Source organism: Acipenser ruthenus, chromosome 1, assembly GCF_902713425.1.
Source record: "Acipenser ruthenus chromosome 1, fAciRut3.2 maternal haplotype, whole genome shotgun sequence".
NCBI lineage: Eukaryota > Metazoa > Chordata > Actinopteri > Acipenseriformes > Acipenseridae > Acipenser > Acipenser ruthenus.
In genome coordinates, this window is record NC_081189.1 from 114638178 (window position 1) to 114926535 (window position 288358).

The following is a 288358-nucleotide window of genomic DNA, read 5'->3' on the forward strand; positions in this document are numbered from 1 at the left end:
ACATTAAAGTGCCCCTTTTGAATGTTGTATATCAGATCGTTTTGTTATGTGAAAGGCGCTATATTTATTCTGTCGTCTATCATATTGTATTGTCTGGTAGTACAAACAATCAAAAGCACACAGCTGACGTTTCTTTGGCCTGTCTGCAAGTGTCAATCCTGCAATGTCTCTTCTACCAGCTCACATTAAACTTTGCATTGCTTTTTATTACAACAATAGATACTGCTAAGAGTGTACTATATGCATTTTCATATCTGGGGTCTGGGGCAGCTTTACAGTTTCTTGGCACATTATCTAGTATGGAAGTACAATGTAAACCTAGCTGGAACAATGCCTTGGACTGGAATAGATAGGAAGCATGACAGTGCAGTCGAAGAAGTGGGGACTGCTGCCCTGTTGTGACACATGTGCTATTTATAAGCACTTTGTAAAATTCAGTGACAAACATCTCATCTAGAATCCCTTCTCAATGAAAGTCTTATTTTCAAAACATTTGTCATTGCTTATTTTTTAAATTATTTTTTAGGTATGGATGACAATTGTATTATTCATTTATCTGACCCTTTCTTCTACTTTTATTTATTTATTTTCAATTTCCCCACAACTTCTCGCTGAATATATATAAATATATATCCAAATGGCTATGTGTGTGTCGCCACTTAGAGCCAGACTACACCACCTGGTGGAGGAGCTACGGGCACCAGGTCCCGAAAAAATATGTGAGGGAAGAATACTTCCCAAACACCTCGGTACTGTACACACTGTTCTATAGTTCCCAACAATTACCATTAACCTTTTGTTTCTTTCTATTTCAGGTTCATTGACCTAGGTCCACACCATAGCTTTGAGCAACAGACGACACAGGTAAGAACTTTGAAATGTATATTTTTATTTTTAAAATAATAAAAACAGGAAATTCGAATTTAAAACAAATAATAAAATATTGCATGCAAGAGGGGAGGAGGCAGGAACAAAAAGAATCAAAAGGCAAAAAGATTAAAGAAATCAGTTCTGCAAAAAGAAAAAAATAAACAAAAACGTCATAATAGCTGCCTATATGCATGCAGCCAGTCCTTCCAAGAGGTTTACAAGAAAAAAAGGAAAAACACAGAAGGAAAAAAATACTAATCTTCTGCCCTACAGTGTTACAAGGCAAGGCTGCAACTGTGTTGTATTATAGTCTGGTGTTGTCAAACTCCTGTATAGCCAGCAGCGTGTTCAAAAGAAAAAAAAAAAAAAAAAAAAAACATCCACAGCAAACTCCCATATGTTTGTAACAATAAATACACAACAAAAATACGTCCAAGAACTGGTCAGTGCACCACGATAAAAATGTTAAAACACTGCAAACGTGCAAAAATGCCAAAAGTCACACAAAAAAAAAGAAAAAAAATAATCCAGCAGCAACAGGTCAGTCTTTACAATAGCAGCGCTCCCTCTTCCTGATTCAAGTTCCTTTCAAGTAATTTACCTTAAAACAGTACATCCACTTTTATGTTCCCCATTCTCTTCTTACCCCGTTCTTCTTTCCTTCTGTCTTCATTTGTTTATTTGAGTCACGTTCTGTGTTGCTTCATTCTCGTCCTCTGTATTCCATCTCTGCCTGTATCCTACAGCAGGTCGATTCGGTATCTTCTTTCGTTGTGTGTTTTGCGTTTGTTCTCTCTGGTCCTTCTTTCTGTCTCTTCGTTTCGTCTTTCCGTGGTTCCGCTTGCCTAATGTTCTTCGTCTTTCCGTCTCTCTAATGTTCTTCGTCTTTCCGTCTCTCTAATGTTCTTCGTCTTTCCGTCTCACTAATGTTCTTCGTCTTTCCGTCTCTCTAATGTTCTTCGTCTTTCCGTCTCTAATGTTCTTCGTCTTTCCGTCTCTAATTTTCTTCGTCTTTCCGTCTCTAATGTTCTTAGTCTTTCCATCTCTAATGTTCTTCGTCTTTCCGTCTCTTCTAATGTTCTTCTTCTTTCAGTCTCTCTAATATTCCTCTTTCCGTCTCTCTAATGTTCTTCGTCTTTCCGTCTCTCTAATGTTCTTTGTCTTTCCGTCTATAATTTTCTTCGTCTTTCCATCTCTCTAATGTTCTTTGTCTTTCTGTCTCTTCCAATGTTCTTTGTATTTCCATCTCTTCTAATGATCTTCGTCTTTCCGTCTCTGCCTAATGATCTTCGTCTTTTCGTCTCTCGAATGTTCTTCGTCTTTCCGGCTCTCTAATGTTCTTCGTCTTTCTGTCTCTCTAATGTTCTTCGTCTTTCCATCTCTAATGTTCTTCGTCTTTCCGTCTCTAATGTTCTTTGTCTTTCCGTCTCTCTAATGTTCTTCGTCTTTCCGTCTCTTCTAATGTTCTTCGTTTTTCAGTGTCTCTAATGTTCTTCGTCTTTCCGTCTCTCTAATGTTCTTCTTCTTTCTGTCTCTCTAATGTTCTTTGTCTTTCCGTCTCTTCTAATGTTCTTCGTCTTTCCGTCTCTTCTAATGTTCTTCGTGTTTCCGTCTCTTCTAATGTTCTTCGTCTTTCCGTCTCTTCTAATGTTCTTCGTCTTTCCGTCTCTCTAATGTTCTTCTTCTTTCCGTCTCTTCTAATGTTCTTTGTCTTTCCACCTCTTCTAATGTTCTTCATTTTTCCGTCTCTAATGTTCTTTGTCTTTCCGTCTCTTCTAATGTTCTTCATCTTTCAGTCTCTCGAATGTTCTTCGTCTTTCAGTCTCTCTAAAGTTCTTCGTTTTTCTGTCTCTAATGTTCATCTTTCCGTCTCTCTAATGTTCTTTGTATTTCCATCTCTTCTAATGTTCTTCGTCTTTCGTCTCTTCTAATGTTCTTTATCTTTCCGTCTCTTCTAATGTTCTTCTTCTTTCTGTCTCTTCTAATGTTCTTTGTCTTTCCGTCTCTAATGTTCTTCTTCTTTCCGTCTCTCTAATGTTCTTCGTCTTTCCGTCTCTCTAATGTTCTTTGTCTTTCCGTCTATAATTTTCTTCGTCTTTCCATCTCTCTAATGTTCTTTGTCTTTCTGTCTCTTCCAATGTTCTTTGTATTTCCATCTCTTCTAATGATCTTCGTCTTTCCGTCTCTGCCTAATGATCTTCGTCTTTTCGTCTCTCGAATGTTCTTCGTCTTTCCGGCTCTCTAATGTTCTTCGTCTTTCTGTCTCTCTAATGTTCTTCGTCTTTCCATCTCTAATGTTCTTCGTCTTTCCGTCTCTAATGTTCTTTGTCTTTCCGTCTCTCTAATGTTCTTCGTCTTTCCGTCTCTTCTAATGTTCTTCGTTTTTCAGTGTCTCTAATGTTCTTCGTCTTTCCGTCTCTCTAATGTTCTTCTTCTTTCTGTCTCTCTAATGTTCTTTGTCTTTCCGTCTCTTCTAATGTTCTTCGTCTTTCCGTCTCTTCTAATGTTCTTCGTGTTTCCGTCTCTTCTAATGTTCTTCGTCTTTCCGTCTCTTCTAATGTTCTTCGTCTTTCCGTCTCTCTAATGTTCTTCTTCTTTCCGTCTCTTCTAATGTTCTTTGTCTTTCCACCTCTTCTAATGTTCTTCATTTTTCCGTCTCTAATGTTCTTTGTCTTTCCGTCTCTTCTAATGTTCTTCATCTTTCAGTCTCTCGAATGTTCTTCGTCTTTCAGTCTCTCTAAAGTTCTTCGTTTTTCTGTCTCTAATGTTCATCTTTCCGTCTCTCTAATGTTCTTTGTATTTCCATCTCTTCTAATGTTCTTCGTCTTTCGTCTCTTCTAATGTTCTTTATCTTTCCGTCTCTTCTAATGTTCTTCTTCTTTCTGTCTCTTCTAATGTTCTTTGTCTTTCCGTCTCTAATGTTCTTCTTCTTTCCGTCTCTCTAATGTTCTTCGTCTTTCCGTCTCTAATGTTCTTCGTCTTTCCGTCTCTCTAATGTTCTTCTTCTTTCCATCTCTTCTAATGTTCTTCGTCTTTCCATCTCTTCTAATGTTCTTCATCTTTCTGTCTCTTTTAATGTTCTTCTTTCCGTCTCTTCTAATGTTTTTCATTTTTCCGTCTCTCTAATGTTCTTCGTCTTTCCGCCTCTTCTAACATTCTTCATTTTTCCGTCTCTAATGTTCTTTGTCTTTCCGTCTCTTCTAATGTTCTTCTTCTTTCCGTCTCTCTAATATTCCTCTTTCCGTCTCTCTAATGTTCTTCGTCTTTCCATCTCTCTAATGTTCTTCATCTTTCCATCTATAATTTTCTTCGTCTTTCCATCTCTCTAATGTTCTTTGTCTTTCTGTCTCTTCCAATGTTCTTTGTATTTCCGTCTCTTCTAATGATCTTCGTCTTTCCGTCTCGGCCTAATGATCTTCGTCTTTTCGTCTCTCGAATGTTCTTCGTTTTTCCGTCTCTCTAATGTTCTTCGTCTTTCCATCTCTCTAATGTTCTTTGTCTTTCCATCTCTTCTAATGTTCTTCGTCTGTCCGTCTCTTCTAATGTTCTTCGTCTTTCCGTCTCTTCTAATGTTCTTCTTCTTTCAGTCTCTCTAATGTTCTTCTTCTTTCCGTCTCTCTAATGTTCTTCGTCTTTCCGTCTCTCTAATGTTCTTCTTCTTTCCATCTCTTCTAATGTTCTTCGTCTTTCCGTCTCTTCTAATGTTCTTCGTCTTTCCATCTCTTCTAATGTTCTTCTTCTTTCCGTCTCTCTAATGTTCCTCTTTCTGTCTCTTCTAATGTTCTTCGTCTCTCCGTCTCTTCTAATGTTCTTTGTCTTTCCGTCTCTTCTAATGTTCTTCTTCTTTCAGTCTCTTCTAATGTTCTTCTTCTTTCCGTCTCTCCAATGTTCTTCGTCTTTCCGTCTCTTCTAATGTTCTTCTTTCCGTCTCTATAATGTTCCTCTTTCCGTCTCTTCTAATGTTCTTCGTCTTTCCGTCTCTTCTAATGTTCTTTGTCTTTCCGTCTCTTCTAATGTTCTTCTTCTTTCCGTCTCTATAATGTTCTTCGTCTTTCCGTCTCTCTAATGTTCTTCTTCTTTCCGTCTCTTCTGATGTTCTTCGTCTTTCCGTCTCTAATGTTCTTCGTCTTTCCGTCTCTCTAATGTTCTTCTTCTTTCCATCTCTTCTAATGTTCTTCATCTTTCCGTCTCTCTAATGTTCTTCGTCTTTCCATCTCTCTAATATTCTTCGTCTTTCCGTCTCTCTAATGTTCATCGTATTTCCGTCTCTTCTAATGTTCTTCATTTTTCCGTCTCTAATGTTCTTTGTCTTTCCGCCTCTTCTAACGTTCTTCATTTTTCCGTCTCTAATGTTCTTCGTCTTTCCATCTCTTCTTATGTTCTTCTTCTTTCCGTCTCTCTAATGTTCCTCTTTCTGTCTCTTCTAATGTTCTTCGTCTCTCCGTCTCTTCTAATGTTCTTTGTCTTTCCGTCTCTTCTAATGTTCTTCTTCTTTCAGTCTCTTCTAATGTTCTTCTTTCCGTCTCTCCAATGTTCTTCGTCTTTCCGTCTCTTCTAATGTTCTTCTTTCCGTCTCTCTAATGTTCCTCTTTCCGTCTCTTCTAATGTTCTTCGTCTTTCCGTCTCTTCTAATGTTCTTTGTCTTTCTGTCTCTTCTAATGTTCTTCTTCTTTCCGTCTCTCTAATGTTCTTCGTCTTTCCGTCTCTCTAATGTTCTTCTTCTTTCCGTCTCTTCTGATGTTCTTCGTCTTTCCGTCTCTAATGTTCTTCGTCTTTCCGTCTCTCTAATGTTCTTCTTCTTTCCATCTCTTCTAATGTTCTTCGTCTTTCCGTCTCTCTAATGTTCTTCGTCTTTCCATCTCTCTAATATTCTTCGTCTTTCCGTCTCTCTAATGTTCATCGTATTTCCGTCTCTTCTAATGTTCTTCATTTTTCCGTCTCTAATGTTCTTCGTCTTTCCGTCTCTTCTAATGTTCTTCTTCTTTCTGTCTCTTCTAATGTTCTTCGTCTTTCCGTCTCTAATGTTCTTCGTCTTTCCATCTCTTCTAATGTTCTTCGTCTTTCCGTCTCTTCTAATGTTCTTCTTCTTTCTGTCTCTTCTAATGTTCTTCTTCTTTCCGTCTCTTCTAATGTTTTTCATTTTTCCGTCTCTCTAATGTTCTTTGTCTTTCCATCTCTTCTAATGTTCTTCTTCTTTCAGTCTCTCTAATGTTCTTCTTCTTTCCGTCTCTCTAATGTTCTTCTTCTTTCCGTCTCTCTAATGTTCTTTGTCTTTCCGCCTCTTCTAACGTTCTTCATTTTTCCGTCTCTAATGTTCTTCATCTTTCCGTCTCTTCTAATGTTCTTCGTCTTTCCGTCTCTTCTAATGTTCTTCTTCTTTCTGTCTCTTCTAATGTTCTTCTTCTTTCCGTCTCTTCTAATGTTTTTCATTTTTCCGTCTCTCTAATGTTCTTCGTCTTTCCGCCTCTTCTAACGTTCTTCATTTTTCCGTCTCTAATGTTCGTCTTTCCGTCTCTTCTAATGTTCTTCTTCTTTCTGTCTCTCTAATTTTCCTCTTTCCGTCTCTCTAAGGTTCTTCGTCTTTCCATCTCTCTAATGTTCTTCGTCTTTCCGTCTATAATTGTCTTCGTCTTTCCGTCTCTCTAATGTTCCTCTTTCCGTCTCTTCTAATGTTCTTCGTCTTTCCGTCTCTTCTAATGTTCTTTGTCTTTCCGTCTCTTCTAATGTTCTTCTTCTTTCAGTCTCTCTAATGTTCTTCTTCTTTCTGTCTCTCTAATGTTCTTCTTCTTTCCGTCTCTCTAATGTTCTTTGTCTTTCCGCCTCTTCTAACGTTCTTCATTTTTCCATCTCTAATGTTCTTCGTCTTTCCGTCTCTTCTAATGTTCTTCTTTCCGTCTCTCTAATGTTCCTCTTTCCGTCTCTTCTAATGTTCTTCGTCTTTCCGTCTCTTCTAATGTTCTTTGTCTTTCCGTCTCTTCTAATGTTCTTCTTCTTTCCGTCTCTCTAATGTTCTTCGTCTTTCCGTCTCTCTAATTTTCTTCTTCTTTCCATCTCTTCTAATGTTCTTCTTCTTTCCGTCTCTTCTAATGTTTTTCATTTTTCCGTCTCTCTAATGTTCTTCGTCTTTCCGCCTCTTCTAACGTTCTTCATTTTTCCGTCTCTAATGTTCGTCTTTCCGTCTCTTCTAATGTTCTTCCTCTTTCTGTCTCTCTAATTTTCCTCTTTCCGTCTCTCTAAGGTTCTTCGTCTTTCCATCTCTCTAATGTTCTTCGTCTTTCCGTCTATAATTGTCTTCGTCTTTCCGTCTCTCTAATGTTCCTCTTTCCGTCTCTTCTAATGTTCTTCGTCTTTCCGTCTCTTCTAATGTTCTTTGTCTTTCCGTCTCTTCTAATGTTCTTCTTCTTTCAGTCTCTCTAATGTTCTTCTTTCTGTCTCTCTAATGTTCTTCTTCTTTCCGTCTCTCTAATGTTCTTTGTCTTTCCGCCTCTTCTAACGTTCTTCATTTTTCCATCTCTAATGTTCTTCGTCTTTCCGTCTCTTCTAATGTTCTTCTTTCCGTCTCTCTAATGTTCCTCTTTCCGTCTCTTCTAATGTTCTTCGTCTTTCCGTCTCTTCTAATGTTCTTTGTCTTTCCGTCTCTTCTAATGTTCTTCTTCTTTCCGTCTCTCTAATGTTCTTCGTCTTTCCGTCTCTCTAATTTTCTTCTTCTTTCCATCTCTTCTAATGTTCTTCTTCTTTCCGTCTCTTCTAATGTTCTTCTTCTTTCCGTCTCTTCTAATGTTCTTCTTCTTTCCGTCTCTTCTAATGTTTTTCATTTTTCCGTCTCTCTAATGTTCTTCTTCTTTCCGTCTCTTCTAACGTTCTTCATTTTTCCGTCTCTAATGTTCGTCTTTCCGTCTCTTCTAATGTTCTTGTTCTTTCCGTCTCTCTAATTTTCCTCTTTCCGTCTCTCTAATGTTCTTCGTCTTTCCGTCTCTCTAATGTTCTTCGTCTTTCCGTCTATAATTGTCTTCGTCTTTCCATCTCTCTAATGTTCTTTGTCTTTCTGTCTCTTCCAATGTTCTTTGTATTTCCGTCTCTTCTAATGATCTTCATCTTTCCGTCTCTGCCTAATGATCTTCGTCTTTTCGTCTCTCGAATGTTCTTCGTCTTTCTGTCTCTCTAATGTTCTTCGTCTTTGTCTTTCTAATGTTCTTCGTCTTTCCGTCTCTAATGTTCTTCGTCTTTCCGTCTCTAATGTTCTTCGTCTTTCCGTCTCTCTAATGTTCTTCTTCTTTCTGTCTCTCTAATGTTCTTTGTCTTTCCGTCTCTTCTAATGTTCTTCTTCTTTCTGTCTCTTCTAATGTTCTTCTTCTTTCCGTCTCTTCTAATGTTTTTCATTTTTCCATCTCTCTAATGTTCTTCGTCTTTCCGCCTCTTCTAACGTTCTTCATTTTTCCGTCTCTAATGTTCGTCTTTCCGTCTCTTCTAATGTTCTTCTTCTTTCCGTCTCTCTAATTTTCCTCTTTCCGTCTCTCTAATGTTCTTCGTCTTTCCATCTCTCTAATGTTCTTCGTCTTTCCGTCTATAATTGTCTTCGTCTTTCCGTCTCTCTAATGTTCCTCTTTCCGTCTCTTCTAATGTTCTTCGTCTTTCCGTCTCTTCTAATGTTCTTCTTCTTTCAGTCTCTCTAATGTTCTTCTTCTTTCTGTCTCTCTAACGTTCTTCATTTTTCCATCTCTAATGTTCTTCGTCTTTCCGTCTCTTCTAATGTTCTTCTTTCCGTCTCTTCTAATGTTCTTCTTCTTTCCGTCTCTCTAATGTTCTTCGTCTTTCCGTCTCTCTAATGTTCTTCTTCTTTCCGTCTCTTCTAATGTTCTTCTTCTTTCTGTCTCTCTAATGTTCTTCGTCTTTCCGTCTTTCTAATGTTCTTCGTCTTTCTGTCTCTTCTAATGTTCTTCTTTCCGTCTCTCTAATGTTCCTCTTTCCGTCTCTTCTAATGTTCTTCGTCTTTCCGTCTCTTCTAATGTTCTTTGTCTTTCCGTCTCTTCTAATGTTCTTCTTCTTTCCGTCTCTCTAATGTTCTTCGTCTTTCCGTCTCTCTAATTTTCTTCTTCTTTCCATCTCTTCTAATGTTCTTCGTCTTTCCGTCTCTTCTAATGTTCTTCTTCTTTCCGTCTCTTCTAATGTTCTTCTTCTTTCCGTCTCTTCTAATGTTTTTCATTTTTCCGTCTCTCTAATGTTCTTCTTCTTTCCGTCTCTTCTAACGTTCTTCATTTTTCCGTCTCTAATGTTCGTCTTTCCGTCTCTTCTAATGTTCTTGTTCTTTCCGTCTCTCTAATTTTCCTCTTTCCGTCTCTCTAATGTTCTTCGTCTTTCCGTCTCTCTAATGTTCTTCGTCTTTCCGTCTATAATTGTCTTCGTCTTTCCATCTCTCTAATGTTCTTTGTCTTTCTGTCTCTTCCAATGTTCTTTGTATTTCCGTCTCTTCTAATGATCTTCATCTTTCCGTCTCTGCCTAATGATCTTCGTCTTTTCGTCTCTCGAATGTTCTTCGTCTTTCTGTCTCTCTAATGTTCTTCGTCTTTCTGTCTTTCTAATGTTCTTCGTCTTTCCGTCTCTAATGTTCTTCGTCTTTCCGTCTCTAATGTTCTTCGTCTTTCCGTCTCTCTAATGTTCTTCTTCTTTCTGTCTCTCTAATGTTCTTTGTCTTTCCGTCTCTTCTAATGTTCTTCTTCTTTCTGTCTCTTCTAATGTTCTTCTTCTTTCCGTCTCTTCTAATGTTTTTCATTTTTCCATCTCTCTAATGTTCTTCGTCTTTCCGCCTCTTCTAACGTTCTTCATTTTTCCGTCTCTAATGTTCGTCTTTCCGTCTCTTCTAATGTTCTTCTTCTTTCCGTCTCTCTAATTTTCCTCTTTCCGTCTCTCTAATGTTCTTCGTCTTTCCATCTCTCTAATGTTCTTCGTCTTTCCGTCTATAATTGTCTTCGTCTTTCCGTCTCTCTAATGTTCCTCTTTCCGTCTCTTCTAATGTTCTTCGTCTTTCCGTCTCTTCTAATGTTCTTCTTCTTTCAGTCTCTCTAATGTTCTTCTTCTTTCTGTCTCTCTAATGTTCTTCTTCTTTCCGTCTCTCTAATGTTCTTTGTCTTACCGCCTCTTCTAACGTTCTTCATTTTTCCATCTCTAATGTTCTTCGTCTTTCCGTCTCTTCTAATGTTCTTCTTTCCGTCTCTTCTAATGTTCTTCTTCTTTCCGTCTCTCTAATGTTCTTCGTCTTTCCGTCTCTCTAATGTTCTTCTTCTTTCCGTCTCTTCTAATGTTCTTCTTCTTTCTGTCTCTCTAATGTTCTTCGTCTTTCCGTCTTTCTAATGTTCTTCGTCTTTCTGTCTCTTCTAATGTTTTTCGTCTTTCCGTCTCTCTAATGTTCTTCTTCTTTCCATCTCTTCTAATGTTCTTCGTCTTTCCGTCTCTTCTAATGTTCTTCTTCTTTCCGTCTCTTCTAATGTTCTTCTTCTTTCCGTCTCTTCTAATGTTTTTCATTTTTCCGTCTCTAATGTTCTTCTTCTTTCCGTCTCTTCTAACGTTCTTCATTTTTCCGTCTCTAATGTTCGTCTTTCCGTCTCTTCTAATGTTCTTCTTCTTTCCGTCTCTCTAATTTTCCTCTTTCCGTCTCTCTAATGTTCTTCGTCTTTCCGTCTCTCTAATGTTCTTCGTCTTTCCGTCTATAATTGTCTTCGTCTTTCCATCTCTCTAATGTTCTTTGTCTTTCTGTCTCTTCCAATGTTCTTTGTATTTCCGTCTCTTCTAATGATCTTCATCTTTCCGTCTCTGCCTAATGATCTTCGTCTTTTCGTCTCTCGAATGTTCTTCGTCTTTCTGTCTCTCTAATGTTCTTCGTCTTTCTGTCTTTCTAATGTTCTTCGTCTTTCCGTCTCTAATGTTCTTCGTCTTTCCGTCTCTAATGTTCTTCTTCTTTCCGTCTCTTCTAATGTTCTTCGTCTTTCAGTGTCTCTAATGTTCTTCGTCTTTCCGTCTCCCTAATGTTCTTCTTCTTTCTGTCTCTCTAATGTTCTTTGTCTTTCCGTCTCTTCTAATGTTCTTCGTCTTTTCGTCTCTTCTAATGTTCTTCGTCTTTCCGTCTCTTCTAATGATCTTCGTCTTTCCGTCTCTCTAATGTTCTTCTTCTTTCCGTCTCTTCTAATGTTCTTTGTCTTTCCACCTCTTCTAATGTTCTTCATTTTTCCGTCTCTAATGTTCTTTGTCTTTCCGTCTCTCTAATGTTCTTCGTCTTTCCGTCTCTCTAATGTTCTTCTTCCTTCCGTCTCTTCTAATGTTCTTTGTCTTTCTGTCTCTCTACTGTTCTTTGTCTTTCCGTCTCTCTAATGTTCTTCGTCTTTCCGTCTCTCTAATGTTCTTCTTCCTTCCGTCTCTTCTAATGTTCTTCATCTTTTTGTCTCTCTTTTGTTTGTTTCAGCTGCCTTTTAAATAACCAGATCCATTAATTTGCGCCATGCAGCCCCGGTGGGTAATTAACACTTAGTTAACAATGCGTGCATTTCACATGGGGATTCCTGTCAGAGCGTGACAAAATAATTAATACCCAATACAAACAAATCAATCACCGTGCAATGCATAATCAAAAAAGAAACTTTGGAAATAAAGGGAGTGTATAAAAAAATATATTCTTTTGATTAAAAGAAAAAAAGGGAAATCAAAACAGTGATTCATCACCTGGTGACATGTGCGCCCTAATATTACCTAAAGAATAAATTACAAACGGACCCCATAAACTCAAACCCCTCAAAGGTCAGTGCCTGTCTACCCTGAATTACTGGTCGTTGATGTGAGTGTCTATCTTACACATGGAGTATGTGTTTGAAATGTGTATCTCAGTCTGCAATGTATTCATATTTTTAAAGAGGAAGAATCCATGTTAATGTTACAAAACCAAGAATAGAGGCCTTCAGTTGTATTCTTTTGTAAAATAAAAAGAGTTGTATCAAGTTAAGGTGCCTGTATAGAGAATAAATATCGTCATGTTCAGGAACTAAGGTTTGCTGACAGTGAAGCAGGATAACGTCATATGAATGGCACGATAATTATACATGGAAGAGAAACAGACACCGGGATGTCAAAATACTTAGCAGGGCATTTAGTGTCAAACACAGTTACTTAAGCACATTGCTCAATAAGTCTTGACAGCTGCTGTGTGTGTATAGATTCCATCAATAGAATTAATTCATTTCAAGTCACTACACCAGCATGAAATGATCCAGCAATCTTTTCACTAAAAAAAACTGCATGGAAGAAAATGTGTTTCGGGGACTACATTGTGTCTGTAGAGCTTTGACCATTGTGTGTGTTGTGTGCCGAACAGTTTCAATTTTGTTTGATATTGATGTCATGTCATTGTTTCTTAATCCCTTTTCCTTTTTAACTGCTGGCTTTACATTTCCTTTACTCTTTTACGGTGTTTGCAACCTCCCAAGTTTTTTCTTGGTTCTGTTTCTTCAACAATAAACATGCCCTTTACCTGGCTATAGAGAATCCTATATATAGGATTTCCGGGGTATTCATCTAAAGCAATAGCAGCCTTTGCAATAAACCATATTTATAATATAATATTAAAATTGGTATGATCTGTCCTGAGATTCTACAGTTCAGTAAAACACAACGATTGGGCGTAACCAAATTAGGGAAAAGAAGGTACAACGAAATGAGTTATTTAAACCCGGTTCATTGGTTACAAATCATGCACAAGAGCGCCCTCTCTGGCCACAACATCACATTTCATTTTGAATTTACCGACTTTTGTTGATAAAAACTACTCCACGTCTGGGAGGTTACTAGACGTCCTCTGCTTTTGATCAATCCTGAGGACACCTGGTTTTTAGTCCTGTGCGAATCATGCTTTAGATATCAGTAGTAATTACGATCTCTGCTTGAATATCCCCCCCCCCCCCCCCCCCCAGAGTGCACAGCTCTGAACAGCAACACAGGATACGGGAACATTTACAAACATGGCAACACAGACAACAGAATGCTGGGGACCGCCACTCTTATACACTTAGCTGCGCCCCCGTACATACAACAGGGGCAGAGCTACACACCCATCCCATTAGTCCAGCAAAAACAAACAAATATACTGCTCAGAGTTATCGTTGTGATCGTATAGCCCCATACCTTTGAAGCCTATTGCACTTAAAATACATACCTCTTCTGATAATAATTTTTATACCTTATACTTACAAAAGTTATACTGACACCTTTTATAGAGTTTGACCAGATTTCCAAAGCTCAAAACCAGGACACATTGTAAAAGAATTTGTAAGATTAATTAAACCATTTAAATATATCCCCTCACTCTTAGTATTATCTTCTTTTTTTTTAGCTAGCTAATTTCAGTACACTCCTGATTGTATAATTTGTGGCTAATTAGTTTAAGTAGCCATATTGTGTTATACGTATTGCGTAGCCTACTTTTATATTGAGTTCAATAATAATAATAATAATAATAATAATAATAATAATAATAATAATAATACATTAAATCATTAAAAATACATTCACGCTTTGGCATTTTTCTTTTTTTACTCACTGCATCAGGCTGTTTATTGACGGTCTGTCTGAAATTAAAAAGATTTTGTCCCGAAGGTGATTGGCTGCTCTTGTAATTACGCTGCATGACTGTAAAGTATCTTAGGGTTTTTTCTACAAATACACTATGTAACACAATTTTTGTTCCTGGGTAGTAAGTGTTATTTCCTAATTGCTTATGCCTCAAAAGTATAGAAAATGGCTATTATTCCCCACAAACTTTGCTTCTGTGACCAGGACAGTGATATTTTGAAATTTACCTATTTCCAATGAGAAAACGGGCGAATTTGTGTCTTTTCGTTCACATAAAGTCAGAAAAAAACAACATATGAATCCAAATTAACATGTATTTATACTAAAGTAATACAAAAATGACTACAAAAGATTTAGAAGTGAGTAGTTTTTCGAGATTTACGATTATACTGTAAATCACTTTCACGAATCAGCCCCCAAATGTAGTCTCCCATCATGTTCTCGTTATACTGTCCTTGGTAGTGGCGTTCAAAGTCCAGTATATCCTGGTGGAAGCGTTCGCCTTGCTCCTCCGAGTACGCTCCCATGTTCTCCTTGAATTTATCAAGATGAGCATCAAGGATATGGACTTTGAGGGACATCCTACAGCCCATTGTGCCGTAGTTCTTCACCAGAGTCTCAACCAGCTCCACATAGTTTTCGGCCTTGTGATTGCCCAGGAAGCCCCGAACCACTGCGACAAAGCTGTTCCAAGCCGCTTTCTCCTTACTAGTGAGCTTCTTGGGGAATTCATTGCACTCCAGGATCTTCTTTATCTGTGGTCCGACGAACACATCGGCTTTGACCTTTGCCTCAGACAGCTTAGGGAAGAAGTCTTGAAGGTACTTGAAGGCTGCCGACTCCTTATCTAGAGCTCTGACAAATTGTTTCATAAGGCCCAATTTGATGTGCAGTGGTGGCATCAGCACCTTCCGGGGGTCCATCAGTGGCTCCCACTTGACTTTGTTCCTCCCCGCAGAGAACTCGGTCCGCTGTGGCCAGTCCCGTCTGTGGTAGTGCGCCTTGGTGTCCCTGCTGATCCAAAGGCAAAGATAGCAGGGAAACTTGGTAAAACCGTCTTGGAGACCCATCAGGAATGCCACCATTTTGAAGTCTCCTATGACCTTGATGCCAACTCAGAAAAATGCAGATATGTATCCACTTAGACAGCTGGAACTAAACTGAACTGGTGGGCTTAAGGCCCCTGTATTTATACTACTATTTATATTACTGGAAAGTTCTAGAAGTTACTCCAAGTTTACTCAGCACTGAATCTATCTGGAATGTTCTGGAAAATAGGTACATTTCAAAATATCACTGTCCTGGTCACAAAAGCAAAGTTTGTGGGGAATAATAGCCATTTTCGATACTTTTGAGGCATAAACAATTAGGAAATAACACTTACTACCCAGGAACAAAAAAAAAAAAAAAAATTGTTAGACGGTGTAATCGGTCACATTGGACAGCTATACATTCTTGTAAGAGTTACATAAATAATGCAGATATTAATACTCCCTGACGTAATACATACTTTAGGGATGAAATTGCAGAAAAAATACTTTTGTAGTTGAATGTTTTAAATATATATATATGTAAAATATATAGGGCAGCTAAACATTACCGTTGGCATATTGGTTAGCAAAAAAAGAGACAACAAAGTTTAGGATTAAAACTCATGTCTCATGAAATAGTGTGGTTTATTTTATGTGGCTATATACTGACACCTAGTGTTTCAATCTTATAAAAGCCTTAACACATTTGAAAACTGCAGCTGTAGCAATTATATTACTTAGAGATTTTGCTAATTAAACAAAATGCTTAGTAAGCATTGTACTCTGGCTGAACTGTTAATTATCTAGTTGTAAATTAGTGCAATAGACATTCCCTTTGCTGGGTAAGCAATTCAAAACATTTTGCAAGCATTTTTATTTTCATTTTTAATTTGTACATTAAATTGCGCATGAAAGGAGCTGGACGAAGAGCACTGGAAATGAAGTCCTCTATTTCTCGTTAAGTAGACAGGGCCACGCTGTGAATTATGCCATTTAGTTGGGAACAGATCGCTGTGCCTGTCATAAGAACTAATACAATAATAAAAACTAAACAGAGCGGGCAGAGGCTAGCTTCTCCACATGGCTCCCCATGCAAGTGCCTCCAGCATTGCCCTGGGAGTGACAGTGTAATCCAGTCTTCAGACACAGCCACGCCTCTCTAAACTGAAGACAACTGCAAATGAATCACTCCTTATTTTTCTGTATTAAAGGAACATTTATTATTTACACTATCACAAATTACAGTACAATTGAACTAGTTGGACTGTACCAGGTTCAGATTTGTGATTTATTTCAGAGTACTGATTGCAGTCTGTACAAGACTGGTCTAATCTTTTGTTTTATGTTGTTCATTTTTATACTTCATAAAAATAAGCAATAGCCAATTCTAGTTGTTCCTTACCTTCCTCAAGGTTAGCAACTCACCTTAACATGGAGAGTTCTGAAACTCACAAGTGCATTAGTAACATGACCAGATGGCAGGTATTTGGGTAATCACAAGACCCTGCTGCTTTACTAATGGGAGTTGTGGCGGAAAATGCATTTAATAGGGGTCCGCTTGTTAATAGTACTGGCTTGTCATCATTTAAATAGAATTCTGAATTAAGGGTTGTTCTCAAACCCAGGACTGATGTGCAGGAGTGGTGTACTAGTTTCTAAATATGTTCACTATAAATCTTTGTAGTTGCTGTCAATACATTTTGATATAACATGACGTTTCATAGGACATTTAAAAGAATTCCCACAAAGTCCTTTAACAGGGATTTTATTTCTTTTAAAATAATTCATACAAATGGATACAGTCACAAACATGATTTTTTTATTTTTTTTTTAAACCAAAAAAAAAAAAAAAAAATATTGCTAGCCTACCACTTTTACCAGGAGGGAACTGATGTAGGCAATGAAATGCTACCTTCCAGTAGCCTAGTGCTGTCTTTTACACATTACCACCAAAGATGTACAGGGAAACAGATGACAGAAGCATGGCGCCAGGTTTGTCTTTTCCCCTAAAATCTCTTTTGTAACACCTTAGTCCTTAAGATTGAAATTGAGAGAATCAATGCCTATATAGCTAATATATATATATATATATATATATATATATATATATATATATATATATATATATATATATATATATATTCATTTTTGTGTCTAAATGATTCTAAAAAAAATAAGACAAGCAGGTACAAAAACAATGCACTGTGTGGCATATAAAGAAAAATAAGTGGGGAAAAATTTAATTTCCTGAGAATTTGCAAAAATGCCTCTTTTTGGGCGTGTTTTTAATCATATAAAACAAATTTTTTTGTTGTTGTTGTTGCTGTCCTCAAAACCGTTTGATTGAATGCCTCCCTTTTTTTCTCTGTTTGACCATTAAGCAAACAAACCCTTTATAATGCTCTAAAAACTGTACACAGACATATTACATTCATGATATAATTAACTACTATAACTTCTCTTGCTTAACAAGGAACCCATAGGACACAGAAACAGTTAAATCAGTCCACTGGACAGGGACAAACTACAATTTATTACGCAGGAAAATATTTTTCTTCTTTTTTTTTTTTTCTTCTTCTCCCAAAAAACCCTCGTCTTCATGTTATTGGACCAGTTTCTAAAATCATAAATTGACTCCCATAAGTTCATTGTTTCACCACTGCTGTTTGAAATCCAGGTTGTCCCCCACCGTCTCTCCAATGGGGGAGTGTTCTGCACGTGACGGCTGGCTTCGCGGGCTACAATTGGTCGCTGGGGTGCTGCTCTCTGTCGGCTTCTGGCTTTCCGGTCTGGCCCGGGGAGGGAGCATGTGGGGGGTGGGCTACAGTGGGAAGGCCGTGTGATAAAGGCATGGCGCTGGGAACGATTCCTTCTACAGCTGAGGGGAGTCCGGCGGGGGCCAGACTCACAACACCGGGAGGGTACCTGAGCGAGAGGAAGCAAAGAGAGAGAACGTGAAATCAAGAACCTGCGGCTGCATGGTCATCTATCAGTCATCACTTACAGGCAGGCACAAAAGAATACTGTATCATACAAGGGTGGGGTTCATTATGAACTGATGATAATTGGATTACAAACTGCAGCTTGGAAATACCAGATCCATTCTAATCAAAACCCCAATTATGGTTGGAGCCCTCCCTTCTCCCAACCCTCATTCTTGATTAATACCCTCATCCCCTCTTGATCAAAATCCAATCAATGGCCCTTGTGGGGGACGGACAAGAACTGTTCTAGACATGAAGGTAGTTTTTTGTTTTTGTAAGTTAAATGTATTGGATAAAGGCTTTCTCTATTCAATTCTATTACTATGTTTGGGACTAGAGTTCTCTTACTAGCAAATGCTTCCTGTATTCCCCATTAAATGCCATTATCCTGGAGTAGAAGTTCCTAAATAAGATATATTGAAGATATTTCTAAATACTGTACATGTCAGTCTAAGAATTACACATTGCTTATAGTAAAAACTGACTATGTGTGTGTGTCTCTCATTTTTCATTCTAATTCCCAAGTTCACAAGTATTGCCTGGTCATTGACTTGTGTTGTTGATTTGACTAAATTGCGCTCTCTCCCTCTCTTAAAAGAAAGAAGACAGGAGCTCATTCTATGAAGAAGTGAGTGCCATCTCAGAGAGGTTTAGCTTTACAAATCGCTTATAATAAACCACTACTCTCTCCCTCGCCTCCCTTTCCCATTCCAGCATTACGTTCTCCCTGACAACTGGTAAAAAATGTTTGAAATCTAAGGAATTATGTTCAGAAAAAGAGATTCAGGTCAGGTGGAATTAAAACAAACAAACAAAAAAAAACGAAACCAGTCTTTTTATTTATTTATTTATTTTTATTTTTATTTTTTTTACCTTTCAGTATTCGGATTCAAACACACAAAATTCTGATGAGCTTTGATTAAATCCCAGCATGGTCGCTCATCCTTAAGTTTTGTACCACAGCTTGAATGTGACTACGGAATCAAATGGAAATAACAATATTTAAAAACTAACCTTACCAACCTTGTCAATACTTATAACTTGGAGCCAAAAGACTTGAAATTTATTTATTTATTTTTTATAAAGACTACATCTGCGTTACTGGGGTGGGATAGGGTGAAAAATCAGGGATGAGAGTTCGGAGTTAGACGAACAAACAAGGTCTAAACATTTGTAAATGTGGCGCACACATACAGTATAACCAGCATTTAGCTGCTGGTTTGGAGTTCAACCAGCGATGAGGAAATAGATGAGCAGTGATGGGTCAGATGTCCTACACTCTGGTAAATGTCCTAACACTCATGTTCTAAAACAAGTCTACTTCTTGTCTTGTAGCACAATTTTAGCATAACTTACTGTGAAGAAAAACATTTCTGGATGTACCAAATTTACACAGGAAAAAAAAAAAGAAATTAGGCCTAGCACTCTCATCCCTGCAATGCAACAAGCCTGCCTCTACATTTATACAGGGTGTTTCCAGGACCATATCTGAAGAGACTGCAAATCCATCAAAGTAGTGTTCTACAATCTAATGCTGGGGAATTGTGAGACAGGAGCCTGTTTTGTACAAAAAAAAAAAAAAAATACACAACTTTCTTTTGAGGATTAAGCATGTGTGACACATCTATAGCAATTTCTCATTTTTCATCTGCGAATTAATCTTGTTAAGAAATCTTCAAGGCGAGTATTTATCTTGGTTTCATGGTACAGAACAGGCAAGCCTGGTAAGTGTGAAAGGGTTAGAGCTATTGATGTTAACAGGCCTCTCTTAGCGTATCACACAGACCACGTTTTCTTGCAATATCAATTGTTTTATATCAAAATGTTCTTCAGGAGAGGGGGCTTGGTGTTGCGGTGCTTTTACCTTCATTTTTTTTGTAACTTATGTTTTCAGAAATATCTTCAATAAAATGGCTTACCAGACACATTATATTTACCAATTTGATACAAGACCATACATTTTATTGGGATTTCATTAGTATACAGTAGGGAGCTAAATACTTTCACATTTTATATACACTTAAATAATATTACAGGTACGATGTAAACTATTAGTAAATCCCAAACCACTGAGCAGCATTAGGATTGCCTGTATTTTGTCGGGGTGGGGGGTGCAGGGGGGCTATGACAATAATGAGACAAGTTACTAAACTGCAAACAAATCTCAAATTACTTCCAATCAAAAGTGGTAGGAGTGCCCCCCCCCCCCCCCCAAACAAAAGGAGAGGTATGGAAAAAGTAGATCTTGCATTTTAGCTTTAGAAGGATCTCCGTTCTGTCACAGACGCACAGTCCTGCTTTCAACTATACCTCCACTCTCTCTAAGGAGTGGAAAGCGCAGTGCTAAGCAGATGGTCCAGACCAGTGTATTTACCTGTATGCTCCATTGAGCTCTGGGTGTACAACTGCAGGATCCATGCTTGCCCAGTGCGTGGCTTGAGTCAGGAAATCTTTATTGACACAGTTTTTCAGGCTGTCTGGAATGCGACCTGATATCAAAAGAAAGAAAGGAAGAACAAAAAAGCAAATGTCATTACTATCTCACTTGAATCAACATACCTGTACAATCTGACATGTCGCTTTGTCAGAAAGGAGGACAAAAAAACAGGGGCAAGAACAGAAGTGTGCTTTGTTTCATGTGCCGCAGCGTCATCCAACAGGAAGATGCTCCCCTGAGAAATAACAGCTGCTGTCAGATGCACACAGGAAGAAACAGCCGTCGTCTCCAGCTGTTTATTGCATGGATCATTACGGACGGGTACCTGGGGACAGCAAAAAGTCACCAGAAATGCCACTTTCCATCTGCCTTGAGACTGCCTTGTAAGTGATGCAAAATCAGACGTTCATTTCCGTCAGCAGCAGATCCAGATCAAATCGATTTCAGCTGTGACTCTGTCAGCCCCAGTAAGGATGGCGGGCTGGCAGAATTCGTTGTCATATACTGGCACCAATGGTGGAATGACCTAATGAGCGTCCAATGCAAAGGATGCAAGAGGAGGGTTTCTTCTGGTTGCAGACTGGACTGGGCTGCTGCCAGTTTGATATTGGAACAAGATGAGATTGAGTTTAACAGCCTGGTTTCATGATGCACAAGGAAAATGTGGCAACCTGTCACATAGGGTGAAGGGCCTAGTGAGAAACAGCAGGGAAACAAACCTCACAGACTGTCTGCCAATCACATACCAAGTGCATTTTCAAAGTGTGTTGTAAATAAGCAAAACATTTAGAGACTAACAGGATCATGAAAAGCACTTCTTCCAATTCCCTCCAGTAATCAGTAATTGTGATCTGTGTATGGACACCCACCAGTCAACTACTGTATAAATCCATTGGAGCTCCGACTGACAACTGTGCCCGGTCATTGACGTCAATATCCGCTCATTTTGGGTGATGTTATTTTCTTAACATAAATGTAGAGTACTTCGGACATTAACCGGCCATTGTCAACAATTTCCAGTGAATCTTGTAAAGTTTGTAATCCATTGTAGTTCAGTCAGTATAGCTTATGGAAAGATTAAAAAAGCTATAAACAGCAACCACTAAACTACTATCTTCATTCCTAAGCCATGATCAGCAAGAACATTATCTCTGAAGAGTCATCCTTCTCGATTTGGATTACCGGTGAGACCAAGCATTGTTTTGTTTTTTTTTTCCCCCCAGTTATTTTCGGGATTAAAAATATACTTTTTGGAGGACTGGATATTTCGGGATGTTTAAACAACTGCTTTATACAGCATTTAGATTTCCTGGACTATTATTATTATTATTATTATTATTATTATTATTATTATTTCTCAATTGACTTATCTGCTAGTAATCTGCTATTACCGTTTTACTGGTTTTGTGTTTCAAAGCATATTCATGTTTTTGTTACTTTTCTCGTTCTTTTCATTCCGAGCATTTGCAAATATTGTGTAAATAAAACTTTTGTGTTTGACTCATTTTCCCATTTCATATTTGCTATTAAGCAGTTCTATTTTCAGTGAGATTGTATCTCTGTTCTTCTCTTATTTTCTCCTCGAGCTCTCTGCTGCCTGTCAATCACTCTATTCTCCTATCCTCTCTCGCTGACCTGGGAATCTCTGGCATGACTTTTACTGCACTTCAAAGGTAAGTATACACTTCAAAGCAAACAACAAATAGTAGGCATTTCTCACATTGTCTCGCTCTGTCACTCTCTCTCTCCAGTTCAAAACTAATCGATCGCCACTTGACAGTTCAGGCATAACTAATCAGGCAGGCACGACTGTTTTGGTCTAGCAAACATACGTTTACAATATGTCTGACTGTGTTTCATTGCCCGGTGGAGCATTCTCAAGAACAGCATTTCATTCCAAGGTAGATTTGTTTGGACACCCGACTGTGAATGTTGTTTTTTTTTTTTTTTTTTAGAAACACAAAACTTGGTACTTGCTGCTGTCCTCATCAAAAGTCGTGTTTCTGCAGCCATTCACATTGAGAATGGCGCTAGCATTAATCACAGTACAAGCCATTTTACTGCTTTGGAAGTGCGAGTGCAGCTGGGATACCTTGATAGCAGTGCTCCTGTATCATAAACTAGACGCATGTTCATAGATGGAGTTCGCTGAACGTAGGAGGATTCACTCCATGTCGGCACTTTGCACTCACCAGGCCCCTCCAATGTTTTTGGCATTTCTACACTAACAACACAAATGGACATGGGAGAAGGCATTTTGACGGAATTCCATCTACAGACAGAACACTTTCACCCATGCATATCAGTGAGTCTCAATGGGGCTAACGGACCACCTTGTAGTGTATAAACTATCCTTAAGAGTGCAGAAAATAAAAACCGTGTTCACAGTGCTGTATTGGGGCATAACCGTAGAACTGTATAAAAACAATATAGGCTTTATAATAACCACAGACACATGGACACACTGATGACGCTTCTCACATTTGTATTTGGCACAAATGCAGCTCCACAAATCGGGAGAATATATATTTTTTTTCCTCCATAATGAATTATAAAATTGAAATGCCAATCACATAAAAGTGCCTAATTTTGGTTTGAAACTAGAAAAATCAATGGCTACCATGCACAGACATGATGGATAATACTGTAAAGTGACTGCATCTGTACTTGTCACTTTTTTTTATAACTCCTTTGTGCAAACTCCATGGCCGAACATGTATTTAAGACAAATAAAACCGTGCTCAGTTCTGCTCAGTGTTGTAAAGGAGCAGGCTGGAAATGGCTCGCTCCGTGCTCTGCTCCAGCAACTACCCCGCTCCGCTCCCCTGCTCTATATACAAATGGATCGCTCCACTCACACTCACTGTATCCATCAGAATTAAAAAGCAATTTTGTAACAGATAAGACAAACTAATACAATGCAATCAAACAAACACTATTTGCCATAAAGCACTGCACAGCCTCTCTTACCAACACCTGTGCTATTAATGCAAGCTGCTCTGACGACCCTGCTGCTGCTGTAACTAACCTGTAACAGCCCTGCGGATCTCCCTTGCTGCCTCTTCCCTCATTTCGATGGAGGCTTGTTCACTGTACCACGCTGCGTGTGGAGTGCAGATCAGGTTTGGAGCGTCCTTCAGAGGACCTTGGCTAAAACTGAAGAGAGGAATAGAGAGGAATATGTAAGGTATACACCACAACGGGCTGTGCGGTTCCCATGATATATACCACGCCTGGGGTGGTGATAAGGCCAGAGGCGTAAGCCAAGGTCCTTTAACCACACCCGAAAGTGGTATATATCATCGGATCCGCACGTCCTGAAGTGGTTTATACTGCTTATAACATGGCTACCTGTCATTTGGAGGAAGAAAAACAATTACAATAATTTAAACACATTTTAAATTAAGACAAAACCATAAACGTTTATTGTGTATACATCTGCAGTGTAATATAGTCCCAAATTTAATTTAATTATATGTATTGTTCACTTATTAAAAAGAAAGTTTTTTGTAGTGTTTTTTTTTCTACTATTTCATTTACCGGTAGCTGTTATTCATCTACTGCTATGTGTCTACTATTGACAGTTGCTGGTGCACTTATTTATTTTTTTATTATTTTTTTTCACGATGACTGCTGTCTTCACTCGGAAAGTTGGTGTTCCCTATTAAAGGAAATAGGTGAAATGCCACTCATTTTTGGCAGTGGTTTTGTAACTAATAACAAATAAAATGGCAGTTTGTCATGGAATTTTGAATGTAGTGGTGCTTAGTGATTTATTCAGTGTGAAGCGGCTCATTAGTATACAAGCCGTGCTATACGCTATATATATATATATATATATATATATATATATATATATATATATATATATATATATATATAAAAACATTCACAACTAGAGAATTCATCTAAAAGATCACAAAGATTGGCAACAAAGTTATAATTAAAGTGAACTGTCTGTCCTTGCATTTAATGAAATAGCTTGTTGATTTGATATGCTTGTTGATTTGATATGATTTTTCTGGAGTTACATTTTTGGGGTTATTGTTAAACATTGCGTTGCATCGCAATTGGCATTGATATTTAACATTAGGTGTAGGGATCAATAATACTATAAGATGTGTCATCTTAAGAATGCAGGAAATGCAAAGTGAATATGAGAGTGCAAACAAACTGTTGTGCAAAGACATTCATCAGATTAAAACAGTCCGTCTGTTTTGTGAGAATGTGTTTCAAAACACTGCAGCCTTTTCTTTGCATGACCTGTGCCCAAACTATAGTCTGGCTGCCTGTACATACACAGAAGTTTGATTATCTAAAGGCACTTGGACACTGTATGTCTTCCTCAGACTGCTCAAAATCCCCTCCTATCTGCTCTCGCTCCCTCTTCTCTCTAATTTTATTACCACTGTGGCAATTTCAGCTGCGGTAGCAGTGTGCAAAACTGATTAGTGCAGTACCAATCACCACTGATGATTTGTCACAGGTCCAGTACATCTTATCTTGTGTATAAATGTCATCCTGTGCAAGGAACACACATGTAACTCAGGAATAGCGCAGTGGCAGGAAATACTGGGTCTGTGGTATTTACATACAGTATATCAACTGTCTTGTGATTCAGTTACAGTAACCAGTAGCATGTGAAATACAGAAATAGAACAGTGACAACTGTCTTCCAGGTACTGAAAACAACAAATGCGTTATAAACAAATAGCTTTAATAAAACCAAGAATTTCTCCGGCTCAAACAAGCGTTTACTTGCTGAGATATCAGAGGACAGGAAAAGACCCTACTCACTCCAGGTCACGTCAGTGTGAGAATGGGGCTGCTGGTCACATGCAAGTTAAAGGCAGAGCTGAACTGATCACCTGAAGGGCTCCGTTTCATGAACATCCAGCGCTGCCCCTCGTATCCTCCCCTCCTTCAGAGCCTGAGCCAGAGCCTTCTCATCAACCAGTCCTCCCCGAGCTGTGTTCACCAGGAATGCACCCTGCCGCATCTAGAGAGAGAGAGAGAGAGATTACAGAACCGAGCACAGCTACACTGCTTCCATACCAGCGATTTAATTTGCTATGAGGAGAGAGTCTGGATTTATACATTACATTCTATGGGACCACATGGACTTAATGAAACATCTCAATCCATATCTCTAAAATGTTAAAAGTTTTTAAAAATTGGATAATTCATCTTTGTATGCCAACTTGAATCTTCAGCAGTCTGGGGTTGAGAATTGCAGTCTAATGTCCTCTAATCTTTACTATTGAATAACTGTGTAAGTTAACTATGTAATGTGATCTGTTACGTATAGCAGAATATATGCCTATTTTAAAGTGTTTTAATATATCAATGTTTGAGTTTAATCACTGTATAATTACGCTATGTATATACCATACTAACAATTGATTCTAAAACGATTTCAGTTAATGAATGCTATGATTGGTGAAATGGTCCTCGTTAAGTTTAAATGTCTATGGCTATTTTTTAATTAATAATTATTATTGGGTTGAATGGTGTCCTTTTATAAAGCTGTTTACAATTGACAAATCACTGCAACACCTGATGACGTCAACACTATGTGTCGAAATGTGTTGTGTTTGTTTATGTGTTTTAATAATTAATATGATGCATGTAAATATTAGCGATCATCAAACAAAACACACATTATTATTTATTTCTTAGCAGACGCCCTTATCCAGGGCGACTCACAATTGTTAGAAGATATCACATTATTTTTACATACAATTAGCCATTTATACAGTTGGGTTTTTACTGGAGCAATCTAGTGGTGCTCAAGAGTACAGCAGCAGTGTCCCCCACCTGGGATTGAATCCACGACCCTCCGGTCAAGAGTCCAGAGCCCTAACCACTACTCTACACTGCTGCCCACATGGCTTACATGTCATTGCTGAAAACCATTTTTTTTAATGCTTTTTGAATGCCTTCAAGTATAATATATATATATATATATACAGTTCAGAACTATTTTTGTATGCAAATTACTATTACCTTTGTTTAACACAAGGGGGCAGTACTTCATACAAATAAGGCACACCTGACAAAAACAAACTCTGCATTGTACACCACTGTCAATAAGAACATAAGAAAGTTTACAAACGAGAGGAGGCCATTCGGCCCACCTTGCTCGTTTGGTTGTTAGTAGCTTATGGTTCCTAGAATCTCATCAAGCAGCTTCTTGAAGGATCCCAGGGTGTCAGCTTCAACAACATTACAGGGGAGTTGGTTCCAGACCATCACAATTCTCTGTGTAAAAAAGTGCCTCCTATTTTCTGTTCTGGATGCCCCTTGTGACCCCTGGTCCTTGTTTCTTTTTTCAGGTCGAAAAAGTCCCTTGGGTCGACATTGTCGATGCCTTTTAGAATTCTGAAAGCTTGAATCAGATTGCCGTGTAGTCTTCTTTGTTCAAGACTGAAATGATTCAATTATTTTAGCCTGCATATGACATGCCTTTTAAACCCGGAATAATTCTGGTCGCTCTTCTTGCACTCTTTCTAGAGGAGCAAGATCCTTTTTGTAGCAAGGTGACCAGAATTGAACAATATTCTAGGTGAGGTCTTACTAATGCATTGTAAAGTTTTAACATTACTTCCCTTGATTTAAATTCAACATTTTTCACTATGTATCCGACCATTTTGTTGGCCTTTTTTATAGCTTCCCCACATTGCCTAGATGAAGACATTTCTGAGTCAACATAAACTCCTAGATCGTTTTAATAGATTCCTTCTTCAATTTTTGTATCACCCATATGATATTTATAATGCCTGCATGCAGTACTTTACACTTTTCTTTATTTAATGTCATTTGCCATGTGTCTGCCCAGTTCTGAATGCTGTCTAGATCATTTTGAATGATCTTTGCTGCTGCAACAGTGTTTGCCACTCCTCCTATTTTTGTGTCATCTGCAAATGTAACAAGTTTGCTTACTATACCAGAATCTAAGTCATTAATGTACATTACGAAGAGCAGAGAACCCAATACTGATCCCTGTGGTATACCACTGATTACCTCGCTCCATTTTGAGGTTTCTCCTCTAATCAGTACTTTCTGTTTTCTACCTGTTAACCACTCCCTAATCCATGTGCATGCATTTCCTTGAATCCCTACTGCGTTCAGTTTGAGAATTAATTGTTTACGCAAGACTTTGTCAAAAGCTTTCTGGAAATCTAAATTGCTTTGCAATTATCCATTGTTAATGCTGCATCCTCAAAAAAATCAAGCAGGTTAGTTACACACTATCTCCCTTTCCTAAAACCATGCTGACTGTCTCCCAGGATACTGTTACCATATAGGTAATTTTCCATTTTGGATCTTATTATAGTTTCCATAAGTTTCCATATAATAGAAGTCAGGCTTTTGGTCTGTAGTTACCTGGTTTGGTTTTGTCTCCCTTTTTGTGGATAGGTATTATGTTTGCAATTCTCCAGTCTGTCGGTACAAACCCTGTCTCAAGAGACTGTTGCATGATCTTGGTTAGCGGTTTGCAAATAACTTCTTTCATTTCTTTGAGTACTATTAGAATGATCTCATCTGGCCCAGGGGATTTGTTTATTTTGAGAACTTTTACAACAAGCACCCTAATCTCAAATGCAGAGTTTTCCAAATCACACAGCATACAAAAAAGTGGCTTTCACCATCTGATCAGCCAGTAATTTCACCAGGCTGTGGATCGATTGTGGAGGCACTGCTCCTCCCACCTGTTTGATGGTGAAGTCGTTGATGAGGTGGTGGTTGTGTTCATTCAGACTGCAGTGCAGTGTCACGCAGTCACTATGAAACAGCAGGTCCTGCAAGGTGTTGACTCGCTGGAGGCCCAGCGCCCGCTCCATGCCATCGGAGAGGTACGGGTCATAGAAGATCACGTTGAAGCCAAACGCTTTGGCTCTCAGTGCGACCGCCTGCCCGACACGGCCTAGGACAAGAGGGGAACAATTAACATGCATGGATAACAGAAAACACACAGCGAGACTGTGCTTAGAGGGCACTCATAGATTCACTAATCATTAAAAACATAGAGATTGAAGAGATATGTGGAGAGGTGAGTCACTGTACAATGTGAAATGTCTAAATGCAGCCCAAGAGCCACTCATGGTCTGCCCCTACAGTACACTTAATCAGATTAATTTTTAACTCATTTTAATAGAATTGTCAAGGCCAGGGTTTAAATACAGTATCCTATAATTCTGGGCTTCTAGTTTTCTAAAATAGCAAACACTGTCTAATTAATTTTAGGGCCAAGTTGTTGGAGTTGTTATACACACACAACACACACACACACACACACACACACACACGCATTATAATCAATCACATTTATTTTGTATACCACCTTTCATGCCAAGGCATCCCAAAGCGCTTCATGACAAATAAATATACTATACAATAATATAGTATAATATACAATAAAATATCAAAAAAACATCCAAAAACAAATGGGACGTCATTAATATACATAATAAATATATATAAATATATTAAATATATATATATATAGCGCCAAGGGTTTCTGATAAAAAAAGACACTCCTTATAATTGTTTTTATATACCAACTTATACAGTGAAATACATGATACATGCTTACTTTAAAATTGCTTATCTGCTGCACAATGGAAAAGTTTCAGGAAGTTTTAGGTTATCTGAGGAACAACAAGAACCCTTTCCATGGTACTGTATTCCCTGTGCCAGTGAACAGGAACCTGCCTCTGCCTCCACGTTTAAATAAACATCCACACGTGGTGGAATGAACAAACAATAAGCTGTGGAACAGAGTTCAAGAGCACGACATGCCATCCGTACAGCTTCCAAAATACAGCTGGGAGGGGAGGGGAGGGCAGGGGAGGGGAGGGGAGGGGAGGGGAGGGGGGGATTGCAGAGCTTTGCATCTCCGCTGAATGAAAAACTGTGAGATTTGCATCGCAACTGAAAATAAGCAAGCCACAGGTGCTTAAATGCAGTGGTAGTCCTGACAGTAAAATGCTGTACTGTAATGTCATTTTAATTCAAAGGCAATTATACATAACACCACACGGCAGTTAAACTAGGCACCCTCACGAGACGATCGCTTCTCAAGTATACTATAGTAAAATAGGATTCTGCAGCCTTCAGTAAACATAATCATGATCATATAACAAGTTGCTTACCCACGAGGACTTGTTTTGATGTATTGTCCTCAGTGATTGAGCACCATTGACACTGTTGTATGCTGTATTTAAACTGTATTTTGCTAATTGTAATGTGACGTGGCCGAGGGCAGTGTAAATGATCAGGCTGGAGTCCTGATTTACAGTTTAAAACCGGTGTTGGTTTTATTTTTCTTACAGTGCGGTGGGGAAACAGCCGCTAATAAAACAAACAAACAAAATAAACATAGCTCTCAGTTGGCGCACTAACTAAACAATACTTTGTGAACTCATGACATCTAGTGGTCAACCCATTACACTGCAGGGAACAAAGCTTTCATTCTCAAACTAACATACTGATTCTGCACCACAGTAATCATATTGGTCCGCTTTTAAGAATCAACTGCTTATAAGAATCAAATCATTCGCTTAAGAATCGACAGCTTATAAAATCCGCAATCTCTGAGGATGATGCAAGCAGCGTTGAAACATTAGCACTTCTGTATGGACTATAATAACTGTCTCACATACATGGATTAATTAAAGTTACACTGCGAAGCTACCATGTGTGCTCTCACCTTCCATGCTTTTAATGGAGAGTCCATTTAGTGAAGTCATCGGTCTTAAGCAGCCTATTCTAATTCACTGTCCTGCTGTGACTGAGCACCTGCTACTGTTTGAAATGTACCTGCTGAACATATATTTACCTGCTGAATATATATATATATATATATATATATATATATATATATATATAGTGTAAACAATTTCAGTCAAAATACGATATCTGCCATGTAATCCAAATGCTAAAAACAGCTTTCATTTCAAAACGCGATCATCTGACATTTCCAGTTTTCATCAAACCGCAATATATCCCATCGGCCAATCAGCATCACGCTTGCATCACAATTGGCAGCGCACATTATTAGAGAGTGAAAACTAAAAAACCACCACCCTGAAAAACAAATACCTGATACACTGGGAGAGCCGAGTAAAATCACAGCATAAATTAGAGTGCTACCAGAGTTTAAACAGACCATACGCCCTGGCAGAATATCTGATCAGAGTTAAAGACCAAAAACAAAAACAACTACTGACCAAATACAGATTGAGCGACCACACATTAGCAATCAAAAAGGGTCGACACAGAGCCACGTGGAGACCCAGAGAGAGGAGACTGTGTGAGCACTGTGAGTTAGACCACATAGAGACAGAGCTCCACTTCCTACTGCACTGCCCCAAATACAAGCTGCTCAGGGACACATTCTTACCCAAATTCACGAGGCACATCAGTGACTTCACCCACCTCTCAGAAACTGAAAAACTACAAATATTTTTAGGAGAGGTGTTGATAACATGTGCACTAGCTGCTGAATATGTGACTGCCTGCCACAGTTTAAGAAAAACAAATTAACCTGCACTGAAAATGGTCTTTTCATTGTGTCTGTTTATACACTGTACCTGTCTGTTTGTAGGTTTATTTTGCTTTGGCAAAACTTGTTTATTCCTGTCATGCCAATAAAGCTTATTGAATTGAATTGAATTGAATTGAATTGAATTGAAAACTGGATCATGACCGGTCTGAATAAATCAGTCAAAATGAACAAATCTGATAAAATATCAGAGCCAGTGGTAACATGGCCTGTCGGTAGAAAAGGTAAGGCATCCAAGGATGCTCACAAGCGAGGGCAGAAGCGAGAGCGCCATTCTGAAATCCTGCGAGTGATCTGCAGCCTTCTGCTGATAAGAACTCTGACCTCTGTCATGCTGATAAGCATACACCGGCAGATCTAGTGCTGAATCAGGATACACTTTATGAGAAGGCAGACAGAGTTTCTCAGGATGAATCTCGTCCTCGTCTGCTCGCGATATGTAACAAGAAAAGGAAGCGTGTTGATCATGACATGAATTTACTCTGTGTTGCTGTAGTTACTTATTAGGCAAGCTGGTACATTGATTTGTATTCCTTGTTGTTGTTGATGCATTGTTTTTTGTATATCTGCACGTTCTTAAGTTGCACAGATGTGAACAGGCTCTGAAGATGATGTTTGGATAATAATTGACATGCTGTATATTCTGTATTAATTAATTCATATTAACGAATGCTTGATATGATGGAAACAAAGACATGATAGATGTAGGTGACTTTTGTGAAGCTGTTGGTAGAGATATGGATATGTAGAATTCTGTGCAAAAAGGACAGAATCTGGGATATGGAGCATTTTGCTTAAAAAATAAATGTCTTCATTTATTTTTTTAAAAACGTTTTGAGGTAGATTTATAATGTTTACACGTTTGTTTTATTGTTCTTACTCGCATAACATTAATAGTGAAAAAAGCAACCATTCTTGTCGCCAAGTATCTGAAATTAAAAAAATCAATTTGCTAAAAACAATGAAAATGGATACATAGCATTTTGGCATGAAGCTCTTCATATATACCTAAAGCCTAAACTGTTTAATTTCACCTACACTATTCATCATTTAATCCAGTTCCAGTCCAGTTGGCATCATTACCAGCAACAACAGTTTTAATATGCAAATCCCAAACGCAAAAAAAACAAAATTTTGCTTTTAAACGTTGCTTTCATTTCCTCTTCTGCATCACTTCTTCACTGATTTCTCTAATTCTCTTCCCCTTTTCTTTTCAGTGTGGTGAGCCAGGCTCCCCTTCTCTCTCACCAGCGTTACGGGTCTGCCTCAAAATCTGATTTCATATGATAGAAATATGCTACCTACGACTTCCTTCTTTTTCTGACAATTTGATAGTGTAGAAAAAAAAAAAAAAAAAAAACTCTGGTACCAAATGGCCAGAAAAGTTATTTTTCATGGTGTTAATTATTTTTTATGTCCCTGTTTGATAGCATGCAGCCCGCTCCCTTTATTTACTGTCTGCAGTAAACAGAATTTACTTCAAGGAAATTACTTTGTCAACCAAAACAATTTTATGTACCTAGATGTGAAATTACTTTGTTCATCCATTTGAAACAAGTAGCAAAATAAAAGCTTAACAGCTGTTAAGATTCAGCAAGGAGTGCACTTCTTATGATCTTTTTGCTAGAGAAAGGGAGGGGGCGAGAGAGAGAGAGAGAGAGAGAGAGAGAGAGAGGAGAGAGAGGAGAGAGAGAGAGAGGAGAGAGCGCTCTCTCAAACATCTTAATGGAAGGAGCAGTGAGGCTTCCAAAAGCGAGCAGCAGATCTATTGTAAAACACATCCATTTCATTTAATAGTCTGCAGGGCATTCCTGAAAAGAATGTCTCTGTAATCAAATAGAGGAGCATATGCCATGGAACTGATAATGGATTTGAAAGCTTGAGTAAGTAAACAGTGTCTTATCCTGCAGAAAGCCCCACTCATCCTCCTTGCAGCTCCACATATCTAGCAGTATTTCCACCAGATTATACAATTTCAGTGCCTTGCGTTTACCCCCACGGATCAAAAGTATCTGACTTGTGAAATTAGGACGAAACTATTTGAGGAGTAGATGTTTAAGTGAATTGTTGTTTTTTTTTTGTTACGAATGCTGTGTTTAGTACTGAAATCCTCCTGTTCTAGTTTTGGCAATGCAAAACTTCGGTATTTATGGTTGCTACATTACTGTACTGTGGAAGATAGTTCTCATTCAAATGTTCCATTTAGATTGAGCTTTTCAGCTGTATGCCGGTGTGGCCCATCGTTTGGGCATCATAATGTGACTTCAGATCAGAAGAATTTGGTTTGAGTTGTCTGTATACTACTCAGTCTGGAGAGGTCTAGGGTGAGAAAAGCAGAAAAGGCTGGCTAAATTACAGAGTTTATATAAATGGGTCTGGGGGGGGCCTGGCAACACGGTACTGCAATTACACGCTGTCTTATTCAGCATTACAATTACTGAGTAAAGACCCAAAGGTCCATTCGACTCATTAAAGCAAAGCATCAATACCTCTTACAGTAATTTAGTAATTTAAAAACGCTGATCACAAGGGCTCACAGTTCAGGTAAACAGTGACAGTAATTTGTGGTGTACAGTATGCATTCAATAACTGGACCATGCAAATCCCATAATACCAACAACACGTGTACGCATTCCATCAAAAATAAACAATTCAAATTAAAACTGACAAACAAGCGGGCATCAAAGCCCACTGAGGCTTTCGGCAGCCTGATTCTGGGTGCTTTAGCTCTGTTATAAAAAAAAAAGCCAAGTGTGGTTAGCACTTTACAGTCTGTGTGTCATTGAAAGACAATTCCATATGGCATGATATTCATTGTTTCCAGTTGAATTCCAATAACAATGTTATCAATTATAAATAATATTTTTGCAGCCATTTTTCCAATGCTTAGTCCTATGAATTGCAGCTGAAAGTACAAGGGATACCAAGGCTTGCTTCCAGCTGATGTCAAAAGTTATAATAAAAACAGGCCCACAGTAAATTGCAAGCAAAGACAGTTGTTGGTTATTAGCACTGAAATACATCTCCTCCCTTTCTTTTGCTATTAAGCCACAAGGGCATGCTACTGCAGAGTTTCACTGTTTATCTCACCTATCGTCATCGGCACACCATTTCCAAACAGCTAAAAGCCAAAAACATACTGCAAGTATGTTTAATAAAATATTAGAAACAATCTGAATGAGGGGTTAACCACTTACTCATCGCCTCACATGTTGTGTCAAACAGATTAAAACTAGGGAGCCATTTAGAGCTTATCTATTGAAGGGCTGCACACCCCACCCTCCTCTTACATACCTAAATGATGCATTTCTTTCTAACAATGCAGTTCATAATCTCTTACCTCTTAACTTGACCAATTCCCTCGGCTCAGTCATACAGCTCCACATACAAGTGGGAGAAACACGTTTTGTTAAGAATATCGTTCACTAAGCAAAGCTGTAGTCAGGTTGGATTCTGCTGCACTCGAGTAACGCCTCTCCTGTTTTCTAGTTTTTTTTTTTCACTTTTCTCTCACGTAGAATCATACGAAGCCCGGGAGGAACACGAGAGAAAAAAAAAAAAAAAGATAGATCTTGTGTGCTCGTCTTAGTATCTCTTGGCCACGAGATAAAATAGCTACATATGTGTTTCTCTCATGTCCCTCCCAGGCTCCGAAGCATCAATTCAGTGTGACAGTGAACATTTATTAAAAAAAACAAACAAACTATGTATAAACAATCCATACTGGTATGATCTACATCCCCCTTTCTACAAACCATATCCAAATAAATAAATCAATAAAAAAGATCAAGCATTTATTAAACAAAAGCTTAAGGTGCCTATGGTAAAATGCACTCTGTAGTGCACAGAGGATATCGAGCCTCAGGGTATTGTAATCCGTATCCCTGCAGCTGCTGTGACTGACCCAGGCCGATGATCCCGAGCGTCTCTCCTCGGATGCGCGCGGCCCCCGACGCCACCTCCCGGATCTGCTCCACGCTCTGCACCCGTGTGCCCTCCCGCAGCGCCTGGTGCAGCCAGGTGGTCCGTCTGTACAGGTTCAGGATGTGACATATCGTCGAGTCAGCCGTCTCCTCCACGGAGGCAGCAGGCATGTTGCATACCGCAATCCCTGCGATACACACAGGATTGTTCATTTAACAGTATAAAGAATCAAATTATTTTTTTTCAATTCAATTTCATTTCATATAGACCTCAGCTATAACAATTGGCTGATAAAACTGAACAGTGCAGAATGCCTAAATCTCGTTTTAAAAAAAAACTTGAAATACTGGGCAGGGTCTTGTGCCTCTAGCATTAAGGCTGAAGTTCAGGGCCCCTAATTATTGCTAGAATTAAACTTCTACACACCACTTAGAATAATGAAGGGCACTGCTACTCTGAAGTTGGCGAAAATAGACCCCATTTGTTTTTAAAGACTCAGACAGTGTGCTTTTTAAAATCTACAGGAGAACTGTTACTATCCAAAAGCGACAGCCCCTATTCATGAAGCTTTAACTGAAATTATTTAAATGGATTTAAATAAAGTCTGAACATAATTTCTTTAACAGTCAAGAAATGTTTCATCATCTTTCAAATCCATCATGTTGCATGTTAAAGCTGTGTGAAGAGGGCCCCAAATGGCAAAGTCCTATGGCACATTGTACTTATGTACAAGCAGTTTAGTGCAGAGAATTCAACTTACAATGAAAAAAATCATTGTGCTAATCACAAAGGAATGTGCAGCAGCCTGTAAACTACAAGGTGTTTAGGCAGCAGCAGGTAACAATGTATTCAAATGCACTGGTTCCTGATAATTTAAAAAACAAGTACTACATTGACTGGGTGCAGGACTAGTGTGAGTTTACAACTCAGAATGGTAAGTAAGGTGCCCTACTATATATAGCTGTAATTGAGCCTCAACACTAGATGCTTCATGAGGAATGTAGGAATAGCAGAACGATTCCGATTCCAGAATCTGTTCAAAACAGTCTAAATAAAATATAAAAGCTGAATAAACATTTTCACAGATTTTATATAAAGACAAAAATACATGCATTGTTAGATATGTTGTTTAAATAATATTGGTACACAAAGGGCCCTATTTGGAAGTGATTTTTTTTAAAATTCCTAAAAACCCCACCCTACTGGAAGGATTCTGGATGGTTATGGACATTCCAAAGGCGATTTTGTATGCGCCTACGCATGTGATTATGTCTTGGTAATGTAGTTCAATTGCACCTGGAATGAGGCTTAATCTGCAAAATAGGTGTCCAGTTAAATATTAGAAGAAAAAAACAACACAAAATATCACCAGTGCAGTAAATAAAGTCTGTTTTTAAGCATTTGGTTCAGTTCCTTTACCTGTGCCAGCAGCAGTGTCCCAATAAAAATAAAAAAAACAGAACCTGACACACTGGAAATGCCTGAAGAAGGGAACTCATGATACACTACACGTACATCCATACTGGGAATGCTCTAAGCTGACATCAGGTCGGGAGGATTTTAATATCATGAGTGAGATGATCTTGAGTACAACTAATGCCAAAAGTTTTGCATCACCCTATACAATTAACTGATTTTGCTTCATAAAGTCAAATGAAACATGCAGAATAATTTTACGTTAACATATTGAATTACATACTGCTTTGTAGTTTTCCCCACATACTGACTAAAATTGAAAAATGTGACATTTCAAAATCTAACATGAACTATTGTACTACTATTATGCCTTCCGATAAACTTTTGCGATATTATTTTGTAGTTTCTTTGACTACATGATGTTAAATAAAAGATACAAATTATGTTCATAGTTTTTTTTTGTTTTGTTTTTTTTAATTCTGTCCCAATTCTAAAGTTCTAGGTGATGCAAAAATGTTGGCCATAGCTGTAGTTGTGTGTGTATATATATATATATATATATATATATATATATATATATATATATATATATATATAAAAATCAGGCAAAATAATTTTCAAACATTTCATACATGGTGTTTAAATGTCTAACAGGAACTTTGAAACAAACAAAATCTGCTTTCTTCTTGATTGTATTAAAATATATTTCTTGTTTTCAGTACATTAGTATTATTATTGTTTTGTTCAGCTTGCTGGTCACTCAGATTAGACATATGAAAGTGACCTTCAGAGGAGGTGCTGACCTATTCTGGCCAGCGGAGCAGTGCTGGGCTCACACCACACAACACAGGGTTAAGTTGTGGTGGTAAGCCAGTGTCAAGAAGCCAGTGGAGCAAACTGTGTTGAAATAACAATAATAATAATAATAATAATAATAATAATAATAATAATAATAATAATAATAATAATAATAAGAATAAGAATAATAATAATGCACTTTTTTTTTTGTCAAAGGGTGTTGTGCTTACCTAAGTCTCCAGCAGACTTGATGTCGATGTTATCAAACCCACTGCCGATTCGGACTATTATTCTAAGTGCTTTGAATTTTTCCAAGTCTTCCCGTGTTAATGTGATGGTGTGATACATTAAAGCCCCCACTGCTTCATTCAGTACCTGACAAAAAAATAATTACATATATACTGTTATTCACAAAACCTGTTGAAATAAGACATTATTCTTATTACAAATACCTGTTGTGGGCTGAATTGAAAATTAATTTCTTCAGATCTCAGAGGAAGTGCATACGATATTCAGGTGTTATTCTTGGGGTATTCAGTTAGAATTCATTTTGAATCTGCCACCAATATTTTAAACCTGGTGTAGACTAGACTCCATGTCCAGAGCTATCCATGGCTTCTTTACAGTAAGAACAGAAACTAAGCTGTTCCCTACTGTCAGAACCAATTCACACAAACATGTCTCACTGCATATAAAAAGCGCATTACGACCTATGTCTGTATTTCAATCTTGAAAGTCTGATTCAACATTTAAATCCCCTGAGCTTCATCTCTCGAGATTAATTCAAAACACCTTTACTGAGTCCAATACCAGGTACAGCAGTCTTCCATTATTCTCATAGCAAAACACATTGTCCAGAGAGTAAAAAAAAAACAAACAAACAAACAAAAAAAGGTAAAGCTAAAGCCCAGGACAAAATTATTATCATAATGGAAGAACTCTACACAAAAGCTTGTTAAATATGCAGTGTGTGTATAGGGGTGTTGCATGAGCCAAAACTTGTTAATTAGCAAGTGTCGGGTACAAGCAATATCTATCTATCTATCTATCTATCTATCTATATATATATATATATATATATATATATATATATATATATATATATATATATATATATATATATATATATATATTCAAACACAACTTGGTTTTAAAATATTCTCTTTTGCACAGTAAGTTTTTTTTGTTTTTAGATGCCTGATGCATGAATTGTATCTTTTTTGAAGAGGTGCGATCTGTTATATAAACAGACACCGACCACTTCTCACCTAACTGTAGCAGACACTCAGAAATTGACAGCATGTTTAATTTTAAAAAAGCGGTCTTCTGAACGGCTTGCATTTCATTTTGACTGCATTTAATTTAGCACCCACTCAGTCGTAGGTGTTTGCCCGTACCATCTGCTGCCAAGGTACAGAAAGGTAATGTCATTTCAGTTTTGTGTTACTCTACATCTGGAGGAGATGGTGCTGGTGTATATAGTCACATACTGTAGTTTAATATTTGTCACCTGTTCTTAACAAGTTAACATTACAATATGGTTCCACTGTAAAAACTGTTATTTTAGAAGTGTGTATTTCAATGGAAGACAATGTATTTCCCATAATAATGCAGTATTTGTAAAATAACAATAAACCACACTTATAATAAACAAAACTGTTCTGCACATGCCAGCAACTGCTTCAGTGGACCCTCACCTATGCCTGGCAAACTAACTGCATCTCCCAAGGCATTTTTATAACGGCTGCTAAATACTCCATTGTAAAAACAAGAACTGTAATGTAAAAATCCATGCTCAGCACTGTATTAATGTGGCAATACTGTTCTTTATTATATATATATATATATACAGACGTGCTCAAATTTGTTGGTACCCTTACAGCTCATTGAAATAATGCTTTATTTCTCCTGAAAAGTGATGAAATTAAAAGCTATTTTATCATGTATACTTGCATGCCTTTGGTGTGTCATAGAATAAAGCAAAGAAGCTGTGAAAAGAGATGAATTATTGCTTATTCTACAAAGATATTCTAAAATGGCCTGGTCACATTTGTTGGTACCCCTTAGAAAAGATAATAAATAATTGGATTATAGTGATATGTCAAACTAATTAGTTTCTTTAATTAGTATCACACATGTCTCCAATCTTGTAATCAGTCATTCAGCCTATTTAAATGGAGAAAAGTAGTCACTGTGCTGTTTGGTATCATTGTGTGCACCACATTGAACATGGACCAGAGAAAGCAAAGGAGAGAGTTGTCTGAGGAGATCAGAAAGAAAATAGTAGACAAGCATGGTAAAGGTAAAGGCTACAAGACCATCTCCAAGCAGCTTGATGTTCCTGTGACAACAGTTGCAAATATTATTAAGAAGTTTAAGGTCCATGGAACTGTAGCCAACCACCCTGGGCGCGGCCGCAAGAGGAAAATCGACCCCAGATTGAACAGAAGGATAGTGCGAATGGTAGAAAAAGAACCAAGGATAACTGCCAAAAAGATACAAGCTGAACTCCAAGGTGAAGGTACGTCAGTTTCTGATCGCACCATCCGTCGCTTTTTGAGCGAAAGTGGGCTCCATGGAAGAAGACCCAGGAGGACTCCACTTTTGAAAGAAAAACATAAAAAGACAGACTGGAATTTGCTAAAATGCATACTGACAAGCCACAATCCTTCTGGGAGAATGTCTTTTGGACAGATGAGTCAAAACTGGAGCTTTTTGGCAAGTCACATCAGCTCTATGTTCACAGACGAAAAAATGAAGCTTTCAAAGAAAAGAACACTATACCTACAGTGAGACATGGAGGAGGCTCGGTTATGTTTTGGGGCTGCTTTGCTGCGCCTGGCACAGGGTGCCTTGAATCTGTGCAGGGCACAATGAAATCTCAAGACTATCAAGGCATTCTGGAGCGAAACGTACTGCCCAGTGTCAGAAAGCTCTGTCTCAGTCGCAGGTCATGGGTCCTCCAACAGGATAATGACCCAAAACACACAGCTAAAAGCACCCAATAATGGATAAGAACAAAACATTGGACTATTCTGAAGTGGCCTTCTATGAGTCCTGATCTGAATCCTATCGAACATCTATGGAAAGAGCTGAAACTTGCAGTCTGGAGAAGGCACCCATCAAACCTGAGACAGCTGGAGCAGTTTGCTCAGGAAGAGTGGGCCAAACTACCTGTTAACAGGTGCAGAAGTCTCATTGAGAGCTACAGAAAACGTTTGATTGCAGTGATTGCTTCTAAAGATTGTGCAACAAAATATTAGGTTAGCGGTCCCATCATTTTTGTCCATGCCATTTTCATTTGTTTTATTATTTACAATATTATGTTGAATAAAAAATCAAAAGCAAAGTCTGATTTCTATTAAATATGGAATAAACAATGGTGGATGCCAATTAGTTTTGTCAGTTTCAAGTTATTTCAGAGAAAATTATGCATTCTTCATTTTTTGTGGAGGGGTACCAACAAATTTGAGCACGTCTGTATATATATATATATATATATATATATATATATATATATATATATATATATATATATATATATATGTGCAGATACTGTAGAGACACCAGGTTTCCAATTACAGCAGAGAAACACATTTGCAGGTAATTTGACTAGATTAGAATTTGGAATTTGAACCTTTTATAATTGTGATTGTCAACCAAAGGGCATTACAAATCTAAAGTATCGCTTTCTGCTAGAACTCTCCTGCAGGCGCTGGGATTAGAACACCCACTTGACAGCAATATGTGCATTAGGATAGGACCTCAACTCTGTTTTCATATTTCTATAAAGCGTACTGGAGAAACAGATCTCTGTACAACAGTGAAAATTGAGTTCACAAGCTACTCAGGGGTGCACTAGACTTGCTGCCCTAATAGAGCACCAATAGGCACTTAACACATGATGTAGCTGGTTCACATTCCACTTCTTTCAAGTGGACTGCAGTGCAATTTTAAATGGATAAACAAATATCTTCAGCAGGGTGCGAGGTACAACAATGTGCAGTGCATAGGAATCGAATGGTGAAAGTGTTTCAAGAGGCACCAGCTACAGAGAATATAAATAATAACACTCAGAGCATACTGAAAGAGGGCCATTACATTATAAAGGTTTAAAAAACATACCTCGGAAACACTGCATCAGTAATTCTGGGCTGAAGAGTCCAAACTGACATTACGTAATGTTGATAAAAAATAATACACTGTACCAACGGATTACAGTTGTATGAATGCTGGTGCGCAGGAGAAAGTATTCAGTCATTTGCAAAGGCTGCTCCTAAATTATCTTTTTTTTGTTGCTTTTTACTGCACTAAAATGCACACATCATTGGCTACTTAAAGGAGTGCTTACTACGGTTTTAAAATATTTGAAAACTAGTGTGTTTGTTATACAGTACTTTTACCAATGTATTATTGATTGTCATGAGTTATGGATGAATAGGGGGGTACTGAAAGATCTGAAAGATTACATCTACATAATGTAGCTTTGTACACACACACACACAGACACATACATACATACACACACACACACATATATATATATATATATATATATATATATATATATACACACACACATATATATATATATACATACATACATACATACATACATACATCCATCTATCTATCTATCTATCTATCTATCTATCTAGACTTGTTTTGCCTGGCGGATTGAGAGTGGTGTGGAGTGGTGGTGTGTGCATGAGCGCTGCTGGCAGGTTTGTCGGTCTTTTCCTCTTGTTTGTTTTTATATTGTTTTGCATTTCTTGTTTAAAGTGTACTGGTGAACAGTTCTATGTGCTGAGCTGACGCTCTGTCAGCGACAGCGGGCAGGATGGCCGGCACAGGAGGGAGGCCGCCGCCAAACTTTTTGTTTGAAAGGTTAACCCGCCGGCATGGAGTTAAAGTTTCCGCCGAGGGGTTTATCCCTTTGGAGGAATGTGTGCTCGCTATTGGGGAGGTAGTCGGTTGTGAAAACGTAAAATCGGCTTCTCGCATGAGCGGATCGATCGTGGTTTTTTTAGGTACAGTGGAGCTAGTGTCTATGGTTGTAGAAAAGGGGATATGGACACAGAGACGGTTGCTAGTGTGTGGGGTGATGTTCAGATACAGGTAGAAGGGGTAAAGTTTGCCGAGGATAGTGAGGTTTTTAGATTGCCGGGAAAAAAAAGCGTGAGTAAAACAGAGGGCAGTGCTGTCACAAAAAAACGCAGCGTTTCTTCTGACGGCAGCAGTGTTGGTGTGGAGCCTGGGAGCTCTGCAGAGACGTGCAGCGCACAGGCTGTCAGCACAGTGACAGACAATCCCGCTGTAGACAGTGAGGATGAAGGCAGTCTCACTGACTCCTCTCAAGCATCGCAATCGCTGGGTGCGTATAAACCCCGGGGAGGGTACAGTGTTCAAAGTATCAAAGATTTCCTGGAGCAGACGAAAGGGCGAAGGGGAATTGATGTTGAGGATTTTTTTCCCGATATTGATTTGTTTCTGAGCTCAGTACGAGGTTTAAAACAAATCGTTTCTGCTCATGAATCATTTAGTACTCAGGAGCTAGTGCGCCTCAAATACATATCGAGCAAACTCCGTGGCAATGTTAAACACAGTCAGTCCTGATGGCCAGTACACTCCTAATACTCTTTCTCTTTACTGTCTGCTTGTTTTTCTTTTCTGAATATCAATGTGTTTCCTTTTTAAACTCTGCAATGGCTAGCTTTAATATCGGGTGCCTTAATATTAATGGCTGTAGAAATGCTTGTAAAAGAGCCACATTGTTTGAATTTATCTTGCAGAAAAATCTGCATGTTACATTTTTGCAGGAGACTCACATATATGGGGGAAATCAGGTTGATTGGGAAAAGGATTGGAAAGGGGAGGTTTTTCAGTAATGGAACTAATGTGAGTGCTGGGGTTAGCATTTTGTTTTCTGAGGGGTTTAAACCGAGCTCTGTAGTTGCCTGTGAAGTCATACAAGGACGGTTACTCAGAGTCCAAGCGGTTGTTGAAGGCACAGTCTTTGTTTTTGTTAATGTGTATGCACCTACTGATGGTAGGGAGAGGGTAAGCTTCCTCCAGAGGCTTGAAGGTATGTTGGTTGGAGGTAAAACCGATGAGGTGTTAGTTTTAGGTGGGGATTTTAATTGCACAGCTGATAATAGATTAGATCGGAATCACATTGAGCCACATCCTCAGTCTGCTAGGGAGCTGGTTAGAATTGAAAACTGTATGGAACTAGTTGATGTGTGGAGAAACATTAATGCAAAGGATAGGCAATATACATAGGTCAAAACACATGGCACTGATGTTTCCATGGCTAGATTGGACCGGTTTTATACTGTTAAACATAATTTAAACATTTTTAAATCTTGTTTTATCAGCCCCACAAGCCTGTCAGATCACAGTTTAGTTTCTGCCAGCGTGTTGCTCCCCTCTCTGAGAATACAAAGTGAATACTGGCATTTTAATACTGCTTTGATTAATGACGAGCATTTTAGGAAAGTTTTTAATTTTTTTTGGGAGAAATGGAGATGTAAAAAAAGAAACTTCTCCTCATTGCGGCAATGGTGGGATCTAGGGAAGGTGCAGACTCGATCTTTTTGTCAGCAGTATACTAGAAACGTCACAAAGAGCTTAAATAAAACCATGAGAGAGCTGGAGGAGAACATCCTACAGCTCCAGAGAGCTCTGGAGTCCAGCCCAAACGAAAGGCTGATTGAGGGCCTAAAATGTAAAAAAAGGGGGTTAGCGGATCTGCTGGACGTAAAGGTGCAGGGGGCTCTGGTGAGATCGCGTTTCCAGAGCTTAGTGGAGATGGATGCACCCACTCACTATTTCTTTGGGCTGGAGAAAAAGAGTGCACAGAGAAAAGTGATTCATTGCCTGAGGACAGCGGCTGGGCAGGAGCTCAGGGAGCACGCAGAGATCCGGAAGCTGGCTGTGGGTTTTTATAAGGACCTGTTTACAGCAGAGGCGGTGGAGGAAACTGGGGAATCACAGCGTTTCTTACAGGACCTCCCTCAGCTGCCTGAGGAGGAAGCCAAGGGGCTGGAAAGTCCTCTGACACTGACTGAACTCTCTGATGCCCTGCAGGGGCTGAACAATGGAAAGACACCTGGACTTGATGGCCTCCCAGTGGAGTTTTATAAAAAGTTCTGGTCTCTGCTGGGAGAGGACTTGTTGGATGTTTTCAGGGAGAGTGTGCAGGATAAAGTTCTGCCTCAGAGTTGCAGAAGAGCGGTCATCACTCTTCTCCCTAAAAAGGGAGATTTGTGTAATATTAAAAACTGGAGACCTGTGTCGTTGCTCTGTGCCGATTATAAAATTCTTTCCAGAGCCCTCGCAAACCGTCTCAGGACTGTGATAGGGCGGGTGGTGCAAAGAGACCAAACATACTGCGTTCCAGACAGATCCATTTTCGATAATATCTTTTTAGTCCGAGATATACTGGCAGCCTCCAAGCTTTTTGGTTTCAATGCAGGTGTAGTGTCGTTGGATCAGGAAAAGGCTTTTGACCGGGTAGATCACCTCTACCTGTGGAGGGCATTTAAAGCTTTTGGGTTTGGGACCGGTTTCTTAGAGAAGGTTCAGCTGCTCTATGGTGACGTTTCTGGTCTATTGAAAATCAATGGTGGCTTAAGCTCCCCTTTCAGAGAGGTATTAGACAGGGGTGTTCCATGTCTGGTATGCTCTACGCTTTAGCAATAGAACCTTTTATAAATGAGCTGAGGAGGGTATTGACTGGACTGTCCATTCCTCAGTGTCCCAGTAAACCAGTGAAGGTAACAGCTTATGCAGATGACATTGCTATATTTGTTAACAACCAAACTGATGTTGACAGTGTAGGCACCTGTCAAAGACTGTTTGAGAAGCTGTCCTCTTAAAGTAAACTGGGATAAGAGTAGTGCAGTGCTTCTGGGTGACTGGAAGGGTTGTCGTCCTCCATGTTTACCTGCTGGATTGCAGTGGAGCAGGGGTGGGCTCCTTTATCTATATATTATTTTATGTATTGTTTTGTTCACCTTGGGTGGATCTGAATTGATTTCGTGATAATATGTTTTATAAATATTGATTTTGTGCATTTTATTTAATTGTTAAATAAAGTTTTTTCAAAAAGTAAAAAAGTATCTATCTATCTATCTATCTATATAGATACAGGTGTCATTGTCAATCAAATCAACAGTACGAAGGTCACTGTTGAAATCAGGACATAAAGGATGTGTTGCAGTAAGAATACCTCTGTTAAGAAAGGGGAACACGACTAAAAGACTAAAATATGCAGAACACCACAGAAATTGGACTATGGAACAATGGTCAAAGGTGTTTTGGACTGTTGATGGAAGGACAACGACACCTGTGCCTGCTGCCAGTTCTTTTGTCAATTCAACGCCTGTCTTCTTTCTATTCATTAAGGATATTTATCTTCAAGCATTGCTCATCCTTGTTATACAGCTTTTTGGGTCTTCCAGTCCTGGGTTTGTCAAGTCAAAAATGATATATAGATTTGTACACTAAACGTATTTGTAAAACATATTGTAAATGATGCCAGTCCACAGTATGTTTTTTTTTTTTTTCTATTAATTTAGGATTCATGAACTTGAGAATGTAAACAAAGAGGTCATTGAAATGCAGCACACAGTAATGGTATCAGATGCAGTACGGTGAATTCAGTAATTGTATTTGCATTGCAACATATGTTTCTGTTTTGAGGCAATGTTACATGCTTCATTAAACAAAAAAGTAATTTTCTATCTATGATGCAGAATACTTTACTAATACTGCATTTGAAGAATAACTTTGCCCTCATTCCTGAAGAGACCATGGGTCACATTTATCAAGGGCTTTAGGCCAAGTGTGCAATTTGCACCAGTTTTTGAGGCAGGATTCAATCTAATTGTTAATGTTTCAAAACTTTTAAACACACAAATCAACACCATTATGATTAGAGGTCCCCATTAGGTGCCAAGGTACTCATTCAGCTTTGCAACACTAACAGTTTAAATTCCCTCTTCCCAAAACTAAAGGCCTTGAGAAACCTGGTCATGTATCCCTATACAGAGATGTGAAAACTTTAAAATCAAGCTACGCCTAACAAACATTTTTCAAAGAAACACACCTTAGTAGTTTGGTTCTAGCTTTGTAAAATGTGTAGTAGGAGTTCATTAGACTGGAGTAAACGTTTTAAAAGTATGCCTCTGTGTTTAGACCTTGTGTTGGAGGCCCCTGCCTTCATTACAATGATTTCAGTCCCCACAGAGATTAGACTGTATGGGGTTTAGGCTGGCATCAGTTATTCCCATACTGCATTATACTGAGATATGCTGCATAAGAGGCAGCAAAACAAACAAAACTAAAACAAAGTGAATATCTCTCTAAAATTTCCAAATGGGGACAATGCATTTCTCATTGCAAGCAGGATGACTTCACTGCCTTCAGTCACCGTGCTGTAACAGACTCCCACCCCCACCCAGACAGCAGATAGCCTGGTTTTGAGACCGAGCTAAACACCCCTCTCCCCGAATTAAGATTGGTAATGCATTCTGCAGGTGTTACAGCTGGCTCCAAAACAATGTACACAGGTCCAAGAATGAACACACTGGTACCTTGCATGAAGAAAGCAGAGAGAGAGAGAGAGAGAGAGAGAGAGAGAGAGAGAGAGAGAGAGAGCACAACAACAGCAAAAAAATAGAAAATATTCTACAAAACTTCACACATTAGTCACGTAGCATTTGACTAGTTCCCAAAAAGAAAAATACATTCCAGCCATTCATTTTGTCTTTTTTGGTGGACCTTTTTTAGTCATCATACCACGATCTGGAGAAAAAGATATCATGTTTGAAGACACAATATACTCATCTAAGCTAAGGATCCTGCTATTAAAATTGGTATGCTTCACTTTCTTTATGATTTACCCTTTCCCTTAGTTGTTTTTGTCTTTTTTACATGAACAAACACTGACTAGTGTTAAACTGCGTGGTAAGACTCCTTCTGCAAACAGGACATCAGTGATCATTTTTTTAAACATAGACATGAAACTGAGACCTATGAAAGTCATTTGTGTGTTTGCAAGTATTTGAAAACATAAAACCTAATTTAATGCATTATTAAAATTCAAGTTCCACAAGTAGGGCACCTAATATTTCTGTAACATTGCTATGCATGTTTTTAGATAAATGGTTAATACCTTTTCATGGATTTCCTGCGTGGACTGTGCATCACAGAATGCCACGGTGGCCACGTCTTTGAGAACGGGCATCTCCACCGTGCAGTCCCGGCCATCCAGCAGTGCCACCAGGGGGCGGGGGTGCATGGGCCCGTTCATGATGGGAGGTCGAATGCCTGTGTGGGACAGAAAGGGGGGCACTGTTATAGTGTGTATCCACCAGGACAACTGCGTCACCTTTCTCACGCGTCATTTCGGACATACTTAGTACATTTGGTAATACAACCTTCATTCAGATTAGTTTACTGCCCCTTTAGCGTTGACACGAGTGAGATAAACTGCAGCGCTGATAAGGGGAACAAAAGGTTAAATTAAAAGGGATCTATAGCGAGTTGCAAAGGCTAACCTGTACCATTTTATTCCAGGTCCAGACTAAAAGCTGCAAGTCATTCAAGCATCAGTATACTGTACAGTTAAAAAGCTGTGTGTACAGTGCAGTTTACATGTCTTTTTGCAAGAAGTTTCTGATTTTTTATTTTCTTTGCTGTAGCATGCCCTGTACGGTTCTCCTACGGCAAAGGTGATGGGGCCCAGAAAGCAATGCATGGGGCATATTACAATACAATAAAAAAAAATAATGAATAAAAAAAAGAAAAGAAAGTGTTGCTGAAAACAGATTTTGTCAAAATAGGGTTACAAATATTTTTAGTCTAGCTTTTTCTGGTCTTGATTTTTAACCCGGCGTACCGTGTAATGGTTTATGTTAATATGGATGACAAAAAGGGTTTAATGAAAGCGTGATTATCTGAGGGTACTGGAGGAACCCATCTGATTTTAACTGTGTGTATGAGGGGTGAACCTACTGATCCTCCTGTTTAACGGCACTTTCTTTTGCTACTGTATAAAGAGAGAAAAGGCCAGAAGAATTTCCCATAATAACTCATGCCATTTAAACAATGTGCTACATCATTGTACATTAATATAAAGAACTGGCAACACAAATCTGCCTTACAATATTAGAAAAATGCTGAAGCAATATCCCCTGGCTACCTACAATGAAACGTCTTTTTTTTTTCTTTTTTTTTACAGCAGTTACTAGCCATGCTAAACAATATGGCCCTTTTTATTTGAAGGTACTATACTGTAAATTATCTCTATTTAATAATGTTAATTATTATAATTTTCTGAATATACTGTGCACATATTGTGAGAATTTCTGTGTGTTATAAATGGGGTTGCGCTTATACATGCTGAGTATACCGTACTTGTACTTGCCAAAATGCAGCTACTACAGTGACCCATGAAGAACTGGTACTGGCAGTCATCACTGTGCTGAATGACACCAACCACTATCAAACTGTAATTAGGGGGGAATTCAAGAGGTGTAAAATCAAAGCATTCCCTGTAGTAAATCTAGACCTCACTGGATCAAACAAAGTCTAAAGTGAGACACTTGAAGCCACACAGAAGATAATGAATCTGTTATTTACACTGAAGAGCATCAGTGAAGAGTATCATTTCTGACAAGTGCATTGTATCACAAAATGAGCTTCCGCATTCAACAGCAAGATACTGTTATTTGTTCATCTAGCTGGGAGTGAAGAGACAACCTTCAGCACCGCAAGCAAGCCTCGTAACCACAAAGAAAAAAAGCCGGGCTCCTCTAAATTCTTGGTTATAGAGCTTTTAACCTCTCATCTCACTGACAGGGGCGGAATCTGTAATGGCAGTGCATCACACGCTTCGTGGCTAGGGCAGAGAACTCAAAAAGGCCTAAAACTCACCTCACAACTCTAGTACCCCATTGTTCCTAGAATTTAAATCAGGTGGTTTGCAGGAATTCAGACTTGAAAGTCTACCTTTAATCAACGCCTTAGGGTGAAAGTTTCACTTTAAAAGTAAGTGCATTACTGTACTTTCACAGCTGGCTGAACCACCACATTAAACCGATCAAGATTATTTATGTCCTTGAAAGGCCCTTCCATCAGCTTCTTGCCTCGCAGGCAATTAACCCCAAGATCTGTGCTATTAATTTAACTAACTCACTAAGTAATTCATCAATCAATGACCTCACTAGAAAGTAGTCTTCTCCTCTCAATTACAGTGGTTTGTGCAGGGTCATTGCTTGCATTCATGTTATTACTATTTATCAAGTTGCCTGTGTATTTAGGGGAGTAACGATTCAAGATACTTTCTTTGCATGACATATTGTATCATAACAGAAGCATGTAATATTTGTGTCATGAGACAACGTAGCACAACATAGCTCATTGTTGTTCACCAGGTGGTTCTTCAATGAAGAACACGTGTGTTTTATAGGTGGTATGAATACAGTACATACTCTCCCTATCATGCATCATACAAGTAACCTACCAGGACCATCACATGTATCGTGATACACATCGTACAGCGATCTATATATTGTGATATGTATAGCAGAGTGACAGTAGTGTACTGTTACACTCCTACTGTGTCTTGTCCATGTTTGAGGCTTGTACGCTGCTTCCCTTTTGTGTTGACATTAGTACGGTTGCTACCAATGTTCATTTCTTTCTTTTCTGTCCCTTAAACTTGACTGTGAAATAAAACATACTTAGTGGGTGCTGATGCAATTAAAATGTGATGAGCTAGTGTACCCATCAGAAAAAAATGAAGTATGCAAACGGTATTACAAGTAGGTTTACTACAAAGCTCCTCCAAACCTGAATGTCTTGGGTGTTGAGAGATTCTGAATTAAAGGACGAGTTCCAGAATTCATTTGATCTAGTTTCCATGTATACTTTAGCGCTGGATGAAACTGGTCAATAAAATGTATGAAATCCATTAAATCTTCATTAGTGTTATCGGAGATGCCAAATATGTCGTCAATGTATCTAAGATATAACATTGGTGTATGTCCCTTGTACTGCTGAAAAACTTTATTTTCGATCCATCCCATAAAAAGACAGGCATAAGAGGGCCCCATTTTTGTTCCCATGCTGACACCTCTAATTTGTTTATAAAAGTCTCCATTAAAGGAGAAACAATTCAAAGAAAGGACGAGTTGGGCTAGTTGCAAAAGAATATCGGTTGCAGGTTCTTTTACTGTCCGTTTATTATTATTATTATTATTATTATTATTATTATTATTATTATTATTATTATTATTATTATTATTTATTTCTTAGCAGACGCCCTTATCCAGGGCGACTTACAATCGTAAGCAAATACATTAAGTGTTACAATACAAGTAATACAATAAGAGCAAGAAATACAATAACTTTTGTTCAAGCAAAGTACAAGTGTGACAAACCACAATTCAATAATACAGCAGATAATAGTGATAGTTACATCAGGATATGATTAAATACAAAATACTACAGGTTAAACACTTGGCAGATTACAGTATTCTGAAGTACAGGATTAAATGCAGTAAAATAGGGGGCAGATAAGAGCAAAATAAAGCACATTTACATGAAGGGTGATAGTGTCCCAGGATACAAACAGAGGAGTTCTACAGGTGCTGTTTGAAGAGGTGAGTCTTAAGGAGGCACCGGAATGTGGTCAGGGACTGGGCAGTCCTGACATCTGTAGGAAGGTCATTCCACCACTGCGGAGCAAGGGTGGAGAAGGAGCAGGCTCTGGAGGCAGGGGAGTGTAGCGGAGGTAGAGCCAGTTTTCTAGTGCAGGCGGAGCGGGGAGGTTGAGTGGGGGTGTAGGGAGAGATGAGGGTTTGACATCCATTGAGAAGAAAGTTATATTTTCATTGTTACCATTTAAAGAAAAATGATCTATTTGCAAAAAATGGTTAGAGTCTTACATATGTATATTTACAACAGGGAAATATTTGTAATATTTGAAGTAAAAAAAATATATATATGTTTTATTTATTGAGTAATGGCGTTGGTAAGCTTGTAACTTGCTTAGAATTTGAAAGTGTAACCATTTTTATTTTATTTATTTAGCAGACGCAATTATCCAAAGCGACTTACACACGTTACACTGTAATACAAGGTTACAGTTCAAGAATAAAGTTATAAACTAAAATACAACATAAAGAGACACAAGTGTAACAAGAACAACAATAAACACTTACCCAATAGTACTGTTTGTGTGTCTTATAATGTTGCAGGGAAAACTCATTTTTAGCACATATTTTACTCGCGGAGTATATCGCAGATGTTTTTTTTTTTGTTTTTTTTTAAATCAGAATTTCATTTTTTTTTTTTATTGCGGAAAACTAGGATCCCTGCTTATCAGCACACCCGGAGGTACTGTACACACAAAACTATTGAAAAGAAATTCACGCACCTTTCGGAGCACTAGACGGATCAAGATATATCTCCCAAGATACTTTCTGTGCATCTTATTTGATTTGCCGGCCAAAGTCGAAGCCACTAAATAAATTCCCCATTAGCAGTGCTTAACAGTGTCTAGGTTTCAAGGTCACTGCATAAAACAAATAGTGGCAGAGACTGCTCCATTAGTCAGAAGGATTGTCACGACCCTGGAAACCATCCTTGTTGTTGTTTTCCTTGTTCTGCTTCCGCACCTGTGCAGCCTGCTGTTCTTTTAGGATTTTGTATCCCAGTATAGTAGCACTGAAGCTTTGGTTGAGACTTGTAGTATCAACATGAATCTGACGAATCAGATTTTTTTTTTTTTTTAAATCAGCCAGCTGCTGTTACCTAGATGCACAATATGCACTGTGTTAACACATAATTATATAAAATGTAAACTGCAAGCAATAGGCAGAGTAGTGCTAAGATGGGTTCTGCTCTCTTATTACTCTCCTGTGATGCATTTAAGAATTGTGTTTATTCTTTTCTTTTATCAGTTCTCTGACCTTCCGGATTGGGTTTCAGTGTCTGCTTTGTGTACACAGTAGAAGTGCTGTTGATGTACATTACATAGTTATTATAATATTATCATTATTTCTATTAATAATATTAACCCTTTACGGTACAAGGGACATATGTGTCCAACAAATAGAAAGTATGCTAACTTTCTTATTTTTGCAATGAGGTGCATGACACAGGGTTTAAAATGTACTGACAGGTTGGATCTGGTCATTAAAATGGTCAGCTTCCTTCTTGTGATACTTGAGTCACTCCTCAAATATATTTTAAGAAGAAACCGTTTGAACAACCACTCAATTCCTTCTGTATCTTAAGGGGTTAATAATATTATCATTTTAATATCATCATTATCACCATAATTATTATCACCATAATTATTATTATTATTATTATTATTATTATTATTATTATTATTATTATTATTATTATAACAACACTATATTAGCCAGGTAAAAACTCACTCAAAATGTAAATTACAGTGTTTATTATAGTATGGGTTTACTGGGCCTCCGTCCAAAGCCCTGAAAAAAAACTGAATGTGTAATTTTGCCTGAAACTACTAACTGAACTTGGATAAATTGAGAATAAATGGATTATTACTAGAATGTATACTGCATGTCCTGGAATAATTTCCAGTCTGTAGTCATAGTAACTGATAATGGGGCGCAGGACCACATTTAAATATTTTCTTTGGTGTAAAATCAGTCACAAACAGATAGTATTCAAACAGCAAGTTGCTGATTTCTCACACGTACCATTTCCTTTTTTTTTTGTCAAAAGAATGGAACATTAAATTTGTCTGCCAAACATAAAATGTGGTTCTACACGAGTATAGTACAGCTGTGGAGGCAAGGAAGGACAAGAAATGATACACTTCCATGAACTCACTGCCCCACAGAAATGATCCTAATAGATCAACTGTACAAGCGAGCTGCGAGTGAATGTGTGTGGAGCCATTCTCAAAGCAATCCTAAACAGACATCTGCCTCTGGAGCTGAAAATATGTTAATTCTAGAGGAGAAGGCAATTTAGTTTGCTGCTGTGAAGGCAGGTCAAAGGGAGAATGAAGTAATTTTGGCAGCATTATCTCTTAGGGAAAAAAAAAAAAAAAATAAAAACAGCTGAGTTTTAAATTCTCTGTATCCCAGTGTCTGATTAGTACTTTCACACATTAATAATGCAGTTTTATATCAAATACAATAGCAAAATATGTAGTAGTGACAGTATATGTAGGTTTTAAATGAAATAGAGAGACAGAAGAGATATTCTGCAAACCGTTCTTTGCTATACAGTATGTACATTGACTGCACACCCTATACCTGCATGCCAAGGGACCGAACTGAAAAACAAAACCTTTTAATACTGTAGCTTTTAAGCTGGGTGTCACACAACAAATCATACAGAGTAATTCAGAGGGCCAAGTAACCATGCTGCTGCAGTAAAGCTGACATACACACCAAGAGACATACACACCAAGTCCAAGAAAAAGGACACTTTTTTCCTCCACTTTCCCTTAATACATTTTGCCCCTTCATTTTAGTTTCCCATCTCTGGGGCATGCAATCCGAAAATAAATAGTCAAGGGAAAATATTAAAACACTTTTATTTTTACAGAAATGCTGAGTATACTACAGTATCATTTTCTGACTAGAAGATGAAAAAAAATCGCATGGTATCATTACAGTAGGATATATGGTGCATCCTTCCTTACGGAGTAGTTTGAGTGTTAAAAATAAAAAAGATTTTGGAAATGTGTAACCATGCAAACCCAGTTACTGTACAATAAATCCTCACTGTCCACTGCCATTACTATTACTGTTATAAATAAAAGAGGGAGACTGTTGAAAACTGTGACTCAATGTGTGATATTAAAAATATTCCCATGTCTTCAGTCGTGGAACGCAGTATTATTGGAAGTGTTGTAAGCCTTAGGTCAAGTCCCCAAAGTAAAATTATTATATATTTAATTGAATACAATTTTAAAAAGCAAAACTGTCGATGACTTCACCTCTGCCCGTCTCCTGAGTATCTATACGATTTATTTATACAGTAGCCATCTGTATTAAAGTAAAGTCTTCATCTTTATCTCTCTCAAAAATATAGAAGCACTTGAAAACAGCATCGAGTAATAATTGCATCAGATTCAATTATCAACTCAATGGCGGCTCCTTTGCTGCAACTATACAATACATATTTTAATGCCATTACTTAATCATCAAGCTGTCACAACAAGTCATATAATGTTATTAATTAAAAATCAAATACCCAGGAAAGTTAAGAGACAAATATAAGACAATAATTAATGTGAGCTGCAGAATATTGTTGATGTTCACCAACTAAATCCCCATAAAATGTTAGTTGTAGCATCAAACGTAACTGTCGGCTCTGTAATTCTGCATGACAGAAACTCAGAATTATTAAAACACTATTTTGACAACTGGATCAGAATGAGCGAGTGCTGCATCAGTTTATGCAGGTACTCATTTTTCCATGTGTACAAAGCCTGTTGTCTTATGTTGGAATTATCAGCTCAAAGGGATTGTGTTCACGATGCATTTGTTTCAGTGCTCTACAGTACATGTTTGCGGTTGAGTATTTTCATACAGGTGGAGTCAGGAGGTCACAAGTGCAAGAGAAATACTGGACTGTTTTGCATACTTAAGTTTTTAACTGCTTAGCTTACAGTATGCATTGTTGCTTTTGCTACTCAAACATGTACATATTTGTTTATCCGCTCTAAGGCAGGTGTTAAACAGTCCCATTTGTTTACAATTTGGAGATCTGCCATCATTTTACAATCCGCTAGCTAAAACATTACACCTGCTGCTGACTGATGCTTCAATAAAGAAAGCAGGGTTCAGCTATCAATGCCATGCATGCATTTGAGGCAGTTTGTTTTTGGTTAGACTTGAGGACTTCAAATTCTAGTTCAGGCGTTGACTTTAAATGACAGCGACAAATAAATAATTAAAGCTGGATGGTCGCTAGATAAATGCTAATGCTGTAACAGTGTAAATGGGAAATGGAAATATTCTAACAACCCTAACTGGCGTGGTATTTCACAACATTTCGCAGGAAAATGTACTGTCATGAGAAAACTGCATTGGTTTCCCAATTTCTTCAGAAAGTTTAATCATTTAAAAAGTGGAGTATCTTGATGCACTGCAAACCATAGTAAACCCCAGTTATTGAAAATGATAAACAAACAGTAATGTGAAATACAAAAAAATGCAAAAGTAAAATAAAGATAACTAAACACTAAGTCAAGTCTACTTTTTTTAAAACGAAAATGTTTATGATCGCTTAATGGTAAATCTGACGTTTATACACAAGGACTACTGCCGCCACCATCCAAAACAATTCTAAGGAAGCACAAAAAAGGACTAGGAGCTGGACTAACGCCAGTCAAAGCTGACTTCCAAAGAAAATTGATTCTTCAAACCACTGCTCCAGATATTGTATTAGGCCAAATAAAAAAAAAGTGTGGTTCGGGTTACGGTGGAAAAAAAAAATAGGGTAGGAAGGTAGGTAAAACTTTTTATTTTATTTTTTTATTTCCTGAATAAGCAGTGTGAGCATGGTTAAGTGGCAAGTGCTATTTTACAGTACGTTCTTAATAACCCTGTTGTACTTTCATTACTTGCTGGCTCAGCATCATTAATGCAACACTTAATGTCTGTCAGTGCATTCTTTTCTACACTGTGAAAAAATATTGCCATAAAAAGTCTGCTGCAAATAAAGTAATTTTTGTAGTAGAGGGAAAAAAAAGAAAGATGAGTCTCCTATTAAAAATAACAAATTAAAAATCTGGAATAATTGTAATCTTGGTGACCATAGGGATTTCGTTGTGGAAGACAGCAAAGGAAAGAAGGTACAACTTAAGTGTGCAAGTACTGTTGAGTTACTACTATACATATTTTTACACACACAAAAAAAAAACACGCTCAAGCATTTTGGAAAGTAACTGAAAACACTAACTTCATACAGTATTTTAAAAACGAAAGCCCCGAAAAAAAACGATTTACATAAAACTCAAAAATAGCTAAAAATAAGCACCGAAAAATACAATTAATAAAACCCGAAAATCAGAACCCTTAATTATAATCCTTGATTCAGTACATGAAGACGCTGAAAAACTAAACCAAAAAAATACTCTTCCAGCGAGCATAGCTGACTGCGAAAGTGGGTTTGCATGCCTGTCAACGTTTAGTTTTCAAAAGAAGGGCGCTTTTGTAAACTGGTAGAATGGGAGGATGAACTCGTTCGCCCACTCTAATGATAGACTGGTGATACGCTTTCGGAATATAGTATTTACAAGGCAATCCATAATGATTTGTGGCAAATCGTGATGTGGTTGCATTTTTCAAACATAGTACAAAACAACTACTGGTAATTGGTGATACTCAGACGGTGACAATTTATATGAAACAGAAGATGTTGTTTGCACAAGGTTTCTGGAAAATCGCATGAGCGAAAACGAGGCCACGCACAGTGATCAATTTTTCAGATTGATATCGAAAAATGACGCCCGTTATCAGCAAAACATATTTAGGGCCGGGTGGAAAAAAATAGGGACATTCGGGTAACCCAAACCACACATTTTTTTTATTTGGACTTAGTGTTAAAGCCGCAACACTGTGAAGTGCTTCAGGAGTAATAATCCTGGCATCACAAACAGACCCCCAAAGCAAGCAGGCAAGATAGCAGCTGTAGGTTTTTGGTTTTCTTTGTTTGAAATAGAAATTAAAAGGTAATATATGTTCCTGCAAAAAACAGAAAAAAATTACTTTTCAAAGTACTTTTCCAGTCCAGTAGAGGGGTTTGTCTCATGTCTCACAGAAGGCTGCTGAAAGGTTGGCATTAAGAGATGTCCTATAATAATTCATCCATTACTTTACAAACACTCAATGAATTGATTCATGCATTCATGGTTTGCGTTTGTCTACCACAGATTAGGAAGAAATAATGCAATGTTGAAGAAGCAGTCCAAATGCACACAATCGACAGGGGCCATTATAAAAAACTGAAAATTAAGAGTGAAATTCAGTGACCTTTTAAACACAGCGGCATACAAAACTATTTTCCTGTCCCCATGACAACAGAGCATAGAGTTGTGTATATTTAAGTAATAAATTAACAGTAAATAATCCGTACATGGTGCACTTTCATTAAATTGCACTATAAAAATCAAGCCATGCTAGACACTTCAATCACAGCACTGCAGGGAGATTCGACTTCTTGGTGAGAGATAGCGAGTAGAGAGAGTGTGTGTGTGTGTGTGTGTGTGTCTGGTAATCTGTACCTAGCTTGGGACCACAGCAGTCCCCTGAGTGGTAGTACCACAAAAGGAAACTGCTGTTTGACTTCTATCACCATGAATTCAGTCGCTGACATTCAGAGGGAGATGTGCCCAATTGGAATGAAGCTGTAGTACCTGTTTGTTTGTTTTGTTTTTTAGAAACGCAATGATTTTCTAAAGTGTACATCGATCTTGCATGATGTATTGCAAAGCCACGGGTTGGGCATCACAGGAGTTTTTTCCTCTCTTTATTTCATGAAGGGATTTTTAAGTATTAAGGAAAAGGCATACAGTAGCTACTGTTCTATGTTACAGTACCACAGAACGGAAAGTGAATCCTCTGCACAAGGGACCCATTTATACAAAATGAAAGAGAAAAAAGCACTCATGAATCTTTCCCTTTGTTACTAAAAATAGTTCATAGACCTCCCTTTCATATAGGGGGGAGGGGAGTACGTATGTGTGTGTACGTGTGTGTGTGTGTGTGTGTGTGTGTAGGGAAGTGCATTAGCCCTAAATGAGTCAATTAATTAAGTTAATTAATTGGGTTAATTAAGAGTGTAGAATAAACAAAGCAACACAAAACAACAACAAAAAAAACATTATTATTATTATTATTAGTGCCTATAACAATAAATACAGTAACCCAAAAAGCACAAAGAACAGCTAATGTAACCGTGTAAAATGCATTCATTTAATTTTAAAATCTGGAATTTGACACCCAATCCTGCTCCGTGCAGAGCCCACGCCCACTCCAGCTTATCTTTCTTTCGGCAATGACTATACTGGCGATCGCTGTCCATCCAGATTTGAACCTCAAGCAACTGGGGCTGTGCAGTAGGCATCACCTTTTTACATACAACGGTACTACTAATTCACCAACTACATCGCCTGCTGCTGCTACTACAGCTGAGATACTACATACTTCATGAATTCTGAAGACAAGTTTAGCCTCTAGTGACATTGTATAGTACTTTCCATATGCACCTCTATAACCCCCCCCCCCCCCCCCAAGTACAGCACATACTGTAGTTATTAATCATTTACTGCAGCACTACTTTGAATACAATCTGTTACTTTCATTTTGAAGCCGGATGATAAAACCATGTTCAATTTAACTGCTGTCTGTTAAATATAGATTAATAATCTCAAAGTATTCGTTTATGTAGCACATTTCATACCACAGTATCTCTAAGTGCTGCTAAAACAGAAAGAAATATGTTAAAAAAAATAAAGTAGTTAAAAATACAAGATAACAATAAATAATTATAATAACAATAATATCAATAAATAAGAATAAGTTTAAAAAAAAAATAAGATAACAGGAAATTAATGAGAATGATAAATAAAACACAAAATTACAAAAATATACTAATAAAATAGATAAAAACAATTATATGTGTAAGTCAGGTTAAAACGACAAAACTATAAAAGTAGCTAAGACTTTAATCTTGGCTTTAAAATACTGAGCAGCCAGCATCTCTAATAGAAAAGGGCATCAAGTTCCACAATCTGGGGGCTTTATAACTAAATGCACTTACTCCTCTCCTTTTCAATTTTACCTTTGAGAGGCACAAAAGGCCAGTGTTTGACCTCAAAATGTGTGGAGGTTTATATGGGTACACAATCTCTCTTAGGTATAACGGTGCCAGGCATTTAGTGCTTTATCTGTAAATAGTAAGATTTTAAAATAAGTTCTAACATGCACTAGATGCCAGTTCCAGTATATGAGACAGTTTCTTTGTTCTCGTGAGAGCCCTGGCAGCTGCAATCTGAACAAGCTGCAAACGCAGTAAGGCATGATGCGATAGGCCAGCAAATAAAGCATTGCAATAGTCAAGTCGAGATTAAACAAAAACAGGAATTAACTTCTCAGCATCAGACAAGGAAACAAAAGACCTCATTTTAGGTAATGTTTCGTAGATTATAAAAATACACTTCAGTAATTTTTCAAATACAAGCCTCAAAACTCAAAATCAGAATCCAATGTAAACCCCAAATTTCTCACTTCAGATTTTATATTACAGATCAGGTTGCCCAACTATTTTTAAGGAATTTGCAAGCTCTAGTTGCTGAGAACCTAACAGCAAAACTTCTGTCTTATCCAAATTCAATTGCAAGAAATTTTGAGGCATCCAGCTTTTGGTATTAGTAAGACACTAGTGAGGCTGAAATAGCTGTGGTGTCATCAGGTTTTACATAAATATAAAGGTTGTGTCCTCAGTATAACATTGAACATGTACATATAAAGATATATAGAGATTATATATATATATAGGGACGTTTCGGACTACAAGTCCTTCATCCATATTCAGCCGATTATATATATATAATTTATTGAACAGATTTCTTTCTGCATCATCACTGTAAATGTCTTGCTTTTTTTTTTCTTTCAAAAGTTTAATTTCTCCATTTTGGAAACATTATAGCTACAGTATTGTAAAATGGAGATGTTATCAGTGTATTTCTGGCTCCAGGATATTCTATTGTTATTTTAGTGAGCACTGGGAAATGCCAAATCCTGTAATTTTTGGGTGCAATACTTAAGTTCAGATTTTAAAAAACAAAATAATTCTCGTAACCTTCCTCCTGATGACGGTTTTCTCGTTGTCTGTGTAAATAAATAAATAAATAAAAATATGGTGGACAGAAACAGGACAAGGTTTTCTGTTGCGCAAAATCACATCAGTACAAAACAGCACGTTGCATTACTCTGTTGGACCTGTGATGATGAAGGTTTCCAATAAAAGGCATTCAGTGCACACTTTGACTGGATACTGTGACGCTTGGGGCTGTTGTCCAGGTATTACCAGTCCAAACACAAAAGCAGGATGCTGCAGATCCTTTCTCTTGAAAGATACAGGGCTAGGACAGCTGTTTATCTCAACAGTTCTAGCTGTGCACAGCACCGCAAAAGACAACAGATTAGCCTTTACTGTGGAAGCGGTGTGTGGAGGGGAAATTAAAACACTACAGAATGCATCATTGTGTAAAAGTACCTTACATGCTGTAACAAGAATTGACAACCTACAAACCTCCCCACAGTTACAAATTTCAACATCTCTGTAACACAGCCCACAGAAGACAGCCTCTCACGTCACAGAACCAACGGTTGCTACTACTGTATGCTAAAGAGCCAGGTTCTGCAACAGACATGGTTATACTATACAGGAGAAACTCCCTCACAGTTAACAGAGTAAATCAAAGCAAGCATTCTTCATGTTGGTAAAATAAACAGTTTAACTGGGTACAAGTGGTGTATCAGATGTACCCAGTAGCCTTTGACTTTAGTACTTTTGGAGTCAAATGTGGAAATAATAATTTTATTTACCCCTCTTATATATTTAAGAACCTTGCATTTCTGACAAGCTGCGTTTACTGTACAGCTATTGCCAAATGTTTTGCATCACCTAGAATTTTAAGATTGAGAGACAATTAAAAAAAAAAGAAAAGAAAAAAACTATAGAACATAATTTAGATCTTTTATTTAACTTTCTTTAAATCAAAGAAACTGCAAAATGATATTGCAAGAGTCTACCGGAAGCCATAATAGTAGTATAGTATTTCATGGTTAGATTTCTAAGCGTCACATTTTTCAATTTTTGGCAGTTTTTCGTGAAATATTGGAAAACTACAAAGCAGTATTTAACTCAATATGTTAACACAACATTATTCAGCAGGTTTCATTCGACTTTATGAAGCAAAATTAGTTAATTATATAGGATGATGCAAAACCTTTGGCCATAGCTATACTGTACAATCTGGCTAGTGATAAATAAGCAGCTGAAGGCATAACTGGGTTAAGGATGACTACACATGCCACATGCTTTCTTAGGCTTGACTCACAGTCTTTCCCTACTGTAGATATAAAACTGAACACAGGGACTATGTGGGGGAGGGGAGTTTGCTTGGCAAAACTTGTACAGGCCGTCAACTGTAATATAAGTAACAACCACTAAGTAAAAGAAAGATGTTTCTTAATGCATAGAGAATACAGCAACAAACCAATGCACTGACAGGAGTAACTAATATAAAACCAACAAGTGCAGACCAGAGTAAGTAAACCCTGTTATACCACAATTTACAGCGCAAGCAGAGCCAGAGTATCGCACAACAATCAGGCTCAAAACCAGCACCATCGTCTCTTTGCTGTTCTCGTATTTTATAACATTGCACAGATTTAAACCAGGTTAAGAAAAGCAGCTCAATAGCTAAGGCAGCCAGGATATCATTTTGATTTACTCACTAAAATAAAAAAATTAAAAAATAAATAAATAAATAAATAAATGAATGAATGAATAAAGAATAAAAATCATAAAAATAAAAGAAAATCATTATAAAAAATAAATAAATGCAGACCTTCATTTGTACAGTTGATATATGAGAGAGAGAGAGAGAGAGAGAGAGAGAGAGAGAGAGAGAGAGAGAGAGAGAGAGGAGAGTGCTTTTGGGGGGAGGGGAAGCACGAACATTATGTACAAAAAAATCTGTGCATACAGTACGCTAGATCCCACAGCCCCATGCAGAATTAAAAGTGAAAATGTTTACCTAAAGGCATGCCTTTGTTCAGCAAATTAGAGCTCCCCATTTAGTTGTTTGGCTTGTCCCCCTTTAAAAATGCCACACTTCAGCAAGGAATGCAAAAAAAAAAAAAAAAAAAAAAAAGATCCTTGGCATATGGCGGCCACTTCAATTTTTTTTACAAACCCCTAAGTAACACATACGTGCTCACTCCGAGCTACACACTCTGTATCACACACACACGCGCGCACACACACCCCCACACAGAAACCAAGTGCGGCTGCCTGTGAAAGGGAGAGAGGGAGAGAGGGAGAGAGGGAGGGGGGGAGGAGGAGAAGCTTTATAGAGGTGGAGCTTAGCCAACTCAAAATTGATTCTGGCAGAAGGCTCTGTGAAAAGGGAAAAGAAATTGCACAAAATAGCCTGATTGAAAAAAATAAATAAATGCAAACAGATGGCAGTGAGCCATAATTAAAAATATATAAATAAATAAAATAAATAAACACGGTATTTGCATAAACTGGTAACAGAATTCTTTGTCAATGTAAAAGCAAGTTACCACTTGAGATGTAAAAATCTCATTAAGCCAGTTGTCTGGAGACAGAGACAGGGAACTTTACGATAATCATTTATCAAAGCACACAAACACTGCAGTGTCTCATTTACAGTACTCCACACAGCCAAGGTTGTGGTTCAGTCTTGTCAGATTCACTTTGAGATCGCCACCACACCCCACCGACTCCTAAAGTAGCAGTAGAGGCCTGCTGACCATTTGGGAAAGTCTGAACTACAGTAACCAAGCAGGGATTCAAGGGAATAGAAAACCGAGGGTCGGAGCACAAGGTCAGGGTCAGACAGACTGTACATATTGGAAACCCCTGCCGAGGGACGACTCACAGGATTATCCTTTGGATATCCGAAATTGAGCATGCAACAAAACAGGTAGCATTTTCTATTTGACATTGTATTTACACAGTATCTACAGACTACATCTTAACTTGGTTTGACACCTTTTTCAGTTGTGAGCAACCAAAAGGGTTTAAGAATTAGTCATAAACATGGTTGTTTTTATCTTTTAAAATAATCGCACTTAATAAAAAAATAAACCACACACTAGTTACAGTAAATATAATGCTGGGGACAGAACAGGAACTGCTTCAAAAAACGTGGTGCCATACTGTATCTCAATCATGCAACTGTCACTAACATGTCTACATAAACAAATGACACCTATAGAATTGTATATTGCACTCCAGAGGAAGACTTCTAAACAATCACAGGGCTTAAAGGGAATGAGCTATGAAGATAGGCTAATAACTGAATGTATTTAATCTAGAACAAAGAAGTATTAGGGGGGACTTCGTTGAACCTTAAAAGGAGCTGTAAAAGTGAACCCTAACCAATATTTTAAGCGCAGCACCAGAAAATTTTGTGTCGCCAAAATAGAACCTGTTTCTATTTTTTTTTTTTGTTGCGCGACTGGAATGAAACTGACCAATCAGAAGCAAGGTTAACACCCTTGACACATGTCAAACACACACCTGAAAACAAGTCATGCCTCAAAACAAGTTAATCATGGGATGACGAAAAGTGAATTTATGAGGTGCAGCAGCATCCATTATTACATGATTGCAAATGGAACGACTACAAAGACATCCAGAAGAAAGACAATGTGGCTTGCAGGTGGTGATTATTCTATATGTTGTAAAACAAACCCAGCAACATCCCAACATTACCAAGCTCACACATAGTTTTGAAGATTATGGCCATATTTATAAAGCATTTTCTGTCAAGTTCACAGGACTGTTTTAAAAGGAAAAGCTAAATTACAGTAAATAATAATACGAGGTAAGTGGTGACCTGCCATAACACAGATTATAACAACAACAAAACAATAATAATAATAATAATAATAATAATAATAATAATAATAATAATAATAATAATAATAATAATAATAATGTTGCACTTTAAAATACTTGTTAATAAACATGGATCAAAGAAGGAATTTGTAAAGAAACACAACTGAGACTGCTGTAAGTTGTATTTATAAAATGTAGATGTAATGGGCTTCAAATCAGACTAATACAACTACTACTGGTACCACAAAAATACTACGACTACATCTGTACAATTACTACTACTAATAATAATAACAACAATACTGCTGTTGGATATATAGGGATGTTCAGTAACTCTGATCTATAGATTTTAGTCCAACCTTTATTTTACTACGGAGTTGCCGAAGGTCAGGGTGGTAACCTTTTATCAAAACAAGCCCTATTTTGTAATGGGACAGCCCATCTCTAGTATGACCAATACGAATGCACGGGCAGGGTCATGTATTTATTTCCAGTCTTTTCGATCGTTTCCAAGTCGTGTTTGGTGTGGATTGAGTCGGCGACTTCGCTCGCCTCACTAGCGTCACTCTGTCCAGTGTGGATGCAGCCTTAGTGCAACTATCATAGTTTCCCTTTATTCTACTTACACTTTAACAACATTAGGTACCAATAGCAATTTAATCTGTTTGTACTTTTTAACACGTTATCCCAAAGCAAATTAATCTTAAATTATTACTGAAGCTAGCACCATTCCATTTAAAACTGCCCGTTCAAAGAGCTTTGTACTGTTCACCTACAAGCTAATCTTCAACATGAACAGATCCTCAATTCATGCATGAATAGAAGGTCCATGGCAATCTCAATTTGAGCAAGAGATTCACTTCTTGGGCTCTTAATTAAAAACATTTGGCTTTGACTTACACTGTATTCTGATTATTGTAGAGCAAACATTTAAAAATAGTCGCCAGAGCAAGCCACGCTCTCTCAGCACTACCCTCAAAGGAGCAGTCTATTTGGTTTCCTGAACACAGGTGTGAAGAAGACTTCTGAAATCACACTCGCTGTGTGTTTGATTAACACACAGGCTGCCAGGCTGGCTAAGTACTGCCTACAGCAAAAATAAAGAGCAGCCCGTTTCTACTTTAACAAACAAATAAATAAACAAGACAATCTGCAGGAGAGTTATTCTAGATTTAAAAACACATCGCTTCTATGTTTGACCCCACAGCTTAGGACAGACAGGATAAGCCTCTGTCACACCACTGTACAGTAGTTTCTATTTATTTGTTTGATCAAGTACAGTATTTATATATATATATATATATATATATATATATATATATATATATATATATATATATATATATATATATACCAACACAACAGTAAACCACAGGCAGGGTTCTCCACGGGAGTATGTACAGTCGTATTGGCAGAACATTATAGCCGGGAGCACTTTTAACGGAAAAATAAACTTGCCTTTTACCTTTAAAATATAATACGACAACGAATTTCAATAATGTGTTGTTTTTCGTTGAATATATCTGGTTGCGCTTTTTTGTGTCCTACATTTTCTTTTTCATGACTGTTTTTTTTATTCTGGTAAATTACGGTTCATATTTAGGCACTCTACGATTTGACTGGGGAAAGAGAACGGTGGTTTATTGGAGTTACCAAAAAAAAACAAAAAAAAAAAAAAAAAAACGGTAACCTTTAAATTTCGTTTTTAGCTTAATTATTGAGCTTATTTAAATTGTTTTCTTTATGTTAAGTTTTCAAGTCATTTTGTTAATGCCTATTTTTGTTTTTCGATAGTCTACATTTTTTGAATGCAACTGTTCATTTTAATCATTTTTTTTAAACACAACAGTACTCACACACATTTATTAATCATCATAACTGTTACATGAAACCGCAGTGTAATAATCCCACACCTCTGCCCTTAAGCATTTGTATGTCAGCTGACAACAGCTGATATCCCATCACGACTTTTTTCTTAAAGGCATACAGCCTCTATAAATGAACCCCTAATATCTCTCAAGCACCTGGGTACATATTGTTACGATATCACAACAAAAGGCATACGCTTTTTTTTGTTTTGTTTTTTGGTGCATATGTATAGCTGTTATGTACTACATATCACCTTACAGTACAATAATACGACAAAAAATGGACTGAATGATAATACCCGAAAATAATCGTAATATTTTTTTAATAAAGTAGCCGGCGCAAATATGGTATTAGGTGGTGGATTGCGCCGATCACCGGCTTATTTTGACCTCCTGCATTCATTGTCACTATTTTTGCTTGAAAATAATTGTTTATTTTTTAAAAGTCATTTTTAACGTTTTAGCCCCTCAAAGTGCTTAACACAGAAAACCCGCCCCTTCAACTCTCTGATTGGTTAAATGTTGTGTCAAGACGTAACACAGCCGTCATGTGGTTCTAAGATTTTTTTTCAAACAGCAACGCGCAACTGATCTAACTAGTCTGCTAGACGCGCAATCCATCCTTATTGTTAAAGTCCCCGTAGCATCTGCAAGACGGGCGGATCGGGTTTTTTTCAGCCAGGCGGACCGCCCGGCTGAAAAGGACTGAGGAGAACCCTGACTGGAGAGCATTGGTTGTGTAAAAGGCCACTGCCATCAAGGGCACTGTTTTTGCACCACCTTTTCTTTAAGGTGGTAAGAACAAAGGACAGGAAATGGATATCCTGGTGTATACAGCAGGTGCGGGCTTTTTACTATGGAGGTACATTATCTGCTGATTCCAGGCCTCTGTGAATGTTTCTCAGCCCTCATCAGCATGACACCACAATCCACTTACTGTGTTGGGCAGTACTGGACCTACATTAATGCTGGCTCACAAGGCAGTTTGCAAGTGCACTCAGTTCCTTTCGTCAGACCCTCTAGGGACCCATTATGAACACAGACTTAATCTGCCCTTTAAAAAACATAATCAATAACATCATTAACTTATAAAAGGCTGCCTGGTGTATTAGCAGAATACAAAATGGTTCTTTGATTGATTGATTGATTGATTGATTGATTGATTAGAGCCCCTGCTGTGAACAAGGGGTGAAGTAATCATTAGCTCAGGCACTTCATTACCCTGAGGCAAAGCTGAGGGCGGTAAACGCTGCAGAACCTAATCAAGTTAACGCATATTCTGAACTGCGTTTCTTAAGTCTGGAGAGTTTGATGTCAGGATGTTGAGTAGTGGTGTAGTCCTAAATCTATAACTTGTATACTGAACTTCTAGTACCACATACATTTCTACAAGTATTTCCATAAAGTGCATTACACCACTGCTACCTATAGAAAACAGTAGCGGAAGAATGTTCCAGCACGTTCCAGCTCGACTACACCGCTGGTTTAGAGTCAGATGCTTGGGAAGAAACCAGGTCCTCTATGTAGCAAAGTACAATACAAAAAATGTCCATGAACACTATCAGATATTGTATGTACAACATTGTCTATAATATATAAAAGTCTACTTATACTAATAATAAACACATCAATAAAAAGGTAACATTTGATTTTTTTATATAACAGAAACACATGTAGAATTTGTTTTTCCTTTTTTTTATCCATATCTGCCTGCACTTTTCATTCTTGAGGAAAAAAAATAAACAAAGTTGTGCCACAGTCCCCCTTTCACTAACTTAAAATAAATCAAGGGTGTGTACAGCATTTGAAACAGAGTTTAAAAAGGGGCTTGTTATATAACATTTCCTGTTGATTTATTGCAACAAGAACCATTTGCTCTAAACCACAAAGTTCCTTTTCAACCGCTGCTACAAAACAAGGCTCCACCTTAGTGGTAATGCTGCTTTGTAATCACATACACTAAAACACCACGAGGGGGCCAGCAGGAGCTGGTTGCTTTATAAAGCTGACAAAAAAAATTAAATAGTGTGTATGTCATTATAGCTTCTGCAAAGCAATGCAGAAAGCTATTATTGATCGATAAAGACAGTGCACACAGGACAATTGTAGAATAAATGTGCAATCCCCACACTTCACTGAGACTTACAGTAACACCCAATAACAATAAGCTATATGGCTTTGATGTGCTACTTATCTCCAGGTAAAAAAAAGCAAAAGTGTACTTAACCCAGTGTTTAGAAGACTGGTACAGTATACTGTGGAGAAGTAAGGAATACTGTACGGTATCGAATTCGATCTGAACTCTCACATGCGCTCATTTTTCAGCTTCAACGCCACTGATATAATACACAGTTAACCACGGTGAACTCCACACCCCACGGGGATGCCATTTAGCGTCGTCTTATCCAAGGTGTTGAGTTAACCACGGTGAACTCCACACCCCACGGGGATGCCATTTAGAGTCGTCTTATCCAAGGTGTTGAGTTAACCACGGTGAACTCCACACCCCACGGGGATGCCATTTAGCGTCGTCTTATCCAAGGTGTTGAGTTAACCACGGTGAACTCCACACCCCACGGGGATGCCATTTAGAGTCGTCTTATCCAAGGTGTTGAGTTAACCACGGTGAACTCCACACCCCACGGGGATGCCATTTAGCGTCGTCTTATCCAAGGTGTTGAGTTAACCACAGTGAACTCCACACCCCACGGGGATGCCATGCCACATTTATAGTATTACAGTATTTACAAGTTTATTTTTAGTTAAATGTTCTTATGAAAACGGTTTAAAGAACTGGAGTGAATGAATCAGTTACAGGACAGTACTGTACAAACTCAGTGTAATGTCCTTACACTTTAGTAAACATGTAATGAAGATTCAGATGCACAGGTGGGTCTCAATTCACATGAACTTCCATGTTTATTAGTTAACATTAATGATGTTTATTACTATTCTCCTGCAGTAATCTACCACTCTGCTGCTGCTATTCTGGCGGTGTCTATCCACACACTGTCTAATCCTCCCGGTTCTTGACCTTACTTCCTTTGTGCTAATATTGGTTATGCTGCATTACTTAAAGGGGCAGCAGTACATTTCTGGACACTACACTCGGTACAACTCGTATAGTTCAATTGAAATAGGAATTCATAAAATAACTACAGCATTATTTTTACGAAAACAATCCAACCACAAACTGTGCACAAACTGACTATACTTTTAGATATTGGTTTGTACTGTCTAATTAGACAACTTAAATAGCAAAAGTTAACAAATGTACATTACACAGAATTAACTCGGTGAACAAAAACAATAACAACTTAGTTTCACATAGAGAATCAAGCATTGTCGATTGTTTCGCATGCAGAAACACGTGCTTTGAAAGTTCTGCTGACAAGCTTGTTATCCCGAATAACCTGAGCTTTAAAGTCAATTGAACAAGAACTCATTTTTTGCTTCTGACTCATTGCGCAGTGCACTGATACTGTAACCAGCTGCACTTGGTAGTTGTGAAGGAGTGAATGTATCCGTTTCCATTCAGAGTTGAGTCATGTGAAACGACAGTGTCGAGGTATCCACTAGTCTTTATTATAGGTTTTATCCCATTGGTATTGTTAATACGTGTCGAGTTACGAGTAAAGCATGGTGTCGAATTAAAAAATGAAGAGGCAGGATGCATATATTTTAGATTGAGAATTCAGGACCAAGACTGTCTGTCGAATTAAGCGAAGGTGTCGAGTTATCCACCAGTCGAGTTAACCAAGGGTGACTGTATATATATTACAGTAAGTCTGAATCTGGTCAATCTTAACTTTTACTGGAAACTGTCAACATTTACCAAGGTGGTAAATGTATTGAACTATGAAGAAATAAACTGCTTTTCAGACATTTACCGGTTAATCTTATGATTTACAGAAGCTTATCGGTAAATGTCTGGAATTAAGAAGAAATATATTACTTTTCGGACATTTACACTGCTTTACATGGTAAATGTTGACCTTTACCAATAAATCTTAAGATTTGCCAGTATTCTGACTTTTACCGTCACCAGATAGACATAGATAGATAGATAGATAGATAGATAGATAGATAGATAGATAGATAGATAGATAGATAGATATTTAAGCGATAGACCCCATCGATGCGGGCTCTATCGTGTGGTAGATGACCACGACTGGAGTTATGCATCCCGAGTCGTAGGCGAGGGCCCTAACGAAAGTCAAGGTCATCTACCACACGGTAGAGCCCGCGTCGAGAGGGCTCTATCGCTATTAGAAAACGATTTATTTCTTTATTTCTCTTTTAAAAAAAACCTGTATTTACCTTGAACTTCTGATATTTTGCTGGGTAACCTTGCGCTGAGGAAAATAGTCCCTAACATAATTAGAATAGAAAAACGACACACACATAGAGAAAACATTTTCTATTATTATTGTGACATTGCCAGATAAATGAACTGTAGGATTGTTTAATAGTCTGTGTAGTATAGAGTCAGACTCTAAACTTCAACTTCAAGCTGGCAGGGAGTGGATTGGCTGGTGCGTAAAGAACTGAAATAGGGTTGGCAGTTTGACTGGCTGGCTTTGAGGAAGGGTGTTGTTTGGATCCAGCTGATGACAGAATTGTGGACCAATCGTGTCTTTCCTGTTGATTTGCTGTCCAGTAGCTGTGAATTGAGTCTTCATTACGGTGTCCTGTTACAGACATGATTTTCCTTGTCTCTAGACCAGCGTCAGAAAGTATCAATGTTTATGTAGCCTTTTATGTTATAAGATTAGTTGTAGATTAGAATGTTAAGGGAAAAATCCTGTACTTATGCACTGATTGATTTAAAATGTAATTCACAGTTAAGCACTTCAACGTTCCAGTGGGCATCTATGCAAAATAGAAGCTGATTGGCTGTTTGCGCTCAATTGTTTTCTATATATATATATATACACAAAAAAAAATCTAAATGACATAAGCCATGTTCTAAAGGAGGAGGCTGTGTGGTCCAGTGGTTAAAGAAAAGGGCTTGTAACGAGGAGGTCCCTGGTTCAAATCCCACCTCAGCCACTGACTCATTGTGTGACCCTGAGCAAGTCACTTAACCTCCTTGTGCTCCGTCTTTCGGGTGAGACGTAATTGTAAGTGACTCTGCAGCTGATGCATAGTTCACACACCCTAGTCTCCGTAAGTCGCCTTGGATAAAGGCGTCTGCTAAATAAACAAATAATAATAATAATAGTAAATGATGACCCACTGCTAAGCAGATTCAGTCTGACCCAAGAAAAGTAATTATCTGAATTTAGCTGTTTAATTTAGGTCTATAAACCTTATATGATTGCCTGTGTTTTTTCTTGTAGTACCTCTAGTTATTTAAACTGATTACCAGGGATGCCATACTGTACACAGTACAGCAGGTCCTATTCAAAAAGGCTAAACAAGCACCCAGACTGTTAGTTATATTGGCAGAACCATAAAAGGTCACATTCAAATTTAAATACATTTTGAATCCCAGCAAGGGAGGCGAATAAAACATGGGCTGCAAACTCAGGCTTGGTACAGTAATTAAATCTTATATTATAAAGCTGTGTGGATGAAAATGACACTTTCCACAATACAGCTAAATTACAAGCTGTAGCTAGTTGTATACAAATTAAAAGGGCTTTACATGGTTGCTTATTAAAAGGAAAAGAGAAATAATTTGCATTTTATAATCTAGTGGTATTACTCATTTTTTCCACCCACTAACTATTTGAATTATTACTTGAACTTAACTGAAACCCTGCAATTATTATTTTACTACAGCACATTATATGACACAGGCACAGTTTGTTGTCCCATTCAACCCGTTTCATTTTGACTTGTAGGTTACATATTTATAATGGGCTATACTGCAGTGCAACTAGCAAAGTCAAAAGCAGCAGCTTGTAGTCCACATTGCATTCTGACAGCATCACCTCCTGTTTCTTTTATATTTTTGTTGGTTTGTTATTTTACTTATTATAAAGAAGATGTCACTGTCCCTGTCGGGAATCTGTGTGGTGCCTGTGGCAGACGCATATTACGTAGCTGTACAGAAAACGAAATTAAACCAAATGAATATACCAAGCTGTGCTATAATTATAATAAACACTCCCTCCAGCACCACTGAGTGCCATTATAATTACACTGACATGCTGAAGTGGTAAAAATGCAATGGGGGCTCCAATAACGTATTTGAGATTTGTATTAATTACGCTACAGTATGTAAAGCAAGCCGATTCATTCTGTGCTCTGTCTACAATGCATTGCCCATGCGCCTGTTGATTGTTCTCTACATTACACATTTTACATTTTCTAATTACTACATTTATCTTCAGTCTATTTACTCTTTTTCTTAGAGGATGAGAATACTCCACTGCCGTCTTCTTGGAACTCACAGCCAATGAGATGTGACGGTTTGTTGTTCTTTCTCGTTTAACAAACAAATATGCAGATGGAGGATTTATTTTTCTTTTAAGTCACACGTCTTTAAAAAAAAAAAAGTTTTTTAAAGAATGGTTTGTTTTGCATTTTCTTGGGTTCTGGTCTTTAATAAAAATATATTGTGGGGGTATAACTCAGAGAGAGAGAGAGAGAGAGAGAGAGAGAGAGAGAGAGAGAGAGAGAGAGGAGGGAGAGAGAGAGAGAGAGAGAGAGAGAGAGAGAGATTACATACCCCAATGGAAATGTATAATTTCTACAAATTTTTCAAAAACAAATTATTATAGGAAAAATCTTTTGTAGCAAAAGTTTTGCTTTTGTGGATGAGGAAAAAGTTACAAGAAATAGATGTCCAAAAATGCTAATTCAAAAGTATTCATACCCTGACAAGGAAAATGAAATTAATAGCTAGCTGAGGCACCTTTAGCAATAATAACCTCTTTTAAATGATTAGGATATTTGTCAATGAGCTTTTGGCATGATTCTTTAGTGATTTTTGACCATTCTTCAATACAAAATTGTTCCAGTTCATTCAAATTCTGAGGACTTCTCTTGTGCACAGCCTTCAACTCATACCAAAGATTCTCAATCGGATTTAGATCGGGACTTTGACTAGGTCATTCCAGAACCTTGATTTTATTGTTCTTATGCTGCTGAGTGTCTCTCTTAGCAGCAGCCTGCCTCCTCTATGACAAGACACTCAACAGCCAGCACTGGAACAAATAAAAGGCAGCTATTTTCATTCCTTGTGCTCTTTCGCTAAAAGCTTAAAAGGCCTGTTATATTTGTTGTTCACTAAACATAAAACACATTGGAGAGAAGCATATACCTAATCACTGCCACTTCACACAGAAGGACATTTCATTATGAAGTCCTGTGTTGCACATAGTCCTACTTCAGGTTTAATTTACTTTTCAGCAGCATCTGTAAAAAAATTTGTACCCTGCCTATTGACAATACCCAAGCACTTTTAATATCCTGTAATCTAAACAAACCCTGCACAATGATTACCTAGAACTATTACACATTGCACTTCACCTGAATACAGAAACAATATTAAACTGACACTATGCACAGTTAAATTGCAAATGTAAATGGCATCCATTTTAACCCCATGCTGCTGAAGTAAATTATTATTTCTTGTTAAACTGTCACATCTGAAACAGAATATTTATTTTTCGATAAGGTAGCAAGCAATAAAACAAAGATTCATTCATTTAGTATTTGGCAACCACCACACTGTACATGGGAAATACATGGGAAACATACAAGAGCTTCTTCAAAAGCACACAGCCATCAGGTTAGCCATTCTGAAATATCTGCTTATCTCGACAAACACATGCGTCACAGACTGAAGAAAAATACATTACAAATACAAATGATTTACCATGGGGAGGAAAAAAACAAGATGTCAGATTTGACCTATATTTTATACAGTTAGTGTACTACAGTACTAGTACTGTAGGTAAGATCAGATAACTTGTCTAGCACATTGCTTTAAATCTTAGATAACACAGCATTTCCAGTTACTGTATTCATCAGAAATAAATTCTAAAATGTTTAGAAGAGGCAGGATACTAAAAAAGTATAAATAGTGCAATCCCTTCCTGACCAACAACATTTTGGACTGTGGAACAGGATGCAGTTTAGGAATATGTTGGATGAGTCCAGCCAAAAGGAGAGTAGGAAATACATCAGCTTTTATTTCGTTCTATGAGTCTTCAGGGTTCTAACAAAATCAGAGGCCCAGTATAGTGAACTTGGAGGCAGTTAAAACTTAAATAGTTGCCCCTTTAAAACACAGACCCAGGACACAGGAATTGGATTTTAAGCGCGGTTGCGCTATTTTTAATCCACAAAACAAAAACCAAAATAAACACCTAGCTCTACTGAGCACTAACTAAACACGCAGGAACCTCAACTATACTGCAGGACGGCAAAGCCGTTTACCTGCTACACAAAACTCCAACAACACACAAAAAGGGTTTTACACACAACCTTTTCATTTGTACGCTTGAGCACACAGACAAGCAGGCTCTCCACACAGCAGCCTTGAGCCAACTGACTGCACTCTTTAAATACCCTGCACCTGGTTCTAATTTAACAATAACTACCAGGTGCAGGGGATAATTAATAATAAAACAATTAACAAATCTAATTAAACAATAAAACAAAACAATAAACTAGTAACAAAAATGTGCCTGCGCATGTTTTATGCAGGGAGGATTTTAACCCCCTCCCTGCTGTGTTTATATATATCTATATATATCTATATCTATATATATATATACAGACGTGGTCAAATTTGTTGGTACCCCTCCACAAAAAACGAAGAATGCACAATTTTCTCTGAAATAACTTGAAACTGACAAAAGTAATTGGCATCCACCATTGTTTATTCCATATTTAATAGAAATCAGACTTTGCTTTTGATTTTTTATTCAACATAATATTGTAAATAATAAAACAAATGAAAATGGCATGGACAAAAATGATGGGACCCCTAACCTAATATTCTGTTGCACAACCTTTAGAGGCAATCACTGCAATCAAATGTTTTCTGTAGCTCTCAATGAGACTTCTGCACCTGTTAACAGGTAGTTTGGCTCACTCTTCCTGAGCAAACTGCTCCAGCTGTCTCAGGTTTGATGGGTGCCTTCTCCAGACTGCAAGTTTCAGCTCTTTCCATAGATGTTCGATAGGATTCAGATCAGGACTCATAGAAGGCCACTTCAGAATAGTCCAATGTTTTGTTCTTATCCATTCTTGGGTGCTTTTAGCTGTGTGTTTTGGGTCATTATCCTGTTGGAGGAGCCATGACCTGCGACTGAGACAGAGCTTTCTGACACTGGGCAGTACGTTTCGCTCCAGAATGCCTTGATAGTCTTGAGATTTCATTGTGCCCTGCACAGATTCAAGGCACCCTGTGCCAGGCGCAGCAAAGCAGCCCCAAAACATAACCAAGCCTCCTCCATGTTTCACTGTAGGTATGGTGTTCTTTTCTTTGAAAGCTTCATTTTTTCATCTGTGAACATAGAGCTGATGTAACTTGCCAAAAAGCTCCAGTTTTGACTCATCTGTCCAAAGGACATTCTCCCAGAAGGATTGTGGCTTGTCAATATGCATTTTAGCAAATTCCAGTCTGGCTTTTTTATGTTTTTCTTTCAAAAGTGGAGTCCTCCTGGGTCTTCTTCCATGGAGCCCACTTTCGCTCAAAAAGCGACGGATGGTGCGATCAGAAACTGACGTACCTTCACCTTGGAGTTCAGCTTGTATCTCTTTAGCAGTTATCCTTGGTTCTTTTTCTACCATTTGCACTACCCTTCTGTTCACTCTGGGGTCGATTTTCCTCTTGCGGCCGCGCCCAGGGAGGTTGGCTACAGTTCCATGGACCTTAAACTTCTTAATAATATTTGCAACTGTTGTCACAGGAACATCAAGCTGCTTGGAGATGGTCTTGTAGCCTTTACCTTTACCATGCTTGTCTAGTATTTTCTTTCTGATCTCCTCAGACAACTCTCTCCTTTGCTTTCTCTGGTCCATGTTCAGTGTGGTGCACACAATGATACCAAACAGCACAGTGACTACATTTCTCCATTTAAATAGGCTGAATGACTGATTACAAGATTGGAGACATGTGTGATACTAATTAAAGAAACTAATTAGTTTGAAATATCACTATAATCCAATTATTTATTATCTTTTCTAAGGGGTACCAACAAATGTGTCCAGGCCATTTTAGAATATCTTTGTAGAATAAGCAATAATTCATTTCTTTTCACAGCTTCTTTGCTTTATTCTATGACATACCAAAGGCATGCAAGTATACATGATAAAATAGCTTTTGATTTCATTACTTTTCAGGAGGAATGAAGCATTATTTCAATGAGCTGTAAGGGTACCAACAAATTTGAGCACGTCTGTATATATATATATATATATATATATATATATATATACACACACATACACAGAGAGAGAGAGAGAGAGAGAGAGAGAATTTTCTACAAACCTTCTGTTTTTATGTTAACACTCAGTGGCCCCTTATAACATTTTACCCAAGTATTTTTGCAGTTTTATCATGCTTTTCCTATGGTTATATTTTATTATACATTTACCGCAGTTCACCCTAGTTTGCCATGTCTTTTTAAAATGTCCTTTACCATGCCTCGCTGGTCTTTACAATGCTTACCTACAGTCTGCTTTACCATTCTTTCACTCTGTTTTATTACACTTTGCTATGCGTTCGCTATGGGACACTCCTATAAGGGACACTACGCTCTGCATGGTTATCTAACCTATTGCAGGATGTGGGAGCCCAGGCTCGCTGTGAAGGCTCCAGCTCTGGTCTCCTGCAGAGATGGTAACTTGTTCCCCTTCCCTCCCTATCAACTGATGTCTCTATCAGCAGGCAGCAGCCAATAATGGGAAACTCTGACAGCCCACACCATTCAACTGTGCCTGAACCATTTAAATTCACTGTGCTGTCATGTTTACTGTATGTTATTCAGGAATAACATTTCATGTTTTTTTTTGGTTTTTTTAAACATACAAGCATCTTTATTGTACTGATTAAAAAAATAACCAAGAAAAAAATATATATACATAGATTTTTATTTTTATTTTTTACTGTGAGAACAATAATAGATTATGAGCTGAATATTCACAGTACTATAATCCTCTGGTACAATGCTTTTATTTATTTACATTTTACATTCTACAAATTCAATCAGATAAGGGGTGCTACAGTTGCTAAATTTACAACATAGATCCAATCTCTGTTGACCACGGCAAACATTTCATAATCTTTTGAGAACTGAGCGCCGGTATTTACCTTACACAGTGCTTTTAACTGAACTTGTGAAGTAATTTATGATATTGTAGGATGTATCCCATAGGCAGTCACAATACTCTCATAATACACAACTAACTAACTAACTACAATAATAGTCACATATGACCCCTCTGCTTATAGTCCACTGTGGATAATTAAAATAGGAGCCCACACCCTAATGGGGATTAGGTTTAGGGATAGGGTTTGGGTTAGGGCTAAGGATAGGGCTAGGTTAAGGTTAGGTCATTTAAATTCTCTACGATGAAACCCAAGGCGATTCAGTCATATTTATGCCTTACACTTTTTTAATTTCAAACAAAAACACACAATCATCCATGGTACAAACTAAAAAGTAAACAAAAATTGAATACAAAATAAATAAATATAATAAAATAAAAAGAAATACAGATAAAATCTTGGTCATAGCTATGGACCTGAATGCTATTTATGGTGGTATTGTAATGAATGTTTTATGTAATGGGTAATTATTATTATTATTATTATTATTATTATTATTATTACTATTATTATTATTATTATTATTAAATAATAATAATAATAATAATAATAATAATAATAATAATATATTATTATTATTATTATTATTACCGTGTTTACTCGAATTCAAGTCGCACCCCTAAATACGGACACAAAAAAAGACCCTGAATGCAATCACATTTAAATGTGACCTGCATTTGTGTCTGAGACACAAATGGCAAAATCATAGACGAAGAAAAAAAAAATAGCAAATATATTAAATGATTACTTTTAACAGGTTTTTACAAAGGAGGATACGGACAACATGCCCCACGTTGACCTGTTCCTATCCAATTTTAAATAACTTTAGCATAACAGAGGCAGAAGTGTTAAAGGGACTAGGAGCTCTTAAAATAAACAAATCCCCTGGGCCAGATAACCAGGTAACTACAGACCAATAAGCCTGACTTATATTATATGTAAACTTGTGGAACCATAATAAGATCCAAAATGGAAAATTACCTATATGGTAACAGTATCCTGGTAGACAGTCAGTATGATTTTAGGAAAGGGAGATTGTGTCTAACTAACCTGCTTGATTTTTTATATATAGTAAGCAAACTTGTTAAATTTGCAGACGACACAAAAATAGGAGTAGTGGTAAACACTCTTGCAGCAGCAAAGGTCATTCAAAATGATCTAGACAGCATTCAGAAATGGGCAGACACATGGCAAATTACATTTAATAGAGAAAAGTGTAAGGTACTGCACGCAGGCAATAAAAATGTGCATTATAAATATCATATGGGAGATACTGAAATTGAAGAAGGGATCTATGAAAAAGACCTAGGAGTTTATGTTGACTCAGAAATGTCTTCATCTAGACACTTTGTGAAAAGTGTTGAATTTAAAATCAAGGGAAGGAAACTTTACAATGCATTAGTAAGACCTCATTTAGAATATTGTGTTCAGTTGTGGTCACCTCGTTACAAAAAGGATATTGCTGCTCTAGAAAGAGTGCAAAGAAGAGCAACCAGAATTATCCCGGGTTTAAAAGGCATGTCATATGCAGACAGGCTAAAATAATTGAATCTATTCAGTCTTGAACAAAGAAGACTACGCAGTGATCTGATTCAAGCATTCAAAATTCTAAACGGTAGAGACAATGTCGACCCAGGGGACTTTTTCAACCTGAAAAAAGAAACAAGGACCAGGGGTCACAAATGGAGATTAGATAGCATTCAGAACAGAAAATAGGAGGCACTTTTTTACACAGCGAATTGTGAGGGTCTGGAACCAACTCCCCAGTAATGTTGTTGAAGCTGACACCCTGGGATCCTTCAAGAAGCTGCTTGATGAGATTCTGGGATCAATAAGCTACTAACAACTAAACGAGCAAGATGGGCTCGTTTGTAAACTTTCTTATGTTCTTATGTTCTTAACTTGTAATGAAAAAAAACAATAATTAACGGTTAAATTACTTTTTAAATTCCTAGGTGCCAGCAGGGAACTCTGTATTACTGTACATTAAAGCATCAGAGTACGTCACCTACTATATTACAAATGCAAATGGCAAAAGAAAATATGTACAGAGTACAGTACAGTACTTTCAGTGTTGAATGACAGTCATTGCAGTTCATGGTAGCTGCGAAAGGGTAAATTACCTTCAACTTTATTTCAGTCTGCTTTATTGTCCTCGTTTGTTTAATTTGGCCAATGTGACACTGCAAAATTAGTGCAAGACAGAAATGTGTAGTTCATTTTAAGTTTGAGTTAGCACTTTGGAGTTTACACTAGAGAGGTTCCCGTAGTTAACCAGGCACAGACCATAATAACAGTGAGTAAGTTAGAGAATCAGAGGGCGATGGAGAATCCGCCATTAAGCAGTACATACCTTAGTGATTCTGTTTCTTGTGCTCCTCCAGATAGAGAAAGAAAGATAGAGAAAGAAATGATTGTTCATTCTGAAGCCGGACCCACACTGATCATTTCAACAAGTACTACACTGGTAATATTAAAGTATTACATAGCCTTTTGATTGCTTCTCCATCTTCTGACACATATTAGATGTCGCAGTTTCTCTTTTCTTCAGCAAACAAAATTACTTTTCTTTTAAAAGTTGCATTAAAAAATGTTCATGAAGTTTGCTGTGCAGCCATTTTAATATATCGGTACTGTACCGAGAGTAATACCTGTAGTGGGCAGTACTGTGTAAAGTTGGTCTTGTTCAAGCGCACCAGAATAATTGACATGTGCAAATATAAAATTGGCACCCTAACTAAAAACCTTGAATACAAGTCGCTCCCCCTACAATTGAAATTTTATTTTGGCCACAAAAGTACAACTTAAATTTGAGTAAATAGAATATTTTAATTTAGTAGTCGGCAATTGATTTTTACCCAATTTTTCTTCCAATTTGAAATAGCCAATTGTATTATTTTAGGCTCAGCTCACCGCTACCACCCCTGTGCTGACTCGGGAGCAACGAAGACGGACACACGCTGTCCTCCGTAACGTGTGCCGTCGGCCGACCGCTTCTTTTCACTCTGCAGGCCCGCCATGCAGCCACCTCAGAACTACAGTGTCGGAGGACAACGCAGCTCTGGACAGCTTACAGGCAAGCCCGGAGGCGCGCGACCAGCCTACAGGGGTCGCTGGTGCGTGGTGAGCAGAGTACACCCTGGCCACCCTATGCCCTCCCCACCCGGGCGACGCTCGGCCAATTGTGTGCCGCAACTTGGTCATCCATGGTCGGCTGTGGAATAGCCTGGACTCAAACCGGCGACCTCCAGGCTATAGGGCGCGTCCTGCACTCCACGAGGAGCGCCTTTACCGGTTGTGTCACTCAGGAGCCCCATAATTAGTAATTCAATTAGTTATTATCAGGGATCCTAGGAATCCGTTTGCTGTGGAATAACACAGAAAAACACAGATTTTCTACGTTTTTGGAGATATTTTTTAGTTTTACACTTGGGGAAGGGCAAAAAAAATGCAAGGCTTTTTTTGTTTGTTTGATAATAACTAAATCATTACACGTATAATATATAAACATTAACACAGCAACGTTGCTTTAAATTTACATAAACACACCTGTCTAATAAAACTGCTTCCGGTAGTAATGTTCAGTTTACTTCAGTATTTAGAGCTGTTCAAAGATGCCAAAAACATTAAACATCACCCCTAAAGATCGGGTCAACGAGTTTGGCAAGCACGTATTTCACGTAGATGGTAATGTACTGTTACACTCGTAGATAGACCATTGTAGAACACATGGCAAGCGCTGAACATAAATTGAATGCAAGGAAACGTAAACAAGATGAGGCCGAAACTGCAGGGCCATCGAAAACACTGAAACAGACCACTGTGTTTGGACCATTTCAGCGTCTTACAACAGCCAAAGAACAGCGTGAAACGGTTTCAGATTTTGTCAAAATGTGTGTAAAAGCAGACATTCCTCTGTACATAGTGGATCAACCGGCAGTTTAAGATTTTTTCAGCAAGCACATTAGGGAGGTGGTGCCATTCCAAAGTCAGACCAACTGTAGCTGGAATGAGGCAGCTCTGTTTTAACAACAGCCGTCCGGATGACGAAGACCGACTCGGAGTTGAACTAACATGAATATGAATAAATATATATATATATATATATATATATATATATATATATATACACACATACATTTATTTTTTTACAACAGGGAACTACTTGTAATATTTAAAATAATAAAACAAGTATGTTTGTTTTATTTATTGAGTAATGGCGTTGGTAAGCTTGTAACTTGCTTAGAATTTGAAAGTGTAACCATTTTTATTTATTTATTTAGCAGACGCATTTATCCAAAGCGACTTACACACGTTACACTGTAATACAAGGTTACAGTTCAAGAATAAAGTTATAAACTAAAATACAACATAAAGAGACACAAGTGTAACAAGAACAACAATAAACACTTCCTGTGTTAACTGTTACCCAATAGTACTGTCTGTGTGTCTTATAATGGGGGCAGGGAAAAGTTTTCTTTTTTTTTTTTATTTAGTAGTCGCCAATTGTTTTTATTATTTTCTCCCCAATTTGGAATGGCCAATTATTTTTAGACTCAGCTCACCGCTACCACCCTTGTGCTGACTCAGAAGGGTGAAGACGAACACACGCTGTCCTCCGAAGCGTGTGCCATCAGCCGACCGCTTCTTTTACACACTGCAGACTCACCGTGCAGCCACCTCAGAGCTACAACGTTGGAGGACAACGCAGCTCTGGGCACCTTACAGGCAAGCCTGCAGGCGCCTGGCCAGACCACAGGGGTCGCTGGTGCACGGTGAGCCGAGGACACCCTGGCCGACCTATAAAAACAATACAATTATTTTTAATTATACAGTAACAGGAATTTGTAGTAAAAATATAACAAAATGAGTATTGCCAGATTACATTAACAGATAAAAAAAATAAAACATGAAATATAAATAATAGAGTACTTTAACTACATTGTAAGATTATTATATAAAAAGCCGTAAGAGATGGCAATTCGGAAGGTAATTTGCCTGGACAAAGTCTCACATAACTTGCCCACACATTTGCCATGACCATCACTCCCAGCTGCAGTGCATGCTTTCCATTGGGGCCTTTCATTCTGAATCCGCCCATGGTGCAGTACAGTGTAACTTGTATCATATAGGGCATTAATAATATTAAAATTGTGACTTGCCTGCTGCCATGTACAGAGCACCCCTTTGAAAGGCATTATTTTCCATCTCAGTGCGATTTTCTGTTTGAAATATCTATAATAAATAATGGACATCATATTCAGTGACAAAGCACAACAAACATATTGACTTGGTACAGTACATACTTGGAGCAGGTTTATTCCTAAAACATGCTGGGGGGGAGGCAGTCAGTATTATAACCCTGTAAAAAGCACTACAAAAGCAACATTATATATATCCCCCCCCCCCCCCCCCCCCCCCCCCCCCCCCCCCCCAACCCCCAAGGCAGAAGACTGGGGCTTGAACATTTCAGTGAATATTTTTGACTGCCGTAATGAATTTAATACTTTTTGTTTTCCTTGTTTGCTTTAAGCTGGTGGGTAAACTCGATAACACACACAAACATTTCAGTTTTCAAAACACTGCATTTGGTAGTAACCGTTGGCGATAACGAAACAACTTGCAGTAGAACAGTGCTCCCTCGATACAGTCACGGTAATCTGATTCCAGTACCACTGGCATTCATGGCAGGGCGGAGGACAGAAATAGCTCTGTTTCTAACTACTGCACAGCTATTTCAAACCATCAACAAAAGCCTGCAATTGTGCTCTAGTCAAGTCTGTTCATAATAGTTTCAATATGAATAAATAGTGTGTGCTGCCAGCTGCTGTGTTTATTTAAAATATATCTTATGTATTCACAGCAGGTCCTTTTAGACAAGTTTGGGCTTAAACTGCCTTAAACTCCCAGGTTGTTTAGAGGATGGACGTTCGAGCCAATAATGCAATATCTGCAGATCACAAGGATGCCTCAGGATTTTTTTGTATGCTGAATACCATTTACTGTCAACCTTCTGGTAGATTTATTTGGGGGCAATACAATAGAAACAAAATGCACTACAATTTCAAATATCTTTTTTTTCTATTATTCTGTAGATTGCAAATTGATATAATTGCAAATTGGTCTACAGGAAATATTTCAAGTCTCTTTAAAACCCACCAGCAATGCATTCTTTACAGAGAGTGCTAAAAAAAAAAAACTGAATTTTACATTAAAAAAAAAACTTGCAGACTCATGTAGCTAAACAAATCAAAGTAGCCGGTCTGCATTGTTCACGGCAATATCTTAAACAACGTTCAATTCCGTGGATTTCATTTACTGTAGTACATTCCGCTAGTTTACTGTCTGTGCACTTCATCAGAATGCAAGCATAACCAACTCCCTGCCTGCCTTAAAACCAACTTGTCAATATGGCTGGCTTTAAGCAAATCAACACAATCTTCTACATAAAAAGAACAAATGTTGAGCATGTAAATCCTACCAGATTAAAATGTTTTATCGAAATGATCACTGTTAAATTAACTTTTCTAAAATTGAAGCTCCAAAATGCACTTTAATGAGCCCGAACGGTTTGGGGAGGGGGGGTAGGAATGTAGAAATGAGCTGTTAAGAATTATAAAACAAATAATAATAAAAAAAACCCCACACAAAACAGATTGTGATTTAAATTGCTGAGAAATGGGTTTCTGGCATTGTATTGGCAAGAGAATGTTCATAATGAGCACTGAGGCATAAATTAACATCAACAGAGGAGAATGTTTATTTATTAGATCTAATGCAGAGAATGATCAAAAATAACAGTTATGTTTTTTGTGGCTGTGGGCTAAAGAAATAACGACAACTCTAACAGTAAAATACTGTAGACCATACAGCAGAAACCACAGCAAAATGCCTGTTTTTTTTGCTTGTTTTTTCTGTAAATCGCCGCCCATCTCCACTGATACAGTGTCACTCCCTTTTGTTACCATCAGTTTAAGATCGCTGCTTGCCTGTGTCGCCTGGCAGACTATTATTACAAAGAACATACTCTTCTCAGAGTAAATAGGCCTGTACGGAGCCCGCCAATCTTGGCACTATCTCTTCATGTGGAAACAACTTTGTGTAGCATGATCGGCTGACATAATGAGGGTCCAGGCTGCACTGCCCTGCCTGTATGAAGCACAAGGGCAACTCTTCTTCTGTGGGTTTAAAAATCAATTCTAAAAGTGTGTGTGGAGTGTGGGGCAAGATCCACAAGAGAGGGGGCTGGGGGGTAGCTAGGGTTTTCAGGATTAAATAAATTATACTTTAGCTAATATAAAATGCACTTTTACTTTGACCAAACATCTAAACTGTAAAATAAATAATCAGATGATTACAAAACTAAACCATGGCATAATATTAGACCCACAGAGGCGGAAGTGTTTAAATCAACAGCAAGCCTGCCATTTGTGTCATTTGTGTTTCTGCTTCAAGATGGTTGTTCTGTGTGAATTAAGATTTAATTTTGCCGTCAGTAATGGAACGAAGCATCGAAAACTTGCACATACTATCGGTACCTAAGTGTACTCCTCTAATTTGTAAATAATGCCTGCTTCTTTAAGTTCCACTTTCAAAGTCTCTTCTTCAGGGGTACGTAGACATTTAAGAAACACGTGTTACTGTCTGAAAAATTTACTGTGTAATCTTTCGCAGCTAACAGGCTGGTCGCCACTGATTGTAGCAATAATTATAACCTTGTCCAAGGATTGTGGCAAATTGAGAAACCGTGTGAAACATAAAAAAAACTGAACACAGTTTGAACAGTTTTTTTGACCAGTGCTAGCACTTCGTACACAACTATATGCACAAACAAGCAAGCATCTGGACGCTTAGTAAACTGGACCTATGGCTTCATATTACATCCTTTACTGTTAAGGATTAAGTGTATATGCGCTGTAATGTAATGCTAAGGATCTTAAGTAGGGCTTCTTGTTTTTTGTTTTTTTTCGGTGCTTATTTTTTATCTATTTCAGTTTTATGTAAATTGTTGCTTTTTTATTTTTTTCGGGGCTTTCACTTTGTATATACTGTATGAAATTACTGAAATTGAAATTACTGAAATTACTGTTTTCAGTTACTTTCCAAAATGCTTGGGCGTTTTTTTCTGTCACAATAGTAGTAACTCGATAGACAGCACTTAAAATGTAGTTGTACCTTCTTTCCTTTGCTGTCTTCCACAACAGAATCATTATGGTCACGGCCACATTCTTCGGGGGTTTTTGTGGGTCTAGGCGTTTTTTTACATTTTGCCACAATTTGCAATTCTGTTTTAAATTCTCACTACCTAAAACCAAGCTCTCAGTTACTTAATTTGAACCAGTTATTAGTTTAATTAGTCAAGATTAACAGGTGTTCCAGATCTTTAGCCAGTGACGATGTAAAGACACCTATAAAACCTGCTGGATTGGGGCTCTCCAGGACCAGGGTTGGAGACCCCTAGTTTAAAGTATTCAGAACGAATCAGTGATAGATAGCAGTCAGGAAGGCGAGACATTGCCCAGGTGCTTTTGTTTAGTTTTTTTGTACTGTAGTATTTTTTTTTTTTTTTTTTTTTTATGGGAAAGTGGTGAAGTCCACGTGAATTGAGTAACCATTTCCAGTGTTTGCATTTTTGTATCGGGTGTTTTATCAGTTAAAATCGAAAATCAGAAGCCCTTTATCTTAAGGTTATGTCAGTATTTTTGTGATCACGCGACCCCCCCCCCCTACAATAGCCTTGCGACCCACTTTTGGGTCGGGACCCCCAGTTTGAGAAATGCTGGCCTAGAATGTTAAGATTGAGACAATTAAAAAAAGAAAAAAAAAACTAAACAAAAACAAAAAAAAACACAGTACATGAACATAATTTATTTAACATCATGTAAATTAAATAAACTATAAAGTGATATCGCAAAAGACTACCAGAAGCCATAATAGTAGTACAGTATTTCATGTTAGATTTTGAATTGACAGATTTTTCATTTTTTGTTGCTATGGAAAACTGCAAAGCGGTATATACTTCAATATCTTATTATTCAGCAGGTTTCATTTGACTTTGTGTAGCAAAATTCTATAGGGTGATGCAAAATCTCTGGCCATCCTCCAAGTACTGTACATGTAAAAATGTAAAGACAGGCAGAGATATGACAGGTATCCCCTTAATAAATTGTACTAAACAATAACCAGGTTTCATCACAACTGGATAGTTTTGATACAGCACACTTGTATGTGAAACACTGTACATATGTACGGGAGCCTTCACTACATGTATTCATAATTGACAGGCATGCATGTAGAATGTTTTTATTTTTCTATTTCAGTCCCTATATAACATTCAGTACAGCACAAAAATACTTTCCGACTTAGGGAATATATTTAGATTTTGGGACATTTGCATATTTTGCAGTACAGTTTGATTGGGGTCATCTCAAACTCACTTAAATCAAAGATATAATAAATTGCCTTAAGAGGTTTACAATAGCAACCTTCCAAAAGGTCACACACCTCATAGCAAGTTTTATCCATTATCACCTGAGGGGGCTGATAAGACATGCAGTTACTGTGAAGCAAAGTTCATTCTCATTCAGGGTTTTTAAATACACTCCGAGTGGACCCCAGGCATACGCCCTTGTCTGTGTGTGGTGAAATTCAAGCACGCACTACTCAACACATTCAAATACTGGATTTAACGGTAACCGGCGGGACTGAGCTTTTGGTGGCCGCTTACTCACTTGCATAAATCCTTATTCTGTCCTACTTTGACTGAATAACCAAACATAATCCAAAGTAATAATTTTCTCCCTTTTTCCCCCCAAAACGAGCTACTCCTCTATATCCCATTTGCTGAATGCAAGAAATGCATTCTATTCTTGGCATGCTAATATTGTGTAGTTCACCACTTCCTGAACGGTCTACACCAGGGTTTTCCATTAGCTCTAATGGATGTGGCACTTACAAGGTAGCAGAGGGCACCGATCTCATCGTGACGCGTAGGGCCAATGTCGGACTCTGTGGGAGGGGGCTGTCACCTCCCATTTTTGAAAGGATTAGAATGGTGCATTCTGACGCAACGTTGGATGGTTTAAGCATGTGCTAAACTAGTAGTGATCTGCTTGTAGTGTGACAAAGTACTCCATTAGTGCCATGAAGGAGTTGTATTTCAGCACTGCTCACAGCAAGGCAAGTTCAACAAGAAGAAAAGCTGACTTTAGGATCATCGAGGCCCCTGCAATACAAGACTGGCTGAAAATGTGTGCGGAATTAGTGGCCGCACCTTCAGTTGTGTACAGGTGTAATATGGAAACAGCATGCTGCAGCTCCCATGCTCAGCATTAGTCAAGTCCTGATCTGACAGCATGTACTGTAACAGTCAAGTAAGCTGCAGTACATTTCATTTTTAAGTCCCTAAATATTTTGTTTATCAGCAGTACACTCCCTAATTACAGTCCCAAGTACAATCCCAATGTTTTGCACACTACTCTGTATAACTTGTGTGTTTTAAAGCAGTGGAGGTATATTTAAGTTGAGTGAAAGTGAATATTTTGCAGACTATTTCAGTGATTTTCTTAGCAAATACCACTTCTTTTTTCAGCCAGTCTTGTATTGCAGGGGCCTCGATGATCCTAAAGTCCATTTTTCTTCTTGTTGGTCTTACCTTGCTGAAATATAACTCCTTCATTGCACTCATACTTTGTCAGACACTACAAACAGACCACTACTAGTCTAGCACATGCTTAAACCATGCAACAATGTGCCAGAATGCACCCCCCCTCCCACACTCTCCCCCCTCGCCGCTACACACCTCGATGAGATGGCTACCCTGTAAGTGCCACATACTTCAAAAATGAATTGAAAACCCTGATGGTAACATATTAAATTACTGTGCTTGCTTCTTTGGCTGAAGAGATATTATCAGCTCATCATCTAACTGGGGAATCATTCCTAAACTCCTGACAGTAAACAATGTTGCGGCTGCTTTAGTAGATGATTCCAACAGACTCAAAAAATCTGTTCGTTAGACACTCTGCGACTTGACAGGTGCAAGATCACGTAGGTTTATTGGTACAGTAACCTTTTCAATTCCTTTTTTCTGTTTCATTATTGAGCTTTTTGCTGCTCACAGCCCTTCATTAAAATAGTTTTCTTTATGTTAAGTTTTCAGGGTGTTTTGTTAATGCATGTGCGCAACACACAAACCTTAAGTGTATTTTTTTTATTTTTCGCTGTTCTTGTTCCAAATTTCTTAAATGCAACTGTTCATTTTAAGCATTTGTTTTTTACACAACAGTACTCACACCCGTTTGGTCACCATCACAACTGTTGCATGAAACTGGGGTTACCGTATTCTGCTGGTATTAATAATATTCAGCACCTCTGCACTTAAGCATTTGTATATCAGCATTTGTATATCAATGGACATCCCATTATACCTTTCTTCTTAAAGCCTCTATGTATGAACCCCCAATATCTCAAGCACCGGGGTACACATTTTTAAGATATCACAACAAAAGGAATACACTTTTTTTTTTTGGTGCATATGTAGAGTTATTATGTACTATATATCGCCTTACAGTACGATACTACGATAAAAAAATGGACTGAATGATAATACCCAAAAATAAGCCCAATATTTTTTAATGGAGTAGCTGGCGCAAACATAATATTAGGCGGTGGATCAGGCCTGTCGCCGTCTTATTTTGAAAACCCTGCTACGCTGCAATGTGATGAGAATGCACGACTGTCTGCTACTGTGCCAGTATACAAACTGGTCAACCCTACAGCGTCATGGTTGCTGGTTAACCCACTTTACTTAATGTAATCTCCAATCTTACAGTACACTGGCAAGAAGTACAGTATGTACTCCCTTGGCTTACAATGTGCAGATGGTATTTCATGATGAAAATACAATAGCATTCTTTGTTTCACTCTAGAGTGGCAATTGTTTTCAATCATTTTTATAAATTTTAATGTGCAAATTATGTCTGCTGTTTTTTAAAAATTTTATATACAATTAATACATTGTGTAGGATGTCTCTTCTTGTATGAGAGATGTGATCTCAGGCAGTTCGGGTATGACACCCATAAGTTTTACTTAATTAAATAAAATGTTAAAAGTTGTTCCGCACGCTGCTCCAGGCTCATGTTTATTTGTTTTGGTAATGCCTCAAGAAAGTGACACTCTGCTAAAAGACATTCCTAATATTATACTCTTAATGCAACCGTTTGACAGACAACTCCAAAAACCTCAAGGATTAAAGGCTATTTTATAAGGTTAAAGTCATCAATCTCGAAGGGCTTTATGTGTATTATCATATTCTGGTGTTGAGAAAGAGGTGGCCAAGAACAAAAGTGAGAAATAAAACTGCTTAATCCATCCAACTGCAGCGGCTGACAACAATAGCTGTTACTTTAGAACGGTTTGTATAATAATGGCCATTACTTTTTTTACCTGTCTATAAAAGATACATTTTCTTTGAAGATGATTTCCCCATTTCATATAGAAAATAAATTAATACAGTACATTAACACACACACACACACACACACACACACAAAGACTCTGAAGAACCATTCACTAGAAAATGAAAAAGCAAAGATAACAACCAGGACAGACGGTGTCATGCATAATCTCAGAGATAAAACTGGTAAGGAATTTAAGTATCTGGGTAAAATATCTGTTCTGATACAGAGTGCTCCTTATGCTCCAAAAAAGATTTGCAATATCTGATATGCAATCCATTCACTGCAAGCTCTGAAAGTTACTCCACCAGACAGGCTCGGGCTTATTATGAATTCATCACTTTGTAATCAGTGTTGGAAAATGGAAATGGAAAAAAGGGCAGTTGGTGAAAAAGAAAAAAAAGAAAGAGTTATTTACTAGGACAGGTAAAAGCGAGCCTTATTATAACCCTCTCTACTAACAGCATCAGCATTGATATCATCCTTCCTACAGTGTGGGTAATTGCTTTTCCAAAAAGGTCGGGATAAAGAGATTTTGTAAATAAATTAAAAAGACACCCAGCAAAAATACATTGTACTGCACGGCTACACAGATCATGCATGCGTACAGTATTTGGGAAGTTTGAAGCTATTTTTTTTTTCTAGAGGGAGAGACAGGATTGTGGTAAACAACATTCTTTTTCAAATGTCCCGTAAACAGAGTACAATTCTCAGCTGTACATCCAAAACACCAACTGATTCAGCTACTGCAACCACTGTTTAAAATCGTGGCTGCTTATCACAGAGCCTACGGCAAGCAATTGAAGGTACAGCAGTGTAGTCCATGCCACTGCAGTACAGTTTCTACAGAAGTGATAAGTGAGGGTAGTCTAATACAGGAAGAAAATAAAGGGGCTACAACTCTCGTGTCTACCCTTCTCACCGGGACCGACGAGTGACCACGAGTTTTTTGTGTAAGCTGATCAGTGCATTGCATGCAAAGGTCACAGTAAAAATAAAAAAAAAGAAAAATGCAATTGTACTGTACTTTACATTAAAAATGTCTTTCCGGTTTTAAATTGTGGCTAGGAAATACTGTAAATCGGTGATGTGCTCTCTCATCTTTAATTAACATCTGGGGATCGGAAAGACAAATGAGTACTTGATGATAACTCCAGTCACATTCTTAGAAGCTCAGTGACAGTATGTATGAAAACCACAATGCTGCAGTGATTTAGGCATAAGAACGAAAGGTTAGAAATGTAAAAGGCAGCTAACACCAGACTAGATGCAGCAAGTGAATGTGTCGCCTCTGTGTATGATTAGTGTCCAGTGTGTAGCAGCCTTACAAAAGCAGGGAGGGTGGGGCTGGGGGGGGGAGAAGGGGCATGACACGACACATGCACACAATAGTAGCCAAAAATGAAAACACCCAATGGCTTTAGATACCTGAACAATAATTTAGCTGCCTCAATGTATTGTTACTAGTTCATTAAATAATATTCAGTCTATTTAAATTTTAATAACCAAAAGCATGCACTGTGTCTTTTTGGGGGAAATCTTTTGCCATCAAGCGATCAGTTTCAATACAGCTGAAGGTCTATCAATTAGAAACATACACAGATGTTACAGCTCACTGGGAGGACAGCAACTTCAGCGCTGCCAAACTGAAAGCTCTTGCAGAGAAGCAGCCAGGCAGTGGAGTTTGCCGCAGCTGTTTAATTTGCACATGGATTTCATTCTTTTCCTGACTGTTTCTTCCAACAGCATTTAGGGCCAATTAGAGCTGCATGACAGTTACTTGCCCCGACAGGACCACAAAAATATTCACCATCAGAAAACAAATACGGTCTATTCTGAAGAGCAGCTCCCTGATCCCAGTATTGGTGGGAGGGAATTCAGCTGCATTATGTCAGTCCTTGGCCTTCTCCAATGGTGTCAAGAAGACACATGTGCACCTGAGCTGAAGGAGCTGCACTGAAACACTTTCACTGTGCTGTGCAAGGTTAGTTGATCAAGGATATTTCCCCACTGCATGGCCCTTTTGCCCTCAATTCAAGTACAGTGCTCCTTTTACTAATTCACAATCTGACTGAGACTTACAGAAAAAGTGGTCCCTTTGAGTTGTAATGTATTACATGCATGCTACAGAAGAATGTGCTGTCAACACAGCCTAACTGTAAAAGTAGAGCCAAAAAGATATTTACTGAATTTATTTAGAATTATGCACTGCAAGACAGAACATACCCCCACAATTTTTGACAGACATTTAATAAGCCCTGTCCTAACCACTCGTTCACACCACTTGTGTGCTAGTAACCCGGCCCTGCCTTACAAAGTGGTTACCAAGCACCGCCACACCTGAACAGCCAAAACCTCCTCTTTCCTGCTCTGACAAACAGGACAAAGAAACTGAGAGGACCAGCTCTCATGTTCCTCAGGAGTGAACATGCTCAGGCACAAAAAAAGTGAAATCTACTGCAGCAATAACACAAGGATTGCATGCTCAGATGCTCACTTCTTGTATGACCGCTGTTTAACGCCAACAAACAATGTTTCAAGCGATTCTTTCAGCAGTTCAAAGTTAGGAGATGATCTCTTCCCTAAAGGAATGATGTTCGATGTCTTCAAAGGCTGAGGAGAGGGGGCTCTTTGCCAGAGACACTCTTAACACCTCGTGATGACAAGATATATCCTGTTTGAGTTGTTAATGTTTTGACTTTTAAGATCTACTCATATATATATATATATATATAGGTGGGGGCTATCTATTTGAACGCATTATGATAATCTTACTGGGAATTTCTTTTGAAAGCTGACAGGCTCGCTTTATTTCTGTCAACTTCAGTGTTACACCACCCCTCACAGCAACCAAACAAACTTAAAAAAAAAAAAAAAAATAAAACTGTAAAACATAAAACAGGGCCTAAAAAATCACTTTTCAAAACGCTTTCAAAATTGTTCAAAATATTTTCACTACATAAAACAAAATGAAACCAAGCAAAGCCTTTGATAACGCAGGTGGATCAATACATTAGAAATAATCACCACTTTGTTCTATTACGGTATAGTAACAGCACGCACAGGCTACTATACCAGCTGTTAAAGTTACAAAACAGTAAGGATCCAGTCACAGTATCTTAACAGCAGCATGACTATCAACCCTTCTTTCCCACTTTCTGTACGCTGGCATCAAAATTATTCATAAGGTTATACATCAAATGTTTTGCGAACAACAAAGTTCCTAACATGTTTAAATGCTTATGTTTAATTCTTACTAAAAGGAAAATACCAAACTCTAAAACTAAATTTTAGATTTATTGGCAACTATTATTTTTAACCAGAAATAAGCTTTATCCCTGAAAGTAATGTTAACGGCCTACAGATAAACAGGGATAATATTACAGAGTAATAGTGTGTCTCACAGAGGAGGACGGAGCCAGCCCAACCAGTTGAGCACTACGAACTGGGTAAGGGCATCTGCTAAGAAATAAATAATAATAATAGTAATAATAATAATAATAATAATAATAATAATAATAACACCCTCACCTCACGACACATTTTCGTGCACAGGAATTGTGGAGTGGATTGTTGTTATCATTACTGTTTTTTGTTTTTTTTTTTTTGGGCCTGCAAGCCAGCCGTGTGCCCCAAAACCATTTGTTTTCTGCTGACATTTTGACAGTTTAATGTAAGCTACGTTGTTATGATACTTTAAAAAGCAGCTTTAATGTCAGTGTCTGCATTTTTCAGACGGCAAGTTAAAAAGCCCTGTTATGACACTTGGGTACAGCTATTAGTCATTTCTTCTAGATGTGGAAAATAAAAACAAGGTAAATTCAGTTAGTGACAAACAACAGCAGCTACAGTACAAACGGCTTTTGGTGTTTCTGATATCTACAGAGAAGGTAGTAAGGTGGCTCTGTTGACCACAGGATATAGAGATAAGCAAAAGCAAACACGATATGGAATTTGGAAAAACAGACAGTTATGCTTGTATTCTTCAGAATAATACACATTTGTGCTAACCAGCCCTTAACTTTACACTACACTTCAAAACTGTTTACTTTAATCGATCTTATACAAAGGAGCTGGCTGGCAGGTGCTGGTCTACAGCCCCAGGGTATACACACCTGAACTCACTCTGAAGGGAAGTCATACAGTACAGTACACCACCCCTGAACCCCTACGCGATGTGATGTATGGTAACAATCAGATTTCTCTGTGACAGCTTAATTAGCAGCTGTCAAACATTAAATATTTTCCACCTACTCTACGGCACAAGCGCGGCAAACTGCGTCAAACTGTCCTGAAGTTTAATGGGTTCAACTCCACTCTACTGCATTGCTGTAATTCACTTTCTTTGACACTTAACGTTTAACGATTGCACAATTACATTAATTTCCTAGCAAATTAGAAAACTCCCTTTTTGCAAAGGATTACCAACTTTTGGATGGCTTCTTTTTCCTCTTTAGACAGCTGTTTTTTTTTTCCTAAAGCTAGCAGGTGTCACTTTTTGTTGCAATAAGACAGACACTCTCAAAACTATGCTATCCTCACCAACTATGCTACCCATCTCCTGGTCCAGGCCCTGGTACTCTCCCGCCTAGACTACTGCAACTCCCTCCTGGCTGGCCTCCCTGCTGACCTCCCTGCGTCTGCCACCCATCCGCTCCAGCTCATCCAGAACTCCGCTGCTCGCCTGGTGTTCTCTCTGCCTCGCTTCGCCCACGCTACTCCACTACTCCGCTCGCTCCACTGGCTCCCGATCACCGCTCGCATCCAGTTCAAGACTCTTGTACTAGCCTACAGATGCCTTGACCAGACTACACCCAGTTACCTCCAGACCCTCATCTCTCCCTACACCCCCACTCGACCTCTCCGCTCCGCCTGCACTAGAAGACTAGCTCTACCTCCGCTACGCTCCCCTGCCTCCAGAGCCCGCTCCTTCTCCACCCTTGCTCCGCAGTGGTGGAATGACCTTCCTACAGATGTCAGGACTGCCCAGTCCCTGACCACATTCCGGCGCCTCCTTAAGACTCACCTCTTCAAACAGCATCTGTAGAACTCCTCTGTTTGTATCCTGGGACACTATCACCCTTCATGTAAATGTGCTTTATTTTGCTCTTATCTGCCCACTATTTTACTGCATTTAATCCTGTACTTCAGAATACCGTAATCTGCCAAGTGTTTAACCTGTAGTACTTTGTATTTAATCATATCCTGATGTAACTATCACTATTTAATCATATCTTGATGTCACTATCACTATTATCTGCTGTATTATTGAATTGTGGTTTGTCACACTTGTACTTTGCTTGAACAAAAGTTATTGTATTTCTTGCTCTTATTGTATTACTTCTATTGTAACACTTGAAATGTATTTGCTTACGATTGTAAGTCGCCCTGGATAAGGGCGTCTGCTAAGAAATAAATAATAATAATAAAAAGAAAGGTACTCTGCTTGAGATGCAGTGCTGGTTCCGTATTGTATGCGTAACCCTGGGAAAGCCATGTTCTCTACCGTACAGATAGAGGGGATGAGAAAATGAGAAACAAATTGTTTCCTTCTATCTTTTGCTTCTATTTTAAGCTTGCCCATAAAACTGTCTTGTTTTATTAAATGTAAATTTTGTTTAAGTAATATTACAATATCTATATATTGTAATTCATCTACTACTAGTGCCAACATACTGTAGGTTATGCATCTTAATAAAAATCTTTCATCACTTGCCTTCAATGAGTCACCCGTGTAAAATAAAGGGGTTAGAGTACTCGAGTACTCGAAAACAATGTAAATAATATCTCAATATATTGTAGCAACCCGATCAGTTCAGGTCCTGTGCATTCACGTTATCTGTATTGTTCTGGGGTGGGACGATACCACTAGTTTCGGTAGTGTGGGTCTGTGTGTGTGTGTGTGTGTGTGTGTGTGTGTGTGTGTGTGTGTGTGAGCCGTTGTTGGGTGTAGACCATGTCATCGAGACGCCCTTACTCAGCTTTATTGGTGTATTTACAGCACAATTCAATATGTTCAAGTAAAATGAACAGTGCCCATCAGGTTCAGCAAGAAGAATGATTTTTTGTCGTGCTGAGTATTAGCTGAGTTGCAATAACTCCATTTTGGAATTGATAAGAGCAATGACATGCAGTTCAAAGCTTCAGTGGTGAGACAGACAGTTGCCGCCCAGCTCGTGTAAATTTGTTGTGGTTGCTGTAATCAACCCTTCAGGGTTCTGGAAATGATTCAGTTAAACCACTTACAAAACACAAGCTTTCAAGTTTCCCAGAAATACAAAAAGAAGTACAGCTTTAAATCAACAAATGTACTTTGTGAGCATCTTGCTCTTAATTGTACTGTAATTCTTGATATGTATTTTTTGTATACAACTGTAAGTCGCCCTGGGTATGGGCGTCTGCTAATAAATAAATAAATACATAAATAAATACAGCAGAGATTCAATTTAAAATCAACATTTTAGCCCTTGAGTTCTGCCAGCTGTGTTTCAAAGTCTCTCAGACTACACAACATCCTAAGTCATTTTAAACATCGGTATAACATAGGGCTGTAAATCTGTGTTTAATTGACTACACGTTTAAACCCATTGTCAATCCGGTTTTTAACCGTTTAAACGGCCATACATTTAATTTTTCACTCATTTCATATTTTTATATTTTACTTCCAGTATTTGAAGTCATATTTTAACCTCGGTTTGTTATTCAAAGCGCGTACCATATAGATCCACTTAAAGACAAACAATGGTAAACATAAAAGCATAAAGGAGGACTGAAATTTAGGACTAAAATGTCATCTGTTTTAATAGCATAAAAAAAACATTCATAGTCGATTGTACAACGTACCATTTCTCCATAAGCTCCATAAAAAGTGGGTGTATTCAACATCGAAAAAACATTAAAAAAAACAACTCAATATTTAAATTAAACTTCAACACAGTGCACAAGATTACATTTTTAGTTTCATTCACTTGTATATTGTTGGCAGGAAACAAAATATGTCGAGAACCAAAAACCTTTTTTTTTTCATAAAAAAGCATCCCTCTTTCACGGCTGTTCAGCTCACTTGAATAATTATAAACTGTTCTGTATTGCAGATGTCCTGTTGAACACACACAATAAAATATGGACAAATAAAACTGTGTAAGCACTTTCTAACAGACATCTTATTTGCTGTTCTTTTTATGAATAAATAAATAGTAGCTACATGTTTTTCTTTTCCAATGTATTAGTGTTTTACTGTGGCGTGAATGGAGTCGTGAGGTGCCTTAAATCACACAGGCTATTCGCTTTACTGAAATAATGTACAGTACTAAGACTAGGGCCCTATGGAATCTGTGTTATTTTGTTCTGATTTCCATTTTATTTTTTCCTGATTTCCATTTTTACCGTTTTAAGAAAATGTACTTAGCTTTATTTAAATTAACTTATGCACACCGCAGGCAAGGCGAACAACACAAAACTGTTAATCTATAGGCTTCTACTTTTTTCATTTGGTTTGACTTTGTGTTCATTTTGTTTTGTTTTATCTAATAGTAGTGAAAAATAGTATTGTTAACTTTAAAAACGGGATGTATGTCAGTAGTACTTTTTGTGTTATAATACAGATGTTAAAAATAGTCTACAACGTTGTCTAATTGTTTAAGTCCTTAAAAAGGTTTCTATTTATTTTCCATGATTGCATTTATTTAACGCACTCGAACGGTGAATTATTTTCACTGATTCAGCCCTTCTCATTGTTTATCCCTTACAGAATACCCCGCCTCATTTATAACCCAGCTACAGAAACTGTACCCCCCCCACCCACTCCCCCACTTTTGAAACTTTTTGAAGTTACGCCACTGCCTGTACTGACCATTAAAGTTTCACATTTTCCCTTCAAATATTTAAATCTCAAGCTTAATGCTCTACTGCCAAATGCATTTTTTTCATACAGCTCTTAATTCCGCGTTAATATTCTTTTGATTTCGTGATTCTGTCCGTGTTCTCGTTAACACGGATTCCATTGGGCCCTATAAGACCTGAGAAAAAGGCAATGCGACCGAACCAGAAGCCAGAGTGGGAAGTTTTGTATGCTGGAAACTATTGTATTCGACACCGCTATGGTGACTGTTTGTTTGGCCTGAGTGAAGAGATACCAAAGAGAATATAATATCTTTGGAGATACACAACAACGCAGGAAGTCGGTCTGTCCTTAATTTATGCAAGATGTCTTTAGAGTGATCACGTGGAAGAACAGACCAGGTTTCCTTAAAGGGGAAAACCAGAGAAAGGGAAACATATCTTTGCGGAAAATATGCAAAAATAATTTGAGAATATATTTTACTGTTAAGTTGCGTTTAAATGCATAATACAAATTTTAAATGAAAATATTTTTTACCCACGTTTACCATTTAAATGTTTAAACCCTTACAACCCTAGTATAACATACAATAATAGACTGTGTGTCTTTAGGACAAAACCTCTGCTCACTGATGCATGTCAGGTTGCAGGACTTGAATACACACTGATATTAACAGACAAGCAATTTGTGTACCAACAAAAGACACATCCACTAAAGGATACACACACCACATATGCAAGTACAGTAATGTCTTTGTGTTCATGGGTGAACTTTAATGTTTTTATTTCAATACAAGTACAAAGAGCAAACAAGATAACCCTTTAAAAAGTGCAAGAGCTGTATTTACAGAATATCCAGGACCTGCAATATATCCTCGCCCATCATGACTTTTAATTTACATTTTTTGAAATTTTAAAAACAGTTTGTGTGAAAGCTCGAGAGTTTGAGCAGTTATCCTGCCATAACTTGGAAGAAAAAACAAAACACGTATACTGTACAGTGTACATCATAAAATAGATACATAAATAGGAAACTTAACATGGTACAATTGTGCACACAGCAAGTCATATATATTTAAGTGCGTTCGTCATCAAACCAAAACGATGACATGCAGTCCAAAGCTTGGTACGTGATATTGTATTGATTACGTTTCTTACTAAAATATCTATTATCAAGCCTTTTATAGCACTTGGGTTGAGAAGGTGAGCTCCAGTGAGCAACAAACCCCACTGTACCACTCTCTGGCACTTCCTCAAGCCTTGGGTCACCAGTTTTCCATTATACTGCAAGCCTAAACTCCAGTCATAATTTGTATACTACAACACAAGTACAGTATAATGCTCACCTTGTCTACAACATGCAACCAATACATGACATGCAGAAATTCTCCTCCAAGTGTGCAAGTTATATTCTGAAAATTACGGTAGTAATGTTAGGGGAATTTCAACTGTACTCCCATGCATTTTGAAAGAGGTACTGATTTACTGAAGTAATTACAGGATGTTCAATTATTTTACTGCATGTATGCTGCTGTCACTTTCTGCTGTGCCCCCGGGGCACCATTGAAAATGAAAATGTTTCAACTGAATGAATTTCTGCTGGAAAATCTCCTACGCTCCGTTCACTAGAAACAGTGTTTGCTGACATTTCAAACCACCTTTAGATTGCAGATATTTTGCTATTTGTGTGGGTAGAGAACATTTTGGTTTCCAAGAAGAACTTGGACATAAAAACAGCTCCCTGCTTTATCTATTTATGTATGAATTGTCTTGCATGACCATTAAAAGATATAGGTTGACAGTCTAAGCACATTATGCAAACTGATCTAAAAATGGTGGAAGATCCAAGTATTGCTGGTTTAAAATCATCAAAATGTGACATGTCCCTGCATAAGACAACAAATAGACTAGAGACTATAAGGAACATGCACGGTGCTGTTGGTTTGTCATAATTTGTACACAAACTGACCTATTTTAATGATGTAAAGCTAATGCATTTATATTAGGGCTGTCAATTAATCGCATTTAACTTCTGCAATTAACATGCACTCCTGTCTTGTCCCTCTTAGCATACCGTAATTCCTTTCCTGCTTCACCATTTTAATACACTTGAGAGATATTACAGAGGATATAACCATTGCTCTGTGAATGTTTTGTTTTATTTAGGCAATTTCAAGTCATTAATAAAAGATAATTTCAAATTACTATTATTATTATTTAAAACAGCAATGAAAAACATCAGTTTATGAGTAAAGGCAACTGACTCCATTGTGATTGAGCAGTTGGTTCAAACAATTTAACAACAATGCTGGATTGTAAATAAATATAAAACTATATTTATACTATCTTTTTATGCTGGGCTGTTTTTTGGACGATAATAATAATAATAATAATAATAATAATAATAATAATAATAATAATAATAATAATAATAATAATAAAACAAACTTAAATGAGGATATGGATGCAGTAATTGTATCAATTAAATATGCGATTAAAACCATGATTAACTGAGATTAAATGTTTTTCAATCTCCAGATTAAATCGTGATTAATATTTTTAATCGCTTGACAACGATAATTTAGAGCTTGACAACGATAATTTAGATCCAACTCTTTAATGCAGATCAATTGAATAGATCCCTCCCATTTGTTAACAAAGGGTCCCATTATCCACAAGAGCATGTCAAGTATTCTGCTTATACTTTCAGCAAATCAAAACACATCAAATGGAAATTAAATAAACAAGAATAACCTGTTAAAAAAAACAAAAAAAACACTGAACTGAGTAAAGGTCATTTCATGAGCAAAACTATGTATTTAAATTGCAGAGATGACAAAGTATTTAATATTACTACACAGATACTGGCTCCCTGGTGACAGGGCATTAAAACTCTCATTGAATATTCATAGAATTTCTGACAAGGCCGAGTGACATATGATCCAGACAGCAGTAAGCAAGGATGTAAGTTTTGTTTTGTTCTATAGCTCTGAAGACGAATAACACTGTCCTGTTCAATTCCATGCAGCCTTGGCCTAAAATGATATTAAATGCTTTAGCATTGAGTTTCATCATTCTTATTAAGAATAAGATTCTGATAAAGCCCTTGCCAGACAAAAGTGAATAGGCTTCTTTGTATGAAAAGCTGGGTCTGTCATCATAATTGAAGAATGTCTAACCTCCAAATGGTTATAATTTATTTATAATATACTAACGGTGAGGAGGAAAAATCTCTGTGGGCTCCTTGAAGTGACTTTCGCTTATTGAGTTACGACCTGAAAGTCGATAAATAGGAGCGAGCATTTTAAATGGGAAATGTCAAATGTGTTCATGCGGAATGCATTATGGTGTCGTTAAGAGAGAGGTGGAGACATAATAAAATAATGAGACCACTTGTCAATAACACAACAAGGCTATTTAAAGGAATCAAGAAAAGGGAAAAAAACTAGCTGCTCCATAAGCTAATCCTCAGGTATATACTTCCCTCTATTGGCAATGTACAGGCTAACTGCCCCTTAAATAGTAGCGTAAACATATTACATGGACAATTTGCCCACAGTGGAAAATCAGACCCCTTGTGTCATATTTACTTTACTGGACACAACTAAAAGATAAATAATGTCAACCAATAATAAGGAATAGACATAGTAAGAAATAGATCTGAGAAACTGTACTGAAGATGCTTTTTAAAATAAAGCATAATCATTTATTTAATGCATTACAGAACAACTCCCTATATTCTAAATGGACCATCTCTTTACTATCTAGCTGCATTGAGTACTGTGTGCACAGAATAAACCACAAAGTATGTAGCTTCTCACAACAATCTGTGACAAATATGATTACCAAGCTCCTTTACAATGACAAAGATGAACTTGCTTTTCTGTAAACATTTCTTCGACACTTTAAGAGAAGCAAATAAAAAAAAAATCCAGATTCAGTACAGAAACAGATAAAAAAAAAAGTGTTAGAAGTTCTTATTGCATGACTGAATTTGCATTTTGTATGGCACAGCAGGTCATGGTCTTGACAGTATGTATAACTCAAAATGACATCAAGGCTACGTATTAATTTATCAGTACTATCAAGCCTCAAGTTGTGCTCTGTGTTTGCCAGCTGGTAAAAGGTAGCCCTGTCTCCAACATTGTGAGAAGACTAAGATGTTTACTGTAAATATTGAAAGTGTGGCAATATGTTAACACGTCATAACAGGTACTGTAATGGCAAGGAAAATGAACTGACAGCTTCTACTGAGACTTCTGCAATCATTAGAAATGTTTCTTACTTAATTATCTTCATAAACAAAAAGTTTGAGAGTGAAAAAGTGGCACCTTCATGGATGATCACCAGCAGCACCTGTTTTAAGACTGACAAACAAAAAAAGCTAACTTAAAAAAAACTTTGTGTAGTCCTTGGGATTACAGTACCATGTTTCTGCTGGGGTCAAAATATATCATTAAAAAGTGACTTTCCATCTGACCGCTGTCACAGTGCCTAGATGTGAAGCAGATGACGGTGATCTGGGCTGCAGTGTACATCACAGAATTAACATAACAAATAAGACAAAACACAAGAATGACTTTCTTGCCTCTTCAAAGAGGAACAATGTGGTGAACCTTATAGTGTACAGAAGCCCTATTTGTCATACTGTACATCCGCTCATGCTATGGACAAATACAGCAAATGACTTTACTCTGGAAATATGCCATCTTTCAATAAAAAGTTCCAGTTCTAAATTCTGGTTCATAGCAATAAAAGTGTCAAAATTCCAAAGTACAGGTGCATATTACCAACAGCTTTGGAATTACAGAAAAGTAGTTTTTTGAAATAGAAATGATGTTGCCAGAAAGAAATGTTAATTCAAGAGTGAGTTCTTCTACTATCATATACTGTTCAAATACAGTAACCTCCCCATCCCCCTCCCCCCCAAAAAGGAACAATATTAAAAAACGTAGGGAACAAACAACGCAACAACGTCTCAATAAAGTAAGTTAAGTTTCCTGAGAATAAAAATGATCCAGCTTGCAAGCCACATGCTACTGTAATTTGCCTTGTTCTCATTCACAATAGTTTTCTCTGCCAAAGCATAAATCCAGCTGAAAGGAATGCATTGCAAATGCTTGCACTGCAATGCAAATTATGCTCACAAGTTAAATAATGCACTTTACAGTATAAAAACATTTCAGGAACTTGTTTAAAGCAAACAATTCACATTTTCCCTGCCCTGTTAAATTGAGGTAAAACATGACTAAGAAAGTCCAAATTAACCATCCTGATCTGTAAATCAACAAAATGCTTTCAAGTGTCAGATTATGAAATACAGTACATTCATATCATGATAGTCACCTGTCCTTCTCTTCCTTTAACAGGATAATCAGTCTTTCTTGTTCACTATTTATTCCATCAAATACTGCTCTGTACAGTAAATAGAGTCAATCAGTACACCCGGAAGTTTCAATAGCTCTGTCTGTCTCACCGGGATGGTCCAGCTTTTCCAGTTTTTAGAAATCTGATCTCCTAAACTATGCCAACTATTCCTCTTTCAAGGGAACCTTACTTTATATTTTCTTACTTACAGACTTAAATCAGCTACTTTGATTTAACATGGTGGCGGTATTAAGAACATCACAAATGTGTTGGCATTTCTGCACTGCATATTAATTAGGAAACACAACACATACGTCAAATTTCTTTGTAAAGCTGTCAGATCTGCTTCTACATTACAATGTGCATTTAGATACTGTGATTGTAATATCAATCAAACAGTCTGTAACAAATGTCCACCAAATGTCTTTGGCTTGCAGGGCACCATTGAAACTGAGACTAAAAGCAAATCATTTTTTCTGGCAAATTAAAAAAAAAATAATAATAAAATTACGTAACAAACTAGTCACAGTAAGTGCTCTTATTGAGAAAACAGCCACCACCCTGCTCTGTTCCTTTAATGGTGCAAATGAAATGTGCCCATTTCCTTTTCTGCAGGCTTATATTATACTATAAGAACACATGAAAGTTTACAAATGAGAGGAGGCCATTCGGCCCATCTTGCTCGTTTGATTGTTAGTAGCTTATTGATCCCAGAATCTCATCAAGCAGCTTCTTGAAGGATCCCAGGGTGTCAGCTTCAACAACATTACTGGGGAGTTGGTTCCAGAGTCCCACAATGCTCTGTGTAAAAAAGTGCCTCCTATTTTCTGTTATTATCTAATCTCCATTTGTGACCCCTGGTCCTTGTTTCTTTTTTCAGGTCGAAGTAGTCCCCTGGGTTGACTTTATCAATACCTTTTAGGATTTTGAATGCTTGAATCAGATCACTGTGTAGTCTTCTTTGTTCAAGACTGAATACATTCAATACTTTTAGCCAGTCTGCAAGAACTGAATCTATTCAGTCTGTTTTGTTCAATCTGTCATATCAGATTGAACTGTATTTACAATATATTATATTACAGTAGAACCTATCCGCGCCCCGTTCATCCACGACTTCAATTATCTACGGCTCCCTGACGAGTTTTATCTCTGAAATACAGTACATTACACACACACACACACACACACACACAAACAAACAACGACGCATGCGTCAGCCTAAACGCTGTGGAGTCGACGCCATGACAGCAGCGCTACTGATGCGAGGATTCATGTCTTGATAAACAAGGATAAAATTAGTTCTCCTAAGGCAGTTACTTAGTGAAGCCCAGCAAACATATTTTGCCTCACTGAAACAAAAGACTATGATGGACTTTGTCAAGGTTCAAAAGAATGACTTGCAGCAGTGAATTGTTTAAAAAAGCTGTTACGAAATAAAAACACACTTCTGTTGGTACGATGCTTAAGATGGCTTCTTATTCGCCAGCTTCTTATTCAGCCAGCTTCTTATTCACATTCCAGCTTCTTATTGTTTTGGGGATTTTTTGGTAACAGAAAAAGCTAGGGAAACAGGGTTGGAGGTATCACTGAAAAGTAACCTAATTTTAAAACATTCTTCTGTCTTAGTAATATATTGTATTGCATACATCTCCAGTAAACACTAATTTGGTTCACATTACTAGTTTCTGTATTTTACTCATGTGTTCTAGTCGGACACAATGACACCTCATTTATCTGCGTATCTCACACATCCATGGACCGATGTCTCCCTAAGCACGTGGACAAACTGTACTTCATTTGCAAAGCTATTCCGATCGGTCATCAGACTGACTGACTGACCTAGAGAAAATTCTATCAATTAAATATAGCATCGATGTGACACTCTCCATCTACTGAATACGTTATTGATTTCGCTGGAGAGGAGAGGAGAGAGAGAGAGAGAGAGAGAGAGAGAGAGAGAGAGAGAGAGAGAGAGAGAGAGAGAGAGAGAGAGAGAGAGAGAGAGAGAGAATGCAATTCAAGCAGGAAGAATTCTTATGAGACTCAAACTCGCCAAGGCAGAATTCCACCTAAAACTCTGGTTTTCAAAAAAATGGAAGTTGGGGAATATTAAGCTGTTTTATGCTTAGGCACTGTGTACATCAAATCATCTGGCTAAGGTAATAGCAGGGGTGTGCAATTCATATCGCCCAACACCCGGGACAACAAGATTTGTGTGAGGGACAATAAGTTTTTGCCATTATACTTTGCCCATTGGACAAAAAGTTTTTATTTATTTATTTTTCCTATGTTCGTTCTGTTGCTAAAAAAAACATGAACATATTGTTTCGGTCCTACCGCCCGTCCTGAGCATGTATAGAGTGTTTAACCCCACCTACATTACATAGGTGATTTAAATCACTACAGAATTAGCAATTAAAAACAATAATCAATGTAAGCAACAGATTATACAATTCATAATTAGAACGATCACTGACATTATATATTTAATCAACTCTAAAAAGCTAGATGTTACATCAGATATATTTAATACAAATCGAAAATTATCAAAAAACCTAAAAAAAACAACAGAAGAATCCAACAATGCATTGTCAAGGTAAACTCTCTCTCTCCCCTTTGACGATACATTCTTATTTAATTATTTCAAAAACATCGACCAATCAATCTCCTCATTGAGACCTAAAGTATCTAATTTATCTATCTAAAACGTTTCTCTTTTCAAAGACTTGTTATCTAAACCACCTCCTCCCAGTGACACATTTCCAATCCCTATACATCGCAAACTGGAAATCGGGTGAAGGTGTGTTTGAAACATTTCAAGAAGAACTTTCCCTGTCAAAAAAAATAAAAATAAAAATATTTCGATTTTAGTGTGGGGCTAACCTAGTTTTTCTCTCTCTCTCTCTCTCTCTCTCTCTCTCTCTCTCTCTCTCTCTTTTTTTTTTACTTGATTTGGACAGAAGCGATATTAGTTATTTATTGCACATGAAGATTGACCAATATGTTTATAATGATAGAAATGAAATGCTTATATATGAGATTATCTGTACAATATTTTATTATTTTAAAATAAAATACAGGACTGTAAATCTCATGGCAATGTGTTTATGTGTTAAAAGCCATCAGGGTATGAAACCAGGATCCTGCTGCAGCATCTAGTTAGCCATCATGGGACAAGATGATAGATGAGGCAAAACTGCTGTGAAATGCAGTACACTGTTTAAAAAAATACAGAAATAAACAAAAGAAAAAAACATATTTTGTCTTTGCTGAATTTGATGGAGCCTACTGTAAATATTGTGTGCACTTTGGTAGAAAAACAGTACAAAATGCAGAGAGACCGGACAGGTTATACACATCCTTTAAAAATCTGGGGCACGGCAGTTTCAAAACTAAAAGAACGTCAAGACAAATCAGAATTCCACAAAGCAGAGTAATAGTTGGCAATGATTTTGTATCTGTGATGCAACAAACTAGCTTATAAAGAATGGAAAAAACAGGCAGAAGCTATTTTTGTATTTGAATAACTCCCAAGTATTGCTTATTATTGTAGTTCTCTTAGTATGTTACTTAAATTTACTAGCAAATGTGTTCCAGACGGCACTGAAAGAAACATTTACTTGAAGTATGTTAGACATTTGTTGAGGTGAGGTGAGGTCACAGGGAACCTTTTGTGTATCTTGAAGAATTTAGTGAACCAGTCAAACTACAAGACTAGATCCGCCCCTGTTAATCACTAATTTAATCTATTCAGTCTGTTTTGTTCAACTGTTTAGATTGATTGTGTTCACTGTTAAATAAAACCAAAATCCTACAAGTTATAGTCTACTTTTTTGCATGTTTTTGGGTGACAGGGGAGGGGGCAAGTAGATTTTTCTAGCATTTTGTCCCTTGGGCAACAAGTTTTTTTTTCAAACATTGCACACCCCTATAATAGTTTAATATCAGTAATAATCCATGTGAAATATAGCTGTTGGCCTTAGTGTTTATACAGTAGTAAATATACAGTGTTATTTAATATTTATAATGTTCAGCAAAAGGGACCTGATAATTGTGAGATGAACATTCTTCCCACACATCATGCACCTAACATGTATCTCCTAATCCCATTTATAAAATAGTGCACACGATACAATACAAACTGGAACAATGACAAATGCATGCTGTGGGAGTCCACGGCCTTAACCATGCAAATGTTCTGTTCCTGGTTTCATTTCCATTTGTATTTGTATGAAGCCACACCATCTGTATTTACTCTCTGCTCCTTATCTCTAGTGACCATCTGAGCCCCGGGATTACATTAGTAATTCAGAAATTCAAACAGGATGTAGGTATTTTTTTATGTATTAATAATAATAATAATAATAATAATAATAATAATAATAATAATAATAATAATAATAATAATAATAAATTGTAAACCAATTTTAAGCCAATAATTCATTTATTTATTTATTTAACCAGCATGAAAATCAGTTGAGAATGTAACACCTGGAATTCATGTTTATTCAAACGGGCTGGGTAAACAAACATAAAAAACTGATACTGTTGTATCATAATATTGTTGAAGCTAGGTAGATGTATTAACATCTTGGGGCAAAATAAGAATTGATGGAAGACCCCATATGGTTTTGAAGCTGAAAGTCCAGCATCCCATCCCATGGGTGTTACTTTTAAGAGACCATCCTTAAAAATAAACACCTGCATGCTTTTTATTAACAAAAAAAAACAACAATTTCTGAATGCAAGTTTTTCCCACACCTAGCTCCCACCTAACATACCCAACCTGTCCTCAATTCATAAGCCATACGATCTACAGATTAGACTTTATACATTTGCACCAACAATGTTGTAATAAATACTGTGCTCTTGTATCAATGAATAATCTGATCCAATATTTGAAGCAAGAAAGAGAGGAAAAAATAAAAACAGCCTCACCCCCTAAGGTTTAACAATGTAGGAGTCTATTCCTTGAAAACACGCAATGATCCTCCAAAACAGTAGAACAAGCAAGTCATTGAGCATGCTGAAATGGAGAAGAGCTCCCTCGGGCCCCCCTGTGGGGTTTCTCTGTGTACTGCCTATTAAAGAAACACTTGTATTTGCTCAACTCCCCAGTCACGTCTAGCATTACAGTGACAGGAACCATCAGAGGGGAATTGCTCAGATATTCTGTCATCAGTCTGCTCCCTCCTGGAACACAGCAATCTCCATGTTGGCTGTGACTCCTTTTTTTATTGCAGCACTGTGCAGAGACCTGGAATATCTTGTTTGTAGTTTTTTGCCAGTAAATATATTTATACCAGGTACAAAAATGTAAGTAACGTTAAATAAAACTGAGCATAGTGTAATACAGCTCAGCAAGTTATAAAAATGATAAAAAAAAGAGTGTTGAAATCTTTATTTATTTATTTGGCTTCTATGAAAAGGAAAGGGGGTAGCACACAGCCACAAAACAAGGCATTTGTTCTCCAAAACAAACACCATGTCGATTTAGTTAGTTCATTATAAGTTTTTAACCTATTTAAAACCCCTGGGTATTGTACAGTACTTGGGTGTGGCTTGGGTGTGGTTTGTTTGTGGCTTTCACTCCTCCAGCTGCGAGATAAAATTTGTAAAAGCCCATCAGTGTTCTGTTAACTTAAAGAGTAAGTAGCAGGGTTCTGAAAAATATACCGTTACACATCCCCACATGTTGCTACAACTGTTTAAATCATGTACCTGTAATTTTTCTTTTAATTGTTAACATCCTGACAAATTTTTACACTTATAACTTTAAAGTCTACTTCAAAGCTCTCTTCAAAATGACCGCTCTATTGCACTGATAGTGTAAGGATTATTGCCCACGTTGTCAAACAGGTAACACAGCAATAACGATCCATGATGTGGTACGGAACAGAAAAGCCAGAGCACTTGTTATGGTTTTTTTTTGTTTTGTTTTTTTGCTTTTCCTGCAGATCTCAAACCCAATGCACTAAAATGGCCATTTTGAAAAGAGCTTTGAAACAGACATTAAAGTTATGAGTGTAAAAAGTTGTCAGGATGTCAACAACGAAAAGAAAAATGATTATTTAAACAGTTGAAGCAGCACGTGGGGACATAACGCTATATTTTTCAGAATCCTGCTACTTTTTAAAGAAGCACTTCAGCACATTGTGAACTGTCAACAGCTCAATAAATCTCAAGTGCTTCACAGGAGGTATAAAACCAAAATCAATATCCAGCTAAACAATCTAAAACTGATGACAGCATTAACAGACAAATGCATATTTGCCTTCCTGTGCTGCTGGTAAAATGTTTCATTATACACTGTTGGAATTCACAATTACTGTACCCTACTGTACACTGTAAAAACAGTAAGGAAACAAGGCTGTACTTATCTAGGTCAGGCCAAACAACTCTCCTTCCCCTGCCAGCGTACTCTCATAAAGCAGACCCCATTCACATAGTGTACTGTAGGGATACATCACAGACTGTATGGCTTTTACCACTGCATTTCTATATTGGTTCATACAAGAGATTCCTACAAGATCAGGACATGTACTGTATAGTACGGCTAGCTTATTTAAAAGGTCAAAAACAGGAAAGGTTCCATGTGTACAGTTTAATCACAAACTAGACGTGTGTGAACAAAAACAAAGCATCTCGGGGGGAGGGGGCTGATAGAACACAATATAGTATGAAGCAATGTCTGCAGACTTATTACTGCAGAATCAGTGCATAAATAACTCCACAGTGAACACTGCTGTCAGTTGCTATCTCTTTTGAATGCTGCAAAGCAGACCATTTTATTGGAAGCGTTCCAGCTCAGACACAGTAAAAGAGAATCAACATGGGAGAGAGGGAAATTACAACAATATGTTTTGGTCTTTTTCCCTTAAAACTATGATAATGGATACAAATCAGGCACTTCTCTCCTCAACATAGACAAATTATATATATAATTTTTCATTTATTTTTGTAATTAGAATGATTCAAATGCCTGACAGTAGGCCTAATATTGAGATTACTTTGCAGTCTTAAGAATGTAAAACAAAAACAAATGGTGTAGCCACCTTAAACATATAGTTACACTACTGGCTTGGTATACAATTGAAAATGGAGGCATTGGTTATTATTATTTATTTCTTAGCAGACACCCTTATCCAGGGTGACTTACAATTGTTACAAGATATCACATTATTTTTACATACAATTAGATTATTTTTACACATTCTTTTTACATACAATTACCCATTTATACAGCTGGGTTTTTAACTGGAGCAATCTAGGTAAAGTACCTTGCTCAAGGGTACAGCAGCAGTGTCCCCCACCTGGGATTGAACCCACAACCCTCCGGTCAGGAGTCCAGAGCCCTAACCACTACTCCACACTGCTGCCCACTACTCCACACTGCTGTTTACTATTGTTTACTATTTGCGGCTATTGGAACAGAATTTTACACTGCACCATAAAAAAGAGACTGTTGTGTTCTACTCAAAATGTACTACCTGCATAGGTACAGTATCCACTGAAAGGGTTCTTTACACTGAATCGCAGGATCTAGGTGTTAAAATAAAAAACTGTTATTGGACAATAACACCAAACAGAATCAAAGCGAATCTTCCCTGTCTTATGAGCTTCTTGAGAGGAAGGACACACGACTATATCTGATTACAGTAGGCAGGTATTGAGTCTGTTCAAGCTCTGTTAAGTACAGTACACACCTTGAATATCATATCATTATAATATATTGAATATCATATATTAATGTAATAATTGTAGTGTTATGAGAACCTGAGTTATTAAAACCTTGTCATCTATTAGATTAATTCCATTCCATCCAGGGTTAAAGCCAACAAAATTAATCAGGACGTGAAGAGACTCAACCTTCTTGTCAATTTACCTTGCCGAGAACATCAATCTATGTCATGAATAAGCCTGAATGATTTCTTACATTAGATTGAATGGGTGCTATAACACATGCACACATATACACACAAGGCTTGAAGTTAACATATATTTGGTAGCATTTTGCAGCCCAAAACTCTTGTGTTTCTATGCAGTAGCATTTTTCTGATACCTTACACTGCAGTTTATATGATGGACCCTGAGTGAACACGTACACAATTTACTGGTATGATTTATTTATTTATTTTTTTTAAACACGTACATTATTAGTATCTTTCATAAGCGTGAAACCATGACTTATAGAGCTTCCCTATTTGTAGAGGTTTGTACCGCCCCATGTAGAAAGGAGTGAGGCACACAATGCAAATTGTATTCAACAGTGAGTACACATATCTACAGCACCAGAACAACATGGATACAGTTTCTAAGTATGAAGTTTATTTTACAGACCAAAAGTAAAATTAAATAACTGTTAAAAATAACAATTTTATAAGATAACAGACAATGACCTAACAGGATATTATGTTTATTCAGTGTCTATAAAAAGCTAATTTAATCTGTCATGGAGAATGTCGGCTCTGGTTTTGTTATAATGTTAACCCTGGTTTCACCCACACTAAAAAGGAACACATAATAGGCAGATAAAAATTATTACTTTATCAAAATTCTGACTATAAAAAAAAAAAAAAAAAGAAACAGGAGCAAATATCTAGTTATAACGTTACCATGATCCAAGTAACAGCTTCCTTGCTTTATCATTTTGAATAATAGGCAAAATACAATCTTGAGGTGCATTGATTTATCTATCTGTTTTCTTTTTATCATAGATTATCACTACCTTGTGTGCTTCTGTTTAACTAGTGAAACGTCCGCTTTAACAAACAATGTTATACAAACTATAACTTTCACACATAGCTAAATGTCACTGCTTAATAAACAAACCCAGCATGTGTTTTGTTTTTTTCTTGGTTGATATCCCTTATTCTATTATTACTTCTTAGTTACTGTCTTCAAAATTGTACAGCATTTAAAAATGCAGTGAAAAGGCAGGGTGCGAGCTGACATATTTATGAACAAACCCGTTATTATAACACGTTGAATGAATCACTGAAATGTAGTGGTACCCTGCTGGAATTAGCTTTCATTTTCAAAACAGCTCGACTGATTGTAACCTTAGAATTTACAAGGTCACACAACGCAGGACTCAACGATAATGTGGCACACGTTACTTTATATGTATATTAGGGGTGAGACGATTCATCGTGTATCGATGCATCGCGATACTTTACAACACGATACGATACACCTTTGTGTATCGCGATACAAGCTTGTAATGAATAGCGAATATGGCACATTTATTAAACTGTAAATCATGAAAGAACAGGTCTTGGTTGTTTGAACGTAAACCACTTGATTCTAGACATATCCCATTGTGCAATGCGCCGGCCAGACGCTTCCGGAATTTAAGCGGGAGTAGAGGAAAGAATGTTTTTGTTTTTTTTTCTTTATTCCATTGCTGGCAAGCCGGGAATACTGTACTAAAGGCTTCAGAACAGGCTGCAGAAACGCTGCCTGGCCAATGGAAGTTGAGACAGCTGTGATTCTGGCCAATGGGAGTGTTGAGGAGGCGGAGACAGACTGCCTTGTTTATTGGGGACAGAGAGGAACCAGGAACCGAGCAGTGTCTGTAAATAGATAGCTATATGTTTTTTTTTTCGTTTTCGTTTTACCAGTTTTCATGTATTGCTCTCCTTTTTAATGTTTCCTTATCATAAGCTGGTATATATATATATATATATATATATATATATATATATATAGACACACACACGGAAAGTCTGTCATTTGTGATGGAGGATAGGCTATAAGAATTTAAGTGCATCTGACTCGACTTTTTTTGCGGAAAAAACGTATGTTTCCTGTAAAAGCTATTATAGATGACAAAACATATCGCATTTTTACATTTCTTACGAGTTTTATTTTATATTTGCTCACCTTTCAGTGCGCCCTAATAATGTTTTTATTTGGTGGAATGATCCTTAAACTTTGATTTGGTTGAATATGTTACTTTAAAGAAATGTGTTACCTGATGAAAATTACTTATTTAATACAAATTTTACCATTAATTTAAATCTCATTTAAATGATTTCTAACCACATGTAAAAACAGCACAGTATAGAATAGTATACAAAATAAAAATTATATACTCAACCTTAACTTGAAAAATACAAATACTTAGTGATAAAATGTATGGTATAATAATAATAATAATAATCATAATAATAATCATAATAATAATAATACTATTGAGTTAAAGTATGATGCAATCAAAAACGCTACTGTACATTTAAAAAAAATAACATCACTTAATGCTGAAAGACTCGATATTTAGATTTTTCTAAAGAAACCCATGAACATTTTTTGTACTTTAATATTTATCAAACACATTGTTTAGTATTTTTTTCCTCTCTCAGAAATGTGGTAAGGAGATTTGCTTAATGAAGTTAAATCTGATATCCCAGAAACTCTAGCTAACATACTGCCTTGTCTTTAAACTCAAACAAGTGCTATACTACTTAGTGGTAAATACATAGAATTGATTTTCAACTGAATCTGTGTATAGATCTGAAACATTTTCAAGTCTGTCAAGAAGAGCCGAGTTTTTCATAAGTATCGTGACATGAATCGTATCGTGGCTTGTGTTGTGATATGTATCGTCTCACCTCTATATATATATATATATTTAAAAAATTGCTGTCTTTATAGGCGTGTATGATTTGTTAGTTACCAAAATCTCAGTCAACAGGATAATTTCGTACCACTTAATCTGCACCGATGAAACATAACCTGGTTAACCGTACTGATGGCATATCAAATGCTTAGATGACAGATATAGTTGCATTCTTGTATAACTTAACAATAAAACAAAATACATTTCGACAAGGAATTGCATTAGTGCATTAGTTCCATCACTTAGTTGAGCACAAGGTGGTTTCAATGAATACTTTCTGATTTTAAATATAGGCCTACTATGTGATAGTTTGTGATATTCAGTCTATTAAAAACAGTAGGTAGGTGTTTATTTTTTAAAATTTCTATATACAATTGTTAGTCGAATAATTCGCTATCGAATAGGGCCATTTTGCTACCTGCTGTCCAGGCAGGCAGCAAACCCTCACTACTGCCTTAAAAAGCTAACTTCTAGCCCTGCTAAACACAAAAACAGAGCAATAAGAAGCAACTACTGATGCACAATCAATGCAGACCAATTGATTCAACCAATATATGCAGTGTATCTGCAGACATATCTTTTTGTATCCTGTTAATTTACTTAAACATTTTGCTCCACAAATGTTCTGTATGGAAAGGGATACAGTTAATATAAGTACAGTACTATTATTATTATTATTATTATTATTATATTTCCTGTCTCCTTCCCACCAGCAATAGGAACCATGAATACTATACTATGTTAACAACATTGAGCTAGAGTCCTGCATCGGGTCGGGTACCTGCGGGTGACCCGCAAAAGCGGGTCAGGTTCGGGTTGGAATGTGAACTTTTTTGTGGTTTGCGGTTCGGGCGCGGATCAAAAAATGTAATTTTCGGGTCAGGCTCAGGTCTGAATTTGAATCACCAAAACCGTTTTCTGTCCTTTCAGCATACTCGTCTGTAACCCTTTCCCAAATAACGTATTAGAAGGTAAATGTACCGGTATTTCCTGCACTAAAGATTGCAAGATTGTCTCCTTGTCGTGGATAATAGTTCAAGAGGTAAATCATAAGTGTGGAATTCGTTTGGAATCATAGTGAATGAAAATAATAATAATCTTTATTTTTTATAGCGCCTAAATGCAAGTATCTCAAAGCACTGTACAGTTTAAACAATAATATTAAAAACAACGAAACAAAGTACAAAACAACAAGTACACAATATATAGTTAAAAATAAAAAAAGATTAGAAATTAGAGTATTGCACAGTGGCATAAGCCTAACCCTAATGCAATGCCTGTATATAGTGATGCGGTTTTAGTTGTTTTTTAAAAGCATCAACAGTATTGGCATCCTTGATCACCTGTGGAAGACTATTCCAAAGCCTAGAGGCGCATAACAGCAAAAAGCCCTGTCACCCATAGAACGAAGCTTAGCCTTTGGAATCCTTAACAAACCCAAATTCAGAGGGAAGGTTATGAGTGGGAATGTACCTCATTAACAATTCAGAAATGTAATTTGGGGCCAAACCATTTAGAGCCTTATAAGTTAACAGTAACATTTTATGATCAATCCTGCTCTTGGCCTGCAACCAATGCAGAGAGGCAAGAACTGGTGTAATATGAACATTGCTTGTAAAACCCGTCATTATGTTTTTGTGTTCGACAGCCACAACACTGGTACATCCTTGCGAAAGCACAGGTGTAGCTCCCTTCCAATTGGTGGCACGAATGGAATAGACATAATTAATATGTTACTATGTTAAAATATATCCAGTCGTAAAAATCGGACCTGCGCAAGTCTCTCCACTGAGCTAACACTCTGTGCCGTCAAAGGCATGCATACAGAAGCACTGCAATAAAACCCGGCACACTGATACTTTATAACACTAGCTATCTGAGTCAGATGTGTGGGAACGTCTTTCTGTTATGTTTGTACAATGCCACACCTGCACAACACCTTCTTTTGGGTGGGGAGGTGCAGCCTGTGCCCTTTATTATTTAAATGATTAAACAGAAACTGTTTTGTGTATAGAAAAATAATAATAATGCAGTGATGAGAACACAGAAAATGATGCAATCAGTGTTTTTCAATACGGATGTCGTTTTCAAATTGACTTTGTGATGGCTAAAGAATATGGTAGAAATCATCAACTCCTTATCACCCTTTTATATTTCCACTTAAAAAAAAAAAAAAAAAGAAATCACTAATTATTCCAATACCAAGTTGACTCTCAATAATGTCATTATAACAGAACAGATGCAGCAAGGCTGCACTGACTTGACTTAGGAAAATGAAAAAACAACTGCCATGGCAACCCATTACCACCTATTCCCTAAAGGTGATAACTACTCGCACACTAGGAAATGCTTTGGGGGAAAAAAATTTTCTTCTGTAGGCAGTGAATACAGTAGCTGAACGAAATTTCTGTTTTTTATCTGTTCTCTTGCTGACATCGGTTAAATGGATACCGAAGGAAAGATTACTGATATCAGTTTTAGTACATTTCATTCAGTACAGAAGTGTCTGTTTTATCTCATACAGGTAGAACCAACAGTGACTGAAATTAATAGCAACCACATCCATTTGTAAAGGCTGTGGGTGTTCACTTTCCAATACACTAGTGGATAGCAAGTACACCAAAGGGAATCTGAATTTAATTGTGAAAGAAAATGAAAAACTAGTCAGACAGACATACAGAATTCTCATGTCATATTAAAATGAAGATTCACAAGTGTCAGACAGAGGAGGAGACGCTACAGTACAGCCGCTAGGCTAATGCTCTCTTGACTTGCTCCAAGAATCAGTACGGTAGTTATGGCCAGAGACTCACAAGATCTTGCAAGATTGTACAACAAATGCTTTGCATTGCTCCTTGCTGTTCCAGTCTGTACACTCTGGGGTACCCCTCTACTTTAGCAGATTGGATCCAGACAAGCCCTGTTGCTTAGGAGGAAAATTTGTATGTAGAATTCTTCAGATTCCCTCTCTATACATAAATCTTGGTAAAGAAGCAACATAAAGTATGTACGGTGCTTACCTCTAGGCTAGGAAGCATCTGAGCATACATGGGTCATATACAGTACATAGGATTCTTCATGCAGCCTCAACAGACCTTACTTAGCATGTAATATTATGCATGTATGTATGTATGTATGTATGTATGTATGTATGGTAGCGATATCGGTTAACACAGGCAGGCGCATCACACAGGGCGAGGCAATCCACACACAGGCAGAGGGCAGGCGCGAACCAGGGACCATGCGCACTAAAGCATGGAGCCGATATCACTGTACAAAAAGAGACAGCTCCTTTGCAAGGAGCGTATATCGGGCTCATGTCTTCATGTGTGATTACGTCACCTACCAGCCCTGCTGCTGCCTTCCCCTGTGCACGCTACAGTATGTATGTATGTATGTACCACTGAACTAAAAGCATTAAAAACATATTTTCATTTTGGAGTTCTGCAGTAAGCCAAGTTTTCTAAAAGTCAGTGCTGAAAGAACTGTTCACTGGGTGTAACCAAAATACATACTGTATACATTTTAGTTTCTTCACAAAAAACAACTTCAAAACCTTGACTATGCTGGAACCATAAGAATAGAGGAAGCCACTGCTTTCGAGCAAAATCTGGCATTCTATTATAGGTTTAAAGAAAGGTGAACTTGTTCCTGTATAGCTCTGAATACTGTAGTGTACTGCAGTCAGGGCACACCGCAGGGAGAGTGTGAACACCACCTGTAAGCCAGATGTAGTCTCTATTACAGCATACCTAATACATCACAGCCACAGCTTTCCACTATTTCCATTTGAGCAGTGTAATTACTTAACCTTCAGTTTAGGGAGTTCATCCCTGTGGGGGCCGACAATACTTCACTGTACATATTATACACTATTTTGTTTATGTTGGCAGGCCTAAACCATATGCTGAGTGCAAAAAGGGGGTCGGGGGAGGTTGTCAGTTAGTATAATTTAGAAGTCCAGTACTGTAAGTATTCTTCAGTGTGGCATTTGCATCATTGTAGCAGCAGGACTGACCTCCCAGAAGGTTGCAGAGTCCATAAAATGTAACTCATTCATTGTGTACTCTACTGAAATGCATTCCTGGTACTCCTCAAGGAGATTACACTGTATGGCTAGATGGAACTGTCTTCATGGGTGCAATCTGGGTGCACCCCTCAGGATACTACAGCTGTGAACCAAATGTGATGAAAAAAGCTTAAACATGTACAGTCTCTATAGCGAAAACTTAATAAAAAGACCTTTTTCATGCAGTGTTTATATATCCTATGAATACAGTCATAAGCACCTCAAAGGGTACTCTGTAGTGTTTTTGATATATTCCTTATTATAACCCAAAAACACTTTCAATATCCAACTGTGATCTTTTAGTCCTAGACGACACTGCTGAGCGACAGGACGGACGCACGCTGAAATGTCAGTCAGTCCGTCAATTTTCAAGCAAAAAAAAAACAAAAATACAATCCGCTCTATTCCCAAAGCCACTTCATCTCAATGGAGTGCAGCCTGATTAATATGAACTTGGACAACCCAAAAGGGTTTAAGGTTAACCACAACATCATTTGTAACTTTGCGGGATACTCTCTTAATGGCACTTATTAGGAGCCAGCAAAAAAAAAAGTTCTTGGTCAACACCCCAGGATATACCAATTAACTTGAAACACAAATTTAGTTGTGAAATGTTAAACTTAAGGAATACTGTACAGTAAACAGGATCTCAGCAGAAAGGAGGCACTCTGTTAAGTTTTTGCAGATATTACCCTAACTGTGAGGATGAACACTTAATTACACAGAAACTGAATAAACAGTGTTATCATCGGCAATCTGTATTCATTACATCTGGCAGGAAATCCAATATTAATCAACTGTCGATTTAGTGTGCAAGACTTCTGCAACAGGTACAGTAATAAATACATAAATACAAGCACATGAATGCGCATTTCGAGCAAGCACAAGTACAGTTCTGAGAGTTATGTTGCAAAATTGTAAAGGATAATTTATCAGCTTACTGTACACATACAGTACCATTTCTTTATCCTCTACCCCTACAAAAAAAAAAAACATTCCGAGTTTAGTTGTCTAGTGTAAATTCAATCACATTATAAAATGCTTGGGTCAATTTATTAAGCCATTATTTTATGAGCAGAGTGGATTTCGATTTTAAACAAGTGGGGCCCTATTGTGCCTGGGAAGAAACCACAGGTGGTCAAGAAAATAAGTCACCTTTTAATTTTAAAGCAACGTTGTAAGCTAAGAGAATCTGCTTCGAAGACGAGAGAAAGAAAGACCACAGGATCGTGAAAGAACATTGGATCGTGTCTCCCCCCTCCCCAATCAACTGATGGGCCAATACGAAATCCAATGCCTTGATTTAAAATCACCTTTAGTCTCTGCTTTAGTCACTCTGAGCAGCAGGTGTTTCCTTAAAATATCCTCAACAAATAGTTGAGGTAATAATATTCAAATAGGTTGGCTAGTCGGCATATATATATATATATATATATATAGTGCCGTGAAAAAGTATTTGCCCCCTGTCTGATTTTCTGCATTTTTGCATATTTCTGACACTGAATGTTATCAGATCTTCAACCAAACCCTAATATTAGATAAAAGGGCCCCTATGTGAACAAATAACACAAAAATGTGATACATATTTCAAAGTTATGCAACACCCAATGCCCCCGTGTTAAAAAGTAATCGCCCCCTTAGACTCAATAACTGGTTACGCCACCTTTAGCAGCAATAACTGCAACCAAACGCTTCCTGTAGTTATTGATTAGTCGCTCACAGTGCCGTAAAGGAATTTTGGCCCACTCCTCCATGCAGAACTGCTTCAACTCAGTGACATTTGTGGGTTTTCGAGCATGAACTGCACATTTCAGGTCCTGCCACAACATCTCAATGGGGTTTAGGTCTGGACTTTGACTAGGCCATTCCAAAACTTTAAATTTCTTGTTCTTCAACCATTCTGATGCAGACTTGCTTGTGTGTTTCGGATCATTGTCTTGCTGCATGACCCAGCTGCGCTTCAGCTTCATCTCACGGACGGATGGCCTGACATTCTCCTGTAGAATTCTCCGATACAGAGCAGAATTTATGGTTCCTTCAATGATGGCAAGGCGTCCAGGTCCTGATGCAGCAAAGCATCCCCAAACCATGACACTACCACCATCATGCTTGACCGTTAGTATGAATCCCATTTTTGCCCAGTGTCTTTCTGATGGTGGAGTCATGAACACTGACCTTAGCTGAGGCGAGAGAGGCCTGCAGATCCCTGGATGTTGTTCTAAGGTTCTTTGTGACTTCCTTGAGTGTTTTATGCCATGCTCTTGGAGAGATTTTGGCAGGACGGCCACTCCTGTGAAGATTCACTACAGCTGACCCTAATTATCCCTTTAAATGGGTTGAGTTAACTGGGGGGGTGGGGGGGGGGGGGCAATAACTTTTTCACACCAGAAGATTGCATGTTTGATTATCTTGCACACCAAACAAATTACATTTTCTCTCACAGCGCCGTGGAGGAATTTTGGCCCACTCCTCCATGCAGAACTGCTTCAACTCCACTTGGACAACTGCTGTCTCCATTTGGACAATATGGCTCTGACTGTGGTTCGATGGAGCCCCAGAGCCTTAGAAATGGCTTTGTAACCCTTTCCAGACTGATAGGCATCAACTTTTTTCCGGAGGTCTTCAGGAATTTCATTTGTTCGTGGCACGATGTGCCTCTAGAACCTGTGTGCTGACAACTTCACTTTGATGGTAAGTGCCAAAGTTAGTCAGATTTATATTGGGCAGGGCTGACCCAAATCAGGCCTGGTTGTTAACCAAAGTACTCAAACAGCTGACCCTAATTATCCCTTTAATTGGGTTGAGTTAACTGGGGGGGGGGGGGGGGGGGGGGGGGGGGGGGGGGGGGGGGGGCAATAACTTTTTCACACCTGAAGATTGCATGTTTGATTACCTTGCACACAAAACAAATTACATTTTCTCTCAGACTCCCTCTATATACTACTACAACCCCCCAAAAAATCGGACCAAATACAATGTGAAAAATGTGCAAAAATGCAGAAAATCAGACAGGGGAGCAAATACTTTTTCACAGCACTGTGTGTGTGTGTAATATATATATATATATATATATATAAAGCATGTTTTATAAGACTGCTGTTTGTGCGCTATATTTTAAAATTATTTACATTTTTTAAAAATTATTTTTAAATGTTAATGCAGTTTATTAAACTGTCATTTATATGTTAATATTTTACAATCATGTGACATGCAAGTAGTTGCCGACTGTCTACATTCAACCAGTTGTCTAGCTACATTTTCCATGCTACCCCTAATCTGTAACCCTGCTCGCATTGACACACACAGACACTTGAAACTGTTAATAGTTATTTTGACCAAATTTAGCCACGCACTTGAGTTTGAGTAACTTTAATAGTGTTCTGTCCTAGGCAACAAAAACGGATTTACCAAAAAAAACACTTTATTTCTTAAGATGGCAAACATGATGAATGCAGATTACCTGGGGAAAGTTATGCAAGATGTTGCTGGTAACAAAAGGAATGCATGGTACTGAATTCCTAACAAACAGTGAAGCTCTAGAGAAGATTCTGACAGTAGACAGTACTGTCTAGGTTACTTTAACTATTCATAGCAGACATACATGAAAGCTGCACATCACTGCTGAAGTCTGGAGCACAGATATAGACCAGAAAAAGTGCTTCTGACAGCCCTGTCATGCTACACAGATGTAGACAGCTGTGTTGTTTGGTTTTTTGTCTGACAGGGGAAGCCAGGTGCCTGTGCTTTTAATCACTGCTTGTACAGGAGTTCATGCAGGGCTTCCTGTTTCCGGTTCTCGCATGCAGACTGTGAAAACACTGAGGTCTCTACCAGGCCCAGAACCATTACAGTGGCTCATCCAATCCAAACTTTGATGGGGACTCCGAAGTGGGGAGTCACATTGGCTCTGACGCTCCCGGGGTGGGGGATGGGAAACCGGCAGGGACTCATTCTCCCCATTGCACAACACTGAACCCTACTGGCCAGACACCGATCACATTCAGAGTGGATAAGAGGCAGGGCTGATCTCTGTTCCCCCGGGATCGGTAGCTCGCCCTCCTCTGCTCTGGATTGCTCGCCATAAAAGTGATTCTAGCTTTAGGCTTGTGAGATCGGAGGATGCTCACACGCCCTCAGAACATCTGTGCTGTGTAATTGGACATTCCAAATGGGGGGGAAAAAATAAATAAAAATAATAAATTGGTCAGTCTAAATAAAAAAAAAAAATAAAAAAAAAAAATAAAGAAATCGAGTGAGGGTGTTCATAAGGTCAAACCTACATGCATGCTTGTTTAAAATGAGCAGAATGGTTGTGAATCAAAGTTATTGTTTCATGGAACAACAACAGATCTAAAATCTTCCATTTTTCTTCTTAGTATTATTATTATAATACTATGTAAAAGTGGAAATAAAAGATAGCGCTGTTCTTTTTATACTTAAATACTAATTTGGTGTGCATACTCACCTACCTGTTTGTGGTGGTTGTTTTTTTTAATTTTTTAAAATCATCATACTTTAGACACACCACTACTGGAAACAGACCATACTTTGACAGTAACAGAACTTTTTCTGGGCCATAGCTTATATAAACAGTAAAAAGCTAAACTACATGTGAACACAAATATCAAAACAACCTCAGTTATGTTGAAGCTGGCAGCAACACACATATACACTATATATATATAGTAACGTGCTGTCACCCCCAGTGGGGTAAAGGGGAAACAGGATTAGGGATCTGCCTGCTCCCAGGGTGGTTCTACATAGGCACACACCAATGTGTTGGGGACTGCCTATAGCATGTTATGGGGGTCTTGATTGACAAGTGGGAGTACCATGGGTGTTTTTCGCAGGTTTAATTTGGGGTTATGATAGGAGGTTGACTCTCGTGTGGGAGGGATAAGGGAATGATTATATAGCATGGGCAGAGTTGAGCTAATTGTAACTTTCGGGTACACTGTTCGAGTGGACCGGTACAGCGTAAACATTTAAAAGGCAATAAATACTTCTTTGTACCTGAACAATGTGGTCCGGAGTGTCTCTGTGGGGTCAGCCGATGGGGAACGCTACAATATATATAGACCCACACACACACACAGTCAACCTCGGTTAACTCGACACCTCACAGGGGTGCCATTTAGTGTTGTCTTATCCAAGGTGCACATCAGCCATGGCATTAACATGAGTATAAGTAACACACACGTTTACAGTATTACAGTATTTACAAGTTTATTTTAGTTAAATGTACTTATGAAAACAGTTGAAAGAACTGCAGTGAATGAATCAATTACAGTATACAGTACTGTACAAACTCGGTACAACTCGTATAGTTCGATTGAAATAATAATTAATAAAATAACTACAGCATTATTTTTACGAAAATAATCCAACCACAAAATTGTTTTAGGTATTGGCTTGTACTGTCTAATTTGACAACTTAAATAACGAAAGTTAACAAATGTACATTACACAGAATTAACTTGGTGAACACAGAAATCAAGCATTGTCGATTGTTTCGCATGCTGAAACACACGCTTTGAAAGTTCTGCTGACAAGCTTGTTATCCCGAATAACCTGAGCTTTAAAGTCAATTGAACGAGAACTCATTTTTTGCTTCTCACTCATTGTGCAGTGCACTGATACTGTACTTGGTAGTTGCGAAGGAGTGAATTTCCATTCAGAGTTGAGTCAAGTGAAACGACAGTGTCGAGGTATCCACTAGTCTTTATAATAGGTTTTATCCCATTGGTACTGGTAATACGTGTCGAGTTACGAGTAAAGCGTGGTGTCGAATTAAAAAATGAAGAGGCAGGATGCATATATTTTATATTGAGAATTCAGGACCAAGACTGTCTGTCGAATTAAGCGAAGGTGTCGAGTTATCCACCAGTCGAGTTAACCAAGGGTGACTGTATCGAACAGCCTGTGGTTGTTTACTACAGTAAAAAAAAGTAAAGTCAAAGAAGAAATTTGAATTTATTAATACATTTGGTTTAAGATGGAAAGCTGCCAAAGGGTCAAAAAAAAGGCTCATCTTTAAAGGGTTAAATCAGATTTTTGCAAATGAAGACATATTATTATTATTATTATTATTATTATTATTATTATTATTATTATTATTATTATTATTATTATTCTTTGGACAAAGACCAAAATCGGTAATTATTTTACTGCTGGATATTGCACTGTGAACATGGGCAATCCCGATTGAATAAAAGCTATTCTAATATACTGTAGTTACATATTAGACAGTAACATGTATTCTTTTGCACATCCTGAAACACTACATTACAAGAGACAGGATGTGCTATACAGGGGTTATCTCTCTCCTGCAGGAGAACACTCATTATAGCGCTATCATGTGTTATGGATCTCACACGCTAATTAAATAAACTTCCATTCAAATCAATAGGAGGGGAGGCATTACAAGTTTGCACCTGCACGGTAGAAACACGTGAAAATCAGTACTCAAAACAGCAAATATGCTTCTGATGCATTTCCCTTTTTAAAATAAAAATATTTGTCCTTGCACCACTACCATGTGGGGCTTCGAATTACAACAATTTCCAAGCTCAAATTACAGGCCACCACTGTAAAGGCCAGATTTTCAAGGCTTCAGGCAGATCTCAGTCAAGTCTAACCTGTTTAAAAAGGGTATGACTCCCCTGAGTACAGTATTTAATATCAGCTAAATATTTAATACTGGTCAGGAAAGACACGTTTTCAGCAGCACACTTTTCAGCTATGCTTGACAGGGGTTCAAACCTGCTGTTTTTTTTTTTTTAAAGCTTAGTCACTCAGTCCAAGTGACTGCCATGATTTGGGGGGAGAGTATAGAGACAAAACTGCAATGGCTAGTGAGCGGGGAATTCACGTCACTTGACAAGCCTCTGCGTTCGAAAGAAAGTGTGATTGCACTAATCTCTATCCTCAGCTCCCACAGTTCCGCGTTTTAAAGATTTACTTGAATAATAAAGATAGTCAACATTACCAGCTGGTAAATAAAGGTGTCATTTAGCATATTCAAGCATAAGTTAACTCCTTCCAAGCACACACTTGAGTGTGTAACAGTACCCAGGTTGCCTGTGTAGGTATTGTACACATCTTTTTTTTTTTTTTTTGGTAAATTACAGTATTACTGCTAACTAAGATTTTAAAAAGTCACCTTTTCCCTAAAATTGGTACAAATATTTATTGAAACCAAAAAATAAATAAAAAATCACTCAAAACGAGGCATGTTTTCCATTTTTCCAATTAACAAATAAATAAATAAATAAATAAATAAATAAATAAATAAATGTTTGTTTTAATAGCAGTGCTGTGTCAGATATCATAACTACTGTGAATCACATAGTTTCACAGGTTTCACAAACGTCTCCTCAATTACACAATCCCCTCTCACAATTACACACGCTACTGAAAGATCACTTTGTATAATAATAAAATTACAAAGCAGCAACAAAAACTGTTTTGAAACGACTGCAGTGCTGCCATATGTTTTGAGCCCTATCTAATAAATCTTAACAGCTATTCTGGAAAACAGATAAGGTGAAAAACAACTGATAATACAGTGCATGAAAACTAAAGCAACTTGCAGAATTTCAATTCCTCTTTTTTTTCCACAACACAAAATTCAATTTAATTTCTATGGTTTGGATATTAGAATATCACTGTCCTACATAGGGTAACGAAAGTAAAACAAATCTAATTATGTGTTTATAAATTTGCCCCAGTAGCTTTATATATATATATATATATATATATATATATATATATATATATATATATATATATATATATATATAAAAAACAAATTAAAAAAAAAAAAATTGTGCAGAGCAATAGCCTTGAATTGTCACATGCTGTGCATCTGTTAAATTACATTCCTATTTAAAGCAATATAAATCTAAAGCAATACAGATCATCTCCCCATGCATCCTCAGTCTCTGCTTTTGAACTTGAAACTGTGAGCAAGACCAAAAGGAGGCTAGCACAGTAGAAAAAAAAGAAAAAGAGAAAGCCTGTGTGAGCTTATTAAAAATACAAGCCAGCCCCTTTCATCCTCTTTACAACCCACACAGCAAAAGCTTGCCCAGCATGAGATCCGTGGCTACCCCACCCAAAGTCCTTCCAGCAATAAAATCTAATCTACCCTCAGTACAGGAACCTCAGTCAGCAGACACCTTCCACAACCTGCTGCTTCACATTTCAATAAACAACAATGAAAAAACAGAGAGGGAAATAAAAGGAGCCACACGCACACAAAAAAAGATCACAAACCTTGCATCCCCACCTTCGGTTTTTCAAACCAAGAATATGCTAGTGCTCCAGGAAAATATGCAGCAGTGGGGCCTGAGACCAATCACAGCATACGAGAGCTATGAGCCCGCCAATCAAGGGAGGCTGCCTTTGGATGGTAGCCAACCATATCATAGCTCATTACTCAGTCAACAGAGAGAGGATGGCGGGGGAGGGGACACAAAAAGAAACAAAAACCTCACTGAGAAGGGGAGAGAGAGAGAGAGAGAGAGAGAGAGAGAGAGAGAGAGAGAGAGAGAGAGAAGAAGGGATGGGACGGTATGGGGCAGGAATAAAGGGAATAAAGGGAATTGTGATGAAAGCTTTTGGACAAAGACTGTCAGAAAAGAGAACTAAGAATAAATGACATCATTTTGGGCTTGTGTTCTTTCAGCAACTGTAAGCCCTTGTTCTCTTGAGTGAGCTAGTCTAGTCTTTAGGTCTTTTTCTTCATTTCTTTCTGGTCATAAAGGCAATTCTCTCTTTTTTTAACTAAATAAAGAACTTCAATGTCTTAAATCAGTGGGGCATTTCCTTAACTGCTGCCCTGTCTTCACTATTAGTTTGTTCTTGTTGTTGAACCCATACAGGAACTTGTAGTTCATTTTTTAATTGGGACTGTTACACCCTAAGCCCACAAGAGACCTTTGAGGGAAAAAAAAAAAAAACTGTGGCGATGCATTTTCTGAACTTTGTATTGTAGGGCAGGGCCATGTTGCAAAGCAGCTCCATGGCTACAGAAGAATGTACAGAACACACACCTGGACACCAACCAGAATACCAAGCCATATCAACACCAAAGAACACTAATCAAATTGTTTCAATGCCTCCTATATGGAGCTCTGGGCACAATGAAAACAATTATTTTTCTGAAGCATACGTACACATTTCTGGTAAGCCTGCCAGAAGTGCATTCATTGGATGCAACTTTTAAAAAGAAGTAACAGCTGTTAAAACCGAGTAGCTTGGCCAAATGTATCAGTTATTCAACAAAGCAGAATTGCAGTACTTTTTTATTTATTTATTTTATGTTTTTTAAGCTAGGTAATGAAATTCCCTGCCTGATACTAAAATTCTTCACTTACACTTACAACTTGGTAACCTTGACAATATTTCTGATCCTCATACAAACAGCAGCAGCAGTATTATTATATTTACCACTGCAGTGTGAACATAAAAGGGTCACTATATATATATATATATATATATATATATATATATATATATATATATATATATATAATTTGTTTTTGTAAGCTCCTGTATGCTAAATGCTAATTCTGTAAAAACAAGTCATCATTACATGGCTCATTTGTTTGTGCAATGTCTACTTTTCCACCCACTAATGGAGGATGAGATTACATGTTATTTGATCAGGAATATAAAATAATTCTCTCCACTCAAGAGGCGTGCCCTGTCTTATTTCCATGGATGCCTTCCTTGTGCTAAATATTTGCTCAGGTGAAATAGAATAAGCAACACCGATTCTTTAGCTCTCCTATTTTGGTATCCGTTCTCGTCAGTGACAAACTCTAGTCAGTGACAAACGTTAGCTTCAATCTCTTTTCTTTATTTTTAAGTCTTAAAATGATCTTACTTTACTTCAACTAACCCTATTTCAAGTCATTTTTCTGATTAATTGTATTGTATTTGACTATTTTAGAAGCTACTAAATCCCTGATTTAATCACTTTCTCTTTTTAAAACTGTATTATTTTTCACTTATAATGGGATTGTGGCATTGCACACATTGCCATCTAGTGACCAAATATTGTATCCTTTGTGTTTGTTTTGAACTCTTAACAGAGCAACGTTATAGAAATGCAGTAGAACCCACAGATAGCCATTTCAGTGACTTATACTTCATGATGCATACAAGTGGGCAAATAAACACATGGGCATAGAGAAGATCAGTTTACAGGTCTGGTGTTTTAGGCCAGTTGATTTTCCTATACGCTGCCCATGGGATCCACTTGAATTTGGCATTAGGCCTGCTACTAACTGGCCCCAGGGGACCAAAAGAATGACATCAAGTTTGTCCAAGATGAACGACCTGGACAGGACGGCCAGACTGTAGCCAGTGGCAAAACCTCAATAGGGAACCAACCATTAATACATGCAATTAAGGAAGTTGGGTGGGGCTGTTTGTATGACTTCATTTAATTTATTAGGCCTACATCATTATATATATATATATATATATATATATATATATATATATATATATATATATATATATATATATATATTATGGATGAGAGGAGGTGCATTCAAGGAAACTATGACCCCAGAGGGAAGACCTATTTGCTTTATGAATCAGTGAAGAAAGTAATATTTTTGACGTCCATAGCGTATAGTTATTAAAGTTTTTGTTGGCATAGAACTGTCCATCTGACTTTCTCACTACGGCACAGAATTCAGTCCATTGAGTTTGTGAACGTCATATTTACATCGTCAAGTTGGATTTATTTGAATTTTAAGAAGTCAGAAAACACTGAAAGCGAAGTTTTTATAACGATTTTAGTGTTTGCAGCATCTTTTTTTTGTAGTATATTTTATAATTCATTTTCTGATGTCCGCCATTTTGCGTTGTTGTGTGAAGAGAGGAAGGAAGATCAGTGTGATGACGTAATTTGAGGAAGTTTGTAAACAGAAAAAAATGCTGACCATAAGCAGCGTCACAGGGGCAATAGTTGGATCTATTTTTCTAGGGACTGATTAATGGAATTATTTTCCTGTAAAACTCACTGAAGCCCATCTATTATTATATATATATATATATATATATATATATATATACACACACACACACACACACACACACACACACACACACACACACAGGTAATCAGGATATGCAAATCTACGCATTACAAGAGCCAATCAAACCGCATGAAAGTCGCCAAAAGGCTTCTACATTCACAGCATTTCAAAAATCAGAGCACAGTAACTGCAGACATGTGTGGCCCTGTTGGGGGTTCTTCAGTGCAGTGTACCTGGCAGCAGTGTGGAGTAGTGGTTAGGGCTCTGGACTCTTGACCGGAGGGTTGTGGGTTCAATCCCTGGTGGGGGACACTGCTGCTGTACCCTTGAGCAAGGTACTTTACCTAGATTGCTCCAACTGTATAAATGGGTAATTGTATGTAAAAATAATGTGTAAAAATTAATGTAATACCATGTGAAAATAATGTGATAGCTTGTAACAATTGTAAGGTCGCCCTGGATAAGGGCGTCTGCTAAGAAATAAATAATAACAATATTTCTCCATCTGTTCCAGCAGCAATACTGTGTGTTGATCTTCATACAGTTTACTGTACTGCAATAATAATAATACTAATAACCATTGAGGAGCCGTACTTCATAAGCTTAATACAATAAGAAATTTGAAGAGAAGATTCATATTTATTAAATCTAGTATTTATAATCGCTTTTTTTTTTTTAATGTTTAATGCTACGCCTGGTAAGTTGCAATTAACAGCTTTGTTTATTCATTAAAATGCTAAGGAATGTAATCATCATTAAATGAGTTTATCAGCATGATAGAAAGTAGTAGCAGGAGCTTTTTATGATTTTACTGTTTGCTTTAAAACTATGATTTTTTGCTTACTGTATTTAAGAAGAAAGCAGTAACTTACAGTATATATGAATGTGTACTTTTGAATATTATTCTGACTTTGGATCTGGGATTGAATTGGACTCGACTCCAGCTCTGCCACACAAAGCCTACATGTTTTAATTGAGAATATTTAGTGCAGGATTAAATAATGATTGCTTTTACTTCAGATCAAACTAGTAATTGAGGTTAAAAAAAAAAATAACTAAAAAATCAGTTCAGTCCAGCAAGACTTATTTTCGGCCTACATTTATTTTCCATTTGAAAATCTGTTCAAATGTACAATGATGCAGTAGCCCACAATGTCGGGATGTTGCAGAATGGGGAAGGTGGCGACTAGGCCAGATCCACTACTACTACCACTGGAATCCAGATTAGGGCACTGGGAATTTAACAATGGTGGATTATAAATGAATGACTGTAGATATTTAGCAGTTTGATTTCTTTTGAAGTCAATTAACACATGGCAGTCTAAAGGTCTCGTCTGTTGTCACATACAATTGCAGCATGTCGGTTTGCTTCAGATTGACTACAAGTGACAGGTACTGTACAGAACTGTAGGAAGGAGAAAGTTAGATTCTTGATGCTCTTTCGATTATACAAGTATGTCACAAGGCCTGAAAGTCCCAGTCTAAAATCCTCTTAAAGTAAAGCTGCTGTGCTTCCGGATTAGATGTTAAATTTTACACGGATATATTTTATTTTGTGCTGACTAATTGTTTTAAAACAAAACATAGGGGTCTACAATTAATCTAAAAGGGTGGACGGTCTAAATACCTTTAAAGATCAAAAGAATGGGACTTTGAGAAAACTAACATCTCTAACAGGGGCAGCAGTGTGGAGTAGTGGTTAGGGCTCTGGACTTGACCGGAGGGTCGTGGGTTCAATCCCAGGTGGGGGACACTGCTGCTGTACCCTTGAGCAAGGTACTTTACCTAGATTGCTCCAGTAAAAACTCAACTGTATGGATTCAATGTTTTTTTTTTTGTTTTTGTTTTTTTTTGTAACCAGTATGGGGCACTGCGCCTTTAAATACTGTGCCAGGGTTCTGACAATATTGAAATACACTCCAGAGCAATGCCTCAGTTCCAGTGAGCCACCAGTTTCATTGTTCTGGAGTACACCTAATTTTCACCCTGCTAAATCCAGGATACTAATCTGAACAGGTTTGAATACTACTACTACTACGACTACTACTACTATTACTAATAATAATAATAATAATAATAATAATAATAATAATAATAATAATAATAATAATAATAATAAACCGGGTCATGTAACAGTTGTACTGCAGTAATCTCTTAAAGAAAGATACAGCACTCTAAAACACATTTCACTGATTAAGTTACGTATAGGCAATTGGGGATACATGAAACAGCCTTGCAGTGTCATGAACACTGGCTGTTGAAGAGAGAGGTTTATGATGCTTTCAGTGTTGTTGATGCAGCTACACAGTGAGCGGGAAAATTAGGTAGTTACTGATATTTCCTGTGAGATCCTTAACCAATTCTTTCTAGTGTCAGCACTCAGAAACATGCAGCACAGCGCACACAACTGCAGGCTCTGTACAGTACTATACTCTACCCTCGCACTCACTGACGTGTTTTTTTTTGCAATGGAGTAGTTTGGGGTTGGTTCTGGAAACCCTGAATTCAGCGGACTATTGAAATTCAGTAGACCACCTCTGCATGGCTCCTGCAATCAGAATATAATGACGGGCTTTCATGGGGCAGTGTGAGGAGTAGCCAGTGACACAAGATCATTATCAGATGTGGTGTCCCGTCTTAGAACTTCTTCAAGCCTTTTCACTTTAAACAAACATTTTGTTTTTTTGATGTTAAAAACTAGGAACCCATGTATATTATAACTACACACACATACATACATGCATGCATGCACACACACACACACACATATATATGTGTTACAAATTAATGCAACTACTGTACAGATGAGATTAAGAGCCCTGCAACATCAATTTAAATACAGTAAAAAAGGATAGATGGTTATGCAAGTGGTACGCAACAGCAATCATTTAAGACACACTACCCACCACAAGGCAAAACTGAAGTGAATTCAGTAAACCTAGTAAGCGTTGACAGGTAACAAAGAATAAAGACAAATTCGGCCCCCGTGGCACAAAAGGCAAATCAATAAAGCAGTTCACTATATTAATACAATACAGATCACAAAGCATAGGTTTTTATTAAAGACTAATCTGATGATAAACAGGCAATATGGATGTGTCCATGCATAAGATTTGATTATTTACAAGCAAATCTGGCATTCTGTGATAAACGGGCTAAAGCAAAGCACTTCTGGCAGCAACTACTGTAACTTCAAACTTAATAAATGGCGGAACAGTAAAAATAAATTAAATACCCACTCTGTCTTGCTGCGACAGCCACTAGTCCATAAAACAACACTGGAGAAAAAAAGAATGGGGCCATACTGTATGCATAAATGTTCTGTGTTTTATACCAGCCCTTACTCAGAGTTTACAATCCTTGCATGCTATGTATAAAGCTGTTTTGTACTGAGAATGATGCCCTTCTGTAATATACAGCATTACCGTTACTGCTTGTATGTTTCTCCATTATCTATTCATTTCAATGTTACGCACAATTCGTTAAGGTTTTTGTTTACTTTCAGAATTTTTCCTGTCCCACACTAAAAGTCTTTGTCCAGTCTTCGCTTTTCTCTAATATCGCACTCAATAAAATTCAGTAGTTGCTGTAGATGTTTTACACGCTTATCACAGGATTATGATACTGAAGTTCGGTTTCTACAGCTGCTAATGTATCAGTATGCATTTCATATGATCGCACAGATGATAGGTCAATTATGATTAGCGAGAGTTTGTTGTACTTATTTGTTTGAAATACTTTGAGATGATGCAGTTCTGCTAAAGGTTTCATTTTAGTTCCAATACTTTTCTTTCCCTTCCTAGGCCTACTTCTTCCCTTCAGTTTCAGTGCATTTTAGATTCTTTGCTCTGAAACACACAGAACAATGAGCATCTAACGCCAAAACATGTGCTAAATCCAATAATCTCAGCATCTGCAGTCGTAGAAATATTATACATCTCACTTAAAAGCACTGCACCTGGAAATTCACCTGCTGCTGCATCAATTATTTTATACACAAGGCTCTTGGGGTAGATCTAAACACTGCACTTCGAATCATACATTGTAGCCAGCACAGGGCTATCTAAGCTTTATTATTATTATTATTATTATTATTTGTTTATTTAGCAGACACCTTTATCCAAGGCGACTTATAGAGTCTAGGGTCTGTGAACTATGCATCAGCTGCAGAGTCACTTACAACTACATCTCACCCGAAAGACGGAGCACAAGGAGGTTAAGTGACTTGCTCAGGGTCACACAATGAGTCAGTGGCCGAGGTGGGATTTGAACCGGGGACCTCCTGGTTACAAGCCCGTTTCTTTAACCACTGGACCACACAGCCTCGCTTTAACCACACATTACCCCTGTGTTGGAAATTCATCAAGCACTCCGCTCTCGTGAGGGGATTAAAGCTTCCTTCCCCTCTCCCCGTGTTGGAAATTCATCAAGCACTCTGCTCTCGTGAGGGGGTTAACGCTTCCTTCACTGATTTACTCATTATGGCTGTGGAAAATGGTCCCACTCTTAAAGTCTGTACACACACCACATACAACAGAAGAAAAAAATCACTTGCAAGATAAGTATCAATATTTATAAAAAGGTGACAGGTCTTTTATAATGTGCAACATTTGAAATTCTAAAGAGTGAGGTGATTAGCCAGAATTTACTTATGCAACAATGTCAAATCCATCAAGATGCGATTTAACACAAATCACATAATGTCAGACTAACATTCTAAAACATCCTCCGTAACTATGAAACATTCAATGCTGGTGTATTTCAAAAGGAAGACATTAGAATGACTTCTAGATCAGACATTTGTCTTCCATACATTTTTGATTTGTTGTGCAAATGAAATCCAACTACAGTCAAACTCTCGATTATCGCAGATTAACCGGTTTGCGGATTGACCGTGGTAAAAAATAATAATAGATTGTGTATTTGTGAAAAAATTAAAATTATGTACTACAAATCAGCAAAAACATCTATCAGAAGGCGTCTATTGTTTGGAACTACATAGTAACCAATAGACACCACATTGTGTCTACTGCAGCGTGGGAACGCCCCTCCCCCTCGCCAATCAGACGTGCAGCTTACACTATTGGCACCTGCGGCCTGTCATTCTGTCAGTGTTCTGTGCAAATTTGAGCTGTTTGGTGTTGTTGAACATTTATAAGTTTAAATGTGATAAAAATAACCCTAGTAATTAAAATGTCGGAATCCAAGCAAACGCGTAGTGCTCAACATTCAACAAAAACTTGAAATTGTTGAACAACTGGAAAAAAGGAGGAGTGTTAAACAACTTGCATTACAATATGGATTAGTCCAATGTTATGTTCAGCCCCAAAACATAACCGAGCCTCCTCCATGTTTCACTGTAGGTATGGTGTTCTTTTCTTTGAAAGCTTCATTTTTTCGTCTGTGAACATAGAGCTAATGTGACTTGCCAAAAAGCTCCAGTTTTGACTCATCTGTCCAAGGGACATTCTCCCAGAAGGATTGTGGCTTGTCAATATGCATTTTATCAAATTCCAGTCTGGCTTTTTTATGTTTTTCTTTCAAAAGTGGAGTCCTCCTGGGTCTTCTTCCATGGAGCCCACTTTCGCTCAAAAAGTGACGGATGGTGCGATCAGAAACTGACGTACCTTCACCTTGGAGTTCAGCTTGTATCTCTTTGGCAGTTATCCTTGGTTCTTTTTCTACCATTCGCACTATCCTTCTGTTCGATCTGGGGTCGAGTTTCCTCTTGTGGCCGCGCCCAGGGAGGTTGGCTACAGTTCCATGGACCTTAAACTTCTTAATAATATTTGCAACTGTTGTCACAGGAACATCAAGCTGCTTGGAGATGGTCTTGTAGCCTTTACCTTTACCATGATTGTCTATTATTTTCTTTCTGATCTCCTCAGACAACTCTCTCCTTTGCTTTCTCTGGTCCATGTTCAGTGTGGTGCACACAATGATACCAAACAGCACAGTGACTACTTTTCTCCATTTAAACAGGCTGAATGACTGATTACAAGATTGGAGACATGTGTGATACTAATTAAAGAAACTAATTAGTTTGAAATATCACTATAATCCAATTATTTATTATCTTTTCTAAGGGGTACCAACAAATGTGTCCAGGCCATTTTATAAGCAATAATTCATCTCTTTTCACAGCTTCTTTGCTTTATTCTATGACATACCAAAGGCATGCAAGTATACATGATAAAATAGCTTTTAATTTCATCACTTTTCAGGAGGAATTAAGCATTATTTCAATGAGCTGTAACGGTACCAACAAATTTGAGCACGTCTGTATAATATATATATATATATATATATATATATATATATATATATATATATATACACTGCTAACTTACGGATGTGAAACCTGGACCCTCAATGCAAAAATGACTCAAAAATTACAAAGGACTCAACAGAGTATGGAAAGATGCATGCTGGGAATAAGAAGAAGACAAAAGAAAAGGAAGGAATGGATAAGAGGCCAAACAAAAGTATGCGATGTTATTATAAGAGCGAAAAAACTGAAATGGCAGTGTGGGCCGGACATGTAGCAAGAAGAACAGACCATCGCTGGACCAAGGAGATACTAGACTGGATCCCAAGAGATATAAAGCGACCAAGAAGAAGACCTCCAGGAAGATGGCAATATGAAATTAGGAAACACGCCGGAGTAATGCAGCAGACAGGCTTTTCTAGAATAATCTTGGGGAGGCCTTCATCCAGCAGTGGATTGAAAAAGGCTGAAGATGATGATGATGATGATGATGACATAAACAGACACATACATACATACATACATACATACATACATACATACACACACACACACGCACTTTCAATACATACAAGGATATAGCAGGGTCTACCCATCTGTCAGACGAGACATTTTGACCATCACGTTCTGGGTTTAACATTAACGCAGCCAGGTCAATACAAGAGAACATTTCATGGCCCAGATGTGTACGTTTCTGCTCCAGTATAGGGAAGGATATTTCTTCTGATTAATGCACTGTAAAATGAAACACGTGAGGGGATGAAACCAGATAGAGCAACCATAAATCTCCAGGGTACAGGGCTTCCATGTAATGGTGAAGAGACACGTGGTGCATTGCAAAACATTTCTTAAAGAAAAAAGGTAAAGGTTTGTAACTGTGCTTATAAACATCTGTCTTATCAAGAGAGAGCTCTCCGGTTTCTGCAAACCTTTTCACACATTATGGGCCTCGTACCTAGAGTACACGGAACATCTTCAAAAGACCACAAACCATGAGGCACATGAACTTCCGATCAACCCAGTCAGTAGGGGAATTATAGAGTGACAGCAAACAAGCAGAACAAGCAGAAGGGTCGAATGAAATATGAAATAAACAATACATACAGAGAGTACTGCATTGAGGAGTCGTGCTGTAGAACACGCAGCTCGGTAACATGATGAGGTATTACATCACATGTAAGCACCTCAGACAGGGTGATAAAGACTGCATCGTCTCTGCTCAGTGCTGTATTAGTGATATGGATACCCATGTCCCACCGCCACAGGAGTTACTCCTAATGGCATGCCCTCTTTGCGTTATTTACTGCACTTTCTGTTAGGAAAGCGGCTTCCCTAGAGCTTTGACGCGCAGTAAACTGTACAGTGCAGTAGCTCTCAATTGGCAAAGGAACTACTGTATGAAGCCATACTGTATAGTATTTATTGTGCACTGGAACAAATAGAAAAGGAAGCTACTAACAGATAAATGTAACTTTATTTTAACTTCACCAAAGTCATTCTTGCAAATAATTTCAAGTTACTTTCAGTTCTCAGGAAGTATGCAGGTACAGTATGAACCCTTTTATTTATAATTTGATGATGTCTCAGATTTGAAACACGGATGGAGTAAAAGGACTTCCATTTGTATTTTATATATATCTTTTTTTTTCATTATAAGTGCCTTTACATAACAGATCAATGCAAAAAATAAACGGAATTAACCAGAAATTAACACAAAACAGCAAAAAATACAATTATATATATATAAAAAAACATATATATATATATAAAAAACCACATACACATATATATACATATACATATATACATAAATATACACATATATATATATATATATATATATATATATACACATATATACATATATATATATACACATACATATATACACACACATACATATATACATATATATATATATATATATATATATATATATATATATATATATATATATATATATATATATACACACACTGCAAACTTAGGGATGTGCAATCTGGACTCTAAATGCAAAAATGACATATTATGAAAGTTATAGAACAGGTTAACAGAAGGACAGTCACAATTCTTGTCCCCAAGGTAACTTCATTTTTAGACAAAGTGATAAATATCCAACAATTTCCCTGCAAAGAAGCACACAGACATTATTATTATTATTATTATTATTATTATTATTATTATTATTATTATTATTATTATTATTTATTTCTTAGCAGACACCCTTATCCAGGAGGTGCTGGTGTATTGGCATAAAATATGCCAGGAAAAGAATGTTGCTCAATTCGAACATCTCCTGCATTTACTTTATTCTGGTGAAATAATCCATCTGTAAAATGCCAATTTTCATTGTTCTCTTTTCCATGACCAAATTCCTTGGAAATCATGTTTTTCAGAGCTCTGATAGCATTCAACACAATCTTATCAAATAATCGGCAATGTTTTTTATTTATTAATTAATTAATTTATTTTATTTTTACCTATATTATTTTTGTATTCAAAAGTGCAGTTTGCACTATAAATACAGTATTTGTAAACACAAACTATCCCCATCGTCACAGTGTACTGTAGACATGTTGACCAAAAATATACATCCTGTTATATACTGCACTAACGCTGTATAAGAGACAGAGCTTTGATCAGATTTATTATTAACAAATGAACACCATTCTGTAACAGAGGGACTTTGTAAGAACACCAGTATGTCACCAATGAGCTTTCCCTGTGGAAGCAGGGCCTATAAAAGGACAGGTAGCAGCAGCGGCATTGCTATGAACACACATTTTCCATCTACATTTTACATTTCATGCACTGCAGTGTCCAAAAGTGCTTTACACAGCAAAGGAAAGCGAGGGCAAGGCGCAGTGACAAAGGCCTCTGCTGCACATGCTCAGCAGCATCCCATTGTAACAATATACCTTTGACCCAAAAGGCCAACACAACATTCCCAGAATAAGAATCGGTTACTACCAAAAACTCCTTAAAAATGACATAAAAAGTAGATGGCAGAAAGGCAGATACACAGCAAAAAAATAGGATCGCTAGGTTTGTTTGAGTGCAAAACATTTAATTTCAAAAACATCTGTCCAACACACACAGATTACCAAACGATTTTATGACCCACAGTACCTCGGGTAGCTGCTGACCCATGCACATAAAACCAAGTTGAAACAAAAATAGGATGGTGGTAAATCCACCAGTAAGCCTACAGAGGCAATAAATAAATAGAATATAATGTCCAGTAGAAATGTCCAAAAATAATAGTCCAGTATCATAAACAAACAAAAAAAAGAAAAACCCAAAAAGTCAAAATTCAGTTTGAAATCCACCAACGAAAATAAAGTAAAAGGAAATTAAACAAACATCCACCGTAAAAAAAAATAATGAGGGCTCCCGAGTGGCGCATCCAGTAAAAGCACTCGCTAGAGTGCAGGATGCGCTCTATAGCCTGGACGTCGCCGGTTCGAGTCCAGGCTATTCCACAGCCAACCGTGGACGGGAGCTCCAGTGGGCGGCGCTCAATTGGCCGAGCGTCGTCCGGGGGGAGGGAGGGTTAGGTCGGCCAGGGTGTCCTCGGCTCACCGCGCACCAGCGACCCCTGTAGTGTGGCCGGGCACCTGCGGGCTTGCCTGTAAGCTGCCCAGAGCTGCGTCTCACCGGTTTGTGTGGTTGTCCATGAGCGCTCCAGAAAGACAACACAAAGTCCAAAAACACAGCTGTAATCCAAAATCCAATGGAATGTCTTGTTTTCCTCCAGGAAATAGCAATGAAAAAAATAAGTGCCAGCAACGTTTGCTAAACGAAGAACTTTGACTAAAACTGTGACAAACTAAAGCTAGATAAACATAGTATACATCTAACTTTATGCAGTTTGGCATTAACACATCTAAGTTTAGTAAACCTGTACACATGTAAATACCCGACGGCAAACCTTCAGTAGCAAACTAAGCAGAGTACAAACTCCCAACAGGAAAAGGTGCCGTCCCATAGTACATTAGTTCAGGGTTTATGCATGTCAAGGTCCTCCAACATATTTAAAGGGGCAACGTTTCCTAAAACCCACTCTTAAAAGGGTAACAGTAAGCATAAATTGAAGTATCATATATTCTGACTTTAAACAACACATTTTGAATACCTAGCCAGGCTAAAAAGTGGTGCGCTTATATAATATTTACTTTTGTGTGACAGGCGTCACACCATGTACAATATTTGTGTCAAATCTGTTGGACAATGTTTTATAAAAATAACCTTTTGTCCCAGAATCGTACAGTCCGGTGGGCAAAAGTGCCTTTCCAGGACAAAGCTTTGAGGAAGAGGCGTATATTCCTAGACTAGACTAACATAAGAGACATATCACAGGCAAAAAAAACAATGCGCGTCAGGGAAAAACAAGGAACCTGGTGTGGAGTACTGTAATATTTCTCAGTTTTTTGCTATGCTCCCTGTCACTAACCTACATGTAATACACATTTGTTATGACGCAGTTACAGAATAACACTGTCGACAGATCATCAATTTCAGTCCCTCTTTTCCACGTGCCATCATACTGTATCTTCTCAAGTCACATAGGCTGCCACTACAATTAATGGTGGTTAATACTGAGCTACAGACAACAAACTAATGGACCAGTCCAAACCTGTAACATATGCTTAGTGAAAGGGATTTATCCCTGGAAACCCTGGCACACTGCCGCTCTGTCTGCAGTACATTTTTTCAGTTTTCCCATGCTTTTCCGATGGTTATAATGCATTTATCATGCTCTAGTTTCCTGTGGTTTGTCATGTTTTATAATATGCTTTACCATACTGTACCACTCTGGGCTTTACAATGCTTACCTGTGCTTTACCATTCTTTCACAGCTGTGTGTTTTATTATACTTTGCTATGCTTTTATGGGAAACTGTTATAAGAGTTGGCGGAGCAATGGGTGCAGTTTTGTTTAATTACCGTCTTCTTGTACCATATCAAGTATGGGTATAATGTGGAAATCAAAAAAATCACATGACCGGGTGTGACAGAAAGACAATGATTCTTGGTGGTAAATCTCCCGACCTGTGAGGGCGCTAAGTAACAGGAACAGAGTACCCTGGACTGTTTGACCTGACACTTCATTCCCAGGGTTAAAAGGAAGTCGGTCATTTAGAAAGGGGGCGGAGCTTCGGTGCATTAACTCATCGACCCAGAAGGGAAATGAGGTGGCAGCTGCGGATTGGAGGAGCGGCTGCAATTGTTTACCAAGGGGTCATGTTTGACGGTATAAATAGGGGACGAAGCGACATACTTTGTTCCTTCGTTTTGGATAGAGAACAACCTGGAAGGACCTGTAGTTTGTGTAGAGAAAATCGTGAGTGTTTTGTTTGTTTGTCGTCGTGTCTGAATTATACTTCTGTGATTATTTAGACGGCTAAACACGATCCAGGAGCTGTCGCAAAAGACCAGCACGAACCTGGACAACACTGCACTTTGTTTACACTAAAGTACTGTATTTTCACCACGAGCACTAGAGCACGCACTGTGGACGGATGTTTGTGTTTGTGTATGTGTTACATGTGGGTGAATTAAAACGGGACTGTTATTATTTCGGGGCCAACCCATGGATTACAGATAAGCAATACACGCCGCTGTATTGTTTCTCATTGACATTGTTATTATTGACTGTTGTTAGCCATCAGGCATTTGGATTACAAAATACAACCATTAAACAACATTGCACCTGGATTATAATTGACTGTCTGTTTGTTGATCACCTGCACACTGTTAACCACTTTGCCACACCAGGCCACAGTAGTTCAGAGTTAAAGTATCCTTCCATCAATGTATTCTTTTACTGCTTCTTCCAATTAACAAAGCGAAAATATTCAAATATAGCACACCATGACACAGTAATTGGGAAAAGATCAGTAAACCATCAACCCCCCACGTACAGTAAGGCCAGACACATTTCATTACATTGTTTATTAAACATGTGTTACCAGTTAAATATTCTGACACAAAGGAAGCCACTGAGTGAATCATCCTATTGACTGAAAATAAACAATTCCAACGGGGTGACTAAAAACAGAACAGAAGCATTCTGCATTCACTTAGAACATTTCTAAACCGCAGCAGCATTGCCATTAGGTAAAACAGAAGAAAAGCTACATACTTCTTGCGTTTTGAAAAGTACTTAAAATACTTTTAAATAACAACCAGATGTTTGATTAAAATACCACACGTTATTAACATAACTAATATTTACAATTTAGATTGGATAAATGTTAACTATTTTAAACATTCTTTTAATAGTCTAAGAATGTGTCAAACCAAACAATACTGATTCAAGAAAACAGACTTTTTTGTACCATCTTCCCTGACAGAAAATTCCTTTTGTCTATTTGAATATGTTATCGTTACAGACTTTCAGATAATTCTGCTGATTTTTTTTCTCAATACTGATAAAATAAAGCAAAACATAATGCTGACCTTACAAATATTTTACCAGACATTGAGACGCTTATTGCAGGCAAGATGTATAATCACTACTCCAAAGAGCCATATAATTAAAATTCCTGCCCCTTTCATTCATCTCTCCAAAACCCAAATTAATAGACAACAAAGCCGTTTCCATGGAACCCAAATGCATTATCTGTATTATCAAATCCCTGCTAAACAGTGTGGCCACTCTGCCTTGAATTAAACGGCCCCAAATTCCAATTGGAAATTCAGAATGTTCGCGCTGCGTCTCAGAAAGGAGGGTCACACAATCTATTCAATCACACAGAGAATGACAGCCCAGCTGCAGCTGCTGCTACTTGTATGTATTATAATCTGGAATAAATGAAGCTCTCTCTCTCTCTCTCTCTCTCTCTACATATATATATATATATGAGTGTGATAAACGACCTGTCGTGAAAAACAGAGACTCAAAAAGAGTGGCAAACTAAAAGCATGAGGGTTTTAACAACAGCACTATACAGAAACATTGCCATCTGTAGCAGCAAAAAACTGCTGGCAGATGTTGTGCAAATTAAGAAACACCTGCCTATAATAGTATCTGTTTTTCAGAATACACACTTTTTTTTCAGGACACAACAAGGTTACAAGATTTTGACAGTTTACAGTTAAAACAAAAAAAAAAACAAAAAAAAACTATATATATATATATATATATATATATATATATATATATATATATATATATATATATATATATATATATATATATATAATCTCCTGAGTTAGTGCTAACCAAGGGTTTAAAATAAATGTGAATCTTCCAACCAGGAAATCTGACCATTAAAGTGAAATGTGCCAGTTTAGCTGACGGGTGAAAGTGTGAATGGGTGTTTCTTGTCATTGTGGCACAGATCAGCGAAATGGATTATCCTTTACGCATTTTTTTTTTTAATGCGATAATTTGTTTTTTTTTTTGAAGATTGCAATGTCATATATAATTGATTAATTAAACTTGGAAAATACGGCAGACAAAACAATTTGCCTTCTTATGCATTCTATTTTTTTATTATTATTATTATTATTATTATTATTATTATTATTATTATTATTTTAATAACTGAACATTTCTAAAAGGAAAAAGATATATTATTCTTTCATACAAAAGGATTAGGGTTTTTTTTTTTTTTTTACCAACAGATTAATTATTATCTCAGGGTCAACAGGTAACAGTCAATGGTTAATGAAAGAGTCTGTGAAATTAGTCTACAATAGAAAATGAGTGCATTAGCCTCCAAACCAGCCAGTGTCACTTTCACTGTCACTCTTTATTTATCACCATCCCGCCAGCTATCAGGGACTAGCTCTCCAGGAAGGACTGCTGCATCGGGAAGTCTGTCCCTTCCTGAAGTTACGTGAAGATAGCCTCCTAACCACACGCTCATTTACAGGGGTTGACAGCCAGTGGAGTTTCAAACACACAAGACCTTACCTCAAATCTGAACTTTCTACCAGTCCCTCTAACTACAAACAAGAAGTGTACAATACAGACCTCCCTCAACTACAGTACACGTCTGCAAATAATGAAGCCACTGCTGCTCAACGGGCGGCTCTTGAGCTACATGTGGCTCACTGAAGCATGCAGTCCCATTTGAGTTTCTGGGTTTGGAATGTATACAAGAGCAAGTGTTTGTCTTTGATGGAAAGCACAGTCAAAACTAACTGCTATTTAGTCTGCTGCTTTAGTTTTCGTTTACTACAGTAAACCTATTTAAGGTTACAGTCTGGAATGCTTCTATTTATTTAATCTTTTTTCATCTTGCTCTCACTGGTCGTCAGCATGGCTCTTTGGATATCTCTGAATTAAGCAGAATTCATAGATGTGTATATTAAGCGTGTTTAAACAGGGACCTATCGAAAACACTCATTTCTAGTATGCATAGTGTACCTGGTGAGATGACACACTGACGTATGGAGGGTGGATAATAAGGGAGGAATGGAGGAAGGGTGCCTTTTCATAGCAGGGACTGTAATGCTGGACATTTGCATGTGATCAACACCAGTCAGCTGTCCTCATACCAGTTTTGCATTATAATGTGCGCAGACTGCTACTTCACATGTAGAGATGCAAATAAAAGGTTGAGGTCTATCTCAGAGAACATTGTACACTTATACAAATAATGTGCTTCAGTGCAGTTATTATTATTTAATTTCTTAGCAGACGCCCTTATCCAGGGCGACTTACAATTGTTACAAGATATCACATTATTTTTTACATACAATTACCCATTTATACAGTTGGGTTTTTACTGGAGCAATCTAGGTAAAGTACCTTGCTCAAGGGTACAGCAGCAGTGTCCCCCACCTGGGATTGAACCCACGACCCTCCGGTCAAGAGTCCAAAGCCCTAACCACTACTCCACACTGCTGCCCAACTCCACACTGCTTATAATGTAAGTTATATGGTTACATTTACTTCCCAACACCAGCAGCACTACAAGAAATACAGCTGTTTTAATCTAAACAAAACACATACAGAAAACAAGGCACATTGTATATAAAATCCTGCCATTAATGAGACAGCTTGCCTACAGTACATTTTAAATTACAAATCCTGTGTATTATTTCCAAGTCAGAATGTTCTGAAGGGCTCACTTCCATTTGGAAATACCCTTAACAAGTTAATCACCATTTAGTTCACAGTACAGTAGCTTTGCAATACTAGTAGTAGTAACAGGTGAGCTTAACGTCATCATTTTGAAAACCGACACCAGGAACTGTTCCATAGACACACCATTTTTTTTTTTTAAATGTATTTTTCTGTATAAGAAGATGCTTTTTAATAAATTATCCTATGGTATGCAAAGATGCGCTGAAAGAGTTAAACTCAAATGAACTCTGTCACACCCTGCTTGCTACCACATTCCCCTTGAGGAGTCACTATTAATAAGAGTTGTACTTAAAAAGAATCCAGTTCTGCAACACTACTCACATGCTTTTAGCAGGTGAGCCACTCTGGAATACCCTCAGGTGCAATTTATTTATTTATTTATTTATTTAAACAGTAGCCAATTTTTATTTTACATCAGGAATCATAAATCTAGAGCGTGCACATGCATCAGAAGCTGTTGTTTTGATTTGTCATACTTATGAAATCAAACCACTAGAACTGAAAAACTTGGAAAATTATCAAATAGGCAATTAGTGATTGTCTAATTTAACTGATGACTTTAACAGAACAGCCATGCAATTCATTTAAAACAGTAAGAGAAAAGTAACACATGGCTACAAATGGTAAAATGCATGAGACTTTTTAGAAGTTGTTTAAGATGCCTAATTAAAGCACATACTTGTCTGACATTTTCACACACGAGCACCTGTTGTTTCTATATCACTGATTACTCACCAAAAATGTAAATTCTCAGACCCAGAGGTTTTCATACAGGTAGGTATATAAAGGATATACTGTAAATGACAAATCTTAAGGTGTTCTAATAAATGTGGACACTACTGTAAATGTGTTAAGGATGTCTGCAGTATAAAGGTCTCTGTGTTTGATGCAAGATGCTTTGCAGATTAATAAAATGACTAGATAAGATACTGCATGAAGAGGGGCGAGGGGTTACTGTAATGATCACTCTGGAGGTTTGACAATCATTTAAACAGCTGTACGGATTTCCTTTATGCATCATTTAAAGGAATTGATGCTTTCAAGCTGCTGTACTGCTTTTACTCTTAGAAAGGACAACTTCTTCAGGAATACAAGCCAAGCATTAAAAATCAAACAGCTCCCTCTAGTGCTTAAATGTAGGTGTGCAGCTCTCAAGAAAACCATTGAACATTATTATTAATGCCCCAGGTATGTAATCCAGAACTGTATCTGTGAAGGTACAAAAAACATCATAAACTGAAAATCATAGTCTTTCATACACAATATATATATATAACCTTAGTTAATTGAAACGGTGATTTGTCAATTACAGTACGGCAGAGATTCTACAGATTTTAGATGTTAGCTAATTAACACAAACTGCCTTGACAAAACATATTTCTAAATCTAAAATACTTCAGGGCATCTCCAAAATATTTACAAAAGTAAACAAACACAAAAGCACATTTTCATGTGCAGGGCCTTGGCCCTGCCACAAAAGATAAAAAAGATCCTTCCTTCCACTTGTCAGTTTTGCATGAAAAAAGACAGACACTTTGAAAGGATCAGGAACATTAGTTCTTTAAGCGACTCCGCTGTAAAGACATATTGACTGACCCCAGACACTGGTTTCTAGAATACATGTACACTTCCCTCACAACACTCCCTTACAGTAGGATCGAAAATGGTCTGCATCTTAATTAAAATAATAGTTTGAAAATCATTTAATCTTAATAAAAAAAATAAAAAAAACACACTTATAGGGAATAATAATTTGAATCAGTTTCTTTAAACACTGAAGATGAATACGTATTCTGTGATTGAAGGATGGTTTGTATGATCCCGAGATGTGATTTTGCTCCAATTCAACTTAACTCCTGAATCTTGTACTCTTGTGACAATACCGGAAAGAACGGTTCGAGATGCTTTTTGGACAGTATAAATAAGCTGAAGCCCTGATAAACATGTATGAACAAAAGGAGTTAAGAACACACAGCATAGTTTCATTATTGGAAATGGCAGCATTCTTAAAATAACCATGCTGCAACTCCGAAACGTTTGATCTGCCCTGCTGCATCTAATACCTGTGTGTCAGACTGTATAAGAATCACTGACTGCTGTGCTTTGAAAGCTGGTGCCACTGACTCATTGTTGAGATGACGGCTAGAGTGTAATCAGTCTTAAGCACCTAATGTCTGTCTGGTGAGGTGTCCTGGTTTTACCAGCCTAGTGGAGACAATGTAAGTCTTTTTACATAAATCAATTAAATGACTGAGTCCCGGTTTGAGTTTGTTAAAAACAGCATCAGAACTAAACATACTCCAAAGCATGGCAGCAAATACAGAACCACATACTGTACTGTAAACACATGCTTTATCTTAAGAAAAAAACCTTTCTAAAATCTAGATTGGTTTTTGGGATGGGCACGTGTAATCGTTTATTCTAATATTTGATTAGAAAATTCTTAATCGTTAATAAAATTACTAATATAATTTATCTTCTGTATTGCAAAAAATATAATGGTCTGAACAGACCCAATAACCACGCTAAGCCTGCCGCTGTAGCCCAGCGTATTGCTGTAAATAAATAATGATCTCTTTCTATGGCTCTAAATTACTCAAGCTCGTGACGGAATTAAAAAGTGTTGTTAAAAGTGCAGGGTGATACCAATACTGTAGCTCTGGGTAAAGTAGGTGATTGGAATGCACCATTGCACGTACTGAAACTATTTCATTATTCAATTTAATTAATACCAGAGACTGCAACATAGAGGTATATACATATATATAAAACTTTTTACCAAAGTAGACACAAAAGCAGCAAAACCGGCACTTTGCAATAAAAGACTGAGCTACATGAACAGCACAGGAACAATGTTAAACCACCTACCTGCAGAGAGAGACCCAGCTGCAAGCCTCGGGCCTCTGAGACTTGAGAGTATGCCTTTAGCAGCAGTACCGGTAAATCACAACAAACCATTACAGCTCTCTCTACCAAATGCACTCAAAAAAGGAACGAATCACAAACTTAATGGTTGAAATGATCGCTAAATATACACTGACTATCAGCACTGTTGAAGGACAGGGTTAAATTAAAAAAATGAAAATCAAGTTTTGTAGTTTTAACTTGAGTTTTAGTTGATGACATTCAATGATTTAATACGTTATTTATAAGGCTTCATGTACCAGAACGTATACCAGGACCATGAAGACTGGTGATTCTGTGAACTTACCTTCCTTATAATTGTTATGCACACTCTATGAACTTACCTTCCCTATAATTGCATATGTACCTTGTGAACTTCTTTTATATTGTTTCTATTAATTACATAATAGATATTTATTATTGTTCACTTATTTAAATTGCTTTTCTTTTCTTTTAGACTGAATGTTACCGTATCTATTATACTGCTTGTAATTGAATATGAGGGATATTTTTTAACAATCTAGTCTCTTTTTCTACTGGTAATTAATTCTATTAAATGGTTTTACTACATAATAAAGATCCAAGCTATTGCTTATTTAAGTCTCCCTTCCCCCTTGGTGATAATTAAGTGGTACTAGAGTAGGTTAGGGTTAGGGTTAGGGCTGGTTTCTACACACTTAACTTCTTATTGTGTGTTCATTTTCTATTGACTGGTATTTGACATCAGTAGTTTAGGGTTACTTTGTAGGTTCATGGTTTATTTTCTTATTGTTTGTTTTATCATTGAGTGACTTGAATGATTAGTTTGACATTTTATTGCTTTGGATTGAAGTGGTTTATATTTGCTTTGTTGTTGAGGGTCAGAAATTGCACTCTTGTCGTGGAGCATTGTTTTAATGATTGTGAATTAAATGCATTGCTTGTTCTCTCCTTATCCTGCTTTGATTCTCTGCATAATAATAATAATTTCGGGTTATTTTCTATTTCAATCTGCAGCACCAGACCTTACCGATTATAAAAAGGTGGTGGCAGTAAAAACATATTACCTGACAGATAATGCATCCACTAAGGGGGGAGCTACAGTATTGTTGCATTAATTTAAACGCGTTTGTTACTGTGTGATGGAGGGTTTTGTGAATTAAAAGGACATGTATATTTCTGTACTCTGTATACATTTTTGCTTTGAGGTTGAGTTACATTTTTTTTTTTCATTTTCATTTGTATGTGCGAGAGTTTTCAGGACCTTTTCCTAGAAATCTCTAGGAATTTTTCTAGCAACAGAACATTGTGACAAAAGAAGAAAAAAAGAAGTATTTGACCAACGGGCAAAGTATAACAGTAAAACGGCTGTCCCTCACACAATCGTGTTGTCCCGGGCGTCGGGCAATGAATTGCACACACCTGATTATGTAAGCATTATTTTTAGCCTGTGGCACGCTGATGTAAAGCAGAATAGTGTAATTGTTTAATCGTTTAGTATTCGGTTAGTAAAATTGAATTACCAACTTATGTTACCATATGTGAAATGCCCAACCCCCATTCAGCTGATATCAAGTCCTGTCAGCCCCACATACTAAGAAGTAATGTAACGCAACGGCTGAACAATGAAAATAAAACACGAGGCCTCTAGGCCAGAGCAAGAAAATATTACATTTCAATAACAAAATAACCTCAGATTTACAGTCTAGATATGACAGAAAATAAACTTTCTTTCTGGCAGCTAAGCTGTGAGGCATCAGGTTTGTAAAGCGCAGTAGTTATCTAGATGAAGCCAGGCTGCGCTATGCCTTCACTGGATATCCTTCGCCAAAACACCACCTAACTCCCTCCACTAAACAAAGGATTTCTGGCTCTTTTTACACATGTGGCCACTCTCCAGATTAACCCGTTTTAAAAATTCATAGCTATCTACTATCTATCAGTTTTGCCTGCAGTGGTTTGTTTATAGTAGTGTTGTTCTATTATAGCTTTCAAGACCATTCTGGATTCTCATGCTTTACCTATGTAAAATATTACTAATATTAAAGATATAATGTGCTTCCCTGACTGCCACGGTACCTATAATAAACAGCTATCCTGTCAGTCAAAGAGTTAAAAAAAAAAAAAAACAGTAACCAGGATATACAGGAAATCAGAGGTCAATCACCCATGTCATTTCCTGTACCAGTTTAACGGTTAGGTCTACTACATGCACTGAAAAAAAGGTAATATAGTAAAACTTTTTTTTAAATAAAACCGATGGTCTTTAAAAAAGTTTAACAAGGGAAATATTTCTCCTGAATGAATTGTGTTACTTAAAAATTGACAAAAGGATCTTTAACAAAGGCTTGACAATCTAATATATTGCAAAGACAAACGCTAGGGGCAATTTAACATGTAGCAAAAAATGCAACGAGACAACTGTGTGAGAGGCACGGCTAAGCACTGTCCTCTACTTGAATGGCTCAATATCTCCTATTGTACAGCCTGAGACAATTACACACAAGAAACACTATAGTTTAAGCACTACTGAAAACTGCCAAGAATAACTAAATGCCTATGAGCATCCCAATAAAGAATGGAAACAGGTTGTGCATACAGACTGAATACCCAGGTAGTTTCTGACCTTCAAAGATGCGATCCAGGCGTTGCCTCTTCACCTTGTGTTTGTCCATCAGAGACGTGAGGGAGGAAGATCGTCACTGCGCCGTTACACTGCAGGACCCCTCAACGAACTGCCAACAATCAGGTGTGATGCAACACAAGGAATGCCTTTAGCAACGGCCAACTTCACAGCTGCAAGAAGAAAACAAGGCTTTGATATAATGCAAGTTAGCTTATGTGTTGGCTCCAGATACTGTATTGTATTTCCCCAGGTTCCCCAGGAGCAAAATGGCACACAATAAGCAAGTGTCTTAACCGCAATGCAAATGAGCTTCTGTAGTCTGCAAATGTATATTATATTAAATAGCTTTTTAAGTCAATAAAGGAGCAATGGGATTTGCAGGTCATCATACTAATAATAATACTCACCAGAACGGGAAACACCAAATTCTCTGCGACGTGTGCCCTATTAAATTTTCAGCTTTGTGTAGCAAGAGTTTGTTTACATGCCATTTTGTAGTGATGAGGTGCACTCATGGAAATCAGAATATAAAACGAGGCAATGATATGACACCGGTTCTGGAAAGATTTAATAAACCAGTGTCCCTCAAGACACTCTCGCGATTACAAGTCACTTTTTTACAAAACAGTACTGTATCCATTGTAAACAAATCACTATCGGTGCCAAGAAGGTGTTCTTTTAAGTGTACTTCCTGTTCCTTTAGCAAGAGCATTTACAATGGAAAAAATCTACTTCACCACAAGGGTGTTCCCTTAGGCGAAGTGTTCTCTTAAGAGGTGCTCCTATACAAGTAGACCACTGTAATAATAATAATAATAATAAAAGATGGTGATTGCGTGAAAAGGTTAAGTTTCAGTTCAAACTGCACCTGTATCATAATAATCTTGGCTTTGATCACTTGGTATTTTGATACAATCCAATATTATTGTTGCGACAGATTCACAGTACAGTGATTATTTGTGAAGAGAACTGGGTGCAAGAGGAAATGTAATTTGTAAGTCCTTAGCCGGTTTTCAAGGAGCGTGGTGTCTGGTAAAGGGACGGTTACAGGGTGCAATCAAGCTCTGGCAGGGGTCCCTTTCTCTTCTGATTACAGACCTTTCATGAATCAAAGGAAAAACATCAAAGAACTGCCATTTCATGCACATATAACTGGATTGTATCTGCCAAGACAGATTCTTTTATGTATTCTTTTCTTTTTTTTCTTTCTAGTTTCTTTGGTAATGGTAAATAAAGTAACCCCCTGTAGCAGGATAGCGTTGCGGCCCTAGCTGTTCCCAGCAGGAAGAAGACTCAGAAGCTGGCAAGCTGCCGTTGAAGCACTAAAGCACACGTTTATTAATCCCACAGGGGGACAAAACAACAATAAACAAACACATAAGGCACAAGGGCCAAAAAAAAGAGTCAAACACAAACCTTCCAAGCCATGCTTTGTCAAAACACCACCTAACTCCCTCCACTAAACAAGATAAAAGGAGAGCCTGAAGTTCCTCCACAAGAAATGGCACCATTCTCCAGGAATGGCTTAAGTTGTCTGGCAACTGAAGCAAAACAATTCAATTATACTTCACAAAGGGGATCAACTGTGGCTTGCTTCACCAGACTATGATGCTGAATTTGGCACGTTGCTGATGGGGAGCTTCTTGTAGCCGTCAATTAACTGAATTATGTTCGGCCACAGTTCAAATGCACGCTCTGCAACTACCAAATCATCCACCCATCTGTGAGGACAAAACTTCAGTGGAAAGCGTGTGCTTTCAGGAACTTTAGTATAGTCCTCTCGTAAGAAAGAACAAGAAAGTTTACAAAACGAGAGGAGGCCATTCGGCCCATCTTGCTCGTTTGGTTGTTAGTAGCTTATTGATCCCAGAATCTCATCAAGCAGCTTCTTGAAGGATCCCAGGGGTGTGAAGGGTGTCAGCTTCAACAACATTACTGGGGAGTTGGTTCCAGACCCTCACAATTCTGTGTAAAAAAGTGCCTCCTATTTTCTGTTCTGAATGCCCCTTCATCTAATCTCCATTTTTCGACATTGTCAATACCTTTTTGAATTTTGAATGCTTGAATCAGATCACCGCGTATTCACCGTCTTCTTTGTTCAAGACTGAACAGATTAAATTATTTGAATCTGCATACGACATGCCTTTTAAACCCGGGATAATTCTGGTCGCTCTTCTTTGCACTCTTTCTAGAGCAGCAATATCCTTTTTGTAACGAGGTGACCACAACTGAACACAATATTCTAGATGAGGTCTTACTAATGCATTGTAAAGTTTTAACATTACTTCCCTTGATTTAAATTCAACACTTTTCACAATATATCCAAGCATCTTGTTGGCCTTTTTTATAGCTTCCCCACATTGTCTAGATGAAGACATTTCTGAGTCAACATAAACTCCTACGTCTTTTTCATAGATTCCTTCTCAATTTCAGTGTCCCCTACCTGGGATTGAACCCACAACCCTCCGGTCAAGAGTCCACAGCCCTAACCACTACTCCTTACTGCTGCCCCAATCCATGTGCATGCATTTCCTTGAATCCCTACTGTGTTCAGTTTGATAATTAATCTTTTATGCGGGTCTTTGTCAAAAGCTTTCTGGAAATCTAAATAAACCACATCATATGCTTTGCATTTATCCATTGTCGATGTTGCTTCCTCAAAAAAATCAAGCAGGTTAGTTAGACACGATCTCCCTTTCCTAAAACCATGCTGACTGTCTCCCAGGATACTGTTACCATATAGGTAATTTTCCATTTTGGATCTTATTATAGTTTCCATAAGTTTACATATAATAGAAGTCAGGCTTATTGGTCTGTAGTTCCCTGGTTCGGTTTTGTCACCCTTTTTGTGGATCGGTATTACGTTTGCTATTTTCCAGTCTGTCGGTACAACCCCTGTGTCAAGAGACTGTTGCGTGATCTTGGTTAGCGGTTTGTAAATAACTTCTTTCATTTCTTTGAGTACTATTGGGAGGATCTCATCTGGCCCAGGGGATTTGTTTATTTTAAGAGCTCCTAGTCCCTTTAACACTTCTGCCTCTGTTATGCTGTTCTGCTCTCGTCGTGCTGTTGTATCATGAAAGAGCTGCTATAGTGCTCTTAGTAGCTCTCCCAGCTTCCATCCATATTGGAGACTACCATGGACAATATGAAGGCCACAGCTTCCCCAGTTAATTAGATCTGAGGACCCAACACTACCAATTTAAAAAAATAGCCATTTACGGTAGTCAGCATTATCATATCTGCCTACCTCCTGAAGAATCTTCAAGTTCAACACCGTCTCCACAGCGTTCAACCAAAGTCAACACTTGGACACAAGTGGGTGGGGTTAGTAAACAACTGATCCGTTTCTGGAGCACTTTTAGTTACTCGCAATGCTTTGAACGTATTCGCGTTTGCCCTGACAAAATGTTTCTTCACATATTGCAGCTTTAAAACTGAACTAGTAGACAGACAGTCACTTTCTATTAACTATATTTTTAATTGTTATTAAAAAAAACAAAAAAACATAGCAGTATATGCAGCACAGCATCGCTGCAGTAAAATGGAGCTTGTAATTGTGTACCGAACTGCATCATGGGATTGACTGTCCTATCCTTCTTTATATAGTCCTTGCCATCACACTCATCTGCTTCTACCTGCCAACTATTACTAAGCTATATCCAGCTTTTTTTATTGCATAAAAACAAAAATATAACAAAAATATACAACATGAGGATTTCTTTTATAACAGATATTACATCAGCTTTATATTATACATTGCCATATTTTGTATTCTCACTTTTTCAATAAACTGAATAAATCAAACACAGCAGATGTTTTTTATGCTTTCACATTTTTAATGGTGCCGACATAATCTTCCATCTCTATTTTAAACAGATTAAAATTCGGTTTATGGCCTGACCATTTCACTTTATGATTATGATACCTCCCAAATATTAATAAAAGATAAATTATATTATTTGTTTATTTAGCAGACGCCTTTATCCAAGGCGACTTACAGAGACTAGGGTGTGTGAACTATGCATCAGCTGCAGAGTCACTTGCAACTACGTCTCACCCGAAAGACAGAGCACAAGGAGGTTAAGTGATTTGCTCAGGGTCACACAATGAGTCAGTGGCTGAGGTGGGATTTGAACCAGGGACCTCCTGGTTACAAGCCCTTTTCTTTAACCACTGGACCACACAGCCTCCTATATCTACCACATTCGGTTCCAAATTAGTTTTTTTGAAAAGATATCGTCGCCACCAAACTAGTTTCACTTAGTGTCCTCATAATATAATGCTGCCTATCATTCCAAAATAACTTTGTATAAATACATTGATAAAATAAATTAAATATACAGTAGTTTCTCTTTCCATATTACAAAACACACAACTGTAATCTATTTCAAGTTTAAATCTAGCCAAGACATGTTTTACAGGATCAGTCCTATGAACAATCTTATAAGATACCTCTTTAACTTTGTTGGTAAGACAATACTTATTGGGGACCTTCCAAACCTTCTTCCAATTTATATGCTCAAATAATGCACTCCAGTAAAATCTTGCCGAAGGAATCTTACTGTCATTACATGAATTCCGAATGTGTTTGTTATTACAGTTATTATGTAATATATTTATACCACCTACAAACACGGTATACATCAATTCTACACTGCACCCTCTTCTGTAGCTTCTTAGAAGTATTAAAGCCCCTATGGGAACTGCATCAAAGACTATTGCAAACTCTTTAGTAGTAATTGGAATTTTAAACGTTGTCAAATTAAATATTTGTATATCTTATTTCCGAATATCTTATATCCTTATTCCAAATTATGTATCTATGTGGGGAAAAATTATGCTTATCCCTATATCCAGCTCGCGCACAGATTCTCAGTAACTGTGACGCAAATCTAGACAGACAGCTTTGAGCAGTTTTGTACACGGCCCCCTAGTGTATACTTTATTCTGCTAATAAAAAGAATTATCGTTTTCCAGGATGCACGGGAACCCTGAATAATGCAGATTATCTTTTCTTTCGTTGGGAAGCATTATCTCCCAGGACATACCCACATTTATTTTTTCTTTGTAAAACTAATCTTGCAATTTCTTTTTAACTCGTCCTCAGGGAAATTCAGGCACCTAAAACCAATTTTTATCTTTATGGGCTGTCTTCTGCTTCAGAGCGATTATATTTAGAAACGGTATAATTACAATTCCAATGGACTAAACAAATTACTTACACACCATGTTGCTAGGGAGTTAGTTCTCTCTTCAGCCATCTCTCTGTTATAAACCTTACCTTTACAAAATTACAAAACACACACCATATTAAAGTACATTCAAGCCTATATTGTTTTTATGTACAGGCATTTGCATTTTATTTAAATCACATATTATAATGCATATGGACACTGATATCCCATTGAATGTCAGGCGTTCTGCTATTAATCAATAACGGAACAGCAAATAAAGCATGGCTGAGATTAATGACACTTTCAGTGGACTCCACTGGCTATTAAAGACTGTGGCAAGGATGGCGTGAGTGGCGTGGGTGGTGACGTCGGCGTCCAGGAAGCAGCACATAAATAACCAACAGCTACGGGCTGAAACGGCTGCAGCAGTGTATTTATTAAATAACAATACCAACACTTTGATAAAACACAAAGAAAAGGGCACAATGGCCAAAACAAAACAAACACAAACAATACTACACATTGGTAAAATGAGTACCTTTCAACCTTGTGGTCGTGATAGCATTCTCTCTCTCTTTCTCTATATTTACATCTTTCTCTTAAGCTCTCCTTTTAATGAGTGGGTCCTTTAATATTCTGTGGATAAAGCCTTAATTATCAATTAAAAAAACAATGACCTTAAGGCTCCAGTCACATTCCCACAAGGTTTTTAGGGATTGGGGATTTAACCCTATCCACGCCACCTAAACATTACAAGACCCACTTTTTCGCCGGTCCCAAATAACAATGACGGACGGCCTTCGTCTGCCCACATATAAACACGTATAATAATAATAATTATCAATGAAAGAAAGAAAGAAAGAAAGAAAGAAAGAAAGAAAGAAAGAAAGAAAGAAAGAAAGAAAGAAAATACACATTAAGGGGTGGACACCCCGTCACAAAGACAAACAAAGAGAAATTGATCATTTTAACAGTTGTAGTATTGTACTGATAATTGCATTGCTGTGGTCCTCGAATAATGGAACTCGCTCACAAGACTTCTGGCTTGGCTTTGCTTGGGAATGTCATAATAACATCCGCTTTCATCGTCATCACAGTATAATAAGCAATATTTTTCCATTGGTTATGTTCGTGGTACACTGTAATGAACTCTTTCCGTGATCCATACAGCAGGAAAAGGGCCCACGACACTAAAGAGTGGTGTCCAGGACGAGAGGTACAGGCTTTTCTTTTATTTGAGCATACAGAGCATAGCAGTCCAGTTTGCATATGATCCATTATAGTATATCATTACTGAACTTGTTCACACATTGCAGACAGTTCCCAGTTCCTAAGGCTCAGAGCGCTCTCCCTTATCATGAATATGTGGCCGCTAGGTTTAATCAGAATCACTTGTGAATGAGCACACCTTCAGATACTTCCACGAGTCACACCTCACCCAAAAACAAATTGTGCAAGTTTCTTTTTTTTGAAACTGAACATGCTGCTGCTTGAGGTCTTCTGAGTGAACTGAAAGTTATGGACAAGACGCATTAACATTTCTGGGGGGTGACTGATGAACAACTTTTTGCAGCATTTTCACTGGACATCGACTCTAAAATCATGACATTTGTTTACCCAAACAGCACCCATGCACTGTGAACAGCATTGCCATTGCTGTTTTGCCTGCTAATATCTGTTCAACAGCTGATTTAATACCCTGCAAGAATATACAGTAGCATTAATAACATCAAAACAACTGTTTATGATTATGTTGAACTCAGGACAGGAATGGAAAGGGATGCTTGTTTGAAAAACCTGGTCAGTAACCCCCAGTAAGAACCCTTTCGACTTCTCGAGTGTCTGGGTTGACTAAAGGTGGAAGTTTGTGAGACGCACAGAGCTGGACACGGTCTGTTTGTTCAGCTAAACAAGCGGAGCACTTTTCAAGGGAAGGACGGTGGGACAGTTCACCAAATCAAATTGTCCAAGTCTGTCCGATCTCACCAAATCACGCCTCAACTTATGGGAAGTTGCAATCACTTTCAAAGAACTGACAGCCATGCTGTTTCTTAAATGCCACAGGAAGATTTCTGGTTTATGTTGCTCCTGTCATGTTTCATTTATATCAGTTCAATGCATTTTAATATACAATACAGTACAGAACTGATTATGTTCAAGCCGCAACTCTAGCAGTCACTGTGTGACTAGAATCTGCCTGTCAACGCAAAAGTAAACTGATGTGAAATAAAGGAATTCAAATAGACTCAGTAATGCAATACACTGTAGGAAGTCGGCTGCTCTCCAAACAAATTCTACGTTTGCTGTTATGTGACAGTGTGTGTAATTACTGTAAACAAATTACTGGTTTATTTGTACACTCCTTATATTACAGAACTCTGAGGTGTCCAATGGAAATGCAGAGTTTAATTAATATTGAAATGAATGCTTTACTGCATAAATGACAGTAAATAAAATAGATGAAATAGAGGAAAGAAAGTGGTCTTAATGCCACTCTGGCAACTAAACAGGCCTGGTTCTATAATCTATAAACTGTGATGTAACCTGCTGAAGCAAAACAAAATGCAACCAAATGAAAATGAATAATAATAGTTTGTATTCCTTATTTTGTGAATTTAACATCGAAAGCCTTCTCGAGTCAAAATTCAAATAGACTAAAGAAAGTGCTCTAACCAACAGTCTGACTTACGATTCCAACTTCATCTTAGAATGACTTTATAAAAAAAACGACTCCTGAAGTCAGAATTCAGCACAGAATTCAGCACTTGCTGCATATTAACATACTGTAGTCAACTTATAGCAGTAAATACTTTGTCACTAGCTGTTTCTAATGTCAGAATGTTTTTCCATCATGATATATTATATATTATAATATATGGTATAGTAAATATAGTGATTTATAAATAGAAAACACTGGGGGCAACATTCTCAGAAGATCGTTCTGCCAAAAGTAGTTTTAATATTTCAAATAGGTTAATTCACACCCCCCCCCCCCCCCCCCCCAGACAATCTAGATGACATTATGTCTTACATTTTTTGATCCCCCCAACAGACACATAATATAATCACATACAACACAGTCTAAGTTTTCTTCACAAACGAATAAAATACATTTTTCAAACGTCATTCTTTTCTAATCTAACCCGGGTCTGGAATGAAGTTGCCGACGGTTGCCATGGTGATGTAATTGCTCGCGCTTAGAATCTCAAGGCGTCGACGGCATTCATTCATTTTGATTGATAGTTCATCGTTGTCCAGTGATTTATATCGACAACACAGAATGGCATTGCATTTTATTGTTTCTTAATATATTACTGACATCATGAGGAGTCAAAGGGAAATGTCAGATATGTTTGCCACAGCAAGTGGAAAATAGAAGAAATTAAAACACAGCGAGTTGACAAGGAGGGATTCACTTAAAGAAACTATTATTATTGCTTATGCTCAGGTACAATTATTTATACATGCTCTAAAGAAAAGGTACAATAGATTTTAAAATTAGATTTAGGCTCATGTGTAGAGCTATGCTGTGTGTTTTCGGGTTTGGTACCGGAATGCATAGCTGTGCTATAAAGTCTTTTTCTCAGTAGTGGTACACTACAGTATTAGATACGCTCTGGTGAAATGTACTGTTATAATTACTGTTTTAAAATGCTACATTGCTTAAATATGCATTTATATGGAAAGAAATGATTAGGAAATGTTATACATGAAAATCAATGGATTTCTTTTTCTACAGATTTTCACCGTATGCAAATGTTCAGCAGAAAGTTTCTTTTCGTGCATGAAAAGGGCAAAACATACCTAAATATGTGCCTTAACACTAGAAGGACCGGAGATATATTCATACCTAGAAGCCCTGCAGCCGTCTTTCTGATGGCTGTATTCAAAACACTGTAAATATAGTATATAGTTGTTAGTAGCTTATTGATCCTAGAATCTCATCAAGCAGCTTCTTGAAGGATCCCAAGGTGTCAGCTTCAACAACATTACTGGGGAATTGGTTCTAGACCCTCACAATTCTCTGTGTAAAAAAGTGCCTCTTATTTTCTGTTCTGAATGCCCCTTTATCTAATCTCCATTTGTGACCCCTGGTCATTGTTTCTTTTTTCAGGTCGAAAAAGTCCCCTGGGTCGACATTGTCAATACCTTTTAGAATTTTGAATGCTTGAATCAAATTGCTGTGTAGTTTTTGTTCAAGACTGAATAGATTCAATTCTTTGAGCCTGTCTGCATACGACATACCTTTTAAACCCGGGATAATTCTGGTTGCTCTTCTTTGCACTCTTTCTAGAGCAGCAATATCCTTTTTCTGAACACAATATTCTAGATGAGGTCTTACTAATGCATTGTAAAGTTTTAACATTACTTCCCTTGATTTAAATTCAACACTTTTCAAAATATATCCGAGCATCTTGTTGGCCATTTTTATAGCTTACCCAACTGAATAACGTAGATAAATAAACTAAGTCTAATTTATTTTATTTTTTTTGACAAAATGGTATTCTTTTACCTTGAGTCTAAGGCTGTTCACAATCAACACAGATAATGCGCTTCTCCACGCCGCCTTTCTGCACAGGGCACAGCTGTCCGAAGTTTTATTTTTATTGCACTTGCCAACCTGCATTGGGGTCTCTTGCGGCTCTCAGCGAGGTTGCCAGCTTCAGCTGTGGGTACACGCTTGGCAGTCTCCCTCTGTTCCAAATGCTTCTTGTGAAGTTGCTGTGCTAACTGTAAAATATATTCTCTCCTTGGTAAATTCTTCTCCATGCATTCTTTGTAAAGTACCCAGGAGTTGATGGCTGCTAGGTCCAATACATTGTAAAACACATGAACAGACCACTGTCGGAAGCCAGCATTCACGGAATATTTCCGTGCCATCTGATCCTAAACATCAACTCCATATTTTGTTGCGTTGTAAAACTCCACGGTCTCTGGTGTTTATTTTCATTAGTCCCGATGCTAATTGACTGACCAAAGCAGCGCAGCTGGCAAGCAGGCGCCAGCCTTCAAAAGGCTGATTGAAAACAATAGACTGTCAGTCATTCACTCAGGCAGAGAGTAGAGGCTAATCTGATTACAGCTAAACACATTGCGGACTGGTAAATAAAAAATAATAAAGTAGAATATCGTTCTGTATAATCAAAATACAATTGTTTTCTGTGTGGCCGTCAATGTGACTGCTTCCGGGGTTTTTAAATATAATGTAATATATCTCCTTCATTTCTGCACTCCCGCGTTTGAGAATATTTAATACATAAAGACAGAAAGGTACATGAACGCACAGCCCCATATGTGTTACACAACTGGAGAAAATTACATTATATAACCAAAAACCGCCAAAATGACCGCCGCGGGGCTTCTAGTGTTAACAGGGCCACAAAATTCTAAATTTATTCATTTTTTTAGGATTTTAGATTTAAATAGAATTAAAGAGCAAGTAATAGTTACCTGTATCTATGAAAAGTAATTGCAAAATAATGTATTTATATTAGAAGTTTAAAACCACAAACGTGTCTTAGCACACAGTGAATTTCAAAGTAAGTAAAGTCCATATATTTAAGCAAAGTGTAATTGATTACACGCAGAACAAAAGCGGGAAAAGAAAGAAAGAACCAGACACCAAAAGAAACAGATAAATTATATTTCAGGCGCAAAAACAAACAAACAACTTAGACAGAAGAGAAAAATGTGAAGCAATTTCTAAATTCAAAACATAAAATAAGAAGCAATATTAATTGTAGTAATTCCATTTTTTCTTTTACATTTTATATAAAAAAACACCTACAAAAAAATGAGACCAATTTTAAGTTTCTAAAAATATTCATGGAACCACCAGTCCTTACATTTATTTTTAGTCTTTCAAGATTCTGAGTATACATACTTTCTCATGATGCCGTTTCTCATTAACCAGAGTCCGAGAATGCACAAGTGCATTAATAAATACATAATAAATAAATAAGAACTGTGATTTCAATCACTGTTTATTTTTACGTTTTCAGAAGTTTCTGTAAAAACATTAATGCGATTTCTACAGTATGTTTTATTTTTTTCTTTAGTTTTTAATATTTTTTCAATTCTGTTAACTGTTGCTTGATTAAAATAAATACAAATAACAATAATGCATTCGCATTTACTCGAACAACAGAGCTTGAAAGTAAAATTACAATAAATAAATATCAAGTAATATGTATATGAAATGGAAAAACATGGAAATGACTTATCAAATGGAAAAGACTAATGTTGAAACGGAAAATCACTTTGGTCTACAAATTACATTTATGTACACAAATGGTTTGGGATATTTCTTATTCATTTTATTAATGCAGATTAGCACAAACCCACATACCACTTCCTTAGGAGATTAGCACGAGCTACTAAATTAAATGTGGAGCAGTTTCCATTTTTGGCTGGTGCTTGCAGTCTGCCAACAAAACACTGCAATACACAGTTTACTAGCTTTAATTTGTATTAAATGATAGTACAACCACTTACTGTAGAAATCACATGAATGTTTATGTAGCACCCTAGAAAAGGGTCAAAGTTATTAACGTAGATTGTATACAGTCTATTTGAGACTTTCAATATGTAATACTGTTGTAGCTCAATTTTGCCAGAAAGAGAGGCACTCCGATTGATAAGCCAGCTATACTGTATACAGCTGGTGAGTATGGAGCATTATAAGGGTCACAATTAAATAGTTAATTTATTAATTTGTAAATTCATAAGTTAATTCTTAAATTAATTGGTCAATTCATAAGTTAATTGGTCAATTAATTATATTTATAAATTAATTTTAAAATTTATAAATTAATTCTTAATTATAAATTAAATTTCTATTTGTCAATTCTTAGGTTAAATCATAAATGAGCTGTTTGCCAATTGAACTTTTTAAAGCCTATGTTTGAACATTGTCAATCACACAAGGGGCCGTCCACAATCGATAGTGCTGCCAAAAGGTTGTTCATGCCTTCGTGGTGTCGTTGTTTTTCCTCGTGTATGTCTGTAGACTGGAGGCTCATGAACCGCACAGCTGAAGATCGTTCGCAAGCCTACCACATGCACATATTTATCCCCAGGCTGTAACAGACCGCCATAGTTAATACAAACATATTTTAATTAGCTCCATGTTGAGCGGGAGTTTGGGATAGTTCAGGCTTTTCAACTCACAACCCAATGCATTCTGGTATGTTTTACCTGTCTCAGGTACCACTCTTTCCTTTAAAAGAAGCAGGACTACACTTACCAGAATGCATTGGGTTGCAAGTTGAAAAGCCTGAACTATCCCAAACTGTCCCACTCAACACAGGGCTATATTATGCCTGTCTTACTTGCGGTTGTGTGCAGATGTATTTTTAAACAAAACTGACTGCAATTGTTTTGATATTTATATCTGTATGTCTGCATCTCTGTGTTTTTTATGGGGTTTGAGTAAGGTGTCCATATGGCTCCATGCTCAGCGGGACAGTTCAGGCACAAGGGAAAAGTGGTTGCAGTAAAATGATACAATAACTTTGGGTAGCTCATATATAAATACATATCGGTACAGTATATTTATGTCATTTAGTTAAAATCCATATCCATAAAATAAGAGGACACACTATTCCATACTTCAGAAAATTCTGAGTCCTCGTCTAAAAAAGAACAGCTACTCTTTCCAAGTTAATAACGTCCTGTACAGAGTTCTTCCAAAGTGCTATAGGGGGTTCAGTATCCTTCCAGGAAGTTAGTATCATTTTTTTTTAGCTATGAGGAGTAGCGAAAGTAGTAATTTAGACTGTGGTTTACTAACTTGGAGAGTAGATATGCCTCCTAAAATTGCAACAAAAGGGTTGCAGGGGATATGTATTTGTAAACTATTGGAAGTATGCTAAGTGCTGTGGTCCAGTAATCATGTAGTTTACTACAACTCCATAACATATGGAAAAGATGTCCTTTCCAGAGTCACATCTCCAGCATCCTGTTTCAAACTGCACTTTAATAATCTAACAGGAGTATAATGAATGCTATTTACAATTGTATACTGAATGGATCTTAATTTGGCATTGGGTCAAGAAAATATAATATTGCTACTGATATTATTCCAGGATGATGCCATTATTGGAGTTTCTATCTTTATCTCCCATTTTGACTTTAATATTACTGTATGACAACTTCTCTTTAAATAATTTGGATACTTTGGATACAAAGCCATGGGAATTCAATGGATTTAATACAAACCTCTCCAGTTTAGTCAGATTAGGACAGTGAAGTGGAGGGATTAGGTTGGCTAAAGATTTTTTTATGTTTGTAAATTGTAGTTTCTCCAATTGGAACATGGCACCTATCCTTTAGAGATCTCAAAGAAGGAGATACATTTTCTTCAAACAAATCACCCACCTTATTGACTTGTGCATTAATCCAAGTGTTGTTATATAAAGGTTTCTTATTATACAAAATATTTGGGTTATTCCAAAGTCCTGAACTGAAATGTATTATTTTAAAGTCATTTAAAAGAAGGGCGGATCTTTTGAAAATGTTGAGTGCAAATGTAAAGATAAAGTTATTCTTCTGAGCGGCTGGAGGGCCATGTAACAATGAGTCTTTTAAACTGTAGGGGGAGGTCATATTTTCAGCAATTTCAGCAAGTTGGGGGATTGCTTGATTTTACAAACCAATCTCTAAGGGGCCTAAATTGATAAGATAAATAATGCCAGTAGGGATTGGGAATATTCACACCTCCTATATTATGACGTTTATATAGTTTACTGATTTTAAGCCTTGCTTTCTTATAACCCCATATACATTCACTGAAAAGTACATTAATATGTTTAAAATAGGAGACTGGAATATGAAGTGGCAGCATGGCCAATGTGTGTGCCACCATCGGCATAGCTGCCATTGTAATGGTTTCTATTCTGCTCCAAAGTGTGTGCCACCATCGGCATAGCTGCCATTGTAATGGTTTCTATTCTGCTCCAATGTGTGTGCCACCATCGGCATAGCTGCCATTGTAATGGTTTCTATTCTGCTCCAATGTGTGTGCCACCATCGGCATAGCTGCCATTGTAATGGTTTCTATTCTGCTCCAATGTGTGTGCCACCATCGGCATAGCTGCCATTGTAATGGTTTCTATTCTGCTCCAATGTGTGTGCCACCATCGGCATAGCTGCCATTGTAATGGTTTCTATTCTGCTCCAAAGTGTGTGCCACCATCGGCATAGCTGCCATTGTAATGGTTTCTTTCTGCCCCAGAAGAACAGTGGCAATTTATTCCAGTACTGTAATTTAACTGAAATCCTATCAATTAGTGGTGACATATTACATTTGACAGTATCTTTAATATTTTATTAAATTTGAATCCCCAAGTATTTAAAACCTTGTGCAGGCCATCTGATGCTCAGTACTAAAAAAATTTTTTAGACAGGGGGATAGTTTCTGATTTTAACCAATTTACTTTATATCCTGAAACATCACTGTATCAATTTATTATATCCATGAGGAATGGAAGGGAAGAACTGGGGTTCTTCCAAGTAACTCAGATGTCACCCGCATATACCGTAGCATTACTTTTCACATTTTTATGACCAATTCCCTGGATAAACATCAGTTTGCCAAATTAATTCGGCTAAAGGTTTGATTGCTAAATTAAATAAAAGGGGAAAACGGGACAACCCTGTCTAGTTCCTCTGTATAGATTAAATGGACTGGAGAGAACCTCTAGTATGAACTGCTGCAGAGGGGCATGAATATTATGTATCCAGCTCACAAAATGATCTCCAAAACCCATCCTTACTAAAGTATAATACAAAAATGTTTATTTTATTCAATCAAATGTTTGGTTTTCTCCACACATCTCCAATGCCTAGCTCTTCAGACAGGTTGTCCAATGCCAGTGGATTTAGTGAGACAAAAAAATGGCTACATAATTTGAGAATGGGGCATACACTGAAAACCTTTCCATTCGGTCAAAATTCTTTCGTGTGTGAGAACCACTTTGAGCCTGAATGCTATGAAAGGAACATGCAGGCAGATATTCTGGGGTATGAATGCAAGACGAGGCTAAAACCCGATGCGATGCCAACAATATTTGCCGACAACAAGAAAACGGCACACAGCAAAGGCCGTCTCATCGTTTAGCACAACGAAATCATCAACAGGTAGGTCATTCTATATAACTCAATAGCATTTATTAACAAGAAGGAATAAACTACACCAAAGTGGGCAAGATAAATGACGAGACCAAAGGTCAATGTCACCAGAAGCCCAAGATACTAGTATTACAGGCTTTTTATTGCACACTTTGATGTACTATTTGTTATCAGCGGTAGCCTTTTACAGAAGCTTGAAAAAGTAGAACACTTGTATGAAAAAAGAGAAGTATTGTGCTTTCTCTTTATTATCTTTTTCCAGTTTGGAAATTGTTAGGCTTTTTCACTGTTTTCGTGTATTTGCGTTATTATTTTCTGTGGATATACTCCACACAACAAGGTAGGGGACGTCTTGCATGCCTTTCCAGGAGCTGCCCGCAGTGGATGTATCTAGTAAACATATGATACGCTATTGGCCTATACTGTCTCAATGGGGAAAAAAATGTATTGTAACATTTCTCAAACAGTTATTATTCAATTAAGCCTATATTTTTATGACGTGACATCAGCACATTTATACCGATTTTGAGAATTCTCCCTTGGGTGCAGGTCCCTTCACTTGGCGCTTGATCATGGCGTCAATGCAGTTCATTTCCAGTGCTGATTTGTGAACAATGTATATGTCCAGTTCAGCCTTGTCAGTAATTGTGGTAAAGCGGTTTGCAGTGTGGAGGTGCAGGAGTGATGCGGTAATCAATAACAGACAGACAACGATAATCCAGGTGCAAGGGTATTTTATTTATAATCCAAAGTCTGATGACAAACGGTAAATAATAATGAATGGTAGGACACAAGGCTGTGTACTACACAGTTTAACCTAGGGGTTCGGTCCCGAAACAATAAACACAGTATTTAATACACACACAATATACAAACACGGTCACCAGTCCAAAGTGAGTGCTGAAGTGCTCGTGGTGCAAATACAATTTATTGTGAAACAAAGTGCAGTGTTGTCTGGGTTTTGTGCTGGCCTGTAGCGACAGCTCCGGATCGTGTTAGCCATCTAAATAACAAACTAGTACAATTAGACACGACAAAACAAACAAAACACTCACCATTCACAATACGGTACTACTACCGGTTAGCGTTAACCATGACAAAGGAAGAGATCACTTCGCTACGTCCCCTTTTATACAGTCAATCATGACCCATTGGTTAACCATTGCAACCGCTCCTCCAATCCACAGCTGCCACGTCGTTTCCCTTCTGGGTCGATGATTGTACCGTAGCTCCGCCCCCTTTCTAGATAGCTGACTTCTGCCTAACCCTGGGAATGAATTGTCTGGCCATCCAGTCTAGGGCACTGTTCCCTTTACACAGCGCCCTCACAGGTCGGGAGGGAGATTTATCACCAAGAATCATTCTGTGTCTGTCACAGTAATGCATTTTAAATTTAACGTCTTTAACCCTTTGCTTACGGATGGAAAACTCTAAGCGCTGTCTCTAAAATGGCAGTTGCTTGGTAATCTTTTACTTGCTCAGTAGTGGTAGGTCCAAATTGCACTTTCTATCTATATAATTTGTTTTTGATTTGCTACGTGCAAAACATAAATAAATGGTTGTTAAACTCCGAAAACAGTGAAAAATGCATATTATTATTATTTCTTTACATAAATTGCCATTTTACCCCCATTTCCCAGTTACATAGAAAAAAACATGAGGGCATGAAAGCTGCACGATTTTATAAACATTTCAAATTAGAAATCAGAATTGAAATATCTTAAGTTTTTGCTACACAAGCCTCAGCAAACAATTTTAAACAAAAAATAACTTGTTTTAATTTTTACCTATGTTATTTATATGCTACCCCCCAAAAAATATAAAAAAGTGTAATATTTAAAAAATACATTTACTGAGAAACCTAACAATAAAACATTATTACTTGATTTTAGTTTCAAATAAAAGGAATACAAATGTTCAAATATAAAAAATGCCATTTCATTGTTTTTGCAATAGTAGCTTTCCATAAAAATAATGTGAACAACAAATATGAACATGTAAACACACATCCCAGCTACCAACTAAAACAAAAACATATACAAATCCTAAAGCAAAAAAAAAACATCTGCGATGCGAGGGGAAAAAATGCAAGGAAACACATATTTATTGGTGAACACAATAATCAAAATACTCCCAATAAATGTTGGATCAAAAGCTTAGCAAGTACGTGAAGATGCTGTGCAAGTATACAGTAGTATGAAAAAAATGTCTTTGTATAGCTGCGTGTAAATAAAAACTATGTGCGTTAGCTCCAGGACGATCCCTCTGTAGTTTTAGTTAGCTTTTCGTCAAGATCTTCTTCTGCTGGATCCATACCCCCAGCATGTTCAAAAGACAATGCTTCAGGATTTATTCAGCACTGGTGAAGACAAACCACTTGTCCAGTATTTAGTTTATGACTCTTTTTAAAAGCATTCTTTGTCAGTGGGGGATTTTGTGACAAGAAACCAAGTAGACACAGATAATGGCTTAGGACCCCCCCATCTGTATATTACAATTCTGTTAATTTCATAAACAAAATGATATTATGACCCACTCTGATACTACAATAGGTAGTTGGAGGTCTGTGGGTCATGAATACATTTTTTTTTAAAAAGCTGGTCTCATTGGTTAAATAAGCTGTCAATCACCCGTGTTTCCTCGTTGATCAAATTCGATCTAAAATCAGCACTGTAAGCAAAGGGTTAACTCGTCAGCCAGCAGTTTATGTTCCTGACAACACAGGCATTCCTCGTCAGTGTTCTGCAATTTGAATATTCACTATCGCTGCCTGACAAAGTTAAACTGAGGTAGTCGGACCTAACGGTTCATATAAGTACCCTGCTATTTGACTTCTTTCATCCATAATAATCTGATAAATATCCTGTGTGCCATGTGAGAGACACAATGCAGAGAAGCTTCATGTTGTTTTAATGCTTTTATAATTGGAAATTGGCCAAGCAGGGGCTTTAAATTGTGTCACATTTTCAGCCACGTTTTCTATTGAAATGATTCCACATTCACTTCCACTACAGGTACCCTTTAATTAACCCTGTTTAGTCTAGGGCCCTTCTAAATTGGTTCAGCTTTGTTTAGTTTATTTATTTATTAATTTATTTTTTAAAGAGTTGAAACGTATTTCGAAAGCCTGTCAAGGTATTGATATAAATATAGAATTGTGGATTTTGTGGTGTACCAAGAGGACAATACATCAGTATAATACATCGGCATATGCATCGACAAAGATTTTCTCAGCTGACACCGATAGCCGATGGTTATCTACCCATAATCGGCCGATACAGAAAATAGATATAGATAATAGAGTGCCGGTAAGCTATTGTAAACTATAGAACAAGGCACAGGGCCTACATTTAAACTGTTTTATAATTATAAATGTTAAAAAATGAACAAATATTGTTTAATTGTGTACAATTCTGTTGTACAATTAGGAGGCAGTGTGGTCCAGTGGTTAAAGTCCAGGGCTTGTAACCAGAAGGTCACTGGTTCAAATCTCACCCCTGCCACTGAATGACTCACTGTGTGACCCTGAGCAAGTCACTTAACCTCCTTGTGCTCCATCCTGCAGATGAGATGTTAAATCAATGTCCTATTGTAAGTGACTATGCATATAAATGCACAGTTCACAGCCTACCTCTGTAAAGTGCTTTGTGATGGTGGAACACTATGAAAGGCGCTATATAAAACATATTATTATTATTATTATTATTATTATTATTATTATTATTATTATTATTATTATTAATGACAAAAATGCACAGGTATTGTTTACTTGTTGCATTTACTTCAGAAAATGAATACAAAGATTAACATAGTATTATATTGTGTGCTTGACAGCAGTTTATACATTTGTTTTACAACAGTCACACAAAAATAACATTTTGCATTTTTACTAGTAAAAACACTTCTGTAGAAAATATATAATGTGACATTAACCTTTATAGCCAAACATTGCGAATTATAACTTCGACCTTGTGACAGAAATACAATGATTCTTGGTTGTAAATCTCCCTCCCGACCTGTGAGGGCGCTAAGCAGCGAGAACAGAGTTCTTTGGACGGGCTGGTCTGACAGTTCTTTCCCAGGGTCGGGAAGTCGGCCAGTCTGGATGAAGGCGAGACTTCGCTGCAAGAACGCATTGACCCGGAAGGGAAACGACGTGGCAGCCACAGATTGGAGAGGCGGTTGCACTCGTTTACGAAGGGATCATGTGTGATGGCATAAAAGGGGGTGGAGAATCACAATCTGTTCCTTTCTGTTGGTTTTGTATTTTAACCTAGAAAGACTGTGAGAGACCCCAGAGAACGTAGCAGTTTCGTGAGCGTTTTGATTGTTTGTTCCGTCTGTTAGTAACTGTCTTGTTTGTGAATCACCAGACAGCTAACACATTTCCGGAGCTGTTGCCTTGGGCCAGCAGAAAGCCGGAACAACACTTAACCACTGTCACAAAATAAACTTGTATGACTCACCACGAGCACTACTGCACACACCCAGGACTGGTTACCCTGTTTGTATTATTGTGGGGTGGATATTATTGTTTACTATTTGGGACTGCAATCCCCTTGTTTTTTACCCCGTGCAGTACACATTAGTGTGTATTGCAGTGGGATTATTGTTTGGTCGCCAGACCTGGAAAAGAAAATAATAATCATCTCTATCTGTTTCATTCACGCACTGCATCACTCCTGCACCTGTACCCAATCAACCACTTTGCCACAGACCAACACTGTACAGTAGAAAAAAAAAAGTTGTCTAAGCAATGCCAACTACAACAACGTTCGTTAAATCCTTATTTTAAGGTTAAACTGCTTAAAAATGCAGCCCAACTTAAATTGTTCACTTAATCAAAAACAAAAAGATGTAATGAAAATATCAGGTTACAAAATTCAGTCAAACTTGAATTTGTTACTAAACAATATGACACGATGTGACAAAGAGAGAATGAACTCTTGTTTTAGATCTCCCTCCCGACCGGTGAGGGCACTAGAGAGGAGGAGCAGACACCCCCAGGAAAGTCGGAAGTCGGCCACCTGGAAAGGGGGGCGGGTCCACGGTGCACAACGTCATCAACCCAGATGGGAAGCGCTGTGGCAATCACGCATTGGTCGACGGCGGTTGCCCTCGCTGACCAATGGGGATGGGATGGAGCGTACAAAAGGAGGCGTGGCCCAGGGTTCTGTTCCTTCTGGCAAGGTACAGCGAGAGAGACGGCGAGTGAGAGAGAAAGACAAAGCATATTCAGGGGAATAAAAGGAGGTTGTGTGGCGCGGATAAAACTTGCTAACCCCTTGTCTTTGTGTTATCTGTTGGTAGAGCACTAACGGGATGCTCCGGAGTTTGGAGGAAGGAGCGCGAACCCGCAAGTGCCGGACCGGTTATGCCCTGTTTTCCCTTCCAGGATTAAGGAGGAACGGACTGTTATTTTTGGGGTTTTTCTGTCCTCCAGGATTGGGATTTTTCAGTTCCTTTCCCCCTGTTCCTTTCTTGTGTTGTGGTTGCCGGGTTACACATCGTTGTGTATCCCGGCGCCATTATTATTATTATTTTTTGGCAAAGTTTTTGATTGAACTGCAAACGGGACTGGTCTATTGTTTTGTTTCCCATCACACACTCAGCCAACTTGTCACACACGGTAATAAATTCCAGCTTCAAAATGCTGCCTAATACACCCGCAACCAATGCAAATTAAGATGAACAAACATAGCAAGATAAACAAACATTACAAAAGGTAATTCCCACTTAACGTTTAGCAAGCCCACAACTCCTTGGAAGTTAGGGAGATTGTTGTCGTTGCTGCTGTAGTCTTGGTTTTAAAAAAGTGCTTTTCAGCTAAACTATTTAAGTTCAAGGATTTGATCAAGTGAGCTATGGAGGAGGACCTGAGTTGATGCCAAGCTGCCAAAGAGAGAGACGGAGCAGAGACATCGCAGAGGCAGTGTTGTAACTAACCGTGCACCGATGCTGCATTTGAACAATAATTTGCCTGGTTAATACTATTTTCTTACGAACAGTAAATACCCCTATGTTTATTACAGTTTTGTCAGCCTGAGACCAACTACAAAGCATTACTTAGAGTGAATGTTACCATATAGGCTACATGTACTCTAAACTATGAATAATAATATTATTAGAAACAACTAGAAACAACCGATGTTGGAAACGCAGCTCAGCTGTCTTGTGTTTTCAGGTGTGTGACTGACAGAGGCCCAAAAGAACAGTTGTTCTGTGAAAATGTGTTACATTTACATTTACTCAAAAACAAAAACATTTGAAACGCAAAAAGTTGTTGAAAATAGCTCCAATACTTTATTATTAAAATCCCAAATCCAAAATCACCAGGACCCGATGTGGGACTTGAAACAAAGTCTTTTGTCAACTAACAAACAAACAAACATTTCAGTTCGATACATTTTTTATCCTTTTCGATGACAAATCTAGGAATGCCATAATTATCCACTGATTTCCATTACATGGGAGTAGATGTTAAAACTTCATGCTGATTTAAACTTGGCCCTCGCTGTTCTGCTTCAGTGGCTAGTTAAGCATACCGCAGTTTCTTCCTCTCATACGCCTCATCTACAGCATCCTCCCATGGCACTGTTAACTCTACCAGGTGAACAAGGTGTGCTGATCCAGACCACAAGACAATATCTGGTCGAAGGTTAGTGTTGGTAATCTCAGGTGGAAAAATAAGCCGTTGACCAACATCTGCCAGCATTTTCCAGTCTCTAGCAGCTTCCAGTTCTCCTGGGCGAGGCTTGGTTTTAACACCTTTTTCTTGGTGGTTGCTCTCCTGGGTGGAGAAATGTTGTCTTTTGTGTGTAATGTTTTGATGGAACTGGTGGCAACTTATTGGTCATGTTACGCTTGTCTTCCAATGCTAAAGCCAAGCATCGCAGCACCTGGTCATGGTGCCAAGTAAACCGTCCTTGGCTAAGACCCACCTTACATCCTGTCAAAATGTGCCGTAAATGTTGCAGGTGATGAACACAAAGGACATGAGGGATCCTCTACTACCCAGAGGTTTAGGTTCTGTGGTGATGGGAGAACATCATATGTTGACCTGATAAGGAAACTGATCCTGCTCTGTTCCACTGTCCATAGGTCTTGCCAGCCGATCTTGCGTTGTTCCACACTCTCCCATCTCATCCATTCTCCCTGCTTGGCTTCGGAAACTGCCTTTACGCACCTCATCCTCTCCTCCTGCTTTTACACCTCGTTGACTACCAGCTTCCTCCGTTGAGCTGGGGCTGCCTTGTGCCATGTAGGAGGAGCTGAACTGAGACCAAGACTCCCTCTTCCATGCTGAACTTGCCCTATGAGATCACAGATTTGAAGGTCAGCCTTTGCATCTTCCACGGCTTTCTTTGCCGCCCACTTTCTTCCAGTTTTCAACACAGGTGCTGCCTTACGCATTTGTCGTGTGACTCTACTAATGTAAATTTCCAGTTGGACCTTGGCGCACTTAAACTCCTCGGTTAGAGAAGAGACTGGTAGCTGCAGGATTCCTTTACCATAAAGTCTCACTCTGCTGAGGCAGCGTGGAATTCCCAACCATTTCCTGACGTATGAACTGATTAAAGCTTCCAGCTTCTCTACTGTTGTCAAAGAAACCTCGTACAGAGTCAGTGGCCACAGCAGCCTGGGCAGTAGACCAAACTGAAAGCACAAGAGTTTTAGTTTGCCTTGTAAAGCGCTGGTGTCTATGCTCTTCAACCCTTTGACTGCTTGTTGTCTAACTTCTCCCACACGAACTGTGTCCTTTAGATCCTCGTCGTACTATCTCAAAAGACTTTTCACTGGCTTCTCAGACACTGTTGGTATTACCTCACCATTGATGTAGAACCTTTTATCTACTACTTTACCTTTAATTATAGAGATGCTCCTTGATTTAGTGAGCTTGAATTGCATTCATGCCCATTCACTTAATTATACAAATCTCTTAAATATTTTCATTTTCTTTAAAAAAAAAAAAAAAAAAAAAGGAGATCCATTATTTTATTACAAATGTGTTCATTATTCTTCATTAAATGACCCAAATGCATATAAAATGTAACTTTGCATACAATACAATAGCATATACAAATAAGGTACACATTTCAATTGAGATACCACACACTCAATTTCCACAAACCTCAGCAGCTAAATCATATCAATCAAGATAGTAATCATCTCCAAGTGATCATAATGAATGAGGTTTAGAGGACAATTGTTTGAGTCTTTTCATTTTTTGAATGTTTAGATTCAAGTCATATTATAACATTTCAGCTTGATACACACATCTAATAATGATAAATACAGTAATTAGCATCACACAGGGCAGAAAAGGTTTAAAATCCAGTTCATCGTTTAATCCTTTTGGTTTTAAAGTTTCTAGAGTATGAATCCAATATGTTTCTCTTTTAAGCAATTTCAAATCAAGGTCACCTCCTCTTACAGACATTGTGACTTTCTCTATTCCAGTAAATTGCAAAGAGGAGACTGGATGTGCATATTCAGTAAAGCGTAGAGCTACTGGACAATTAGAATCTTTCCTTCTAATAGAACTTTTATATTCCAGGCATTTCAGAAAATGAATCACATGAGTCGTACCACAATTAATAAACTGCCAAATAGGATACCTTTTTTCCCATACAAGAATGGTTAAAGCAATCAGTTTTACATGTATTATTGCACTGTGCGCACCTACCACATCTATGATTACCAACTGGGGTAGGGAGTAGTGTAGTAGTGTCATTGTTGGTACAGATGAATATAGCAATTACGGATGAATATAGCAATTAATCACCTAATGCCCATAAAATGAACCAAAATTTGTGAATATTTATATATTTGTGAATGTACAATGAGAACAGTGATTGTACACGACAATCACCATTAGATTGTGATATGCTTGATAAAAAATGTCCATACCAGGAGTCATCACGATTGGATTAGCTAATGTATGTAGGTACAACTATTACAAACTGTACATCCTGATCATGATGGACATGCATCCAGGGGAGGAAGAGAGAACAATTATAATAGAAAGAAGCAAATGAAACAAGGACTACTAAACAGAAAAAGAAATGATAGCTGGAATGGACATTAAAAAAAATACATGGAAAATAATCACAAAGTGTGTCATTTGGAACAATGCAGCCTTTGAAGAAAGCCTGTGTTTTTGAAAGGGCATAGCTGTTTCATCTTCAGTTTTTTAGTTTAGGTACACATGCTTTTTGAGTTACAGCTACAATTTATTTAAGGGCAAGACTTTATTTTTAAACAAACAAGGGTTCCCACAGATGATGCATGTTGTGGTAAGAGCTGGTCTGTGTCCAGTAGATAAGGGTTTTATTGTCTTTATTTCCAGAACTGTAACAGTAACCTCCTTTATAAATAGTGTTTTCATTTCAAGTTGTGCCTGGGCAAAGTCCACAGCTAAGCACACATGTCTTGAACACACTCAATGGCACTTTTCATGTTTTGATTTTACTGGTTAACATTTTACTTTTTAAAATGCACTGTAATCCACTGAAATGCAGCTTTGTTTTGGTCAGTATTCACTGGCAGTTTGGATGCTGAAATCCCTGTTTTCGTGATATTACAGTGTGTTACAATGTAATATCACTGGAATGTATTATTTTGTTATTCGGGTGGCAACAGTAAGGATTTGTCGTATATACAGTATTTATTAATACACCAATAAATGTATAATAATGAGAAGACGACAGCCCTATACAGGCATTGTGCGACAAGAGAAATCTCTTCTCTTCTGCAAACCTCTATAATTTTCATACACAAGTAAAGCTTCAGGGCTTGAATTTCAGCATGGGATTGCAGGAATCAAGCATTTTCCAAGTTGCTCCCGCATATCTGCAACATTCAGTGCAGGAAAATCCCAGAGACAGTTTAAGACACCAAGCTACTGTATTTTTCACCCAATTTAGAATACCTGAAACGGAAGTGGGTGTCAGTGACACAAACACTGTGAGCTGCATTCTGAGCAGTTCTGGTTAAAATAAATAAATAAAAGTAGTGCTGGATATTTTAAGTACCGCAAGACTTTATTCTCTCATACGTGATTCTCAGCCACTATCTTTAAGGATTATAGAAACTTTCGCTTTAACTCTTAAAACTCAGCCCCATTCATTTTGGGGCGCCAGGGCACCAAAGGTTACACACATATTACTCAGGCACCGTACAAGGCACCTACCTGGTTCATGGCTTGTTTAAAAGTACAGACTCTGGGCTTTCCAAAGACGTATTCAGTGTGTGTATGCGGTTCCTATCCGGAACTACGATCGCCTGAAGTTAAGCCTCTCATCATGTGACAGGTTCACAACTTAGGTTTCGTTTTGAGTGTACTGCTCCGTCATTGTAGCAGCTAGACTGAAAGGGGCGGTATCACTGGAAAGCTTAGAAACTCCACCCCCCCCCCACCATGTTCTTTTAAGCCATCTATGATTACAATATATATACAGACGTGCTCAAATTTGTTGGTACCCCTCCACAAAAAACGAAGAATGCACAATTTTCTCTGAAATAACTTGAAACTGACAAAAGTAATTGGCATCCACCATTGTTTATTCCATATTTAATAGAAATCAGACTTTGCTTTTGATTTTTTATTCAACATAATATTGTAAATAATAAAACAAATGAAAATGGCATGGACAAAAATGATGGGACCCCTAACCTAATATTCTGTTGCACAACCTTTAGAGGCAATCACTGCAATCAAACGTTTTCTGTAGCTCTCAATGAGACTTCTGCACCTGTTAACAGGTAGTTTGGCTCACTCTTCCTGAGCAAACTGCTCCAGCTGTCTCAGGTTTGATGGGTGCCTTTTACAGACTGCAAGTTTCAGCTCTTTCCATAGAAGCTCGATAGGATTCAGATCAGGACTCATAGAAGGCCACTTCAGAATAGTCCAATGTTTTGTTCTTATCCATTCTTGGGTGCTTTTAGCTGTGTGTTTTGGGTCATTATCCTGTTGGAGGACCCATGACCTGCGACTGAGACAGAGCTTTCTGACACTGGGCAGTACGTTTCACTCCAGAATGCCTTGATAGTCTTGAGATTTCATTGTGCCCTGCGCAGATTCAAGGCACCCTGTGCCAGGCGCAGCAAAGCAGCCCCAAAACATAACCGAGCCTCCTCCATGTTTCACTGTAGGTATGGTGTTCTTTTCTTTGAAAGCTTCATTTTTTCGTCTGTCAACATAGAGCTGATGTGACTTGCCAAAAAGCTCCAGTTTTGACTCATCTGTCCAAAGGACATTCTCCCAGAAGGATTGTGGCTTGTCAATATGCATTTTAGCAAATTCCAGTCTGGCTTTTTTATGTTTTTCTTTCAAAAGTGGAGTCCTCCTGGGTCTTCTTCCATGGAGCCCACTTTCGCTCAAAAAGCAACGGATGGTGCGATCAGAAACTGACGTACCTTCACCTTGGAGTTCAGCTTGTATCTCTTTGGCAGTTATCCTTGGTTCTTTTTCTGCCATTCGCACTATCCTTCTGTTCAATCTGGGGTCGATTTTCCTCTTGCGGCCGCGCCCAGGGAGGTTGGCTACAGTTCCATGGACCTTAAACTTCTTAATAATATTTGCAACTGTTGTCACAGGAACATCAAGCTGCTTGGAGATGGTCTTGTAGCCTTTACCTTTACCATGCTTGTCTATTATTTTCTTTCTGATCTCCTCAGACAACTCTCTCCTTTGCTTTCTCTGGTCCATGTTCAGTGTGGTGCACACAATGATACCAAACAGCACAGTGACTACTTTTCTCCATTTAAATAGGCTGAATGACTGATTACAAGATTGGAGACATGTGTGATACTAATTAAAAAAACTAATTAGTTTGAAATATCACTATAATCCAATTATTTGTTATCTTTTCTAAGGGGTACCAACAAATGTGTCCAGGCCATTTTAGAATATCTTTGTAGAATTGTGACAGTCTGGCTCGCAGTGGTGATGTGGATGACGTCACGGACCAGGAAGTAACTCAAACCAAACAGTGGATGGGCGGTTGAAGCTGAGTGTTAGTGCACTCAGCGTATTTAATAAACAAAATATTAAACAAATTAACACAACACAAAACAAAAGGGCACAAGGGCCAAACGAATGAACAAACAAACAAGTAAGTGATGTGCTGGGAAATCCAGCACGTCTTAGCAATTGTTTTGTTAATGTTGCTTTTTCTCTCTCCGCTCTCCCGTACTCTCCTCTACACTCTCAACCCCGAGTGCAGAGTGCTGCTGGTTTATATACTCTGGCCGAGGGATTTAACTAGTTGGTAATTATCTTATTATCCCCCGGCCAGAGTCTGCACGCGTTTGGTAAGGATGCATGACTGTCAGCTAGTTAAATAATCAGTAGCTGATCAGCCATGCATCCTCACGGGGTTTTTAAATATAATAACAAAAGACGCGGCGCTTTTACCCGCGCCGCAAACAAAAATACAAATAATAATAAATAGGGGCGGGACACTCCGCCACACATGCCCCCCCTTGTGCGCAGCACACATGGCCTTTTCGGCCACCTCCCCCCTTAGTCCCCAAAGTCCCGGTCAGCAGTCCCGGCGCAGGAACAGGGGCAGCAACGGGCCAAAGGTGGCGGCCACGGTGGGATGTCCTCCTCCCACCCAAACAGCCGTAGTGTTCCAATGGCCCGCGCACCGGCCGGCTCCTCTGGCCAAAAAATTTTTGGGGGTGGTCTCCAGACCTGCCCCCCCTTCTTCATGGCCGACAGCTCCCCTCCGTGGGGCTCTGGCCACCCTTTCTCCTGCAGCGAAATTGCTGCGGGGGAAGCTGGTCTCCTGACCTCCCCCCCTTTCTTCATGGCCGGCAGCTCCCCTCCGTGGGGCTCCGACCACAGTGTAGTGACCCCAGGCGAAGCAGGATCCCTGGCGACCCCAGGCAAAGCAGGATCCCTGGCGACCCCAGGCGAAGCAGGATCCCTGGCGACCCCAGGCGAAGCAGGATCCCTGGCGACCCCAGGCGATGTGGAACAGGCAGCCCCAGGCGATGCGAGGCAGGCATCCCTGGGTGGTGCGAGGCAGGGCAGGAGCAGTCCTTCCCATGACGGTGGATGTGGAACCAGCAGGTATTCACCCTCTGCTGGTGGAGGTGGGAGGGGAAAGCAGTCCTCCCACAGCGGCTGAGACGGAACCAGCAGGTATTCACCCTCTGCTGGTGGAGCTGGGAGTGGCAAGCAGTCCTCCCACGGCGGCTGAGGCGGAACCAGCAGGTATTCATCCTCTGCTGGTGGAGGTGGGAGGGGCAAGCAGTCCTCCCACGACGGTTGAGGCAGAACCAGCAGGCATTCATCCTCTGCTGGTGGAGGTGGGAGGGGCAAGCAGTCCTCCCACGACGGTGGAGGCGGAACCAGCAGGCATTCACCCTCTGCTGGTGGAGGTGGGAGGGGCAAGCAGTCCTCCCACGACGGTGGATGTGGAACCAGCAGGCATTCACCCTCTGCTGGTGGAGGTGGCGGAGGCAGAGGCAGCTCTTGCTGCTCTGCTCCTGGTGATGGTGGAGACAGAAGCAGCTCCTGCTGCCCTGCTCCTGGTGGTGGTGGAGACAGAGGCAGCTCCTGCTGCTCTGCTCCTGGTGGTGGTGGAGGCAGAGGCGATGGGGCGGATGCTGGCCACTCAGAGGGAGGCTGTGGCGGTTCTGGCTCCCTCTGCTGTGGCGGCTGGGCTGGTGTGTGCCGTGCTCCCTTCAGCAGCATAAATAGAGGCTGCTGGGGAACATCAGCATCCTGCCCTTCTCCCCCCCAGAAAAATTCAGGGGGTTGAGCCTGTAACTCCTCCCCTTCTGGCTCTTGGGACTGCAGCTTGGGTCCTAAGGCTGTGGAAGCGCAGACTTCCACCTCTTGGGCTATGGACGCACCGACTCCCCCCTCTTTGGGCTGTGGACGCACCGACTCCTCCCTCTTGGGCTGTGGACGCACCGACTCCTCCCTCTTGGGCTGTGGACGCACCGACTCCCCCCTCTTGGGCGTAGGACGTTCGGGCTCCTCCCACTCGGGCGTAGGACGTTCGGGCTCCTCCCACTCGGGCGTAGGACGTTCGGGCTCCTCCCACTCGGGCGTAGGACGTTCGGGCTCCTCCCACTCGGGCGTAGGACGTTCGGGCTCCTCCCCAGGCTGTGGAGGCGAAACCAGCAGGCATTCTCCCTCTGCTGGTGGAGACGGTAGCGATGGCTCCTCTCCCTCTGATGCTGGAGACGGTAGCGATGGCTCCTCTCCCTCTGATGCTGGAGATGGCAGCGATGGCTCCTCTCCCTCTGATGCTGGAGACGGTAGCGATGGCTCCTCTCCCTCTGATGCTGGAGACGGTAGCGATGGCTCCTCTCCCTCTGATGCTGGAGACGGCAGCGATGGCTCCTCTCCCTCTGGCGCTGGAGACGGCAGCGATGGCTCCTCTCCCTCTGGCGCTGGAGACGGCAGCGATGGCTCCTCTCCCTCTGGCGCTGGAGACGGCAGCGATGGCTCCTCTCCCTCTGGCGCTGGAGACGGCAGCGATGGCTCCTCTCCCTCTGGCGCTGGAGACGGCAGCGATGGCTCCTCTCCCTCTGGCGCTGGAGACGGCAGCGATGGCTCCTCTCCCTCTGCTGGTGGAGACGGTAGCGATGGCTCCTCTCCCTCTGATGCTGGAGACGGCAGCGATGGCTCCTCTCCCTCTGGCGCTGGAGACGGCAGCGATGGCTCCTCTCCCTCTGGCGCTGGAGATGGCAGCAGCAGGGTCTCTCCCATATCCGCAGCCAGGTAGTTGAACACCATGGCTGCGATGTCTGGGAGGGAAGCTGGGTGGTGTTGCTGTTCCCAGGCCTCCCAGCGCTCCCCATCTCTTGCCCACAGGAGGTTGATCACTGCAGGGAGGGCTTCCTCATAATCCCTCCCCGGCTCCACCAGCCAGTCCCAGACTCCCTCAGAGGAGAGTGCATTCGTCCTCTTTGGAGGATGCAGGTCCTCCCTCACTGGACGCTCTGGCTCCTCTTTCTCCTGCCATGGAGGGGGTTGGTCTGGTGCCACGTGCCCAACCTCACCAACCGCGAAGCACCACTCCTCACCCTTCAGGCAGGTGAGGCAGATATCCAGTGTGGCAAGGTAAGGCTGATGTTGCTGCGCCTCCTGCTGCTGTTGTTGCTGCTGCTGCTGCTTTCTCCTCCGGCTACTTTTCCCCATTTTTAATTTGAAAAAAAAAACGAACAAACAAAAAAAACCGCACTTTTCAATCCTGGTCCGGCTGTTGGAGGCGTTGTTTGTCCCACGCAGGACACCATATGTGACAGTCTGGCTCGCAGTGGTGATGTGGATGACGTCACGGACCAGGAAGTAACTCAAACCAAACAGTGGATGGGCGGTTGAAGCTGAGTGTTAGTGCACTCAGCGTATTTAATAAACAAAATATTAAACAAATTAACACAACACAAAACAAAAGGGCACAAGGGCCAAACGAATGAACAAACAAACAAGTAAGTGATGTGCTGGGAAATCCAGCACGTCTTAGCAATTGTTTTGTTAATGTTGCTTTTTCTCTCTCCGCTCTCCCGTACTCTCCTCTACACTCTCAACCCCGAGTGCAGAGTGCTGCTGGTTTATATACTCTGGCCGAGGGATTTAACTAGTTGGTAATTATCTTATTATCCCCCGGCCAGAGTCTGCACGCGTTTGGTAAGGATGCATGACTGTCAGCTAGTTAAATAATCAGTAGCTGATCAGCCATGCATCCTCACGGGGTTTTTAAATATAATAACAAAAGACGCGGCGCTTTTACCCGCGCCGCAAACAAAAATACAAATAATAATAAATAGGGGCGGGACACTCCGCCACAAGAATAAGCAATAATTCATCTCTTTTCACAGCTTCTTTGCTTTATTCTATGACATACCAAAGGCATGCAAGTATACATGATAAAATAGCTTTTAATTTTTCACTTTTCAGGAGGAATGAAGCATTATTTCAATGAGCTGTAAGGGTACCAACAAATTTGAGCACGTCTGTAGCAGTGACCAAACATCATTATTTTGGAAAAACTTTTTTTTTTAATTATTCTTTTTTTTTTACATATATTCTCATCTCTACCACATACAGAATGCCTGTTGCAACTTACATAATATGAAAGGAAATTTTTGTGGCATTTCATTTGATATGTTACATGCATGCAGTACAAACTATCCAGTAGTTAAACATACATAAATGAAAACAGTGAAAAACAGGCGGAAATAGGGCTGAGTGTAAAGAGTTTACAAAGAGAAATGGAGCGCTGGTTAAAATGAATAGCAGCCTGTCGCAGAATGACTGGCTTGATTAAAGTCAAAGCGTAAGCAGCATTTAACTGACTACTAAAAACTAGTACCTTAAAAATAGCCCAAAGCTCGTCATATAACAGCACAGGACGCATCTAGTCAACCACAACTCTGTCCTTGATTGCATCCACTCGGAAAGTTACAAAGCATTGAAATAATGTAGAAATGTTTAAAGAAATGTAATCAATTCATTTATTACGTATTTTATAGCATGTCTGTCGTTGGATATTAGGTCATGCTGAAAGTGTTTTAACCAATCAGGTTTCAGTGTTTCCGTCCCATACCTGAACACTCCAAATTTCCTTTTCACGCTTTCTTTATTTTGATAAATGAAAACACCTTGTTTCAAAACTACTATTGCAAATTTTAATTTTAACACGTACTCTGTACCTTATACAAATTGGAATACACCAATACTGGAATAATTAGGTAGGTAGCAAGGTTAAAGTCTCAGATCATTGCAAATCCAATTAGCTGTATCCTAATGAATGGACCCTTTTAAAATGGCAAACTGCAAGTTCAGCTGTGCTATCTCATGAGACTTGTTAATTTCATCTATCTAATTATAACAGCAGTTTGTTAAAATGCAGTATTATTTACACCACCCTTGTAATGTGTGGGGAGGGGGTGTGAAAACGGAATGTATTCTTCACATTTCTGAAAAGGTTTGTATGCATTTTAGTGTTTGTTTTTAAAACTTTTTTTTCTGAAGTATGATGCAAGAAAAACAGAAAAAGCCCAGTCCTCCCCCTTTAAGCTATAGTTAAAAAAAAAACTCGGTACATGTAGGCACATAAATGACCACATGTATCTGTATGTATTCTCCTTGTTGCACTGGCAGCTGGTGGCCAAAATATTTGGGAGTTCACACCTCAGATGAAGGTGAGGGGGTGGGGGTGGGGTCCAGGGGGCCAAGCCCTGTCCACTGGATCTGTTTCTTGTTGGAAGCGATACAAAAAGTTTGCTTTGCGATGTCTTATCATGGGAAATTTTTCAATTAATTTTTTATAAATCCAGGAATGTCAGCCATCATGTCTTTTTCAATTGATAACGTGGCTAAAGCATTCAATCATTCTGTTTTTCATACTGTTTCTCAAGAAGGTTTTTATCCGCTTCAGTGTTGAGTGTTGCCTCTGCTGTAGTCATTGGAGTGGTAATAACTATCTTCAGTAGCTTTGTAATCTCCAGAAATGTTCTGTCTAAGTTGTTATGCTGTATATAAGGCACTGTGTAAATGGCGATTTCACGGCCGGCGTGGAAATTGTGAAATTAGCCCAATACTGCAATTTTTACAAGATCAAATCCTGCATCCAGCCATTGATAAATCCATCTCCCATTCATCCTCCTCTCTTACCTGCCATTATTTCTCCTCTTTCTTTCAGAACAAAATCAACACCATTTATTCTACACTCTTCTGCCATAAACCCAGTATAGTACCTCACCCACCTTGAATCTCCCCCCCGATTGCCCCTCCTGCTCTATCTTCCTTCTCTCCTCTCTCCATTACTGATGTCTCCAGTCTGTTGTTGAAATCAACTACTGCCACCTGCCCCTTGGACCCCTGGCCAACAAATCTTATCCGTCTCTGTGCTTCTGACCTTGATCCTTCCATTATGCACACTCTCAACCTGTCCCTGGATTCAGGCCTGGTTCCTGCTGCCCTCAAGACTGCCGGAGTAACGCCAGTGCTCAAAAAACCCTCCCTCGACCCGGCTGTCTTATCCAACTTCCGTTCCATATCCAATCTTCCCTTTCTCTCCAGAACTCTTGAAAGGGCTGTAGCCAGCCAGATGATGAAACATCTCACAGATAACAATCTGCTTAAATCTCCGCAGTCTGGCTTCCAGCCGCATCACAGTACCAAAACTGCTCTGCTCCGGTTTGTAAATGATCTTCTGCTTAATCCTTGTCCTCCTTGACCTAACTGCTGCTTTTGATACCATAGATCATAGCATTCTTCTTGACTGCCTTCAGAAGTATGCTTGGATCTCTGGAACGTGTCTCTCCTGGCTCTCCTCTTCCCTATCTGGAGGCATGCAGTCTGTTTTCTATGATGGAAGTCACTTGCGGAGTCCCTCAAGGGTCTGATCTTGGGCCTTCTCTTTAACATCTACGTCCAACACAGCCTCAGGTTTCATTCCTATGCAGATGACACCCAGCTCTACCTAAGACTAGACACTGGATGTCCCTCTGCTGCCATGGTCTGGCTCTCAGCTTGCATCCAAGACATTGAGGCCTGGATGTCTGCCAATTTTCTTCAGCTCAACACTAACAAATCTGAACTACTTCTTGTAGGATTGAAAACTCAACTCAAGAATCTCAATATTGCTTCCTTGAACTTTGGAAACCTTCTGCTGCTGCCTCCCCCCTCTGTATGAAGCCTTGGTGTACTTCTGGATAGTAACCTCCCCTTTGACGCCCAAATCTCCTCTGGAGTCAAATCCTACTTCTACCACCTCCAAAACATCTCAAAGGTCCGTCCCTACCTTTCCCTCCCAGATGCAGAGATACTCTGTCATGCATTCATCTCGACTCGCCTACTGCAACTCTCTCTATGGTGGTCTTCCGTCATGCACCATAAACCGATTGCAGCTGGTTCAAAATGCTGCTGCTAGGATCCTTATCAGATGTCAAAAACATGATCACATTACCCCCTGTCTTGCCCAGCTGCACTAGCTACCTGTAAAGTTCAGGGTTACTTTCAAAATTCTCCTGCTTGCCTACAAGGCCCTTCATCACACAGGTCCAGAGTATCTCTCCAACATACTGACCCGCTATGTCCCTGCACACAAGCTGAGGTCCTCTGACTCTGGTCAAGCAAAAGTGCACCACACTCAGAGAGCGCTCTTTTAGCTTCATGGCCTCGACTCTCTGGATCTCTCTCCCAGCTTTAGTGCGTGCAGCTCCCACAGTCGCTCGCTTCAAATCAACTCTCAAGAACCACTTGTTCTCTCTTGCTTTCAATGCTCTTTAAGCCTGATATCTGTTTTTAGCTGTTGTCTAAATTGCTATTTCAGGTTTTCACTCCATCTTATACGTATGATTCTGTATGACACACGCATCCACAATGTTTAGAATTCACATCCTAGCCCTGTAGTTAATGTATTTGCATTGTAATATGCCTGCATTTAATGTATTTGCACTGTTTTTTACTGTTTATTTAATGTACTATGCCCTGTATTTCACTGTATTTAATGTATTATGCATTGTTCCTCACTATATTTTAAAGCGCTTTTTGATGGTGGTCCACTATGAAAGGCACTATATAAAATAAAGATTGATTGATTAACGGAACTGTACAGCTCTGCTGTGTGCCTGCATGAAATCGCCATGCACATAGTGCTGTGCAATGATTGTCATGTGACTACATGCAATCTAGGCAGGGAATTAAAATACTACACACTGTAAACAAGAAAATGGATGTCTCTAAAAAGGCTAAAAATGTGTCTGCAGCAGATCACGTAAAGCAGTATCCAGCAGTTTTACACAGCGATGGAGATGAGCTCTTTTGTACGTCCTGCAACATTACTGTAGATCACTACCGAGAATCGGCAGTTGACAGGAATATAGATTCAACTATTCACCGAAAAAGAAAGGCGGATATCCAGAGCAGTAGTGCGACTGCTTTACTTGCAAAGAAACAAAAAACAGTGACTTCCACGTTCAAAAGTCCACTGAAAACCGTGAAGCATGAAACACATATAATTTTGACCTGACAGAGCGTTTTTCGGTGCAAATATCCATCTTGAAAAATTGGATAACCAAAAGTTACGTAAATTCTTCAAACGGTGGAGTGATTCCTTCATCAGCCCAGCTGAGACATGAATACTTACCTAAAGTTGCCGAGTAACACAAGCATGAGATTATGGAATTGGTAAAACAGCCTGGTTGTCGACTGATGCGCAAGATCAGTATGGGTTACACATTGTATTTGGAGAACATGCATCTGACGTACTAGAATTGAAAGCTGACCTTGCAGATACACTTTACCTACAGGCTGTTAATTACAACACCGTTTCACAAGCTATTGTAAAGTGCTTGAAAAACTTTGACGTTGATTATGATAATGTCAATGGATTTATCTCTATATTTGAGGTTTAAAAAATAATAATAACCTGTACACATAATATATAAAATAGTTCTGTGCACATTCCGCGAAATACAATACAATACTTTACCCTTGAAAAGAAAATGTCCCCGATTTCCAAAGGGCCTTAGTTATATATCATCAGTTCAAGCATACTTAATCCATTTTCAGCATTTTTTAAATATTCTGTTTTATACACGGTTTAAGTCAATGCATAAGGAAGTCTTTCCTAGTACAATGTCCAGGAAAGCTACCTGATATTCATCAAAACAGTCACTGCAGCAACTCTGCAGCTCAAGGTGCTTTCTGAAGGCAAACCGTTCCTTTGTGTGAGAGATGATGATGTCACAAATTTGCAAGGTGTCAGTCTTCTGTGGTATTTGGGCCCCTTCGTCTTTTTGGCATTGGTGGCAGGTTCTCAGGGAGACTGGATTCCAGTGTTCTAACAGATGCTCGGATGTCCTGAAAGCTTTGAACAAACTGAGTTACCGCTTCATTTGCATCAACAGATGTCATATTCCTTGCCTGGAATTTCCCATACAAATTATTCACCATCATAATTATCTTTTGGAAAAAGAACAGGAAGTACAGGAAAACTCTGTCTCCTGAATCACTAATTGTTTGAAAACACTCTAACAGGTGATTGCACTGTTCAAACACTGTCCTCACTGCTCCACTACAAAAATTCCACCTTGTTTGAGGAGCAGTTGGTCGTCTTTTCTTTACAACTTCATCCAAACAGCAGTTTTCTTTGGAGAGCGAGAGAATAAAGTTGAAAAACCAGAGCGGGTCTGGAAAAATGTGAGCCTCTGAATCTTGACTTGCTGCTTGTCCCATTATTAGATTTAGTTGATGGGCATAGCAAAGGTGCATTTGGATATTTTTTCCCTTACAAACTTCTGGACCCCACCAGTCTCGCCATGCACTACACTAGCCCCATCGTAGCTCTGTGCAATTATTTTAGCCTTTTCACTTTCTTCTGTGAATATGACATCTAGCTGTTGCATAATGACAGTGGAAATAGCTTCAGCATTTCCACATTGCAACTCAGTAAACCCCAAAAATCGCTCAACAACATGTCCAGTTTTGGGAACAATGTACCTAAAAACTAGTACACTTTAGGAAATATTTGTAATGTCACTGGTTTCATCAACTTGAATAGTGACATAATCAGTCGGTTTCAGTTCTTTCACAATATTTTCCCTGCAAACCTCTAACATGCAGCCTAGAAGTTCATTTTGAGCTGTCTTAGAGGTGCCTTTAAAGACTGTGGCCTTCCTCAAGTGTGTTTCAGTTGCCTGATCAAGCTTTGGAACAAAATCTACCAGCCCAAGAAACACACCAGGATTGGAAGATGTTGATGATTCATCATGACCTCTTACCGCCAATCAAAAGCTCCACAGAACGTTATGCATTCAATGATGCGTGTAAGTACAGTATGTGTCGGTTTTTAGACACTTCTTCATTGTACTTCTTTATGGCATTTCGGTAAGCAGTGCTAAGCTGGACAGCAAAATTCACTCTCCCTAACAAACAACACACTTGTAGAACTCCTCTTTTCCCTCTGGACACTTTATCACTCTTCCTTAATGCGCTTTACTTGCTCTTATCTGCTCCCTATTTTACTGCATTTAATCCTGTACTTCACAGAGTACTGTAATCTGTCACAAGTGTTATTTAATCTGTAGTACTTTGTATTTCATTATATCCTGATGTAACTATCACTGACACAATTTTGTCATATACTTGTACTTGCTAGAACCGAAGTCATTGTATTTTATCTTGCTCTTAATTGTATTAATACTTGTACTGTGATTCTTGAAATGTATTTTTGTTTACAACTGTAAATCGCTTCTGCTAAGAAATAAATAATAATAATAAAATAATAGATGCATTTCACATGTCTTATGAACTCTCAAGTTTTTTTTTTTTTTATTTAGAGGAGGGATGTTGCAGGTCTGCAACTACGGTTCTTGACCATGCTGCATCAGTGTCACCCTGAGCCTCAGCAAAAAGGAGGCAAGGAAAGCAAGACAGTGCATTGTTGTTTTCACTTGCACAACCCCATGGCCCATGGTTTATACAGTGCACTCCGTTTATAAGAACCACATCCATCCTGGATGTTTTGATTCTTAAAAGCAAATGATATGATTACTTTGGTGAAATGGTGCAGAATCAGCATGTTAGTTTGAGAAAAAGATTGTTCCCTGCAGTGTAATGGGTTGACCACTAGATGTCATGAGTTCTCGCATGTATGCACGCCCACGGAAAATCCATTATGGATAATGGTCAATTGGTCAACTGCTTGATAACATTAATGACACCTCGATAAAAAGGGCTTAGCGGATAGCTTTGTGGTGGGGTATAGAGGAGTAAGGAAAAGAAAGAAACCAAAAACAAACCCAACCAAAGAGTGAGTAAGAGATTTAGTGTTTGTTCCAGTACTGTAAAAATAAGTTAAGTAGTCACAGTATAGGTGTATTTTGTATGTTTAGTTTTATTAGCGGTTGTTTCCCCACAGCACTGTAAGAAAAATAAAACCAACACTGGTTTTAAACTGTAAATCAAGACTCCAGCCTGATCATTTACACTGCCCTCGGCCACTCTTACCTCGTTTCCACGGTTACTATTTCCATACCGTGTCAGCATGGTACTTAAACAGCACAGTAATGGAAGCATGCCAAGTTGTCCCCACGAAATATATAAAATCTGTGCAGATAACAGAAATGTCGCAATAGGGGCAATGGTAACACATGGTATCGAAGACGAGTCAAGATGGATATGTTGAATCTGTTCGTTTTTTTTTGTTTAAGCAATGGTTTTAAATTTTTATAGGAAAACACAGGAAAAAAATTGTAAGACGTAAAGACAGCTATAGAAGACTAACATTATCACTCAGAACAATATTAAGTTATATAAAGATATATTGTAAATTGAAGCGCAATTCATTAATAAGAGACTGGGGGTTCGGCGAGCATGTGAACACTGTTAACCGGCCGCTCCTGCATTGTTGTTTTTATCACTTTGCACATCACATTCTGTTTCAGTCCAAACATCACAGTGACTTTTCATAAAGCACCCATGTCCTCTATCTAGCTCTTAAATATGTACTGTCTCCCAATACAGCCGCTACACACCATTAAAAACTTAATGAAATGCATAATGAACGTAAAAACTAAATATGTCAATTTGGTTTTTACCCTACAACTACTAACATAGTACTGTACCTGCAAAAGGCTATCATATTCTGCAATTCTGTAGATGTTGTATATAAGAAGAAGAAGAAGAAGAAGAAGAAGAAGAAAAAAAAGAAGATGAAGAAGAAGAATTTGCCTGCTGGAAAATAAAAACATCACTGCATACAGAGTTCAACATAACCAGCTGTAGTTACAGGATGGGTTAATAACAAAACCACTGCAGGCATTGTGAATACAAAAAAAATAATACTTAAAATCAGGATATAGCTGACATTTTCCCTCAATACAACTGTACAAGGATGATGCATGCAATAGTGCAGAAGATAAATAAAAAACAGACAGTAGGAAGGATGCTCAGGGCAGAGGATACACACCACTTCTTTAAATACCACACACTTCATCCTCCTGGTGATGCTTTCTGCATCTGACCAGTCAGCGTGGACGCTGCTGTAACCTTGACATCTTAAAGTTTACACTCTTTCTCTGTGCTGTGGATACCTGCAGGCTATTATTGTGCATGCAATCACCCACTCACTCACTCACTCACTCATCTTTTCCTTGAAAACGTTTGAACACAATAATTCTGTGCTTGACATGGCTGTGCAGACTATGCCATTTTGATGGAGGACACACACAGACTTATTTAAGAAACAGTGAGTGGGTATCTCTTAGTGTAATCTGCCACACAGAAGACAGGCATCTGTATCCTTTTTTTTTGGTCCTGAAGTGGTCATTAATGAATCAACAAATACAGTTTTGTACTCACAGGTTATTTTGGATTATAATAGCCAACTGAAATGAGCAAATGTTTTTAGGGTTCCAGGACATGGCTACTTGATGTCTGATTATACATGGAGTAAATTATAAAGATGGGATTGTTTCTGCAAGTTACACACATTCAATAATTAAAACCTGGCTTTTTCAGCATATGCACTTTCATAGTTTTAGTGAAAACTCCTTATCCCTGAAAACAATGTAGTTAGGAATTTGCGATTTGGAGGATTATAGTATTTTCTGAGATGTTGACCCCCCAAAAAAATCTGATAATCTGACATGTAAAGACCTGCATAAGAAAACAGTACTGTACACTGAAAATCAAAATAACTAAAGATGTTTAAGGATTAATAAATAGTATCTATTTATGCATTTTATGATATATTACACATAATATATATATATATATATATATATATATATATATATATATATATATATATATATTACACATAATATATATATATATATATATATATATATATATATATATATATATATATTACACATAATATATATATATATATATATATATATATATATATATATATATATATATATATATATATATATATATATATATATGCAGAAGCATCCCTATATCATTTAAACACATTATTATGCAGCGTTTGAGTAGAGGCCTGCTTTATGCATTTGTTGATAATAATAATAATTAAAAAAAAAAAATCTACTGTTATGCAAGCCTTGCTAAAATGTTAACAAGTGAGAAAACTAAGACTCCAGTTTGCAAACGAGTATTGAATAGAAGCTCATTTTCAGATGTGAACATCACGAGGACATCCCCCAATTCAACAGGTTCTATTCGATCGTATTTATGATCGAGCACAACGAGGCTACGCTGAAATGAACAGAACACACACGCACCCAACAACTAGTGGTACTGGTACAGTAAGAATTTCGATTGCAAAATATACTGAGTCAATATTATGTTTTCATTCACAATGACAACGCCATCCCTTTCGGCAATTATTTACAGTAATATAAAGTGCAGTGCAATAAACAGTCGGACTACCTGTACACCGAAACTGAACTGTAAAATACTCATCTTTATCTGACAAAGGTTTGTTTGTATTAATTATACGCAGTGTCCTAAAAAAAACTAATTGAGAGCCGTTATCAATCGTTTGGCAGTTCACGAGATCTAATGTCGTTCTCTACAGTTTAAAAACACGCTCTTTTTAGCTTGAAAACTCTTAACCGACAAAGAAACAAAAAGTGAAAACACTTGAAATACGTTAATCAAAATCTGAGTGAAATGACAAGTGGTACTCGAGGGGAGGCGACTGAAAACATCGGAATGTTGATAAACAAAACAAAAAAACATGGCGAAAGTGGCTTGGTTGTTATACTGTCAGATCATTTTTTTCAGCACCAACAGATGGCTTTTGTTTCGACCAAAGCGGTCATTTGCATGAATAACCAACAGGGCTCCTTGTACATACTGCCGCCACCGCCGCTGTTTCCTAGATTACTCAGGGAAACGCAATGAAAAGAGAATTTTTCATTGCTGCACAAATAAATCGTCAGCAAACATTGTCACCGTTAACAACCACTAACAACCCCATCTTCCACTTGCTTTATAAAATAAAAGCCACTGGACCGATACGATCACAACTGTTGTTATTTTAAAATAGCAAAAATAAATTAAGACAAAAACAGACACATACCTTAGTGCCCCAGACAACCGGAGAGGAGTTCTCGTTCACTATCTCTGCTTTTTCCCTCTCTCTCGCTCTCTGTGTCTGTCTCTCCCTCCCTCTCTCTCCTGTGCAATTGACAAGATCAGACTCAGATTAACCAATCCACGTTACTCTGAATCTATTCACCGAGATCATTTACTACATTTCACAACACAGTGCCAGAAGAGATGTGTGTTATTATTATTATTATTATTATTATTATTATTATTATTATTATTATTATTATTCAACCAGCCATCTCAGTTTCGGGACAGTGCAACCAGAACTGTTTTTTTTTTTTTTTTTTAACTATTTTTAACATTCTTTTTTTTATCGTTATGTCCACACTCTATTTGAAATAGCTTGCCGTTCGCATGTTTTAATTTCATATGATTATTAAAACAAAGTTAAGTGCCTAGTTATAAGTGCCAAGCACATCATATTATTTATTATTTAGTCTTTATTATCAAAACATGATATAATGTAAGACTCCAGTTGCATCGTAGTTTGATCCATTCCAGATTTTGGTGTGCTCTTAATTAGACAAACGTGAGCAATTTGACACACCACAAACCTTTTATTTATATAGGTAAAAATTAGGGTTTAAATGAACAGGAACGACACACACAGCTGGTTGTTTTGATGGTATTAGAAGTTTGACCTGTAAAGCAAATGCCCATTGTCTTTGCTGATTTGATTCAAGTCTTCTTGTATTTTAACAATCCTCCTCCGGGATTTTGTGTACGTAGCGTCAGCGGAGTTACGTGAACACAAGAATTCCTATGTTTTAGGATGCGTGATCATATCAGTTATCTTATCAAGTAAAGGTGGCTATATTAGAAAGCAAAATAGCCCACTTTTTTATGAAAGCAACACTTTTCTGGACAACTATACCTCAAAACCCACCGTAAACCAAACATACAGGTATTTTAAGAATACGCTTTCGCTAACAAAGCAAAATTTACATTGAGTAGATTAAAAAATAAATGTATATGATGACGATACAGAGGGATCTGGGCCAATTACACACTCCAGAGTGTGTCTATTTGAAATGAATGTGCTGATAGCACCAATTGGCTCTTTTACTCTAGCCTTAATGAGGCTCTCCCTTGTGTTAATTAAAACCCACCTTATACCAGTCTACAGTACCGTCTGCAGCTCCCATGTGGCTACACACATTTTTCCTCTAAAATGATCACTAATGCAAATAACTCACAATCTGTACCTTGTCACATCAATGAAGCTGCATAAGAACCACATGGTGGTTCGAGCTGAACACTTGTTGTGTTTATGTTCCATATAGAACCATTAAGAACAACAAAGGGTTCTTTATAATGAGTTAATAAAACCTTTAAGCATTACAAAAATGAAGCATCTGATTTGTTTAATTTAAAACCTCTGATAAAGAACCCTGCTATTCAGTATATGAGAATGGTAAACCTATAGCATCCCAATGAACCCTCTTGTCAAGGAGTCCACAAAGGAAATATATGCAAATGAATACCTATATAATATCATTCCACTACAGCTTTATTTTAGGCACAAAATACAATGCCCCTGCTGTGAAATTGGTTGCACGCAGGGTTGAGCTTGAGAAAGAGCTGATGTTTCATTGCCCTCCCTCAAAGAGGCTGCCATTTTTCTTTTACACATCGACATTAAATTTAAAAGGCCCAAAAAGTGGCATTTAATATTTTTAAACAGACATCCTCTATTAGGGTTCAGAATGTGTGGCATATATTTAGTGGTGTAGATTTAGGGAAACATTTTCGAACAATTTGGTTTTACTTGAAAACTTTTTGATGGCCAACAGTCACCCTGTTACCTGGTATCTAAGAATGGTTATTTAAAAAAAAAAAAAAAAACGTTCTAAAATTCCCATGATTTATTTTTTGGGAGTTCTTTCTTCAGTCTTGGCTTTAGGTTGTTTTTTTGTTTTTTGTTTTTTTGTAGTGTCCTCATCCAAAATAGGGATCATTATGTGCTGTTTGTCTCTGTCGGTCTGGTACCCTCCGTACAAGTGAATTTGAATGTAATTAAAGGCAATTGGCAGAGGAATACAATCAATTTTAACATAGCAAGAAGCTACTCAGCGCAACCAGGTACGTTCCTGCTAGTTTAGACAGTCTCAATGGCATTCCCTTCTGAACAATGTTCAATTATTGTATTTAATTGTTTAAATTCTTGTATTCCTGTATGTGCCCTTACACATTCTACCCATTGTCCTCTGTACTGGAAAGAGTACACCTTTTGAGGAGTATATACTAGTTCAGTCAAGCAGGATGTTAACTTTAGTGCTACCTGTAAAGTGACCCGTGTAGACTGATGATATGGGGACAAAACTTCTCTAAAAAAGTGAAAAAGGGTAACTTTATTGGAGGAAATAAAGGTTCAAGTTCACAGTATCAGTGGGGGTAGTGAGAATTGTACAGCAGCTGATAAAGGCTAGCAAAATGAATTTACAGTTAGGGTAGACAGGTTTCAATGGAAATGTATTATTATTATTATGCCATTATTTACTTTGTTAATGCTGCCTGAGCATAGTAATATGGCAAATAAAACAACCAGCATTTTCGTTGTCTTTCTTTTTTTAAATAGTTATACACTTTAGGGTTTTTTTTTTTCTTTAAGGTATTGCTTATCTAGCCGGTGTGATGCTGTGTACTCTACACTACACAGGGGTTGGTAATTGAAGACAGGTCACTCTTCAGACAAGTTATCACGAAAAACAGGTAACACTGCCTTACCCAAAACTGAGGTATATGTACGCTTGTGTTGCCTTGAGGGGGGGGGGGGGGGGGGGGGGGGGGTAGGGTGGAGTAGTTTGCAACACACACATTTTCATTCAGCAAAGTACGCATGCCAAGCTTATTCAACATTAACACCTAGTATAACTGCATATCATAGAATTGGAGAGACAGCTGGTTGTTAATGACGAAGTTATAGCGTTGCCGATACTAAACTACACGAAGTCGTAGCTTTTTTTAAACAGATGATACTATAAAAAAAATAATAATAATGTAATAAAACGGTTTTAATGTTGTTGTTTTAATGTATTATTTCAAACAGACGTTATTTTTTTACAATAACCCTCTGCCTGCTTCTGTGTGATTTCGCTCATATTTTTAACAAGCACAGTCACGTCTCCACACAAACAGCCTACTGAAACTTGTTAGTTGGTTTAATCATCCACAAAGGAGGAAAACCATTGGCGATTCAGATGTCTATCAACTATGCAAGAGTTATTAGCCCAGCCCCTCCGAGGCAAGCACGGAAATGAGCTGTCAATAAAAAAACGCTCAAAATGATTGGCTAGCTTTTGATCACATTCCAAAGCCACATGCACACGCCCCCTTATCACCCGTCTCACCTGCACCCTCTGCAGCTTAACTGGTTAATCGAATGAAGGGAAGGGGAGGGGAATCCTTATTCAATCCAAGTTATTGGATACCAGTAGGTCACTCAAGATAAAACGACATCAAAACCAGACGAAACCAGTAGAGATTGTGTACTTGTTAAATTACTATATTGGCGTCTTGTACAAGGTACAGTTTTATTCAAGAACAGGCACCTCACTGTAATCAGTCAAGTAACTATCCCCCGCCCGTCTGTCACGCTCATTGGCTATCATAAGCCTAAAAAAAAGTAAACTCATGCAATTGGTTTCTATTGCAGTCAGCAAAGCGAGGTTCCCGGAAGAAAATAAATACATTTTTATTTACAACGATATATATTTTTTCGCGGTGATTTATTATTATTTTTAATTAAACATACTATACTGACTGTCTTAAAAAAACAAACAAAAAAAAAAACCGTACAATTGGAACATGCGTTTATTTCGGCTATCTGTGCTGGTTATCCCATGATGCAGTGCAGTGTTTTGTAAGTCTCCAGTTTAATGTGGCTTTTTTTCCCCAATCGAAGATGGCGGTGCAGGAATCAGCTGCTCAACTCTCCATGGCACTGAAGGTCCAGGAATATCCAACTTTAAAGGTGTGGTATTCAACTACAAACACGACAGCCAGGACCAATGCACATGTAAAAAACGCTGTTTAATAATCTCAGAGTGAGACATGGGTGTGTGGCTTCATCTGAGATTGGTGTCAGACACGTCTCTGTCTGGTGGTACAGTATTAATATCTGAACTAAAACGTTTTTCAGTCAAGTTATTCATAAGAAACAACAGTCCTCATGGTATAATGTACGTGACGTTATTGTTAATGTTTTTAATGTCTTGAGAGGCTCACATACCGTGTTCTCTTTATCAGCGAATTTGTAGCCCACGCCTAGTTTTGTCTGAGTTAAAAAAAAAAAAAAAAAAAAAAAAAAAAAAAGCTGTTTTCCAAAATTACATTTGGGCATTCTGATTCAGTGCCGTGGAGCAAAGCAAAAATCCCACCAACCCTCCCTGTCAAGTAATTCATCCAGACAACGAAAAGATTCGTTTATTTAACCTGTTTTTTATTTATTATAATTTCTTTCCTTAACGAGTGTGAACCATTGTCTGTAATTATCACGACCTGCGCTTGTTTACGGTTAGGACTAACCTATCCAACAGCTAATGTTTGCTGAAAACTGAAGTCCATATGATCCCTGGCAGTATATGCTTTGTCGGTGGTTTTCGATTGTCTTGCATTAACAAGCATGCAGACTGTTTGCCTTTGTCACATTACTTGCTAAATGTATGGAACAACACTTGCAAACACGTATTCTAGGGTTGTCATTTTTGTCGGACACGCGGATGGAAATAAGACTAGCATAGCAGTTTCACCCATTCCAGGTATTACTAGGAGCCAGAATAGCCATAGTGTATAGTTAAGAATTTCAGGTGTGTTTCATTAAACTCATAGTAAAACCAGGAATGGATCAAGCTGACATGCAATGGGAGTCTTGTTTCCATCTCTGGGGACAACTAAACGGTTTATATAGCCTACTGAGTGTAAGGTCCATGAAGTTAATATAGACTTACTTTGTTTAAGCATCAGACATTCGACATTGCTCATTACTGTGGGTAAAGTGTTATTGAATATAATAATAATTTATTCAACTCACATATTATGACAAGCTACAACCAAGAAGTTTGACCAGACCATGGGATGTTAGCCTGGTTTAGTTGTGTAACATTTGTGTTAAATGTTTCACAAGATGCATTAAATGCAAATATTACATTGTCTAATGTCTCTGAACAATGGCATAACATCCGGTAGAATATTCAACACATTTGATAATTGTTTTTTGCAGCACTACATGCCTGCAGTAAAATATGTTGACTATAGTCATGCAATGCTGTATAAGCCCATTAAAAAGATATATTTGTGTAAAAAGAAAAAAAAAAGTCCTGTTTCAGAACTACCTTAAATGTATTTATATTCTTGAAATGATGATTAGTTTGATGTTAAATACATTCATTGTACCTCCTTTATAGCTGTCAGAACAACTCCCAATAAACCAACCTGATTGTTTAAACTCATGGCACCTGGTCATTTCAGTAATGTGCCTGAACAAAGTTCTGTAAACAAAGGTTGGGTGCAGGGCTCAAGTTGTAAGCCCTGCTACAAAAATCAGGTTTTACCAAAGTGTAGTTTAGGCTTAAGAGATGGGATCTTCCTCTCCAAAAATGACATGACATGGAATGACATCTGCACAGTGGTACAGCAGATGGTTTCAGAATGCAAAACACATATGACTGAATTTCTCAAGATTTAATATTGCAGTTAAATAATGTTACATGGTTTGCAATGATTTTCAAATTGTAGTAAAATTAGCAGAAACATACTTTAACTTATCCAGCTGACCTACAATTCCACATTTGCAATGCTGTACCATGTTTTCATTGAAATAACAAGAGCCACACCCCCCCCAAAAAAATATAACCTACAGAATTATCATTTGTCCTGTAGTGTAGCAAAATTATAAAGAAACTTAAGTGAATTAAACACATTTCAGTGTAGAAGGCAAACACTATTAGATTCAGTATAACTGTAAATAGTTTATATTCATGACGTTTTTGGAGAACACCTTAAACAGACACAAAAGCTCTATTTTGATACACTTACAAGACATATATTTTCTGAGAGGAATACAACTAGTGTTGTGATATAAAACCATCAAGAAACAACTTGTTTGCATGAATGACTAGTTTCTTGCTAATTTGGGACCACTTATATATATATATATATTTCTTTATGAAAATGTGCCTTGCACTTGCTTCAAAATAACACCCAAAGTATATATCAATGTGCACATACATTTGTGTGATAAAAGAACAGCCCATCACAGTTGCCAGACAGTTGTTTCTTGTATTCTGATGGCGTCCAGTCTGCAAAGTATGCACAAGTTGACTCCTAAAATTATAATCGATCATACTTGTATCTAGTGTGCAGATGTCCAAATTCGATTTAACGCTACCATTTCTTTTTCATTCTCTTCCTAGTTTAACTCTTAAACTGTAGTGCAGAGCTATTGTTTGGTAAAGTTTTTAGACTGGCTTAGCTGTTGTTGCTGCATCCAAATTAGTACAGCAGATTGTTTAAAAAAAAACATAAAAATACAAGTGCTGAAAGATTGCTCTTAAATACGGTATTGGTTTTTAAGCTTGTGACATTGGACGATGCCATTTGAAAAACATTGAAAATGAATATTTAACCATGGAAAGGTTATAAAAATGCTGAACAATAATGGGTGGTCTCACTGACCCAGGTAAGGTAGTCCAAGACTAGTGTTAATCGGGGTCTGGAAAACTAGCAGGAAGTGTTGCATTGTGCTACACTGATTTGCCCTGTGAAATAGTCATTCTTCTAGTGTGAACGATTTGTTAATCTTACCAGAAGAGTTCCACAGATGTTGCAAACAGTCAGTTTCTCCCCTTGTAAAATTTAGTCCCTAAATGTTTTTTTTTACTTTCCTGCTTCACAGGTTCCGTATGAGACCTTGAACAAGCGCTTCAGGGCTGCTCAGAAGAATATAGACCGGGAGACAAGTCACGTGACCATGGTTGTGGCAGAGCTGGAGAAGACTTTGAGCAGCTGCCCAGCTGTGGAGTCTGTAGTTTCTTTACTAGATGGGGTTGTGGAGAAACTCAGTGCTCTGAAAAGAAAGGTGAGAATGGATATCAGTGAACCTTTTATCTCAAATTCAGAGGGAGGTGATTTATTTTGGAAATACAACATAATAAATGTTAGCAACAAGAAGAGAGGAGTTTGGCCTGTTGACAACAGAATATGTATAGTTGACCCTGTCTTGCATGGTATAAGAAAATGAGAAGCCAATCTTAGACCATAAAAGACAGGGCCAACTAAAAAAAAACAAAAAAACACGACGACACAATGTAATTATGCATGTCTTCAGAATTTTAGTTGGAAGTCTACCATACATGAGGCGATATGGTAAAATAAGATGTACAGTAATGTCCTGAAATCTGCCGTTTTAATTGGCTGAGAATGGCTTCTTGATATTTTAAAATTCTTTATTGTATTATCTTTATACGTGTCACAGGACTTCCTCTTATAATGTTTGGACTGCTGTCTCTCGGCATCCTTGCTTACCAAGACTGCACAAGACGAAATTCGTAAAATGATTGTAGCCTTGCAACCAACATCAACTTACATAAGAATACAACTATTTATTATGCAGAGATATGGAAATTTGGAAAATAGCTGGTTTCAGACGCAAATGGAGCTAGAAAATGCTGTTTACAGCTGCTGGCAAGTCACGCAAGTCCTTTGTAAAACTGCCATCTGCAGTGTGTGCCGTTCTCAATTGCCGAAGTGTTCAGATCCAAACAATAACATGATTTGCATGGTTAAGTCGCATCGGGGGGGAGAGAAACAACACCATAATAATGTCATCTCAGAAAAGAGTCCAGAAAAAAAAAAAAACTAGAAAACCTTGATCAGTCTGCAAATAAATGTGCAAAACTTTATCATTTTTTTATGTCAGTAGTTCAGAAATGTTTGCAATACTTACAATACAAGTGGTTTTCTTTTAGTTATGATAAAGATAAGTTTCTGTTTAAGTTCATCCATAAATAAAGCTACCAACCGTTCTGATTTTCCCTTTTTAGGTAGCATCTCCCGATGTCCCCACAAGTTTTGTAAAATCTTACTTTTGTCCCGCTTTTTATGAAAGTCTGTGTTTGGCCATAGCTCAATGGTAATTAAGCACCAGTGATGGACTGAGATAAATCTAAAGATACCAACTGGCCCCACAATACCAGAGACAGGAGAGGTTTTTAAAGTTGGCCCTAAACTGAAAGAAATTAATCTGTAAATTGTGTTAAACCTTTGCTAAGCTGATATTGTTGCTAAATTACAGAGAGGCAGCATGACGATACAATTGTCTTTTATGAAATTCCAGAAGTAAAATTTATCTTTAGTATTTTTATTAGTATTTTTTTCATTATGCATTTTTAATTGGAGCTCAGGTATTGAATAATATGCAGAACAACAACTAGAGAGAGTAAATTTAAGTTGACTTCATCACACAGCGCAGCTCCACAGCATTTGTTGCAACTTTTCAAGAAGTTTTCATTGAAAGAACACTGAGTAACCTGTATTGTGACATGTCCGGATTTAGGCTTCAGGAAGTCATTACTTTCAGTGTAAACTGCAATGCCATCACAGCCACCGCTTTTTGCTGATCCTGCATTTTCTGTGGGAATACGAATCAAGATTAGAGCTGATCTGGCTCTGTGAAAGCAGCTATACCAGGTCACACCCTATTTCAGACGTTTAACGGTGGGAGTAAAAACATCTGTGTGACACAGACAAGTCAAACCATATTCTGATACTATCAATAAACCAGCAGGTGATAACTGCTGGAGTAGTGGTTAGGGCTCTGGACTCTTGACCAGAGGGTTGTGGGTTCAATCCTCGGTGGGCGGACACAGTACAGATGTCGGTCCCGGCTTGTGAGAACAGTAGTGAGATGGTAGTGATCTCTTTATTTCTCACTAACACTGGAATGCATTTTAATCGAGGACTGTTGAAGATACAAGGGTTAGTAATCCACTCCTATTCCAAAGAGCCACTTTCCTTGGCTTGCATTTGTCTAAAAATACATCTGTGTAGCAGAAACCCCACACCCTGATTTTCTTCATTTTCGCCTGCTGACAGTCCTCCACAGCGGATGTGCTGGCACATGTAAAGCTGACCCTCTAGTAGTTAGCCAGCATGGTGGGAGATGCCTCAGTCAGTTGGCTTGTTGCTTGTGACAGTACTGTGACAGCTGGGACTGCTGGTTGCATTAGCTGCTCGCTGTTCACAGTCATTTAAAGAGGAATTTCCCAATAACTGTAACTTGATTACACTTGATAGCATTCTTGCTGTTGTGTGTTTTTTCAAACCTATACCCAATTGACAACCTTTGAAGTTTTGTTTCCTGCTATTGCCGCAGTTACAATTACTTTTTTTTTTTTATATTTTTTTCTTAATTTTGTCATTAATCACTCAAATTTTCATAACTGACACCCAATAAAAAACGTGTTAAAACTGAACACAGTTGTTAGCTAGATTTGTGAAAGTGGTATTTCTAGAATTGTAATTTTTTCATACATTTTGTGTGGTGGTGTCTCTTGTCATCTGATGCAGTTTGGATAAGAAAACTGCAAAGCAAGATGTACTGAAGTTGACAGATTCTAAAATGATTTCAACTACACAATAAATATATTATTTGGTAGTACCCATGCTGCCCTTCGAGATTTATTATTTTTTAGGATGATGCGTGAAAATATGTAGTAATCCACCATTAGTGGTTCTCTACATCGGCATCTTTGTGTGTTAACTGTTCATTTTCTCTTGCAGTAAAATAATTGTAATTTTTTTAATTTTTTGCCTTGACAGCACAGTGAGCAGTTCTTTGTGACTTGCAAGGCTTGCTGGAACCGCATAAGGATAAGCAATCTGTCACATGTGCCCCATGCTGCTGGATAGCTGCCGTTGTTTTGCTACAACTGAAATATGTGTCAGAAAGCACAACTGTTTTACTGGAAATGATGACTAACTTGGATAATCCAGTATTTTTAGTCTGCACGTAAATGGTTGCTAAAAGTCAATAGTGTATAAATAATCTACTTTCAGTAAATATATAATCTTTCAATCTGTACCCATGTCTTGCATGAAACTAGACAGACAGGAAACATAAAACAGTGACGTTCTGTGTGTGTTTAGATTTTTTAATGTATTGAGAATGTTTGTTGGAATTGGCTTGCTGGGTGCAATTTAAAATTCCGCTTCGCTGTGCATGGAACATGCATATTTAACAATGTGATGCTGCTTGGCTGGTTTTTACCGTGTTGAAATGAACACAGAACCACAAGAGTCTGAGCTCGTTATTTAAATCAGTGCTTCCTTTTGTGCTTTTGGAATGACTATATGTTTTAAGGGTGATGTGTTTCTAAAGCAGAAGGCGATGAGATGGAAATTGCACTACTTTGTATTTCTGCAGTATAAAAAGTCCTTTGTGAGTGAAAATCTTTCTTGAAACGGAAATGATTAAAGAAATGCGTGCAGATTGGCGTGAGAAATTTGGTATCGCTCAACGGCCACGGTTCTTTGTAGGGAATGTTAACACCTTTTATTTACATTTTAAAACTTTGAATTAACTATAACTTAACATTATATCAAAGACGAGCACAAACACTTGGATTAAGTCTCCAAGTAAGACTTGTTAGAAATAGGAAACAGCTGAATCGAGATAGCTGGACTTTTCTTTACAAAAATGCACACTACCATTTTGGAAAAGCTACTATAATTTTAATTTTTTGTATTGCCATTAAAAAATGAATAGTGAAATCCTTTACGCTGCATACATATTTCAAACGGACTGGAGTTTGTAGTTTTAATAAGCATGTTACCAGAGGCGAGGCCTAAAGCTGTGCACCCCTTGCAGTTTGCGCTTGCCTGTTTCTCATTCCCTAGTAATTTCAAATGAAACCTTAGTAGTACAAGCAGTACTGCCACTAGAGATGTACTGAATATCATGCATTGTTAGTGTTAACAGTTGTATATACTGGAAAACAGTACTAAATGCTTGGTAACTAATTTAATTTACTTTAGAGTAAGTGTCAAATATCAGAACATGTAAATGGCTGTTTGCTGAAACAAAAGAACATTGGTGTTATTATTGCTGGAGTTGATCAGGTTGATGTCATTGGTAGGGTGTCAGAAATGAATGTGCCTTTTATAACATCTACTATTAAAACAAGCACACTTAAAAGGAAGGGTGCTGCCTTGGATATTTATTAAAGAGTAACGCACAAAACTTTTGGGTCCACTTCGAATTGGTGTTGTACACAGTAACTTCTGGAGAGATTATTGTATTTAAGAATAGATCGCCTCTCTGTCTTATAAAATATTTTTGCACTGCAGAAAACTCAATTGTAATCTAATGGCTATATATACATTTTACAGGTTAAATTTTATGGTTCTGTTCTGACTTTCACAGGAGCCCAATTAACCTGGCAGCTCTTCGTAGGGATTGATCAGATGTGGTGTTAATGCTGATGTGCTGCAGCTATTATCTACAAACAAAATTTGACTTGGTAGCGCTTAGCAGTGGATTGGGTTAAATACATTCCCAGTTTAGCCAGCTGGGGTCTGCAGGAGGAGAATGCCAGTGCCAGACTTGCACAGATTTTCACGGCTGCAGCACAATGAGAATGCCAAAATGCCATACACCACTCTCTTAATGTTTATTGCTGTGTAATCTACCTAAATACATTTCACTTCAACACGTCCTTGGGATACCTCATCTTTTACAGGGTTTCCCCCTTTATTCATGAACTTGGCACATGTCTGGTGGTTGGGCATTTGTATGTTTTTAGCGGTATGCAAATCAAACAGTTTAAATACAGTAGGTTTTCTGAGAACATTTCACAGATCATCCCATTTATAAACTGTTCCAAAATTGTGTGGTCACATCAAGGTTAGAATTCTGTTAATTCTTGATTTTTAAATTGCTGCTATAACAGTCAGCATTCTGTCTGTTTCTCCCACCCTCCTACGGCAAATGTGGTGTGTTGTACTCTTCGTACCTTCACAGTTTCATGTTTCTTTTGGATATTTGTCCAGATCGCTACATCTAAAGGAATACAATACCGTCTTTCTACATCCAAGCTAGTGTTAACCTGAGTAACCAAATCCTGTGTGCTGTGCTGCATACAGTCCCTCATTTAATCCCATGAGTAGTAACAAAATCCCTGGTAAATTCAAATCTAGTCTGGTACGTGACTTCTAGATTCCTCAGCATGATTGCTAAAATCCATGGAACGGGGGGGGGAAAGACATCTCTTTTTTTTGTTCCAGCAGGTTTTGAAGGTTTGCAATTTGCAGAATTGTCTTGTTCCCAAATCTCAAGTCTCAATATTCTGTCATTCTGTTGGCAGCTATTTAAACCAGAGATGCCTTTGCATTTGCAGATCAAGAAATTGATGTGGGAGGAAGTGTAATTGTTCATTGATTAATGCACTAGGTGTCATTGTTTGGATGCTACAGTAATTCATGCAGTTTCCGTTGAGTTCCAAAGAATCATTTTAGACTGTTTACCAGTGCCAAACGGGTGTGTTGTACAAGATTACTGAAAAGGCAGTTCTCAAGCCCTATCTGCACTACAAAACCACGTCTAGTTAGATTTGTTACCACCTTTTATCCAAGTTTGTGTCTATGCTGTGACTAAGAACTGTGGCCAAGATACCGTAGATCAGAACAGTGTACACTTAACTTAAACATTCATAAGGTTATGCCATAGTATTTGCTTGTCCAAGACTCCTCAGTCTTTTAGTTCTCTGCATTATATATGGTACAGCAGCACACTGTATGCTTAACCCTTATGTGTCAGTGATTTTACAAAGCTGCTGCTGCCACATTGTCAAAGGTACTGGCTTCATATTTGCACTAAATGTGTTGGTGACCTCTGACCTAATATGGCTGCCATTTTGAGGTGATGTTACTTTTAAGTTTCTTGGGGATAGACGTTCCCCTTTCAGTTATTGTCTTGGTATTTGGTACACAGTTGTATTCTATGATTTCCTCAGTTAATTTCCATTATCTGTGTTTTCCTGTTAATTATTAATTTCATTAATTATTGAAACAAACAAACAAAAAAAAAACCCACATGTTTTGACACAGTGTGTCTTCATCAGGTGTTGCAGCGATTGTCAATTAAAAAAAAAAAAACAGCTTTATCATATACCATATTTCTTTTGCAAGAGGTTTTGATTTCTTCTAAAAAATAATTCATCTTCAGATAAAGTCAATCAAAAATAGTTTATTCAGGAATCAAAATGCAAACAGGAACAAAGCAAATCGAATGCGATCCATCAGTGATCTTGCACACAAGTCTCGGTTGATGGTGTTCTGAGCTGGCATCAATGTAGATGTTATTTACTTCTGAGCTGAGTTTTCATGGCATCAGAGATGTGTTTTTTTCTGAGCCGGCATGGCACAGAGATGGTAGTTTCTGAGCCGGCATCAGTCTAGATGTTTCTGAGCTGAGCCAAGAAATTACTTTGTACAGCACAGATACACAGCTAGCTTACGTAATTTCCTTGACCAAATTTAGTCTTAGTTGGTGCTTATCTTGGCGAGAGCCGAGTTCAAATCAGCATGAAGTTTTAACATCTACTCTCGTGTAATGGAAATCTTCTTCACTTTACCAAGGTCAGCAGAAACCCAGATAACAAGAAGTTACATTTAAGAACATTGATATGAGTTTTGCTCAAGTCTAACAGACAGCATAGCGCTATACCCACGCATCACAAGGTCAAACAAAAAGGCTGGTGATTGCAAACAGCTGATGTGCACCAGCTGTGTACAGCTTAATTTTAAGAGTTCTTTACCCCTGCTTTGATTCTGAGCATAGATTAAACACAGGAAACTGTTTACAGACAGTTTCAATCATTTCTTTACAGTTTAAATGGGAAGCATAAGTAACAGGTTGCATAATGAAAAGGAACAAAGGCTGATGAAACAATAAGAGCTTGTGCCATTTAACTGGAACAATGTGTACACTGTCCCACACAAGGTGCGTGGTTATCAGAAAAAGCCTACGTGTTCCAATTGTATAGTGTGTTATTATGCATTCCGTGACACTTATCTAAAGTTATAGCATGTCACTTTTAATAGAAGTAAATGGTTTTAGAACCAGTTTTAATTGGTTCGATTATGGTTTGTATATAGGCTTAGAACAGCTTATTAAGCAGAAACAAAGGTTTTATCGTCCCCCTGAGGTCACAGCTGCACTCTGAGTTCTTAAAAGCCAGTTACTCCCTACAAGGCCAGTGCAGTACATAGGCAGAAGTTTCAAAATCCTTACACTTTGAATTTAAGAATCACTTTTTTTAACAATTTATTGCTTCTCAGAAATATCCTGTGTCTTAAATTTGAGTACAGTATAGTGATGCGTGTATTAAAATCGCCAATAAAAGACGTGACTATCAGAGTACACAAACAGCAACGTGACTTACTGCTGAGAAAAGACAATAAAGATGTCTGCCCGAATACACAAGCAGCAAGCTTCCTGAGGAATTCCAAGAGAAACAGATCTTGGACAGATCGGAAGTGCTGATCAGACCCCCGTATTTTTCGACATGCCAAACAATGTTCAGTGCTGTTGTGGTTGCTAGGTTACATGTTGCCTGATGTCGTGGTGTGTTGAGTCATGTTTGCTGTTGCCAGGATGTGTGATGCCGTAAGTGAGGGGTGTGTGTACGATACAACAGCGTAATTGAGGTTGTATGTTTATAAATGCATATTTTATTTAGTGCTGTGTCCGGAGGTTTGAAGGTTTGTTCGCTAGCCAGGGATTCAAAGATTTGTTTTCAACCTTTGAAGGTTTGTCAGACACCATTCATGCACTATGTTTTTTTTGGGTTTTTTTTCCTTCCTGTTAACAGAAACTGTTTGACAGTGTGTGAATACTATAAATCACACATTAAATGTCACTCACATGCAAAATTTGATCATTTGATTTGTATAATGCATATTACGTAAACAAAAGTTGTTATTAAAATCTGCTATCAAATCGTTATACGTAGCAACTTTACATGGAGCCGTTGCCGTGTATGGAGCAGGATATAGTATCCAAAGCAGTGGGCAGGTACCTCTAGTGGCTGTATTGCTTCAGTAAAATATGTGCGGAGTACCGAGTATACAAGACAGTGTAAGAGAAGTGCTATGGCAGAATATGTTTGAAACATACATAATATATGCTAACACTAATAATTTTAATTTCAAAAACTGAGCACCATCCACACCTCCAGCTTGTGTTATCCAGAGGCAGAACTTTAATTTCTTCATTCGCCATCTCAACAGCAAAACGTTATATAGCATAAGGCGTAAGCTGTATTGAAAGAAATGTCTCGAAACCCCTCTGCTGTTTGGGATTTTTTGTTAAATGCCCAGACGACCAAAAAAAAAGTTTGAATGCAAACTGTGCAAGCGACTCGTATCATGGAGGCATAACCAATCTCTGGTGTCACTTGACAAGCGTAAGTTCGTAGTAGTAGTAGTAGTAGTAGTAGTAGTCCTATTTAAGGCCCATAAAATGGGAACTACACCAGCTGTCAAAGGACAGCTGGACAAAAATTCTACTTAGCTCCCTTTTCGAGGGTGCTAACAAGTATGAGCCTTAACTAATGTAACAAAAAAATACCTGTAAAAGGACTGTGGATTAAATATTAAGTACAAAAGGGGAGGTGGTACAGAGCACGCCCCCTAGAGCCCACTGGTCGACAAAAGAGGTCATGTCGCCAGCGGACTCCGCGTGGGCGTGCTCTAACTTAACCATTGAACGGACAAGGACCCTGAACATGGCCCCACAATCAAAGAGACCCTCCCCGATCATCTTACGCTTCCTGGTCTTGTAATTTGCCAGTTTAGCAAGAGCCAGGAGCAGATTCACGAGGAGGTCTCTCTTCTTGCTGGAGCCACGGACAGGGTGCCCGAAAATGAGGAGGGTGGGGGAGAAATGCAGCCAGAACTGCAGCAGGAGGTTCTTCAGCAGCAGGAAGAACGGCTGTACATTTTTTATATCATTAAGGAGAGAGATATCTCTTCCCTGACAGCCTTGTCTTGTTCCACACGTGATTTCGCCCTGCGTGTCTTGCATTTGGTCACATGTGTTTTTGTTGTACCAGGCTGCAGAGTCTATCCAGGCTGAAGACGAGAGTGCGAAGTTGTGCAAGAGGAGGATTGAGCACCTGAAGGAGCACAGCAGCGACCAGCCGGCTGCAGTGAACGTGTGGAAGAAGCAGCGCATGGACCGCATGATGGTGGAGCACCTGCTGCGCTGCGGCTACTACAGCACGGCTGTGAAGCTCGCCAGGCAGAGCGGCATAGAGGTGGGCATTGCTGCAGTACACGGTCTGTTTAGAATTACATCTTTTAGGAATATTTGTAACCAGTCAGAAAATAAATCAAGAGAAGCCCTAGTGTTCTTTTTTTTTTTGTGTGTTTTTTTGTTTTGTTGTATGTTTGAGTGAGTTTTTCTAAAAGTATATTATACTGCCAGGCCAATTTTTCAAAAATTTTGCTCTGCCCCATTTTCTATACATTGATGTACTCCTTGCTTGCTCTTGTGTGGAAATCGACTATTTTCAGTGGATTCCTGCCTGTTTTGCTGTGGAACATGGCTGCCACAATCCCAGGATCTCAATGCAGTTGACCATGCGTGGGATGAACTCAATCCTCTTCCTACCAGCTGTGTAAAATATTAATGACTGAATGGATTAACATGCTTTTAGACACCTTCCAGCACCTTGTGGAGCCTATGCCATGTGGTGTCAAGGGACAGGTCCTAATAAAGTGGCCAGACAGTGTTGATAGGGCTGTGGAGTCAACTTTAAATTGTTGAAAAGTAGTATATAGAAAAGGTGATTAAATATATTTGAAAAGGCCATTCTTTCAGTACTATTAGGGGAGGGGAAATGGAGTGCCTTGGATCTGCAGCTGATCATCTGTACATGAAAAATGAAGATGTTCAATTTGAATATAGAACTTGCTTCCAAACATGTTTTACCATGTCACCGATTTGAGATAATTTGAATATTAATATGAAAAATTGTTGTAATTTCTGTTGTAATATTAATGGAAAGCTTTTATGTCAAGCTACCAACTTGCAAAAATTGTGTTACGGCCATCTACTTTGGCAATTAAAGCTAAATCTCTGGCAGAAAAATATGGTCTATAAAGGTCAGATTTATATTCAATGAAGTGTAAGAGAATTAAATGAAAGTAACATTTTCAGATACAATCAATAGCATATAACATGAACAGGATTCCAGTCCAGGGAGTTCCTAGCGGAGGATTATCCGTGAGGGTTGTACCTGGGTTTCAGACAGGATTCCAGTACAGAGAGTTCCTAACGCAGGATTATCCGTGAGGGTTGTACCTGGGTTTCAGACAGGATTCCAGTCCAGGGAGTTCCTAACGCAGGATTATCCGTGAGGGTTGTACCTGGGTTTCAGACAGGATTCCAGTCCAGGGAGTTCCTAGCGCAGGATTATCTATGAGGGTTGTACCTGGGTTTCAGACAGGATTCCAGTCCAGAGAGTTCCTAACGCAGGATTATCTGTGAGGGTTGTACCTGGGTTTCAGACAGGATTCCAGTCCAGAGAGTTCATAGCGCAGGATTATCCGTGAGGGTTGTACCTGGGTTTCAGACAGGATTCCAGTCCAGGGAGTTCCTAACGCAGGATTATCCGTGAGGGTTGTACCTGGGTTTCAGACAGGATTCCAGTCCAGGGAGTTCCTAGCGCAGGATTATCCGTGAGGGTTGTACCTGGGTTTCAGACAGGATTCCAGTCCAGAGAGTTCCTAACGCAGGATTATCTGTGAGGGTTGTACCTGGGTTTCAGACAGGATTCCAGTCCAGAGAGTTCCTAACGCAGGATTATCTGTGAGGGTTGTACCTGGGTTTCAGACAGGATTCCAGTCCAGAGAGTTCCTAGCGCAGGATTATCTGTGAGGGTTGTACCTGGGTTTCAGACAGGATTCCAGTCCAGAGAGTTCCTAGCGCAGGATTATCTGTGAGGGTTGTACCTGGGTTTCAGACAGGATTCCAGTCCAGAGAGTTCCTAGTGCAGGATTATCTGTGAGGGTTGTACCTGGGTTTCAGACAGGATTCCAGTCCAGGGAGTTCCTAGCGCAGGATTATCTGTGAGGGTTGTACCTGGGTTTCAGACAGGATTCCAGTCCAGGGAGTTCCTAGCGCAGGGTTATCTGTGAGGGTTGTACCTGGGTTTCAGACAGGATTCCAGTCCAGAGAGTTCCTAGCGCAGGATTATCTGTGAGGGTTGTACCTGGGTTTCAGACAGGATTCCAGTCCAGAGAGTTCCTAACGCAGGGTTATCTGTGAGGGTTGTACCTGGGTTTCAGACAGGATTCCAGTCCAGAGAGTTCCTAGCGCAGGATTATCTGTGAGGGTTGTACCTGGGTTTCAGACAGGATTCCAGTCCAGGGAGTTCCTAGCGCAGGATTATCTGTGAGGGTTGTACCTGGGTTTCAGACAGGATTCCAGTCCAGAGAGTTCCTAGCGCAGGATTATCTGTGAGGGTTGTACCTGGGTTTCAGACAGGATTCCAGTCCAGGGAGTTCCTAGCGCAGGATTATCTGTGAGGGTTGTACCTGGGTTTCAGACAGGATTCCAGTCCAGAGAGTTCCTAGCGCAGGATTATCTGTGAGGGTTGTACCTGGGTTTCAGACAGGATTCCAGTCCAGAGAGTTCCTAACGCAGGGTTATCTGTGAGGGTTGTACCTGGGTTTCAGACAGGATTCCAGTCCAGAGAGTTCCTAGCGCAGGATTATCCGTGAGGGTTGTACCTGGGTTTCAGACAGGATTCCAGTCCAGGGAGTTCCTAGCGGAGGATTATCTGTGAGGGTTGTACCTGGGTTTCAGACAGGATTCCAGTCCAGGGAGTTCCTAGCGCAGGATTATCTGTGAGGGTTGTACCTGGGTTTCAGACAGGATTCCAGTCCAGGGAGTTCCTAGCGCAGGATTATCTGTGAGGGTTGTACCTGGGTTTCAGACAGGATTCCAGTCCAGAGAGTTCCTAGCGCAGGATTATCTGTGAGGGTTGTACCTGGGTTTCAGACAGGATTCCAGTCCAGGGAGTTCCTAGCACAGGATTATCTGTGAGGGTTGTACCTGGGTTTCAGACAGGATTCCAGTCCAGGGAGTTCCTAGCGCAGGATTATCTGTGAGGGTTGTACCTGGGTTTCAGACAGGATTCCAGTCCAGGGAGTTCCTAGCGCAGGATTATCTGTGAGGGTTGTACCTGGGTTTCAGACAGGATTCCAGTCCAGGGAGTTCCTAGCACAGGATTATCTGTGAGGGTTGTACCTGGGTTTCAGACAGGATTCCAGTCCAGGGAGTTCCTAGCGCAGGATTATCTGTGAGGGTTGTACCTGGGTTTCAGACAGGATTCCAGTCCAGAGAGTTCCTAGCGGAGGATTATCTGTGAGGGTTGTACCTGGGTTTCAGACAGGATTCCAGTCCAGGGAGTTCCTAGCGCAGGATTATCTGTGAGGGTTGTACCTGGGTTTCAGACAGGATTCCAGTCCAGGGAGTTCCTAGCGCAGGATTATCTGTGAGGGTTGTACCTGGGTTTCAGACAGGATTCCAGTCCAGGGAGTTCCTAGCGCAGGATTATCTGTGAGGGTTGTACCTGGGTTTCAGACAGGATTCCAGTCCAGGGAGTTCCTAGCGCAGGATTATCTGTGAGGGTTGTACCTGGGTTTCAGACAGGATTCCAGTCCAGAGAGTTCCTAGCGCAGGATTATCTGTGAGGGTTGTACCTGGGTTTCAGACAGGATTCCAGTCCAGAGAGTTCCTAGTGCAGGATTATCTGTGAGGGTTGTACCTGGGTTTCAGACAGGATTCCAGTCCAGAGAGTTCCTAGCGCAGGATTATCTGTGAGGGTTGTACCTGGGTTTCAGACAGGATTCCAGTCCAGAGAGTTCCTAGCGCAGGATTATCTGTGAGGGTTGTACCTGGGTTTCAGACAAATGGCCCTGTTAGGGTGCAGTTTCAAGGAAGACAAAAAAAAAAAAACAAGAGAGAACACGGCCAATAATTTCTCACATTTACATGGAGTAGCATATAATATATGTTTACACGTTTATTTATTTATTTATTTTAATATGAAGTAAGTGGCCATTAGTTACTAATTCTGATAAGATGCTTAGAAGCAATTTGAGCATCTGTTTCAATTATCTGATCATTGCACTCAATGTATTTAAGGGTGTAATGGCCACAATATTGAAACCATTTGTGTACCTTTTTTTACTTTTTAGTGTTTTATATACTCTAGCAGTAATGTATTTTACAATAAACTATAAACTAAACGTTTTCTGGATCTAGGTAGTGGAATAAATGTATCGGTCAATGTTGGATTGTGAAAGATTAAGATGTTGTCACCTGTCTGTTTTATGCATTAGCACGAAGCAAACCAAAACGAGAACATCTGTACAAAAAGCTAAAGTTATCAAAATGAATACGAAAAAATAATGTATTCAAATTGCCAGCATTTCTAACCAAGGTCAGAACAGAATTTAAATAAGATAATCTCCATATTCAAATAAGATACAAATTATGAGATTCATTTGGAGGTTATTATATCAAAATTATTTCCCTGGGTCTGTCTTTTTTTCCATCCTAAAAGTATTTATCATCTCATTAGGATCCTGAACATGATTAACAAATTATCTAAACGAGCAAAAGTATTGTAACTCCCAGCATTTCGCTCACTGATATTTGGTCACACGTTAATGAATTCTGTTCTCTGAGCCGATGTTATTTCCATGGTCATATCTTGAATGTACAATGAAAGCATTGTTGTAAGATTGTGCATTATGAATAGTTTTATATGTGATTTTGTTTAAAAAAAAAAAAAAAAAAAAAAAAAAAAGCCAGTTGGACTAGGCTTCAGCAAACCCAGTACTGATCTTGGTTCTCGAACATGGTTGTTCTGATATGGACAGTGCCATACTGGATGATGTGCAGTAAGCATTTTCAAGGTGATCATGTCCCAAACGTTGACTCTTAATTGTCAGTGTTGTTTCCTGCCATGATTATAGGCTGTCTTCAAGGTTGTCCCTTTTTTTTTTTCCAACAAATCATTTATTGGCGTTCTCAGGAAATGAAATCTTGTCAAGTGACTCATCGCACACTATTCTGGATGTAGACATCTAGTGTATATTAACATCCAGTGTTCGATTTTAAGTCTGGTCTGTTTGCCAGCGACAGTCAGAAATTTGGACGGACAAGTGCATTCAACTTACCCGGTGTCCGTAGGACAAGTGCATCATAAATATATTTTAATATCTTGTACAATGAAAGCTGACTCTTCCTGTATTGGTGTGTGCCGGCATGTATGCAGTGGTACAGTAGCTAAAGATCATAAAGATGCTGGGAACCAGTGATGGCCACTTCTGCAATGTACACAGCAACATACCTCTTGTGTCTCGCCAATGAAGTTGCATTTTCAGTCGACCCTGAGGTTATCACCCCGAGGTGGTGAGCCTCATCTGGGAGAGATTTGAGAGAGCAGAGAGAGACCTCTTTGCCTCCCAGGAATCGACCCACTGTCCCCTCTGGTTCTCCATAATAGGAGGCGGGGACCCGCTGGGAATAGATGCCTTGGCACACTAGTGGACGAGGCATCTGTGATACGCCTTCCCGCCACCCACCCCTCCCGCTGTGTCTGGAGAAAATCAGGCAGGACTGGGCCAAGTGCTCCTATTAGCCCTGTTCTGGCCCAGGAGACCTGTGATTTTCAACATGCAGCTCCTGAGCGGCCACCCGTAGAGACTGCCAACGTGCCCGTCCTGCTCAGTCAGGCACGGGGGACCTTGTGGCATCCCGACCCGTAGAGCCTGCAGCTGAACGGCTGCATTTGACCCATCTGGGTCTGGCCAACACTGTTATTGACACCCTACAAAATGCCAGAGCAGCGTCCACGTGTTCCCAGTAAGGGTACAAGTGGGGCGTCTTTCAGACGTGGTGTCTGCCTCGTGGATTCAACCCCACGACCTATCCCATGGCAGTTATACTGCAATTTTTGCAGGACCGGTTTGGTGATGAGAAATCCCACTCCTCATTAAAGGTCTATCTGGCAGATATTTCAGCTTGACTTGTTGAGATTGACTTGGTCTCCCAAGGAGCTCACTTCCTGGCGGGGCAATTTTTGAAAGGGGTTCGGCAGCTTTGGCCATCTATGATGGACATTGTTCCTTGCTGGAGGCTAAACATTGTGCTTGATGCACTCATGAAGCCTCCATTTGAGCCTCTGCATTCAACTTAGCTGAAATTTTTGTCATTTAAAGCAGCTTTCTTGCTTGCTATCACCTCCACAAAGTGGGTGAGTGAGATGCAGGCATTCTGTATAGAGAAAGCTTGCTTAATTCTTACAGAGGCCTGGACAAAGGTCACGCTCCATACCAATCCTGCTTTTTTGCTGAAGACCATCTCGGCATTTCATGTCAAATAGTCTGTTGAATTGGATGCTTTCCATCCACCTCCCTTCCAGTCTGACGAGCAACAGCTCCATACGCTCTGCCCAGTTCGGGCCCTGGTGTACTATATTGACAGGACGAAAAGTTGGAGGCAGTCCAAACTGTTTTTTGGGTGGCAAACTTGGTCAGAACTGCCTATGAACTGGCCAACTTGCCCCCGCCAGAAAAGCTCACTGCCCATTCCACGAGAGGCATGGTAACTTTGTGAGCTTTATTCCAGGGTGCATCTGTCAAAGACATATGCAGTGCAGCAGTGTGGGCTACTCCCCATACCTTCACTAGGTAATACAGGCTGAATGTCGTGGATCCTCAAAACCCTGGCTTTGGAACTAGAGTGTTAATGGACCCACAGGCATAGAGGTGAGTTTCTCCCTCAGTTTTTCACCCTAGCTAATTACTGCGGTTCCAAATGGTAGTGCATAGGGCAGCCTCTTGGCTTAGCCTTGTAGCATTCCGGTCATTCGGCAGTCTTACCCTTGCGATAGCTTGGGTATACTGACTCATTCGGTAATGGTTGCATTTCGTACTTGAAAAGGAACATTAGGTTATTATCATAACCCTGGTTCCATGAAGTAGAAATGTAACCATTAAACTTCAAGGTCGCTGTGTCCATGATTACAGCAGGCTTGAAGAAAAAAAGACACAGAGATCTGTGAGTGCAGTCCTTTTGATACCTTAAGGGCGGACTCATGACTGCGTCACAGGCTCGGTGAGCAGCTTTGGTATACAATTTTCAGGAATCGGGTCTTTAGGAGGTAAATATTAATTTGCTAATGGTTACATTTCTATTTCAGGAAACTAGGGTTGTGATAATGTAATGTTTTTTTGAAAGTCAAGCAACATGAATACAAATATTTACTGTACAAGTTGTGTTGCTTTTTTTTCTAGTGGACGACGTGCAGCACAAACACAAAGTTAAAACTAGGGATGCACTGATCACCGGTTTGGGAATTGGTGCCGATGATTTAGTAAAGTACCATCATCTTTAATCTGCATTATATCCAATTTATCATTGTTGTTGGTATTTATTGATATGGAATATAGGTAATCTGAATTGGCCCCAAAAATCACAATCGGTCCATCCCTAGTTACTGTAAAAATGGCTTTCACTTTGAGCTATGCAAGCTATGTAGTTTGCAATGCTGTTCTTACGAAAACAGACTTTAAACGCTACATATACTGTAGTATACTACTCTGCATCTGCATATTTATCCCTTTGATAGGTACCGTAGTGTGTGTTAGTGTTGGGACAAGCATGCTCGTTTAGTTTCTAATTTAGCGAAAATAAATAGAATCCCATGCTGCAGTAAATTAAAACCCGACCAAGTTACAAATCAGATTAAGTAAACATCCATTCAGTAGAATGCATTTGTTTCTTTTTGCATGCGGTAATATACTGGTAACACAAAATGAAACCTTAGATAAAGACCCAATATGGTTTTCCCTAAAATATTAACAAAGTTTAAGCCACTATTATTAATGTCCACCTCTTTCAAAATAATACAGATTTAGTTTAAGGAAAAATACTACTGGTTTGTGACGCAGTACCACTCAATAACCTTCTATCCCCTTCTTCATTTCAATTCTAACTTGGCAATTATACAATACTCTGTTTGTAGATCATTTAATTAGACTTTACCACCTACCTTTTATATACCCATTAGAGATCAACATGCAGAACACACTGGTGTTGCCCTTGTATGTGCCCAGTATTCCAAAATTCCATTTTGGAATACTGTCTGTTATCATGACCGATGACTCAAAGTGTAAGAGGACACAGCCTCGCCATATTAATTGTAATTTTTATGATTTCAGGTGGCTTCCATGGTAGATAATTTATTAAAATCCTTATCAGTTACAGTTGTTAGTGACTGCTGCATAAGCAAAACAGCCTTAATGGTGTCTAAATCCCTGGAGATTTCTCTGAAATGATTACAGATAACCTTCAAGCAAGAGCTGCTTTTTAAAACTCTACAGTTGCCAGCCCTTTTGACGTCTGCTTACAGTTCACAAAGAGATGGTTTACAGTACGTTTACGTGGTCACTGCATACACCGAAGACTGGGGTTCACAGTACTGTAATTTAAGAGAATTAAAATATGATAAATGTTTTGTAAAATGTAGTGCACCCAGTGCTACTGGACTTCATTGGGTTAGGTGTTTTGAACAGGTACACAGGGTTCGTATAGGTCCTGGAAATCCTGAAAAGTGCATAAAATTCAAGTACTGGAGAACTTGGAAAAGCATTTTTTTTTTTGAGTGCTTGATTTCCCTTTTAGAAAATGTTGGTAAATCCGAAATAACATTTGTGTTCATCACTACTTTGATCCTCAGTTTATTAATAGGTTTGATGGCAATGTTTAATATTGTGGTTGGTTTATTATGATACTTTTGTTTTTGTTGTGTACAGGCTTGGTCAATATACTTGGTAAATGTATCAAAATGCCAAATACAAACTACTTTGGATGAACTATTTTAAATACAAAATGCAATTGTATTTGGAAAATACCATATGAAGATACTAAATACCTTTAATAAAACAATGTAAGATTTCCATAGGTCAACCAGACAAATGTATTTTGTCAATAAACGAACCGAAACCAGTGAATAATGCATATGTTTCAAAAACTGAGACGTGAACAATTAAATTCATAAGCTTGCGTTTTATTTATTTATTTATTTTATTTATTTATTTATTTATTTATTTATTTTTCACTGAGCGCTATGTGGTTGGCAAAGTGTTAAATATCCATAAATAGTTTTTAAAAATGTAGTTCTTTCCAGAAACAGTACTGCATGGGTTTGTGCATTTGTAAATAAACAAATGTGTCAATGCAGACTAGTTTTAGATCAAGCATTAAGTTTGATCGTTTTTATCTAGGCTGTTCTGTAACTTTGTTAACATTGTAATGGTTATGTTTTGTTTCAATGAATGAGATCACTTGGAGCGTTTTATTTTATTTTTTTTTTTTTTTTAATGGAGAATAGATGGAAGTTATTTCCCAGGGCCCTTATTTCTGGTCTTGCATCAAGTAAGTATTACTAAGATGAGATGAAGAAGGGCTTATTTAAAGAAACATTATGATTTGGTTGGTTATATATTTCCTATCACTGAACTTGAACTGTGCAGTTTGCTCTCAGTGCAGTTTAAATATGAATACCTACTACTCAAACAAAGTATGGTGCTAAATATTTAGTTTATACCCACCCATCAAATGGATTTAAATGTAATCCTATATATATACACATATTTCTAGATCAAATTGAATAATATAAGGTATAAACTACACCAAAGTATGCAAAATAAGCCTGTAATCGTATCGAGGCTTCTGGTGGCAAGATGGGTGACGTTGAGCCATTTATCCATGTCACCAGATGCCGAGATACGATTACAGGCTTCTGTTATGCACACTTTGGTGTAGTTGTTGTTGTTGTTGTTGTTTTTTTTTTTTTGTTATAATCAGTTGTAGCCATTGAGAAATGGCTTGAAAAAGTCTGTAGTAAATTGAACTTTCATACTTGTCATGTCACTTCAAAAACCTGTCTGTGCTTTCCAGTATATCACGGAGGCCCGTTTTGTCGTCTGACTGACTGGATAGATTTTGCCAATAAGTTGTCGAGTTGCTGTACTGGTATTTTGATGGACTTTCACCATTTTCTTCCAGTTACCTTTTAATAAATGTATATCACTCAACATCTTTCTGTTTGTGTGCTGTGGAGAAGTCCGTTAAGATGTGCTCACACCTGTACGTAATAAACCTTATAATCTTACTAGTAAATAATAAGACTAAAATCTCTCTAAATTTCCAATAGAACGTACTGTAGGGTTGTTAACGGCGACTGCTGATTTGTAACCCTAATAAACTGTCTGCGGTACACAACATGTACGATATATACGCTAGCCTTTGAAATACAAATGACAAACTATGAAATGTAATGAAAATCCGCATTTCAGTTGATGGTGTTTTTGATACTGGCCATCCCTGGCTGTGTACTCCCCTCCAAATGGAAAATAGTCCGTGACCTGCACAGAAGTCTGATTTGATCTGTAGTGTGAAGATCCTACTCTGACAGCAGCCTTCACTTAAATATTTATATCCGAGTAAGCTACATGTGCAGGTTATTCACGTTAATAACACTGTCTAATAATTTTTTTTTTTTTTTTTTTTGGTTCCTGGGTAGTAAAGTGTTATTTCCTAATTGCTTATGCCTCAAAAGTATAGAAAATGGCTGTTATTCCCCACAAACTTTGCTTTTGTGACCAGGACAGTGATATTTTGAAATTTACCTATTTTCCAGAACATTCCAGATAGATAAACTTGGAGTAACTTCTAGAACATTCCAGTAATATAAATAGTAGTATAAATACAGGGGCCTTAAGCCCACCAGTTCAGTTTAGTTCCAGCTGCCTAAGTGGATACATATCTGCATTTTTCGGAGATGGCATCAAGAGGCTTGAAGTATGATGAGTACGACTGGGAGGTCATAGGAGACTTCAGAATGGTGGCATTCCTGATGGGTCTCCAAGGCGGTTTTACCAAGTTTCCCTGCTATCTTTGCCTTTGGGACAGCAGGGACAACAAGGCGCGCTACCACAGGCGGGACTGGCCACAGCGGACCGAGTTCTCTGTGGTGAGGAACAACGTCAAGTGGGAGCCACTGGTGGACCCCCGGAAGGTGCTGATGCCACCACTGCACATCAAATTGGGCCTTATGAAACAATTTGTCAGAGCTCTAGATAAGGAGTCGGCAGCCTTCAAGTACCTTCAAGACTTCTTCCCTAAGCTGTCTGAGGCAAAGGTCAAAGCCGGTGTCTTCGTCGGACCACAGATAAAAAAGATCCTGGAGTGCAATGAATTCCCCAAGAAGCTCACTAGTAAGGAGAAAGTGGCTTGGAACAGCTTTGTCACAGTGGTTCGGGGCTTCCTGGGCAATCACAAGGCCGAAAACTATGTGGAGCTGGTTGAGACTCTGGTGAAGAACTACGGCACAATGGGCTGTAGGATGTCCCTCAAAGTCCATATCCTTGATGCTCATCTTGATAAATTCAAGGAGAACATGGGAGCGTACTCGGAGGAGCAAGGCGAGCGCTTCCACCAGGATATACTGGACTTTGAACGCTGCTACCAAGGACAGTATAACGAGAACATGATGGGAGACTACATTTGGGGGCTGATTCGTGAAAGTGATTTACAGTATAATCGTAAATCTCGAAAAACTACTCACTTCTAAATCTTTTGTAGTCATTTTTGTATTACTTTAGTATAAATACATGTTAATTTGGATTCGTATGTTGTTTTTTTCTGACTTTATGTGAACGAAAAGACACAAATTCGCCCGTTTTCTCATTGGAAATAGGTAAATTTCAAAATATCACTGTCCTGGTCACAGAAGCAAAGTTTGTGGGGAATAATAGCCATTTTCTATACTTTTGAGGCATAAGCAATTAGGAAATAACACTTATTACCCAGGAACAAAAATGGTGTTACATAGTGTAATATATATATATATATATATATATATATATATATATATATATATATATATATATATATATATAATAAATATAAATTTAACAATGGAACAGTAGCTGGTAGGAAATACAAAATAAATGCATATTCAACCCTGCGTGGCAGGACATAAATGTGTATGCTGACTGGCTGTTACCAGACCTGAAGAATATTACATGTGCGTGGTGCAAACAATGTGTTAAAGATTTTGACATTGCAAATATGGGAGAGACTGCATTGAAGAGCCATAGGACATCTGCTAAACATCAAGTTCTAATGGCAAGCGATGGAAAAAGTTCAATATACATATAATACTGCATTGTTTTCAATACACTGGTACATGGATGGAATTTGTTTAATTAAAATCGGCATAGAATGTTCTTGAAAATTGAATTGTGGTCTTTAAAGTCCTTAAGTCCTAGAGTGTTTTTTTTTTTTTTTTTTCATGGCCTGTATGAACCCTGTATAACCCAGTTCAAGCCTATTCTCAATCGTTTCAACGTAAAGTAGCCTAATTGCATGCATTTTATTGCTGTTCTTGCCGTTTCATACTGTAACGTTAAAAACAAACTTTAAATGTACTGCTGGTCATGGCAGAAAAAAAATACACACACAGCAAATTGGATGTTCAGTAATTTCACTAATTAATGATGTTTCAGCTGCAACTTTCAGTATGTATTCAGTTCTAAAATGAGTGATGTTTGCAAAGTAGCTAGATTTTAAAGGAAATGTGTGTGTGGTGCGCAGTATACGTTTGTAACATGGTGTTTCTACTTCTGACTGCCGCCATGAGATATATGACTGAACAGTTAAACATTTCAAATCAAACCTCTCCTTTTAACTTGTGCACTTGGATTGAAATACTTCACTGTCTAGGTGACTGTTTTCATTACAGAACTGTGTCTCTCAAAGGGAGATCGTAATGATGCAGTGCTGGATATAGAGAACACGAGTTTCCTCCTCAGTATGGCAATAGGTTTATTTGAATGCTAATGCAGTCACACTTCTGCCTATGTCATTGTTGGATTGAAAAGCTAAACTTCTGTCAACACAAATTGTTGCTGCCAAATCAAAAGGAAAATCATTTTATATTGCTGTGAGACATTTTGAAAGTTGAAAATGGCTTAAAATGAATATTTCCCTTTCTGTCCATGTGGATATACAAAAACCTCCTTAAAAAAGCTTAAGACCAGCTGTAGAACTCCTGCCATAATACCAAGCATGCTTGTCAGAAACATTTTTTCTTCCTCACGGACCAACTTTTTTGTGCCTTGTGATCTCATTGCATGATTCTTAAACGTGTCTTTTCTTTTAGTATAGTCTTTTGTGCAACTATTGTAGCAAATAGCTACAGTACTTCATGAGCTCAAGAACCCCATTGATTATTTTTATTTTTTTATTTTTTTCTAAACCGTGACAGTTTTCATGAAATCAGATTTAAATATGTTAACATGGTATTCAAGATTGAATAGCAACACATCCTGGATCAAAGTAGTGCATTTTATTAATCTGCATATTTTCGTTTTGGTGGTGGTGTGCTGTTGATTCGTGTGTTTGCTTATTTCTTTTAGGTTCCTTTAGTTTTGTAATTGAATATTATTTTTTTCTGAAGATGCCATTAGCACCACTCCTCTACAGATAATTGCTCCGTTAGGTGAGGTGAGTGTACATTAACTGGAAATAAACAATTACAGCTCAGTGGCTGGAGCGAGGCTACGCAAAGTAATTTTATTTTTTAATTACCTGACTTAATTGAAATGATTTAATATCGGTTCTATAACCGGGTCAGAGCATGACTGGAACTCTTGCAGGGCAGGGTGTTTGTTTGTTTGTTTGTTTGTTACATTTTATTTCGTTCTTGTAGTGGTCTACTTCATCTCCTGCAGGTTTATAACCCCCTCCTATATTTTGGTCATTTCAAGGTTGTCACGCATAAGACAAGACTTGTCCTTTTACAAAAAGGAAGCAGCTTTATAGAAGAATGTAGGGGTAAAAATGTTACTGCAGGGGACCATGAGTTTAAAAAATGACAAGTCTTTAAACCTGCAGTCCGTGCCTGTAGGATGTACAATTTCAAATATTTGCTTCATTACATAGTGTTCCTTCCTTAACTCTACTGTTTGTTTTTTTTTGGGGGGGAGGTTCTTTCCATAGCTGCCAACTTAAAGACTAGTGCTGGAGGCAGGAGAACAACACTCAGCTTCTTTCCTTCTCCTCCAGAGCTTCCAGCTGTTTGTGTTTCCCCTATAAACTTCAGAGAGGGGGGCTATGAAATACTCAGGGGGCACTTATTTAATCTCACGGCCCAGATAAAGTTCTCCTGAGCTCTCGTTCCTGCTATAGAACCATGCCAGAGGGTACATTTATTATTTGTGCTGGACAGTCCTGATTTTATTGAAAAGAAAAAATGTTATGTAATTACATTTTGAGTGTGGGGGGTATAGGTCACACCTAAACTCCGGCCATGTTCAAGGTAGGCACAATTAGAAAATCTGGTACCGTTCTTAAATACTGTGTACCTTCTTGGGTAATGTAAGTTGGTAGTGTTCATGCCACTATAGCAGTGGTTGGCAGGTGTCGTCTGACCCGCGGATGCCTCCTGGAAGGGCTGTATCAAGGGCTGAGCGAGAGCGAAACTTCATTTTAATATTACCGCAAGGGGCCTGTCATGGGGGATTCTCAAGTGGCCCGCTCTGCTGCTGCCCGTGGGTCATTTGGCCTGTAAAAATTAATGATGGAAAGGGTTGTAAAATGAGATCCGGTAGGGTTTTGCATCGGGCTCGGGATCATGCTGCTGCTTTTGTCAGACAGACTGCTCTCCACTGAGGATGATCCCTCTCTTATTCCCAGCACATCTCCACTCTGGCACGCACTTGCCGATTTCTTCCTGAGCAACATCCGAAGAATCCGACCCTTCCTCACCAACTACGCTACCCAGCTCCTGGTCCAGGCCCTGGTACTCTCCCGCCTAGACTACTGCAACTCCCTCCTGGCTGGCCTCCCTGCGTCCGCCACCCGTCCGCTCCAGCTCATCCAGAACTCTGCTGCCCACCTGGTGTTCTCTCTGCCTCGCTTCGCCCACGCTACTCTACTACTCTGCTCGCTCCACTGGCTCCCGATCACCGCTCGCATCCAGTTCAAGACTCTTGTACTAGCCTACAGATGCCTTGACCAGACTGCACCCAGCTACCTCCAGACCCTCATCTCTCCCTACACCCCCACTCGACCTCTCCGCTCCGCCTCCACTAGAAGACTGGCTCTACCTCCGCTACGCTCCCCTGCCTCCAGAGCCCGCTCCTTCTCCACCCTTGCTCCGCAGTGGTGGAATGACCTTCCTACAGATGTCAGGACTGCCCAGTCCCTGACCACATTCCGGCGTCTCCTTAAGACTCACCTCTTCAAACAGCACCTGTAGAACTCCTCTGTTTGTATCCTGGGACACTATCACCCTTCATTTAAATGAGCTTTATTTTGCTCTTATCTGCCCCCTATTTTACTACAGTATTCTGAAGTACAGGATTAAATGCAATCTGCCAAGTGTTTGACCTGTAGTATTTTGTATTTAATCATATCCTTATGTAACTATCACTATTTAATCATATCCTGACGTAACTATCACTATTATCTGCTGTATTATTGAATTGTGGTTTGTCACACTTGAATTATTGTATTTCTTGCTCTTATTGTATTGCTTGTATTGTAACACTTGAAATGTATTTGCTTACGATTGTAAGTCGCCCTGAATAAGGGCGTCTGCTAAGAAAGAAATAATAATAATAATGATCCAAGCTGGATTTGAACACTGCACTCCGGAGGTGGAAGAAATCAGTTCTGAGGTTGCCATTGCCCATTACTCAGTAGAGCCTTCAGGAGTGAAGTTTGTTAGGTTGTCAGGAATCATCATGGGCTGCTACCTTGTTCAGGAATTCAAGGGTATCAGTAATGGCAGGGCTGAAATGGTACAATCTGACCAAGTATCCCAGTGTAAAACCTGCAGAGAAACTGAGAAACAGAATCAACTTGCTGCATTTAAGGTTGAATTGCTAAATGACATGCCAGGATTGGATGCCAGAATTTAAACGACTTGGGTACAGACCTTAACATTAGCTTGCTTGATTATAGTATGGTGTCTCAGCTTTTACTTTTGGAGTGATTTTCTTTGTGTTTAAAAAGAAGAGTTAATACATGTGTATCCAGACTGTCGACCGGTGAATCGCAGTTCCACCTTGTAGTTGCTAATAAAACAGATTTATTTGACCCCTGCCAAGGTGGATAAACAAATAAGCTGTGTTTAATCATGCATCTGCTACAGAACAGTTGGCAGGTAGTTAAGAAAATATATACTGTATACAGTACGGGCCCCTTTGGAAGCAACACTTGTTCGTTCGCTCTCTCTCTCTCTCTCTCTCTCTCTCCTCTCTCTCTCTCTCTCTCTCTCTCTCTCTCTCTCTCTCTCTCTCTCTCTCTCTCTCTCTCTCTCTCTCCCTCCCTTTCCTGTGTTCTACTGATCTCTTGTGACCACACTGAGCTTGTATTCCTGTCTTGATTTCTCAGGACCTTGTAAATATCGAGATGTTCCTCACAGCTAAAGAGGTTGAGGAGTCCCTGGAGAGACAGGAAACCGCCACCTGCTTGGCGTGGTGCCACGACAACAAATCAAGACTTCGAAAGATGAAGGTGAATGTCCTCCTGCAAAAAAAACCAAAAAACTAAATCCAACAAGAAAAAAGTAGCCGTTTTTATAGTGTTTTATAATCGGTGGATCAAGTAAATAGTTTCAGCTCTTCTTTATAAGCTTTCCCTGGTGTATGGTGCTTTTCCAGACATTGGAAGACATATCCCTGATAAAATGTATGAAGTAGAGAAGTCCATTTGGCCGATCAGTGCTCGTCTGGTTCCTAGAGGCTGATTGATCCCAAGACTGTTACAAGTCAGGTCTTAAAGGGTCACAATGATCCAGCATCCCAGTGATTTGTGTTAACATTCTACAAGCCATATATTGTGGTTGTTTGATTGAATGCAACCATAAAACAGCATATTTAATTGAATGCACCCCTTTGTGGAAAGAAGCCTTGTAGCCCATAGAAGTACACTGTATTATCTGCATGCACTTAATGTAAGTATGTATGTGGTTGCATATGTAGTTTTCCTTCCAGAGCTGTCTCGAGTTCAGCCTTCGAATTCAAGAGTTCATTGAGCTTATCCGACAAAACAAAAGGATGGATGCTGTCAGGTATGTGACCCGACTTCTTAATGAAACTGATGAACAGTAACACAATTTTATTACAAATTATATTAAACCTAAGGCTCCTGCTGCTTGTTAGTTGGGGAAATGATTTTTCAGAGGTCCAGTATTAGCTGAAATCTGCATTGTATACAGTGGATATTTGTTTAAAAAATAAAAACACAGACCATCGGTTTGTGCTTTTTAAAATGTAATCCTCTAAATGCAATACATTTTACAATGTCAAATGTCAACTACTCATTAAAAAATAAAATGCAGCTGTACATTTTTCTGGCACTGCAGTAATCTGACGAAGACGCGCGGTGGGAGGGGGGTATTTCTTATTTCTTTTTTTTTTGCCCCACAATTCCTATTGGTTTCTGTACCTCGCCACACGTTTATGTAATCCTTGAATAGCAGAGAATTTGGGAAAAGTAGTGTCAAGAGTGAAATTAATAAATGTGAAAGTGTTTGTGTATACTCAAATAGGAGGGGGTGATGTGTAATCTGTACTCCCATAGAATTATTATGAACTGGAATATTTATAGGTTTTAAAATGGAAGAAATTATTATGCACTACCTCTATCTCACCACAATTTGAAACTTTAGACACCGGTCTAAAAGGAAAGTTGCTCTTGGTGTTCTTGGGAAGCATTTGAATTGGATAAAACAATTTAGACTTTAAAAACAGTACGTTTTATGGCCTATACCATCTTCAAGCTTTTAAACATTATTTTAGATCATGTTAAAATAGAGCATTGGTCTGACACATAATAGGCACAAACCAGTAACTACATGGAGCACGGTCATGTGACTTGGTTTTGGTGTGTCCAGATACCTTTCATGGAAAGCCTCAGCTATTTCCATGCAAACAATAAATACACAAATAAAAAATGTTTTTGGAATTATCCTGTTTGAATCAGAAATATTTAGTTTTTCTTTCTTTTTAAGCTATTTAAAAATAAATAAATAAAAAGATTTACATTCTCAAAATATTTCTGCAGTGTTAAGAAAAGAGGTTCGGTATTACACAGAAGTCTTTTGGGGCTCCCGAGTGGTGCATCTAGTAAAGGCACTCCGCGTGGAGTGCAGGATGCGCCCTGTAGCCTGGAGGTCGCTGGTTCGGGTACAGGCTATTCCACTGCCGGCCGTGGATGGGAGTTCCCAGAGGGCGCCGCACAATTGGCCGTGCGTCGCCCGGGGGGAGGGAGGGTTAGGTCGGCCATGGTGTCCTCGGCTCACCACGCACCAGCGACCCCTGTAGACTGGCTAGGCGCCTGCGGGCCTGCCTACAAGCGGCCCAGAGCTGTGTGGTCCTCCGCTGTAGCTTGGAGGTAGCTGCATGGCCGGCCTGCAGAGTGAAAAGAAGAGGACGGCTGACGACACACGTTCCGGAGGACGCGTGTGTTTGTCTTAGTCTCTCCTGAGTCAGCGCAGGAGTTGGGCATTTCAAATTGTGGAGAAAATGGGATAAAAAACAATTGCGATTCCAAATTTAAAAAAAAAAAAAAAAGTGTCTTCTTGTATTCCCCAGGCATGCCAGGAAGCACTTCAGCCAGGCTGAGGGAGGTCAGCTGGACGAGGTCAGGCAGGTGATGGGAATGCTGGCCTTTCCCTCTGACACTCATATTTCTCCTTACAAGGTAACAGTGGGACTTGCAGATATTGCATCCTAATTCTTCAAATAAATCATGCAAATGCCATTTGGTTTTTAATTTTATACAAATCTCTTTTTTGCATAAATAATTTTGTATAAAATGATATTAGAACAGAAGACAATTTACAAAGAGAGGAGACCATTCGAGCCATCAATGTTCACCCAGTTCAGAGCTGCTGGTTGACCTCAAAACTTTGCTAAGTCGGGCCTTAACCCCTATGCACCAGACACTCTAATTCCGGAGCTTAAGCACCGATGACACAATCTTGTTTTCAGGATGTCTCACGGCAATAAGAAGCCATGGTGCAATCAAATCAGTTTTTCTGAGCCTTGTCATTGAATAAGACTAGGCACTAGAAACAAACAAAAAAAATGTATCCCTACATGGCAGTTATGATGATGCACTTCAAAAACGCATACACAGGAAACTCGTCTTTGTACTGGCGCGTATTTTGAAGTGTATAGAGAGGAGGCTTGTACTTAACAGTATGTACAGCCCACTATAGGGTTGGTCGTGCTCCGGCTTTGCTAGCTCCGGCTCCGCAGTGGCTCTGGTACCTCAGCTGTAGCTCCAGGCTGGCTCTGGAGCTGATAGACCCACTGCTCCAGTTCCAGGCTGGCTCCAGCAGCCCCTGCTTCAGCTCCAGAGCCGCTCCGATGCTGCTGCACACTGCTGCTCCAGTTCCAGGCTGGCTTCAGCTCCAGAGCTGCTCCGGTGCTGCCCCACACTGCTGCGCCAGTTCCAGGCTGGCTCCAGCAGCCCCTGCTCCAGCTCCAGAGCCGCTCTGATGCTGCGCCACACTGCTGCTCCAGTTCCAGGCTGGCTCCAGCAGCCCCTGCTTCAGCTCCAGAGCCGCTCCGATGCTTCTCCACACTGCTGCTCCAGTTCCAGGCTGGCTCCAGCAGCCCCTGCTTCAGCTCCAGCGCTGCTCCGGTGCTGCGCCACACTGCTGCTCCAGTTCCAGGCTGGCTCCAGCAGCCCCTGCTTCAGCTCCAGAGCCGCTCCGGTGCTGCGCCACACTGCTGCTCCAGTTCCAGGCTGGCTCCAGCAGCCCCTGCTCCAGCTCCAGAGCCGCTCCGGTGCTGCGCCACACTGCTGCTCCAGTTCCAGGCTGGCTCCAGCAGCCCCTGCTTCAGCTCCAGAGCCGCTCCGGTGCTGCGCCACACTGCTGCTCCAGTTCCAGGCTGGCTCCAGCAGCCCCTGCTTCAGCTCCAGAGCCGCTCCGATGCTGCTGCACACTGCTGCTCCAGTTCCAGGCTGGCTTCAGCTCCAGAGCTGCTCCGGTGCTGCCCCACACTGCTGCGCCAGTTCCAGGCTGGCTCCAGCAGCCCCTGCTCCAGCTCCAGAGCCGCTCTGATGCTGCGCCACACTGCTGCTCCAGTTCCAGGCTGGCTCCAGCTCCAGAGCTGCTCCGGTGCTGCCCCACACTGCTGCTCCAGTTCCAGGCTGGCTCCAGCAGCCCCTGCTCCAGCTCCAGAGCCGCTCTGATGCTGCGCCACACTGCTGCTCCAGTTCCAGGCTGGCTCCAGCAGCCCCAGAGCCACTCCGATGCTTCTCCACACTGCTGCTCCTGTTCCAGGCTGGCTCCAGCAGCCCCTGCTCCAGCTCCAGAGCCGCTCCGGTGCTGCGCCACACTGCTGCTCCAGTTCCAGGCTGGCTCCAGCAGCCCCTGCTTCAGCTCCAGAGCCGCTCCGGTGCTGCGCCACACTGCTGCTCCAGTTCCAGGCTGGCTCCAGCAGCCCCTGCTCCAGCTCCAGAGCCGCTCTGATGCTGCGCCACACTGCTGCTCCAGTTCCAGGCTGGCTCCAGCAGCCCCTGCTCCAGCTCCAGAACCGCTCCACACTGCTGCTCCAGCTGCTTTTAACTGGCTCTGGCTCCAGTATACACTTTCTGATTTCTAAAAAAAAAAAAAAAAAAAATAGATGGAATTTTTATGGAGCTTGAAGTATCCCCAGGCCTTCCAGCAAAAGTACAATAGCCACAGAGGTGTCACGTTGTCACAGTTCATGGTTTTACTTTTGTTTGATTGTTGTAGGCAATGGAGCAGTTGTCTGTAGCCCGCAAAGCCGAGTGGCTTTTAAAATTATACTTTCGTTTTTCAAACTCCATAGCTCACAAACTAAGTATGTTTTGGAGGTCATTGGCATAAACAAGGATTGTGTGAAACCTTTGACTTTTAGCCCCCAGGTCATGGTCATAGAATACCAAGCTGATTCTCTCTTACTTTTTGACGACAGCAGTAGAACCGATCAGATTTTGATAAATGTTTTTAGAATTAAACAGCGAACTTGGTTCCTGTTATGTTTTGAAGTGAATCCGTTAAATCGCAAATACCGGTAAGTCAAAATAGCCTCTGTTTTAGCTCTCGAAGTACCATTGACCAAGAACCAAAACCATCAATCCAACAATGACCTGCTAAGGATTCACAAATATTGGACAGTTCATTGAGCAAGCACTTAGTATTTTTTATTTGATAGAGGGGGTGGGTGGGTTATATGCCACATTGACAATATATACAAGCACACATGAATACAAAAAGACAAAACAAAACACTGTACAAAAACAACTAGAAAATAAAAGGTGGCCAAGCTCAGGGAGTGCTACTTCCACTAAAAAGGAGGTCCCACTTCAGGAACCTTCTCCCTGTATAAACTAAATAAACTTGGGTAGGATTAATAAATCCCCTAAATGAATCCCTACCTATGGTCAGAAGGATCCTGGTTAAACCTACAGTGGTCCGTCGCTCATTCTGGTTCCATATGCAGTCATTCTGGTTTTCCTCCTCAACCCTGCCACAGTCTCCCTTATTTATTCCAGTAGTTTTAGGGTCAATGGATCTAAACAGTGGTGGATCTGAATACTTGCCACTGAGGTCATTTGTATATGAAAAAATCAAACCTGTAACTGCACTAGTGCATTTCTCATTACCTATTTTTAATGATTTAGAGGACAGGTCTATTTATACCTTCCACCGTTTTAGACAAATCCAGTAAAGCCTGCAGAATACTCCCAAGTTTAAAAAATATATATATAAGTATAAGAAATCAAGATAAGAGCATATGCTTTATATGTTAAACTGCAACATATATATCTTGATACTGCTTGGCACAGGCACACACAAGTTTAAGACCTCTGTTGTCTTTTCAGGTGAATGTGTAAATGAAGAAACAGATGTAGCAGACTGTAACATTTCTTGTTATTTTATATTGATTTCCTTGTCTTTTGCAGGATCTCTTGGACCCAGCTCGCTGGAAGATGCTGATACAACAGTTCAGATACGACAATTATAGATTACATCAGCTTGGCAACAATTCTGTCTTTACCATAACTCTCCAAGCTGGACTCTCAGCTATAAAAACTCCGTATCCTTTTCCATCGTGTAGGTTTTCTAATTCCAGGAGGCGTGGTTGATTGTGCACAGTGTGCTAGTGGACATCGTCTGTACATATTGCTTAAATCTGATATACTGTAGAGCGTAGTTAACAGGGCTCTCGCAGTGGAAAGCACTTGATTGCCATTGTTTTTTTTTTATTTATACAGGGAGACACCAGCTGAGTTGTCTGATATGACTATTTGCAGCAGCATACAACTTCTAGAATAGTAGGAAAAACATTTTACTGTCGAGGCTGATTTTATATATTTTTTTGCGTTGTTGCTAGTCTCAATAAAATCATAAATTGTGAATTACAATTACAAATTTAAACTTGAAAGTACCCCAGTCTGGTGTCTACTGAATGCTAATTTGAGAATTGCCTTAACATACCTTCTGACAGACAATGTTACAAGGATGATGGCACTTCAAAAAATCCGGACTGCCCAGTCTGCAGCAAGTCTCTGAACAAGCTAGCACAGCCACTGCCTATGGCACATTGTGCCAACTCCCGGCTAGTCTGTAAAATCTCTGGAGAGGTTATGAATGAAAATAACCTTCCCATGATGCTTCCCAATGGATATGTATACGGATACAATGTAAGTATCATCACCTTTCAGTTCGACATCGCATTTAAATTAATAAATACCAGCTGTAGCATGTTATTACTACTTGTAGAACAAACAGAGTTTTGAAATAGTAAAAAAAGACAATCCCTTTTTATTAAACTTTAATGATGTATGTTTAGAGTGCATAGTTCAGATTGCATGATGAAGAGGTCTTTCTAATGAAGTAGAGTGTTCTATAGGTGAAGGTTGTAAATTTAATTTCACATTAATTCAGGGTTCCCACGCGTCCTGGAAAACCTGGAAAATGACACTTATTTTCCAGGCCTGGAAAAGTCATGGAAAATGGAGAAATAATTAAATGTCCTGGAAAAGTCCTGGAAAATGATACATTTTTTTATTAGCAGAATAAAGTATACACTAGGGGGCCGTGTAGAAAACTGCTCAAAGCTGTCTGTCTAGATTTGCGTCACAGTTACTGAGAATCTGTGCGCGAGCTGGATATAGGCATAAGCATAATTTTTCCCCACATAGATACATAATTTGGAATAAGGATATAAGATATAAAAATATTTAATTGTACTGAGTTTTTGACAACGTTTAAAATTCCAATTACTACTAAAGAGTTTGCAATAGTCTTTGATGCAATTCCCACAGGGGCTTTAGTACTTCTAAGAAGCTACAAAAGAGGGTGTAGTGTAGAATTGATGTATACTGTGTTTGTAGGTGGTATAAATATATTACATAATAGCTGTAATAACAAACACATTCGGAATTTATGTAATGACAGTAAGATTCCTTCGGCAAGATTTTACTGTTATTATTATTTATTTCTTAGACGCCCTTATCCAGGGCGACTTACATTTGTTACAAGACATCACATTATTTTTACATACAATTCCCCATTTATACAGTTGGGTTTTTACTGGAGCAATCTAGGTAAAGTACCTTGCTCAAGGGTACAGCAGCAGTGTCCCCCACCTGGGATTGAACCCACGACCCTCCGGTCAAGAGTCCAGAGCCCTAACCACTACTCCACAGTGCTTACAAGAGTACTGTACATGTTGACAGCATACTGGAGTGCATTATTTGAGCATATAAATTGGAAGAAGGTTTGGAAGGTCCCCAATAAGTATTGTCTTACCAACAAAGTTAAAGAGGTATCTTATAAGATTGTTCATAGGACTGATCCTGTAAAACATGTCCTGGCTAGATTTAAACTTGAAATAGATTACAGTTGTGTGTTTTGTAATATGGAAAGAGAAACTACTGTATATTTAATTTATTTTATCAATGTATTTATACAAAGGTATTTTGGAATGATAGGCAGCATTATATTATGAGAACACTAAATTAAACTGTACAGTTTGGTGATGATATGTTATTTTATTTCAAGAAAAACAAATTTGGAACCGAATGTGGTATATATAATTGATCTTTTATTAATATTTGGGAGGTATCATATTCATAAAGTAAAATGGTCAGGCCGTAAACCAAATTTTAATCTGTTTAAAATAGAGATGGAAGATTTATATTGTGAGTGCAATATCCCTGGCAATGTATAAAGCTGATGTAATTTCTTTAGAGATATTATAAAAGAAATATATATGTTGAATATTCTTATTATATTTTTGTGTTTTATGCTGGATATAGGCTAGCAATAAAAAAAAAAAAAAAAAAAAAAAAGCTGGATCTAGGCTAGTAATAGTTGGCGGGTAGAAGCAGATTCACACATTCAACGGACTGACTGAGTAGCCCTACCGTCAGTGGCGGAGGTATCAGCAATGCAGCATTTCGTTTTATTTCGTATTTTGCGAAATACACAGGGCTCTAGAGAGAGGTAAATGCTGTACATGTTTATTAAGTATTCAATTTAAAAGACACTTTTGGAGCAAACAAAGTTTGCAAAGTATACGCACTGTACCATAATGTCCTCAGGAACGTTAAACCTGACTGTTTTTTGTAAAGTACAATGTACTTTAAAATGAAAACGAAATCTAAAAATGACTTTACAAGAGGCAGAGGCTAAGGCTCGATAATAACGAATAAGCATATTTTGTTGAGTCTGTGAACACGAGTTGACTGTAATGCTTTCCGTAAAATAGACAAAATAAAAAAATATTTTATTGAAAATGTACATTTATTTCATAATATGTAGCTACATTTATTTTTCTTTTAATTTCAGTGATTTCTTATAGACTTATAATACTGTCATTCTGTTAAAGGCAGAGCATATTATAATAGATATTTGGAGAAGCTAAGCCTTTTATTTTGAATAATATTTAGCAGCCTGTGATTTGCTCTTTAGTAGCGTCTGCTATTTTAATTAAAATGCCTTGCATTTAATTCTGAGTGTGTGGTTGTAGTTTTAAAATTAAATGAAATAATTAGGGATTACAACTATAATGTCCTGGGACTAGATTATTATTTGTACAAGTGTTTGTAAGTGTTGTTTATACAAGTTAAAATTGTTAGTGAATTAGATAAATAGATCCCATTTGCTCGTCTTGACATAAAACGTTTTTGCTTTTATTTCGTGTCTTTCACATTTTTGCCTGCACTGAATAATGCAGCTGTATTAACTGTACATTAGACAAATTAATGAATAATAATAATACATGGAACTATTTTAGATACATCTTACAATGTAAATAAGTATGGTAGTTCAATTTTAGTATCTAGAAATTTGCAGAAAATTATTACAGAAAATACAAACTTCAGGCTCTCCTTTTAGCTTTGCTGTCTCGCTTCATAAAGAAAGATGTACTTGAAAAGGAGTTATTCAGTTCATCAAAATTGACCCGCTGGACCCTACATGTGGCACACAAAGATGTCAATCTTGGATTTGCTACAAAGCAAGCACTAGAAAAAGCATCAAAAAAACTGGCCAATGGACTGAGAGGAGTGGAATTTAAAATGGAGTGCAGAACGTTTCTGGCTGCAACGATGAAGAAGCTTATAGAAAGGAATCCACTACAGTACCCCATGGTAAGGTGCTTGGCTGCCCTAAGACCGCAGTTCATGATTGTCAGAGAAGGATGCCACATCTGCATTTGAAAGACTGTTGCAGATCCTCCTGAATGCTAAATGGCATACTGCTGCACAATGTGATGAAATGCTTGCACTGTATGAATTGTTCCTAACAGAGATGATCAAAAAGCTCAAGACTGAATTCCAAAACTTTGGCCAAAATGATTCAGAAACCTGCAGAGTTGATGAATCCTTTAGCAGATTCTTCAATGGTAGACCTGAATTCAAGAAACTGGGATTTGTTTAAACTCCTTTTGACACTTTCACATGGACAAGCAGCTGTTGAACAAGGATATTCTATCAACAAAGATATGCTAATTGAAAATCTTAAGGAAAGGACAACACACTGTGTGTGATTCCTTGTCATCATTAGGAGAAAATGCTTCACAAATGGCCATTACAAATACACTCCTGCAGCATGTAAAAGTAGCCAGAATGAGGTTCTTAGAGGACCAAAAGAAAACAGACAGAAACAGAAAACCAAAGAAAGAGAAAGGAAATACACAATGAAATTGAAGATATACAGAAGAAGAGACAGAAGGTCTTGAAAAGCATTGACATAATGCAGAAAGAAGCTGATGAAAAACTTTTAACTAAATCAAATGCATACAGAAAACGTGCTAAGGATAAATCTGTTGAAATGGCTGAATTGGACACAAAACCTTCAGAGCTCAAAGACAAGGCTAAACATTTTGATTTAGTTTAGTTTATAGTTTTTTTTTATTTTTTTATTTTTATTATTTTTTTCTTTTTCAAGGGAATTTTATTGAGAATTAAAACTTGAACCACTACAGAACACTAGGTTTGCCCCAATACCATGTCAGAGAGGAGGGGGATGCTTTGAAGAATTAGGTAACCTTCCATGCTTTTTTTTTTTTTTATAGCAGTAGAATATATGTATTGGCCTAGTCTCACATTTTGAAATGCATACTTGAATTAATTGTTAATCATAATATGCTATTACAGAATCAAAATGGTTCATTAAGTAAACAAAAATTGAAAAGGTGCAAGGGAGGGGTAGAAATAAAGGGTTATGCGAAGCTGGAAAGTGTCATGGAAAACTACTGAAATGTCCTGGAAAATGATTCTTAAAGGGTGGGAAACCTGATTGTAACTTGATTTTGGACGCTGCAGAGTTAACACATTTAACGATTGTACTGTAGTTTAGTTTGTATTTCCTGCGATTAACACAACATAATGAAATCTGATCATTGCTTTGTTAAACATTTAATTTAATAAAAAATTGGGGGCCTGAATGTGCTTATAAACCTTTTGGCTGTGTGATTTATTTATTCTATGAAAGAAAGGTGTGCATCTTTGTGAATACCGGTGGGGGTGGGTCAATGAGCTTGAAGGCAGCTTTGACCTGTGTAAGTGTAAATGAAGTACTGCGTGATAGGTCAGCGCCCCCAGATTGGCAGTTTTCCAGCCAAATTTGGCTTCTTTTGAAAACATCTAGCAGGTAAATATCATCTTTGGCGGTTTGGCTATTTTTATCACACTTTTTTTTTTTTTTTTTTTCGATTTTTATGCAGATCTTACCAGCGCAAGACCAATCACCACAATGGATCAAACTGCTATGCAGTGGGAGTCTTATTTCCATCCTTGGTTTAAATGTGATGCTTTCTGATCTATATCATGGTGTATATACTGAATATATTTAATAATTGTTTTTTATTCAGTCTGTTTCATTGTTTGTCTTTCAGTCTCTGCTTTCCATTCGCCAAGATGATAAGGTGATCTGCCCAAGAACCAAAGAGGTCTTCAACTTTTCGCAGGCTGAGAAAGTCTACATCATGTAAATGTACAGACCTGGGGCAATGCTCCGGTACAGGAAATGATGGCATGCCTGGTTGGGTCTGAAACACAAAGGAGGAGTAACCCAAGTCTGTCTGGAGAGTCGGACCTGTCCAATGGGGGCATTGTTTCTTTAGACCAAAGAACAAACTGCACAAACCATCTGTGGAGCGTTTCATAAATAAGAGGAGAAAGAAACGAGAAACAAATTTAAGATTGTACTTGAAAACAACATTCATATTTTGATTGTGGGGGTTTATAACAACATAGAATTGATTTTGGAAAATTGGCGTTTTAAAAAAAAAAAAAAAAAAAATACAAAAAAAAAATATTGCATTTAGTGTTTGTGTGTGTGTAGAGCTCACTCTCAAGATCATTAGTGCTGCTGCCGCCTTTTTTTTTTTTTGCTATTCAAAATGTAAATCCAATAGCAGTTTTACCATATTGGTGTTGACAGTCGGAGGGGGAATCAGAAGACCAAGATGGCAAAAAGGTTAATTGCATTTTGGATGATGCATAAACTGGGACTAATAAATCCTGTTTAAACTGTGCATTCTATTATCCAGTGCCCTACAGGATTTCAGAAGACTAGCTGCTTCTGGCAATATTAACTATTAAAAAGTATTGGAAATGTAGAAGATTGTTTTAGTACTTATGTATGCATGTTTACATTGTTAGAGTATAGAACAAGTTGTAAAATTGCTGAAACAGGTTGTTAATAAAAACAAGTTGCTGTTTTTTCTCCCCAATGTCGTCTTTTTTTAACTGTATTTTAACATAGAAAATGTATCTTGTCAAATTAAGTTTTGGGTTCCACAACACTGTTGGTCCTGGGATGAATAATTAATTAGTTATATTTTGGTTGGCATGTTCAGACAATGAAAGCTGGAGGAAAGCTACTTCAGACCAGGGACAGTTGAATCTACATTCGGCTGTATGGTCCGTTGGTTAAAGAAAAGGACTTGTAACCAGGTGGTCCCAGTTTCAAATCCTGGCTCACTCACTAAGCAAATCACTTAACCTCCTTGTGTGCCGTCTTTCGGGTGAGAATTGTAAGTGACTCTGCAGGTGACGCATAGTTCACACACCCTTGTCTCTGTAAGTTGACTTGGATAAAGGCATCTGCTAAATTAACAAATAATAATAATACATTTAGTGGATCTGATCAGATGCAATGGAAAGCTTCAGCCAGTAGTTGCATCCTTCTTGCAACAGCAGCATCATGTTTTTTTTGTTTTGTTTAAACAGAAAGCGGATAAAGAGTCCAGCTAATACACTACAGGACTCCAGCCAATTTATATTAAGGGTGGAGAGAACTACTTCACTAATCTATGCCACTTCTTTGCAAATAGGTTTGCATTGCTCTCTCCAGCTAATATTCTAGATTCCAAGGAAACAGAACAGGTTTGCATTGCTTTCTCCAGCTAATATTCTAGATTCAAAAGAAACAACAGGTTTACATTGCTCTCTCCAGTTAATTCTAGATTCCAAGGAAACAGAACAGGTTTGCATTTCTCTCTCCAACAAACGTTCTAGATTCAAAAGAAATACATTTTTCCTAATAATTGATTCTACTGGTAAAAAAAAAATGACTTTATATAATAAAAAGAAAATTGACAGTGACTCATACATGTAGTTGTTAGGGGAAAGTTTGATATCAAGAATCCCACGGCATTGTGCAATAGATACAGTCACTCATAAAGCTGAATAAATCAAAAGCATTAGTTCTGTTTTAAACAGCGTAAAAGGTGGTGGTGTGCAGATTTTTTTGTTTTTTTCTTAGCAGACGCCCTTATCCAGGGCAACTTACAATTGTTACAAGATATCACACTATACATTATTTCACATTATACAGATATCACACTTTTTTTTTAACATACAATTACCCATTTATACAGTTGGGTTTTTATTGGAGCAATCTAGGTAAAGTACCTTGCTCAAGGGTACAGCAGCCCACAACCCTCCAGTCAAGAGTCCAGAGCCTTAACCACTACTCCACACTGCTGCCCTGAGTGTTTATAGGCGATAGTAATTACCAGGAAATACCTTTCTTTGGTTGGATTGGGCAATTTCAATTTTTGCCCTGAGACTTGGAGTTTTCTTTTTATATACTTTGTGTTTTTCTTTTTTTTCCATATTAAGACAATGGCTCTTTGCTTCTATTTTGTACTTTTAATTTGGAATATGCAGATATTTAAAATACATCCTAGAATTCAACGACTGCTTCCTGGTACAGAAAGACTTCCTGTGCTGTAGCTAGAGAGCAGTACAATATATAAAAGAGCCAACTTACCAATGTTTCGGTATGTTTAATATACCTTTGCCAAGGGAGAGTGTTTCAAAAACAAACTGGATGTACTTGTAGCCTTTTGATGCCCTGGTGACTATATTTCCTATTTAAACCTATTCATGTGCCTGTGATGCCATTTACTACATAGTTAATCATGTAACAATCAACTATTTCTTTCTACTGAAACCTTCAGGCTTCATGATAATGGGTCTAATAGTGCCCTTCCTATGGAAGGTACTGTACAAGGAATGTGGCTATTTAAAAAGTTAGTAGTTTAGCCTAGGGTTGTCTATTCGTGGTCGTTCCAAAATGATACAGTTAACTACGTCAGGGTCTGGATAGAGGTTTGATTGGTTCAATAAAGCAATTCAGAACAGGGTTTGGAACAAGACCAGGAGTGGAAGATTAACCCTGGTTTAACTGATACATTTACACTGGTTAACATTTTTGTTTTTGTTTTTAACAGTTTAATTATTTTTCTTGTTTTTTTAGTTGTCGTGTATGCAGGCTGTTCCAGTTTACACCATGATGCATACAATTTATCAGATTGTTTTTAAATAAGAGGATGGTACTTTACACGTAAGAAATGTGCTTTAACATGTTTCAAAACTGTACATTTAGGACTGCAGACGGTGGTCTCATTACTGAATAGAAGGGTGGCCTAATGTTTAAGGTGACATTACCATCAAAGTAAATCGGGACTGGGGGTGAAAGTTGCATTCATTGTGAAATGGACTTCTTAGTGAAGTAGCTGTAGATTTATTGAGCAAGGTTTTACTGTAGATTTTGTCAGGGCAGCCTCCTTTACAAATATTATTACACATATGCCTTGTATTTTTTCAGCAGGGGGCGCTACACCATCACTGAAGTAGATCGATAACATTTCCTGTTGTGAGTTGTTAGGTCGGTCGCAAGTATGAGGATGGAAACTGTGCTGCTGGAACAAAAGGACTCTTATTTAATTAAGAAATTAAACCTGAACAACACGGGCAGCACTGCTTGATCGCCAAACGGAAGTGCCTTATGTCGCCACAGTGAGAAATAACAATTAAAGGGTTATTATTTTCTTCAAACCTACTGCCGGCAAAGAGGACCATTTCTTTTTTTTTTGTTTGGCAGAGTCTGAGTGACCGTGGCAGGTATTGTAATAATAGTCCACACTTTTCTGTTGTAATTTACAATCTTTAGGCTTTTGTTTTGAACGTAAAAACGAGGATCTGAAATGTATATTTGTGATAATAAAACAAAAACAAATAATAGACCCATTCTATTTCTAGAACCTATACAAGCGAAGCTATGTGTAGGATTGGTGGCTTCGCTTTTGTATACATTAGGATACATGGTGTGAGGAAGTGCGGCCTCTTTTGAATGTTGGGTTCCACAGGCGTCGATGATTGGTTAAAAAAATACATCAATCAGAGTACGTAAATGAAGTTAGATTGAGGCAGCACACACTTAGCTACACAAAACGGACTTGTACAAGATCAGGCATGTTGAAAGATAATATTTCAACCCAGAGTAATCGAAGTCATACACTCCGTACATGTACAGATTTTATATTTTTAATTTTTTTACTGATATTAAACAAAACATTTTTTCTGTCAGTTGATCACACGGTTTAATTTTTCCGTAGCTTTGCAATTAATATATAAAACAAATTTAATGTGTTATATATATATATATATATATATATATATATATATATATATATATATATATATATATACAATGCAAAATTAAATCATTAGAAAAAAGGAACAGTGTGAATTTCAATGTGTATGTGTCTGTGTGTCGGTCAAATAGTTACAGCTTCGCAGCCGCTGGTAATTGACCAATGCGACCTGAGGCACATAATAATTTGTACTGTTAAATTTAACTCGCTTGCTATTCTTTTTAAAATGGTGGCGCCCATACAGAGTTTTGTTTTGTTTTTTCCAATACGTTCCTTTTTTTTTTTTTCTTCCTTGAGCTCGCTGAGAATTTGTATATTAACCTCCCTCTACTGTAGGTAGTATCACTATGCCTTTTAATATTTATTTATTTGTTTCTTTTCATCACTTTTATAGAGATGGATCATCAACAGAGAGAGAAGCTTTCTGAACTGGTTGAACAGCTGACAACCTCAGGAGAACCTCAGTTAAGCCCAGCTAAGATGAAGGTGTTGAAACAAATCTGCAGGTATGCTTCGTCTATTTTACCTTCAATATATTTAATTATAGGTGTGAAAGTGTGTGAATAGTTCTATGAATATCAATTGTATGTAGTATACCAAAACAGAGTATATCAGACACTGATGTTTGAGAGCAAAATCATGCTCTGTGTTGTGGACATTAAGCTAGTATAAGCAGTGGTTTCCTGACTAAATTTCAATGTACTGTAGATGCAAATATGTACTGGCTACATTCTGTTGCTTTAGCGAATTGTACACCCTAACAGGAACAGAATCTAATATCTTTAACCTTTTACCGCCCTGGGTATGTTCCCATACCTGTTTAATTTCTATTTTCTCAATGTAAAATATATTGGACAATGGGCAGAAAAGGTTTAAATATATCCACAGAATATATCCCCAGTAAATGTTTTTTTCAGACTGTAGTCGTTTCTTTCACTTTCAGGGCCTCGGAGGAATACATTGATCACGTGTACCACCTGATCATGGCGCAGCTGAACCAGAAGCATGCGGAGGTCCGCCTGGCTGCCTTCCAGATCGCGAGCGAGCTCTTCGTCCGCTCCCACCAGTTCAGGACGCTGCTGGTCTCCAACTTCCAGGAGTTCCTGGAGCTTACCGTGGAGACTGACCCGTCCGAGCAACCCCTGCCTCCGCCCAAGGAAGTTGCTCGGAAGCTGAAGAAGATGGCTATCGAAGCTGTACAGGAGTGGCAAGGCAAATACGGGGAGGCCTACAAGAAACTTGCCCTGGGTTACCATTTCTTGAAGCAGGTCAAAAAGGTACCTTTTGACGTTTCAAATAAAATAAAATAAATGACCTTGGCTTTGATTTGTTTTCTTTATTTTTGCTGTTTTGTTTTCACCTCACGCAATGTACAGTAGCCCAGGGAGCTTATTCGTTCAGATAACAGTACAGGTTTATTTTATGTGCCTCATTTCTTTTTAAAATGTAAACATCTTCTCCATTTCTTCTCAAAAACCCTCTTTCAACTGACCTCTTGACGGTTATAAAAGCTTTTGTTATGTATTAGCCTCATCAACATTGTATGTCAATATTTAGAATACAAATATCAAGGGAAAAGAGTCATTTATGTGTGTGTGTATTTGTGTCAGTGTGAAGAAAGCCCATTCAAGAGTGATCTTTGATTCTGTGCCTAACAGGTGGATTTTCATGATGTGGAAGCTAGGACGCTGGCAGAGAGGAAGAGAGAAGAAGAAAAACAGAAGAGGCTGGAGAGAATTTACAAAGAAAAGGTCACAAAAGTTGATATGGAAATGGAAGGCAAGTCTTGTCGGATTTTTTTTTCATTCCCACCACATATCCACTTCAATATGATTGTTATATGTGTTGTTGAATTGCAAACTATTTTACTGTACATAAACATATTAATACAAAATGGCAGGGTAGAACTTTAAATATGAGTGAGGCATTCAGCCTGTCGGTGCTTGTCCAGTTCTTAGTAGCTGCTAGCTAGTACCATTCAAAACCCATATCCATATTCCATCATGCTCCCAATTATGGGTACCTAGGATTTAAGTACTTAATTTTAAATACTCTAACCTGATTGGTTAAAATAGGTCACATGGGTGTGTTGATATTACAATACATCACCATGGGTCGGCACTCGTCACTTCTTTTCAAAAAGGGGCAAATCACTGGTAGATATCCAGACATATGACACTAGAATAAAAAAATTTAAAAAAAAAAAAAAAACGCAGACAAAATTTATCGCACGAAGCATGACTGATGAGATTTATGTAAATGTTGAACTTTTGGGAAACTGAAGCGTACATCAGATATTGAATGAGTCTGAATCGGACACCAATGATTAATTAAAGTAGTGAAAAAAAGCAAAAGTAAGTATTCACTCTGCTCCTTCTCCCTGATCCACAGTGTTTCCCTATCCCATTCTGAAAATAAATAGTTTTTAAAAATATGTTAACCTTTCAGCTTTTTATGAAAGATTTGGGTCTCTCTTGGTGGTTAAATGGATGCTTTGTTGCCACTGCCCCTGGTCTATTGTATGTCCGTTGTTCTCTTCTGGTCGGTTGCATCTCCTGCCCTGCCTGCTGCCACCGGTCCCACCCCCTGCGCAGCTGTGTGAGCTGATGCAGAATATTTATAAATGCATCTCGACAATTCCTGCCATACCTTTCTCTCCACATAAATGTGTCCAGGTACGATGCTATCCTCTCTTTTGCTGTGCCCTGCATTGTTTTAAATTGTTTCTTAACACTGGCTCAGTAGTTCTCCACGTTGTCCAGCCGTAAACTGCAAAGTCCGTTTGATAAGTAACCGGGTAGTCTTTCTTGCCACTGCGAAGAGGTAGCGCTAATCTGGTATGGATACCTGTCACTACCCGGATAACACAGAACGATTAAAAAAAAAAAAAAGAAACAGCACTGTCACCTGATACTGTCACACGTCTTGTGAGGAAGGGTCTGCGTGATTTAAGGCAGACTCTTTTGTGCTGTGTCATGATGAAAATGGCCAGTAATATTTTACATAAAAATGTAATGAACAAACCAGGAATTACAAGAAGTATGTAAAGAATCAAATACAGAAAAAAACCACATTCCATGGCAATGTTCCATTCAACATCTACAAATCTTTTTAGTTTTTTATTTTAATGCATTTTTTTGGTTTTATTTTTAAAAAAAAGTTAACTAACATTAACAAAGCAAACCATTTCTTCTGTAGAAACCTCTACAGAGATCCAGGGCTGTTTGACTGAAATTGAGAATTGCTTCAAGCTCCTGATGCCAGACCCCGTGGATTTTGCCATCACCGACTTTGAGCCCTCGTCCACAGAAACTGATATCGGCAGCAAGCCAGCAGCTGCCACCCCCTCGCAGAGCGACTCAGGCAGCTCCTGGCAGGAATACCAGACCACTGACCATGAGCAGCCATGCTGCAGTAAGGACCTCCGGCCCCACGCCACAGAGCAGACAGGCAGGGAGGAGGAGGAGGAGAGCGACGAACAAGACTCTGACATGGAGTCCGTTCCAGATGAAGAGTCATTCATTCGAAACACCGGCCTGATTTCACATAAATACAACCTCACCCTTGACGTGTCCACAGGTAAATGGGGTACTCGCTAGTGTCACGGGAGGGAGGGTTCAGTAACTAAAATTATTCTATTTGCTTTGTTGCCTAGACTGACATGCACACAGTAAACACCGCACATTTGGATTATGTGAGCACAGGATTAATGTGCATTGGACATTGCTGTTGGAATTGAATATTTAGCATCCAAAAACGTTTATTAACCCCCGGTGACAAAGGTTATAGTGAAGGCATCTGTCCGATTGTCATGAAACTTATGAAGGATGCCTGCCAGTCTGTTGGTATGTACAGAACATGTACATTTATATGGTGGGTGCAGGTCATGGTCACTGCTTTTTTAATGATACTGACGGCTCTATTTCATGTTTGTTACGAACACACTTCTTATGGAGGCAGGTGTACGTATTTCACCCTTTTTACACACAAGTTTTGTATAATGATTTTCATGAAAATTGCTTAGGACCAAATTATAATAATATCTGTCTGTCTGGCTGACTGTCTCTGTATATCATTTTGGAGTTTTACATATAGTTTGAGAACCGGCTGTGATGAACTTAAGGGTCTTTAGCACAAATCATTGAGTCTATCATATTCATGGGATGTATGAAGACACATTTAAAATATATCTAGATAACTGCTTGTCCAGTTGTGATGAAACTTGCTAAAGACATTCTTTACTACAAATTATTGAGTGTCTTTTATTTACTGTGGAACAAAAACATATCGAATTGCTAGCCAGAACTGATACTTTGAAAAAAAATACAATTTTGTGTCTATCAAGATCTCTGTCTATTAAAATAATGGCTACCAGTAGTATTTCTTTATGAACCAGTGGGAATGCGTTCACCTAAATTATTACACTTATTACACTATCTTTAAAAAGGAATTGGGTGTACGATAAGAGTTGTTTTGGAACCTTGTTATAATAAATCTGCGCTTTCTTTTTTAACTACCATGTCCCTTTTCTTTATTAAAACATAGATCTAAAGGTACAGGAGAATGAAGACAACAGTGCTGTGGTCAGCAACATAAGGGACTTGCAGAGGCTCATCACAACCAAGCACTTGCCTGCTGTGCAGACGTGGCTCCAGGTATATGACTATCCAATCCCTCACTTTGTGGCTGAAGTACACAAACATAATGACAGGTTTTACAAGCAACGAATCCAGTCACACGTTCATTATTTTCATGCTTAGTCAGTTGACTCCTCCCTTATCGCCTCCTGCTTTAGTGCAGGAAATACTGGTACTAATAAGTTATTTGGGAAAGGATTACAGACGAGTACGCTGAAAGGACAGAAAACATTTTTGGCGATTCAAATTCAGACCCGAGCCTGACCCGAAAATTACATTTTTTGACCCACGCCCGAACCGCAAACCACGAAAAAGTTCAAATTCCGACCCGAACCTGACCCGCTTTTGCGGGTCACCCGCAGGTACCCGACCCGATGCAGGACTACGCTGTGCCCAGCTCCCTGACGAATAAAGTCTTATTCACTGGCACTGCATCCATCTTCAAGCAAGAAGAATGTTATGAGACTGCTATGTAATGTGTTAGACTTCCTTTGCGATTTTAGATGTTTAGGGGAATCTAAGAAATATGTAGCATTAACACCAAGGTGTAAATTATTAATTGTACCTGATTTTTCACCCCACTCAAGGTGAGAGAGACCAGAAAGCCCACTCTGACCTCTCTTGAGGTGGTATCATACACCCTACATGCACAGCATTTGATTCTTAAGTAAGAGGATTTAACCACAAATGCTGTCACCCTTTCTCTTTAGGTATATACCAAAGCTGGTGTAAATGATGAGCGACTGAAACGTGCAATAGATTTCAAGTCAGCCCTGGAGGCTGTGGTTAAGAAACATGAAGACATGCACATTAACTACAAGAGAAGAGACAGGAAAGTGGTGAGCAGCCATCTACTGTTATTTGAATGAATCAGGTTTTATTTCTTAGTGCCTCCTCCAGGCAGCACACTTTGGTAACCTCTCTTGTTCTGGCGTCCCTGGTGTTTCACATGCATTGCCCCTCACTGTTGAACTGCAGGATCATCATTTCCTTTAGGTAGGTAAAGAAATCTTAGCAGAAGTTGTGAACCTTGCTTTTTGTTCAAAGGATTTTCTGATTCTCCTGTAGTTCCGCACAAACAAAAGATGTACAGTACAGTACAGTATCTGAGTTACAGTAGAGTTCTGCTAAAGATATGAAACCAACTTTAATTGCATCCAGCGTGTTTCAATGCATACTGTGTTAAATGCATGCTATATAATAAAGCATACAATGTTAAAAGTCTCTGCTATGATGATGCAATAGCACTCTAAGGCCAGCAGGGGGAAGCATTTTCAACAGTATGGCATCATTTTCTTACATTCACATAACTTGTTTGAATATAAAATTATTTTTGGCAATGTCCTTATTTATTAACAAAATAGGGTAGATGCTGCTCATTTTAAGGCAAAAATATATTTAATGGAGACTTAAACAGCTTCTGTACAAAGTGGGATAGTGTGGCTATTCCTGCTAGATATTCAGTTGTCTGTTCAAAGCTGTGATACTAGGCCAGGACTTGGTTGAAATCTGTTGTACTGTTTACATAGACATTAAGCTAGTTAAGCTTTATTTCACGTGGTGGAGTCTATTTTAATGATCTAAACAGTGGCAGACCTAAACACTCGTCCTTAAACCTTTTCTATTTTGTGACCTAAAAGTGGAGGCTCCTTAAGGGAGGCAAGGGAGGCAATACCTCCTCAAAATTTCAAAGTGAAAAAATAAAAATAAAATTATGTATTATATATATACTGAGCATCAAAAGAAACGTATCACTTATATTTGGATGAAATTAACTAGATGTGATCGAAAAATGACAGACTCTGCTTTAGAGCAGGTGCAGTGACTTTTTATTGTGCTGATTAACAGTCGACATCACAAAGATGCTGCAAAATGATCTGTAGATCTTTCGCAGGTGTTGTGACTCTTGGTCTCCCAGTTCGTGGCCTGTCATTGACAGAGTGTGTCTGGTTATACCGTCTTGCCAGGTTTGAAATTGCTGGCTGCGAGCACCCAAGACAGCAAGCCACAGTACGCTGCCCTCCAACATGCTGATTGCACGAACACGCTGCTCTCTTGACAGACATGGCATGTTGTTTTTTTTTTTTCTGTGATTTTCTTTATTGCTTTTATTCATGCTTGCAATTCAACAGCTGAAATCACTCCATATCCAGTGTCCAATCAACTGTCTCACTAATTAGGTGAATAAGTGCATATGCTTCAGTCACTCAAGCGTGTCGTGGTCAAGGATGAATGATTGAGTGATTAAAAAGAAACCAAAAACATTTCGTCAATGTCCATCATTTATATACCTTTTTTTTTTTTTTTTTTTTTTAATAAATGTGTTATAATAGTGATAAGTTTCTTTTGATGCTAGGTATATATACACTGCTATGCAAAAGTCTTAGACATGTTGTATTTTTTCTACTCTGATGCATTATGAGCATCAACAATTTAGTCAAAGCCTCCACTAGTGTTTTCTACTATTATAGCAGCAGGGTTAATATAGAGATAAAGAACAGCAGCAGGGTTAATATAGAGATAAAGAACAGCAGCAGGGTTAATATAGAGATAAAGAACAGCAGCAGGGTTAATATAGAGATAAAGAACAGCAGCAGGGTTAATATAGAGATAAAGAACAGCAGCAGGGTTAATATAGAGATAAAGAACAGCAGCAGGGTTAATATAGAGATAAAGAACAGCAGCAGGGTTAATATAGAGATAAAGAACAGCAGCAGGGTTAATATAGAGATAAAGAACAGCAGCAGGGTTAATATAGAGATAAAGAACAGCAGCAGGGTTAATATAGAGATAGAGAACAGCAGCAGTGTTAACATAGAGATAGAGAACAGCAGCAGGGTTAATATAGAGATAGAGAACAGCAGCAGGGTTAATATAGAGATAAAGAACAGCAGCAGGGTTAATATAGAGATAAAGAACAGCAGCAGGGTTAAAAGTGTGGAGTAGTGGTTAGGTCTCTGGACTCTTGACCAGAGGGTCGTGGGTTCAATCCCCAGTGGGGGACACTGCTGCTGTACCCTTGAGCAAGGTACTTTACCTAGATTACTCCAGTAAAAACCCAACTGTATAAATGGGTAATTGTATGTAAAAATAATGTGATATCTGTATAATGTGAAATAATGTATAATGTGATATCTTGTAACAATTGTAAGTCGCCCTGGATAAGGGCGTCTGCTAAGAAATAAATAATAATAATAATAGAGGTAAAGAACAGCAGCAGGGTTAATATAGAGATAAAGAACAGCAGTAGTATGATCCGGCACTGTTTAGATCATTAAAATGGAGCCCTTTATTACAGGTGATAACAGTAAGGACACTGCTTGAGGGTTGTAGTGGAGCATGTATTTCAAAATTGGCATCAAATGTAATTATTTATTTATTTATTTTTATTAATTTATTTTTTTACCTCTCCTTACATTTTTACATTGTTTCCTATAACTCACATGCACATAAGGTGCTTCTTCTTTTTATAACTGTGTGTAAAGGTGTTTTCTTTTTATAAGTGTGTGTAAAGGTGCTTTCTTTTTATAAGTGTGTGTAAAGGTGCTTTCTTCTTTTTTTAAGTCTGTGTAAAGGTGTTTTCTTTTTACACAGTGAACTCCAAAAGTATTTGGACAGTGAAACATTTTTTGTTGTTTTGGCTCTGTATTCCAGCACTTTGGATTTGAAATGATACAATGACTATGGGCAGACTGTCAGCTTTAATTTGAGGGTATTTTCATCCATATCGGGTGTACCGTTTAGAAATTACAGCACGTTTTGTACAGTCCCCCCATTTTAGGGTACCAAAAGTATTTGGACAATTGACTTCACAGCTGTTTCTTATTAGGCAGGTGTGTTTGTTTGCATCGTTAGTGCACGCACAAGAGAGCTGTCAATGTCTAGTCTTGATTCTAGGCTTTGCATTTGCCTTTGGAGTCTGTTGCTGGTGTCTGACAACATGAGGACCAAAGAAGTGTCAATGCAAGTAAAGCTGGCCATCATGAGGCAGAAAAATCAGAATAAATCGATCAGAGACATAGCCAAAACATTAGGCGTGCCAAAATCAACTGTTTGATACATCATTAAGAAGAAAGAAAGCACTGGTGAGCTCAGCAATGGCAAACGACCTGTAGACCAAGGAAGACCACTATTGTGGATGACCGAAGAATACTTTCAATGGTGAAGAAAAACCCCCTAACAACAGTCCAACAGATCAGGAACACTCTCCAGGAGGTAGGCATAGATGTGTCAAAGACTACCATACGCAGAAGAGAACACCAGCAGAACTTCAGAGGGTACACCACAAGATGCAAACCACTAGTAAGCCTCAAGAACACAACGGCCAGGTTACAGTTTGCTAAAAAGTACCTAAAAGAGCCTCGAGTTCTGGAACAAAGTCTTATGGATAGATGAGATGAAGATTAACCTGTACCAGAGTGATGGAAAGAGGAAAGTGTAGAGAAAAAAAGGAACTGCCCATGATCCAAAGTATAGCACCTCATCTGTGAAACATGGTGGAGGTAGTGTTATGACTTGGGCATGTATGGCTGCAACTGGAACTGGCTCACTTGTCTTCATTGATGATGTGACTGCTGACGGCAGCAGCAGGATGAATTCTGAACTGTACAGAAACATCCTGTTTGCTCAGATACAACCAAATGCCTCCAAACTCATTGGACGGAGCTTCATCATGCAGCAGGACAATGACCCAAGACATTTCAATTTTTTTATTTTTTATTAACTGTTGTTTCACAATCAAAATTCTCTTGACTCTTCAAAGAGTTGTGTAAATCAAAGGGAAAAAAATCCCATTTAAATGCAGCAAAATTTCAGGTTCAGGTTAAATGCAGCAAAATTTCACAACAAACTGTGAAAACATCCAAAGGGGGTGAATACTTACTATAGGCACTGTATGTAGGTTTCTGTTAGATATACAGGTAAATGAAAAAGTGTATTTAAAAAGGAACAGCTAGTAAGTTACACAGAGTTTTCCACTTTAAGGCATCAGCCAGATTGACTATGGCTCTATGAGAAGTAATGTATATGGTAGTTATGAAACATATTAATATGACATTTTTAACTGAGCAAAAGAGGATATTCAGTGAAGGAAATTGAGCTGTCTGACAATGATAAAGCACTGTGCTGTTAACCGTATAGGTTTATCAATGTCAGGTTGAATTTCAAATGCAAAACGACTTTGCTTTGTGATAAAGAAACAACTCGAAGCCCTTTATCATAATTACAGTTTTTAAAAAAATCCCATTACTTTATTCGCTTTATCACTGGAATGACACTAGAAATGGAATTGGTTTTTGATACAATAAACCTTAAAAATAAATAACTAAAATCAAAACAATAAAATTTAATTTGAAGCAATTCTTCAACTAAACACTAGCTGGTTTACTTTGCAGTACATCGTTATAAACAGATTATTTTAGTTTGTTAAAAAAAACAACTGCTTTTTTTCTCCATTGTCCAGTGACAAGCCTGCTTCCCTTTACTTACACCCAGTTTTGTATCACAGTCTCTAAAAAGTGTCAACTGAGGACTAGTGATTACTACTAAATATTGAATGCCAAAATATAATCTATGTATTAGATCAACTATTAACTAAAAAAATAGAACAATAAGTTTTCCCCTCAGGACTAGGCATAAATCTGAGTAAAAACACACAGAGCACACCCAACACACACTCACCTGTAGGCTGTCTTCATCAGCTGAAGACAAGTTATAAGTCATTTGGCATATTTAACATGCAATGCTGTGAAACCTTGACCATAATAAATTACAATATTCCAAAGTATTGTGACATCACAGTAGCCTATTCTAACTCCCTGATGTATGCACTTACACACTGGGTATCTAGCTCAGCTGTGGAGATGCATGGCGAGCATACCCAGGTTTGTTACTGTGTGACCAGGGATTTTTGGGAATCGGACCTGAAATTCCTGTTTACTGAAAAGTTAATTGTGTACAAACCCATTTGTAAGTTGTTAACACAATCTTTACGAAATATATTGCTATTGAAGTTTGGTACAGCTACTGTCGGAATGCATTTCATTATGACATCATGGTTCCGATTTATACGCCAGTTAACAATGGTTTACTGTAAATTTGAGTTTACCACCTCCTTGTGGTAAGAAATTTACAGACATGGTAAAAATGATATGAGGCTTCAAATACGGTATTCAACTGGTCTCCTCGACATTTACCTTAACATTTTAAAACCTGCAAAAACAATTCCTGTCAGCTGTTTGTTATTTTATTTTGTTTCTTTTGGAGGGGGGTGGAGACGGTAAAGCAAGGGAATAGAATGCTTAATTAAGTTGCCACCTGGAATATTCTTCAAGTTTTAATTGCATTGCTACCTTTTGTCGCTCCTTCTTTCAATCCTTCCTTCCTTTTTTTCTGCAAAATATGAAATTCTATTCTTCTGTGAGTTATTGGCTTGCTGTAATACTTTGCAAGACCTTCCAGTAAGAGAGGGTATTGGCATATAAATAGCAGATGCACTGAGGACCATCACAGCTGAGTATATTTCATAAATGCAAAGCCATCACACTTGCCAAAAAACAAATAAAGTTTGGAGTTCACTTGTCTGAGGAGGCCTTATATGATAATTCTTTAAAAGGATAACCACCTTAATTTAAGTAGTGAGTTTGGGGACTGAGTCTCTGGGCATAAAGTAATTGAGGTTCCTTAGTGAGTTAATTAGACCATACAACATATATTTGATGGCATTGGGAATAGTTTAGGTTGGTGAATCATTTAAAAAAAAAAAAGTTTGTCTTGTCTTTTGCTGCATGTTTCAAGGGAAAGCTTGTAGTTAGGAGAGCATGTTATCCAATGAAGGTTAAGAGTTGAATTGCTTAGGACATTAATCATCCTCCATCATAAATACGTATTTCAGAAATACATATCTGGAAGTACATTGCTACTTTTTTATTGATAAAGAAATGCTGTTTTGTAATTTCCTAGTGTAAAGTGTAAAGGTACCATCAACCATCAATTGTAAAGTGCTCTGTCTGTATTATTGGAGTCAAGTGCCATGTGTATGAACATTTATTTATATTTGGGATATTGTTTTGTTTTTTAGGATTTGAAATTGCATTCTCAATGCCATGTTCAAGCTCACAATTGTTCTTCATTTATTTCATGGGAAAATGATGTGATATTTTGATGGCCTTTCACAGAAAAAAAAAACAAAACCCTTGCTTATTTTACTCCTAGTACTGTGGATCTGAAAGAAAGTGTTCCTTATAATTTTCCGTGATATATTTTTAGGGATGAGCAGTTCTTTGTAACATGCACAGTATAAAGGTAATTACTGTATTTGATTGAAAATACTCATTGTACTGGCACAAAAGCCCTGAATGTGTAAGAGGCAATTTTAAACTGAGGGGAAATGGCTTTCCTAATGGACCCCAGTAGAGGGCCCCCCACAGCTGCCAGACAGGCTCTTGCTCTTTGCCTTGCATCAGCAGAATGCTGCTTTTTATATGAGCTAATGCTCCTTAACGCGGACTGCTATACTAGAGTTATGACGCTGTCTTTTAAAGTTGGCAGCCATGATATTATCACAACAGAATTAAAGGGCATTAAAAATAAAACACCATTCGTTGACCAGGAGTTTCTAGTAGAATAGTTTTATTTGCCCTTTTTTCTTCTTCATGTTCTTCTTCCTTTTTCTCCTTCCTTAATCAATCAGCCAAGAAATAACTGCTTTGGAAAAAAAATGGCAAGTCAAATAAGCAAAACCTTAATCTTGTGATGAAATAGCAAGCAGGGGGAACTGAGCTGCTGTAACCCAGGGTGTTTAACTCTTTGGGATGCCTCTCAGAATAAGCTGTCACTTTTTGGTTAGAAGTCTGTGGGACTTTAGTAACTTCCTACCTACAAGCATTTAGACTATGTTCCATTTTTGTACTTTAACAATTCATTAACATTTACCTAAGGTTTTGCAGTCCCCAGTAACCTTGGACTACCTAATGTTACCTTAGGTAAGGTAGCCCAAGATTATTGCTAATTTTATAGTACAATGTAAATTAATTGGTGATATAAATACACAGAAAGACTGGCTCTGAGCCACTTGGCATTTCCACACATCCAGGGAAACAAATGGCTCTAATCTGAAAATCAATCAAAATCAGTTAAAACACTAGTCACATTCATCCAGAGATTTAGTCGCTCTGTAACGTCCCTGAAAAAGCATTTTTTTTCTACAATTGTAGTCTGCTTCACTGTAAGCTGAATTGTTTCACTTACTAGTGGAATTAAACTGCACATTTATGGATATACAAAGTGCTGTTCATGTGCAGTAAGTAACTGCTTCAAAACCCTGTGCTTTTTATTAATGAATGGTAATTGTCTGATTACACACAGTAATACTTTAGTAACACTTATTATTGTTTCAGTAACTACAGTGGAGGTGTATTCCATGTAAATGGTTATTATGGTATTAGGTTGCCCCAGGATCCAAAATTAGGGATAGACTATAATACATGGAAAGGGAAGGTTCAATCGGCAGCCGAATAAGTGTTATTCTTCCCCAAGAACTTTGCCTAAATCTATAAGCGTTTTACAGTTGTGTATCCTGCAAAGCACCACGAAGCACTGTCGTATGTGCGACTTGCGGTTAGGAGTATTAATTGCAGGTTGATTGGGAGGTTGTCTGAAGTCCTCCGTACAGTTTGTTAAGTGGTGCTTGTCAATGTCAGAAGCTTTGTATAAGGGCACTGGGAAGAGTTCAGACAAATTGGGGGCGGAGGGGATTATAAAACAGCCCCATGCGTTTCCATTTCTTTGTATTCATTAGTACTAGTTTTAAAAGTGGTTTGGGGAGCAATTAAGCATTATACTGTAGAAGAAGAATTACAATGGGAAAAAAAATAATAACACAGACAATGCCCTCCATAAAAGAAGGGCAGTAAAAGTAAGCATAATGTTTTATGAAAATGACCCCTATATTTAAAAAAACAGCACTGTGTGTTATGCATTGTAGCACTGGGGTGGTTCACGGCTACCTTTTGAGGAAATTAAAACACATAAATTCTGTTTAGCGTTTGATGCGCTCTGCGCCCAAGTTGAAAGCCATAATGCTCCCGCAAAACCTTGGGTTGCTTTTCACCTTTCATAAATTCCTGGGTAAGATTCTACACCAAAAAATAATTTTCAGCTCCGTGGCTCATTGTTATTCAAACTTGATTGATCTTCGTCATTTACTCGGTGGGGAAGTTAAGTGCCCCCTGTCATCTCTGAAGACTATAATTGGGACATTTCACAGGTCAGCGCTGGTGACAGTTTTCTCTTTTGATTAGTGTTAGAGTGATAACAAAAATGACGGGACCCAGTGATAGATGATCCCCACACGGAGTACCTGGGCCTGTAGCACGGCCCAAACAATAGGGTCATATTAACAGCGTATTCATAATCTAATTGATGTATTCTGAGAGCCCTTTTGTAGTGTCAAGGGGAATAAGAAATGTTGAAATAAAATACAATTTTACAACTGCTTCCAAAGACCCTGGGACTACTTTACCCAAGCTAACATTAGGTAGTCCAAGATGAATGCTTATCAGTGTTTGTTAAACCAGCAGTTTTAAATCATGTTTGGGATTTTCCTAAATAGTTAGTTTTAATAACTGGTTTTGAAATGGAATATTGTCCTAATGGGAGAGAAAGTGATTTTGTCTCCGTGCCTGAAACGAACATTCATGGATTAAAATCCCTGTGATTTGGCAGTCCCCGCTGTGTTTGTTTAACTGGATTTTTAAATGGTTATCTGTGATTTGCCAGTCCCCTCTGTGTTTGGTAACTGGATTGTTAAATGGTTACCTGTTACTTGCACCCCGGCTCTTAAGTCTGCACGGAGAACTCAAACCCTTGTCTGTTCTCAAAGAAAACAAATCTGCGCCCTACGTTCCTGAACCTTTTTTTTGTGATTATCTCAATCTCCAAGTCTTTTTAGCTACGTCAGTAATAAATAAAGGGGATTAAATGTTCAAGACTGGATTGGCTACAAAGCCTTTCACCTCTGGGTTGCCGGTTTTATTCCAGCCCGGTCAGTCAGACTGGCGATCGAAAGGTATTTACTGTACAGCTAAAATAAGGGATTAGTATTTTAAAAAGCGGTAGCCAAATTGTACTTACGCAATACCAGATTCAGAAGTAAAAAAATTAACTTTGTGATCATCCCAGTAGTCGTTGAAAATGTAAAATACTGATACGCACTAATAGTGTGCATGCAGACTGGGCCCCTCATTAGAGTGATCCCAGCGTAGCATGGTCTGGAACACTCGGCAGGGGCAGCAGAGATGCTTCCTAGGATATTCAGTTCCAACTCTGGATAAACAGAGAACTTCAGCTTCCAGTGTCGCTCGAGTGCCACTCACAAGCACTAGAATTTATCAAAATACAGAGCAAAGAAATAAAATGTTCTTAAAAACCCAGTTGCAATTAATAGGCCACTAGTCTGGGGGGGGGGGGGGGGCAATTGGAAGTGGTCAACTGGAAATTCCATTAGGGATCGGAATTAAAATATTCAGACTTCCCCTTTTATTGCATAGCTGTTCTTTTTTCAGCATGCAGTAAATCTCAATAATCGCAAATACTTCAGGTAGGTCCCATTGAGTGATAATCAGCTATCTGAGCCACTGATGAGATTCTAATCCTCCCAGCAAACATACAGAAATGAAATGAATTGCACTCCGCTCCTCGGGGGGAGAAAATAACCATTAGCTGCTTTTGTACTACTGCACTGCATGCTTTGTTTCGAAGAAAATATAATAGATCTTGAGCATTTTAAATACTTTCAATAAACACAGTGTTTAGCAGAACTGTTCTCATTTTCTAAGGGAGACCTAGAGACAACAAGTATAATTTTAAAGGTTGTATTATTTTTTCTTTTTAAATTATTTTGAGGAGCGTTGAAATATGCACCTCTTGTTTTATTTTTTTGTGGGAATTCTGACAGTAGAGCCAAAGCAAAGCATTTGTAATTAACTATACTATAAATCTGTGTGTGTGCTGTAGGTACACTGTGCCATGCCAATTTATTAGAATCCTCTTACTTCCACTCAAAGGGATCAATTGAGTTGTTCTTAATGGCGGCAGAACTTGATACCACCATTGTTTAAATCATTAAAATAGGATCTTTCCTAATATTTAACATAGTCTTACAGGCCGGAATACCCCAGAGAGACTCGCAGTGCTGTTAGCTGGTGGGTTTTCATAAACTTGGTACACAAAGAGCCAGAATACCACAGCCATTGAGTTGTGGAGCAGGGCACATGCTTAAGCTGTGTTTTCAACCCTGTCACCCCTGCCTCTGCTGTGACCCCTCAGATGAAGGCAGCAGCTGACGATGATGAAGAGGATGACGATTTCGAGGAGGTCCCAGAGAAGGAAGGTTACGAGCCCCACATTCCAGACCACCTGCGTGGGGAGTATGGTGAGTGCCCGGTCCCAGCATGGCATGGCCGCAGCAAAGAAAATAAATAGCCATTATGAAGTAATAAAGGGAGCAGCCATGTGAGTAATCTCCCTGCACCGTTCTGAGGAAGCCATTACAGATTTCTGAGAATTGATTAGTTAATGGGAAGTTATTTTTAACTCTTATAGCCACGTTGTTTTGCACATCTCTAAATACGATTTCCCTCACTTTTTGACATGTTTTTCTTCTTTTTGTAAATTTATTTAAAAGAATGTTATTGTCTGTTGCATGTGGAGGCGTATTTATTTATTTATTTTTTCCAATAGCCAGCTACCGGCAATCCCAGTACTTTTTCGTGATCAAACTTCTGTTTTTACTACAATAGATTAATCGCTACGAAAATTCTGGGCTTGCTATTAGCTCATGGAATGGTTCAGTTGCACTTGTAAAATTCAAAGGATATTGGTATTACGTGTCGAATGGGTTGAATCCCCACAGAGTTCAGGTGGATGGTTTTCCTCTTGTGTGATTACTTAACTACACAGGAGAGAGAACGTTTTTACATACAAAGGTCAAATGGATGCCAGTCCTATCCCAAATAAAGAAAGTGCTTATTTCAGTATCGGACTCCTCCTTACCCAAGAGACACCGCGTTTGGAATAGAGAGCATCAGATTGTGCTCTGTACAGATCACTGATGTGGAATCTAAATAAAAGCATATGTTGTAGATACATATTTTGTGTCAGTGTTGCTTTTTTTTTAATTATACAAATATCATTGTTCATTTTTTTAAATGTTTAAATGTAGAAAATGATTTTATATTACAAAATGTAATTTATTTATTTACAGTTTCCCCCTGGATATATAATTGTCTACCGTAAGGAAATTTAGCATATAATATATATTAACCTGATTTCTAGATGGATAACTTGCATATTGTTGTTTTTTTATTTTTTGATTTGGCATTTAATTTATACATTTTTAATTGACCAGCCAATACATTGGATTGGAGCGATTAGGTTACTGAGGTATGAAATTATCCATACAGATGCCAGATAAACAATATCAGATCAATAATGACCTCTCATTAGTATTGTCATTGTCAGCCAGCATCAAAAACAAGCAGGTTAGACTTCTTGTAAGTGTGGGGCTGATGAAAGTGGTATCAAAGGAGATCGTCTGGGGGCATTGAACCTGAAGAACTCCAGTAATTTGATTAGCTGATTGATGCATAATTTTACTGAGTTACTGTAGGATGTTTTAATTTCAAGCATAAGCTCAGAAAATGAACTATCAATATGCGGACAAAATTTGAGAAAATGTCCCCACAAAGATAATAAGTCCTGAAAAAACGACATTGTGGGGACGTCCCCACTTTGTAAAACATGTTTTTAAGAACTAAATATGCCTTCAAGGAAAAAAAAAAAAGTGCCAAAATATTGAGTTTGTTGTCGACTTTTACCCTTTGTGGAGTTTTTTTTCTGACTGGAGTTAGAAATAGTAGGTACAAATATAGTGAGAGTCAATGAGAAGTCCCCACAAACGTGTCTGTGTGCATTTAACTGTCTCTGCATGAGACCGTGAAGGGAACTGAGGAATGTATGCAATTGTAGAAAAAATATATTCGGGATGTTTCGTACTTTTAAAACCTTTTGTCGGATAAAATGCCAGAAAGCACACCACAGAGTTTGTTTTTTGTGCAGTTTGTGTATTATACGATGGTTGGACAAAATAGAAACACATTTGTGGAAATTGTCTGTCCCTCACAAAAGTATTTAACTTTTGCAGCTTTTCTAGAGAGGGTTTATTATTGGACTATTATTGGACTATTATTGGACTTTTCTAGAGAGGGTTTATTATTGGATATATATATCACAGGGTAGTTAGGGAATACAATTATATATAGATATCCCATGGAAATACATACTGTAGAACTACAATCCCTGGTATCATTGTATAAAAAATACTAACTGCAAAAAAATAATTCAGCTCAACTTCAGTTAACTTTACAGTAAAATAACAAGGCATAAGGATAAGGGAATCCGGATCTCTCTCTCTCTCTCTCTCTCTCTCTCTCTCTCTCTCTCTCTCTCTCTCTCTCTCTCTCTCTCTCTCTTTCTTTCTCTCTTCATTGCACTTTTCACCAAGAGGCTTTTATCTCCCCCTTAATCCCACCGTTTCTGTCAGGACATAATCTCTTTCTCAAATTTACATTTTAATTACAAGGCCTGCTGAACTCAGTAAAATCAATAATGTCAGCGCTGGGCAGCCTAACTTTCAGCCGCCGGCTCGGCCTCTCTATTTCCTGCTATTGATTTATCTCTTTAACACCCTTAACTTTATTGCTTCAGACAAATAGGTGCCATTTTGGTCAATTTGAACAAAAAAAATAAAGGATTTGGGGTATTTTGCGATCCCTTCCAGAGCTGCTGTGCTTTGGCAAAGTGAATCAATGTGATTTAGTGTACTAAAGGTTACTGAAGAGAGAAGCAGGATGGGGCAAAGTTAGAGTTTCTTTAAAGATTATATATATATAGTAATGTAATATGCAGGATAAAATGTTTGAATCATATACTGAATTAAACAATATCCCACATTACATACATGATGGTTTATGACAGGCCATTAGTTATGGTTTTTATTCCACAAAAGACTTTGTGGCCAGTAACCTTTGCCAGGTTAATCCGAGTGTATGTGGCTGTGAACATTTTATTTATTAATGTTTTAGAGTTGTATGTGTTTATCTTGCTTGTGCAGGGTTATCCAGTTTGGGCAGTACAGTTTTTAAACAGCAGATTTCTCATTTTGTTATAGCTTGTGTTATAGTGTTAGTTTTATAACATGTCCTCATTTCTTCCTAAGTGGTGTTTACCAGGTGGGCAGCCCTCTTGCTTCAGAATACTAAATTGACTCCCGTCTGAGCTGAATTAACAGCAGCGCAGGTGCAAACCAACCACAACTAAAGAAAAAAACTATCCCATTAGCTTGTTGATAAAGTCAACACATCAGCCTGAATGAATCAAGGTCAAAAGCTTCATCTTCATCGTCATCTTCATGTTACAGCTGAGAAGGGACTGAGGCACAAAAGGTTCAAGTGAATGCCCAAAGATCATAGCAGGCCGAGAGCTCATTGAAGAAATTGTCACTTTTAATTTGTTATGTGATCTGTACAATATAAAGAAGGCAGCTTGGCCTAATGCTTTGCTTGGATCTTGGTTTCAAAACCACAGCTTAGACATGGACTTAGTGCGTGACCCAGGGGTCGAGCCATTGCAGCTCCTTGAGCCCACCCAGGTGATTGCATGGGTGGCATTATATGGGGTGGGGTGTGATTTGAGAAGATCATGATGATAATAAATGTAGTGATTGCATGGGTGGCATTATATTGGGGGGGGGGGGGGGGGTCCTAGTGATGGAGAACTATACTAATAGGCCCATTATATTGTACCATTCTTGACCAAAATGACACTGAAATATATTTGATGAAAACTGGGAGACATTTTATCAGAAATAATAAAAAAAATATTAAGAATTAAAAATTGGAGACACAACAGCATATAACCGTGTACTTACGCAAGTTAAAAATATGTTGTGTGAGTGTGTCACTGTAGGTCCATTAGCTATTAGAAACATGTTGCTCTACCACCAGTCTTCAGTCTTCATTCTAATTTTGAACGTACGCTCAAACCCATAAATTTGCGTAGGCAAGAAGTAAATGGGATTTATCAAATTGGCGTACGCCACACCTACGTACGGTTTCGTTGATAAATCACACTCCTCCTATAAATGTGCGCACACTTCAATTCCCCGCCCTCAATTAGCCTTATATTGTGCATAAATAGCGGTATATTTCAAAGTGACAATGAACATTCTAAAAGAGAAAGAAGAAGAAAACGTTCTAAAGCAGCACAGGTGCACAGCTAAGGAAAACCAAGAAACGCAAACGAGGTGGAGGCTAAAAAGTCCTCCCTTTTCGGCAGCTTAAGTAGTGGCCTGTCAAATAAACAAAAATATGTAGCTTGGCAGGAGGTCACCGCTGCTGTAAACTCAGTGAGTTCTGAGAGCCGGAAAATAAAAAAGAAATGGTCCGACATGAAGGTTGAGGGTAAAAGGCGCATTGTGGCTACAAAAACTAGTGTGCGAACTACAGGAGGGGGGACCGGAGAACCAGACCTCTCCACCCGTGACCAACGCCTCGCGTCCATCCTTGGCAAGAGCGCTGTAGAGGGAATTTCACCAAGTCATTAAATGTGTTCATCATGTTATTCTTTGGATGTGGATCGTCGTAATTATATTAACCATATGCTATTATCACAGTCTGGTTATCCACTTGTGCTGATGCATTTATATGCTAATATATTTATTTGGACATTAACAGCAATAAAACAAACGCCCAATATCTTATTTTACTTAACAAAACATGTTTCAAGCGTGCAATATCACTTTTCAGCCACTGGAAGTAGCGTACGGATGGTCAGAAGTTTGCGTAGAGGTACGCACTTTTCCACGTCAAGTTGAAATTTGATAAATCACAAAGTTTGCGTGGAGTCGAGCGTGCGCACAGTTTACACACAGATCTGTGCGTACGCACGGCTGATAAATGAGGCCCCAGATCTCCACAGTAATCCAGGCTGATGGCTGAAGGAATTTCCTGTCTGGCTCACAGCAGTGCATTAGTGTGCCTGCAGAGTGGGAGTTACAGGCTAATGATCTTTCACCTACAGCTGACGCCTGTCTGCCGGCTCGCTGCGGTGCAATGTTGGAAGGTGGAACCGGGGGTTGATTAGCGTGCAGTGCTGCTCTGAATGAGTACACGGGGATGGGAAGGTGTGTAACACTGTATGCACCTGTGTGTGTCGTCAAGAGGAGAGGAAACCCTCAGGTACAAAGCAATGTCTAAGTAGGAAATACTACAACTGCGGCTACTTAGTATAAAGTAAGTAAATAAATAATTTATAAGAAAATATTAGGCTGTAAAAAAAACTTCTTTTTTCCCCTATTCGCTTTTTAACACAATTACTGCCTCCCATTTTATTGTATTTAAGTCTCTTGTTCTTGTATGCAAGTATTTCAAATATTACCCTATAGATACACTGCTGGTTCCTGGTTGCTCGCTGTAGGTCTGATTGGTTCTTGAATATTGGAGGAGATGCAATTTATCTGATTATTCCAAATAAAAGCTTACAGTGCAAGCAAAAGAGCAGATTAACCCTTTGCTGTCCTATGTCAGACCAGGTCCAACATTACAATTTTCCCTTTCCGGTCAAAAAGACGTAAAACACAGGTCTCTAGTTGTTTTTTTCTCTGGAAAAAGCTGAGAAAACCATTCAATGGCAGAGTGAGACCGATAGGAGCCAAGAGAAGCCAAAAAAAAAAAAAAAGGGGGGCGGTTCTGAGCAATACACATAGCCCCAGCACCACATAGATAACACGGACATAAACAAACAAGATAGCTGCTTCTGCATCCAGCGCTCAAAGAATATCACAGACATTTGCAGAGCTTTTCATAGATGTTATAGTTGGATTGCATTATTGAGGACTTTGGTGATAAAACGAGTGATCAGGAGATGATTTATCAGTATGCACGACTATGAAGAGGTATGTGAAAAATACAGCAAACAAGGGGTGGGGCGGGGCTGGAGATGCAGTACTGAGTCCTGTTGATATGCAGTGCCTTTTAAACCAGTTTTACTGTGGAAAAAAATACTTTTAAACAGAGTGTGTAAAATAAACAGCGCGTGTGAAAATAAATTGGACCTGACGTGCCTGAGACGCGCTGAATAAATGGACCGCTAAGGGTTAAAGGGACCAGGGATAATAGGGTTAGAGCTAGTATAGGTGACAAATACATTTTATAAACTTGGTTAGCGTGCCCATATATAGAAGGACACAGTTATACCCTTGCACCTTTTGTTTTCTGCTTGCTTTCTTATCCACATTGATATCCTTCTTGCTGAGCAGGAGTTCCCTGTTGATGCAACTTGCCCTTCTGGGTGAATGGTCCTTATAATACCTTGTGGCCCCTGGCATGTTAAAGCTTGTATAGCTTCAGGAAGCAGTCCTGGTATTAATTTAGCGAACACCAGAGTAGGGAGAGCTGCAGTAGTATAGCTGGAATTATTTCCCATTTTAACTTGGTTGCAGAATAATTTACTTTACCTCTAAGATATATATATATTTTTTAAGTCATTACAAGTTTTCTGCACACTTATAGTTCTCTGTCCTTAAACCTCGCGTCTTACTGGCTCTTCTTTGTGGTTGTTTTCTTTTAGGCCTGGATCCTGCCCCGGCCCCTAAGCCAGCAACGGTAAAAAGAGGGAGGCCAGTGAGGCCAGCTGTCCCTCACCTCCCACCCAGACCAAAGAGGAGTGTGAATGACGAGGAGCTGGACCCGACCTGCGCTGCAGCCACACTCAGACTCCTGAAACACAGACTGCAGCCTGCCCCGTCCACCAGGTAATCCAGCGGGCTCGGAACTGCTGTACCAGCCTGACCCCTGTAGGCCCCCGCACCTGTACAAACACATGCTTTTTTTAATTAGCCGTTTTTGTAGCTTTGGAAATGCTGTTCTCTTAAGATGGTGATCGAGACCTGCAGCAGCCTGACAAGCTTTAAACTTGACGATGTGCCTTCTAGGCTGACACATTCATATACAGTAGAGAGTCAATTATCCAAACTAATTGGGACCGATACTAGTTCGCATAATCAATTTTGTATAAGTAATCAAACAGGTATTAGTAACAATTACTGTACCTTTTATAATGTATAGGATAATAACATTTACAAGTACAGATGAACCTGTTTTATATCACGTGTCAAATGCAGCACTAAGATCCAAAAGAATGAATATTGACTATGCATTTGTTTAAATGTGAAGAACGACTAAATGTACAATATTAAAACACTGCTCTTTAATTCACCATTAGTTTTCTTTCTTTTTTCTCCCACTCGTAATGTGCTGTCATAGGCAAACATGAAGCATGCTTCATATCATGACCTGCTTTATATCATGAATTATGCCTGCCCAGCAATCATGATGTAAAGCGAGTTCATCTGTACCTGCTGATGATATACAGCCAGTAACTAATTCTATTACATTAAGCATACAACATTACAAACCTTTACAAATTATTCAATTAATGAAATTCAGTAAATCTTTAACACGTGCAGTTAAGGTAATGAAGTACTGTAATTAAACGTACCATATACCAAACTTTGCAAATCATCAAAGAATACAAGAACTTTGATAAATTACAGAACTTCAAAAATCCTGATACTTAGATACTTGCTGTTAAGGAATTGTAATAGTGTGCAATTGAAATGAATAAAATAAAAGTTCTTAGCTGCTCAATAACATAGACAAGGTCTCCAGCCCTTACTAATGAAATAGAAGAAAATCAAGAACAAGGTGAATTATATATTAATTTGCTTAACTGCAACAATTTAAAGCACACAGTGCCCCATGTAAGGTTTTGGTGGTCTGAATAATACTATAACTTTGCCTCAGTCTGCTGGTCCTTTTTTGGCAGGTAAATCTCATCGCCGTTTTAGCAGCAGAATCTGTGTGCGTAATACACCACATGTAATTCATCATGTGATTATAGGTGCGTTCGGTTGAATAACCAGTACAGTTGATCAAAGACTCTCTATTGTACATACAGCCAATGGCCTACAGCCAAAAGTGCCTGTTTCTTGTTTTTGGTCCTGTGAGCTCTGCTTAGCCAGACACCATAAATTCATGACTTACTGGTTTGTTTACATTGCATTACAAGATAATTAAGGTTGTTATTAACTGTAGGCTCAGAATTTTTGTTTTCCTTGAAGCGTTCCGGACACTTAGTGAACTAAGTAGCCACTCTCCTCCTACTACCACCTGAAACGTTTGGGTGTTTTTTTACACTGACAATAGTTTGGTGTTTTTGTACACTGATAATATTTTGGTGTTTTTGTACACTGATAATATTTTGGTGTTTTTGTACACTGATAATATTTTGGTGTTTTTGTACACTGATAATATTTTGGTGTTTTTGTACACTGATAATATTTTGGTGTTTTTGTACACTGATAATATTTTGGTGTTTTTGTACACTGATAATATTTTGGTGTTTTTGTACACTGACAATATTTTGGAAAAAGTCACCTGTAGGCTAATAGTTTCAACACGAGCTTGTGAAGTAAGAAAAAATATATTACATTGTATGGAGGTCTGCACCTTTTAATACAGAGAAATATGTGTGCTTTTTTGTAGTCCATTCTGTTACAAGTCAATAGTGGATGTGTACTGAAATAATAAACAATGTTTTTTTTCAGTCATTCATTCCTTAACAGGCAATTATAGCTTATTTGTTGTCAATTCACGGGGTGTTCGCTGAGCTGTAAGGATAGAGCAGAGGAAGCAGAAATGAGCTGTTAGTAAGACAATATCGAGCGGAGGATGCTCGGCCAAGGATAGAGTGACGAGCCCGAAGCTCGGAATTAGGTGCGGGCTTAGAGAGGACCGAGTTTGAAATTAGGATGAGCTGTCCTTTACGCGAGGACCAAGCTTGGTCGAAGGTCACGTTCCTGAGGATCTGAAAACATATCAAAAGGCTCGGCTCGGCAGAGGCGCCTCTCGGGGTGATAGGAATAGTCCATCAGGACTGAATGGAGAGATAGTAAAGGGTTCCCTGACTGGTCTGATGCTGCCCTCTCAAGAGGAGAGGCACAGGCCTCCGAAGCTGGGAGCGGGAAGGCATCCTGCAGAGAACCTGCAACAGAGAGAGATAGAAAAAGCGCATGTGCTGCGTAAGGATAGTGTGGCCGGGGGTCCCCTCTGACTCGCTCGGTGAGAACCCCCCTAGTGCGAGGATGAGGTAGCTCTGCTGACCTGAGATTGGGGGAGTGAATCCGCACTTACCCCCCCCCCAAAGGATGGACCCCCGACTCCCAGCAGAGACCCACACTGTGAGACAAACAATAGAGTTGCACCAGTGCATAACATAAAAGAAACAGCTGGAAAAGATGGGAAAGGAAGGGACATACAAAACAAATGATTGGTTCATGAGAAATGAACCAATCAATAAATAATGTGTTTGAAGGTAGAAAAGGTTGTTTGAGGGAGATGTATTATGTCATGGAGGAGTAGGGCCAGATTGGAGAGACAATTTTTGATAATTGAGTGAAATTACCTTGCTGGAGTTGGTCAGTTTTGGAGGTACGGAGCCAGATGAGAAAGTGTGAATCTGGAAACTGTAGAAGGTCGCGGGAATGAATGCCAGATGCGGGGAAGCTGGAAACTGATGGAATTGTAAATTCTGAACATCTTAGAAAGCCAAAGAAAGCAGATAGGCACTGTACTTCCATAACAAGATACTCGAAGGGAGAAAAGCAGCCTTTCCGAAGAGTTGTGATTATGAAGAGCGGGATTTCAGTTGAGATGGGTAAGCAAGAGGTGGAGACTGGAGGTGAGCTTTTGAGGATTCCTTGAAGCGTTAGGTGAACTGCAGGTATGGAGAGGAGGGTTGGAGAGGGAACTGACCTTAAGCGGTATGAGTATTGAATACCCGAGATATAGGATTTGATTGTTGAGGGAGGCAGATGAAGAGACTCTCCTGTGAACAGTGAAGGCAAAGATGCAGTCTTGGTTGAAGGAGATGGGTTGAATGTGGTTTTGGGCACAGAACGTTGAAAAAGTTGACCAGCCGGTGGTGTAAGACAATCTAGTAGTTGGGGGAAGAGCTGCGGCCATGTAGCGTCGGGCAGATTGTAGGATAATGGAGATTGATGGGTTCAGTCATGCAGGAGCAGTTGGAAAGGTGGGGTTTCCAGGGAGTGTGGGGATGCTGAAGGGACCAGTTGATGGAAGCAGGATATCTGTAGGTGAGAGTGTGTTGGCTGCGTTATTATTTATTTATTTATTTATTTTTACTGTATTTCTAAAGTGCTTTATGATGGTGCTCCGCTATGAAAGGCGCTATATAAAATAGATTGATTGATTGATTGATTATGTGTACCGGGAAGGTGGCGAGATTGAATTATAAAATTGCAAGAGGCTGAAATCCAGATTAGCAGTCGAAGTCATTGCATGATGAGGGGGGAGGAAAAGCGTCCTTTATTAATGATGTGGACTGTGGGTTTATTGTCACTGTAAAAAGGAATTGTCTTCCTTGACTATTGGTGCCCCCAGAGGTGGGCAGCTGCGATTATTGGGTAGATTTCGATGAGAGCTGTAGATTTAAGATGGGGAGGATAAATTCTGAATTTCGGAGGGGCCGTTTGCTGACGAACCATTGAGAAGCTAGGAAACCGCTGAAGCCGATGAGGGATGCGTCTGTAAAGAGAGAGAGATCGTGGGGTGCTGAGATGTAGTCGTCATAGAATAGAGAGAGACCGTTCCAGTGGGAGATTAGCGTAGTCCACATTTTTAGCGTTGGATGATATGTTCATGTGATAGTTTAAATTATTGGCAGTATCGGAGAGTGCAAGGAGATTAGAGATGAATGTCCTGCCCTATGGGATAATATGTAAAGCAAAGTTGAAATGCCAGAGAAGAGAGAGAAGATCTCGTTTCTGTACAGAAGAGAGAGCTGGAATGACGTGATGAGGGAGCGAGTATGCTCTAGTTTAACAGGCGGGAGGCTGGCTTCGAATGTTATTGTATCGAGAGTTATGCCCAGGAATTCCAGAGAATGAACGGGACCGATGGTCTTGTTGTCGGAGAGTGGAACGCCGAGGGAAGTGAACAGGGTTTTCAGTTGGTTGATTGCTTGAGCTGGAGGATGTGAGGATTGCTTGAGGAGGAAGTCCTCCATTAAGTGGAGCAAAAATGGAACGTGGCAGGAATTAAGAAGGATCTAGCACAGTGCTTCTAAAAGGGTATCGAATATTTCTGGGCTGCTGTGGCAGCCTAAAGTGAACAATAATATTTGTTGTTCCAGCATTCCGAACAAGTGACGTAATGTGGGGTGAATAGGCATAACTTTGGAAAACGTCCGATATGTCAGCTTTGGCTAGCCATGAACCTTGACCTCCTATTTTTATAATTATTATTATTTGTTTATTTAGCAGACGCCTTTATCCAAGGCGTCTTACAGAGACTAGGGTGTGTGAACTATGCATCAGCTGCAGAGTCACTTACAATTACATCTCACCCGAAAGACGGAGCACAAGGAGGTGAAGTGACTTGCTCAGGGGCACACAATGAGTCAGTGGCTGAGGTGGGATTTGACCCGGGGACCTCCTGCTTACAAGCCCTTTTCTTTAATCACTGGACCACACAGCCTGCTAGTTTGATGGCATCTGCTATCTTGATATAATGTAGCGAGAACTGATCGTGAGAGATGAGAGAGTTTATGCTGCTTGTAATGCTTCCTCGGGGGTGGTCGAGAGGTCGATGATGAGGTGATTTTTACCTGAATACTTGCGGGTAGCGATGCCTATGGGATTAATCCTTAGCGGTCCATTTATTCAGCGCGTCTCAGGTGCGTCAGGTCCAATTTATTTTCACACACACTGTTTATTTTACACACGCTGTTTTAAAAGTATTTTTTTCACAGTAAAACAGGTTTAAAAGGCACTGCATATCAACAGGACACTCAGTACTGCATCTCCAGCCCTGCCCCACCCCTTGTTCGCTGTATTTTTCACATACCTCTTCATAGTCATGCATACTGATAAATCATCTCCTGATCACTCGTTTTGTCAGCAAACTCCTCAATAATGCGATCAAAAATCAATATTTTATTACTATATATCTCAAAAAGCTCTGCAAATGACCGTGATATTCTTTGAGCGCTGATGCAGAAGCAGCTATATTGTTTGTCTGTGTTATCTCTGTGGTACAGGGTCTATGTGTATTGCTCAGATCCGCCCCCTCTTTTTAAATTTCATTTTATTTATTTATTTCGGCTCCTATCGGTCTCACTCAGCCACTGAAAGGTTTTCTCGACTTTTTCCGGAGAAAAAACGACTAGAGACCTGTTTTTTAAGTCTTTTTGATGATGTCGGACCAGAAAGGGTTAAGCCTCCCAGCAATCACCCCCCCCGAATTTCGCCCCTAAGACTAACATATGTTTAGAATAAGATCAGTATACAGCCAGTGGTTTAATAAAAAGGCCTGCTCTGACGAGTGTCATATCCTCACACGTTTGTAAAGTGCTTTATCCCGTCGTCTAATATTTGCTTACTGCACCATTCTGACCATCACAACCCACCCCCCCACCCCCCCAATCTCTCAAACGTGGATCCTTCATTTCATCTTATTCAGTGTCGGATTCTTCATTCTTTTTTTATTTTTTTATTTTTTTTTTATTAAATGTTATTAATTTATCAATACATAAATCCCTACAATAAAGTTGAATTCTCTACTTTAAACAACAATACCTATAGCCTCTGAGACAAGTTATGTAGTACATATTACATTTCAATAAAAGTGAATTAAATAAATAATGTGGAACAACATAACAGTGGATGTCATTCCATTAGAAAAAGTACACTCTAGTTTGGAGGGAATTAAAAGAAAACAATACTTTGGTCAGATGCAGTAAATACTGAACAGATACTGATATGTAATACACAGTGGTGGATTCTAATTTCTAACAGCAGTGTAAGTCACAGTGGATCCAAGCCAATGTGAGTGTTACACGTGTGCGAGAGGTTAATGAAACTAGAACAGCAATTGTGCTCCATGTTATCCGCTATTGATTTTTTTATAATCTCTCTACAGCATGCCTGAAAGCTCCAAGTCAGCAGCCTGCGCTGCACATGAGCCCAGCGGCAGTGAGGGAGGCGAGGTGCAAGAGGAGGAGAAAGCCCAGGCTCCCGTTATGCCGTTCGGACTCGACCTGTATTACTGGGGACAGGACCAGCCCACTGCTGGCAAAATAATCAAGTATGTTCATTGCTGCTGTAAGCGATCCCCTGTAGCTTGTCAGGTTAAGATGCTGCTTGTAATAGAAGAGTCGCAGGTGAATGATCGTTAACCTGTATCTCCCACTCCGCAGACAAGCTAATGTACAGCTGCGAGCCAGACAGGAAATTCAAAGAGACCTGCCATCAGCCTGGATTACTGCGGAGATCTGGGCCCTAAAGACCGGTGACAGGGCAGCATGCTTTAAATAGGTAGCGGACAAAAAAATGGAAACACCAATGTAAAGTCAATTAATAGGGCGTTGGGCCACTATGGTATCCCGCTCTGGAGTCCTCGGCGGACCGTTTTTGATGACACTGGCTGCTCGCGCCCCAGGTTGAAATTTGCAGTCAATTGATCTGCAGCTGCTCGCCTGTTTTGCCTTGCACTTCAAATTAATGCACGGATATCACAATCCTGGAGTATGCGCTTCCGCCCACTGTTGCCCTTTGCTGATGATGTCTTCCCCTCGGAGTTCCATGCCGACATCACCTTAGACACCGTTGCTTGTGAAACATCAGCAAGTTGAGCTGTCTTGGTCACTGAAGCTCCTGCCAAACGCGCCCCAACAATCACCCCTCTTTCAAAGTCACTGAGGTCTCCTCTTGCAGCCATGCTAGCCATAATTATAGGCAACCAGGCCTGTCCAGCATTTTAATACATGACCCTAAGCATGCTGGGATGTTATTTGCTTAATTAACACATGCGTTTAAAAGCCAGTCCGAAAGTGTAATTCAACGTTGATGCATACAATTTGATTTATGTATACAGATCTAATTGTTATTAACATGCTGCTTGTATAATTGAGCTTTACAGGGGAGCTTATGCAACTCTTAAAATTGAAAACATGCTGCTCAAAATGGTCGAGGGTATTTTAAAACAGATACCAAACTGATTTTGTTCACATTTCTGCTACATGCACAGTTTTAGTTCTTTAAGACAATTGAAATATGGTTCCTTTTAGTACAGCACTTAATGACATCATATTAAAAACTGATTAAATATATTGGAGGGGGGAGGGTAAAAAGAGAGACAGAAAAACAGAAAATGTGATAAAGTATATATTGAAATAGAAAATGTGATAATAAAATGTGTATTGAAATAGAAAATGTGACAATAAAATATAATTAAATAGAAAATGGAATGTATGAAATAATAAAAACAAAACAAATGGATGAGCCTTACTCAGAAAATGTATCTAAGGGAAAGAGCAATAATTCTTAATAAACAGTGATATACTTTATAGCTTGTCAATGTTAATTATAAAGTCAAAATAAAATACTACAACCACCAGAGGGCATCGTGCACTGTATGGAAAAAAGAAAGGCTAACTTCCCTGGCCTTATAAAGATTGCACCAAATATGAAACAAGCAGGTAAGAAGATGACTAAGATCCCCACTCCCACTCTGTTGGTTTTCTTTTCCGTTGTCATTGTAAAAGAGCTGAATTACTCTTTCAGAAGAGCTAAGCAGTCTGACCATGTTTATGGAATAATACCCACTGTTCTTTTTACAATAAAATCAGTGTGAAATAAAGTTGAGACAGATTTACAGTTTGACCTAAAACCATGTTGAGGCATTGGTTGAATTATGGCCTAGAGGAAGAGGGGGGTTTGGGCCCCCTTTACTGAGCCACCCACACCACGACCAGCAGCTAATTTGAGACCCACGATCCTCTTCTCTTTATTTCCTTTTCACTGAACCAGATCCAGCTCCCTGCATCAGTTCTGGGTCCCTCACGAGGTGGAGGAGGAGGTGGAGAATCCGGAGCTGTCAGCCCTGGTGAAGACTCGTTACATCACCTTCGCAGGGAAGTTTGAACCTGTCAAACACAAGTGCAGAGCACCACTGCCAAACGGGGCTCTTTGTGAACGCCAGGACCGAGTCAAGGTTTGTGCAGACAGCAGAGATTTGACAATGGGGGAGGGGGGAGTGTGTCAAGACTTGAATTGAAACTTTTTATGAGAGTGTAAATTTAGTTTAGATTATTTCTTTCAAACTGTTGCTCTCAGAGGGATCCTAAACCATGCATATTTTCATATTTAATTTCTTACCTGTTTTGTATACTCATGTGTGTAATCTCCATCCTTCTCTATTGTTTGTACTGAGATCATTATTACCCCACCGGGGATAGAGTTGAGTAGGGCACACTTTAGAATACTGCATATGTAGTATCGAGCTGGAGAACGGATTGTCCGATTGTGATGAAACTTGACGAGTCTTCTTAAGTATCTTGCACTATATTTTTACATATAATTGCTCAGCCAGTTTAGATCAGAAGCACATATTCTATCTCCACTTTTTAGGGCAATCTGACTGCATCATGTAGATACACAGCTTAGCTCTAATTTTGAACCGGCAGTCTTTGTTTTGTTTTCGACTGTTGAGATCTGTTTAAGAAAGCGACATTCAATAGCTGTGTGTCGGGTTGAACTTACTGGACCTCTTGGTTGCGTGGGATGTAATGTGTGTTTGTTTTCTTGAATTAGTGTCCGTTCCACGGACTCATTATCCCTCGGGATGAGCTGGGAAACCCCACTAACCCTGAGGATGCAGCCAGGCTGGAGAGGGAAAAGAGGAACAAGCAGGAAGAGCAGCCAGGTGAGCTTCTAAAACTGGCTGATGGATACAAAGCCACTGATAGGGGGAGTGGATGGAAATCTTAACCTGAACCTACAGTCAAGAGAACTCCATATGCATACATTTGTACATACTATGAACCAGTCACCAGAAGGTACTGACCATGTTTGCTGCTGAGAACCACCAGCTAATTATTTTTAGATGCTTGTTATGCTGCTTATTAGATGCTATGTTGCCTGTATATTTCAGCAAAATACTTTTTAAAGAAAATAATTAAATACAAATTTTAAAAAAAAGTCTCTGATCCTAATCAATTACAGACATATTTTCACAGTTTATATTGTATTTAGTGTAGTTGATAATAGGTGGGGTAATCAATAGTTTCTCAGGTTTAGCGTTAAAGAGCAGTGGAATGAGATCATTAAATAGGCCCTCTGCATTGGGCACTAAAGTATGGTAATACCCTTATAAGTGGTTTTGAGAACATCTAGCTGCCAGACACAGGAGAGTGATCACAAACAGTATATTGAGTGGAATTAATGAACATTTGGTACAATGAAATGTATAAGCTGTTGCTGCTGTGCTTAGTGAGATTTTCATTATAAAACAAATCCCAAATCCTCTTTTCTGAAGTGATCTCCCCTTCATAAGAATGGATAAATATGCCTTACCAAGAGGGTCCTGCTTTTTGTGTAGAGCTGTCTGTATACACACTTGTATCTCGTTCGACATGGCACTTCAGTACAGTATTAGTACAGCAGTTTTGAGGTGACAGCGCAGGTCACTAATACAAGCTGAATGTATTACTGGCAGTTTACTGGATTTGGTGGAAATGTTTCCAACACTCTGATCCTTCTGTAGCCCAAAGACCTATTTACCTGTTATTACCAAAAAAAAGAAAAAGTAGTTTAGTCTGTGAAATGATGAACTGATGAATTAACATAATAACCAGATAATCTGCGGCCTATGTCCCTTCGCCAAAGGTTTGCACAAAGAACAAATTAAGTGCCTATTTTTCTGTGTCAGTCAGTTGTGAAATAGCATCTTTTTACTAACTGTGGTATTGATTCCCCGCCTTCCCTTGCAAACTGTCATTTTCTCTTCACTGCCGCTAAAGTCAGTGACAATGTATGAAGAGCTTTAAGGGCCAATCAAGGCTCAAACAGCAGGATCATTCTTGGCACTCTATTGATTTTTCTCACAGACTTTTAAATTGCGCCTTCATTTTGCTCAAATGCTCATTTCATCTCTGCCAGCTACTGGTATTTGTTTTCTTTTCCTTGCTGCCCAAACAATCGTCCTATTCCCTGCCGCCTCTAAACTGTAACGCCTTCTTATTACTGGAAGGTAAGGTGTTTAGACACCGTTTTCCTTTGATCTGGGATTACTTCACCGCTTCTGCGTTCTGACCCCGTGCCTATTTGCTATTTCATCTCTGCAATAAATGAACTGAGGTTGTACTTCACAAACTTTGTGCTGTTGGGATTACTTAGAAGTGAGTCAAACTTTTAACAAAAGGTTCTTAATGATCTTTTATTACTTTCCTTTAAACCCCTTTATGACCTGTGCCCCCAGTTACACAGCCAGTTACATACAAAGATGTGCACAGGCTCCCTGGTCCATGAGTAATACCCCTGTCACTAGTATGTTCTTGTGAGGAATAACATACATAATCAGGCTGCAATTCCATAGTGTCTCTCTCAAGACACTATAAAAAAAATAGTGTCAGAGAAATAGACATTTACAGTTTCTACATCAAATCCTATACTGCCAACCATTCAGTGTTGACTGTTAAACTTCAGCGTGGGTTGAGCTTGCTTTCGTATAAATAGTTATTTACCCGTGTTTTTAACGCAGTGAAAATTAAACACACTGTAATGCCTCCCAGGATTTGCACATCTACAGTCCCTGAATATACATGCCAGCATAACAGCAGTTACCATCAACAGCAGTGTAAACAAGACAGTGCACCGCCCTGTAAACTAAGTGCAGCTCAATGGGGTTTTTTATGCTTGTGAAAAACAATTCCAAAATACGTGTTTCAGGTTGCCTTTACATTTGCGTACCTAAAGACAATCCATTTGTCTTTTTGATGTTGTAGGATAGAAAGCCCTGTCTGCTTGATGCTTGCTTGTCTGCAGAGAGTTTTAATGCAGAGTTGCTCAGGAGTGGCATGTTATCTTTAATCTTCCTACTTATTGTGGCAGTGAGGTGCCCTGTCCCCAGCTTTACCTGTGGAGTAAACGAATAAATGCTTAAACAAGCCGCTTCTTCCATTCCGGCAGACTGGCGGGACCCGCAGCTGATGAGGGAGATTGAAGCCGCCACCGGGGTGGATCTGGGGTCCTCCAAGAGCTTTGGGAAAGGGAAGGGGTCAAAGGGCAAAGGCAGGAAGAAGAAATACCCTAACCTCACCGACCTCAAGCAGAACTCTAACACAGCCCGGTCAAGGCTGGAGAAGAAAGTATTCAGCAAGTAAGACATTCGCATGACAAGTTCATAAGATGTGAACCAACGAACATTTCTCGTGTGTTTCTTTTTCTTTGTCTTTTACTTTTTTTTTTTTCTTGTTTTGATTTTTTTTTTTTTTTTTTTTGTGTGTTTTCATGTCATTTGTTTTGGTGGGCATATACAGTACGACTGGTAGGAGAGCCAGAAAGTAGAGGCGTGGGTCTAGCCCTAGGACTACATTTTATTTATGGCCCTGCTATCCTTTTATAGCTGATTTAAAAAGTACCAAAAATAACAAACTGTGGTTCAATTGTGTAATGCTAACACAGCATAACATGTCAAAGTAGCTGTTTTGATTACTTTTTTTTTTTTTTTGGTTCTTTTTTAAATGTGCTATAAGGATAGCAGGGCAATAATTCACTTTTAACACTGGTACAAGCAGCTAATCTAGAAATATATTTTACTTTTTTTATTTATATTTGATTAGTCCGGTACCACTGCCTGCGCTCAAGTCAGAAGGCCTGTTAGACCCTAGTGTTAGCCTGGGGTTTAAAGCTGCATGGATCCCAGTAAGAAGATTGATAGAAAAATAAGCATGTGACTTGTAATTGGAAGTAAACATTTTTGAGTCGTTGTTAGCCTTTGTTTGTCCTCACTAAATGTGTCGTAGACTGAGTTTGTATGTAGAGAAAATATGATTTATTTAAAAAGAACACCATCTTGTGATGAGAGCTGTGCCAAACAGTATTTCATTATTATTATTATTATTATTATTATTATTATTATTATTATTATTATTATTATTTTAATGGTGGTTTGATATGTAGCAAGTAATAAAAAATGTAGCAAAATGTAAAAAATCTCCAAAATTGTACCAGTACATTGGTATAAGACCTGTACCATACCACACCCTAAATACCATACTCAATTTGAATCATAAAGTGTCCCATGAACAAGCACTGGGTGCTTCACAGACTTAATAAATTCAAAATTTTCAAAATTCAAAATGCAATCTCTAGAAAGCTGTTAAAACATCACCTAAATCCAAAAAGTAAGTTACACAGAAAGTCTTAATTGTAGCTCATTCAAATAGGCAGGACCGGCAAGGACTAAACATTTTAAATCAATGCGATGTGTACAAGCCTCCTTCATTGAGCTGATCTGCATACTCCCTGAATGTCTGTCTTTAACTGAATGTACAGTGTTAAGCTTTCAGACATTTCAAAGGTTCCTCACTTCAAAACAACAATGCTTCACAGTTTATTAAAGACGATAGGAAAGTTGATAAGCCTCCTACACTTTTAAACTGCTAAAAAAAAAAAAAAAAAAGGGCTTCAAATTTACAAGTAATAAAACACTGCCTGTTTCGGTCAATAAAGAATGGAGGAAGACTTGGGCCCGGGAGCCAAGGTGGGAATCGCAGTTCATTTACAACACCCGGGCGCTAATGCCAGGGCCGCTCAGTGGGACACGTCAAGGCCACAAAGCTAGTGCTCACCTCTTCCACACAAATCAGATCATACTTGAACTGCGCCTCCACCTTGGCTTTTCTTAATTTAACAAGTCTGGAGCTCGGGGGAGCCTGCTAACTGCCCCTCTGCTGGCAGGATATTGATTTTTTTTTTCCTTTTGTGTGGTTGCTGCAGGGAAAATCCATGTTCAAGCACTTGTACTTAAAACTGTGCAATTTTTATTCAATTCAGGGTTTTTCCAGGCAGCCATTTTTCAGCTGCCGTGCCATTTCGAGTCTAACAATAGAGCGAGGCAACGGTTTAACAGGAGATAAAGCACAGCAGTTTAATACTAGATTATTGAATATCACTCACGGGGGGGCTGTTAGCAAGATGTCTTGAAAACTCCACTGTTGCTTAAATGATAACATAATTACATTTTGACAGAAAGAAAACAGGGACATAAGTGCTCATCTTATGTGTATGTGTTGCGTGTTGTTTTTATTTTATTTAAAATGTTACTTAATTCATCATTTTGGGTTTTGGGTTTCTGGATAGGTAGCAGTTGTTATTTTTACATAAACAAAACACACCAAGGCTTCTGTTTTGAGTTCTTATTGCAAATAAATCATGTTGGCCTTTCAACTCTGCTGGCCCCATAATAATAGTATAAAGTAGATGAGGGCTGTGTTGAAAGGTTTACAGTTTGCTATCATGAAAGGTATCTGGACTCTGGTATTACTGATTTATTTAACTATCTGGGAAGTTTCATCAATACCAACATTTATTTGACTTTATTGACTTAAATAACCTGCATACTTTGAGCCATAGCGTTCCTTTTTTGTTGTTGACATAACACAGCAACAACAAAGAGCTTGTACCAGGCTGGGCAGCCCATATCAGGTACTGCAATACAGAAGGTTTTCTGCAATTTGTTTAAGAAAAGAAGCCCCAGTAACAAGTTGCACCTCACTCTCTGAATTTCTTTTGCAGAGGTTCGGTGAAACGTGTGACAGAAGCAATGAATCGAATCGACAAAAGGAAGCATGAAAAGTTTGCAAACCAATTTAACTATGCCTTGAATTAACGTGCAGATGAGATGCACCTCTTTCAGGCTGAACTGAAGCTGTTCCTTTCAGAAAAATACTCAGGCAGCTGCACTGTACTGTACTGTTTCTTACCTTGTATCATTGCTATTTATTATAATGTACAGTTAATTGTCTTTTTTGATCACAGCAATTGTGTATTTTAATGTTGCAAGCTTGTAAGTTTTAATATTCTGATGAATTGAATAATTTAGTTTCCAGTGTAAAATATCTGATGACAGTGTTATGAAGCCAGGTTTTGTATTCTCTTTGTGTTTTCACCATTACTTTTACACATTCGGAGTCTCTTTTAATTGCAGTGCCACTTATCTTTTACACATAAATATGCATAGCCAAACAATAAATGTTTCTGTACTGAAGGTACCGTAATTACAAATAGAGACGTCTGTTTTTTTTTTTTTTTTTTTTAAGGTTAGGTTGTTGGATGTATTGATGTGCTCAAATACTTTTTAAATTGTGTACAGTACATATCGTTATGTCTCTGTCTTTAAAATGTCACATTGTTAGATTATTTGGGTGCTTTTTAAAAATTATTTATTTTGTCTTTGGTTTAATTTGTTAGGCAGAATCTTACAAGGGAATATGTACCCCAAAATATTGTAATGAAATGATACGATCTCTTTTCATGATCACATGCTCAAAGGTAGCCTAAGGTATATTTTCACTAGGGGGCAATACACTGTCTGTATGGTAATGACATTGAAAACTGGGGACAGGTTTTCAATGGCTTTTTATTAAAAAATAGAAAACATATTTTAAAATACTAGATCAATATTATACTATGATACAACATTCCTTTTTAAAAAAAATATTGCCATGTTTTAAAATGATTCCATAAAATACATTTGTTTTGATGAGAAAGTATAAGAGCTGGAAGTGGGGACACTGAACTTTTATAAAAAATCACCCTTAAATGTTAATATTGCATAAAAATAATTATGAATATTTGCTAAATGTTAATGAAAACAGCTAAAGAAATAAATGTATATTGCATCCGACAAAACTTTTTAAAAAAATATTTAAATACACTTTACTTGAGGTGGGTACTGTAAAACAAGAAAATCTCCAACATCATAGAAATTCTGAGTTTTTCTGTGTTATCATAGAAAATCAAATTGGTAATGTGATACAAAAAGGCGGCCTAAGTCTGCTTTGCGTTCATATATATGCAAAGGCCGGCCCTGGTCTCGGATTGCAGGCCCTGGGCCACATCGAAATGGCGTCCTAAATCTGGGCCGGCCCTGGGCTGCCTTTTCTTTTTTTGAGCATTCACGTATGAGAAAAGGTGGCCCTGGGCAGCCTGAAATTGCAAGTGTGAACGAGGTCTAGTTTCACTAAGGACTGGACAGATTCCATCATTCCCTGGGGATTTGTTTATTTGAAGTGCTGCTAGCTCCCTTAGTACTTCATTCTCTTTTATGACAAACTCTGGTAATGATGTTTGTGTACATGCTGTTAACTGGTAAAATGTAAAAGTATTCCTTGTACGAAATATTAAGTACATCTGCAATTTGGTTGTCATTAGTCACAAAATTACTAGGGTTACCGGACGTCCCAGTCCCAGTTTTTAGCATTATTTTTTTTGGCAACAGTAAAAGTATTAAATCGGCCCAGTTTTTCTACGTCAATGTGAGTTTGAGATATAGTTTGTCATTATACACGGTTCCTTTAAGTTTGACTTCACCTGACAAAGACAGATCACACGGTACAGTGTTCCCTCACTTCCCTGCTACGTTCTCACGTAGAATATCTTTGGTTTTCTTCACCTAACCTGTCACTGGCCAGCCATGGGAATTGAGATTTGTAGACCTGCCCAGCCGAGAAAAGATTGAAGACCACTTAGGCGCGTTTTTTAGTTTTTAACAAATTATTCCTGATCTGGGAACTGTACGGTTTGTGGAACGCTGGTATGTTGGTATATGAAGATCATTTCTAAATTCTAGGTAAAACAAACGTCTAAAACTAAAAGGCTTTTGTCTTGCCCAATGCAGTTTGATTTCCACGTAAAATGTGCCAGTAAAATTAAGTAAAATTGAATTTATGAATGTTGCTGTCGTCCTTTTAGTAGTTAACCTTATCTATAGCTTTTTATTATTTTTTTGCATAGCCTAAATGTTCAATTTAAGTAATAAAGCTATAACAGAGCTGTGATTCGTAAGTAAACAGACTCGGGATGTGTTTGCGCCGTAAACCCCTGAAATAAAAATAATTTGCTCATATGAATGAATTAGGAATACTGTACTTTCTATCATGCTTTTGTTGTCAGAGTAAGCTCAGAGTAAGCCAAGGCAGCAGGGACGTTTCTGTAAGCCAGCCAAAGAGATGCTTTAGAAGGGGACGATAATATTAATACCATTACAAAAAGCAATGATGACAATGAGATAGGAAAAGGACCACTCCCAAATTAAAGTCTTGCTTTACTGATGAGTTGAAGGCAGAATTTCCTTTTCTGAAAAGGGGATGACAGAAAATGAAGCCGAGTGCACAGTATGTCGGTTAATTTTAAAATGTAAATAAAACAACTATATAATCCTTTATGCAAGCTTTATGCAAGCTTTAGAACGAACGTAACAAGAAAATAACTGTTTAATGTTACTGAAGCAGTTTTATTTATTTATTTATTTTTATTAATACTGTACTAAACATTTGGGGACATCATCTACGCATATGGAAGCGAGAGGTTTGGAGTTGAAAAAAAGAAGGAAAAAGTACAAACTATTCCTGGAAAGTCTAGACGGCAGCAGGAGATTGAACGCTTAGAGAAAGGAGACAGCTGAGGAAGCAATGGAGGAGAGCAGAACAAAGTCAGAAGGAGGCACTCAATCTATTACAAAGGGTCATAAAAGATAAGCTTGCAACATTGTGCAGAGCTGAGCGCCTATGGAAACACTACAAAAAGAAGGAGCGTGCAAGAACTAACTTTTATAAGACCCATTCAAATTTGTAAAGAAGTTATTCACCAATGAGAAGAATGGCACAGTAAAAGCATCTAAGGTTGAGCTGGAGAGATATTTGGAGGAACACATACAGATTAAAAAAGGCAGGTGCCTATGTCAATTCCTTCAGACATCCCACCTATCAGTCCACCAGAATACCAAATGGAGGACTGTGCACCTAAGTGGAAAGAAGTAGAGCAAGCTGTGAAAAAAGCAAGGGGTTCATCATCTCCAGGGCCTAATGGAGTTCCGTACAGTGTACAAGAGTGCTTCAGGAGTTCTATGTATCCTGTGGAAATTGATGAAAGTGGCATGGGAAAAACAGGTTGTACCAAGAGCATGGCGCCGAGCAGGTGGCGTCTTTATACCAAAAGAAAAAGATTCTACAAGCATCAGTCAGTTTCACCCTATTTTCCTATTAAAAGTAGAAGGCAAGATTCTCTTTAACATGATTGCTCAGAGATTGTCAACTTGCCTATTAAATAACTGCTTCATTGACACTTCAGTACAAAAAGCAGGCATTCCAGGTTTCCCAGGATGCTTAGAACACATCAATGTGATCTGGCAACAAATTCAATCAGCTAAAAAGGAGAGGAAGGAGCTCCATGTGACATTCCTGGATTTGGCTAATGCATATGGTTCAGTGCAGCATTTTATTTTTTCAGTGTACCGATGACAATAACAAATTTAGTGAAAGCCTACTTTGGAGATTTGCAATTTAGTTTTTCAACTTAAGAATTCAGCACTACGTGGCAATGCCTAGAAGTTGGAATAATGGCAGGATGCACCATTTCTCCACTGGCTTTTACCATGGCAATGGAAGTAATTATTAGGGCATCAAAATGGGTAGTGGGAGGAGAGTGCTTGGCTTCTGGAATGCGACTACCACCAATTCAAACATACATGAATGACATGACAACCTATTGGGCAAATTAACCAATAACATTGAATGGGCACAAATGCAATTCAAGCCCACTAAATCAAGGAGCATCTCTATAATTAAAGTAGTAGATAAAAGGTTCTACATTAATGGTGAGGCAATACCAACAGTGTCTGAGAAGCCAGTGAAGAGTCTTGGGAGATGGTACGACGGGGATCTAAAGGACACAGTTCGTGTGGGAGAAGTTAGACAACAAGCAGTGGAAGGGTTGAAGAATATAGACAGTAGCGCTTTACCGGGCAAACTAAAACTCTGGTGCTTTCAGTTTGGTCTACTGCCGAGGTGGCTGTGGTCACTAACTGTGTACGAGGTTTTTTTGACAACAGCAGAGAAGCTGGAAGCTTTAATCAGTTCATACGTCAGGAAATGGTTGGGAGTTCCACGCTGCCTCAGCAGAGTAGGACTTTATGGTAAAGGAATACTGCAGCTACCAGTCTCCGCTCTAACTGAGGAGTTTAAGTGCGCCAAGGTCAGACTGGAAATGACATTAGTAGGCTCACGTGACAAATGCGTAATAGAGGCAGCACCTGTGTTGAAAACTGGAAGAAAGTGGGCGGCAAAGAAAGCCATGGAAGATGCAAAGGCTGCCCTTCGAATTGGTGATATCAGGGGGCAAGCTCAGCATGGAAGAGGGGGTCTTGGTCTCAGTTCAGCTCCTCCTACATGGCACAAGGCAGCCCCAGCTCAACGGAGGACGCTGGTAGTCAAAGAGTTGCAAAAGCAGGAGGAGAGAATGAGGTGCATAAAGGCCATTTCCCAGGCCAAGCAGGAGAATGGATGAGATGGGATAGTGTGGAACAACGCAAGATTGGCTGGCAAGACCTATGGTCAATGGAACAGAGCAGGTTCAGTTTCCTCATCAGGTCAACATATGATGTTCTCCCATCACCACAGAACCTAAACCTCTGGGTAGGAGAGGATCCCTCATGTCCTTTGTGTTCATCACCTGCAACATTAAGGCACATTTTGACAGGATGTAAGGTGGGTCTTAGTCAAGGACGGTTTACATTTAGCATTGGAAGACAAGTGTAACATGACCAATAAGTTGCCACCAATTCCATCAAAACATTACACACAAAAGACAACATTCCTCTGCCCAGGAGAGCAACCACCAAGAAAAGGTGTTAAAACCAAGCCTCGCCCAGGACAACTGGAAGCTGCTAGAGATTGGAAAATGCTGGCAGATGTTGGTCAACGGCTTCTTTTTCCACCTGAGATTGCCACTACTAACCTTACACCAGATATTGTCTTGTGGTCTGGATCAGCATGACTTGTTCACCTCGTTACAAAAAGGATATTGCTGCTCTAGAAAGAGTGCAAAGAAGAGCAACCAGAATTATCCCAGGTTTAAAAGGCATGTTGTATGCAGACAGGCTAAAAGAATTGAATCTATTCAGTCTTGAACAAAGAAGACTAAGCGGTGATCTGATTCAAGCATTCAAAATCCTAAAAAGTATTGACAGTGTCGACCCCGGGGACTTTTTTGACCTGAAAAAATAAACAAGGACCAGGGGTCACAAATGGAGAAAAATAAAGGGGCATTCAGAACAGAAAATAGGAGGCACTTTTATACACAGAGAATTGTGAGGGTCTGGAACCAACTCCCCAGTAATGTTGTTGAAGCTGACACCCTGGGATCCTTCAAGAAGCTGCTTGATGAGATTTTGGGATCAATAAGCTACTAAAAACCAAACGAGCAAGATGGGCTGAATGGCCTCCTCTCATTTGTAAACTTTCTTATGTTCTTATAGCAATTTAAACTGTTTCAGAGCTGTTACAGTGTCACTCCGTATGGGGGAAAAAATGTCCCAGTTTTTCACTCTTGAAATCTGGTAACCCTACCACTGCTGTCACGTAAACTACTGACTTCCTCTTTTAGTTTTCTTTCAGCATTAACATGTTGAAACCCCCTTTTTTGAGTACGTTTACTATCTGCTGCTACTTGTCTCTCTAGTTCCCTTTTTGCTCTTCTGGTCTGTATTTTAGCTCTCTACTGGCCCCTCTGCATTCTATTTGTGAGGCTGCTCCCTTTGATTTAGTAGAAAGATATAGTTTTCTTTTGTTTTTAATACACAGTTTAATAGATCGATTTACCCATCGTGGTTTCTTTTTCTTAAGTTTACCTTTTCTCATTTTTGGATAAATGTATCCTGCATTTCTAACATTATATCCCTAAATGTAATCCAATTGTTTTCAGCTTCATTATCTATTGGCATTCTATCCCAGTCTGTGTTTAGAAGCTCCTGTTGCATTCCTGTGTAATCTGCTCTCCTGAAATTGTAAACCATTCTCTTTGATTTATGTACTGCTCTTGATTTATTTGCCACAAACTCTATCATATTATGGTTGCTTATTCCTAATGGCTCTATTACCTGTAAGTTGTATATCCTTGCTTCGTTGTTTGTTAATACCAAATCTAGACATGAATTGTATCTAGTCAGGGCATTCACCAGTTGTGATAAGAAACAATATTGCACTAACTCTATCATTCCCATGTCTGAACTGTTGTCTGAGGTCATGTGGTCCGAGTTTATGTTTGGGAAGTTGAAGTCTCCCATAATTAATGTGTCGCCTTCCTTACTTATTTCTTTTGATGCTTGCATTATATTTTTGTTTAATCATTTTTGAGAACTTGAGGGTCTATAACAGACTTCCACCATTAAACCTTTAGATTTGTTTTAATTTAATCCATATTGATTCACTGTTTCCAGTATTTCCCATTCCAAGTCATTTTTGATGTACATTGCGACCCCTCCCCCTCTTCTCCGGTCTGTTTTTCCTAACTCTATCCTTCCATGTTGAACTTGTCTGCATCTTTGGAGTTAACCAGGATTCTGTCATAGTTATCCACATTGACTATGGCTTCTAGTTCTAGAAATGTATTTCTAATGACGCTTGCATTTATTTAGAGGCATTTAAGTTTATGAACATCGCCGATAATTTGGCTGCACTTGTTTGTTTTATTCTTGTTCCTCTACATCGTTTCTAGTGGTTTTTTTTTTTATTTGTGTTTTTTTTTCCGATTTCTACCCCCTGACTCATTTATTTCAATCTATGTGTTAAAAGCTGGTCAGCACAGGACCACCAGGGCTAAAGGTATGTGTTACCACTATAAGAGATGTTAACACTGTAAAAACAAAAAGAAGTATGATTGTTGTTCTAAAGAAGTCGCTTCTTTGAGAGCATCTTAATGTTGTTGAGATCATAGTTGGATAAAAACAAAATGAACCTCTTGTGTTCTAACAAAGTAAAAAAAAAAAAAAAAAAAAAAGTTATTCCACAAGAAAATATACCATGCCACATATTTTATTCAGGAAAGGATTTTGCAACATTTAGCTTTTTTTTCTTTCTGGTTTTATTCACATTGGATGAAAAGCTGGGATTTTTTTGGGGGGAGGGAGATGTTTTACAATTTGTATACACAAATCTCTTTTATAAAAATAAGTCTATCAGCATTTTAATGGGACGATCAATTCTATTTGATTGTAACCCTTAAATACCCTGAGGCTAGTAACAACTTGCTGGCTGGTTTTGCAATTGGAGTCCTGTACATAGAAACATGTGACCCTGCTAAATCCAGAATACTAACATGAATACTATGTGAACGTTGTTTCCTACGCATGATGATTTTATTTGATAAGGGAAGCCTTGCTTTCGAGACACTAAGTTAAAGTTAAACCTCCCCTAAAGTCCAGCCCTGTGGTCTCCTCTTTCTTAAAGAAGACCTAACCAAGCTTTTAAAATTAATTTTCTTACCTATAATCAGCACTGGCTTTATCCTCACCAGCCTCCATTTTTGTTGATGATAGTTTTGTTCTTTGCTTGTACTTGTATACTTCAGTTTGGACTGTGACTAAGAGCATCAAAGACAAATCAAAAGAACAGGATGAAAAACAAGGTTAAGATATATTTCTTATTTCTGATTGTACTGTTTGAGCATTGCTACTGTCTCCGTCATCCTCCAAGGACACTCATTAAAACAAGATAGAAAGCTCACCTGGTACCTGAATATTGTGTTGCTGTAAAACTAGGCTGCATGGTGACCTTAACTAAGCAGTCATTTGCTCTTACGAACCAGTAAACCTAACTTTTGTTTATGATCCAAGTAACTTGCTGAGGGATTTTGAATGAGCAACTGTAATTTATTATAATGACCAGTTAATTTATGTTTTCCTCCGTCAAACTACATCTGTGAATGAAGGCTATGAGTTTAACATGAGGATGCCCTTGTAAAAGTTACCCTTGCTGTATAATACCAACTAAATACAACATTTCTAGAAGCTGTCATGTCTGCTGGGGTTACCAAGCTCTTCTACCACGTCCCTTTCAATTACCAGAACATATTTTTCAACACAAAATGATGCAAGAGCTGGTTCACCTGTAAGTGTGATGGATGTTACTTTTTTCCAGGACACCCCTCTGTTTTCCTTGTCAATATAACCAGCAATAGCTGCCAACTTTTCTTTATTTAGTAGTGTTTTAGGTGGCCAAATGTCTTAATTGAAGTCAAATTTGAATTTCCCCCACACCCATAATAGTAAAAATGATTATATGATTATAAAACCCAAGAAGGTGTGCAGTTATTCTGAGATGAACCCATGCATTAGGTGCTGGACCACAATCAACCCAGCTAAAGCTTGTTCTAATCCACAAACTTCTGCTAGGAGTGGCGTGCTGTGCCTTTGGTGGCGCGTCTCAGAGTGCCTGCTGGCGCGCCTCCAGTGAAGAGGGCCAACTGTTCATTGGTGAAAGGAGAGTTCCACTCCCTCTAGTAGTTCCACACCCAGTTGCCAATCATTTGTGGAGTATATTAATGCTTGTAAAAGGTATTTTCATTGCTAAAGATTCCATCTGTTAAGACTTGTAGGTTTAGCTGCAGCTTTGTTGCTCAAGATTCTACCTGCTGAGACCTGTAACTGTGCTTACAGTATTGCTGTGATTGTGTCCTGTACTGTCTTTGGATCTGCTTTGTTCCTGAATAAAACTATTTTGATTGAAGATTGCCTGAAGAAGACAACTGACTTATTATTGTTAAGAAGAAAATGAAATTATTATTACAGTGCGTTGATGGGCTGGAGGCTTAGCCATGTGAGAATGGGGTTGTCTCTGTACAAATCCCACCTTGAAGTGTGTCATATAAAGCAGTATTGTAAAGTGATATAGTGGTGTGATGAGGAAGATAGCCGAATACAAAACCTTTAAACTGTTAATATGGTGGTAGCCCAGATGTGGTGTAGTGTTTCAAATGGGCTGTTATAACCAAGGGTTTCAAAACCTTTATTCCTCCACAATCGCATCAAAACATTCTCACAGGTCGCTGATTTGGTTAGCTGTTGATCTTTTTTTATATATCCCGAATTTAATACTACCTTGTCAGTAATTCAGTCGGGTCGGGTGCCACTGCAGATTCAAGGACTTGCTAAACTTGCAGAATCTTGAAGGAACCTCCATGATTGCTTACGTCACAGCAGGTACCTGTACCTTGGCGGTTTTTGGCAGGTCTGTAACATAAGCAGTTTGGTTTTCGCTTCACAATAAAGAAATGATGCTATATGACTTGTGAATATGGCTCAGTGTATTTATCGAGTACCGCGAAGTTAGAGGTAGCCTGTGTGTGTGGCTTACGGCATCATTGTGTATGTAAGCATAATTCAATCTTTTTAAATTGTCTGCTAATTGTGAACGGGTTCGTTGTAAATAAGGAAACTGCATGTGCAATGGACGTTTTAAAACCCTTCTCGTTCGTGAGGTTCGACATGATTTAAATAGAAGATGGGGATTTAGATCGCAACATTAGTTATTGCTCAGAAAGTTGATGAAGTGTAGTAGGCCTATGTATTTATGTGATTCTGAATCGCACCTCGTAAAGATGGCGTATTTGTATAGTATAGTTGCATTCAACGTATTTCAAAATCCTAACCGCAATGAAAGTAGGTTACAGTTTTGTAATTTACATGTTAAAAGACATTGGTTGCACTGTTTTATTAGGGATTAATTAAACTGTAAGTGCACATGTAATTGTCTTGTTAATTAATACCACGTAATGGGATATCAATTCCAGTTCAGTGAATTTCAAAACAAATGTAAAATATTAATTAGGTTTAATTCTAGTGGGTAGATGAAATATTGCCTCCTATACATTATCTTTTTAAGGTGAACGTTTGTTTAAGCTTTAAAACAGACAGATGTATTCACTACTCGCACATGTTACCTTTACGATCTGTCTCAAGTAGCCTCTCTTTTCCTTGTGCTAATCATTACTATGCACTGTAAGAAGAACATCAGCCACTTCTTCAAAATAATCAGAATCCCATGTGGTAAAATCGAAATTGAACGAAAAGAAAACCGTATGACAATTACACCCAGCGGTTTGCTATGTTTCCATATTATTTGTTTTTACAGTCTGTGTAACATCTGAATGGTCTCCAATGACACAGTAATATTTGGCTTGATATCAGCAGTATTGTAGCCTGTCCCATAGATCTTCATTTTAAGTGTAGAATTCATGACAGAAAGCAATTTTTCTAAAACGGTATAGCGTTATCTCTGACATAAATTTCTTGGATTGATATCGATAAATACAACAGAGTGCATGGAGCTGGCATTAATTAGTAGCTTGCGTAACTTCTGTAGGGGTTATCATTTAAACAAATAGGTCATTTGTTATACCTCCTTCTGTAGATCAATTTAACAGAGCCATTATTCAATTGATCTAAACAGCAGCGGATCTAAATACCGCCATTAGTTACATTTTAGTAAGTCATAGCAGGTTTGGTCATGGTGGCGGTATTTAGATCTGCCATTGTTAAAATCTATTGAACATGTCACAGTGAGCTCAATTCTAAACGCTATAGTGGTGGTATTGTATTTGCAGACTACATGAAACGTATTATATTTTTGTAATGCAGAAATGGAGGTAAATTATTTGTCGGTGTCTTCTTATAAGCTATAGCTAATGGTTGGGACACAGTACCTCACACTGGTGGGGCATAAAAGCATGGTCTTCATATGCATTCTATTTTATACAATACATTTTGTGGATTTGTCTACATTGCACACTAAGTATTATTCAGTGTAGAGTTGAGCGGCACAGTGTAGCCTGCTCACATTCGTAATTCTATTTTAGACTGCTGAGGACAACTGAAAAGAATCACGCGAGATTACTTGCCGACTCTAGCAATGGCATATCAAAGGTCACGCTCTATGGTTTTTAAATAAATGAAAAGAAGCGGTGTTGTGCTCAGAACATACGACACTACACGTGTTCTAAATTGAATGACAGGTAGAGACAGGTAGACACTAGAGCTGGAACGGCTCTTTCTAGTGGCGCGTGCATTCTCTTTTTTGGTTGCATGAGCGCATCTTGTATAGCCCACATCAACTGGTTAATAATTTCTTCGCTTGACTTGACTATATTTTACGTTTCACGAGATAGCAGTTGTCTGTGAACAGATGTAATTTTTCTGTCAAAAATCATAACATCTCTTGGCTTCAAGTGTCATTGCGCGCAGTACAGGCTGTCAAAAATGCTCACTCAGGGAAGCAAACAGAGGAAGAAACTAACAGGATTAGAAAGCTTTCATTTAATGCTGTCATAGGGATGTCTGACTACAGCAAATTGCGTTAGTAATAGTGCGGGCTGCAGCATCGCACATTTACGCAGTCAAATCAAATTAAAGAAACAAAAACGGACTTTCTGAATACCATATATAATTTGTGGAACCGACTGAGTATAGCTGCACAAATGTTTAAATATATTTACCGTAGCCTGTACTGTGTGGACATAAGCAACGCTTTTGTAAGACGCGTCAGCGGCTGTATTCAGCCAAGGTTTTTCTAAACAAAATCCATTGTGGTCCGAGCTACAGAGAAAACCTGATAACTTTATACTTGTGATTAGGGTTAATAAGCGTGTGTCTAAAACTGTCTGCTTAAAAGCAATGCAAAATGGTTAAAATAATAATAATAATAATAATAATAATAATAATAATAATAATAATAATAATAATAATAATAATAATAATAATAATAATTTCGTATCCAAAAAAGTTTCAACAAATTATGAACCACATTTAATTGAAAAAAGTGTCTCTCTCGTAAGGCGCAGATTACAGTATCTGTAAGTTTATTGGTTTTCCATTCGAGTGTTTTAGCTATAATAACATAAATGTCAGATATATAACGAGAATAATAATATAGAATAATATAACGAGAAGCAGCAGCTCTGTCAACGAAGGTCACTTGATAGAAACACACTGCACAGTGCAAACCAAATGTTTAAGAACTAAACAGAAATCTTAAATAATAAATCCAACACAATGAAATCACATTTTTAGCATTCAAGTAGCGATCACAAAATTACTTTTGGAATCAGATACATTGCAATGTTCATTTTGGTTATATATATATATATATATATATATATATATATATATATATATATATATATATATATATATATATATATATATATGCAGCTAAAATAAAGGTATCAGACAATTAAAATAAACAGCAAAATATGTTTATAATCTGTAAGCCAAAACGTTAACTTCAGTTTTTTTTTTTTAAATCTGTTTTCTAGTTTTATATAACAGTGTTTGTCTGATATCCATGGGAAAAGAGCAACTTTCCAGGTAATTGAGAATAAAATTATATTTGTTTTTATATAACATAGAAATATGGAATGAACAATTTACAATTTTGGGGGGGTTGTTTCCTGCAGGCTATTCTTTTCCCACCTGAACATGCTAATTTAAAATACTTTAGAGACATGTACGTGTTTTTTTTTAATCAATGATATTTGTAATTTGTTAAAAATAAAATTAAAACACTTTTTTTCTTTAAACTGATGAATCGAATAGTCATTGTTTAATCTAGTTACCCTGAGATTAAATGGGCATATAATAAAAACCATTCTTTACATTCTTCAGACAAAACCGTTACAATTAAAATAATGATTTACAATTATCTACTTTTATATATAGTAATGTTACAAGACATTCCAGAAGTTTGATGTTATAAAACATGGTTTCCAAATGAAATGTTTATGCAGTTTATTTATTGATACTGTTTATTATCAGTTTTTGACGAGTCTTTTTTTTTTTTTTTTAAACCATGATCGTCTTTTAAATATCTTAAAAAATACACTTAATACAGACTGGTCACCATCCAAATGGGAAATATATTTCACAATGCAATTAACTGAAAACAATTCAATTTAATGTAATTTGTGGCAGGGCAAAAATCATGTAATAATCTTTAAAGTTAGTAGGCCTGTATTTCAATTTATTTCGGGATTGTAAAAATAAAAAATAAAAAAAGACAAATCAATCTTCTAAGTCCAGTTTATGTTATCTTTTTTGTGTGTTGCACTCGTACAGTTTAGCTATAAGTTTGTTTCTCTTCCTTTACAAGTGTGAAGTATAAAACGCCGGCGCCCCATAGGCTTGTGATCCCAAAACAAAAGGGGACAGGACTGCGTGGCTTGGCAAGAAGGGTAACTGGGCAGTGCAGACCAGCCCGCCTGGCGCGTGACCCGGGTAACCGGCGTGCATCGAGAGCTGGCCTCCCATTGGAGGAGAAGGGCTCAGACTCAAACCACCACCAAGCCCGCTCCCCGGTCCGCCACCGCCGCCGCCCCCTGTCGGCGCGCTGGTGTCTGCGCCAGGGTTTTGCTTCTTCCACTTGGTCCGGCGGTTTTGGAACCAGATTTTCACCTGGGTCTCTGTCAGACTGAGTGAAAGAGCCAGATTCAACCTCTCGCAGACTGACAGATAGCGGGTGGACTTGAATTTATTCTCGAGAGCTACAAGCTGTTCGTAGGTGAAGGCTGTCCGGGCCCGCCGGGGTTTGCCCGACTTGGAATCCGAACCAGTGCGTTTCCTCTTGGGCTTGGCCTGTTGGCTCTGACCGTTCTGTCCTTGTTGCTGCTGACCCACCGAGTCGCCCTCTTCTTGGTGTCCTAGATCCCCGTCTCCTGAGCCCTGCAGGCCGCTGCTGCTCTCCTCGCTGCACAGCTCCTCGTCCTGCATGTCGCTCTCTGGAGTGTGCGTACTTCTGCTAAAATCATTTTCACATTCCTCGGATTTATACAAAACCCCGTCTTCTGAAAAGAAACAGAAATAATATACGTTACTAAACTTTAAAAATGGATGATTGTACATGTTAATAAAACAAACCATCCGATCAAGACAAGTATTGCTAACAAC

The 288358-nt window shown here is 38.5% G+C and overlaps 4 protein-coding genes across 13 annotated transcripts in view; 2 read left to right on the plus strand and 2 right to left on the minus strand.

Annotated features, from left to right (window-relative positions):
• Positions 1-16259: 16259 nt before the first annotated feature.
• On the minus strand, positions 16260-190239 carry LOC117421205 (C-terminal-binding protein 1). Of its 8 annotated transcripts, XM_034035306.3 has the most exons (11): positions 190115-190219; positions 148771-148940; positions 46817-46971; positions 36867-37011; positions 34403-34609; positions 27644-27858; positions 24800-24930; positions 22960-23087; positions 19869-19983; positions 18368-18468; positions 17298-17435 (listed from the first exon to the last, which is right to left on the minus strand). In XM_034035306.3, exons 2-10 carry the CDS (start codon positions 148817-148819, stop codon positions 18414-18416), a joined length of 1200 nt encoding a protein of 399 aa, XP_033891197.1. In that variant the 5' UTR covers positions 148820-148940; positions 190115-190219; the 3' UTR covers positions 17298-17435; positions 18368-18413. The 8 variants fall into 8 exon arrangements, with proteins under 8 accessions (XP_058890311.1, XP_033891190.1, XP_058890294.1 ...); XM_059034328.1 differs by lacking the exons at positions 18368-18468; positions 148771-148940 and adding an exon at positions 81642-81714 and having other exon boundaries at positions 16260-17435; positions 190115-190239; XM_034035299.3 differs by lacking the exon at positions 18368-18468 and having other exon boundaries at positions 16260-17435.
• Positions 190240-193775: 3536 nt separating this feature from the next.
• Positions 193776-234525, plus strand: LOC117421325 (E3 ubiquitin-protein transferase MAEA). Of its 2 annotated transcripts, none has more exons than XM_034035572.3 (9): positions 193776-194119; positions 197042-197224; positions 206259-206462; positions 222698-222820; positions 223288-223376; positions 224902-225010; positions 228254-228387; positions 228799-228994; positions 233698-234525. In XM_034035572.3, exons 1-9 carry the CDS (start codon positions 194051-194053, stop codon positions 233791-233793), a joined length of 1203 nt encoding a protein of 400 aa, XP_033891463.1. In that variant the 5' UTR covers positions 193776-194050; the 3' UTR covers positions 233794-234525. The 2 variants fall into 2 exon arrangements, with proteins under 2 accessions (XP_033891463.1, XP_033891464.1); XM_034035573.3 differs by having other exon boundaries at positions 193922-194119; positions 223300-223376.
• A 2413-nt stretch (positions 234526-236938) lies between these two features.
• On the plus strand, positions 236939-274711 carry uvssa (UV-stimulated scaffold protein A). 2 transcript variants are annotated; one of them, XM_034926403.2, is made up of 14 exons: positions 236939-237217; positions 238145-238256; positions 238694-239027; positions 239409-239529; positions 240949-241329; positions 242296-242405; positions 243098-243226; positions 253713-253818; positions 260073-260256; positions 266504-266668; positions 268393-268576; positions 269176-269287; positions 271552-271741; positions 274162-274711. In XM_034926403.2, exons 2-14 carry the CDS (start codon positions 238147-238149, stop codon positions 274253-274255), a joined length of 2220 nt encoding a protein of 739 aa, XP_034782294.2. In that variant the 5' UTR covers positions 236939-237217; positions 238145-238146; the 3' UTR covers positions 274256-274711. The 2 variants fall into 2 exon arrangements, with proteins under 2 accessions (XP_034782294.2, XP_058890325.1); XM_059034342.1 differs by lacking the exon at positions 236939-237217 and adding an exon at positions 237502-237566.
• Positions 274712-286630: 11919 nt separating this feature from the next.
• The window catches only part of nkx1.2lb (NK1 transcription factor related 2-like,b), a 5804-nt gene continuing 4076 nt past the window's right edge, over positions 286631-288358 (minus strand). The window contains exon 2 of the mRNA XM_034034141.3: positions 286631-288255. Coding sequence (XP_033890032.3) covers positions 287558-288255 — 698 coding nt within the window. The 3' untranslated portion in view covers positions 286631-287557. The remainder of the gene's footprint in view (positions 288256-288358) is intronic.

Coding starts and splice junctions, on each gene's coding strand:
- LOC117421205 (XM_034035299.3), bottom strand. CDS start 148,819: ATGGACAAACACAAGGTGAAGAGGCAACGCCTGGATCGCATCTTTGAA. Junction 24,931..27,643: donor ACGACTTCACCATCAAACAG/GTGGGAGGAGCA, acceptor CTCTCTCTCTAG/ATGCGGCAGGGTGCATTCCT. Junction 17,436..19,868: donor GAGCTCAATGGAGCATACAG/GTAAATACACTG, acceptor CCTCTCGCTCAG/GTACCCTCCCGGTGTTGTGA.
- LOC117421325 (XM_034035572.3), top strand. CDS start 194,051: ATGGCGGTGCAGGAATCAGCTGCTCAACTCTCCATGGCACTGAAGGTC. Junction 197,225..206,258: donor TCAGTGCTCTGAAAAGAAAG/GTGAGAATGGAT, acceptor TTGTTGTACCAG/GCTGCAGAGTCTATCCAGGC. Junction 223,377..224,901: donor AAAAGGATGGATGCTGTCAG/GTATGTGACCCG, acceptor TGTATTCCCCAG/GCATGCCAGGAAGCACTTCA.
- uvssa (XM_034926403.2), top strand. CDS start 238,147: ATGGATCATCAACAGAGAGAGAAGCTTTCTGAACTGGTTGAACAGCTG. Junction 253,819..260,072: donor CCACCTGCGTGGGGAGTATG/GTGAGTGCCCGG, acceptor GTTTTCTTTTAG/GCCTGGATCCTGCCCCGGCC. Junction 266,669..268,392: donor ACTGCTGGCAAAATAATCAA/GTATGTTCATTG, acceptor TCACTGAACCAG/ATCCAGCTCCCTGCATCAGT.